The 288,358-nt window shown below is 42.6% G+C and overlaps 2 protein-coding genes and 1 long non-coding RNA gene across 6 annotated transcripts; all 3 read right to left on the minus strand.

Moving 5' to 3' along the window:
- Positions 1 to 12,500: 12,500 nt before the first annotated feature.
- Positions 12,501 to 18,403, minus strand: LOC121156421. The gene is made up of 3 exons (XR_005883862.1): positions 15,402 to 18,403; positions 14,458 to 14,473; positions 12,501 to 12,511 (listed from the first exon to the last, which is right to left on the minus strand). It is a non-coding gene; the product is annotated as an uncharacterized LOC121156421 (long non-coding RNA).
- Positions 18,404 to 22,663: 4,260 nt separating this feature from the next.
- On the minus strand, positions 22,664 to 155,839 carry SLC1A2 (solute carrier family 1 member 2). Of its 2 annotated transcripts, XM_040980108.1 has the most exons (11): positions 155,752 to 155,839; positions 73,645 to 73,784; positions 71,979 to 72,131; positions 69,822 to 70,072; positions 65,440 to 65,608; positions 60,899 to 61,025; positions 51,059 to 51,292; positions 48,266 to 48,460; positions 42,487 to 42,621; positions 28,332 to 28,563; positions 22,664 to 24,476 (listed from the first exon to the last, which is right to left on the minus strand). In XM_040980108.1, exons 1-11 carry the CDS (start codon positions 155,766 to 155,768, stop codon positions 24,405 to 24,407), a joined length of 1,725 nt encoding a protein of 574 aa, XP_040836042.1. In that variant the 5' UTR covers positions 155,769 to 155,839; the 3' UTR covers positions 22,664 to 24,404. The 2 variants fall into 2 exon arrangements, with proteins under 2 accessions (XP_040836042.1, XP_040836043.1); XM_040980109.1 differs by lacking the exons at positions 22,664 to 24,476; positions 155,752 to 155,839 and adding an exon at positions 25,319 to 25,364 and having other exon boundaries at positions 73,645 to 73,866.
- Positions 155,840 to 174,290: 18,451 nt separating this feature from the next.
- Positions 174,291 to 250,293, minus strand: PAMR1 (peptidase domain containing associated with muscle regeneration 1). 3 transcript variants are annotated; one of them, XM_040980314.1, is made up of 12 exons: positions 250,210 to 250,293; positions 225,691 to 225,867; positions 223,298 to 223,426; positions 209,325 to 209,439; positions 207,292 to 207,509; positions 203,241 to 203,348; positions 187,678 to 187,728; positions 184,739 to 184,951; positions 182,912 to 182,978; positions 179,235 to 179,467; positions 177,950 to 178,242; positions 174,291 to 175,389 (listed from the first exon to the last, which is right to left on the minus strand). In XM_040980314.1, the coding sequence occupies exons 1-12, from the start codon at positions 250,280 to 250,282 to the stop codon at positions 174,853 to 174,855; spliced, it is 2,214 nt and encodes a 737-aa protein (XP_040836248.1). In that variant the 5' UTR covers positions 250,283 to 250,293; the 3' UTR covers positions 174,291 to 174,852. The 3 variants fall into 3 exon arrangements, with proteins under 3 accessions (XP_040836248.1, XP_040836249.1, XP_040836250.1); XM_040980315.1 differs by lacking the exon at positions 187,678 to 187,728; XM_040980316.1 differs by lacking the exons at positions 187,678 to 187,728; positions 207,292 to 207,509; positions 209,325 to 209,439.
- Positions 250,294 to 288,358: the final 38,065 nt, after the last annotated feature.

Below are 288,358 nucleotides of genomic sequence, written 5' to 3' on the forward strand. Positions count from 1 at the left end.
ACACTCAGAAAAGGCGGAGCCACACACGAGAAGTGTTGAAGCTTCCTTGGCTTCTCCACCAGTCAGGCTCCCAGAACACTGGAAGTTAGTCATACATCCTTCAGGCAGAAGAATCCTATGAGAATCCTGAGGAATCCTGTAGTTCTGATGGAAAGGCCTCATGTTGGTAATGGGGTCGTGCCCAGGGAACTGGCTCAACAATGCAATCTACGATCTACATCGACCTAAATCTACGCGGAAGATCCTATCTCTGATCCCAGACAATCTTAAAGGACTCAGCAAACCTTTGTATCTCACCTTCACACATGACCTGCAGACATTGGAAGAGCACACCTACTACTACAAACAAGTTATCAGGCAGAATTTTTGTTTAAATCCTTAATTGCCTCAGTGAGACAAGAGTAAATGGCAAGTAAATAACAGGATCCACGAGGCAAGAACACAATAAAAAAGGAATATTGAGAGAACATCTCAAACAGAAACTTTCAAAAGGTTAAACATAAGAAGACAAATTTAAAAACACATTCAACAAAGGACTTGGAAGATAAAATTGAAGAATGATCTAAGAAAATAGAACCGAGACAAGAACAAAAGCAAAAATAGACAAGGTTGAAGAGGAATGCATTAGGACTGGACAAGGAGATTTCTCAGTGGAATAATAGGACTTTCAGGAGAAAGTTGAGAAGGGGAAATCAACCTCAGAATAAATTAAGAAAATATTCCAGAAGCTAAATATTCTTGACTCAGAATCAAGTGACTGTTTAGTACAATGGAAGAAAACAGACTCACACAAATTCACTTGGAATGAGAAGATTATCATGGAAACTTCTAGAATGGGAAAACAAACATATAAAAAAGATTTGGACTTAACAATGACATTGAAAGACAGAAGATCATGAAACGGTGCCTTCAACATTCTGAAGGAATTGTTTCTAAGCTAAAAGTTTGACTAGAAAAACCACAAAATAAGTATGATGCTAGAATGAAGAAACTTCAGATGTGCATGGTCTCCAAACTTGTTCACCCATTGCCAGCAACTCCCACAGAATATATATTTAATCAAAACAAGAATTAGCAAGATAGAGGAAGGCATGAATTCCAGAAAGCCAAGTATAGGGAATTACTAAAATGACATAGGAAAATTCAGACAAAGCTGAGATATCAGCTATACTGAAGGTCTAGAGAGGAAGCTTTCCAAACTGGAGTATTGACTAATAATTGAAGAGCAAATAGGGTGAATAACACCAGATGGTTTCAAAGTCCAGGAGAGAAGTGCTTTGATTTGAGAAGAAAGGCACTGGCTTTCAAAGCAAGACTAAAGGGCAAGGAGCGCTGGAAGCAAACAGCTGGCATCCCATGATGAAATTTTGGCCATCCAAGTTGTGGCTGCACATTAACCAAAGCTGGACATCTGCCCATGACTTTGATCATGCCCTGCAGGAAGCGGTCTCACCCCACTTCTGCCCAGGATGAACTCATTTCTCCCTCTCCTCCGTGCTAATTCTTTATCTTGTCCAAGTGTCACCTGTCTAACTCTCACACTGTAGTTCAATTAATTTGCCCTTGGGTTTGTCTCTTCCACTGCCCAGTGACCCCTTTGAGAGCAAGGCCTTTCTAATATAGAATCTGTATATCTCAGCTCAATAATATTACTAAAGTTACCACCTCGCAAGTACTCAAGATGAACTGAATTGACATAGCTTCGAATCTTCCCTCTAAGAAGTTCTTATTCTGTTTTTAGCCAGTGATTCCCCTGGGGATGTATAGACCTCATGGTTCCCAAACCATACAAATCGAAGTGACAGAACCAGGTAATAAGCCTCTACCTGTCCATGGTCTCTGAATTCAGTTGCTTTATTGCCAATTTTCAGAAAATTAGTAAACTATATTTATTGCTACTGTGGGATCAATTTTCAAATTATGCTAATCATGTCCACACTCTGGAGCTCTGTGCCTGGTGAGGTCATAGCGAGGTTCTAGAAACAAGTGGAAAGTATTGAGATGAGTAAGAGAAGACATGCTCACATTTTAGACATATGGTTAATTGAACTTGTTTAGGAAGGTACAAACAACCCATAGATGCTGTGTCAAGTGCAAGGGAACAGATCAGGTCATAGATGAGTATGACAGTGGTCATGATGCTGCAGGGAAAAGGAAGTATGTCAGGGCACCCTAACCTCAAGCTCCGCTCGGTCCGTGTTGACCGTGGCCTTCAGCACCAGGAGTTTGCCTGTTGGGGCTCTCCTATTCCTCAGAATAACCTCAGAAAAGACAACAGAGGTTGAGTTTTAAAATGGTGGGCCTTTCAATTCAAACCGACCTCCTGATACTTACTGGAATTATTTATACACTTCAATTTCCTCAAGTGTAAAATGAGAGTGATTTTGTACTAGAAAGACCCCTTGTGGTGCAGGGACTTGATGAAATCATGTGTATAAAATGATGGGATGCAGTCAGTGTAGACAGGTTCATCCCCCACAGTCCTGCCATGTCAGACGTTGTGTCATGGTACACTAAGCACCTAGTTAGAGCAGGGATCTTGGAGAAGCCAAGAACATTTCAGCTCCCCCAAACTCTTCCTAAGAAATTCACTCTTTAAAAAAAAAAAAAAGATTCTGTTCCCACGGAGACATTTCCAAATAGCCACTGCAAAGGAAAAGAGATCTTCCCTACTGTTTTCTGGGAAAGTGTGGAGCTTGGATGGTTTTTATTGCCAACATCTTCCTACAGGGAGGCCCTCTCAAAGCCGTGCTGCCAGAGGAATGCGAGACTGGGAGAGAGAGGAAATGGAGTTGAAATTCTAGGAGCCCAACTATGGAGACACCTGGGAAGCTCATCCCCGCAGGTTCTCAACAGTAAAGACATTAGTGCAACTCAGATTTCACAGTTTCATGAGAGTTCCACTTTTTATTCTCTCTTCCTTTGATCATTCTTGAAATCCCGTTAAGAGCTAAGGAAAGAAATGCCAGGAAAAGTGGAAGGGTAAAAACAGAGGAAAGAAAAATGAAGAAGAGAGAGATTTCAGCAAATGTTTTGAGACAAATAAAGGCAGTAGCGATTAAGGATTTCCTTTGCTTACAGCACATGTACAAAGCATGACAGATGTAAAATGATACCCCCAAGGAGTCTCAGGTAACATGGCTTCTCTCTTGTTATTTGCAGTGGAGTTGATGGAGTATTCTAGATCAGACTGGATTGGCTACAGCTGGCCTCTCTTCTCTTCCACCTTCTGAAGACACTTTTAACACTTCCTGGGGCACTGCAGGTCAGAAGCACAAAGTTTGACCCAGGTTATAGAGTTACTGACAATGATGGCATCTATTGGTTAGCATCATTCTGGGTCCTATCTCAATAGGCCAAAAACTTTGATCACTTTAACCTAGGACAAGATTTAGAAAGGTGTGTAAAAACTAACAAGAGTTCTATATGTTCCGTTGGAAATAAAAACTGATTAACAGTAATTTTCTCATCTAAGTTCCCATCTTTTTTTCAGAAATTTCACCACCCTCCTCCCCCAAGTTTTTTGGCTTTCTCTGACCTGTTGATAATCCGCCCCCTAGTGGACACCTGAGAACATCTACTTGCACTACCTTGAAGTTGAGTTCCACTGCCCTAGCTCTTGAATTCTCAGGAAAGGGTGAAGGTGGGTATAATTGCACTAAAGATACAGTGGACAATGCAATGATAGGTTGCCTGGGTGGAAAAAAAACAGGGCCCAAGTTATGGTCCACATTTTTTCCTTAACTAACACAGTGTTTTGAAAAGGATTCACAAATCATGGTGAGAAGGCAATATGAAGCATTTGTAATCTCATAATTTACTGAGCGCTTATTGTATGATGGATGTTGTGCTGTATTCTTTGCTGCGTTTCCTTGTCTAAGGAACACAGACAAGCACCTGTTACTACAGAGTGACATGTAGGAGGGTATTGATTGATGATGCCTTGTCATCTCTCATTTACTGTCTACCAAGTGCTGTCTTTGACATTCTATATTTCTGAAATCAGTTAGGTTCTTTAACCTGTCTGTAGTTAAATAATAGAATGCACTTTATGAACTTACCAGCATCAAGCATATTACTGTCTTAACAGTGTCAGAATGGTGCCTAGCATGAAGTACAGTATAAGCACACACTAAAAGAAGAAAACTGAAACGGGACTCACAAAAACCTTGTGGGATGAAGAATCATCTTATCCTCACTCCACACGTGGGGAAACCCAAACACAAACCTGGCTGCAGAGCCAGGGTTCATTCTCTCGTTCTCTCTCTCTCTCTCTCTCTCTCTCTCTCTCATTTATTTATTTTTATTGGAAAGTCAGATTTACAGAGAAGAGACAGAGAGAAAGACCTTCCATCTGCTGGTTTACTCCCCAAGTGAGCTGAGCTTATCCGAAGCCAGGAGCCAGGAGCTTCTTCCAGGTCTCACACAAGGGTGCAGGGTCCCCAGGCTTTGGACCATTCTTGATTGCTTTTCCAAGTCACAAGCATGGAACCAGAAGGGAAGTGGAGCAGCTGGGAAATAAACCAGCGATCGTATGGGATTCCAGGTGTGCAAGGTGAGGACTTTAGCCACTAGGTTGTCACTCTAGGCTCAGGTCTTGCTCTCTTAATTCCTATGCCTATGGCTTCTGTCTGGATCCATAGATCCTTTCAACAGAGGATTGATTCTAGCATGGAAGGACTGTTAGACAAGTATCAAAATGACCACAACCTCTCGAATAGTTTATAGTTGTCACTTCTAAGTACAGTACAAATTACTTTGCCATATGATGTTTGAGGAAAAGACCGATACTATGTCAACATTTGCCTCTCAATTTCATTTAAAAAAAATTTTTTTTTTGGCTAGGACTGCCTAAACAAGAGATGGGCTTATTGTTCATTTGAGAGAATGTTACATTAAAAATACAAAACAGCAATCCTACTCCATTCTGCACAAAGGCAACTAGACAATCAAACCTGTTTTTTGGGGGGGTGGGGCAGGGAGGAGGACAGGAAATTATTTATTCCTGGAAATGGTACACTGAAATTGTTTTCTATTCAGAAAAGTATTCTCTAAGCTTATTACCAAATAGCATCACTGTGACTTGATACACTGATTCCTCCCTACCTACAAGGTTCAGGGAAATGTGATTCCGACAATATATTCTCTATTGTCAAACAAAAGGAAGATGTCTACTCTTCAAGGACAGTGTGAGAGGAGAGGTTCTGTTAGCCTAGTAAGTGCAAGGCGTTAATTCGGCTGAAGAGGGGTGGGGTGGGAAAAATGGTATTTGGTGCATAGGTCAGAACAAGGAGTTTCAGAAAGAAATTAGTCTTAGAGTGGGTAAGAGATGCCTGGCTTTAGGCAACTCAGGAGGCGCTCCAGTTGGAACCAGAGTGAAAATTTCTCACCCTTTCAGGTCTCTCAAAATACCCTGCCTTGAGAAATCCACAGGCAATCAGAATCTCCCTGTGACCCCCAGAGCATCTGTGCCTTGAAGGAGGAGGAATGCCATTGATACCCATTACAGAACACTAAGTAGACTGTATTACGTATAAGACAAAATGGTGGGTTATGGATACACTGGAGATAGATGGGATTGGTGAAAGAAATGCCAGACAGGAACAAAAGGAGGCAAAGAGTGTTTGTAGGGAAAGCTGCATCTCACACTGTCCACTCCAGATGGAATCACCGCACACACATGCAGGAGCGTATGTGGTTTGGGGGTGAGGAAACCTGGTCCTCCTCTGGTTATACGCTTACTATTATTATAATATGTGACTTTTTAACAATCATTAGCTTAATCTATAGCCTTCAATGGTGAGCTTGATTATTCCCATAATGCGTCCTGTAGCTAGGGAACCTAACTCTTGGCTGCTCAATCATGTGTGTTAAATGAATGTACACATGTGCATGATCATAAGACACAGGCTGCATCACAGAAAGAGACGAACCTAATTCACTAGCTGTACAGGATTTTCTCCAGGCATTTGTACAGGGTTAGTGTCTGGTTACTTCTTAGACAAGTCATAGGTGACAACAAAGTTGGGACTATGTTCTCCAGGCAGTTGATGAACAGTTAGCTGAATGTCCCCAAGATGTCAAAGTGGACCTAATTAGAAGATTGGGGCATATGTGGCTTTCTTCTAGTGAGAGGGAGGCACTGGAGACAGCCAACTTCCAGTCCAGAGCTGATGGCTGGGAATGGAGACATCACATCTGAGACTTTGAATTGGAGTTAGCAGACTGGTTATACTCATTTATATATTTTCCTTTCTACTTGTGCAATTAATTGATGGTTATCTATCTAAAGGGTATAGGCCAAGGAATGCAAATAAGAAGGGATTTTTAGCAGAAAATAGTTTCAACAGACTTTGGAAAACAGGAAGTAAATGGCAGAAGAGTTCTTGGCTTTGCTGTTACAGGAGGCTCTAACCTACACAGTGGGTCCAGCAGAGTCCTTGTGGGGCAGAGACAGAGGGTGGGGAATGTAAAGGACCCACTTGTGCAAATCTTTGGATTTTCAGCAAATAACACACTAACAAGAAAAAAACAAAGAGGGAATTAGAGCAGTAGTGACATGGTACGTGTGTCCAGAGGCAGAGTCTATGCAGGGAAGTTGTACTGATTCTATCCTATTTTGCCTCCACATTTCCAGCTATCCAAGAAAAAGGAATAGAAAATGGGAAGCATTTTCCTTTGTGGTGACTACTAATTTAGAAGACATTATGCCTCATGGTACCTTGGTGTATTTATTGCATCTCAACTTCTCCCCTGGATAGACTTACTAAAGGTACCTATGCAATTGAGTTAGGATGAGGATTCAACAACGGCTGCATATTTAAGGGGCCTGCATGATGGCTCAATTGGCCAATCCTCTGCCTGCAAGTGCCAGTATCCCATTTGAACACTAATTCATGTCCTGGATACCCCACTTTCCATCCAGCTCCCTGCTTGTGGCCTAGGAAAGCAGTGGAAAATGGCCAAAGCTTTAGGACCCTATATCCATATGGGAGACCAGGAAGAAGCTCCTGGCTCCTAGTTTCTGATAAGCTCAGCTCTAGCCATTGTGGCTATTAGGGGTGTGAACCAGCAGATGGAAGATCTCTCCCTCTCTGTCTCTGTCTCTCCTTCTTTCTGTAAATTTGCCTTTCTAGTAAAAATAAAACTACATCTTAAGGATATACGTAGTCCAGTACCTGACCCCTAATGTATGCTCTGCATGTGCAGAGCAACAGTATACTGTGTCTCCCCTGGTACACCCTACGGCAAGAGCCCAGCTGGACAAAGATGACATCCCTCTCTTCATAGAATGGCTACAGCTCCACACCATGGGGCAGAAAACTGTAGCATCAGCTTGAGCTCATGTCTACCCATCAATCCATTTTTTTTTTATCTTTCAGTATCAGCGTCTGTGGATTTCATGTGATTTGTTCCCTCCTCACTCTCCACCCCAGCTACCCCACAGGTTCACACGAGACTTCAATTGCCCAAGTATTATGTGAATGGTATAAAGAAGGCAGAAGCACAAACTCACTGAAATTTAGAGATGGGGCCTTTGGAAAACTGTTAGTCCGGTTCATTAAGGTGGAGTCTTTTCTGATATTGTGAAAACTGCTTAATGCAATAGCTTTTTAAAAATTTTATATTAGTGTAACTATTTTTTTCATGAATCTGAAACTCTCTGGCTCCAATTAAAAAAATATATATATATATATATTACATTTTATCAGCAGAGATGAACTCTATCTGACCGTTTTCTTCATCTTATCTTTGGAAATGTTCTTTGGTGGCTGAGTTTCCATTTCTAGAGATTAACACTTAGTATGTTTCACAGACATGATTTGGAGCCTGGAACTCAGTCTAGCTCTCTCATCTGAGCTGCACAGACCCCTACTGGAGCCATCAACTTCTACCTTTCAGATTGCACATTAGTAAAAAGCTGTATTTGGAAACACAGTCAAGACTTGAAGCACTCTGATATTGGATGGGAAGGTCCCTAGGGGCATCTTAACCGATGCCCCAAATGCCCACTCTGGTTTGTAGTTTTGTGTTTGGACCAGATGTAAGCATTTCCACACCTCATGTTGAGATCCTGGACTTTGAACTTATCAGCTGAGTGAAAGAAACATTTCTGTGGCCTTTCTTGGGCAAGAGATATGCACATTTTGTATGTGGCAGAATACACTAAATACCAGGTGACTAGATGATAGACTATTTTTAAATTTTTTGAAGATTTATTTATTTTTATTAGAAAATCAGATATACACAGAGGAAGAGAGACAGAGAGGAAGATCTTCCATCCACTGATTCATTCCGTAAGTGGCTACAATGTCTGGAGCTGAGCCAATCCAAAGACAGGAGACAGGAGCCTCTTCCGTGTCTCCCATGCAGGTACAAGGGTCCCAAGGCTTTGGGCCATTCTTGGCTGCTTTCCCAGGCCACAAGCAGGGAGCTGGATGAGAAACAGGGCTGCCGGGATTAGAACCAGTGCCCATATGGGATCCTGACGCATGTAAGGCGAGGACTTTAGCCACTAGGCTAATGCGCAGAGCCCAGGATAGACTATTCTAATACGACCATGCTGTTCACCAAATCTTTCTGAATTCTTCCATCCATGTCTTATTCTCCACCAATCCCCATTCTGAAAGCAGTGGGGTTGTGCAGCATTCTCTCTTGAAGCAGGGTGGCTTGTTTTGGCCCATGATTTATGACATCTCAGTGCTCAAGAAGTGAGTTTTTTTCCCCTTTGCCCTAAAAACAAAAGACTCTTCAGCATAGCATTTGTTTTATTATACAGGGTCCCTGAGATCCTACAATGAGCAACATGCAGTGAGCCTACAATGAGTCCCAGCAACCTGCAGTAGAATCATGGTGTCAGTCGATAATGTACGTGGCTTGTTGAAGCTGACGTTTGAGCATTGCTTCTCAGCCTATGTGACTAATGTTTTTATGGATATAAGGAAAGCATTCATCGCTTTCTCTTCTTTCATCCTTTGCAGCCATTAATAATCAATTTGCATTCTTTCCCAGTGAGTCTAGGCAGTAGCTGAGAATCTTCCTCACTTTCAGTTGATGAAGACTGACACTAAACATGACTGCTCATTGGACTGTTGGTTTAGCAAATGCTTGGGGAAAGAGTATGGACAATTTGTTCTAACTCAAGCAGCTGTTTTAGGTGCATCCAGAGGCTGCTTTGAAACTTCCTCTTTCATTATTCCAGGAGTCAGCTATCCAGGTGATACAGGACCCTATGGATCAGTCAGCAAGTTCAATTCTCTGTGAGGGCTCAGGTCTCATCTCATGCATAATTGAACTTCAAGATTCAACATCAAAGGATATTGCACTCAGCGCAGAAATTGACATACTACGAGAAATTGATGACATGATAATATGTCTTCTGTGTTGTTTAGGAAAACATAGCTAGTGGAGTGGGAAACAATAAAACTAGAGAATTCTCCAGGCCAGCTTCTTTTTAGGTATGTAAGTTTCCCCTTTTTGAATTTCAATTTCCTTATCTGTAAAATTGGGAGAATACCAACACATTGCAGAGTTGTTGTGACAACAAAATGATGTCACATGCAAAAAGTCTACCATGTGCATGTGAATAAATGGAAGTTGGAGTAGATGTTGTTGTTGCTCCGCCCCAGCTCCCTACCCTGGTTAGCGCTCTCATTTTCTGACTGTTGTATTGGCAGCAAAAAACAACTCACAGCTCCCTCTTTTCCAGGGCGTGGCTCTGTGCTGATGGGACCTGCCTCAATCTGGAGGTCCTGTCCCCACTTCCCAGAGTAGCCCATGACTGACATGGATGTTCAAGAAGCTTCTGTTCTCAGGGAAGAAACTCAATTTAGACGTTTCTAGATGTGACTTTTTTGTTCAACTCTTTCAGCATGCTTTCGTTGTGTTCTTTCAGGCCTTACTGAAAAACATTCCTTCAAAAAACGTCCTATGAACCTGAATCCTGACACAGGTTCTGATTCCAGAGATTTCCATTTAAACAATTAAGAACTGAATTGTTACTAAAATGATGTAATCATTAACATTTTACTATTAATAATAAATAGCAAGCTGTTAAGGTTGTGGTGATGCCCTGAGCTGCTGAAAACTGTAGAGGGCCACCATTCCGAAATGATTCTAATGCAGCAAAGGATGAGCTCTCCCAACCTAAGAGCTCCCAAACATTTCTCCGAGGTTCTGCTCCTGGAACCGTAGGGGGGATGTGAATACTGTGATTGAAGATAGGGCAATGGAGAGGGGGGATTTTGAGAAGGGAAATTGCTGGGAATGGACATAGCCAAAAGTTCCAGAGGGCCCTGCTAGGCTACACACATTCCGTAGAATGGCCTTTCTCATGACATTTAACTACTGGAGCACATGAAACTGTGAGCTGGAGACTCCCTTAAGGGACTTCTCTAGTGGCAAAAGAGAATTGCTTCATTTCCGGATGTCCTGTTTCCCATTGGTAGGGCTAACTCAGGTTCTCATTCCAGGGAGGGCTGTGCTGGCCAGGCTGACACTATCCTTCCCTGAGGAAACCCAGCGCCTTTGCTTCGTGCCTCATATCTGGACCTTGGCAAGCAATAGAAGGCATTTGGAATGCCAAATAGCATGACTTCACAAGGTCCAGGAAGTTTCCCCAGAGTAAAAAAGAAATTATCTCAAGCTGGGTCAAGAGAAGCCACTGCCGATCAACAAAATTCAGCTTCTGGGGAAGGTAGCCTGGGCTGTAAGTGACTTGGTGGTTTCTTTGAACACAATTGGGAAAAAGGCCAAACTGAGAGAGAGGGTTATGGCTTCTTTCAGCCATTTTACTGAGAAGTTGCAATTGACATTAATGATGACAATAGTGATGATGATGACAGACAGGGAGATAGATATGCCATCACTGACTGACCCTCTAAGGTGGGCCAAATACTGTGCTGAATACTTTATGTATATTCTCCGATTACATACTCTATTATAGACATGATTAGCTCCATTCCAGAGATGCAAAAACCTGAGGCAAAGTTAAAATCCAATGGCCCTTGGCTAGGGAAGGGACAGAACCAGGATTTAACCTTGGTTTGCCCCTAAATTACCTCTCACTCACTTAAATCATGGTTTCAACTTTCTCATCTCCAAAAAGGCATAGATTCAGTTTCTCTTTCTGTGGTCCTTGTAGCCCAGTCTTCAACAATCTCTGTCCTGTCTGCCAAGATATGAGGGAAGATTGGGATCCAATGGAAAAGGAAGACTATGTTTCAACTGCACTTTTCACTCAGTTGAAGGCAACTGGAAAATTCCATGGCTCCTCCCTCCTTAAGCTGTGGGCTCTCCAGGCCTGGAAACCATCTGAGAAGTGACAGCAGCCATTGGAGAATTCCAAAACTGCCTGGGTATGCAGCAAAAAGGTAGCTTAGATGACGCAAGTTGCATCTTTGCTTTAAAAAAGAAAGAAAAAAAAACCTAAAAAACTGGAAATCAGTAATCTTTTCCAGACGATACTTGGAAACCTGAAGCCTGATTACCCCAGACTAAAAAAAAAAAAATTTTTTTTTTAGGTTACTCATATTCCTTTCAACTCAGTGAGGAGTTAGGAAAGAACAATAAAATGATAGTCACTTTATCTACTGTGTGGATAAAGTGCTTTTAAATTTTGAGAATACAAAAAAGTCAGTTAATAGATTTGTACTTTTTATACTCTTTCTGGACAAGCAAAACCAGGTTAATCAACACTCCAGAATCAACCTGACTCTGGTTTAGTTTTTCTTACAATGAAATGGGAAATAAATATGTCCTTTCACTGCCTCAGTGGGAGGATGCATTAACTATACCTAAAAATAATCTATCAGGAAGAAAAAGCCCTAAGTTAAAAACATGAATATTTTTGCCAGTCTTCTATTCTTGCCCTGCCCACATTAAATGTGTGGGTATCTCCACCCCCACCTTCCTGTCTTGGCTGAGAGGCTACGATTAGGGGAGAGCAGCTCCTGCAAGCTCCCTGGAAGTGTCTGGACTACCATCACCTGCAGATCTTTGATGCACAGGGCCTTGGCTTCCTGCTTGTGTTGCTCAGCCTGGAAAGAGACACTCACAGGTTGAATGTCTTTTTCTGAGACACTGCCCCCTTCATGATTCTACCATTATTCCATTGTGGGGCTGTGGAATTACAATGGATACCACGTTTGTGTCTTGCCAAATTGAAGTTGAAATCTTAACCCCCAAGGGGATGATGTAAGGAAGTGAGGTCTTTGGAAGGTGGTGGGCAATGACAGCAGAGAACTTGTGAATGAGATGAATGCTCTGTGCAAAGGACCTCTAGAATCTCTCTGGCTCTTACTGTGTGAGAACACAACGACAAAAGAATCCTCAGCCCAGAACAGAGCCCTCGTGAGAGCTCCATCATGCTACACCTCCATCTCAAACTTCCCAGCTCCAGAACTGTTAGAAATAAATTCTTATAGTTTATGAAACATTCAGTCAATGGTACGTTGTTGGAACAGCTAGAATTGGTTAACACAGGAGTGTACCTGAGGGGTTACTGTTAGTTCTGGGGAGGGAGGCAGGAGAGGAATTTGCTATGACTTCTAATACCTTCCTCTGCCAACGGGTAGTTCACTTTATAGTAAGCAGTTTGCTGACATGGGAAGAGCCTGCTGGGTTTGTCACATGCTCTTGCTCAAAGAAGCTATCAAAGAGTAAGTGGGCTCTTTGTAGTCATCATCAGATCCAGCTCAAAGATCTTACCTGTGGGAAGAAAGCCTCATCTTTTAACCCTGGACTCCTCTCCTAAAAACAGTTTGCCTTTGCTTGCTCAGCGTCTGTGCTGGAGAGATGAATTGCATAACACAGCCAGAAGTGAGTGGATTACAAGAGGAGCTGGGTGGCGGGGGTTGGGGACTAGCACATGTGAGCGCTTAGAGGCAATCATGGACAAATGAGTAGAGGATTGAATAGGAACCTTTCAGTCACACACGTACATATTTAAAGAGGACATGCATCAAAGCCTCCTGCTTTGTGAACATGTGAGACACAGGCAAGAATCTTCACAGCAGCTTTATTTAACACAGAAAAACAATGGAAGATGAGGCAAATATCTGCCATGAGGAAAATGAATGAATATAAGGAGGCATACCCTCTTGTCATATTATCTTATTATACAGCAGAGGATATGCATGCTGCTTAGAAAATATAGAGAAATTAAATATTGATGTTCAAAAGACTTTGTTGTGTTGTGGACCCATTGATATAAAATCAAAAATTAGCAAAGCTGGTTTAGCATGCTTGTTGTGTAGGATGAAGTTGCTTTTCTCAAACAAAAATGATGTTATTTGTATTGCAAAGACAGATTTTACCAAAGAAAATAGATACAGAAAGGAAGATCTTCTATTCGCTGGTCAGAAAACCAGGTGGTTGCAAGGGCCAGAGCTGTGCCAGCCAAAGGCCAGGAGCTTCTTCCAGGTCTCCCATGTAGTTGTGGGGTCCCAAGGCTTCAAGTCATCCTCTTCTGCTTTCCCAGGTCACAAGCAGGGAGCTGGATGGGAAATGGAGCAGCCAGGACACAAACTGGTGCCAATATGGGATATGACATGTACAAGGTGAGAAATTAGCTGCTGAGCTACCACGCTGGGCCTAGGATGAAATTACTATTTAGAAAGCAGTGGGGATGATCACTGCGTAACTAATGAACACAGAGATGAGGAAATGATTGGCAAAATTCTAATTCTTCTGCTGGGTATGGATTCAAGAGTTCAAGGGTCAAACAGTATTATGACTCAGGTACAGGTTACTGATATGAGATACTATATTCAGATGCTAGAAGTAAGAAATAAAAATGTATCTGTAGCTGTGATGAGTAACGTCAAATTTCAGAGTTCAAAGCTGAGTTGTGATATAATACAAATTCATAATTTTATTTATTTATTTGACAGAGAGAATGACATATGTCCCATTTGTTGTTTGATTTCCCAAATGGTGACAAGGATTGGGCCTTGTCCAGGCCAAAGTTGGGAGCTTGGAACTCCATTTAGATCTTACACTTCAGTGAAAGGGCCCCAAGTACTTGGGTCAACTTCTTCTGCTTTTCCAATCACATTAGCAGAAAGCTGGATCAGAAATATAGCAAGCATGACTTGAATAGGTGCTCTGAAATGGGGCGCAGGCACCACAAATGATGGCTTAATGTGATGTGCTGCAACACCAGCTCTGAAACTCCTAATTTTATACATGCTAGTATGACTTCAAAATTACAAAGTGATTTGGCTGCACCTGCATAACTTTAGTAATTGAGAGTGGATCACAATTCCTGTGTCAAAAATGCCAACTACACTTACCCTCAATATTCTATTCTATTCTTTCTTCTTTTTTTGTAGGAATAAACAACAACAACAACAAAAAATTAATGGACTCTCTCTATGGATACAGTAAGCACCTCTTACTTGAGACAGATATCACATCTTTAATTTTCACGACACAATCCTGTAATGAATGCCACACTTCTTTTTTTTTTTTTCTATTGTATTGAAGGCAATCCTACAGAGAGGAGACACAGAGAGAAAGACCTTCCATCTGCTGGTTTACCCCACAAGCAGCCGCAATGGCCACAGCTGAGCCCATCCAAAGCCAGGAGCCAGGAACTTCCTCTGGGTCTCCCCCATGGGTGCAGGGTCCCGAGATCTTGTGCCATCCTTCACTGACCTCCCATGTTGCAAGCAGGTAGCTGAATGGGAAATGAAGCAACTGGGACATGAACCAGTGCCCATATGGGATTTTGGCATATGAAGGTGAGGATTTAACCATTAAGCTATTAAGCTGGGCCCACCAGTTACTTCTCAGTAATAATTTTCCAACACTAGAGGAAAAAATGTGCTATGTTGAACTAATCGTGGGACTTTCATGTTTGTGGACTGTTCTGTATGAATGATGAAAGGGATTTTCACATGCACTCATCATCTGAGCTCTTCACCAATTAGTTTCAGTTTTCTTCCTGTTCACTTGATGATGTTGCTCTTCCCTATTTTTTTATGTGACATATGAATAGAGATGAAGCACATCACATGCTGTTTCCCTTTTTCCTGCATTGGCACCTGTAGACACTCGGAGATGCAGTGTTCCTCATCTTCCCCCAGGAATGAAAGTATGGAGCACAGGATGTGGTGACGGCTCTGTCACATAAATAAGAAATAATTGTTTGATGCCTCTCAGAGTTGGGGGTCAGCGCCTATTATGTGATTCCTTGATGATATATTATTTCTGACCAATTTATTCTCTTTAGAGTATAAGGTGTGATGCTACTATGTATAGCCTTTCCAGTCAATATCCATTTGGATAATTTAGTCTTTAATCTGCAATTTCACCCAAAAGGAACACTGGAGACCATTACCATGTAATCAAGAATAGTTTAAAACTTGACATTGAAGAAGAGACCAGAGCCAAGAAACTGAAACCCACGTTTATTGATGATATATATGTACATAACAGTTAAAACACTTAGTGAAATGTTGGATTCACAGGTTATTTCCAGCATATAAAGACTATTCAGTTATTGTACACATGAAATGTTACAGAAATTGGTCCACTTTGTAAGAATGCTTAGAAAACTAAAGGCAAACACAAAAGATCTCACCTACTCAAAATGTGCTTTGCCAACGGGCATTTCCTAGTACCACACATAAGAACCTCATCATTAGTTGACAGTTTTATCCTTTTTTGTGCATTCATTAGTGTTTCAACAGTGTCTGTTATAGGTGCTCTACGCTACATGACTTCTGACCAAAAGGATTGTGAATGTGAAGGAAACAATTATTTTTGCCTTCCATTCTTGACATTCAATAATCCTGCCTTCTTTCAGTAAGTTTTCCACTCTGGACATGGCAGGAGTTGAAGAAACTACATTTTCAAGAGAAAATGTGTCTGTTGGTCATATCCCCTCATTCTGTTCATTTGAAGAAGCCATTTCAAATCAGTGTGCTTTGCATATTTTTGCTGTGATATCAGAGGCTCCATTCCTCTTGAACAAAGAGAGGGACCCTTAGTGTTGCTTCTAGCACATGGACGTTTTGTCTCTGTCATTGAGTGGAGAAAGCAGTCACAGGAGCAATAGACTTATAGTGTTACATCTAATGATTTTGGTGGTGAGTGTACAATTGCATCAGTCAATCTCATCTTCAACCAGGCCAAACATACAAAGCAATACTAGGTAAAGGAGGTCACACTCCCTTCACATATGTGGGATCTGTGCTCCGAAACTTGCCCCCTGACTCTTCCTGTGCTTCCAAAGGTCTCCCTTTCTACAGACAAGTGTATGGCTAATGCCAACACTGTGCTCTGGGGAGGGTTCCTTGCCTAGCAGTTAGGCAGCAGCTGTTCTCCCCACCCCCCAAGCTCTGACTCAAGAAGCCAAGGGGACAAGTCATTTTAGAGCCCTTCATTCATGTGCATCATGAGGTGTATTTGGCAACCAGACAGTCTGGCCCTTCCTTGTAAGGACATGATGCTGACATGCATAGGAGCAGGTTGGCTCACCTGTCTGAGCCCAATCCACCAAGCTATTGAGGACTGTAAGTCAATGTGCTCATCTAAACCTACCTAAGCCTAGATAATCAAAAGCTCCATAGTTGCATTCACTGTGTATTAGATAAATGTCTGCTGACCTTTCACTAAGAACCAGGATGCACATCCAGCCCATTCCTGCTCTGAACTGTGTATTTACAAGGTGCTGGATACACACAGACTTTCAGACTATCATTTTTACAAAGATTCATAGGTAAGTTTTTCACGCATATTTATTCCCACATCACATCAAAAGAGAGAAGAAATGATTCACTGCTAGGTGTCTACTCAGGAAAAGAAGGGTTTTTAAAACACCAGTCAACATAGCTACTGCATTTATATGAATAGCCAAAATAACATTTACATTAAATTAAATGCATCTATACACCATTTCACTGAAATTACAAATACCTACATTATAGCTACACAAAGTGCATAGGCACTGTTCTTCATGCGTGAACCAAGTGGCAGTGTGTATACACAAGAGCTTCATGCTTCGACAGCTGGCTGTACTTGAAAATAGATACACTCTTTGCCTGTTGAGGGCACACCTATTATGTTTGCTCAATAAGAAGCAAATTCAAAGAAACACTAGTGCATTTGCTAGGTAACCAACTACATTTTAGGTCAATAAAAAATTAGCCCTACCACCATAAGAAGGTGTGTTTGGCGCAGAAAAGACATCTTGTCTCCGCAGTGGCTCCTGATTCACCATTCGGGAAGGTTCCAGGTGACATTAAACTCCACTATCCAGCCCCCACTGACACAGCACTGCTTCACAGCTGGCACTTAAAACACTTTAAAAATATGCACTCAATTTACATAACAATGTGATATTTACTACTGTTTTGCTTGGCAAGAATTAACTGCCACAAATCGGTTCTGATTTCTTCCTTGCACCCAGCTTCAGTGTTTGTGACTCAAAGTTTTCCTAAGCCATATTCACATAAACATTTCGGAACATAGGGCAGATTCTCACACGTGAATGATTCCATCTTTATCATTTCATCTTTGATCATCTTAGAGAAAATCAAAATTAGAATGCTCAGCTGGGAAAACAAGGCCTGGTGTCAAAAATTTAAAAATCAGCACCATTCCTTGAGTTCAGAAGATCAGTTGCTTAGGGTGTATCCTAACCTTGGAAGCAATTCAAGCAATTTCTTATTCTTCGTGGTTGTTTTGTTGATTGATTTACTTAGGGATGGGTTTTTCAAATGTAGTAATATGCTGAGGAAATCCATGCTAGCTTTAAATTGTTGTAGAAATTCTTTGTGCTCTAATTAGTTACAATTCTATACATGTGGCTATATAGAAAATACCATAAGAAAATATCTGTCTGCAAAATTACTGATATTAAATAGATGAATTCAGTGTACACTGAGGTTTTGATGATTTCTGAAATACAGATAAAAACCTATAACAGTACAAAGACTAAATTAATATGAAACATATAACACCCAGGACTATACATACATTTTATCATGCTTTTCATAAATAATAGCAAAAAATCTTAAGTTTTTTTTTTTTAATAATGTCATATTGGATTGGAGTAATTTGTGGATTTGAGATGGAATACTGATCAGAGGGCAAGATACTGTCCATAGTATCCTACCAGAAAGTCAAAACTATATCTGCTGGCAGCAAGGTCAAATTTAGATTCACAGTTTGCCAGCTCTCTCCCCAGTCTGTAGAAAACAAATAGAAAACAAGATACAAAAATCACCCAAAAGGTAGGCTTTTTTAAAATATACAAATCTCTATAGTGACCCAATAATCTGATCCATATCGTGCAACATTGAAATGCAAAGCTGAGGTTTTCCAGGGAAAGGAGGAAAGGAAGGAGTTAACAGTGATTCATAGAAAAATCCGAACACCATCAATGATCTCCCAGAAAGAACATAACTCCTGGAGTATCTTGCTCTCACGGAGCCAGTTTTCTGATCCAGTGTCTCAGAGAATTTTTTTCCTGGGGAGAAATCTGGACCAACTGCTGGAACAACTGCATGGCAAGTGCCTGTATCTGTCCCCCACCAAAGACAACAGGCTGTTTCTAGGCAGCATACCTAGCTGTCATGAGAAAAAGTGGAGAGCCCCAGCAGCAGCAGGGCACAGCTTCATTGTCTTCATCTCCACGGATGATGACACAGGTTAGGGTTGCTTGTTGGGCTCCAATCCTCACTCAGGGGCTGGGAGTGTCTTCAGAGGAACCACAGACCTGCTGCTACCTGCCTTTCTAGGTCAAGTGCTGACCCTGCAAAGCAGCCAGGTCTGTCCCAGACATAGGTTTTATTCTCAGTCCCATGAAGCCACACACAAAAGTAGAATAATTTTCTACAATATCAAAATGAAGATTTGGCCCAGAGGTTAGAGAGTAAAGCAAAGCTTGAAGCGGTGGGATGGGGCTGGGGGCAGGTGGGAATATCTATTTAGAAAGTATTCGTTATATTAAGTAGAGGGAATGAAATGAAATAGGATCCTAGGGGCTACTTTCACATTCTCCTAGGTTTTTACATGGATCAGTGAAGAAGTTATGTTTATCTGGCTGCTTGTGCATCAGGTCTTCTGTACTAACAGGAAAAACAAACAAAAAGCAACCCATTCCTTTTAGCCCTAGTTTTACAACTTGTTCTCCAAAATCTGAAGAGTAGAAGTGTTCTGTAACAATAAAAGTGCTTACAATGTAAGATATGCCATACTCTACTCTGTATTTAGTAGAGGATTCAACAGAGCTAAGATACAAGCAATGGCACATTGTAGCTGTGCCAGAAACTACAGGGGTTTCTTTGAAGGTCGTGGATGGTGACATGCATCTTGTGGACCAAGCACCTATACCCCATCTACTCCAGAGACGTGACAGGCACTGACAAAGGCAATGGAAGTCAGCAAAACTCCATTGTACCTTAGCGTTCCCCTACCTGTGATGCAATGCCTATGATAAAAGGAAATCAAGAGGAAAATTTGAAATTAAATTTAATCAATTATCCCTGTATATCCCTCCAGAGAAAGAACTTAGCCCAGCTGACCTGGAAACGGCTGTGTGTCTGCGTACAAGCAAAGGAGGGAAGGTATTTACAAGTAGTTGCTGTGATTGTGCAAGTCTTGCACCGAATTTCATAAGGGTTTTCAAGTGTATTTGCCAAACACTCCCAAATTCCCATACTGGGTTGGCAATTAGGATAGTTTGGAGAAAATGATGTGGTTTGGGTATTTGGAGTGGGCTCTGTTGCTACAGCAGGAATGATGCAAGAGCTTGCACGAGGCTGTAGAATCATCCAGTCCCCTCGGTGATTCTGGCAGCATGTTTCCCTGAGCTGACTCCCCACTTACAGGAGGACAGTGAGTTTAGGTGAAGGGAACTTCTATGAAAGGATGTTTGTTGGTGTTCTACAATACCAAGAGTGAACTACATGACCACCTTTCAAGTTTGTTGTGAAACATCAAATGAATAAGAGGCTTGAGTTTAATTTTACCCCACCTCCACAAAAAAATAAAAATTGATTATGTGTTATGGTGGACCTGGCTGGATTAAAACACAAATAAGTCATATTTTATAGTAGCAAGCTTCTTAAAATGGAAGAAAGCAAAGCAGAAATCACAATACCATGGGTTTGTAGAGCTGGAAGGGGATTTTACTCATTTATTCTAACTTTTTCACTTCTCTTACAGGAGAAAATGAGGCTGGGATATAAACTGACTTGTTTAAGTCAGACAGCTGAAAATAGGGAAAGTCTAAAACTAAAGGTTTCTCTATGAAACCATTGTTTCTCATCATTAATGTGTCACTGCCTGAATTAGTTGTGCCATGTTAAGAGATTGGATCCTATTTAGTGAACATTCCATATTAACTATTCTAAAACCAACCCTTGTGCAAACTTGTACTGTGTCTTATTAAACTGTCTCTTAAGCTGGCCCAATAAGTAGAAAAAAGGAGAAGAGAAGAAATGAAAGCTGAATTTTCTTTTAGGAAAATTGTTAGAGTATTTCATGAGTAGCTCTGAACTCATCCACCCAAGGGAACAGCTTGTCTCTAGTGTCACCTGCCTGCATTGGCGTTCAATGACCCTTCTGGGTGCAGCCAGAATTGACTAAGAATGCTGAGACCCTTAATCTCTGACAACAAGACTTTACAAAACTCACACTTCAAACTTGTTTCAGGCCCTTTGCTTTAATTTAATCTTCCTATGCCTTCTAAGCCCTTGTAACCTTATTCCAAGAGCAAGTATGATAATAACTGAAAACCCTGTCAGGTCCTTCCTTCTTGGGTTGGAATGAGTTCAGTTGGAGATTAAGTAAAGCCAGCAACTAAGACAACTAGATGGCCCTGAGAATGAAAGAGCAGCCAAGTGGGAAGTTACCCTACTGGGTGTACCTTCTGTGTATGTTTTACAACTTGTAAGAACTGCCGAGACTTGTTTTCCTATGGCACTAGGGAGAATGATCTCTGAGCATGCGTGCAGCTACTTGGATTTATTGCTCTACTTATGGGAAAATATTGCTTGGGCAGAGACCTTGATTCTGATCAAAGTAAAAAAAAAAAAATTATAAAATAACTTTTTCTGTTGAGAGCAAAGGGAAACGTGCTTTCAAAGACACAGAACAGTTGTTTACTTTTGGGTACACAGCAGTTTTCCAACTACTGCACTCTGAAAGTCTTTTGACCACACACATTTACAAATGATGTGTTTTTCCTTGCATGAGTTGAGATAGTGAGATCCTTTTATCAGCTGATCACTGAGACTCCTGGCATAATCTACCAGGAATCTCCCCATGAACTGAGTTTTCACTAACTTTTCTCAGATTCCACAAATCTAAATTCAGGAGCTATGCACTTGGCAGCCTTTCTGTAAGCATTTCGAAATTTCAAGACTGAATAGTGGTTTGAGAGGATAATCACTATCTATTATAGGGCATGGTAACTTCTGTAGGCAGTGTGTGTATGAGCTGTGTTTCTATTCTATAGGAAGTAAAAAATTGAATCTGTTGGCTACTTAGTTGGGATCTCAATGGTTGCCTTAGTTCTCTGGCCCTCTTAGTATGGGAGCTGTAGCCTCAATGATCCAAGGTAAAACAGAAGCTTGAGAGGCCAGCCATTCTTCTCAAGGGCAGAATTGGATTTATTGAATTTTAGTAAGTAGTTAAATAATGAGAGCACTTGAGTTTACCAAGGGAAAATAACAACAGGAAAAGACTAAAACCTACTTAGTTTTCTCCTGAAATGATTCTGATTCTTAGAAAAAGAGAATGGGCCTCTCACAAAATGGTGTTGTCAAAAATAGGACGTACAGATTCTGTCTGAGGCAGTGTATGCACCTGCCATGACCTTTTTGTACGTAAACAGAAGATTCATGTATCATCAAATATTCATGGACTATTTGAAGCATTCATAGCAATGTTGGGTCTATTAGGATACATCTCTATGTGGAAATGATGGCCTCTGTGGATATTGTTTTAATAAAGACTATTAGAGCTATGATCTAGATCCATTTTGTTTTCTATGTATGGCACATATACAGCAAGGAACTCTTAATGTGCATGGCATAGGAAGAGTGAACGAGGCCTAAACAAACCACAGGACATAATCATACGTCCTCTCCACATACATCTTGGATTTTCGGATTGGCTCTGAATTTAAGAAATTTTTCACTTTTAATATTATTTATTGATTTCCTAAGTATGCTCTCAGAAGACTTATTGCATACAGTCTGAAACCAAAAAAACCTGTCTTGCTGAACTACATATCTTGTTCTTTGTGAACATAATGCCTTTTTTTTTTTTGTTACACATATTCAAAGGCTAACAGGATAGCTAGGTAAAAGCTGAAAACAAAACAAAAGCAGAAAAGTTTGGCAGGTCTTAGAAGACAATTTTGTGACCATTACTTTGAGAAATATGTCAGTGTACACAGGCACCAAATTGGCCTTCCATAGCAAAAGGGGACCAGCTCTGAGCTGTCATGACTAGATTCTTTTACTCACCATGGAAAAGCTCTCAGCATTACTTAAACATAATGCTAGACAGTTTCATGGCAAAGACCAAGAATTGTCTTCTTGGCTCACAACTGCTAGAGGGATGTGTTTTCCACTACTCTGTTCTTGGCCGCCCCGTTTATGACCTATCTTAACAAAACAAAGACCAGTACAATTTTTTTTAAAAAAAGCTGCTTAATACTGTTCAGTAGAGATCTATATCAAAAAGCAGATGGGCTTAACAGACAAAAGAAAATGTTATCTCATATCTTGTGTATTTCAAAAGCACCTGATTTGGGAGAGGGGAGACACAAGGAGAGGCTGACAAACAATAGTGATGTCTGTCAACAACTATCTTTAGAAAGAACATGGATTCTATAGGTGTTTATGAATATCCCAACATCCTTCTACTAGCCTCAGATGACATACCCTGGTCCAATATGTGGACCAAGATTCCACATAGTGCTTAGAGTCAGCTGTGCTTTATTTCTCAATGTTTCAAGTGACAATCCAACACTTAAACCTGGTATCCTTAGCAAATACTCTAGTGCATTCAAAAGGAAAATATTAGCCAAGACTTTAAAAAACCACATTTGCATAACCAATCACTAAGGGTTCCCTGGCTGTCTACCATACGGAAGACACTGTGCTATGCCAATTGTCTCATTTATCCATTCAAAACCACGTGGCCTTGAGAAACATTCCATCTGTGAAGTCCTGTAGAGCCATCTTTTGTTCCTAATTCATGGTTGTAGGCAGCCTGGACCCTGATCCAAGAATGTCATCTATAAAGCATTTTGCACACATGTTGTTTGCTATTCCTTTCCACAGAGGAGACTGAGGAGAAAGACTGACTCTTTTTCTGATTAAGTTCTACTTTTTTTACCAAGAGATGGAATTAAGAAGCATAGCCAAAGCAAGCAGGCTGAATGGATGAGGAGGGTAAAGCACTCAGGATTTCCACGTTGATGAGAAGGAGGATGCAATAATTTAGAAATTAAGAAAATTATTATTTTTTGGTTAGACACCTAAATAAGGATCTTATGGTGAAACAAAGAAAAGTATGGGTTAGAGAATATCATTTGACTTCACTATGCCCAAGTGAATGTGAACCAAGTTTAACCAAATTTGAATATTTAAATCTATTTAAAAACTGGATTGATTATGCTCCCTTACTATTTCTGTGTGTATGTGTGTGTATATATATTAGGTAAAATCCTACTTAACGTATTATCAAATTTAGAGTGAATTTTTGGACACACTTTGACATTTAAACCATTGTTCACACAGGCTAGGTAAGATAGGTCAAAATGCAGAGGGTCCCATATTCAACAACCTTTAATAGCATGGAACCTCCCTAAGACTCTTTTTGAGACCTTGGGCTTAAAGAGTTCATAGAAAAGAAATTGGCAGAGTTCTCTAAGAAAGATACTTGGGTTTAACTGACCCATGGGTAAACTCTACAAAACATTTAAGGGGAGTTACGTCTAGAAGTTTCCAACAAAATTGCTTGTGCATTAAATGGTAAGACAGAAAGAATACTTGAAGAAAACACACTGTGAGTTATTCATCATCCTGAGTCCCTGGAATGTGCCACACTGTGTTAGCTGTGTCCTTCAGGAACACAGTCTCCACAATTGTGCTAAACTAGAAAGTGTCTTCAATCGAAAGCAATTCCTGCAGCAGCATCCATCCAACCAATAACACAAGTGAGAGAATTAGATGATTATGAAGCGTTATTTGGCAAAGACACAGCACCGTGCCTTTCATCACTGACTCAGCAGCTCCTCTAAGCCTCAGCTAACAGATTAAGTCAACAAATAGATGTATTTTTTTTTTTCCATTTTCAACAAAGCTTGTTTACGTCACCTTTTACCATATGACATGCTGGGGAGTTTATTCAACAATTTGCTGAGAGTCATATCCTTATTTTTCATGTTTCCAAGGCTCTTCCTCAACACTGCAGTCAGCTGACTTTCCGTTGGCTGCCAGAGTTACCTGAAAATAATTATCATCAACATCTAGCTTACAGGACATGAACCAGGAAAAAAAAATCACAGGTTATATGGAGAAGCACTGGATCCAGAGTTGATGCTACACGACTGGAAAAGTAACTTTAAATGGAATCCCTTCCAAATTTATTTTGAGCCTGTCTTGATGTGTAGTGATAACTTGTAAATTAAATAAAAACAGATTTGCCATGGGAATATGGCAGAATACACAGATAATTTGCAAAATATGAAATCTATATGTTTAAGACTGTCAGATGTCTAACTATCCATAATCCACCACACAATAACACAGTCCTTAAAAAAGAGGGTCACGTGCTACTCCATACAACCACAGAGAAAAATTCCAGAACTAGGCAGCTAGTTCTACTCATGCATATGAAAGGTTCAGTTACAATGAGGCCAGGTGAGTTGCATACATGTCCAATTTAAAGGTCAGAAATTGTGATGGTTTGGCTCTACTATGTAAGCTATCATGGCCTTAAAAATTAAAATCAAAGGGAAAGGAGAGGAATTCAAAGGTTGATCAGTGATAATATAAATCAAAGCATTGCAATGTGCACATTTAATAATCAAATATAATTACTAGACTCTTCATATTATGCTTCCTGACTCAAAACTAACTGAACCTTTGCATAGAAGGAGAAGTTCTTCTCTCCACTTCTAAGTAGTTTTCCTAGCTTACCTTCTGTGTGTCTGTCCTCAACGTCATGTGCAAACTTAAACCCACGATTGATATTCCACATAATGGAGAGACTGGATTTATGGAAGCATTAGAATATGAAGACATGACAACGCAGCAATGTTTGAAAGAAACATCTGACCTTCTTCTTACCCAAATGGAAGTGAAATGCATGCATCAGGAGACTACAACATGCTTGAAACACAAGGGATCTTCACAAACCAAGCAAATAACAAATAAAATTCCCAGAAAACCCAAAACATTTTTAGAAAGACCATGCAATTAGCAGTGACTATTGCACATGCAGTTACTTTGATTTCAATTACAAAGCTATTGCGTGACATCAACTACATTTACTAGGCAAGAAGTTGAACATAGAGAGGCCAATGTGACATAATAACCCTAAAATGGTTAAAATTTTGACCAGAGCTGAAGCAAATTTGTTTCCCCTTCTGTGAATAATCAAGAAAGTGCCAAAGACAGACTGTCCCTAGAGAAATCTGCTTCTTCACGCTGACTCTCAGTGTGAACCAGATCAATAGCAACCAAAAATTATCAATCGTGATGTGCTGTTGAAAATTGGAATACCACTTGAGGCCACGTGTTTTTGTAAATACTGGGATTTTTTGTTTGTTTCAAAATGAGATAAGATAGCAGCATTAAACAAAATTCTTTTTGTATGTGGGCTACAGACATCTCAGCTTCTACCCCTCCACCCATGCTACTCCTCTATTCCAATCACCTGGATAACAGAAGTGAAAAAACAGAAGGGCATTGAGAGGAAGCTTGACATCTCCCAAATCAGGTTTTGTGAGAAACAGAGAAATAACCAGAAGGGAGTTCAAATAAATAAATAAATGTGATCTCCATACTGGATGCATCTTTCCTTGCTAGTGTTAACACAATTAACTGATCAAGAGTGAGAAGAGTCACCTTGCCTCACCCAGGGAAGAGGACCAACTATCTTCATTGAGCCAATCCCAGTTGCTTTCTTAAAAGTGCAGACCGTTGAGATATTACTATACCAATAACCATTTTAATCATCCTCATGATCTCTCTGATTGATCATAGATCATCTTAATGACAATTAACCAATGAGTCAGGTGGGCTGGGCAGTCAATCTAATGGAGAGACTGAGCCACTATCTCAATGGAACTGTCCCAAAAATAGGGGAGGGTAGTTTGAACTCTATGAAAAGCTCACATGGCATGGGATGAAGATGTGAAAAGGAAACACTTAATAAACACGTACTAATTACCCACAATGTAGCAGACACTATTTTAGATGTTGGGATACATGGTGGTAAATGAGAACAGTCTTATAATATCCTAGGTTTACTTTCTAAGAATGGGGGAATTCATACACATATTCCTTTAGAGTTTAAAATGATTTTCTTTAAAAAATGAAGTAACTTTCTTCTGAAATGTTGATGTCCTTTAGGTAAATTAAACCCAAGAAATCTGAAATCCAGAAATATCTCTGTGCTTCCAAACCTTTAGGGTTTTTTGGTTTTTTGTTTGTTGTTTTTGTTTTCACAATGTGGGCTACACAGTGTTACAAAGACACTTGAGAAGTTCCAAAAAAAGGCTAAGACATTAACAACTGACCATAGAATTCTTCTTACAAACAAGTATTAAATAAAAATAGATGCATGAAATATATATATGGTGAATTCAATTTGCTGTACACTTTTTTCTTATGTAATAATAATTTTAGTTTAAGTTTCCTCTGTGCTAAGACATTGCACATTCTTGTTACAGCCTTCTCATGCCTAACTCAAGGCTTTACAGATGACAGACACTCTGTAAACACTTGGTGAAGGATCAGAAGAGAGGGTGTCATAAAAAGAGACTGGAACAGCAAATAAACCTTAACGGGAACACAATACGTATTTGCTGAACATAACAGAAGAGAAAGCGCTTCCATGAGAATGTTAACATTCTAATGGGAATAATCCTGAATATTTACTCTGAATTTCTGAATATTTCAATAGTTTTCAGTGAATCAATTAAGCACTTTTTTTACAATTGCTTCTTGATGGGTAGGTTCTCTCTCTAGTCTGTATCAGAGTTCTGGCTCACTCAAACATGCACCTGTTATAGAGAGGATGAGTAAAAGACAGTGGCTGGTCCACTAGCAATTTAGGATTATGTTATAGCTACACAAGAAGAATTGCTTCTGTGCAGCTGTCAGTTGGCTGACAGAGGCCTCCAAGTGCTTAGAATGACTTTCAGAAGTAACATAGTGGGGATGTATGGTTAAAAGTGGCCTCATCAATAGAAACCACAAAGATAGCAAAGATCTGCATAGGGTTTAGAATATCCTCACCTGCTATCTTAGCTCTGCTCATTTGGCCAGGGTTTCTCCAAATTTGCTTCACTCTGGTCATGATGCCATCTTTGACAATGTCAAATTAGTTACAATGAAAGCTATATAGAGCCTATCAAGCCGAAAGATGTAGCACCCAGCTGCATGGAGGGGATCCCAGAACATCCACGCTGCAGGAGAGGTTGCCTGACCAGGCTGTATGTAAGGTATAGTGTTTTCAAAATGAAAAATCTTCTGAAGCACAGTTACTCTTCACTATATTATTTCCCCATTTTTGGAGCAAAATGATTTACAAGTCAAAACTCAGTCTTTCTACAAAAATAATTAGCTGCAAAATAATTAGCTACAAAAATAAACACAGCTGCATGGAGTGATATGGATACATTCTTTCCAAAACATGATATGCAGCAAGAAGGAATGCTCTTGTTACTCAAACCAAATGATGCTGAGTATTTCCATCGAGGCTTCATTCAATATTCGAAAACAAGGAAAATTCTAGAAACCACAAGTTCTTAGGAAAAAATATTCAAGAAAACCTATTCAATTAGTGCCGTAAGGATAGATGGAGAACCATAATGCTGTTTCACATCACATGAGGCTGAAACAACCGTCTGACTGGCTCTTTCAGTGTTGGACCTGTTGACTTTCCACCATGTTAGACACAGAGTTAGATGATCTGGGGCTCACAGAAGCTTGGGTTATGTGAGTTTTTTAGAAAAATAAATGTGACAATAATGGAAGCAAGCTTTTGTGTTTGTGCTTTTTTCATTTTTAAAAGAGATCAGGCATGCACTATTAAATGCAGGTCTCTATATCCAGGAAGGGGAAAGGTACCTTGCACTCATCTACTATGACTGAGTTGTGTGCAGCATAAACACACTGATTAGAGTTGCTTTCTCTGTGGTTCTTCATATCGTCATACATGGACTGAGTCTTGGTCATTTCAATATCTTCATGCACTTGGTGTTGAGAGTCGATGGAATCCAACTCAGACTTGGAGAGATGGTAGACAATCCCAGCCCCAAAAGAATCACCCACAACATTCACTGATGTTCTCATCCTATCCCTGGGAACAGAGAACAGAAAAACATTACCCAGGAAGCAGCATGACATGGTGGTTGAGAGGTCAACCACAGAGACTAAGGCTGTGTTGTGGCTCTTCCTCATCCCTCTGCTAGACTGGGAAACACCCCTTTACCTTTATGAACTTCGATTTCCTTGTTCAATCATACAGCTATGCTAGGTTTGGGTGAAAATCAAATGAGATAACATAGTGAACATAGTGAACATCTTGATGGTTCACTTAGCAGGATTATGAAGGGAAAGTACATAATAAGCAATAGAGAAAAGAGGAGGAGAACAGGAAAAAAAGGAAGAATCATAAGCAATAGTGTGTCCAGTCTCAAAATCAGTACCCAGGTACCAAACATCCCTAGCTGTCTATCCCTAGCAACTCCTGATTCAAATTGTGTGTCTTTAAAGACTTCATAATGCCTCTGATTATTCTGACTGTTCTCCTAGAAAGATTAGCTACCTGTGAACTTTGCCATGACAAAAATTCATCTGTTTGTAAGGATGAAAATTAACCCCCCTTTTCCCCTATCCACAGGCACAGCTGTCACATAAGAAACTTAGTCATAAATTCTCATTGATCAATACATGTTGTCGCTACATTTTCTGGAAAATATAAAATATCTTACCTTGCCCTATTAACTTAAAAAATGATCTTCCAGAATACTTCCAGAACTAAGAAGTATTAAAGAAAAAAATCCTTTCACAAATCTTGTGCTGCAAGTTTTTTTTTCTTGGAAAAAAAACCATAATGGCTGGTAATGCTCCCTCTAAGCAATTAGTACCAGGATATTTAATTAACTTCTTAAGAATAAATTGTGCCTTTTTATTTATAAGTTAAAGATCAATCATTGGGGCTGGTGCAGTGGTACTAAAGGCTAACCATCCACCTATCAGTATTGGCATCCCATATGGGTGCTGTTCATGTCCCAGCTACTCCACTTCCCATCCAGCTCCTCGCTAAAGCTCCTGTGGAAGTAGTGAATGATGGCTGAAATCTTTAGACTTCTGCACTCACTTCAGACACCTGGAAGAAACTCTGACCTCGGATCACCTCAGTTTCTGACATTGTGGCCATTCGGGGAGTAGCCAATAGACAGAAGATCTCTCCCTCCATCTCTCTTTCTTTCTGTAAATCTGCCTTTCCAATAAAAATAAGTAAATATATTTTAAGAAGCCAAATCATTATGAAAAGCCCTTTAGGCAAAGATTATTAAATATTCAAAATACTAAAGCTAAAAATGCTGGAAACACACACATGTAAATTAAAAGGAATGAGTTTCGGTAAAAATTTTTGAAGCTATTCTTAGTCTAAGAGAATCTACTTCTCAATTCAGTTAAAAGCAAAAGTCTAAATCTTACTTGTTTCTTAGAACAGAGGCATAAAATCAATCCTAATCAATCACACCTATTTCTTAAGGAATAATGAAGAGGCTCCATGCAAGCAGTTTGATCTGCGTCTCATATAGGTCTAGCTGTGTGCAAGGAGTAAACCGACTGCCCTAGTAAACCTACTGTTGAGACCTACTGAGTTCAACCTGGAATATGCTGCTCATGAAAGAAATTATCACAATTGGACTTCAACTCTTAGGGGCATATCTCCACCTGAGAAGTCTCAGGTCCCTCTTTTTCTTTGGACAACTGCCTCAAGGTGACAAGGTTTGTACGTGAAAAATGATAGTCTTGGGCCCATTCCCAAAAGCAGGTGATTAAAGTGGATGATTAAGTAAGCCCAGTTCAGGGTAGAAGAAAGAATACACCAACACAGTTAAGAGAAAGAATGCAATCCAGAGATAGCATGACTGGCGTTCCATGCTAGATTTCTTCCTCCCTATTGAATACCCTGACCCCATTTAGTATCTGTGGCCTTTAATGCCTCAATGAAACAGTGGGAAAGTGTGCAACAGATAATGATTATTGTAAACATTAAATAAGATGAAGTAGGTGGGCATTTAAGGTAGCAGTTAAGTCACTGCTTGGAACACCTACATCTCTTGTCAGAGTACCTGGTTTGAGTCCTGGCTACTCTATTTCAAATCCAGCTTCCTGATAATGTGCATCCAGGGTGGCAGCTCATGCATGTGGGTTTCTATCACCTATGTGAGAGATCCAGGCTGAGTCCCAGGTTTCTGCCTTTAGTCTGGTTCTTGGTGGTTGTTGCAAACGTTTTGGGAATGAACCAGGTAATGAAAGATCTCTCCCTCCATCTCTTTCCACTTTCTCCAGCTTTCAAATAAGAAATGGATATAAATAAATTTTAAATAAAGTGCTTAGCACAGTTATGGACTTATATAAGAAATTAAAAAGATCCGTTGGCATGTGATATGCACTTTTAACATAACCAGAAGTTTTATCAAGCCAATTAATTAAAACATATATTTAGCAGTTCCTTGATATAAAATCCAAATATACCTAGTTTAAATACTAAATCCCCATGAAAACACTAACCCTACTTACAACACAATCCCTACGGCAACACTTTCAACAGATTAGCTACATTTTTTTCTTTGTCTGTTTTTGGCCACTATATCATTTGGAGCTGCTCAATTATAAGGTTAAGCATCACTGATCTAAAAATAAAAAATCAGAAATTATCCAAAATCTAAAACATATTCAATGATGACACCACAGTGGAAAATTTCACACTTGAACTCACATGACGAGTTGTGTTCAAAATGCAGATGTATTAAAAATACTAAGTAAAATTATCTTAATGCTGTGTTATTAAGATGTATGTGAAACAAATGAATTATATATTTAGACTTGGATCCTATCCCCAATGTATCTTACTATACTTACATATTTGCAAATGTTCCAAAATTTGAAAATATAGAAAGTCAGAAACACTGTCATTCTCAAGCATATCAAATAGGAATACCCAACCTGTATTTTCAATACATCCTGGCATGGACCCTGAGTCATGGATCTAATGCTCTTGGCCAAGTGTTAAAATTTAAAGAATGTTATGGTTTTCAAGAGTAGTAGTCTGAATATACATTTATTTCTTAACACAGAAGCAGCTGTTTATTACAAACTAACGGGCGCATGTAATAGTGGTGGTGGTGCTGGTACTGATGTATAGAATATACTTTAATCATATAATTTTTATTTTATCCTCTTCACAATTATTTAAGAGGTATTGCTATCCACACTTGATGGATGAAAAGTTTAGACCTTGAGAGCTTCAGGTGCTTTCCAGCGTTCCATAAAGTCAAGTCCTAGAGACAAGTTGGAAGGCAGACACCAGGATTCTAGAACCCACTGTGTACTATGTATTGCATAGCATCTTGGAGCCAGACAGTTGCTTTTGTGTGTGTGTGTGTGTGTGTGTGTGTGTGTGTGTGTGTGTGAGACAATTGCATAGCATAGTTCATTGACAATACACAAAATTGTTAATTGCTTTGGATCTTAAACATTTAAATATCCTACAAAATATAAGCTTCAACTGCTTCAATTATTCACCATTTCCCCCTCCAAATCAGCTTTTCTTGTGTAGTCTTCCTTATTCTACTTTTAAATTTATTTATTTTTATATTATTTTATAATACAGTTCCATAAGCTCTGGAATTTGTGCAAGCCCCTTCTTCCCCAAGTCCCTTACCCCACTAATTTCCCTTATATTATTACAATAGTATAGTCCTTCACAAACAGTCATAAGTCCCTCATTCTTCTATTTAAATGTATTCTCACATTGTATGTATCATCAATGGCATAGAGTCCAGCATCCTATCGTAAAGATGTATTTAACAATTTCATTTTGAATCCAGCTCAGCCCTTGACAATCTGTGTGGGAGACTTACTGCAATGGTCTATTCAAAAGTTTGTGTTGCCCCAAGTTCCCATGCTGAAATCCTAATTCTCAGAGTCACAGTATTTGGAGATGAAATGCTAAGAGAGGTGATTTGGTTCTGGCAATAAAGTCCTCATAAATGGGATTAGCCATTTACAAAGAAGCCTGAAGAAATATGATCCTCCCCCAGTTCAGGTGAGGACTCCCAGAAATTGCCATTCAGGATTAAGCAGGACTGCATCATTAACTGAATCAAACTCGTGCTCCTAACCCTGGTCCTTCTAATCTCATTTGAGCAAATCACTCATGACCTTCACGTATAATGGGTAATAAGGTTAATCCTAACTCCCACATGTGGCTGTGATTGTTAAATGAAAGTAAGAAACATTGGACATGTCTTTAGTATTTGTTATAGGTTGCATGAGCACATAAGCTAAGAACTAAGTAGGAAGAGGATGAGAACATAAACTTCAATACCAGCTGAATTCTTTAATAGACAATCTATTTATTTACCAGATGCTTAATGAGTGCCTTAGTGTATATAGGGCTTTTTGCCAAGCAGCCAGGCTGAAAAGAATGATACAGGACTCTTCCTACCCTTGGTCTACCCCAAGGATCCATGCATTTTTTTTCTGTTTCCTCCAGTGTAGTGATATCAATGATCTAAAAAGTGGATAGGTGGAACATTTCATCAAATCCAGGTCACAGAAAAAGCTTTGAGTAGAAGTGTGTTGAGCTGGGCTCTAAGTATCAGTCCATAAAGTGATGTAAAGAGAGGAGAGAAAAAATATGCATGAAGTGGAAAACACAGGAAACTCAGAGAAATCATCATAGACATGAGAGTAAGGATAGGCAGAATGTAAAACTCAGTCAAATGTATAATTTTATTGGACAAATTCAGAAGTTCAGTCACAATGTAAAATATAATGAGGAAGAAAAAGATTAGGCTTAGTCCATTAAAGAACGGTCTGAAGAAGCACGAGACTATAGGAATAAACTCCAGCTCAAGAGGATGTACTGTATATGTGCAAGTATGGAGTTGAGGGAGATTTCAGACACAGAATTACAGGACTGAAGGACTAATTACCTAGTAGGAATTACAGAGAAAAGTGAAGAATTTCTCCTATATTTTTAATTTTTTAAATTTTTTTTTCATTTACAAATACAGGTGGAGGGAGGGAGGGTAGGGGGGAGAGAGAGAGAGAGAGAGAGAGAGAGAATTGCATTTGATGTTTTACTTTCCAAATGACCACAAGTGCTGTGACTTTGGCCAGACCCAAGCAAGGAGCCGGTAACTCCATTTTGGTCTCTCATATGGGTTCAGCAATCCAATGACTTAGGTAACCTTTTGCTGCTTCCCCAGGCACATCAGCAGGGAGGAGAATTGGAAGTGGAACAGCCAGAATTCAAACTGGTGATCATATAGAATGTCAGACTCATGGGCAGGGACTTAACCCTCTATACCACAATGTGGGCCCCTCTTTTAGATTCCTGATTTTGTGAAACAATAGACAGCGCCAACTGAAGTAGGAGACACAAGGATGGGAAGTTCTATGGCTTATTTGGTAACACTGAATGCAAGACATGCGAAAAACTTAAGAGAGGTATCCCACAGATGGCTGGAAATAGGGATTGATGGCTAGGAGTCAAATTAGAGGTGCAGGAGCTAAATGAGAATCATCACATAGAGTCTGCCATGGACACCACAGGGCTGTTTAGTTTACCCTTGAAAACGATGTAAAGTGAGAAGAGGAAGGTTGACCAGAACATGGAGGGCATGTAAGGAATGGGTCAAGGAGTTGCCTGCAAAGGTGAGACGAAGCTAGAAGAGTAAAGGTAACTATTTTAAAAAATAAGGTAGAGAATGCCAATTCTTGCCCAGAGGCTAAGAAAAAAAAAACATGTCTTGATTTTAGCAACACGTAAGATACTATTAACCCACTAAGGGCAGTTATACAGTCAGAGATAAAAGCCAGCTCACTGCAGGGCAAAAAAACAGACATGAGTGGGCCCGGCGCAGTGGCGCAGTGGTTAAGGTCCTCGCCTTGCATATGGGCGTCGGTTCTATCCCGGCAGCCCCGCTTCCCTTCCAGCTCCCTGCCTGTGGCCCTGGAAAGCAGTCGAGGACGGCCCAAAGCTTTGGGACCCTGCACCCGCGTGGGAGACCTGGAAGAGACTCCTGGCTTCGGACCGGCATAGCATGGGCCGTTGCGCTCACTTGGGGAGTGAATCATCGGACGGAAGCTCTTCCTCTCTGTCTCTCCTCTCTGTAAATCCACCTTTCCAATGAAAAAATAATAAAAATCAATCTTAAAAAAAAAATAGACATGAGTTAAAGAATTACAGACATTCTGTATAATCAACTTATTCAGGAAGACTGAGAAGGCAACAAGGAGGATGGTAGACAGACGGAGACAGAAAAAAGAAATCTATTTTAAGAAGTGGAACACTCATTTGTTTAAATCCTAAAGAGGAGTTAGAAGACGAAACTGAAGATACAGAGGAAAGGAAATAATAGGTGCTTATTTCCTGGGATTAGGTCCCCAGTTAAATCAGAGAGACCAGAGCGAAGGTGGAGAAGAAGCCCACGTCCTCTGATGGAAGGTCTCTACTCTGTGATCCAGAGAAGCAGGGAACAGTGAGTTTAAGAGAGACTCTTAAGGAGATGGCAGAAAGTTACAGCAAATCTGTTTAGCAAGGCTTCAATTTGGATTAAACTGCAATAGCCCAACCATGACAAGAATCTCTGCAACAAAGCACCTTGGGAAAACTCCCGTAACGCCTAGCCAGGAAGTCAGTCATGGCTGCTGTGCACAGTAGAGCATGATTGAGGCCACCCAGGGAATGTCTTACCAATTTTGGAAAAGTCCAACTCGGACCCAAAGCAGGATATGGGAATTTTTGGTTCAAATGTGGGAAGTTTCTTCACAGACAAATGCTTTTGTTTTCCCCACCACCCTATCTTGTTGGCCTCAGAATCTGCTGAATAGATTCTCCTCAGAGAACAGTTATTTCTTTTAGAATCACCAGGGACCAGAGAAAGGAGCTCTTGATCCTGAGTTATAGAATCTGGTTCACTAGAAGAAAAGCCACCACCCAGAGCTCTCTCCCATCTCTGGTTGTTAACTCTCTTAACAGGAAGATATGGGGTTGCTTGAAGGTCTCAGCCCTCAAAGAAAAACAGACCTAAGAAGCTGGGTTGCCCATAATTCAGCTGGTTCCTTGCGTCCTACAAAATTGCAGTATTTGTAATCTTAAAATGTCAGCTGTTAGCAGTTTCACATGACTCAATGGAAAGAAGCCACAGTACCTGCCTCTGTGAATGCTGGGTGCTGAGAGACTGCATTGGTAGCATAGGGGTAGCGATGGACTCACCTGAGGCCCCAGGCGTAAGGAAGGGTGGCACAATTCTGGCATCCAATGGCTAAAGCTATACGGGGTTAGGGAAGGAAAGACCCACCTAAACATTGGTTGAAAGTGTGAACTTTGGAGTCCACTGTACTAGGGAAGTGGATATATGTGGGAGGCAGGATAAAGATAGACAGTTACTTTGAGTTGAAACCAGTTTAACTCTATAGAGAGAACATTTTTGTTTGGAAAACCATCTGAATTGAAATCTTGAATGCTTTACTGGTGAACAATGAAGTTGCAGGGCATGATCCAGGAGGAGCTGGAGGGAGACACAGAGAACCCTAATTGCTTTGCAGATGAAAGTGAGAGAGAGAGAGACAAAAATCTTTGGAAGACCCAAGAAGATGGAAAGCAAGGAGAGGCAGCAAGGAAGAGACTGGGAAGCAGATTACCCAGGCAGGGGAAGACCTCTCGGCATCAGAGCCACAGAAGTGGTTTTGTTTTCCTTAATTAGTACCTATAAATTGAATTTTAGGTTTTTATTTTACAATTTGAACTTCTGCTGACATTTGTTGAGGTTCATAATGTGCCTCTTCTACTTTTCAAAAGGTCTTAGAATTTATACAAAGTGAAAAAAAAATGATTGACAGAGATTGCCTTTTATAAAATTATTTTTTAAGCAGGAATTACTTGAGAGAAACAATAGTGGAGATTGAAAGATGGATGAAAAGGCCTGTTGTGGTAGCCTAGTGGCTAAAGTCCTTGACTGGCATGTGCTGGGATCCCATATGGGCACTGGTTTTGTCCCAGATATTGAACTTGCAATCCAGTTCCCTGCTTGTGGCCTGGGAAAGCAGTCGAGAACGGCCCAAAGCCTTGGGACCCTGCACCCCCCGCATTGGAGACTGAGAAGAAGCATCTGGCTCCTGGTTTCGGCTCCTGGTTTCCTGGTAGCTCAGCTGTTGTGGCTACCTGGGGAGTGAACCAGCAGACAAAAAAGCTCTCTGTGTCTTTCCTTCTCTCTGTAAATCTGACTTTTCAATAAAAATAAATAAATAATCCTTAAAAAAAAAAGGTGGAGGAAGAGACTTTTCATTTTGTTCCTGTCCTGAGTCCTCTATCCTTGCCATAAACATATATTTCTCTTGTGACATATTTTTTTAAAATGATCCTGCTGAGCAAAAATATAGCTCTATGCTCTCCCAGCGCCACCACTCCTCCTTGATTTGCCATCACACTGCCTTGAGCTAGGGACATACTTGATCTTAGCCAAAAGGCCGAGAAGCGATGAGCTAGGGACACGTTGGCCTAGAGAGAGGGGCTCAGTGGAGAAGTCCTAGTCCCAGGAAGGAGTGACACGGACTAGAGATAATGCAAGTTGAAGAAAGAGATGAGATTATATAAGGAAAAATTAGGCCCTTAGACTTTTTATGGTGGATGTAGGGTTTAGTTTTATTTTCTACCAGACAGGGAATAGAGGTTAAGTCACAGACATGTGTCTGTACATGTGTAAGATACGCTGTACTGGTAATCTGAACACCGAAGGACCATCTGGATGATTTGTTCGGATTCATTTAATATTCACCAGACTGAAACAAATTGTTCCTCTCTGAGCCACAGTTTCTCCAACCCAACTATACAGTGGCAATGACACTAACAGCTGCCTCCAAATGTGCTACAACTTTTAAACCAGTTCATATAAAGTGCTTAAAACAACATCAAAAACTCACAGGACACTAAGTGTTCGTCATTAGCAACCTTATTCCTTTTAATTTAATTCGTTGAATGGCTGCATAAACTGCTAGAAGTTCCTCGAGAAAGAAGAGGTCCTCCCATACAATCAGGGACTCTTGTTCTCCTTCCCTATCTTTAATCTGTTGCATCTAGGAATGAGTGAGAGCTTGGACTGCATGCATCATCTGCATCACTTGGAATTTCAATAGAAATGCTGGATCTTGGCCTCTAGCCAAGAACTCTAGAACTGCAGGAGATTTTGGAACATGGTCAAGTTTGAGAACTAAAACTCCATTCACTGCAGAGAGAGATGCTAACAGGAGCAGCTTCAGATTCATTTCTGCAAACAGGGAGCACTTTCAGGTCTTCCTTCTGAACTGCTATCACATCCGCTGATGAGCAAATGTAAACCCACATCAGATCTCAGCAGTATGGATGAAGGTGAGCAGTGGGTCCCAGGACCTCGTAGATTTCCTTGTAATTTGGCTCTCCCTCTCTCATTTGTGGCCAGACCGTATTATATTTCACCTCTCCTGGGCACTATCCCCAGATTTCACTCCTTCCTGCCTCCAGACAGAGAAGGGGTTGTCAGTGAGTTCTCCAGTCAACATCTGCCAAGAGTCCCCCAACTTCTTGGACTCCAGAAAGGTACTGATTTTAGCCAGCCTTGCACATCCAGTGCTCTAGGACTCCAGTCTTGGCTTTCACCATGACATTTCGAGAGCAGCTAATCCTGCCCATTGAAAAGCATCCAGGGCTTAGCAGGCAGTAATGAGGCTGGCCTGCCTCCAGCAGTTGGCAAACACCATGACACATTAAATGTCATTGTGGGCTTTGTTTGGTTTTAAATTGAAAAATTGCTAGTTGTAAATGCTTACAAACCTTGCCTAAGGAGGAATTTTTTTCCCTTTTCTTTTTTTCCTTCTTTTCAAACTACTTTTCTCAAGGACAGCTGGCCTCCCCTTGCACCCTGATCTCAACTCAACCTCCACCTCCTCACTCATGCAAGAACAAGCACCCAACAGCTATGGGACCAATGACCAGGAGGATGTTTCCAGAACTACTTACACTGGTGAGAAAGAATGTGGCCCTATTACTAATTCAAAACAGATCTGCTCCACCTCCAGACTCTGAATGCTGATGCACATTTTCCCAGGGTCCTCTACCCTTCCTTTTTCTTTTCTTCTCGTTAAGACTTATTTGTACACCAGCATTCATCACAGGGGAATCTTACTCCAGGGCATTCAAAGGCATTGGGTTTAGGCTCCTGCTCTGAAACTGATAAGTCATTGTTACAGTATATGTCATATATTGAAGGTTGAAAGAACAAGACCCTTGCCTACAGTTCCATAAAAGTGCAGAGTTTATACCCAGAGTCTCTTCCTCTTGACCTCATGGCCTCCCTTCCATGTGAGATTAGAACTGCAGTATAAGAGAAAACCTCATCACCTGCTCCCTTCTTTTCAATGCCAGTCTAGGAGAGTTTTCCCTTTTATGGTTGCATCAATGCAGTTAATCCAAATATATCATCCTCTTCTGCTGTTATTTAAGCTGCCTCCTTCCTCCTGGCCCATTGCAGCCCTGAAGTCAGGGTGCTGTTTTCCTGTGCAAGTGTGAGCATGTGAGCACCTGCATGGGGTGATTTGCGATGATCCAGCCTCTTATTTCATTTACTAACATTTAGGTCAAAAGCAGGCAGGGTCTTGAATGTTTCATGAAGTGACTTTCATCCAATAGACTTGGAAGCAAGGCTTGCCACAAAGACCTTGGTCCACAATGAAAGACAGATCATCTGGGGCTGCAGTTACTCTTTAAATTGTAAGAGTAACTGAGACCTTGATTGCACCCTGTTTGTCCTCATTTAGAGCATCTGTTTTGTTTTAATTCTGGAAAAGAAGAAAACGGGTCAAACCAAACTTTCCTTGGTTAGTACCTAGAACCAGGGTATCTTGCTTTATGTTTCTAGAACAAAATACTTGGGAATGGTAGCTTCTACAGAGTAGGGATTTATGTCACTACAGTTCCAGAATCTGAGAAATCAAATATTCTGGTGCTAACATCTGGCAATGGTCTTCTTGTGGTGTCATTACATGGCAGTAGGCAGAAGGGCAAAGAAAGTGAAAGGGAGGATGAGACTTGCCCTTTTGTAGTGGTACTCCTCCCCTTCACAAAGATGGAGTCCCTATGATCTCACCGCTACTTACAGGTCCCAGGTGATAATAACGTTACGCTAGGATGTAACTTCAACATGACCTTTGTAGAAAACAAACATTATGATGAAAGCATATGGTGACCTTAACCTACCTGTCTCTCCCAAATTCTTTATTCTGTACCTCTCTCTCCCTTTTCCCCATTGTTAGAACTGCTTGATAGAAATCAGAAGGGTGTGATGGGGACAGGGTAAAGATCTGTGATCTAGTCAGACAAATGCTGCTGTGTCAGACAAGACACTTGATCTTTCTGTTTCCTGGTCTCCTCAACTGCTAAATACATCAATAGACTCTGAAGATCAAATGAAAATAAGTGTGAAGACATTGAAGTATCTACCACTTATCAGCACCCTTTCTTCATTTATGCTAATATTAGTACATTTTCTCCACTCAAAGGAATATACGCATTTGCATTATAAAGAAAGAAATGTCCATAAAACCAATTTTCTAAAATACGACTCTTTAATGGTGGATTTAGAATACCAGAAACAAGCCCCAAGAAGATATCAACCCACATAGTTGCAGCAGGCAAGGAGTGACAACGTGAGTCCAAGAGGCCCCAGAAGCAAAGAGCAAGGAGAACTTAAGTGAGAAGTCACAGGTGAAGCACGAGGAATGTGAATAGCTTCTTGCCTTCTTGTATGGAAAAACCCACATTAGCACCTGACAATGGTGTCCTTAAGGTTGTACATATTTATTGAGCTTCTACAATGTGTTGCAATCTCAAACCATTACTATCATCTTCATTTACTCCTTGCCATCTAAATCCTGCTCCAATTATCTAATCATCCTGTTCTTTTCCAGTCCTCTGCACACTACACTACCATCAAGTCTCAGAACCTTGTTTGAATAAATGTCATAGAAAGGCTAGACCTTAAATCCAACTCATTGCTGACATAACAGGGAAGGATGCACCACCGCCACCACTTGAGACAGTGACAGAGACCAACATGAGTTTACTTAGTATTCTCCTCCCCTTGACACTAGAGGCACTTCCAGAATATTCACCTGTTGATAAAAGAGTCAGTTTGGAAGAAGATTCGTGAGCATCCTTGCAGCCTTCAAGAATTAAATTGATCATGTCTGAGAATCACTTTTTGTTTCTAACAAAACATCACTGACTGCACCAACAGGTGTATTTTATGGGGAAAAATGACTTCCTTCTAGCTTGTCCCAGGCAACCATGGGACATTTCATTTCATTATGAGACTGGATAGGAGGCATCAATATGCACTTCACAGAACATCAAGGCCCACATAGGCCCTTATAGAGAACCAAGTAAACATTTTTGTTAGGGACTATCTGGCTTGACATACCCACCTTGTGATTGAGTAGTGAGTCTCTACACTAGGAAAATGTCTTTCACTGGGGAGATTAGCTGGACACGGTTAAGTGCATGGTCATTAAGGCTGTCCATCTTGTTCTACCTTTTTACCTCTCCCTGCCTCTAATGACACTAGACCAAGCACAGACCCTGACAGAATCTAGATGTGATTTGTCCCCACCAAAACTCATGTCTAAATTTGGTTGTTGGGAGGTGGGTCCTTTAAGTGGGACTAATGTCTTTCCATGAGACTGGGTTACTTCTTGTGAGAATGAATTAGCTCTTGCAAGAATCAGTTGTTATAAAGTGGGTCAGCCCCTTTGTTCCTTCTTTTCTTCCTCATGCACCTGCTGGTCCTTTTGTTTTCCTACCAAGCATGGAATAGCACATAGCCCTCACCAGAAACTAATGTGCCAGCATCATGCTCTTAGACTTCCAGATAAGCCAGAATAGATCCCTTCTTCATAAATTACTCAGCCTCAGCCATTCTGCCGCAGCAACAGAAAAGACACAGACAGTGCCTTTGTGCAGGCTGGTCTTGACCAGCAGGCCCTGTTTCCTCTATCTAATAATACTTGGGTAATGTCTAGCATTCAGTTATGATTCAGTTCAATTGTCACAGCCTTTTGAATGCAGCCATGAACAAGAATGTGGCGGGCTCCACAACCAGGCAGACCTACGGTTAAATCTCCATTCAGTTGCAAGTCACTTGGCCTCCCTAAATCTACTTCTTTACCTAAAAATGAGAGAAAGCCACTGAACATCCAGTCATGCTATAAAAAGAATATGTAAGGTACTGAATGTAGTAGCAGGAATGTGGTTGACACTGAAATTCTGCAACCATTTTCATTTTTTCCTGATATCCCTTAATCTGCCCTCCCACCCAAGGCTAAGATGAAAGCTTCTCATTATTACTACCCTTTTGTTCTAATTTTTATATAACCTATTGAAGTGTAATGTATGGACAACAGAACACACCCATTCTAAAGGCATAGTGTGACAGCTTTTGACAAATGAACACATAGGCATTTCTGAATCACATTAAAGTTTCCTTGTGCTCTTTCCTGTTTAAACTCTATGTCCCCACCTCTTGTCCCAGGCAACCATAAATTTCTTCCCATTGCTACATATTATATTACCTTTTCCTAGAGTTTCATGCTAATGGGATTACCAGAGTTCATACTTCCTTGTATCTTGTTTAATTTGTGCAATATTCTGTTCTGAGATTCTCTTCCAACATCTCCAATTGGTTAATTATCATCAAACATTTAACCTGATATTATAATCTAGCTGATTCTTTCACTAGGTTGTGAGGCTTCCAAAGACTCCATATTTTACTTCCTGGATTTCCCAAAGGCACTCAGTGGTTGTTGGAGGAAAGGAAAGCAGTAAGGAAGTAGGAAAGTTTGCAATGGGCATTGCTACAATCTTGGCTGCAACCTTGTACCCCTGTGACTCTGGGAAGTCAATGTTCAAAGTCCCACAAGAAACCCATCTGCAGGTACTTACAGCAGCCAGTCCACAGCCACCAGCAGGCTGATGTCTTCTGTTGGCAGGCCCACAGCAGTCAAAATCAGGAGCATGGTGACCAGGCCAGCACTGGGGATACTGGCTGCACCAACACTTGCCAGGGTAGCTGTGAGGCTGGGAGAAAAGAGAAGGCCAGGTCAGGAAAGGGGGGAAATTTCTTGCTAAAACCATCCTGGGCCACTTGAAGCTTGGATTTTCCTACAGCCATAAAAGCATTCTCCTTCCCTGGCCAACAAATAAGCAAATCTGAGGGATGCAAACCCAGAAACTAGGATCTATTAGGGTCTGTTCATTCTGATAGATGATATTATATTCATGGATAGGAGCCTGATTCCATCATGATATCCAGTTAGCCCATGTATCACAGGACTGAAATAAGATGAGGTGGCTCTCAAAACAGGCAAGGAAATATTAAAGAAGAAAAGCAAATCACTCTCAATCTCCAAAGGAACACAATTGAATTCATTTCTGTCTATGCCTCTCTGTTGCACTGAGCCACAGAGACATCTGTACTATGTGACAGCAGTCTGGGATGAGGAAAGGGACAGGAGTGGAAGGGAAAAGCCATTGCCAATATCATAATAGTAAGCAGACATAGGTGAAACAAATCAACATATTCCAAATGCCACTAAACCTCAAATGTCTGGATGTCCCACCATGGCTGGAAAATACATTATGCAGAAACAAGTTGCCAAGAAGTGATAATGAAATAAAGGAGACTTTCTTTCTGAAATGTCTCCTCCTTTTAGTCTCAAGCCAGCTCCAGAAGGACACTCAGCAGCATTTTGAAGTTAGTTACCGGAAAAGAGTTTAGGATTCAAGCTACTGTATCCAGATGACAGAAAATCTCTGCAGTCCGGCAGAGAAAAATACCTTTCCCTTCTTTTCAGGATGCCTTTATACAAGCTGATAGTCTTATATGGAAGGATGCTTCTGAACACAGATTTTCAACTTGACATTGGTAGATGCTGAAAAGAAAAGAAGGGCTGCCTTCTTTACGTTATAGAATTCTAGAGTTTCTCAAATAGACACTTAGGCTCCAATCTGATGAACAGGCTTCCCAAGTATGGCTGAACATACATGGGGAAAAACTGAATCTTCTCCATTTTACGTGGGAGGAAGCAAAGGTTCCAAAGAGTCTGTGGTTTGAGCTGCTTTCCTCTCCTTCACCCTAGGGCTATCATTGGTAAGTACTTCCTCCAGCCTTGGTTACAAAACCTACTGGCCCCACTCATGAGGAGCTGCTACAGGGGGTAGAGAAATACACTTGCCTTGAATCCATCTAGGTCACAGCAAATGTAGTGTAGTAATCACCTCAGCTTCTGGAGTTGAATGACTTGAGTTCAAAACCCAGCTCTGCCACTCGTCTATGCCATGGCTTTGGCCAACTCACCCACTCTTGTGCCTTGAGTTTCACCTGCACAAAATGAGCTAAGAATGGTCGTGCTCTCTCATGGGCTGATCATAGGCTTTCAAGATCTACTAAACTTAAAAAAAAAATCCAAATGTGCTATAACTCACCACTCCTAACGTGGCAGGTGTATGTTGTTCATCTGGGCTGGGACAGGCAATGAAAATTACCCTAAAGCCCCAAGAGCTGAAGAATGGGAATTTTCAGCCATTTCCCTAAGACAAACTTGGAAAGGGGACTTCTCAGGTTCCAATGATCTTGGCTTTCACTGTTTGTTTTTAGTACAGTCTGCTTCTGCCCTGAGTCACTCCAACATGTCCTTCAGCTCTAAAGCCATGTTATCTGGTTAGTTTTTGGCTGTTTTTGACCAAACCCTGGAAAGGTTTGGTTTGAAATAGATTCTCCCTTTGCTCCTCTACTCCAGTAATTCTCTCACCTCCCATGGAAGGCGTGTCCGTGGCATTCTAAACCCTGCAACAGCTCTTGGACAGTGATTTCCTCTTTATGCGCTCACTTCTTCTGCTGTGCCTCATTTGCACTGGCTTGCACTCTAAGCTGGTGCCTAGAGGTTGTGCAAGACACTATACGCACAATATAGGAGCAAAAACTCACAGCAAGCACAAGGCTATTTGGCAATACCCTCTTTTCCCAGGAGGAAACTGTTCATTGCATGGGTGAGAGAACTTGAAAATGGTTTGCTGGGGTGGAGATTGTTGTGGTGCAGCAAATTAAGCCTCCACTTGAGATGCTCAGGTGCTATATTATAGTGTTTGACTTGTGTCCTGGCTGCTCTGTTTTCTGTCTAGTTTCTTCCCGATGCACTGGGGAAGTAGCAGTTGATGACTCAAGTACTTGAATCTCTGACAAATTATCAAAGATCAAGATGAACTTTCTGGTTCCTGGCTTCATCCTGATTCAGCTCTGGGGATTGCAGCCATTTGGCAAATGAATGAGAGAGTGAAGGATTTCTCTCCCTGTCACTATGCCTTTTAAATTAACAATTAACATTTTCTCTCTCTCTTTTTTTTTACAGGAAAGAATTAACTGATAGTTGGACAGTCATTTACTTGATTTCAGCACTATTTTGAATATTAGTGTTCCTGCTTCAAGCCTATACTGAATCTATGAACTAATAGATATGTTGGGATTCCTCAGTGACTACTTTCTTGTATGCAAGAAAAGTAAAGGATGAAGAATTTACTTGGAAGCACATCATGAAGTGTTTTAAGCAGTAAGCTATGTGCACTTCCAGAGGCAGCTCCTGTCACAGCTACAAATAAGGATTTGGTTGAATTTGACAGAAGACATAATTAAATGCGTGTTGACAACTTCATCCTCTGTCCAGTGAAAATTCTCAGTAGCATCATTCTTACTAGAAAACAAACTCTGTAGACACATTTGAATAATCCAGGTATAATCTCAATCTCTTACTGGTCCATTTTCAATCACTAATTTCCCAGCTTAGAGTGTGAACCTAGTGGGAAGCATAAACCAGTACAGTACCAAAACTAAGAACTGAGGGCCCAGAAATCATTTTTACATAGAAAAGAACCTTTTCCTCTTTGTTTTTAAAATCAAGGAATGTTGGCTCCCTATGACACATATCTTTAAGGACACGACCCAGGGGGTCTGATACTTTGGCATGAAACATGTTTTCCATTGTCAGTAAGATCATGGTGTTCACAATGTCACTGCCACACTTTTAATATTCTAGGTGTTGTGTTTTATTGACCACCAAGAAACACAACAATACTAGTAGTATTTACTGACAAGTGACTGTGAACTAAGCACAGCTACGTCTCCAAACACCCTAGACAATGTGGTAACAGTCTGTATTTTACAGATGAGAAAACTGAGTTTCTCCTACAGTACATACATCATAGGGTGGCGTGAGAGTCAGTTAAGGAAATAAGCACCCCCTGAGGGTACAGGATATTGCATATCGTATAGATACAATGTCTGAAAGCGCAGACCTCAGTGTTAGGTGGTGCGGTTTCAAATCGTATTTTTACCACTTGGAAACAGTGTGAGCTGGTGTGAATTACTTTACCTTTCTCCTAACTTTCCAAGCTGTAAAACACAGACCCCAACAGTTGCTTTCTAGGGCTGTTTCTTAGATCACAAGTTAAGATGCTGAGTAAATGGAAACCTCCAGCAGCATCTGGAAACCTCATTTTGGACCTCCCTCTGAAAGGTAGTGTGTGCTGGATTCTTTGCATCTCAGTTTCCTTACTTATATTGGATGACATCATTCAACAAGTTAGCAGATGAAAAAGAAAAGTTTCAGATGGTAATTCTGATTCAAAAAATGTAACTATCACTAATTATTTTTCCTTATTCCTGTGCATATAGATAGTAAAGCATGCTAAGCTTTGCTTGCTGACTTGGTTGCTGAACTGAGCTTGGATGCATATAATTTTTGAAATGGTTGTAAAGAGAGATGGGAAGTCTGTATGTCAATAAACATGTTCTTGATCTGGCAAAAGACCTCAAAGCCAGACCAATCCAAAAAAAAAATCTCTGATGTGGTCATTCCATTGCAGAATCCACTATAAAACACACACACACACACACACACACACACACACACACACACACAGGACATGACCAGTGAAAATTTTCAGCTTCACTACAAACAACCATCAGTCAGCAAATTTGCACATTTTCAGATTTTCATCATGTTGAGAAATCAGACATGAATAAACCTGGTCAGGAATCTGCTGAAATAACTCTGGACCACTAATGTCCTCCCGGTGAATGAACTGCTGAATGCTGTGAGTCAACCCTATACCATATTATTGCCAAAATCCCTAATGTAAAGATTAATAGTGTTGGCTGGTTTGAAGTTTTATAGAGGAAAGACTAGCACCTTAACTTGGATGCAAAAGACATTGCCCAGTGAAGGAGGAGAGAACCATAGGACTCTAAAATCTTTCTTTGGGTCAAAACCAGAAAGCGAGGATGACATAGTGGAACAAGTTGGCTAAGCAGCAGAGATCCAACTTGTGCTACTAGCACCCATATCCATCTGATCCACAGCCCAGGCGTGTCAAGTGAATCCCACCACCTCATGTTCCTCCCATGCAAAATGGCGACAATGTCTCTATCTCTTCTCTTCAGGACTTTCAAGCATATTCAAGGCCAATGCATGCAAAGGGTCTGTCACCTCACAGGTTCTAAAGTCTAAGCCATTTTAAAGAGCCGGTGGTGGCAGATAAACCAGGCCGGATATAAATAATAGGGCACAGAGGGTAATGTGGTGGACTGAATGACATGTGCCCTACAAGAAAAGACAGAAAAAAATTCTATTTGTTTTTTTTTTTTGTACTATATTAAAAGGCAAACAAAGCAGGATTCCACACTGATTTTAGCCCATGAGTTACCAATTCAAGGTCCCTAATTATGATTTTGCATACTTTCCTCATAAGAAATTGAGATATTGGTAACAGGGAGATCACATGAATAGAGAAAGCCATAGAGCTGGTTCACTGTTTTGTTTTGTTTCATTTTTCTGAATTAAAGCCAGATACTATCTTCAGGCTTAATTGAAGTTTGTATTTGGAGCGAGAGTGATCAAATTAAAGTAATGATTGTAAAGACTTTTACATCATGCCATAATGAATATGCAACATTGAGTGGTTTGAAGATTGCTGTTTTCAATGCCTCTAAACAAGAAGCCATCAAATGTCTGGACTGGTAGGTCTAATCTTTCAGTTTACAGAGAAGCAGTGTTTTTAATGACGTTTTCTGACAGCATATTTTGTGACTCTTTTAAAATGATGACTTTACATGGTGAAAAATAAAGGTTTTATAAAAACAAAAATATACAGTATTTATTTTTAATGAAGTATGCTATACTGAGGCTTCTCTTTGTTCCAATATGTCATCATTTCTGCTATTGCCCTGTGGAATATTGAAGGGAGCATGATACAATAAAAGAAAAACTAGATTTAGTATCAACTGATGTCAATCCCAGTCACAGCCCTACCAGCTCATTACCGATGGTGGAGCCTTAGACAAACTACTATGCTTCTTTGAATCTGCCTTTCCTCATTTTTAAGTGAACTTAGAAGTAATCATTCTACCAACATCACAGGATTGTCAGACATCAAACAGCACCTGATTTTTGAAGTTCATTGACATGTACCATAGACGCCAAAGGCCCTTTGTTTCCTGCCACAGTCTTTCTTTTTTTCTTCCTCTGAAACTTGCCAATAGCTCCTCGTCTGCAATTTTCTTCATCATCCTTCTACCCAGAGAACTGAAATTCCAGTGGCTTCCACGCAAAGTGCAAAGTGGAGCAGTGTCAGGAGGTTATTTCGGGGTTTCCTTCCCTATTTCACTCACCTTACAGTCACAATCTGACCTCCATCTAGAACAACTCCATTCATTTGGGCAATGAAGATGGCAGCTACTGCTTCATAAAGGGCTGTACCATCCATGTTAATGGTTGCTCCAACAGGGAGGACAAATCTGGTCACACGCTTGTCAATCCCAAGGTTTTCTTCCAGGCAACGGAAGGTGACAGGCAATGTTCCAGCACTAAAGGACACAGACAGAGAGAGTTATGTCCACTTTAGAGAAGTAGGACAAAGCACAAGCGAAATGTTAATGCAGGTTTTGTTCTTTTGTTCCCATAAAGCAATGTGACATACAAAAAAGTAGACTCTGGAGCCAATTTTTTTTTTAAAAAAATCAGTTTTATTAAGATGCTAATAGGCAACAGAATATTTTTGTTGGCTCCGAGCTTTGACTTGCATTCAGAGTTTCAAGTTGCTTTTTTCTTTTGGCTGCTTTTTCCACCTTAGGTTAAATATTGTAGTATGTCTGATTGTCCATATTAATTGGGCTGTAAGAACAGTTGTGCTAAAAAAGAATCACCTGGCAACAGTGAACTAAAATGAACAATGTCTGAATGACCTAGAATTTCAGGCTCAAAATGCTGTTTATAACATCTGATTGCATGGATGGAGTCCAGTCCCTAGGGATGGCCCTGCTGATGTTGGAGATGTTGGACAACCATCCTCAGCACCCACCCTTCAGCATGAAACAAATTTTTAGCAACTCCCTGGAAAGCCTCAGAAACAGCCTTCCTTCATGATACGGGGTCATCACCCAAACTTATTATTATAAGGGCAGAAAAGCACGTTCTCAGCAATAAGCAGACACAAAATGGTGTAACTTCATTCTTTCTCCTTGCAGGTGCAGAATAGTGATTAGTGACCACACGATGAGAATTCCTGACATACTCCTGCCTTCAAAAGTAGGGGATTTGCAAGGACAAAGGTTCCTGGAAGCCAGAGTATTATTTCCATGCAGATAGCAGTGCATGGGAGGTTGGGTTGCTTCAAAATTTATGCTCTGCAGAAAGAAATGCAGAGCACTCAAACAACTAGGGGAGTGTTCTGTGGTCCATCATTCTGTGAAAACCTCAGTACACTGAGTCTGGAACCAAAGACAGCCTTTGTAGGTGTTTTCTCTCTTGTACTTCCAACACCAGTCACAATTGCTATTTTTAACTGATTAGTTCTGAGGTACAACTAGGCTAGACACAGATGCTGCATATGTCTCAACTCCTGAGACAATGGGAAAAGATCATCAGCTATAAAGATGCTCAATCAAATATAGATATCAGGGCCCAAGAAACAAAGGAACTAAAAACTGGGGATTCCTGGGCCCAGTTCAGTAGCCTAGTGGCTAAAGTCTTTGCCTTGCACACGCTGGGATCCCATACGAGCACTGGTTCTAATCCCGGCTACCTTGCTTCTCATCCAGCTGCTTGCTCATGACCTGATAAAGCAATAGAAGACGGCCCAAAAACTTGGGGCCCTGCACGCATGTGGGAGACCCAGGTCCAGGTTGTGGATTAAGATCAGCTTCATCTTCAGCTGTTTCAGCCACTTGGGGAGTGAATCAGCAATGGAGGATCTTATTGTCTCTCCTTCTCTCTGTATATCTGCCTTTCGAATAAAAATAAATAAATCTTTAAAAAATGGGGATTCCTATATCTCCCTACATTCCTCCTGACAACTTAAAGAAGACATAGTCATTTTGCTAGAGCATTCTTTGAGGTTTCGGGTCAGAATACTGTATCGTGTCTTCTTGATCTTAGATGGGAAAATGAAATCAGTGCTTGGGGATATCTTATTATGGAAATCTTATAAACCCAGGGAAAGATCTGGAGTCTAGTTTGGTCATGAGCAGGGGTTCTTTTGGAACCTGGCTGCTGCCCCAGCTGTTTTCAGAAGTTAGTGGCCCCTTTATTCCTCTCACCGATGTTTCTTCCAACCCCTGGGATCTTTCTGATGCAACTGAGTCATGAGTTGGCAGCTGGTATTCTCAATCATAGGAATATGAGGACACTTCTGCAATCGCTGCCATGCATTATACTTTTATTCCAGCAGGCATTTCTCTAAAATGCCACCAAGAATCTACAGACCATTGAATGTATCTTCACGAGTGATTGGAAAGACATGAAAATAGGGATGGGCTTTACGCTTGTGTCTCAAAACCCTACAAAGACCCAACCCTTCTAAGCTGGATGAGAGAATGTCAAAGCTTTCCTGTGTGAACAGGCTGGCATCCTGATGTGGTTTTCTGGCTGCAACTTCAAAGACCATATGATCATCTTCAAAGTTGCTAAGAATAAGGTCAGATACTTGAGATTCTTCCTGTTTTCCCTGATCAGTTGTCAACAGGCTCATGCCAAGGTTTGGTTGTCTTCTGTTTGTCTGAAAAACTTCCCTGAAGGAGCCACTAACTTGATAACAGATGATTGTTCTACGTTTATAATCTTGTTTTCCAAAATTTAGATAAAGCGATATTTATGACAGAAATTTCCAAATCACATGTGGAATGTTAACTGAATAATATTCTCTGGAATCCATTTAAATCAACATGATCCTATCTTTAGCAAATTAGATCTGCAAATTAATAGCATGCATTTATCTGAAAAACATCTCATTTCCAGTATGTCTCTTATCAGCAAAAAAGGTTCACCTGAAGTTTCAAAAGTTCCTAGAAAGATCCAGACTTTAAAAACGTTTTCCTCAAAGTGCGCAGTGTGAAGGTTTGAGAAATAGTAAGCAGCAAAATGGGAGGTGGGGAAGAAAGGAGAAGGTGGTTTCTTATGTTCTCTACCTGGAAGCAGTACCCAGGGCAGTGATCCATGCTTGAAAAATGCCAGCAAAAAAAGAGAAAGGGTTTTTCCTGGTCACTACAAAGTAAATTAAAGGGAGGAAGATGCCGCCATGGATGATGAGGCCCACAATCACTGTTATCATGTACATCCCCAATTGCCTAGCAACCACTTCCAAGTCCTTTATTGCAATGATCTTCCCACAGATTAGGCACGCGATACCCAGGGGAGAGTACCTGAAAAACACAAAAGAACAAAACAGTGTTGAACAGATTATGATGGGCCTCAAGATTTAAACTCAGGCCCTCCTACATACCATGAGGAAAATGCTTTCCATAGAGTTTTACCGAGAAAGGGCCTTGAGAGTCAATAGATGATATAGTTTCCCCCCCTGGGGACAAACTGCCTTAACAGAAATCTGTTTCACGCATCTGGTGGTGCCTGCTCTGATTGAAGCTCAAACGCAAACATTGTTAATGTGAGTTTTAGTGATACAGAAACCGGCTTGACCATCACCATCATCTGAATAACCTACAAATTAGAAGTTGAGGGGCCAACATTGTAGCACAGTGGGTTAAGTTGCTGCTTTGATACTGGCATCTTATATCAAAGTGTTGACTCAAGTACCAGCTGCTCCACTTCTGATCCAGTTTTCTTGTAATGAGCCTGGGAAGACAGCAGAAGATGGCCCACAGGTGTGGACTTCTCTCAACCGTGTGGAAGACCCAGAAGGAATTTCTGGCTCCTGGATTCAATCTGGCCATGCCCTGGTTATGAAGGCATTTAAGAGAATAAAACAGAATATAGTGATTTCTCACTCTCTCTCAACCCACCCTGTGTTTCTGCCTCTCCAATAAGTAAATATTAAAAAAAAAAAAGTGACACAAATGTGTTTCTGTAAATCTTGTTAGACTTGTAAGATCTTCAGCTGCTTCCTAGAAATTTTAGAAATCTGCACATAACTTTTAAATCGTTAGGGAATCCAGAAATTTGGGGGTGCAAATGTGTGTTGTCTTCACATGTAAAGATTCAGAATATCTTAAAATGGGGGTCAGAAGAGAGAACAATCATGAGAGTGGGTGGGAGTGAGGGAGGGTGGGCGTAGAAGGAGAAAGGGAGAGAGGCCAAAACAAGAAAACCAGCGAGAAGTCCACTGGGAAACATGCGTTTTATTACCTCTAGGTCCGAAAGTATTTCTTTCCACACTTAGTCTAACATTAACGCTAGTTACTATCCATTGTACTTCAAGCACTATGGACAAGAGCTACACATTAATTGCCTCCCTTCAGTTTTACCACAGCCCTAAAATCTAAGAGATCATTATTTCTGTTTCACAAACGAGGAAACAGAGGTTCAGAAACGTTAAATAATGAGGTCAAGACCACAAAAAAAAGGAAGTAAGAGAATGATTTATGGTCCCTGAAATTCCACAGTAGAGGGGTTCCCCCACCACACCAAACCACATCCCTTAGGTGAGCAATCTCAGCTCTTTGGAGATCAGCAGGCAACCCCCAGACACTGGTCCACCCTAAACAAATGTGCTTCATATCTCTATCTTATTGTTACTATATGAGAGCTTGGAAATTATTTTTGTCCTTATTTGGGGGGGATAACTCGTTGTTTCCTATCTTCAGTGTGTTTTTGCCATGTTTGGCAATACCCTGTTCTAAATTATCCAGTCTGGACATGGATTTGTTCAGTTTGTGATGGTTTCTAACTGAAATGAAAATAAGAGGATTGATAGCTGATTAAAAGCTAGGGACATCTTTTCAAGAAAGATTGTGGGGAAAATGAAGCTTGCATTCTCCGCAGAGAGTAGGGAAGCAAAGAGGTAGGATATCTAAGGTGAACTTTGATTTTTGTTTTCCGGTTTTTGTTTTCAGTTTTTATGCTTGCCTTTTTTTTTTTTTAAATTGCCTGGACAAGTCATTTCCTGGATTAAAGCAAAAAAAAAAAAAAAAACAGAAACCAAACCAAACAAACAAACAGAAAAACACTATGGGGTAAGGAGGGAACAGATTTACACAGGCAGCTCCATCTAGTCTGCCACTTAGCAGCTGTATGATTGGCTAATGACTTATCCCCTGAACTGGTCTCCCCTGTTGCTCTAATTAAACACTTGGGGATGGATAATTTGCAACGAGATGAGATCAAAGTTTCAGAGTCTAAAAATTCAAGATCAAGTGGCCTTACTGACTTAGCCTCTAGTGAAGATCTCATGGCCAACAGTGTGATGGTGGGAACATGTGTGAGAAGGATCAAGTGGCCAGACTGGAAGTCAGAAAATAGGTAGGCCCAGACTTGCCACCCCTTCTCACAGATGTTAATGCTCCAAGATCAGTGTCACTTCTCCTGGGGCAGTGATCCCACTAAATGGTCCAATCACTTCTCACCAGGCCCCATCACTTAGAGGTCTCACCCCACACCTCACATCGACACACTGGCAACTAAGCTACTAGACCACATCCAGATCTTAGTATTCTCACCCTACAAACATGAACATCAAGGTCCAGAGAGGCTACCTCTAACTGTGAGGATGAAATTTTTGAACACACATGTATGCCCATTGCCGTTAGTGCCTTTCTCGCTGACTCCCAACAGGAGAAATCCCTCAGGGGTCCTGTTGTCGCACATGTTCTCACATCATCAAGACTTAATGAGTCAACTCTGAGATACTGAGGTTTTGCAAAATATTTCACATGATTCTCAGTGCCAGATTTTTTTAATGGCAAACCTTATCTTGAAAGAATCGATTTGTCACAGACACCACCAAGTTAATATACCAGCATAGTTACTCACTTTCCTGGTGAGCAGCTGGCCTGAACATCCACTGCCCCTTTCCCTTGTGTGTGGGCTGGCCATGTCTGACAGCTGCTTCTCTAGACATCTGGAAGTCTGTGACAAACCTATCATGCTGTTCAACCCTTGCTTTCCCACTACGTTCTCCTGGTGCCCAGCTCATAGCATCTCTTAACCCAGCAGAGCAGTCTCAGGGACTAATACTTTGTCTCTGAGATTGTAAATAACTGAACATGATGCATCTTTCTATAAAGCTGAGAACCATTTATCTTCATAAGCCAAGAGATCAGTTCTTTCCCAAGTCCCAATCACCCCCAAGCTGTCCCAAAACATAAACACAGGTCATTTTTGGTTATCATTCAAGTTCTACTTTTTATAGGGCAAGCAATTTGGAGAATCAAAGAAGGTGTTTTCAGGATTCTTTGCCAAGGAGAACTAACTACAGAGACTCTCTGGAGAAAGTCTCTGTGACAGAGCTAAATGGATTCAAGAGAAGTCAGTTTAGGTTTAGTCCTGAACACTCTGCTAGCTGGGGAAATGCTTGAACTTCTATTGAAAATGCAGAATGTTAGTCAAAGGAGGAAGGTGGAGTGTTTGGGTTACTAAGCATGGTCAACAAGAACCCTGGTTATCACAACCACTCCCAATGTGAGCATTAGTTAAGATGAAGAAAGAGCTGTCATTCTATGATGTCCTTTACAGTCATATTTCCTGTTCCTCTTTTTAAAACATGTAACTTGAATTTTCATCTAAGCTGAGACTTCCAAGTTTCTGGGTTTCCACATCAATGAGTTTCCTTTTAAAAAAGATGGCATTCCATGGAAAAAGAAGACAAATGCTCAGGGTCCAAGATCATGATCAAGGCCAAACACCAAAACACATCTGGAGGCTTAGAGCTCCATTGAAAGTTCCAAAGCCAGATGATGCCCAGGAATTAGTGGACTCTTTTCTAGATTAGAAGGCCATGGTTGATAGATTTAGGGGAGGGAACAGCTCAGAGGCAGCATGTTCTCAGCTATCTGCACTAGTGTCAAGCCCACTGATTTCATCTGAGACTGGCATGTTGAAATCTGATTGTCTCACCTTCTACTCACCTTGAAGATCAGTCTTAATGCACTAAGGGTCCCATTCTGCCCCTCATGAGATGCTCACCCCTCCACAAGCATAGGCTAATCCACAGCATCGGACCTAACTAGAGCTTAATCAGGATTTCTGCAAATCAAAACTTACCTGTATCACAATTACCCATCTGTCAGTTTACCATAAATGGAGATTCCCTGATTCATGGGGACCTACAGTCAGATTTCCCTGGAGCTTGCCTTGAGGCATTTATAGATTTTAAAAATTTTGTTTCTCAATAGTGTTTATGTAGTTGAGAGGGAAGCACACCATAGGGGCCTCCAGTTAGGGTGGGAGGATCAGGCATGCAAGACGGTGGGTGGAACAATTGTTTCAGTTTGTCTCTTCTCCTGTGTCTGCAAGGGGTAGGGTGGGAGAGAAGGATGGGGGGAGAAGGGGAAGGAAAGGGGTTGTTCCTTGCTCAAACTGCTTTAGCACTGGGGGATGGTGACTGGTCATTTGATGTCATCATAGAGACTTCCCATGTGGAGAACAGTGCTCTGGAAGTGTTCCTGACTGTTTTTAATAGTTCTGAGACATCAATAGCTTCGTTGCATCAGGGCTAATAAAATCTTTCCAAGGTCTATTGGATGACCAAGTCCACTTTAACACACCCACAGACACAGGAACATGCTGCAAAGCTTGGCCAAGGGAGTGGTCCAACCTGTTCTGTTTTTCTGACCAGGCGCTTAGCATCTTCTGCTGGACTAGATGAGGTGGCTGTTATTGTCCTCTGTGTGCATCTGGCTATGCTGTCCACTGCACAAGCATCAGCAACTGAGGAGGCCCAATCCTGATTCATGTACTCCAAAGTCAAATCACATCTTGTGATTTTCCTTTTGGCCAGGATTTGGGTCTAACAGTCTAGTTGGGGAGAGCCCCAAGAATTCTCATTTGGGGTAACTTCATACTTGACTTGTGTGTAGCAGCAGTGCAGGGTCACTGCACCAACAAATGCACATACCAGTAGACACAGCTGACTGGTCAGTTCTGTCTGCAGCTCCATCTCTCATGTGAACTCACAGTTGCTGCAGACTAGCTCAGCCCTGCCTTCCATAAGCCATCTTCACGCATACTAGCTGGTGCTACAACCTAGTCAGAGCAACTCCCAATAACCTCTGCCTGGCCATCCCCAGCCTGTTTTTGGTGTCCCATCTTTTCTGAACCTGAAAGTCCCAAATTAATTGATTAGTAGGTTAATAGCCCAAAGATAATGCGGAAGACTGCATCGGTTAGCCAAGGAGTAGATGGTTTTTTTCAGTTGCTAATGAGAGTTTTGTTCCTGGAAATACTGGCTCAAAAACATCAAAATTACATGAAGAACAATATAAATGCCCTGCAAGACTAACAAGAAGGGAAAATGTTTTTGAAAAAATGAAAATAAAAACAAAAATATCAAAACCCAAGAGATGTAGCAAAAACAGTATTAAAAAGGACATTTATACACATCAGGTGCTTACAAAAACTTGAAATACCTCCGATAAGTGATCTGATAATGCATCTCAAGAACTTATTAAAGAAGAAAAAATGGGTAAATTTCAAGACATGCTAAAAATCACAGAAAAGAATAAATAGAATTGAAATTTAAAAGATGAGTAAAACAAACTCTTATTCAGACTAGCAAAGAAGAGCAAGAAAGAAAAAACAGGTAAAATTAGAAATAAAATAGAAAATGTACAACAGCATGAAGAAAAATAGCATGTTACTGAATGACCAATGTGTCACTGAAGAAATAAAAACAAAAACCTTCTTGGGGAAGACAACGTTACTGTGTGACATATGTGTCATTGAAGAAATTAATAAGAAAGGAAAAACTATTCTTGATGTTTGAGCAAGTGTCATTGGTTACTTTTTCTTTAACATCGACAGTTAGCTGGAGGGAAACTTGGGGAGCTAAAGAAACGTTTTACCTCTTAGTTTAGGTTTTTATGGGAAAGACTATGGGAAGTTATGCTATCTAGGTTTTTCAGATTTGAATAAAATAATTTTGAATAACAGAAAAAAAATGAGGATATGGAAAGTTATGTGAAAACTAAAAGATTTTCAGGCTTCCTAAGCCATGAACGTGGAGATGCAGCAGATATGGATCAAATTGACATCAATAATGATAGTGACAAAATGACTGTAACACTAGCTAATGTAAAGCACATTGATAGTAACCCCCATGATATGGCTTTTATAGTCATCTCACTTTATAGATTGTGAGATCAAGCTTTGTATACATTGTATTGAATTCAATGCAATCTGACATCAGACAGAAGTTGGGTTAGGTGCTTCTTCTATATAGTACTAGGAAGTCAGCTTCTGTACTTAGCCTTGTCATACGGAAAATGAACTAACAAAAGTATCTATTTTCATTGGGTACTCTATAAGAAATAATAATGCTAGCTAATATGTGCAAGGGAATTGAAATAATATTAAGCATATTATAGGAATTTGGTAAGTCTTGCTTATGTTTCAATACTAAAAATTATTTGCCAAATAATAAATTTAATACATGCATAGTCATTGAAATAATACTTTGCATGTAACATTTTAATAATTCTAACTCATAACATCACAAAAACTATAATTTAACAGTAATTATATTCATGATGCTATATCTTGATATTATCACTATTCTTACTACTACATGGAGAAAATTAAAAATGTTCCGATTGTTTGAGTTTTCAGGAGTCAGAGTGGCTGACTGTTTAATCTTCTCATACCTGTTATCAGCTGCTCGTGCTGGCGAGGTGGCTGAAGGCTGGAAGGAATGTGTGGAGTTGGCATCTCATGTTCTATGATCCCTTCTGACTGGGTGAGGTCACCAACAGCTGTTCAGAATCATTCCATAGACCTCATTCCTGTCTCACAGCAGTTCTTCATCTTCTGGGATATGATGCTAGGTCTTAGGAGTGGTCATTTCCATAAATGGAAAGTTTTGTAATCCATACTGTTTCCCATCCCTGCCAACTTACCAGATTTTCTAGAAGATTCTTTTTCCTACAAGGACTCATTCCTTTGAAATGATGAAGGAAGAATTCTGCCTGGCTTGGCCATACCACTAGCCTTTTTCAGCAGAACATAAGCAGTGTATTTAGAGCAGAGATGTTCACTCTGCTAAGAATTCTAGGAAACAAGGGCAGACCCTTATGCTTAATCCTTTTCTGCATTAGGTGTTAGTGTGTGTTAAGTACTCAATGCACTCAGGTAAATCTGAAGGACTTGAATGCTTTTTACAGCATCTTCATGTTATGTTCAATGTTCACTCAAAGGAAGTGCTCAGAAATAGAGCATGACCTGGGAAGTTGAAGAGCATTTCAACAATTCTAAAAAAAATCATCGTAGTAACATGCTTTCTGCATTATAAATGTACAGCAAAGCAATGATGTCAACAAATCAGGTCCATCAAATATAGTTTATGAAATCATGAGAAACATCTTGATCAGAAACCTTGGGACCTTTAGCTATTCCCTCATTCCTGGAACTTTATTAAGAATTGGCCACAATGATATCCCTACATATGGTTCTAGGAAGAGAAGAGTAAATGAAAAGCATATTTTTGCCCTGTGAAGAGGGAAGGGAAGCAATCTGTAGCAGCAAAAAAGAAGTTGGAGTTTCAATGGAAGGCATCTATAAAGAGAGGGAAGATACCACAGGGGTCTGAGGAGGAAAGTGGGGAAGGAGGAACGTGTTGAGATTGGGAATATGCACCCTATAATTCTGATGGAAAATAGAACACCAATATGGTTGGTTTGAATGGTGTAATTTTTTTCTAGGCATGCATACAGGACCATCCTAGTGTTAAATGAAAAGCATCCTGTCTGATAGATGCAGAACACTAGAAATTTCCAAGGACAGGAAGTGGCACAGCTTCCCTGATAAAGAAGTGGACATGCATGCCATGGGCTACTGTGCGTTTCAGAGCCATTGAGGATGAATACACATGAACATGGATTAATATGTTCAAACAAGTTAAAAAAAAACCCACACAGGCTTTTGAAATGAATATAAACTTTGGCTCTTTCTTTCCCTGGCTGTATACACAAATCATCTTTCTATAAAGCAGGAATAATACTTCATCTTTGCACCTGTTGGGATGACATTCAATAGGTCTGAAATACCTACCATGGATCATGGCAGCTGAAACAAGAATAAAAAGTGACAGACTTCATTTTCATGACAATGGTGGTGTTAAAGGAACTGAAGTTTAGTGACTGTGGACCATGACGTTCTCATCTTTCCATCTGAATAAAATTCCTAAGAGCACTTAAAGTTCTATGAAATCTTCTAGAATTTCCTTGTTGCTGGCATGGCTGACAACCCTACTCTTTCATATGAATCAAGGTTTAAGTCATTGCTTGTGAACATCAAAGTAATGAAGCAGCAGTTCTTCCACGCTTGCTGGATCATGCTTACCTTAGCACCTCTAATATATTCTAACTTTGCATTGCTTATATCCCAGCCTCAGTATTATTGATAGGTTTTCCAAACGCATCTCCTTGTAGTTTCAGTACAAGGACAAGCAAATTTTATATGTGAAAAGCCAGATGCTAAATATTTCAGATATTTGGTCTATATTCTTTCAGAGACTACCAAAAATTGCCATTATACAACAAAGCAGGCATTGGCAGTACATAAGCAACTACAAAGAGCTCTTCCTCAACATCTTTATTGATGGGGACTTCAGTGTGAATTTTACATTACTCTCTTGAGTCATGGAGTAGCTTTCTGTTACTGATGTTTTTAAAATATGTGGATTTTTATTAATTTGAGAATAAGAGAGACCCATCTCCTGCTTTACTTCCCAAGTGCCTACCACAGCTGGGACTGGGCCAGTGCTGAAGCCAGGAGCCAGAAACTCAATCCAGAAACTCATAAGTACTTGAGTACCTGCTTCTCATGCTAGCCATTAGCGGGCATGTGGAAGCAGCAGCAGAGCCAGGAGTAGGACTAAGGACTTCAACTTGAGCATGGGCATACCAAACAGCCTCTTCATCACTACACCAAATGCCAGCCCCCCCTTTTTTTTTTGCTGTGGTGGTGTTGGTTGTCAGTCATTTCAATGGACTGAGAATTTATGTCTTACCAACATCCCATATTAAAATTCTAACCCCCAGTGCAATGGTGTTAGGTAATGGGGTAAAGCTTCCAGAAGAGAATTGGTGCTTGCTCCTATTTGACTATTTTATCTCCCCCTCAAATTCCTAGGCTGAAATTTAATCTCTGGGGTAGTGGTACTGGGAAGTGGTCATCTGGTAGGTAAGCACCACAAATGGGATTACTGTCCTTATAAGAAAGGCTTGAAGGAGCTCACCTGTGCTCCCTCAAGATAAAGGGATCACTTCTGAGCAACAGGCACTTACTAGACACCAAATACCCTAACTCCTTGATCTTGGGTTGTCCATTCTCCAGAGCTGTGAATAAGAAATTTCTATTGTTTGCAAATTACTCAGTCCAAGATATTTTGTTATAGCAGCTAGAATAAATGAAAACAATGTTTTTATTAAAGAAATCCCAGGAAGCTCCCCTACTCTTTTTCTACCAGGTGAGGATACATGAAGAATTCATGCATATGCAGTCTGGCAGAGAGCCCTCAGCACTGCCCAGCCATGCTGGCATGCTTATCTCAGACTGCCACCCTCCAGAACTGCAGTGCCCAGTATACAGTATGCAGTGTGAGTAAAACGATTGTGTAAAAACATGGAGTCCATTCTCAACATGTAGCCCACAAAGAACAGGTGGTGGATCAAATTTACCCCAAGGATCATAATTTGTTGACTCTTGCCTTAGGGACAGATTTTCCCCCCTTTCTGATCATCTCTACGGACAGCTGTTTGATTAGTCCATGCTGATTTAGGGCAAAGGGGTGCTCCTTAAGCTTTTAGAGACTCAAATCTTTCTCCATCCTTACTAAAATAAAGTAGAATGAGCCTACTTACCACATGATCATGATCACTAACTTCATGACGATCTCATTCAAAATATTGAAGAAATCCACCATCAGCTTGGCCTGCTCTCCCATCTTCCCCATGGCAATACCAAAAGCAATGAAAAACCCTATCAGACCTGTAGGGTGAATCACATTACACAGAAGGACAAATTATGATTCTTCTCCTTCAGTCATTACTATTCCCAATGTATGGATCTGTATTCTCACAACCAGTTACCTAAGAAGTAGGCATTAAATGACCATTCTATTTCAACCTCCTCTCACTGGATAATGACTTTCCTTAATGTTTTTCCATGCAAATAAGTTAAACAGTACTATTACCTTGAAGAAAATAAACTCATTTTCACACAAACTAAAAGTTTCTCTCTTCTCTTCCCCTTCACTTGGGAAACAGTGAGAAATCATGCACAAACATGGCTCATTGTTACTGAGATTAACAAGGAAAGACTTGTAGGGACTTGGAGATTATCATGCAAATTTTGGAGCAGCAGCAACCAATTAGGGATTAGTGTCTGCTAGGGATATGTCTAGATTATTTTGCTGTCAACCCAAATTAATACACGGCTGGCATATTTCATCAGAAAATCCTAAATGCAGAATTACCTATCCCTGCATACCTAACATAAGAGGAGGAAAAAAATGTTGAGAAATCAAGCAGAAAACAGTAAAAAAAAAAAATCCAAACAATCTGGAAGACTTCAATTTATCCAGTTTGTTTAAATGTATCCTATAAATTCTTTGTAATTCTTTTCATAGAATGCTTTCTTTTTAATGTAATGATTTTTTTTTAAGGGTTATAAAAACAGAACAGATTTCACAGTCAGATTATACTAATTTCTATCTCCTCGGCATTCATTAGTTTTCATTTTACATCCTAACTTTTATCTAAATTCAGTCCCACACTAGCCTCCTTTGGGTAATCCTAACCCCAGGCAGGAACACTTACAGGAGCTCAGTCCCCACCCTGTTGATGTCAGCATCAAATTGGGCCAAATTCAATACTCAGCCTTTGGTCTTATTTCCTTGTTGATTTTTGCCTCAATCCCTGTGTTTGAGGTCCTGGGAACTGCCCTGTACTTAGCTTCTCCAAGGATTATGCCTAGTTTTTTTTCTTGGCATAAGATTATTTCTTTCTTATTTCCATATTTCTTCCCATTCTCCTCCCTAAGCCTCAGCTTGATCCATGCAGATACTGGCACACACTATGCAGCCAGATATACCTCCTATGTTTCCTGGAGGCCACTGGAATCTCTGATTTCCAATCTCCATGTGCTCCCTGGCCCTTAAACCAAGATTACCAGTCTTGGAACTTGATCAACATGCCCTAAAAGCTTTGCTTGATTACCTGAACTTTTCTCTAACTCTGAAGAGCCACTTTCCTTTCCCTCTTTCCTCTTCCCAACATCCATCTTATCTCAGTTTGGCTTAATTTCTAGTCCCTCTTTATCATGCTCAATTTCTTCTTCTGTCCAGTTATATATGAAATCTTGACCTGTAACAGGTTAAATCATGCCATTATGATTTAACTATTCTCTCAGAAGAGAATTTTTTCTGCATGAACTTCTGACTTGACTCTTTCCATTTTCACTTAAACAGATAACTTCTGCATACCCTAGATAACATAACTGTTCTTTGCTGGACCCATTTTATCTTTAGCAAGAAGAATCCAGCACTTGTGTTCAACATTGTTAATACCTGGTGTTTATTCCTTCCCATTGTAGCTTTGGACAGAAAGATAGATAGATGACTTTGCAAGTGAGTTATTGGCCCAGGAGAGATAAGGGTTTAGTAAAAATTAGATCCAAGACAAAGTGGGCTGACACTGTAATAACTAACAAAATCAGCTTCAGTTCCTTTGCTCAAACCTGTTCAAGAGATATTAGCTAGAAATAAAATGAAAAAGAATCAATCTATGAACACTCTGGCTGAGAACAGCTAGCGTTGCTTGGTTAATTCCATTTAAAAATGTTAAGAGAAAATATGCAAAGTGTCACAAGTACCAAAGCATTGGAATAAAATCTGTCCTAAGGACCAGTAGAAACTGGACAGGACAAAGATTGTTAAATGAGCAGTTGGAATTGTTTTTACCCATTTCCATTAGGGTAGCACCCAGAATTGGCTCTACATGCCTTTGGGGGGGAAACTTGCCCTTAAAAAATGGAAGACCAGAAACAGAGTAGTATCTCCTTCCTTGCAGTGCCTAATCCTTGGGACTTTCCAAAGTCAAAGAACAGAAAAAGAGGAAAAAGAGCAGCAGTAACAACCAAGAAAATCACCATGTCAACCCTTGGAAGAAGATGGAAAGAACCTTATTTCAGCCATGATTGTTAAAAATGGGAATTTTTCAGCAGTCTAACTTCCCTTTGGCTTTCCAGAGTCTTAATCTGCACTTGGATGCAAACCTATACTCAACTTGTCACTTTTCTTTGTAAACATTGCCTAATTGAAATCATTCACTGGAATGGAAGGGTGGGGGGCAGGTATTCGTTTGAACAAAGCCCTTTTAGACTTGGTCACTGGGGCTATGTTGAAACTCCCCATACAGTCAAAGGCCATGTGACTTCCCAGAATTCACCAAGACACTGGAAACAACCAGGAAAGTCTTGTTATGACTCACTGCAAGACCTTGACCCTGCTATGCATGGTCTTCAATGGCCTCCGGAACAGGCAGAAAGCAGAGGAGGCACTCTCACAAAAGGGAGGTGCGTCTTTAGTTATGACCTACCAGATAGGACCAGGATGCAGGGGTTGGGAAAGACCGGAAAATTTTATGAGTATCTGAGCGCTGGGACAAACAGCTGCTTGGAGGCGAATGCTGATATTTGTGAAACCTCTTCTTAGAGGAACTCTCCTTCTTCTGTTTCCCTCTTTCAGCTCTCACTGATTGTTAACAGTGTTTATTGATCTTCCACTGCCTGGCAACCTCGGTCAGCTTATCTTCTCTCTCACAGACCCAACCTGCTTCCTCCCAGGCCAAACAGAAAGATCCACTTCTACTTCTCAGACTGGCAATTCTGCTCCCTCTGCCTCCTTCTCACTTCCATTCTGGGTGGGTTAGAAGGAGTGTTCCAGTTTAAAACAAACAGGAATTTCAGTCAGTTGGTGGTTTTTTTAAATTATGAGTATGTTCCATACAATATCTGACAAACAGAAAGATAATTTACAAAACTTATATATGTGCGTGTGTATATGCATGTTTATACATATATATATACACATACATTTCTATATAGTTAAAAATTTGTGCATGATCTTCAAAAATGTGCTTGCGTAAAAATGTTGGAATCAAAGTACACATACTCTTTTACTCCATTTTTTCCATGATCTATTTGAAGTACCATTGTATTTACAATAAAAAAATAATTATCATTTAACTTTAAATTTGACTAGATATCCTGTGTTTTATCTGGCAACTCAATCAAGGAAACAAGGGAAGGACACCTGAGATCATCTAATTATAAAAGCTCTAACAACAATCCTTAGAAATGTTGCTTGGAAGTTCAAGTTCCCCGTTTCTCCTAACACAGGGACAAATGTCCCTTCCTTGTGTTGGGGATGCCACTTGTTGGCAGTTAGTGGCTATGGCAACAGTGACTCTCCCATCAGTGGATGAGTGGGGAGCTCCTCATATGATGGGACCCAATGAGTATATTTTATTTTTGATTTCCTCAATTCTCCACCTGCTTCCATCATGATCATAACTAATTTCCTAAAGCACAGGGCTTGTTCTGTGTTGTTCTCATACTGTGTTTGCTATATATAGTCTCTTTCAATCCTTACAACAATCTACAAAGCAGATGCCAAGCCCATTTCTGTTGTACAAGTGAAACTCAGGAAAGTGGAACCACTTACTCCTGGCCAGATAAGCAGTAAGCATTCAAAAGGACCCAAACCTATGTCCGTCCAACCACAAAGCCAAACAAACCCCCAGGAAGGCACCAGGCTTTGGCAGTAAAGTCCACTGAAATCACACAAGTCAAACAACAATACTCTGGTCCCAGCACCAACACTTTACAACATGTGCAGCTCTGCTTTTGTTTCCAAAATGTGAGAGCTGTGCAGGAGGCCCCTTTGTCTGCCATAGTCCTGGGACACAAGGGCAGCTCAAAATATAAAGAATAATAATAAAATAAAAATAAAAGTGCTTAAAAGTGGAAGGATTGGATGAGTCACTTAAGTAAATGTTGAGTTAGAGAAAGTGACTCATAATGCCCCACTGGGTTAGGGACTGTGCACAACAAACATCATCAGCTTCTCCTCTTTTCACATACTTAGCCTCTAGTCACCATGTGCCCTCCAGGCCTCTCTTCTGCCCACTCCTTCATCAGCTCAGCTTCAGTCCCAGTGAGCCTCTTAAACTCCCCAAAGAGGCCTCCTGCTCCACCTACAGGACAACAGCATCATCACATTCTGAAAGGTGTGAGGCAGGTGGAGGAGCTGAGATGAAGTGACAGAAGATAACACAGGAAAGGCTGGCCACTGTCAGGGCAGCAAAGATATTTTCCCAAGGAGATGGAGCAGTGAATCTACCTAAGACATTCATCCCGTCCTTGAACTCCAGGCCTTTCTTGATAACCATCTTGGTTTCTTCAGGTGCCTCTGTCACAGTCTCATTCAACAGGGAGATGACTGAGTTGGTTGTGTTGGCCTCTTCGTCTGATGGAGGAGTCGCCAGGACCTTCTTTGTCACTGTCTGAATCTAATGCAGTGAAAAGAAAAAAGCATGAAGATAAAGTGTTATCTAAAAAGTCAACAAAAACCAGATCCTCATCTATCAAGTTTCCCAGAATGTTAAAAATAATTAAGAAATGCCACAAACAAATTATAAGAGTTGGGAAAATATTTATAGGTTTATGCTTAACAAAATGATCTACTGCACACACAGTGGGATACAATTGTCATAATTACAAAATAACATGTATTAAGTCAATTTGTCAATATACTACATGGAGCACGGTCCAGCAAAGGAACTCGGGTTTAGACTTGGGAAATAGGTGGTATTTTCTTTCATCCCCATGATTACAGTTCAGGGGGCAATATCAGACATCTAACTTGAATGTGCCACATAGTTGTGACAGTTATTAAGTGGTCTTCCAAGATCCCTGTGATGGGCATTAGGTCTGCTCCAGGACAGAAAGGACATGATAGGCATCAGATCGGCAACCAATTATCCAAACCTTTTCTTGCTCCCTGGTCCATATCAGACAGAGTCATCACAGGTTAATTCTGAGACCCTGTTTGACTCCGCTGGGCATCTCCATGAGGGTACCAGCTGTGCCAGCTTCCAGCCATCATCACAGAAGGAGAAGTTACTAACATTTTAGATCCCGATGCAAGATGTTCCTTCTTGGCAGGGCTGCTAAGCAAGCCTCACTTAGTGGTCTCTGCACATCTTTGTATGGATGACTCCCATCACACATTCCTCGACAGCCATCACCATGGCCCAATTTTTAAAAAGTGCCAGGCACCGTGCCTGCAAAGCGCTGTGACAATCCACCTCCAAGGGCATGAAAACAGAACTTAGACAGAATCCTAGAATGTCAGTGCCTGCAAAACCCTGAATAAATGTGGAAGAGAATTCAAGTCAAGGGTTTTGTCAGATACTACAGCTTTATTGGCAAAACTGGGACTCCAGCTATGTGGACCTGATCCTACTGTAGCTGGGCCCAATAAAAAACATCACTGATACATGACCCAAAAGGGCAGAGAAGGAAGTCAGCATTCTCTCAAATGAGACAGGTGCCTTGTGTTCTGGCCATGTATACTTGTGCAGGGAGGGAGGAAGTCCAGAGCTGCTTGTCTGCAGGAAGAACAGGCTGTTCATTGTCACCTGTGGTCTGGGAAACACTGAGACAAAGACAGGACACAGTAGTGATAGGAATAGAGGTTTTTCATCAGCAACAGAATCATCCAGGCAAAGAGAGAGAATCAAAACCAACTGCTGACCTATCCTGAGAACGCAAAGCCAGAACTTAGGTTAAACAAAGTAGTGGTTGTGACCTAAATAAATGGGCCAGGGTGAGGTAGGAGACTAGGTGCTGAAGATTTCATAACTGTAACCTTTTACAGCTGCAGTAACCTACCAAGGCTCCCAGGGTTAACCAACTTAGCAAAGAAAACATTGGTAGTGCTGAAACATGATTCAAAAGGAGTCATGTTTGACACCAAAACTCAGCTTCCGATTAACACGGGCCATTAGCTTTTGTTGAAACTGAAGTGATGGGAGCAAGACTCAGTTCTGCTTGAGTGCTTCATCAAAGCCTATTTAGATTGGACCACTGGACAATCTGGGTGCTGACTCCAACCTGCAGGTGCCTTCTGACTCACCTCCCTTCCCTTCTTCTTAGCTACCTACAATCTATAGATGAGTTGATTCCTGTAACTTTAGCTATATGTTTACCCAATATTTGTTTTGGTCTCACTCCCCTGAAAAGTACGTAAGCTGCATGGAGGACAAATCTTATCTTTATCATTGCCTATTGAATTTTTGTGCAGGACAAAGGGCTCTACTGATAATCCTCCTCACAAGTGCCACCCAGGTAACTACATGAGAGTATTCGAGTAAGTTCATGAAAAACACAGTTTAAAGAAAAACAAAGCTATTCATGGATTTCCAAACTTTTGCACTCGAGTCACCTTATGTTTCAGTATCATTTTCTCAAAAAGTATTTGAAGTATCTGATACACATCACTGTACTCCCTGTAAGAAAGCGATCCACATGGTCTGCATGACTCGGTTTGATTTAATGTTGTCAGGCTGCACCTTCCAGCTGGCTCCTCTCATGGAATCCTCAGCCTGAGTTTCGAGCCAGCCCCAAACAGTATGAAGGAGACCTCTCTGCTCTCAATGACTCAGCACCTCACTTGGACAAGGCAGATGCTGCACTTTGGTTAAGGCAGTCTTCGCTCTGTGCTCAGGGCACCTCTCTCTAATTCCAGTCAGAAAACTCCCTTTTCTTGGAAGAGGTGATTTTATATCACTGTCAACTGTGCTTCAATGGACACAAGAGACCATTCATGACCCCTTCTCCATGGCAATGCCATGCCTCTCTATTAGAATAGTTTTCACTCCCCAAGTCATCTTCAAAGTTTGCGAGTCAGGTTTAAGGAATCTAAATCCACTGTCACCCTGAGCTAAATTATTCTATTCTCTACCATTATTGTTCAGGTTTCCCTAGCCTGGAAGGAAGTTTATATCTGACCTGGGACTGAGGATGTGAAACTAACCCTTATATGAATTTCTCCAGAGAATGGGTGGGATCAGGTCAGAAATGGGGCAAGAAATGACTCACCCTCTACCCCAGGGTAGCAGATGATGCCTTTTGCAATAGGCAGTTGTAGGTAAAGAATGCCCAGAAATCAAGAGCATGGTCAATACTGCCTATTCCTCTAAGGCCAGAACAATAACTCCTAATGACCCTTAATCCCTGCCTGCTTCCTCGGGCTGCCTTCAGACTGAGAAGGGTGTCTCCTTTCATGACTCGGTACAGGCAGGAGCTGTGTCCCTACTTTGTCATCTTCTACTTTATTTCCCCGGAGCTTCAGGTCCAGAGGCTCCAAGGGAAGCAAAGGCTCCACACTATGCAGGTTGGCTACAGAGCAGGCACATTACATGGAGGAGACTGCAGGGAGTACCTCCAGCCCACTCCATCTCACTCCACCTGCCCAAGAACCTTCAATATAGGTCTATGGTCTATGTGCCACCAGAAGAGCACTTCACATCTCTAAAGTTTTGTTTTAATTTATATAATAATAATAATTCATATTGGTGGAATAAAAAGAGATGTTTCAATATGCGTCTACAAGACGTAACAATCTAAGTTTAATGAACAGATCCTTCACCTCACACACTTATCATTCCTTGCAAAAATGGCATTTATTTTTTTTTCAAAATTGAGAGGCAGAGGCATGAACGTGCACACACACACACACACAGAGAGAGAGAGAGAGAGAGAGAGAGAGAGAAAGGGAGAGAGAGAAAGGAGAGAGAAACAGGCTGACAAGGATCTCCCACTCTCTAGTACATTTACCAAATGCATACAACAGCTGGGATGGGGCCAGGCTGAAGCCTGGAACTTGGTACTCAGTGTGTGTCTCCCATGTGTACAGCAGGGACTATTGAAGTCAGCTGAACCATCACCACTACCTCACAGGAACTGCACTGGTGGGGAGCTAGAGTAAGAAGCCAAAGCTCAGAATTGAATCCAGGATCTCCACTGTGAGGGTGTGGATATTTATTTCAACAAATGATTTTTTAAAATTATTTTAAAGTCAGAAGAACAGAAAAGGAGAAGCAGAGAGAACTAGTGGCAGAAAGAGAGAAAGGGAGGGACCCTTCCCCCTGTTGGTTCACTCTCCAAATAGCCAGGAGATTGGAGCTCCATCTAAGTTTTTCATGTTGATGATCAGGGCTGTTTTCCCAGACACATTAGTAGGGAGCTGGATTTGAAGCAGAACATCTAGAAGTTAAACTGGCACTCTGATGTGAAATTCCATCATCAAAAGCAGCTTAATCTCCTATGTCATAATGGGATGTAGGTGTCTTAACCAGCACCTTAACCTCTATGTCAAATGCCAAATTTGAGAATCACTGAATAAGCTCACAGGATTGTGGGCAAGGTTGATAAAAATGCATCCATGGACGACTCAGAAACAAAAAGAAAAGGAAGTGATAAACGAACAAAAGAGAGAAACAGACAAGCAAACTATGTAGTCAATTCACGAGGAGAAAGAAAGCCAAGTGATTCTAATCTCAACATCCTGCCCACGACCACATTATACAACCACTGAGCCAGACACAATTAAATATCAAGAAAATTGCTACCCAGCATTGGTGTGATGAAACAGTCTCCAAAGTATTGCTCTATGCTTTAGAAGATTGGGCAAGAGATAGCATTAGAACTTGGGATTACCTGTTGAAAACAGGCTTGGACAAGATTTTCAGGGAAGAGATTTCGAATAAGGTCTAGGAAGGCATCCAGGCTGGAAACTTCATCGTTCTTCTTCCCAGGGCCTAGCTGCTTCTTGAGTTTGGGGTTGCCAGGGTGAATAGCCAAGACCAGGATGACCCCCAGTACTGCAGCAATGATGGTCGTGGACATGTAGTACACCATGGCTCTGGTGCCTAATCGACCACTCGCTTTTGCATCCAGCCCTGACAAACCTGGGTCAAAAAGAACCAAAAGAGTTCATTATAATAGTTTTTTACTGCTCATCCATCTATACAATTTCTAACCCTTGGCTTCTTGTTTCTTAAATGCATTTATGGCTAATTAAATCTACAAATGAATATCTTATCAGTCCTACAGTCTACAGTTCTATTTTCCAAGGATATTTTAGAGGTTATAGACAACTAGGGAGAGTTAAGGATCACCCAGTTCAGAGTTCACAGATAATCCCGCCTTTTTAAAAAACACTTTTCAATAGTGAGTTTAAGTCAATGTCAGTATGCTCTCACATTTCTTCTAAAATTATGTTCTTTTCATTTATGATTTATTTGAAAGGGGGAGAGAGAGGGAGAGAGAGCTTCCTTTTGCTGACTCCCTAAATGGCAACAATGGCTGGGGCTGTGTCAGGTTGGAACTAAGAGTCTTCAGCTCCATTCCCACATGAGTGGCAGGGATGTAAGATGTTGGACCACCTTCTACTGCCTTCTCAGGCACATTAAAGTGGAGCTGGATTGGACAAGGAGTAGTTGGGACTCAGGCTGGTGCTCTGATAAGGTATGTTTGCATTGCAGGTGGCAGCTTAGCTCACTCTGCCACAATGCTGGCCCCTGTTTTCATTTTTTTGGTCTTAAGATATCCTGTCTTTTATGAAGTGGTGGTACTGAGATCTGCTGTGCTTTTATCAATTGACTTACGTTTTAAGGCCCTTAAAGATCAGTGTCACATTCTCAAAGTCCTTTGAATGCACAATTAGTCACAGACACTGAGGCAGGGTAGTGATGGAGCATAGCTGCCCACTTCCTCCCAGGCAAAGCGGAAAGCACAGTCACATTGCACCGCCTTGTGTGGCATTAGAAAACACATGTGTAAAGCATGTGTGGAAGGCTCTCTGCCAGTGGCCAGTGCTTCATCTACACTTTGAGAGGTTAAAGAAACTCCCAAGCCAGTCACAAAAACTCCAGCCTCCACTGGGTTTTCTTTCCAAGTTCTTTCTTCAGTGTGCCCACTTCCTGGTTTCAGTTCTTGCTCATGTTAGGCAGAGACCAAATCACTTTCAAGATCACTCTTTTCTTCTGAGGGTTGGACTCTGAATTTAGCTGATCCACATATAGTCTACCTCTCTTTACAACCTAAGGTCTAATTCTAGCCTGTGGATGGATACATGTTTCCACACTGGATTAGCCAATGTACTGGCTGCTAAATAGGCACAGAGAATGTCCTCTTTGGCTTGGCAAGGAGCATTGGATGTAAAAAGCATGCACTCACTCAGCCTAAGGCTGAATAAGACCCTGATAAGCTCCTAAATGCTAGAACTTTAAAAAGAACTTAATTTCAAAAGTAAAATAAGTCCCAGAGCTTTCAATTACTGCATTCACATGTCAACTACAAAAAGACTGTAGAACTCTGTGGTGTTCCAGAGCTAATGTATTCTCACTTCCTCCATGGGGTGCACACTCCAGAGGATCAACTTCTTAAGATTACTTAGGTCCCTGGCACCTAAATATGGACCAAAGCCCAGCTTCGTATCCTAGCACTTAGTTCCCAGTCGCTATTTTGTGCTTCAGATGCCTGAAACAACTAATGATGGGCAAGGGCTGAAGTTAGGAGCTGAGAATTCAATCCAAGTCTCCCATAGGGTGTCCTGAACCCAATTATTTAAACCATTACTGCTGCCTTCCAGGGTCTGGAGCTAGGAATCCAACTCCAGTACTTGTATGCAGGTCATAGGTATCTCAATAGCTGAGTTAAATACCTAATCTAATTATCCTCATTTTAGAGACAAGAAAGCCATGGTTCCCCAATGAAATGACACAGAAAATCGTATTTATTTATTCAGCAAACAAGTACCACAGTCAATCCAACATGCAGACACTCTGGCCAGGCATAGGGACGTAGTCTCACCTGTGATTAAGCTGGAGATGATGAGAGGGAGAATGAGCATCTTCAGCATCCTCATGAGGATATCCCCTGGGAAGGCTATTAACATCACCACATCAGGGTGGAGGGGAGAGGCCAGGCGAAGCAGCCCTCCACAGACTGCCCCCAGAATGACACCTGCATGGATGGGAAAATCAGAACTTATTATTATTATTATTATTATGCCAAAGTCAGATGAACAGCTCTAGGGCCTTCTTTCAGGGACACTGATTCGCATTACTAGTTAATAAACAACGGGTGAACAAAAATACAGCATAAGATAATCGATAATAGCAAGAGAACCTTTCATAGCTTCAGCTATTCTGAAAAGCATGTTAGAGGAGCCAGAGAGACCTTCTCAAGCATTATGGGAAGCAGGCATCACTTAACTTCAACATCTCTGGGAATATTGTTGACCTGGAGTCAGAAATTGTCAGTAGAAATAATCCATAGTGCCAGATACTACTTGTTCTGTCAGCCAAGTCTTGGCCCCATAGCATGGCATGTAATCTATGTCTTCCCATTTCAACTGGAGATGAGACAAAAGGAACACTGGATGGACTAAATTAATGCATGTTCCTTTTTATTCCACCTATTTTCTTTGGCTTCCAGTAATTTCCACCTGTCTCACCCTTACAATTTGTTCTGATTTCTATGTCTTTTTACACAATTTTTGGAAGACTGATTCAGAAAAGGCTCTAAAATATATATAATTTTGGAGGAATTAATTTAGCAGAGAGGCTGGCAGGCATATTTCACTTTATAGACTTAAAAATCCCATAAAGAATGTTCAGATCTCTGTCAACAGTGGCCAACATAAATGATCCCTGCAGAAACCACAAGTCAGGATGCAGCAGCACCAGCTGGCTGTAAACCAAATGGGGCACTCCTAGGTATATGGGCTACAGTGTTATCTCCAAGAGACTGAATAGAGGAATAAGCTCAAAAGTCTAATCGTTTTTTCTTTAATTATAGGTAGAAACTACATTGCCCAACTTTAAGTATTATGAGGAATGGGATTTGCCTCAAGGAAGATAATTATTGGAAAACACTGCTATACTTGGCATTTCTGATAATTAATGAAATAGAGCTGTGTTAAACTCCTGTTCTGACCCTGGGCCACTAGTATCCAAGGCAATAGGCTCAAGAAAAAAATCACAGAACAGTTAGTGTGAGTGGGTGGCAGAGGATGAGTCATTCTCTGTAGAGAGAGTTGAAGAATGAGGGGGGATAGAGAAAGGAAATGGTGTGGTTGTCTTATAAGAATCAGTGACTTGCCCCATTTTCTCAGTACATTCTGGTGCAAAACCTAAAAGTGAGATTCCATCAATAATACACCCAAAAGGTCAACCACAGCTTGATTAGATCTGAAGCAGGGGAGGAAGACTCATGATCTGGTGCTGGAGTAAATTAAGTCGCTTCCTCCTTCACTCACAAGATATTTATAGGCAGCCTGAACTTTGAGAACCACTAGAATTCAATGACCAAGCAATCTGGGAACCAGTGAGAAGATATCCTGGAGGCAGCGATGCCTGGGCAAAAGGAGCCTTAGGCAGAGATGAGGCTCCTTTTCCTGGGGAAATACTTGCTGAGGAGGCCACTCCCCAACAGAGCCAGGATAGCCCTAGACAGGGGCGTGTCAGACACCTACCAAACACCGTCAGTGTGAGCAGGAGATTCTTCCCCAGCTTGTCACACAAGCGCAGGCCCAGATTCCGGGGCTTAGGCTCCTCTGAGCTGAGGTGGCTGTCATGCATTCGCACTTCCACCTGCTTGGGCATATTGTTGGCACTAGAACAGAAGCAGAGACAGTGATTACAGACCTTGGGCGCCTTCCTTAAATAGCTTCAGGGGCTTAAGGGTTGGGAGCTCTGCTGGACACAGCTGGAGTTGGAACCATTAGCAAGACAATAAAAACAGAGGATCCTAACTCCAGTTCATGACAATAGGACACATTGTATCTTTATTACCTTGAATTCTCCACATAAAGAAAGAAATACCAAAGTGCACAGGCAATTTTAAAATCAAAATAAACAAATGGGACCACATCAACTAAAAAGCTTCTGTACAGCGAAGGAGATGATCAATAAAGTGAAGAAGGAACCAGAGGAATGGGAAAAAACATGCACTACACCAACTGATAGGGGACTTATATCCAGGATTTACAAAGAGCTTCAGAAAGTCAGCGACAGCAAAACAAACAACCCTGTGAAAAAAATGGGCAAAGGAAATGAAAAGATATTTTTTAAAACAACCAATTCAAATGGCTAACAGACATATAAAAAAATGCTCAGGTTTCTAGCTGTCACGGAAATATGAATGAAAACCACACTGAGGTTCCTCCATGGAGGTCTTTGATTTTCTTTTTAATGTCTTCAGCAACACCTTGATCATTCAGTAGCATGTTACTTAACTTCACGCTGTAAATTTTCTAATTTCTCTCTGTTGACTTTGCTTAATGGCTTTTCATTTACAAGGATGCATAATAACTGTGTAGTAGAGACTATCACATACAGATGTGAAGATACCATGCAGTGTGCATCTCTACTTCCAAATCAAAGATAGACTCCAAATGAAACTGTTGAATGTATTTTGACAATGGGATGCTGTACTCTTTGTCAATGTCCATACCTATAATGTCAGGATACGCTTAAACAGCAGAATGATGGACTTACGACTGTGAAGGACTATACTATTATAATGACATGGGGTAAGTGTGTGTGTGTGTGTGTGTGTGTGTGTGTGTGTGTGTGTGTGTGTGTGTGTGTGTTGGAGGGAACAGAAATCCTGAAGCCTATAGAACTGCATCATGGAATGCTAAGATAAATTAATCAGTTTAAACAGAAAGAAATACCATTGACTACAGCAGGAATTTCCCAAGAATTGTCCCCACAGTAATTCCTGAACGATTCCCCTGAATCTTCATTTCTTTTCACAAAAAGGAGATTGATACTTGCCCAAGGTTGCAGAATCAAAGGAAACAGAGTTTCCAATCTAAATGTGTCTGGCCCCCAACCAAATCTGAGCTCTTTCATTCTTGTAACAACAGCAAGAAGGCTTTTTTTTTTTTTTAAGAGTCACTGCCTACATTGTACCAACATGAACATACCTCCAGGTTCAATCCTTCTCCATTCTAGACTGGGAAAAGTCATAAATGTTTATCATCCCAATTTTGCCTCTTACAGAAAAGATTGCTTACGCAGTGCAAAAAAAAAAAAAGCATTCAATTATGTTTTAAAGATAATTTGCACTGTCATAACTCTGCTAAACTGCCCAGGAGTCCATCCAACCATGTGTCAAGGGATGATTCTAAGCATTGAGATCCCCTTTCCCAGTGACACATCTCAGCCCATTTCCAGATAAACACCAGGTCTACTCAAGTTATCCTGCAGTCTGCCCAGTGGAGCTATAGATCGGGTAGTGGGCAGCTTACTCATTCACCAGCTTTGTTATTTCCAGGATGATAAAGTGCTTTGCCAAAGCTTAAGGTTGACAGAGGCAGGCCAACTTTCTGTAGCTATCATTTACAATCACCAGCCTTTGATCAAGAAAAAGGCCTTGAGCATCCAGAAAGACAAATGTCTGGACAAATAACTGTGCTTTCTAAGACCCAGGGGTGTTATCCTCATATAAACATGCTCAACACCAAGAGGGAACCACCACTAGCCTGTACACCTGCGGTTTGGAATCACTGGTTATAATGGGAACAAAGTGAGCTGTAGCTGTAGAACCAGAGAGCTTTGGCTTCTGCTTTGGTACGGTAGTGGATTGTCACCAGGAGGTTCATAGGTTGGAACCTCAGTCCCCAGTGTGGTGATGTTAGGAGATGGTGGGACTTCTAAGAAGTGGGGCCCAGAAGAACATCACCAGGTCACTGAGCATGCTACACTCAGCAAAGACTAATGTAGTTCTCACAGAACCCTAGTTAGTTCTCATAAGTTGTTCGCATAAAAGAGCAAGGCTGCCCACCCCCCGCTCCATGTCCCCTGGATTCCTGCCTTGACATGTCCCTACCTCAGTCTCATACATGTCCCTACCATGGTGTTGCTTAACATGATGCAATGTGACCAAAGGGAGCTCACTAGAGTTGAGCAGATGTTTGTGCCATGCACTGTGTTGAAAAATAAATAACCTCTCAGCTTCTGCTTCAAGTGTTTTTCTTACAGCAATGGAAAAGAGACAAAAATAGCTTCAAATCCTACCCCATCACCTGCTGGCTATGTGGTGTGTAGAACAAGAGCTTGAGCTTTTTCTCACAAAAATTACACAAATGCATGCTATCATGGCGACTGACACCCACACAGCCCCTTATGCAGGAAACGGCAAGAAGAAAAACAACGCTCATCAAGTTCATAACAAAGATAATATCTCGGGGATCTACCTAGTCATATCACCATTGAAACAAGACATCATGAACTCCGTTTCCATTTTTTTAAGATTATTTTTTTCATTTGAAAGGCAGGTTTTGCATAGAGAAAAGGAGGGATACAAAGAGAGGTCTTCCATCTTCCAATTCGCTCCCTATATGATGGTAACAGCCAGAGCTGAACCAGTTTGAAGATAGGGGGCAAGAGTTTCCTCCAGGTGTCCCATGTGGATGCAGGGGTCGGAGACCCTAGGTCAGTCTCTGCTGCTTCGTCAGGCCATAAACTGGACTGGAAGTGGAACAGCCAGGACACAAACTAGCATCCATATGGGATGCTGTCAACACTGAGCAAGAGATTAGCCTACTGTGCCACTGCCCCAGCTCCTTCCAATTTTTGAATTAAGACCTTGGACCCAAATACGGCTATTTACTGTTTAACAGCAAGCTGCTTAAATGTACCAGCTCTCAAAATGTTTTAAAATTGGGAATAATGTTGCAAGACTTAATAGAATATTCTGGGGAAAAAATGTCAGCCAAAAATACATACACACTTTTTATTGTCTGCCTGAATGGTCTAAATTTCTCATCTCATTAATGTTTGAGACAATCTGATTTTCCAGCATATGTGTGCACTAGAGATGACTCAGATCATCTGAAAGAGAAAATAAGGCATGACTGCTCACGGCCTGTGGTAGGAGCCTTCCTGATCAGTGAGCAACGGGTACCACTTCCTCCCTTTGCCAAATGGAACAGACTGAAAGTTTCTCTTACCAGCACAGCAGGAGAAAAACGATCAGAATGATCTTATTAACTAGACCACCTTTCTACATGTGCACTGAGATCTTTTTCTATTTTTAAATATTTTACCAGCTTGCATAATCATCTAAAGCCCTAACTCAGGAAAGAGCCAGCAAATCAAGGAAGTACCATGCGTTGTGAACTGACGATGTATTCCCCTTGGTCAGGCATCCCCTTGAAGCTGTACTTCTTTCTGTCTATTCCATTTGCAAGCCTCCTGCTGTTGAAATGAGAATCGGGCTCCTGGTTGGTATCCAAGTGAGACTAACAGGGATTTAAAGCAAGTGTTCTGTCAACTTTCATAGGAAGGAATGAAAACTTCAAGCGTCAAAGCAGTCATGTCAAAGTGAAAACACACACATGCACATACACCCAGCCCTGAGATGTCACTGGAGTTCTATTGCAGGAAATTGCTACTTTCGAACACTGCTTCATGTTTTTAGGACATGCTAAAATGTCCCCAGAACCGTGAGTCAAAACAGCCACATCAAAGTGATAGCTTCAAAATGTCATGAACCCATGACTATTTGTTGAGAGAATTCCTGTGACTTGCCCTCTTGGAATTAAGTAGACACTCCAAGCTCTTTAGGACTTCCTGACATATGCAGAAGGGAGATCATTTTCAAAGCAAATCACAGCTTCATCCTGCAGCTGGTGAGGCAGGGAATTGCCCAAGACCTCTTTGCAAAAAGTCTAATCATCTAACTTACCACTGCATCTCCCAGTACACCAGAGGAATCTGAAATGCTGTGGATCCGATTTTACGGAAGAACATACAGTGAGCATATAGTGTCACAGGATAGCATGTAGTGTACAGAATGGAGAACTACTTCTAACCTCATATTCTTTTGGAAGAATAGACAGTTGTTTAACATGAGAACACAATGGCTAGTACTGTGGCACAGCATGTTAATACGCCGACATTGCATACTAGAGTATTAGTTTGAGCTCTAACTGCGCTGCTTTCAGTGACTTCTAGCTAATGCTCCTGGAAGAAAATGAGAATATCCTGAATTCTTGGTCCCTGCCACCCACATGGAAGACCTGGTGGAGTACTTGATTTGGAGTAACACAATGATCATCGTCTGGGGAGTGAACCAACAGATAAAGAATTTCTCTCTCTCTCTCTCCCTCTGTCTCTCTCTCTCTCTCTCTCTTCCTGTCTCTCCTTCTCTCTCTTCCTATGATTATTTAAATGCTAATTGTTGTAGTAAACAACAACAGCAGTAGCAGAGATAACCCACATTTATGGAATACCGTGTATTAGACACTATATTCAGCAATGTCTATAATACAAGAATGTGTACTACATACTGTGTTATTGGCTGTTTTCCTGGGCCAGGGTGAAGCACTGCATTACACACTATAGGAAAACTTAAGAGGAATGTCTAGCCCATGTTCAAGGAGGGGGAAGAAAGCCTCAAAATGGGCTCCCAGGAGGGACTGATAGTTGCCATGGACCTTTAAGGCTCGATTTAATTTAAATGTGTCCTTCATTCTCCTGCCTATGAATCCTGGGAGAACAGGTTGTGATCTTAAAAATGCCTCGAATGGAATGCTTGATAAACATTTGCAAAAGGAAACAAAAATCAAAAAGCAGCTTTAAAGGGCATTCCTGCTTTCTCCTACAGACAAGCTGGCAGTTCTGAGCTGTGGCAAGCCTGTTACCATCTTAGCATTCCTGCATTTGCTCTACCAATTTGCACAGGGCACATATTACCCATGCCACATTGCTTCAGGATTCCATGCTATTGCCATGAACAACAACAACAACAACAACAACAACAACAACAAAAACAGAGCCTTTTCACTTATGGAATTCATGTTTTAGTGGAACAATAAATAAGCGGATCAACATTTTCATCTAGGAAGGGGGTTTAGGAGATAGTAGTATGTGAGGAGGTACTGTGATTTTTACATCAGGTAGCCAGGAAAAGCTTTTGTGATATCAGGCTACTTTGAACCCAAACCTAGAGAAAATGAGTCTCCTTAACCTAATTACACAATATGTACACAATTTAGCATATACGTACACAAAAAGTTGGTACAAAATTGAATTAAAAACTCCACATATTTTGGTGCAAAAAAACTGAAATCAGTCTATACTTTTTTTCATAATACACGATTTCCATGAACTATAAAGCCATCTCAAAATTGAACTATACACAATCTGAAAATCTTTGTGTGTGTCCTAGAGCCTAAGGTTTCCATCATACATGTAGCCCTTGATGTGCACACAATTTTTAGCAAGGGCATACATTCCATTTCAGTCAAATAAGTAATTCTGGGCTTCCATTACATCATGAAGATGTTGGAAATTCAATGATTATCCTGGAAAAATGGTTCCCAGGAGAGGTGAGTTGGACACCGCAGAAGACCAGAGGTCAAAGTAACCTGAGGATTTGTTTCTCTGGCAAAAAGAAGAAAGGGCAAGACCAGGTCTGGGTGAGTCCACTGGATAAACACAGTAAGTCATTCCAGGAGTTCATACTCATCAATATCACCTCCTGTATCCTGTGGTTGTGAAGATGGTACCAAGCAATAAAGAATTTAAAAGCCCATATGAGGCTTGTATACAACAAACCAAGAACTGTTCTCCAGCATTACTGACCCTTCTGCCAGAGTGCATTCTGCATGGAAGTCTTAGCACCAAAATTTCTTAACATTGGAAAACTTCAGTAAAGTGATTCAACCAGACTTCTCAATGGCCTCAGTAGGCCAACAAAGTCAGGCCATGTGATACAGCTGTCGGAATAATTAAAAACTCAACAATGGGCCTATAATTTCCTTCAGTCACTCTCTCCATTGAATTATTTAAACAGCTGTTAAAATTGCAATTGCAGTCCAGTTCTTTCTCACAAAGCTACGTGAATCTTTTTTTCAGAGACAAACGTAGCTTATCATGTGCCTCACCCTCCGTGTCTCAAAGGGGACATGTATTGAGACTGATGCTAAGTTTTAAACTATTCTCAGAACCTGCTATTCATTAGCATTCAATTCCTCTCAATCTGCCAAAAACCTCAAATAACAGGCTCATTAGATGTGCTGTTGGATTCTGATTTCCTGCGGCACACTCCAGCATCACCTCATCTGGTACCAATTCCATTCCTTCCTTCCTTAACTCAATGAGGTGGCAACACAACATCCCCTCAGGGAAGCTAAAAACAACTGGTGTGTTTCACCAAGTTGATGTGAAGTCTGTAATGGGGCATTATCCATCAACACCTCTACTGCCACAGTCTAACACTCAGGCTTTAGGAACCAGAGTGGAACCTAAGGAACCAGAGTGGAAACAAAGACCTTCAGATTTTATCTGAAAGGGACATACTACACCAGTCATTCAAGAACAAAAATAGTTCTTGTTGAAAAGAGCTTCACACTAAGGCAATTGGTGTGTCTGAATAAGGATTCTTTGAACAAGGGATACTAGTGCTGCCAATTCTCAGCACCAAGCATCATAAGGCATTGCCTACAGCTAGGGTAGTCCCATGTCCAAAACCCCACCCTGCTCCCTAAAGAAAGTCACATTTGCTTGCAAAAGTATCTGGAACCCCAAGGCAGCACTTCTTAGGGCCTGCAGGTATCTCCAGTCTAGCTACATCCTACAAGCAAGGCCTGGTAACCATGATGAGGATGCTCATTGACAGCTGAATCTCCCTGATGGATAACTTGTGCTCACAGATCCTACGAATGAACGACTGGTGATCTCCAAGTCACAGCCTCAAAAGTCTCCTTCAGCTCACTCTTCATTTTTGGCTCCTGGGCCTGTTGGCTAGATCACAATACTTCTTTTGGAGATGTTTCTGCCAGTGAGCTACTCTAGATTTCAAAAGCAATGTATGTCTTGTGTAGCTTCTTCCTGGACATCCAAGCACACTTCACAGCTACCCTAAATCATGATGGAATTAGTGTGTCTTGTTAAGACTGGAAGTCAAGAGTCCTGATACAATCATGTAATTACATGGCCATCAGATTTTGGTTAAAAATCTCCCTTTTCAGCTGTGGCTTAGATCAGACATTTAATTTGCCAGACAATAGTATCCACTCACTGGATAATTAAAAAGTTTTAGAGAGATGATATTTGTAAAAACACTAAAAAAAAATCTGGTACATAGTAAATTCTCAGTTTTTATTTCTTTTTTTGTTTTAAGTGCATTAAGTGGTGGGAAATGGCCATTAAGCCAGTTTACTTATGGTCGACTTTTGACAAGTCTCTTTGGCAATGAGTCTCTTTGGTACCATGATTTTTATGAAGAAAAACCCTCAGAGGGATAGGATGGGTGGGAACCTGGGATGTCCTTACTGCTGTCAACCTTTATATGGTAGAATTTTCCACAGGGGATTATAAATATAACCTTCAGTATAAAAAAAATTGTGTTTTTGACATTCTTCCCTTTGTAGGGACTTAAATCAGGCTTGATATAAAAGATTAGTCCATTTCCAGAAAGAGTCACCACCCCATACTGAATTGAGACACCAAGGAATAAGGGCCCCCAGGACCTGGTGAGAGACTGAGCCAGAGTTTTGATCATCCCAGATTGGGAACCGCTTCTAAAAATAAAGATTATACCATAGCCCAGGAGCACAGCAGCCAGCCCAGTCCCCAAAGGCAAGAAAGTTCTGAAATCATCGCTACCCACTCTGGCTAATGGAACAATATGAAATACATCTGAAAACTTCACATAGCTCCAACAAATTTGGGAGACTTAGTGGACATGTGCTCCTGATCTCAACCCACAGGGAACCTAACCCCATTTCTACACTAAAATGATCATTTAACCCACAGAAAAATGCCTCTTTGGTTGAAATATCATCCCCTCCTCACTTTCCAATCTAGCCTTTTAAGATCAACTTCCGTTTCATCTTCAAAACTCAAGCATGACTTTCCTCAAGAAGCCTCTGTTGAGTGCCAAGTTCACTTCTTAGAGGCCGTCTCTAGAGGCTACCACAGCACCTATGATCCAGACGCATTGTTCCACTTGTATGCTTTCTTTACAAGGATAAAAAAAAAAAAAACCTCTTTGAGGGCCAAGCTGGCTTATTAGACTCTCTCCCTCACAACTACCATCATTCTTGCCATATAATAGATGATTAATTACTGTATGTAGAATGAATGAATGAATGAAAAGCCATAAAACATGTTCTAGTGATAGGTTTTTTTGCTACACTTAATTTGAGGAGTAGTGGCTTGTAAGCCTACCAAAGCTGATACAGAGAAACAAGAGAGAGATCAGAAATGGCAAGTATGGAAGTCCCATTCTACAACAATCAGGGTACATGGTGCGAGACGGTAGGAGGGAACAGGCTGAACTACGGTCAAGTGGCCTTTTTCTGCTAGTGGCTCTGGTTCAGCTCTTATGCCCAAGGCACAGAGGCCATAGTGTACCCAGTGCTTTCCAAAGAAAGACGGAGCCATAAACCAAACCAAGACCACAAGAAAGATGCTATCATTCTGGAAAGGTCTCTAGCAAGCATGAACATCTGTCAGTCTGGACCCACCACAGTGTGGTCCTTTCACTTGAGGGCAAGATCCCATTCTAAGTGCCCCTCATGGCATCCTGGCCACGAGGGGTACTCTCAGTTAGCAGGGCTCCAGATACACCATGTGACCTGAGACATCCTCTGACCCTCAAAGCTTCCAACAAAGCTGAGCCTGCTCAGTCAGTCTTCCACAGGGGCCAGGGCAAGAATCTAAACAGTGGCTTAAGTAGTACTACAGTATCTTCAGGCAGCAGGTAGGAACTGGAGCAATGCACACAGTGAGTCTCTCTCAGTACTTTGGGCTAATCTTTCAACTGCTTTCCTTATATGCTGTCCTCTCTTCTCCTTGAGCAGAGTAATCACCCAGTATTCCCTCATCTCCTTACCAGATGAACAGCCAATCCTGCAAAATAGCATTGGTCCCAAGCAGGAAAGTAAATCACCACCTTGATCATGCAAATGACAAGATTTCTCAGGACATTTGCAAGGTAATCTCTAAAGTTTTTTCTCAAAGTTTTCCCAAAGGCCTTCAAAATCACCCATAGGTAGCCATTTCTGGCTCCCAGTAACCCTCAGTTTTGCCTTGAGAAATTGATCCCTTTGCTCCCCAATAGAGAACTGAAATTAAAGCCAGAAACTTGTGGATAAAGCACTGTATGTGTTGATACCACCATGTGAAGGGGATCCTCAACTCCTCCCCACCAAAACCAGCATTTCCTGGGAAATCCCTCAGCATGGGCCTTAACCAGAACCACAAACAGGGACAAACGGACAAAACATTTGGAAAAAAAAAATGTGTAATGCTATGAGGAGGAAGCCAATCTGAAAGCCCACAGATTATAATTCTAACCATATGACACGCTATCTGGAAAAGTGAGAACCATGGAGACCAAAGCAAGATCAGCAGTCTGAGCACTACTGAGATGAATGCAAGAACTCAGAGAAATTTTATGGACAGGGAACACTCTGAAGGATACTATAATGGTAAATGCATGTCATCATAAATCTGCCCAAGCTCACAGAATATTCAACATCAGGGGACACCCTCATGGAAGCAATGTACACTGAACGACAATGAAGTATAAATCTAAGTTTTTCATGTGTGATAAATGGAGTACAGTGGAGAGTGGTGTAGTCGGGAGGCGGTGAAGTGAGAGTAGAGAGTGGGTAGGAGGAGAAGTCTGAACTTATATGACTGCGCGTAGTCGCGAGTCTTCAACAATATCTCTATGCGATCGCGTCCCTGTGGTTATTGAGTAATCAACTCCTTGTCCAGACCCTGCTGCTTCTACCAGCAGGTCTGTTTATCAACAACCCAATTACTTACTAACTAGTTGCTATGCTAATTGCATAAGTGGTGAATGGAGCCATACCATTCATGCCATCACCACTAAGGGGAAATCCAGAATTCTTTTCTGAGACAAGAATGTGCATTTCTCACACTCGTAGATTATTGAGACATGGTAGCAGTGTTCTTTGCTTCTATGTTGACATGGCATGATCCAGCAACAGAATATCTCCTTTTTCATGATCCATTCCTTGCCCTCATATTTAATAGATAGGTACAATTCACAAGGTTTGGAGGGTTGGTTTAAATCACTTTTCATGTTAGAATCACATGAAATCTTAATTGTCTCTTCAATGTCGCCACTTTGAAAAATCCTTTTCTGAGCATTCAATCTACTTTTCACGCCTCTGAGTCTTATATTGCAATTTAATCACATTCACATTGTTTCCTTAATGTCTAACTGCTTTTCCGCACTACACTCCATAAGAAAGAATCGCGCATCTACCCCAAGGCAGAGGACATCAGATGCTTCATAAAAAACCGCTGAGTGATTGGGAAGTGCAGAGGGGATACAAGTCTAAAGGATTTGGGTGGAAGCTCTGGCAGAGAATGATCCTGGGTAAAGGTTCCTCCCATTGAAATGGCTTTGTGCATCAGCCTAAGCAAAGCATGAGGAAAACATGAATGAAATTTCTAAGGAGACAAGTTCACCAAAAGCACCAACTAACTTCTTGTGACTATTCCAGAAGCAACAAATATTTCTTGTACAAATAATCATGACCTCATTATGAATGCACTTCCTGAAGCCGTTCCAACAACATCACATCTCAACACCCTGGAAATAGTAACGATATGCCAGGTAGCCATTAGGTCATCAACACCAACAGTTTCTGAGACACTGTTAAGTGAAAATTCTTCAACCCAAGTACCTTGGGAGGAAAGTTTATTCTTACTCAATTTGTAAAGTCTTAAATCTCATTACTGAGCACCCCTTCTGAGTCTCTGACTTATCTGGTTGGTCCCTAGATTATTATGTCAAAGCAAGGATCATGTGCTCTTTGAATAAATCCCTTTATAAGGACATGCATAACACCAGGCACCGAACTGGCATTCAGTAACAAGTGGTAAACTGAACTAAATACTGGGGCAAAATACAGTATATTGGATTAAAATCTACAGCATTCCACTCTTTCCCTGTCTGTCCTAAGTCCACACCCTGAGCCCGTCATCCCTTGCTTGAGGGTAGATCCAGCTGAGGAATCCAAAAATAAGAAATGCTTTTAGTACTTTATAAGAAAAAAGAGAAAGGCAATAAAATTTCCTTTAAGAATTTTTTATCTTCCTCCTCATAGTCCCAGAATGTCTTTCTTCCTTCTCCTTACTTTGTTTCTTAGCATCAACTTCTCTAATCCATCAAGCTACACACAGCCTGATGGCTTGTCAGGCAGCTGCATCACTGTAGTTTCTCAAGTACTCTCCCAGGAAGGGGCTCACGCTCCACCCTAACACAAGTCTATCCAACACTCAGTGCCCCCTCCCCCTCACCACCCTCCCAGTGTCTTTCTCAGTTGATAAGAAAATATTTTTTTCCTGATCTTGAAATACCAAAACAACGGAAAGAAAAATCCTTTCTCTCATTTCAGATAAATATTCCTTTTATCTATTTCTAAGTTTAATGAGCAATGACTAACAATGTTGACGATTAGGAGCTGTAAATTAATTCTAAAAGCTTTTAATTTATGGAAATATATTCCAGAAACCTTTTTTTTTCTTAACTAAATATCAATATTCTTGTTTTCCCCCTTGTTATTAAAAAGAACTAAACGTGTGTGTACACACTCCCGCCTTAGTAACTAGTACAGAACATGATAAAACTTGAATACGATAGCAACTTTTTCACTTGGAGAATACAATAGTGAATAGTATATACAGTTCGGGGATGTCAGTCTACACCAGCACTTTTCCCTCTCAACTTTTTCCCTTAAGCAATTATCATGCTCAGTCTACATGAGAGTTTAGGAACTTAAGGATAGTGTTATCTTTCAAATTTTAATTATTTAACAATATTCAGTCTCTGACTGATTTCACAGCAAAACCCAAGATTTTCATTTGTCCTAAGTGCCAAAAAATATAGCTAGCTTGGAATTTAGATTCTGGTGTCATAAGAATCAACTAGAACTGAGAAGTGATTAGCATGTAATTAGTCACGGCTTTTCCATTTTGTTACAATCTCCACTAGTCCCTCTCCTACCTTGGTACTGGACCATTGTCAATGTCCATTTGTCATTATGTTTCCACTGCTTATTTTCTGAAAGAAATGTTCTGAAGAAAATAGTCTTTCCTGATGCTATGTACATGTCTGTCTGCCTCCTGTTCAGTCAGCAGGTCCTGCTCCATTTAATCCCATCATGATATAGGTGAGAGATGTTTCAGGATGCTTAAATGAAACTCCCCAAACAAGAAATGGATATTAATTCATCAGGCTACAAAGGGTGTATGGACTGAATTAACAGAATGAATCATGCTGTGATAACTAAAGATGTCACATAATTTACAACTTCAAAGGCAGGTACCCGAGGGACAAATGTGGAGGGAAATAGCAGCTGCTTTATGATCTCACCTTGCTGAGCGCAGGCAGAGGCAGCACATGAAGATCACCAATACCGTTATGGAGGAGCAGAAGGGTTCATTGTCTGCTCTGCAGCTTTCCTTATTATCAGCAGTCCCAAGATTAGAACTCTCTAGAGCAATGACTCATTGTGTGCCAAAATGCTGAGACATAGCTTCAAGCCTTTTCTCTACAAGTCCACAGTGGTGGGTGGGGTGTGCAGACTAAGCAAGCTGCACTTAACAGCCTGTGGAGTTTGGCTGTTTGGAGCTGCCTTTTACGGCAACTCTGAAAGAGACATTTTGTACAGTGTGAGAGGTGATATTTCACAAATGAGGAAACCAGCCCGAGTAGTTTGCTGTTGTCAAGAAGCTAGTAATGAGTAGAGTTGGGAATTACACCCTGGTCATCCAAGCCTCATTCCTCTTCACTACACCATGATGCCTACATGAGCTCAGGCCTTCAAGATGACCATAACCGTTTAGGATGTCCCTTCAGTTGCTGAATCAGATACAAGCTTCAACTGACCGTAAATAGTGTGTGTGTGTGTGTGTGTGTGTGTGTGTGTGTGTGTGTGTGTGTGTGTGTACGTGGTCAAGCAGTCTTGTTGTTTTGCCAGATTTCTTTTTAAATCTCACCAACACAAATGAGTTCAATTTCATAGCTGCTAATTCTTCACAAATGCTATAACCCTACTCATGGAAAGTTATATTCCTCTGAGGGTATCGAGTATATAGGTGCTTTCAGGCCAAATCCTTTCAATCTTCAATCATAACAGTAGTTAGACAATCAAGAACCATGCAGTGCAGTCACTGAGAAAAAGTTAGCTGAGGTCTCAGTTCTTGGCTGGTCTATAATTGCTCCTCATCTCTGGTTCTCAGACTGAGCTGATGATGACAACTCCCAAATGCATTTAGCTGAACTCTGCAGCCACATCTACTGTGAAATTTTCTTCTGACCAATGTGAGGCTCGCTTTTGAGAAAGTTAGTTCCAGGATCCCAGCAACAAAGCAAAACAGAACCCAATTCAGTCTCCCCAGCTTTTCCCCAAAGAAAATGTAAAAAGGTTTCTTGATTCTGTCTACCTAGATATATCTGTAATTGATTAGATAGGGCAAGTGTTAACTATATGTTTCTGAAGAGTTATTTTCATCCAATGGGCCAAGTTATCACTAGCAGTGCTAATTGTACTATCATCATTTATAACACATAGCAATGGGGTGGGGGAGGGTAAATAATCTCCTTTGTCTGATTCTCATGACTATGTAGGATGAGGGTTGTGGTCCAGAGGGGAGTACTAACCCGCAGAAAGAGACTAAGTAGAGAAATGTCCCCAATGCAGCAGAATCAGAGATATGCCTATTTCTGTGCTCATAGCAGAAGACGGCACAGCATGGGACACTATGCAGCCCACAAAGCCCAAACTATTTACAACTTGACCAGTTACCAGTAAAGTTCACCGACATTGGCTTAGCAGAACAATAAATCACATCCCAAGCTTTCCTTTTGGTTAACTAAGATGTCTAGTAATTGGGACCAAAAGATTCAGCTGCTTGTCTCAGATTCTTGAAAATCTTTCTTTGGGTTTATTAATGTAAATGAGTCTTAGAGATGACAGTTGGAAATACATTTCAGGAAAAAAGAAAACTGGATATTTGTGGTTCTAAAATATCTATGTCCTGAATTGCCAAATTAACTAGAAACCAGGGAAGGTTTTTCCAGAGGAATCGTGTGAATGAATCTACGTTGAATGTAGGAAAAAGTGCCCAAAGGCCTTTCTTTCCACGTTGTTAGAGGATGGAGGGTTGTCAGGGGAATTCTCTTTCTAACATGCAGACACACTGAAGAGTAACCTGCTTGGGTGGCTGCCAGCATGCGAAGCTAGTAGAAACAGTGACAAAGAGAGTATTCAGAAAGGAAATGATAAGTATTCATTTTACTCATTGTTTTCACATACAGTGAGAGGTGTTTGGTAATCTCTGATTAAAACAGATATCTGAGTCATCTCAACAGCAGGGAGTTCTCATGAATCATGTAGCAGCTGCTGATCCCAAACCAGATCTTACAACTGCTTCAAGAACACGGCAAACATCTTACCAATACTGTCACTATACTACCCAGTTTGAATTTAAGTATCAAGAATTCTTTATCTATTTGTAAATGTGTACTCAAGTGTGCTGGGTGTATCACATTCCCTTAAGGCGAGTCTTTTAAGACGGTTATTTCAGCTGCACGCTCCAAAACTGTCCCTTAGTTTTCTGCATGAACTTGTGCACATGAGGTCTCTTGTCAGAGCCTAAGATTCATTTATAAAATGAGGTATTGAGTTGGACAGCTATATAGTGCCTTCTAGCTCTGAAAGTATGAAGTAGACACCCCACTAACAGCATAGAAATATTTGTAGCATGCATCACTTACCTGTCATCAATAATTCATCAACCTCACTATTCAATTAAGGCCTTTAGGATTATTTTCAGTGTTATTATCAATGCTACTACTAATAAAATAATAACAGCAATATAGACAGCTTTGTACATGCCAGATTGAAATCTTGAGGTCTCTAGAATATGTGAGGGAAGAAAATTCCATGCTTTGCATAGATGAAGGGCTAACAAATTACAGTCTGGGGCCAAATCCAGACTAGTGACTATTTTTATAAAATTTTACTAGAATTATAGCCAAACCTGTTGCTGACTTAGTCTTAGCAGAGTTGAGTAGTTGCCACAGAAACACTGAACTATTTATTACTTGGCTCTTTACAGAAAGGTCTTTACAACCCCCTTCATTTAGACCTTAACTTGAAAGCCTGTTGCTTTTGCCAACCTAGAGTATGTTTACTGTTGCCTCCAGATTTTCCCTTCGGGGAGTGTTCCTTCCTTAGTTCAGTCTCTGTGATTTGGATGAAAATGACCCTCCGCCTATTCTGTCTTCACAACCACAAAGACCCAAGGGCAGGCAAGCAGGCCAAGCAGAGATTCAGTCCTAAGACTTGTGCTGGAAATAGTGGGAAGAACCAGATTTCCGCTCAGACTTCTGAACTGATAGAACACAAGTTCAGAACTACTTACTTGTGTGGAAATCAAAAGATACACAGAGAAAAAGGGTCCAGATTTTAGCTTCTGGATCCAGCTATACCTGAAGCTACCTGTAAATTCTGCAGCTAACAAGTCAATATCTTATCTTGCTTACTAAGGTCTCATTAAGCTAGGCTTTCATGGCTTGTAATTTTAAAAAAAATGATTTGAAATAAACATAATTATTTTCTCTACTAAGACTTACCTGCCCAAAGTCACATAGTGGAAGGGTGGAAGAGGCTAGAACCAGGGTCTATAGTGACTGCTACACAACGAAGTGGCCAGCATCTACAGCTCTGCGGGAAACCTGGCCAAAAGCAAAACTATAAGCTATGTTCCCGTCTTTAAGAGAGAATCTTCCAAACCATAACAAAGCTCTCTAGAGGGCAGATCTTTGGGGAATATCTTGTTTTTGACTTGTGTTTATCCCACAATGAGGTACAGTATAGCATTGACTTCTCATGTAGTAATTTAGATAGCAAGCGTATGGACATGCCTACATAATGTCCATTTAACCAGGGGAAAGTATGCTAGGAAGAAACCTCAGTTGGGATATCTGGTTGTCCAGTAAATAACACATGTAGTTAGGGGCAATCTCAATGTTGAGAGTAGTATCGTGGATGGAGACCCTTCTGTTGCATGTGCAGGCTTTGCTGATGCATGGATTCTATGCAACCATGCCTAATTTGAACCATCTATCTCTTAGGACATTCCCTTAGTGTCTTCTCTGATGAAAAGGAGACCCCAGGAGGAGAAGTGTAGGGAAAGTGTATGAGAACAAAATTTCTCAGAGAAGTCTTTGGTTAGTGTATGGTTCAAGCATGAACATTCATCAGCTGGAGGACTGTCTGTGAGATTTAGATCTCAAACAGCCATCGTAGGTCCTCAGAATACCCTGTCATCAGTATAGGTCTCAAGACAACAAGATGAATTCAGGCAATTTTGAATGATTTTCAACCACAAGGATAGTTAAGCATAAATTATATGAATGGATGGATGATCAGATAAGGAAGGAAGGTAGGTTAGACAGAAGACCCAAACTTGTTTTATACACAAAAGATTACTAGTAAGATTACTAGTAATCAAAAATTCATAGCAAATTGAATTTTAAAATAATTTTATTTTGATACAAAGAATTTGAGAACCATGCAATAAGTGGTCTTCAAAATTCAAAGAAAATGTGCATTAATAAAAATTATGCATGAATTTCAGCATGTTTTGCATCAAAATACACATTTTAATTCCATTTTCCTTGAACTTTTTGAAGTCCTCCTATGTCTCTGGAAGGATCATAAGATGCTAATTGTTTTAAGATTTATTTATTTTATCGGAAAAATACACAGAGAAAGAGAGACAGCAAGAAAGATCTTCCATTCACTGGTTCACTCTCCAAATGGCACAACCACCAGAACTGAGCTAATCCAAAGCCAGGAGCCAGGAACTTCTTCCAATTCTCCTATGTAGATGCGGCATCCCAAAGCTTTGAGCCATCCTCTGCTGATTTCCTAGCCCAAGGGCAGGACGCTGGATGAGAAGTGGAGCAGCTGGGACAGGAACCAGCACCCATGTGGGATTCCAGTACTTCCGGGGGGGGGGGTGGGATGCCAATTGAGCCATCATGCTAAGTCCCACAAGACGTTTATTAAGGGCCAGCACTGTGGTATAACAGGAAAATGCCACCACCTGCAGTACCAACTTCACATATGGATACAATTCAAATTTCAGCTGGTCTACTTCCAACCCAGCTCTTTGCTTGGAAAAGCATTAGAATATGGCCAAAATATTTGGGCTCCTGAACCCATGTAGGAAACCCAGAAGAAGCTCCTGACTCATGGCTTTAGACCAGCACAACTGCAGCTTTTGCAGCCATTTAGGGAGTGAATCAATGAATGAAACTCTCTCTCTCTTTCTCTCTCTCTCTGTCTCTCTCTCTTTATCTCATTCTGTGTGTGTGTGTGTGTGCGCGCGCGCGTAACTCTGCCTTTCAAATAAACAAATGTTAAAAAAAAACACTGTGTAAACAGTGTGGCCTTTAGGAAGAACTGAGTAAAGGATATTTCAAAGTGACAGAATGATTCTTTGCATATCCTTTAGTCCTGTCTGAATACTTTATCCTGTGCATTTATTACTTTTGCAATCTAAGATTTAAAGATCAGAGAAAATTACAAAAAAATACATATTTAATGAGATACTCCTTTTAGGGTCTAAGCATCTCTCACTGGTTTCATAATGTAATACTTGAACTCTATTCCCTTGGGCTTTCTAGTGAAGTTTTTTCCCTTTGAGTTGAAATATTTGGCCATCACAAACGTTCACATTGATGTGGGCTTTCTGTTCATGTGACAGCTCCCTAAGCAAAGAGGAAAGTCATGGCCCTAACTCATGACAGACATACAGGTTACAAAGACCTATTCCTCTTGGAAATGTCTCCGTTCAGTGCCAACCAGAGGATAAGCAGAAGGGATTTACCGAAGGAGTCCAAAGGGCCAGTCCCTCAGCACAGTCAGGGACAGAATGGGGCATCCCTGGCATAGAGACCCAAGAAATGGCATTACCTGGCCTCTAGGACACTTTCAGTCTTTGGAATGAACTAGTGGATAAGGTTTTCAAGGACCTAAGTTTAAGCCCTGTGACTATGAAATTGCTAGAAGAAAATGCCAGGGGAACACTAGAAGACATTAGTATAGGTGATGACTTCTTGGAGGAGACACACCACAGCATAGGCAAAAAGTTAGAAACTCCAGAAAAGAAAGACCATACTGTTGTAGCAATAGTGAGGCAAAGAGTGTGTGTGATGAGTATGGGGAGAAAGGATAGGAGGTAGAGGGAGGGATCCTTATATCTACAAAAACATATCATGGAAAACAATTTTTAAAAATAACAAAAAATAAATATAGGGAAAAAAAACTAATCTCCAACAAAGAGAGCTCTAGGACTTCCTAGAAAACCCCATTGAATACATCAGAGAAACCGAGTAACTCTGGTCTCTTACGTAATGAGTTACATAAGGGTCATCGTAGTCCCATGTGTGCCCTCTGGGATTGCTGTGTGGAGGCCAAGGTCAAGAGGAAATTATGCAAGTTTAATCCTGGGGTAGCTACAAAGCAGGAACCTTTTCAAGAAGCAAACAAGCATCATGCTACTATGAAAGTCCCAGATCCAAACCATTATCTAAAATGTATCTGATGGAGAGTAGAGGAGCAAATTGTGCAAGTATTTTTGAAATGCTGCCTCAGGAGGCCAAAGTCTCTGAGCAGAGGCTGGGCCGGCAGAACACAGTCTCGAAGGCCATGCCTGGTGCACGGGCTATTAATCTTGCTATGAGTTTCTTCTGGAGAGGTCAGGGGCTTCAGGGGCCAGAGACAGAGGGAGAAACTGGGGGGACTTAAGACTGGATCAGCCCACTTGACTTACAAGTACAAAATATTTATTAATTAACAATTGATATAAGGGAAAGTGCCAGTAGCATACTTGTACGAAGGGACGATATTTCCAAAAGAGCCACACTAAGGGAAGTGTGTGAAAGTACAACAGAACCCCATGAAGCAGGGAGTGTCACAGGCAATATGTGAAAAGATTCTCCATCACATTATAACCCAGAGCAAAGCAACTATAAACACAATTTTTGCACATGAAATTGACCAAACCTTCTCTGATTAGCAAGGACATGGAATTTTGACATACTTTCACTGAGGCTGGGGTGAATTTGATAGTTTCCATTAAAACTGAAATCGTGTAATACACATTGATAACCAAGAGTATTTTTCATGTCTGCCTATCAGGCGTGGCTGATAGAAATCTTTACAGTTTGATCCAACAGGAGACCAGACACTCAATGAAAAAAGAAATATGTATGGTCACATGAATGGAAAGAAAATATCCAAAATTCCTTAAATCTTTGTTGAAAATTGTATGCACACAAACACATTTATGACACACAAAAGAAATTCTGCAAAGAGAAACAAAAAATTGCTTGCAGAAGTTGTATCTGGGAATGAAATGAGGTTTGTAAGGTAGACATGTAAAGGGGATCTTTGGTACATTCTTAAGGTTTTTATAGTGCTACGCTCATGTGTCTTGCTGTATAAAACTTGAGAGAGTTTTATAAGGTTTATTGCATCTAAAACATGTGAAATGGAGAGAATACATTAAAAATCATCATTATCCTTTTTTCTCATTTTATTTAAAAAGCAGAGACACAGTGCTCCAACCCAGTGCTCATCATGGCCAGGACTAGGCTGGGGACCAAACCAGGAACACTGAACTCAACCTAGGTCTCCCACCTAGGCGGCAAGAACTCAGCCATCTCAACCATTACTGCTGCCTCCCAGGGTTTGCATCAGCAGCAAAGTGGAATCAAGAGTCAAAGCCAGAAATCAAAGACGGATGCTCCAATGTGTGACACAAGAGTCTCAATCATCAGACACCTGCCCCATGGTTTTGAGTGAAGAAAAACATTTACTTTTGAAATGACGACGCCAATAAGCTAGCATTTACAAAAGAAGTCTGTGATTGATTGACCTCCAAATTTACCCAGTGCAGGTATTGACAAAAGATAACCTTTTGTCTCCCAGGTTTTCAAGCCCTATGCTGGAGGTGCAAAGGAGAGTCTGTCCAGAGAACCAGGGTTTGTTTCTCTGTGAGGGAATGAGCCTTGCACCCTCGGGAGATGATGGTATCTTTTCTCCATGAATCACAGCATATTTATTTCCAGTGTGCTGTCATTGTCTCCTCTGAAATTACGGGGAAATGTAGGATCTCTTCCTGATCTCAATCCCATTCATTCTTTCAGTCCCCTAGGTAGGATACCCTGCATCACTGTAGCAATTTAGAGTGTAAACCAGGGGATCTTTCTCTTCCAACCCCTCCATGGTTATTTCAAAGACACAAAATAATAAGCAAATACAAACTCAATTTAAGATAAAGAGAAAGTGGCATTGAATAAGTGACTTGATGGATATAAAAATGGATCGTGGAAGATCGTGGACAAAGATATTCTGAGAGGTTTGGGAAATGCTGGGACCAGTGGGAAGACCCTTCCCACTATTCTGTCTACAGGCAAATGTAAAGGCATACCTCAGGGCAGTGAGGGATCCACCTCCAAAACACACTGGCCACTGCCTTACAAGCTCAGGACTCAGAATACCTGCATCCATGTGGTTAAGACCGTCGGTTCTACTCCAGCCATTCATTGCTTCTGCCATTTCACTGAGGTTCCAAGAGGCTAGACCCTGGCTACAGTTCCTCGTGGGGCTCTTTTTAAAAAGACAAAAACAAGGTCAAAAGGTTTTGGGCAGTCTGTCAGCTCTGGATTTCCAAAAGAATGGGAGATCCTTCCTGCAACCACAGCTTGAGACTTTAACCCAGAGTAAAAGGCTACAGTCTCCGGAGCTCTCACTGTCCCAGTCAATAATGGGAGAGGCTGCCGGAGAGTCCAGAACATGCTGATCAGGTTAGATCTCAGGCCCTCTGAGTCAGAAGGGACCTACAGCATTTTTAGTCTCCAGAAGGCAATGAGACAATCAGACCATTCAGCCCTGTTTCCAACAGGCAGAAAGAAACAGAACTACATTTTAGGTTGGTCTCTAAAGTCAAGTTTTGAATGCTCTGAGTCAAAACTTTATAACGCTCATTTTCAGTTCAGTAAATCAGCCAAGCTAAGCAGCATACTACCTCCAAGTGACCCCATCCATGGCGCTTAGCCTTTTACTCCTGCCAGCACCATGCACACTGCCACAGGACTCTCAGTGTTAAACCCATCACACCTAATAACTCTTGCTAACTGCCAGGGTTCCAATCACAGCTTCACCATAAAACACTTCATAAAGCATGTGGGTCTTCCTCCTGCTTCTGCATAACTCAGCTCTGCCCCCTCTACTCTTCCCTTTGGCTCTGCAAAGACTATCCAGCCCTCAGAACCTCTGCCAAGTCCTCAGGAAACCAGACCTGGCTCGCCAGCTACTGCACTGTATGATGACTGAATCCTCTCTAAGTACTGTGTGAGGATTCAATGATTAGTCTCTGCTTCGACCAGCTAGCTATCCATCGTGACACCATTCAGATCTGCTAGACACCATTCGTATCCACTGAGTGGCAGGGATCAGAGACAAATACAGACAGAGGAGAGAGGGACTGAATGTTGCCTCCACACACACACACACCAAGTGCAACAAATGACACCTTGGGACACAGGCTGGCAGAATCCATGACAATCCTCTTGCCCACCAGACTCTTCTCTTATGACTTGAAAATAAGAGAACAAATGTTATATTTTTCAAATTACATAAATAAGATATATTTTATCTACAGAAAAACAGAAAATAAAAGTAAAAATCACCAGCCAATCCCATGGCCATCAAGTGCTAAATAATAGCTAATGCATGTCCAAACATTGGTTTAAACGTTTTACAAGTGTTTGAACTTCACATTTTGTAGAGGAGAACTTCAGGGTACTGAGAAATTAAGTAACTTGCCCAAAGTCTCACAGATATTTAAGCAAAGAATTGGAATTCAAAACCAGGATCATGTTCTCAGTACAACCCCTTTCATGTGTGACATCCATTTCCATCCTAGCTCCTGCTACTCTGAGCTCCTGTTTAGAGGAGTGTCTCTAACCTTAGCCTCCCTGGCTATTCTTCCTCCTGCCTGTCTTCCAAGTTCCCCAGGGACCACATACACAACAGAATTAGCAACTAGCCAGTGTGGAAATGTGTAGAGCATCCAGAAAGGAGCAGCACTATGGGGACAAGGAGCTCCGAACCTGCCCTGGACTACAAGGCATTTGATCTATTGGCAGAGACTTGGAAGGGAAAGAAGAATGACTTAGAACACAAGAAGTGGCCAGATTCCAGGCTCCATCGGGGCAGGTTCATCCTGCATGCACTGGGGCTAACAGAAGGTGCCCAGAAACTGCTACACAGCTGAAAACCCCGACACTACAAATCTGGGACTGCTGCATCTGCTCTCTTTTGAAATTGCGCTGATCAGGAACAACTGGCTCCATGGAGCAAAGGTGGGACTGAGACCTTTGGGCAGCATTAGAACACTGGGCAAAGCAGATCCAGGAGCTCAAGGGCAGGGACAGGTCTGGCACGAGCTGAGCCTGGGAACTCGCACCTGGAGTGGACAGAGACCACATGCTCTCTACGGCAGGTCTGTAGGCAAGGAGCAGGGCTAGGTGGCAGCTGGGAGATGAGTCTGGCCAGGTGGCAGAAGCATTTCAAGGTCCACAGAAGGAGCTCAGAATTAGAGAAAGATGTTTCTGAAGACACATTTGGGAGTGACTTACTTCCAGGTGCTAACAAACACTGAGGGGAGATGGGAGAGAAGTGACCTCAAGAAGGTTGAGGGTCAAGGCTTGCAGCATGCCTTCTGGACACTCCTGATCAAGGGGTCTCTTAGTTTGCCCTGGACAGGTGCTCTCACTCAACACACTGACTGCTTTTTTCCCCCCTTAATGCTTTTTTTCAGGTTTTAAACTGACTTTTGTCTATTCATTTGAGAGCAGACAGACATAATGAGAGGCAGTCATATGACAGGGACAGGGAACTCCCATCTGTTGGTTCACTCTTCAAATGAGCACAACAGCCATTCGGAGAAAGCTGATGTTGAACATGGATGTTCTGCTATGGGCCATCTTAACCGTTAGGCCAAACACCCACTCCACACACCAGTTCCACCTATTGGTGGTCTTCAGGCCACTTTGAAAACCAAGATGGATTGCAAGTAAATTTAATGTCACGGACAAAATCCAATTCAGTTACAGTGACTTCCTGCAGCAATGTGTTGAGAAGGATTCTGAGGCTGAATCTAGGTTCAAGGTGAATGAGTTCTAAAACTGATCAGCAAATTCCACCATGGACACAGTCTGTTCCTATTTTTCCATCTTTGCTTTCAATAATTTGTATCCATTTTATTTCTTGGATTTGGGATTATTTAGAGCTTTGGGCCAGGCCCCAGATCAAGTGTGCACTGAGGAAACAAGTTACTGAATTAAAAAAAAAAAGTTAGATGAGTGATCCAAGTTATTATTTCCTAAAAAGTTAAGACAGATAATCTATTGACTGAGCCCTAGGGCTCCATGGGGAAGCAGAAAATGTATCTTCCTCTGAAGCCAGCATCGCATTCGGATCTTGCCTGGTACAAACACCCTGGGACAGGCATAGGCTGTGTCTAGGCTGAATCCAGGAGGAACTTCAGCTGCTGAAGATGGTTGTAACAGGGACAAGCAGGGCTATGCTGGTTTCCTCCTTGCCTTGTCCCATCCCAGACCTTCAGGCATGTGTCCAGGAACGATGGTATCACTTTGGCTTTTCACCAGCAGATCCCCATTCATCCTTCCTACTTTGACTCAAACACAACTCCTCAACGAAGCTTTCCAGATTAACTAGACAAGTCTAACTCCCCTACTGGCCTTTATGATGAATCATCTCCTCTTTCTTTCTCTCCCATAAAAGAAAAATTAGACCTTCCTTCTTCACTTCTAAATCACCCATTAAGAGTAGTGTTTCAGCACACTAGGAGTTTCAGTACATTTAAAAAATAGATTTGGTTCATTAATATGGAGCTTAGAGGAAAATGTTTGAGTACTTCAGATGATCCAAATTTCTTCTCAACAATCCTTGGCAAATGTCGCCCACACAAAGAGGGACATGAGTTAGACCTTCAGAAGAACAGAAGCTCTCATCCTCTTTCACCATCACTGGACCAGGTTGGTGTCTAACCTACCGCATGTTAACTAATGCCTAGGTATTCATGATCTCTTGTGCCTTTTGATCTCCTTCTCTTAGTAACTCCTCCTTACTCTTGCTTCAATAACAAACCAAAGCATGACTTGAAAGGATGTTTAGTGAATACAAAAAACAAGTGACTATAATATTTAGGGTGAAATTCACATATGTTTCAGACTTTAAGAGAAGATTTTTAACAAATGTCAGGTATTAGAATGATATTACTGGTCCTTATAAATATTCTTTAAAATCCCATAACTCTAGCTGTGAACAATGTCACACATGGAATGGTCTTCAGAAAAGCCCTTGGCTCCAACTGCTTTGCAGTTAGGGGAACAAAACGCAAATCTGTTTACTGGATGACAGTGATGTTCCATTGGCGGCACACTAGACAGGAGATCTCACTGTAGTGGGACAGGAGAGGTCCTGGAATCAAAGGGAAAACTTGGTGTCTCAGGATTGTCACTCACTCCTACAGGTGTTTCTTCTCTCACTTAGAAGCAGTTCTGTAATATCTCAACAAGTTTGTTAGCCACAAAGGGAAGAAGCGCTGCTAGCAGGGGCAGCAGCCAGGGAGGCTTGAATCCTTACCTCTCCCCAGGACCGAGTAACCGTCATTTCACTGAATTTCCTCAGTTCTGAGATTCACATTTTCCCCATATTTTCATATTTCTGATATAGCTCATATCTTACCATAATGTCTTCCCCTCCCCTGCAAACAATGTTGTTGACAGAAAATTTAAATGAGAGAAAACTGGCAGTTTAAAACATGTTTACATAGAAATGAGAACAAATAATGATGAAGAACAAGGTCGTATTTGTGTGGTTTCCAAGGATAAAACACCAGACTCCAAAGAATGTCTCCCTTGCACCAGGCTCATTTGGCCAAGCTGTTATTCTTCAGCCTGTTGGCAGAAAGGCTTAAAGCACAGACTGTACCTTCAAAAGAGGAAGGGGAAAAAAAGCCCTTAAGGTCAGAGGATTTAGGATCCACAGGTAAGCATCATGGACCCCAATGTTCCTCTTTCCTCCTGACCATTAACACCTTCCTCCTGGTTTTCTAGCCAAACCTAGGACTCTTTTTTCTGTGTTCATTCATTATTAATATAATGAACATGGTCATCCTTCCAGATGATTAGAACTTGGGGGTGTACAGAGACTCACTGGGAGAAAAGCATTCACAGGTCCTGCCTGCTGACCAGCTGACCACCTCAGGTCCACCACACACTGGCCTTGGAACGATTGAGGACAGTTCCAGATCCACACTTGACCTCTTAGTTGACTGTCTCCTTGTACAAATTAGGTCACTGAGAGCTTATCTTTTCTCATATGTAAAGTAAGTAGAGAGTGGATAACTACACTGGCCACCACAGAGCTGGAATTTTCCTCTTTAAATAAAATAACTGACATTCACTTGTGTGGACAAAGGTTCACAAGAGTTGGCTGGTTGTTCTGAATATGCTTTAAGATAGCCAATCGAAATGATTCTACAGATTCTACAGCCTTGAACTTATTGACACTTAGAGAGTTCCTGAATATGGAACACCATCAAACACACCTGGACTGGGGATACCAAGATCTGTTTTCCAGATATATCCTTACCAACTTATAATCAACTAATACAATATCACTAGTTGATTTTTAAGAGAGACATTATAGAAATGTTCCACTTATTTCTATCAGATTTAAAATATAAGATCACTGACATTTTCCCACCCCACAGTATCCCTAGGTCATAGAATGGTGTATCTGGAGAAAATATATTAATGTTCCTGTGCTTTTCTGGCCAGATTGTGTCTGCTATTATTACACTTGCTAAGGCTGTCAAGACTCAAGACCCCAGGACATGAAGCAGAATGCATTGGGTCAGGCTGTGGGCAGACGGGAGACGCATTCTATGGCAGCTACCTTTGGTCAAGGACATGGTTTCCAGGGCCACAAAAAATCAAGAACTCCTCCCAGCCATTCAAACTCAATTATTTTAAAGATCTAGAATACCATTTTTCTCTTGTTGCTCAATCTTGAAAAATTTAGAACAAGTAGGTGAAAGACATTGAGAGATGCAAAATTTCAGACAATTTATAAAGGAGATGAAAAACAAGTGAAATGAGAGTATTGAAGCCACCTTTTTCCTTTCAAAATGTTTCCGAAACATAAAATCACTATGTTAATTCTATCACATAAAATGTGGAAACTAGTTTCCTAATAGCACACTCTATATGTATTTTATAAATATTGCTTACTCAGGCAGTAATTAATTCCTCACTCACTTAATTTGTCAATAATTACTGCAAAAAATGATATCTGGTTACAAAGAGGTAAGAGTTTTTAAAAGTAGATTTAAAACTGATTTAAATTCATTTTGGATCCCTGTCAAGACAGCACTCCTTACTTATTTCAGAGGGAAGTGTTGCTTTAAGTGCAACTGACCCAATGGGTGGCAGTAGTAACTGGACTTAGTCTTTCTGGAAGTGATGAGCAGGTACAATAAATCCGTTTCTAGGCATAGGCCCGGTGTATTGAAAAATCTCACAAATAAAAATGTATCACAAAGATGTCATTTGTAGCATTGTTTACCAAATAAAACTGGAAGAACCCAGTCCAATCACTGCATCAAAAAAAAAAAAAATGCTCACAGTGTGACCCCCAAGGTAACAGCACAGTTTAACAGAGCTATTGAAAGATACAATTTTCTGGCCCTTGCCTAGTAGCCTAGCAGCTGAAGTCTTCAATTAAACTGGGATCCCATCCTTGCTGGGATCCCATAAGGATGCCGTTTTGTGTCCCAGTGGCCCCACTTCCCATCCAGCTCCCTGCTTGTGGCCTGGGAAAGCAGTTGAGGATGGCCCAAAACCTTGAGGCCCTGTACCAACATGAGAGACCAGAAGAAGCTCCTGGCTCCTGGTTTTGGACCTGCTCAGCTCTAGCTATTATGACCACTTGGGGAATGAATCATTGGATGGGAGATCTTCTCTGTCTCTCCTCCTCTCTGCATATCTGATTTTCCAATCAAAATAAAATTAATCTTAAAAAAACGTTATAATTTGCTTGCCATGTGCCCATAAGGCAAACTCATCTGTGTCTTAACATTGGGCATGAGAGAGCCTGCACAGCAGATGGCTGCAAGACAGAAGGTACATAACGTGATCTTAAACACATATTGTTGTCTGCCATGACTGCAGGGAGATCCAGCCAAGTTTCAACACTGACAAACACTGGTGAAGCATCGCAGATGACCTCCTCCTTTAATACACTCTATATTTGAATAATTCTCCACTTTCAAGCATTCAGACCACTTACAATCACATTAACGGACTTTAAAAAAAAAAGATATAGACATTTGAACTCTTAGGAAATCATTTTAAACAGTGAAAGGAGGCATGTCATGGGCCCGGCGGCGTGGCCAGGTGGCTAAAGTCCTCGCCTTCAACGCGCCAGGATTCCATATGGGCGCTGGTTCTAATCCCGGCACCCCTACTTCCCATCCAGTTCCCAGCTTGTGGCCTGGGAAAGCAGTCGAGGACAGCCCAAAGCCTTGGGACCCTGCACCTGTGTGGGAGACCTGGAAAAAGTTCCTGGCTCCTGGCTTCAGATCAGCACGGCACTGCCCATTGTGCTCACTTGGAGAGTGATTCAGCGGACAGAAGATCTTCCTCTCTGTCTCCCCTCCTCTCTGTATATCTGACTTTGTAATAAAAATAAATAAATATTTTTAAAAAGAGGCATGTCAAATCTCAACTGAATAGTCACTTCTACTTATAAAAGCTGAAAATGACTAGATTTTCCATAGCTTAGTATGATTTGCAATGCCAAGCAGCTGTAGAAAATCCTCGCTCAAATCCAGCTTTTCCATCTTTTTGACATTCATTTTGGTTTCCTAAGCTGTTGCTTTTATTAGCTTTTCTTCTACCTGATTTATTATTATTGGATCATCTTCCTGAAAAGATGGGTTCTTCAAGATGCAATCAGAGATGAAGATTTTAGTAAAAAGATACAGCTCTTCCAACTCACTGCCAAACATGTTGTTAACAAATAATTTAGCAGTTACTTACAGGGGGAAGTTCCATGTGGAAAAATACAAAAATGGTTCATTCAATGTCTATCCATGGAGAAGTATCAAAGACCAGCCTCATGTCCGGCATTGGGATGTGGGCACCTGCACGTTCTGTGCACCACCTTGACACTTGAGAAGCAGATTGTTCTTTCTGAGAAACAGATCTTGCCTCCCAACATCAACCCTTCTTTCTCTGAGTCTCTGTGTTTCTAAGGGAGTTCTAGTTCAGGGACGTAACTCACATTAATTCAGCCCCTGAGAAAAGCCATCATCTTTGCCAAACATCAACATAGGCTCTCCTGAGTGTCCCATAATAATCCAATACAGCCATCTCCTCCTTGTCATTTCTTCAGTTGTCCAGGAATGCAAAATGATTCCTCCATCCTCATCATCCCTTGTAACCCACCCTTATCCCACCCAAGGTTTCTGACCTGACCATTCTCTCGGCTTCAGGAACTCACCAGCCACTCAGCATTGGAATGAGCTGCCTTCCATCACAGTCCCCCTAAACCACGGATGAAAACCCATCAGATGTTTCAAAGTTTACATAGCTAGTGTTTTGATGTCAAAGAAGTCACAAACAGTCCTATTCACTGCTGCCATTTGGCTCAGGAGCCCAAGGTTACTAAGTGTTTGCTTAGACATTGTGTAATTACAGGAGTTAAGGACCTCATCAGGATCATTTTTGCCCTTTGATGTTCCTTTCTTCACCTTGGGCAAGAACTACTTCTGTTCCTTTCCCAGGTCTGGTGAATTTCCACTCAAGTGGGATACATGTCAGAGGGGACAGGGAACAGGAAAACGTCTGGTCCATCGTCCATTCTCAGAGAACAGAGAAACTGCTCCAGAAAAATGTATGTGTCTCATAGTTGGCTCCTAATCGCAGCCACAGATAAAAAATGCCAAAATGAGGTTCACTGTAGCTGCCATAGATATCCCTTTGAACCTTGCTTGAGCTTTCCATCCTCCTCCTACTGCTCATGAGCTGTATAACCTTGGACAAGTTATCTAGCGATTGAACCAACAATGTCTCATCATAAAAGAGATGACGGTAATAATAATAATCATAGACATTAGTAGGATTATTGCAAAAAACAAGTACATGTGGATGTGCCTGGGACAGTGCATGCAACACATGGTAACTATTATTATCATAACCATTTATTTAATCACTCCATAAATATTTCTTTGGCAAAACAACCTCTGCCTTTATGAGCCTTTAATATATTTGAGCAATTTTTCCCTTTAGAGTTGCCATGGGGATGTACCTCAAATGCACAACAAAGTGGATCTTTCGGTTTCTATCTCAGCAGCTGGGCTACATTCAAGTCCTCTTTGCAGCATCTGTGTCCCTTTTCTGTGACACTTCTCCCTTCAGGGTACTGACCCTAGCTAACTTTCACTGAAGACTTACTGACACTCAGAATACCATATGTGTCCCCACTACCAAGGGAGCAGAGACACACTGCCCACCTTCTGGAGGTGGTGCTGAGCGGGTTGCCAACAGCTCTCAGTTTTTATTTCAATAGCCTGGGGGTGGGTAGGGCTGGGACTGAGGGAAGAACTAAGTGCTAAGTAACTGAAAGTTTCTCTTTGTGTCCCACACAGATACTTCTGAAAGAGGTCAGTTTTGGGTAATTCATTGTTAGTCCAGGCAGATGTACAAATGGTGGTTAAAAATACATCTCTGCTTACATATCCATTTATTAATATTCTACAAATGTAGAAAAGACCTTGAATCAATGGTGAGAAAAGTTCATTTACTCAACAGCAACTACACTGGCTCTAACAAATACATAAATGTAAATCTCCAATTCATTTTTCAGAGTTATGGGCAAAGGCTAAATACAGAACAATCCAGCAAAGTGTCTACCTCAACCTCACTGGACTGGGAATGACACTTAATCATTCACATCACTCAAGTGATTGGGCACTTCTGTGCCTCAGTTTCCTCACATGTAAACTGGAATAATCCCAATATTTGTTGTGGTCATGGATTATTACACACAAACCCTTATGATGGTGCCTTGAACATCATATGCACTCAGTGTAAGTTGCCATTTGTGAATGCACCCTAAACTATTTCATAATATTCTCTGTGGGTGACATGTCCAGAGAGTGGGCTTGCAGACTTCTCATGACTCAGACCTCAACATAACCTCATGAAGTGATTATTATACCCACTTTACAGAAAAGAACATGGCAGTAAGGGAAGTTCCCACCCAGTGGGTGGCAGAGAACGGCTAGAATTTTAGGTCCATCTGAATGTACAACCAATGCTATATAATCACATCGTCTGTTTAAACTAAGACTGTAAAGATGGCAAGAGAGAGAACATTATGATTCCTAACAGGTGAAACAAGAGAACACAGAGATGCTAAACAAAGAAACCATACCCTGTTTTCTTTGCCCAACACCATGGGACAAACATCAATGTGGATCAGCCATATCCTCAGGAAACGATACTGTGGAGGCCAGGGATTAACCTGCCTGGTTTTTTTCTTTGTCTGAACAAATAGGGCAAGAACATCGTTGTTGCCCCCAGGGCTGGGCTGTCCCCATGTGGTTTGGGCAACACCTCTAAGTGCCTTCAAAGCCTGTGGCATTGTTCCTTACACATGATCAACTACATAGTCACTCAACCATCAGCATCAGCATTTTCAATTTAATTCACCAAAGATTGCAACTAACTTCCACATACGCACTGTTTATCTCAAGAATGCTTCTTCATTTTTCCAAACCTCCTGGAGCTGCCAGCCTTCCCAACCAGTCTCATCTGTCGGCAAAACTGAGGTCCCTCTTCTGCACTATTTCTCTTTCCCTCACATATATATTATAAAGTGTTGCCATGTAAGATCACTTACTAAGATAGTTCATATATCTGTCTTTCAATAGACTGTGATTGACTCTACTTACAATTTATTTAAATTTCTTAAGAATTAGCAAGGCATATATGGTCTGTATCGGTTGTTCACTACACGGGCATTTTTGTCCCCCAGGAGACATTTGGTAACGTCACAGTCATTCTTCATTGTCACACGTAGGGCACAAGAAGGAAAACTGTGAGTATCTAGTGTATAGAAGAATTGGATGCTACCAAACATTCTACAATGCACATGTTTATAAAGCCTCCACAGCAAAGCACTATCCAGCAAGGCACCCTGGTCCACATGGCAATGCTTGGTCAAGCATCACTATCAGCTAAAGAGTGTGTGCACTTCACACATGAGGGTCCAGGGCCTGGGAGAAATTGTGTTTTGGTTGTCAAGTGTGCTGTACTTCCGTGGGAGGATCCAAAGTCCCGGTCCCTGAAGACATACTCTACCATGGGACTCGCTTCAGCCTGTGACATGTGAGTATGTCCTGAAAGTGCTTGGTGCCCCAGCCACAAGCAACCACACGACCTTTCTAATGTGCTCCCGCCAGCTTTCAGTTGGCTCTTTGAGGTCTCCTCAGAAGCTGCAAGGCTGCTCTCTGTAGGCAGGCTAGAAGTGCTAAGGAATTAAAACCCTCAAGAATAGTCCTCAACCAAGGACTGGCAGGTTTAGCTATATGATTACAGCAACTCCAATGATCATTGAGGAGGCCAGGATTTTCCCTAGGTTACAGAATTTCCCACTAGGAAATGAGATGATACTCTGTGGCTGGTGCGGTGGCAAGTTAAGATGCAGCTTAGAACACCTGGATTATATATTGGAGTACCACCAGTTCTAGTCCCAGCTGCTCCACTTCTAACTCAGCTGCTTGCTAATGTGCCTTGGAAAGCAATGGCCCGAGTTCTTGGGTCCTACACACCCACAAGGGAAACCCAGAAGCTCCAGGCTCTTGCCTTCAGCCTGCCAACCCTCCTAATTGCAGTAACTTGAGAAGTGAATCAGCAGATGGAAGATCTCTCTCCTCTATGTCTCTCCCTTTCTCTCTGTAATTTTCAAATAAATAAATACATCTTTAAATTAATCCTTTAAAAAAAATCAAAAATAAACTGAAGCTGTTTGCTGGTGGCCACTAGTTTGATAACATGCTCTCTGCAAGCCCATTCCCCTGCCATGCCTCACTGCTTCACTTTCCCACTGGGCTTTCCCACACAGCCCAGATACACTATGCAATCGCCAATGTTGTCTTATAATTTGCCCTTTGAGACCCAATCCAGCCCAGCCCAGAGACAACACATATCACTACCTCAAGGAAGTACTATGAGCCTTCCCATGGTTCTGCCTTCTTCCCTCTGCTAAAGAGAGGCCTGACCCAGACAGGAGCTGCTTCTTCAGCAGCCTGGGTCCCAGAGAAAGAAAACATGGAAAAGAGCTGCCATCTTTCTGCAACCAGCAAGCAACAGAGGCAAGACAGGACTACTGTTGGGAGCCACTGAAACTTAACGTGGTTGTTAGGTTGTTCCTGCAACTTACCCTGAGGGCAGGGTAGGCTACTAGGAAGGGGGACTTCATACTCCTAGGGGACTTTCCTTACCAACTCTAATCTAGAGGACTTGGGCTCCTTACCTCCCAAATAATGCTGTTCTAAACCCAAGATTCCTTAATAATCCTGTCAGCTCCTTGAGTCCAGGGATAATGATTTACTCTTTCCTTTATGAAGTGTCCTTGAAATGTGTGGTTAATGGCACTGGCTGGGGAATATTGAACCTGGAGTCCAGGAGGCTGAGACTTGCGCTGTCTGGATTTGACTATGGTCTACTTCAAACCCAGAGACTATTGTGGGAAAGATCAAAAACAAGGAAATTGTCCCAGAAAGAGATTACAGTATTGGTCACATTGCTCCCTGCTTGTTGACTTTGAGAAAATCTCCTCCCCATGCAAAGCCTTTTACTTCTTACGTAGGATCTGACCTTGATCTGAAGTCCATCCCCTGCACTCAGCCCCTAAGGTTCAATGTAGAATAAAACAAGCTTTATTTTCTTAGCGCCCTGACTGATCCATGAACCTCCAGAACATACTAACTCCACACCACAAGGAAAGGCTATCTCTCCCAGCTCACAAGCAACTCATTTCTTTTCTCGACTCTGCAGATGCAGGAAGAGAACTGCCCTCTCCCTTCCCTCTGTCTTTGACATTCATGTAGGAGTAGCCATGTGCTCTGCAACTACTAGAACCTGCTTCGTGGCACTTCTCATGCTGGATACACTCCCACTCAGCTACGGTTACCTCTGCCATAGCGAAATCCACCTCTGACTGATTCTGCAAATTCTAAGAGGAAATTTTACATTACACCTATCTATGAAAAACCAGTTTCACTTGTCAAAAATAGGAGGTGGATGTGAAATTATAGGAAGCATTTGTATTGCTAGGGCCAGGGCAGTGGTGTATCAGACTAAGCCTCTGCCTTGGGCGCTGGCATCCCATATGGATGCTGGTTCAAGTCCCAACTGATGTACTTCCTATCCAGATCCCTGATTATGAGCTGGGGAAGCATGGGAGGCTGGTTCAAGTCCTTGAGCTCTTGCACCAATGTGGGACACCTGAAGAAGACTCCTAGTTCTCATTTTTGGGCTGGCCCAACATCCATAGATGGAAAATCTCTCTCTCTCTCTCTCTCTCTCTCTCTCTCTCTCTCTCTCTCTCTCTCTCTTTCCTCCCTGTCTCTCCCTCTCAAAAGATAATATAAAGTACACAAGATGCTGGAGCATGGCCACAGGCAATTACTCTGACAAATTCAGGCTTATGCTGTGGCCTGCCATGCTTTGGCCCCCGAGTGTGCCCACCAGCCCTGGAATTTAATGTTCTAAAGATGCAAGCATGTGAGGGTAGGTGCTTCACCTGCCACCCCTCAAGGACCCCTCATCCCATGAAGAGCCCTAACACGCAGCTCATGATGTGTAGAATGATCCTCTTGACACTTTTTGTGCTCACAGTTTCATTTGTAAATTTCTCACCTTTTAAATTCTGCTCTACTTCACATCCCCACCTGAGAGAACACTTTGAAAATGACAGGAAAGCCCAAGTCCAGCTGAAAAATAAACACATTTTCTGCCTTCCCTCCTGCCCACCTCCCTCTCTGGTCTTCAAACATCAATATGCTCTACAGTGGGCAGTGAGTGGGCAACAGAAATGGCACACCTGGAAGGAAGTTTTCTTTCCTGCTCCCTTCCCAGAGTCTGGCAAGTCTCAAGGTTTAAGTTACAGAACTCGGGTTGGCACAGACATCTTCTGACCTGAGATTCAAAGACGGGGGAGAGGAGACAAGATGCTCTTTCAGCATGTGAACTCCAAGCTCTAAGTCTCCATGAACCTGATGATGTGTAGGGCCCCACTGTGAGGCTGGCCATCAGTTCAAGGCTCAGGTGCCCCCTTAGAAGCTTTGAGGCTCCCCAACAGCCCAAGTGGAGAACAAAAGGAAACCCATGATGGAGGCTGAAGAGAAAAAGATGTTGGGCTTTGGGAAGAAAGGAAATGCCCAAGTGTCCTCAACAAGGGGGACAAGGAGGTACTCTGCACCCATCACGGTCATGCCTAGGGCAATGCCCAGGGGGTCTCTGGCCAAGTCCTAAGCCTGCACTGAGAAACCTGGGGTCTGACAGCAGCCATGGGACTCTGCATGGCCTGGGTCTGCCACTTAATTCTGAAGGTAAAGACTGGACGGGCATTCTCTAGAATCTCTTGGAAGTTTTGGCCAGCAGCCCAGGAAGTTGAGCACCATGGTTACAGATGCCTAAGGCTGCAGGGTGGGTGTCCGTGGGAAGCACCAGGGGAACATGTTGAGTAGAAACATATGTCCTTTTATTTCTGAAAATGACATTGTGGATGCTTGTGAAAGCATTGCCCTGCATAGGAGACCCCCAAGTTCACCGAGAGCAATGGTACAGTCACTTCCAGGACTGTGACAAGAGCTCACATTGCCACAACAGGATGTGGTGTGCTCATTCTGCATTTTCATTGGCCACCTCCTGAGCTCCACTTTGCAGGCCATATCAGGGCATCCTAGTCCCAGAGGAGAGCAGCCCAGCCTCTCCACAGAGTGAGTTGACTCAGTCATCTGCATTCCAACCCTACACCCTTTAAGCCCCTTTGTCTGCTGCATCTTGGGAACTTCACCTCGTCTTGCACCCCTGGGACTCCAACATGAGTCCCATCTTTCACTTCCAGTCAAGGCCGAATGTTCTCTCTGAAGAGGGACCCGAGCTAGGCCTCTCAGTCCCTCCTGCACCACCTCAATTCCACAGAGAATCCCCATCAGATATGGCACCAGGCCCTGGACTTTGCAGTCTTCAGAACCCTGAGCCACATAAACCTTTCTGTCTGTCTCTCTCTCTCTCTCTCTCCCTCTCTCTCTCTCTCTCTCGATATATATATCTTTTTAAATCTATTTATTTTTTATTGCAAAGTCACATATACAGAGAGGAGGAAAGACAAAGAGAGGAAGATCTTTCATCCGCTGATTCACACCCCAAGCAGCTGCAACAACTGGAGCTGCACCAATCTGAAGCCAGGAGTCTGGTGCCAGGAGCTTCCTATGGGTCTCCCACATGGGTACAGGGCACCAAGGCTTTGGGCTGTCTTTGACTGCTTTCCCAGCCCACAAGCAGGGAGCTGGATGGGAAGTAGGGCCGCCGGGACACAATCCAGCGCCCATATGGGATCCTGGCACATTCCAGGACTTTGGCCACAAGACTATCATGCTGAACCCAACCTCTTATCTTTATGCACCACTCAGTCTTTAACCACAAAAACACACATTCACACACATGCACATACACTCCTCATTCTACATAGTTCATGCCATTTAGCTTATAGCTGCAGGCTGCTGTTTCCTTGGGATTTTTAATCCAGTATCTGAGTAAAATAGCTGCTGCTTCCATGGCTCTGGAGTCCACATTAAAACTCTGAAAAGAGTTGTGTCATGACACAGTAAGTTAACTCACTCTCTGTGATACCAGCATCCCCTATGGGAGTATCAGTTCAAGTCCCAGATGCTCTCCTTCCCTTCCAGCCTCTTGAAAATGCACCTGGGAAAGCAGCCAAAGATAGTCCAAGTATGTTAACCCTCACCACCCATGTGGGAGACCTGGATGGAATTTCAGGCTCCTGGCTTTGACCTGAATGATTTCTGGTCATTGCAGACATTTAAGGAGTCTATAAAGGGGTGGAAGATGCTGCTCTCTCTTCCTAACTCTGCTATTTAAAAAAATAAATCATTAAACAAAAACTCTCTGAGATAAACTTTCCCCCTTCTTTCACTATCTTCTAAGCACACACAGCATATAATTTATTTGACATAGTTATTTTCAATGTCATGAGTGTCTATTGTAGACTTTGCAAAAACCAGGCAAAAGTAACAGTGCTGTGGTGAAGTAGGTTAAGCCTCTGTCTGGAAGGCTGGCATCCATACGAGCTTGGGTTCTAGTCCCAGTTGCTCCTCTTTCAATCCAGCTCCCTGTGAATGTGCCCGGCATAGAAACAGAAGATGGCCCAAATTCTGCTCTTGCCATGCATATGGGAGCCTGGAGAGAGTCCCCAGCTCTTGGCTTCGGCCTGGCCCAACCTTGGCCATGTTGCAATTTGGGGAGTGAACCTGATCATTGCAGTCACTTAGAAAATCAGTGCATAGATATATTCTCTCTCTCTCTCTTTCCCTCCCTCCCTCCCTCCCTCTCACATTCTGCCTTTCAAACATACATAAAAATAGATAAAAAAGAAACCTGCCAGGACCTAGCTCAGGATCCACCACAGATTTGAGTTAGAAGTAGTAGGGCTCTGAGAAGTGCTGCAGATGAGCAATAGCCTTTGGAGTGCATACAGTGTCCTGGGCACTATTTGAAATGCTTCACTTGTATGAACTCATTTAATCCTTGAAACAACTTATAAGGCTGATATTCTTAAGTCGTTCCACTATGAAGATGGACACACCAAGGCCCCAAGGAGGTAGGAACTTTCCAGAGCTTATTTGGCATGAGATAGTTTGGTCCAGGCCATCTGGCTGCTGCATCTAGCCTCAGCCCACTCTACACAGCATGTTCAGAGTTGCAGCCTGTGTACAACCCAGGCTACAGATTTCAGAAGGACCAGGGGCCATGAGAGCAGGACCTCAGCCACATGCGTGCATCAGGAAGGCCTCCTCTCAGAAATAGTAACTTGACTGAGCCCAGAGGGACACCAGTCACAGAAAAGGGCACCCAGTGACCTGGGAGCAAGAGGTTATTTCTGAAACTTTGGCTGGCCCTGTCCACCCTCTTTTACAAGTCCCTTCTGTGAACCCCTCCTTAAAGTCCTGGAGGCCCTCAGCCAAGTGCTGCTGTTCCCAAAATGCAACGTGCCCCCCCACCCACATGATTTTGGCAAATCCCAAAGGGACTCCAATCACAAGGAAGCATGCCTGATTGTGCCACATGACAAGACTCAGGGGCCAAACAAGGGGCCAGGGCACAGCTAGCGCAGAGACAGGCTTAGGCCAGGCTGTGGCTGGGGGGAGGCTAAAACAAACAGCCAGAGAGGCAGACGCATAGGTTGAGGTGAAATGAACTGGAAACTGAGTGAAGATCCCAGGGTGAGTTTAGCTCGACTGGGTGGAGAACGACAGGCAGAGCTGTCAAGGCATGGGACGATGGGCAACCCTGCCCAATGGTGTGGGAAGCTGGACTAATGAGGCACAAGAGGGGAAAACTTGTCTCAGAACTGGCCAAGGAGCCACTGCCTGTGATGCAGTCTCAGGTCAATAACAGAAGCACAACAAACAGCATCCCAACGCCAAATACACCGGGAGCCAGAAGAAGCAGAAATCAGATCACGGGGATTAATAACAGCTACAGTTTAAAGTATGAACCTCAGGTCAGGCACTTTGCTGAGTGCTTTGACTAGATTATCTTATTAACCTATCCTTGTAGCACATTAGAACGTGGACCCTTAAATCCAGAGCCAACTGCTTCCCCCACTTCTCAAGTTGTGTGATCATGGGCAAGTTACTTCAATGCTCTATGTCTCACTTTCCTCATCTATAAAATGGGATCACATTAGTAATTATGTCATGCGGTTGTAATGAGGATTAAGTCAGATAATAGCTGTAGCTTTTTGAAGTGGTGCCTCACAGAGGGGTTTCGGCCATCTTAGTTCAACTAACTGTTAAATATAAGCACAGAGATGTAAGTAGTTTTAGTTTTCAAGTGGCAGATTTAAATAATTTTCAAGATGGACCCAGGACAGATCTCAAGGCTGCTGGCAAGGTAGGTTACAGCTAATAGGCTGGGCAGAGCCAGGAGGCCCTTGAGATGGAATATCCATGAAGTGCCAGCACCCACAGATGGGTAGCCACTCTAGGTGGGCATCAGAGAACCAGGTACAAATATTCAAATGCAAGCAAACCATCACTCTACCCGGAGTCACAGCAGACTCACAGAGCTGACACACAGCATCTGACTGGCCTGGGCCTGGGCCTGCGCTGGGGAAAAGGGTAGCTACTGCATGGACACTGTGATGCTAATGGCTGAGACCCACTGAGTGATCCCTATGTGTGAGGTGCTGTTGTGCACGCTTCCTGAAGTCAGTAAATCTTTACCACAACTCTGAGGATTTGGTTCAATTATTACCCTCATGTGGTAGATGGGGACACAGCAAGGTCAAGAAACATTTACAAGGTCACATAGCAGATAAGCCACAGACCAAGGAATAGAACCCAGGCCATGTGACTGCACAGCACATGTTTTTACCCTTCAGTATCTGTGATTTTCAGTCAGGCCTAAGAAGTCCAGTTGTCACTGAATCCTTGGCTTGAGCAGTACAGTATATGTAGTGCAGTCAACTAAACAGCTAGACATGGAGAAAATAGACAATCCCCAACTGAGTGGCGCTGTGAAAAATAGCTGATCAGTCCTTTGGACAGTGTCAACGCCATGAAGACATGGGAAAAATGAGTCATTCTCACTTACTGGAAGAGACTGCGGAGCCGAAACAAACAAATGCAACACGTGACTTTGGATTCAACCCTAGAATCTTAAAAAACCACTGAAATCCAAATTCTAAGTTAGCAGTACCAGTAGCAAGGTTAACTGTGTAGTGTATTTGGTTAATGGTCAATGGTTATCGAAGATGTAACTAGAGGAATCCAGTTCAGGAGAACATGAGAATCCTCCAAATTACTTTCGTGATTATTTTGAAAGTCTAAAATTATCTCAAATATAAAAACTAAGCAGAGAAACAACAAAAATTACAAACGACAAAATGATCAAGACTACTGTCAATTATCAGTTTTAAAACTTAGGATTGTTCATTTTTGAAATTATAATCAAATTGTAACGATTTCTCTTGTATATGAGAATAACTGCTCATTTTGATTTAAGGCTAAATCTATTTTAAATCGTGCATAACAACTTTTAAAAAAGAGCTGGCAATGCTTTCATTTAGAAGCCTAGATTACTTTCAGAGGAGTAGAATGGTTACACCTGCTGTGTCACTGTTCTCACCCTTTCCTCTCTGGCTCAGATCTTCAGCATGGCTCTTCAACAGATACCCTCAACCCTACACGTAGATGGCTAATGCTGGTAAGGGCCAGGAGCCCTCAGAGGCTGAGATAGCAACTGTAGATAGCAGTGAGCTTCTGCAAATACAGTAGGTGCTGCACACACACCGAGCAAGGGGCAAGCCATAGAGACCCAGTGCCTGCCCAAGGGCCAGAGTGCCCCAGGGCTGGAGGCATGTGGGCCAAACAGCACCACTAGACCCCGTTCCTACATACACACTGGGCAAGGGGCAAGCCGGGGAGACCCAGTGCCTGCCCGAGGGCCAGGGTGCCCCAGGGCTGGAGGCATGTGGGCCAAACAGCACCACTAGACCCTGTTCCTACACACACACTGGGCAAGGGGCAAGCCGGGGAGACCCCGTGTCTGCGTGAGGGCCAGGGTGCCCCAGGGCAGGAGGGCCAAACAGCACCACTAGGCTCCATTTCTATGTGCCAGCACAAGGACAGGACACTCTGCCTGCACCAGTTCATGGAAAACCACAGCCTCGGGAGAAAAGGGATGTTAGTATCGCTATTACTATTATTCCTATTACACAGGTTAGGAAATTGATGATCAGAGAGGTTAAGTAACTACCCAATGTTGGCAAGCAGAACTGGGATACAGCTAGGAAACTATATGTCTCCAGAGACAAGGCTATTTTTTTTTTCAACGTTCTTGTTTCAACCAATATGGGAAGGCTCTTTGCAGAATCATGCCCTGGGTTGTCCTTAACTGAGAGAATAAAAGAGAGACATGCAGAGTGAACAAGATGAAGGCCACAGGGCAAACACTATAGTGTAGCCATTCTACATCCATGTTCTATCAGACCATACAGAAGGGGAGTGACCGAGTGTGTTTTCAAAGGCCTCTGAGGCTTAGGACAGCAAAGTACTTGTCCAGCACCACACATATAACGGAGCGGTGCCAGAATTCCAGCCCACATATTCCTGTCAGCCAGCATCTCTGCTTTGTTATTCATTTTGCTTCCAAGGAAGACTCACAAGGTTAAAAAAGAACATTAAGGAGGTTTCAGCTGATAAACCTCGCAAGAGCCACCGAGAAGGCATGCTCATGAACAGGTCCAACTGGGCATAACCATGCTACCAGGCCATTATCCCACTGATTTTGCCTCTCATATTTGTCAGCATCAGACGCAAAACAAACCACAAACAGAATAATTTGTGGGTTCTCATTTGCTTCTGTTCTGAATATTTTTTTTGTTTGATTTTTGCTTAAGTCACCTATTTTCAATAGTCACATGTTTTCACTTTTTTTTTTAATTGGAAAGGCAAATATACAGAGGAAGAGAGACAGAGAAGAAGAGATTCCATTGATTCATTCCCCAAATGGCCACAATGGATTTGAGCCGATCAGAAGCCAAGAGCCCAGAGCTTCTTCCAGGTCTCCCACGTGGGTTCAGGGTTCCAAGGTTTTATGCCTTCCTCAACTGCTTTTCCTGGCCACAAGCAGGAGCTGGAAGGGAAGTGGGGCCACCAGGATACAAACTGGTACCCATATGGGATCCTGGCTTGAACAAGGCAAGAACTTTAGTCACTAGGTTACCGCGCTGGGCCCTTTCACTTATTTTTAAAACTGCATATACCCCTTTCATTAATTTCATTGTAGGCCTTTTTTTTTCTTTTTTTTTTTTTAAAGAAATACAAATCCACAATCTATTTAATCCACAACCACTACTAACTAAAAATACAGGCACATGGCAAGTGAAATCAGCGTGGTAAAGGAATTTGGAAGTTTCTGCTGTCGTGGAGGTAGGGAGAAAGGTCCCCTCCTTTACTGTTGGTGAGAGTGCAGGCTAGTACACTACGGAAGACAGCATGGAGAGTGCTAAGAGAACTGAAAATTGACCTGCTGTATGACCCAGCTATCCCACTTTGGGAACATATCCAAAGCAAATGAAGTTTGCATATGAAGAAGGGATCTGTAATCCTATCTTTACAGCAGCACAATCTACAATAGCAAAGACATGGAAACCACCCAGATGTCCACCCAAGGAGGGGTGGATAAAGAAACCATGGTACATCTACTCCATGGAGTACTACTCAGCCATTCAAAAGAATGAAATACTACCATTTGCAACGAAATGATCCCAGCTAGAGAACATTATGCTCAGCGAAAGGACAAATATCACATCTTTATGCAAATATAAGTTGAATATCCCTTTCAATACTGTTTTTACTAAATCTCAGGGGGTTTGATATTCTTTGTTTTTACTTTCATTCATTTAAAATGCCTGTTTTTCTTATTAATTTCCTCCCAGACTCATAGGTCACACAATAGCATCATTTGCTTCAGGAAGGTCTTTGATTTTAATTTCTTTAGCAACACATTGAGCATTCAGTAGCACTTAACTTCATGTTGTAAATGTTCCATTCTCTCTGTTATTGACTTTACTTTATGACTTTTCATTTACAGGGATGCATACTAACTGTGTAGTAGAGATAGTCACATATAGATGTGAGGATACAATGCAGTGTGTATCTCTACTTCCAAGTCAGGGATCGACTCCCAGTGAACACTTCGATGTAGCTTAATGATGGGATGCTGGACCCTCTGCCATTGCCCATGCCTACAATGTTAGGATACACTTTAAATGGATGAAATGGTGCACTTGTGACTGTGAAGGACTGTACGATTGTGGTGATGTGGAGGAAATCAGTTGGGGGGCACGCACAGATTTAGGGAAGAAGGGAAATCCCAAAGCCTATAGAACTGTATCATCAAATAACAAAAAATAAATATTTATTAAAGAGATACAAATCCACAGTCTATTTAATCCACAACCATGACTAACTAAAAATACAAACACATGGCAAGTAGAATCGGCATGGTAAATGAATTTGGGAGTTCCTTTAGTCACATTGCACCAGACAAGCTCCAAGCTCCGATAAATCTAATCTGACTAAGTTTTACATTTGGAAATACAATCAGCAACACCACTGCCTCCCATCCCCAAAGCTCCTTTGCAGTAGAATTTCAAATTCTGAAAAGGAAAAAATTAAATATGGGTTTAGGAAAAGGCAGAAATCCCAGATCCAAAAAAATAAAGCCAGACTGAGGTTTATGCAAGGGGAGACATTGAGCACAGACTTTTCTGGAATGCTGTTTGGGTTATGGTGCACAGGACAGCCAGGGACCCTGCCTCCTGGGAGAACAGCAATTACAGAGCAGCTCACTGCTGCTGAGCAGACAGCTTACAGCTGCCACAACTCCAATTTGTTAAAATATTTATCTCTCGATGAGCTTACCTTGTCCACCCATGTCAGCAATTGGTGTCCACATGACAACTTTAAAAGTGCACAGCCTTCTTTTTTTTTTTCATGAAAACCAGCTGCCATCTAGCAAAACTTTTAAAAACTTTCCAATGCAGAAGTTCAAAGAGAGAGTACAAATGGATCTTCAACAATAACTAAGTCTTTCAACTGGACTGGTGAATCTTACTAACCCGCTAAGTCACTATTCATGAGTCAATAACCATGTGACAGACAACCTTGTCTCCAAATACATAACCCTTAGCTCTCATTAATTAACCTGAAGTCAGGTCTGTAAGGATACAGTTAAAGTTATTAATCATCTGGCCCACTTGGAAAGAGTATATTGCCTGGATGACTCATTTTAGCTCATGGAAGAGAAAGGTGAAGATGGAGGACTTAACCTGTTATCCTTTTGTTTGTATGTTAAAGGCATCAAAATTCGTGACCCACAGACCAGTAGCATGTAGGATGTGCAATGAACGCCGGATATTGTTGCTGTTGCTACTACTGATATCAATGGTATTAGGCTTCCCCAATTCACCAAGTTAGACCCAGTTCTTTGAACATTTAGGCAGTGCAATTTAAACTGGCAAGGGAACTTTTCTTTTAAGACCGACACAAAATCCTGCCCACACAACGCACGGCTATCTCTGACATTTTATATGAGTGACCGCCTAGCAGTTGCAAAGCATCGAAGCCTTTATTTGAAGCTTGAGATGATGCCAGCACCTTTCTTCACGACGGGAGACAGACACTGGAAGGAATTTTCCAATGGGAAACTTTTGTCCAGGGTACACATGCTTCCCCACTCCCTACCCCCCATATGAATGGAAACACTGCTAAGCACTTTTAACTCCCATTTATTTAAAACTTAACTTTTTAAGTCTCAGGATCCTGCCATAGTCTGGCCAACTGTACCGTGAACTCACTCCAGCTCATTATTCAAGGCTTAACTTTTTAATTTAAATCCCAGGATCCAGCCATAAAGCAGCTGATTGAAACGTTGCTCTGAGAATGACTTCTGGGTAATCTATTAATCACATGGTAATTTCCAACAGCTCAAATGAGTGCTCCACAAAATCCAGACATACACTGTAGTAAGCCATGGCCTCTCTTCTCCTTTCCATGATCAAAACTAGCAACATCGAACAAATTCCTTTTAACCTTCTACACCGGAAGACCTTCCTTGCCTGCTTATACTGGGTCAGACTAATTATCTCACGAAGATCTGATTCTTCCAAGCAACCTTTGAAAGGTCAGATCTGCTATGACTCACATATTTTCATAACCCATCTGATTGGAACATTTAATCCCTTGGCCAGACTTAAGAAAATTCAGGAACTCGCTGGTTGAATCAGACAACCAACACTGGGCAGGTGCCCACACTGTGCACCCAAAGCACCTGGGACCAATACCCTCAATTCCTCAGTCCCATACACACAAAAAAAAATCTGAAATCAATGACCCTGGTTCCCTTCCCTCATGGTTGAACTCTACCTAAGACTTTGTGAAAGAGCCTTCAGTTTTGCTTTGTCTTGCAAAACAGAAGGGGCTGTGACCTGGTCCTATGAGTACCAACCTTCTCTGAATGTGGTCCTTGGGCCTCTTCATGGGCACATGCATGACAGTTATCCTGGGTGACCTGTTAAGCAGTTTTATTTTAAATCCAGATAATCTGTGCTGCTGCCTGGACTGGTCTGATCTCTTGATACAATTTGATCAGTTCTATGGCGAGCAACAACTCAGAGCTCATGAGTTGGTCATTTGTTTCTGTCTTTTTCCTAGTCAGTTCTGTTCCATCAATAGCCCGTTTCTTTTCTGCCTCCACTGAGGCTTCAGGGAGCTGAGTGCACCGATGGCTCTCTCTACAGTAACCAGGTAAGGCAGGTCTGAGGAGGATGTGCTGGTGCCTGCATGCACACTGCCTCCCTCCTGTGTGAAGTGCCTCTAGGTATTTTTAGATACCTAGGTATCTGTAGGGAGCAGTTAAGTGGCACCAAGTAGCTGTTGTGCTGCTAATGACACGCTGAACTTAAAGAGGCAGAATTCACTGCAACCGCTGAAGAGTCAGGTGTGAGAAAACAATACTTTGACTTAAAAAATTTTTGCCTGCCTGGAGATGTGGGCAGATGAAAGAGAAGGAAAACACCTGAAGAAACTAAGCTGGGCTGAAGGATTACAGAGTGCATGTGTGAAGTATCTAGTTAAGATGAGCTTATGGCAACCACCCATTCTCATTTCCAGCCTGCCTTCTTTGCACTGCTCTTTGTTGTACTAGAATCTTTATTGAAAGGAGGATGGGCAATAGGAGGAGCCACCCTTCTCCATCTGCTATGTGTAAGTAGACACAATGAACCAGACCTGGCCAATCAGAGCATCTGTTCCCTATGGAAGCCAGAACAGGAGTGGAGTAGGGCTAGAGCTCACCCAAAGAAGCTCTCCCTTGAGCCTCTTTCTGAAATCAGCAGAAAAGGCTTATTTGTCATTGTTGGGACCATTGTCCACAGGAGTGCTGCAAGCCTTGTGCTGCCAGATGCCATCGTCACCCAAAATTAAAATAACTCGGAGAAAAGCCAAGGCAAGAGATGGGTGATGAACCACGTTAATGAATGCATTATAGCCTTGGCTCCCACAGTATGGGAAGCCTGAAGAAGTTCAGCCATTCCAGTTATCACAGCCAACAAAACCCCACCGTCACTGCTTTGGGTACTAAGAATGCCCCCCAAAATCCTGATACACAGCTATCTTTACATGTCAATTTTTAAAGTGACCACAGGGACAGGAAAATTGCAAGCCTTAAATAAGGCAGCCCCCACAGGGCCACCCTGCTGGTTCAGAGGGAACCAGCTGCATTAGCAAAGGCTCCCAAACAGCCTGCATTGGCCTCAGAGAGCAGGACACTCTAGCCGATCCCACTCTAAATTTCAGGAAAATTAAGTGTAACATTATACACCTTGCACCTTTTAATTGGATGCCTTCCCTAATGTTTTTCATTTTCTGAAACAATACACAGTTATTGTATCAGTTTCACTAAGTGAAGTTGGTGATGAAGAAAATGATCATGAAATTGCAATAATAACAACTACTAGGAACTTTTCTGTTGACTTGATTTGGTTAAATTCTCCTAACAACCTTATGAAGCAGGTATTATAATATACCCATTTAACAGATGGAGATACTGAAGTTCAGAAAGATTGAAAACCTTGTACAAGAGACATGGCAATTAGGAAGAGGAGTCAGACTCAGCCCTTCCTGCCTGCAAACTGTGTTATAGTCATTGGGCAATGTTCTCCCCAGGGACTCTCCCACTGCCCAGTGGAATCACCCTGGTACATTACCTCACACTGTACTTTCCCTCTTGCCTTTGTTAACCTCTCAACATTTCCACCACCATTAAATCCTTGTTCAACTTATTTTGTGTCTTCCTGCCTCTTGTTTTTGATTCTCCATCATCCCATAGGATGACTCTTTAATATGGAACAGAAGGTCAGCCAGAAAACTCAAATCTTTCTTCAGCTAAGTCTGGCCTCCATTTTTTCATAGAAAATTTAAGCTAATATTTCCAAAAGGTCAAATCATGAGTTTTGTCTGGTGTGGGTGTTGGGCATAGCAGTCAAGATGTCTCTTGAGATGCCTGCATCCCATATGAGACTGTGTGAATTAGAACTGCAGCTCCATTATTTATTTAAAAAAAAACTTTCATTTTATTTGAAAGGCAGAGTTACAGAGAGAGAGAAGGAGTAGATCTTTTATCTACTGCTTCATCCTCAAATGGCTGTAATGTCCAGAGATGAGCTGATCCCAAGATGGGAGCCAAGAGCTTATTCCAGGTCTCCCATGTGGATGCAAGGGCTCAAGGATTTGAGCAATCATCCACCACTCTCCCAGGCCATAAGCATGGAGCTGGATAGGAAACAAAGTAGCCAGGATGTGAACCAACACTTATAGAGGCACCTGTGGCATACAGGTGGAGGATTAGCCTACTGAGCCTTGAACAGCTTCACAGATCAATTATTGATTTTAGCTCCTTGCAAATGTGCACATGGAAAGCATCAGGAGATGGCTCAAGTACTGGATCCCTGCTTCACCCAGGACCAGGGAAAGCAGGCTTTAGACTGGCCTAACCCTGGCTGTTTGGGCATCTGTTTAATCAACTAGGGGATGAGAGATTTCTCATTCTTTCTGTCTCTTTCTCACACTTTGTTTCTTTTTCAAATAAATAAATAAGTTTTATCACTCCCCCTAAATGCTGAGGACGAATAACTTACATCATTCTTTGGACACTTAAGGCTCTCCAAGAGTGAAGGAGACTTAAATGAGTCTTCTTTCTCCACCTGGACACCACAAAAGCTAAAAGCCTACAGCACTCAAGAAAATGACCAGATATATAGGGGAAAGTCTGTATATGAAGTTCATGACAGTATTGCTTCTAACAGTTGCATGTTAAAAATAACCTGAATATCCAATAATAAGGTCTTCATAGGACAATGTATAGTAGTGCTAAGACCTAAAACCACACAAATTGAGTGAAACTGATATGGGCAAACAATTTGAATCATTAGAAGTAACGTCAAGGTGTAGGCATTGTGGCAGAGTGAGGCGAGCTACTACTTGGTATGCCTGCATTCCATACTGGAATTTCATTTGAGTCCTGCCTATTCTATTTCACATTCATCTTTCTGATAATGCATCCTGGGAAGTAATACATAATAAATAAATAAAGTAATAAATAAAGTAAATAAATAAAGTAATAAATAGTGACTAAAGTGCTTGGGCTTCTGCCACCTACGTGGGAAACCCAGATAGAGGTTCAGGAATCCTACTTGGTCCAGCCCTATCTATTGCAGCCATTTGGGAAGTGAAGCAGTAGATGGAAGAGTTTCTCTCTCTCTCTCTCTCTCTGTTTCTCTTTCTCTTTCTCTCTTGCTTTCTCACTCTCTCCCTCCTTCCCTTCCTTCTTCCCTGCCTTTTAAGCGATGAAAAGTAAAAGGAATTTTTAAACATTTAGCTATGTCATGGGAAAATTTACTGGTAAAAAGTCTGACATAATCCCAAATGTAAAATAAGTCTTCCAAACACGATTTGTAATTTGACACAAGCAGCATGCACACAGATTAAAAAGGTATAAATAAATTGACAACAGTAGTGATACTGTGGGTGTTCTGTTGTGGTTTTGTCACTCTGTGCCTTATTTGGTTGAAAGTTGTGCTGTCATTGTTTATTTTACTTTGAGCTGCAGTCTTTTTAGAATGCTTGTCATGAAACAAAGAAACCTAAGAAAATGCCGTGAGGTTTGAGGAGATAAAGATGATACAGAGTTTGGTAAGGAAAGGGGAAAGAGGAAGTGATTATGTCAGGCAAGACTCCCCAACTCTGGAACCCACTGCTTGGGAGTGCATCCTGGCCTACTGCCCACTTGTTACACAACTGGGCTGTTACCAGCTCCTCCTAGTCCCAGTCTCACTGTCTATAAAGCAGGGTCTACTGCACAGTAGTTCACTCCTTCCCTTTGCTTTTACTTCCTGAAGTTTTAGAGTTACTCATGGTCAATCACAGTCCAAAAATATCCAATGGTAACTTCCAGAAATAGACAGCTCATAGGAGTGTAATGAAATTCTTGTTATCACATCAGGCCATGAATCATCCCTCTGTCTAGCATTGTCTTAAATGCTCCATGCATGTCAGTTTGTGTGACCTTCCTAACAACTTCATGATGTGGGTGCTAGGACAGATGTACCCCTCAACCTACAGGAGATATATCCCAAGACCCCCGCCCCCATAGATACTGAGAATTTGGGGAGCAGCCACTGTATCAACTATATACCCATTAGTCCTTTAGATGAACAGAGTAACTGTTCTGGTGATACAGTGTAAGTAAGCCCTGACTTGACTTACTAAATGTTCCAAAACACAAAAGTAGCCATTTATTTTATTTTGGTGTATTGTCATATTTCTATACTCTTACATATTGTACATCTATTAATGTTTCTATTCACAATTAAATTTTACCAAAAATACATACTAAAAAATATAGTATATTTGTATAGAAGGCTCATTACTACCCATGGTTTCAAGCATTCACTGTGGGAATCTTGGAATATACCCTGCTCAGATAAAGGGGGCCATGATATTAGCACCTGTCTCATGAAGATCACAAGGGCAGACACACATGAAGTATTTAAAACAGTGCCTGATATAGAATAAGTTCCAAGGCTAGCACAGTGAAACAGAGAATTAAGCCACTGCCTAGAGCATCACCAACTCATATAGATGCTGATTCATGTACCGGTTACTCCACTTCTGGTATAGCTCCCTGCTAATGTGTCTGGGACAGCACTGAATGATGTCCCAAGTGCCTGGGACTCTATACCCTTGTGAGGGACCTGGATGAGTCTCCGGGCTCCTGGTTTGAATCTGGCACAGCCCTACCTATTGAAGTTATCTGGGAATGAAACAGTTGATGCAAGATTCATTCATTCATTCTCATTCTCTCTCTCTCTCTCTCTCTCTCTCTCTCTCTTTCAACTTTGCTTTTCAAATAAATATTTTTTTTTAAAAAAAGAAGGAACCAATTCTGTATAAATTGTTGCTAAAAATATGAAAAGACCACTCAGGAGTAGGCACCCTGCCTTCTGTATTTTCAACAATTATCAATGGCCCTGACTTGCAATAGACACTGATCAATGCTAACTGGAACCCATTACACTGTGGAAGACAATGCTGATGAACTCTGTAGAGGCCACATGACACCATCTGACTCAGCACCTGTGTGGTTTAAGGTCTCCCTCCAAACCTGGTCCCTGTGACTTCCAGTTCTGAGGGGTTGGCAAGTGTTCTGCCAGTGTGTTTGAAGCTCTGTGATTACCAGGATGAAAGGGATAGTTGAGAAACCATATTGCTACAATACAACAAAGCATGGTGAGGGTCTGATCTCCTCCTCTGGTTTAGTTGGGACACTTCTGGTTGCGTAAAAGACAAATATTGTCCACTAGTGCAAATAATCGAGGAGTGTATGACATTACTAAGTGCAGCTTTCTCGTGGAATCCAAGTATGAGAAAGAAAATTAGGACCTGTAGCTGGGTGATTAATCAACAAAGATGTTAGCACTGGGAATGATTGTCTTTAAATGTTACTATGGTGCTACAAATATTTTAACTGAAAATGCATAAGAACATTCACTTGGCAAACTCTGGATGACCTCACATCACACGTGCAAAATCAAAGATGACTATTTCCATCCTTGTGGTTTGCTCTCAGATCATTTGGGCTCTGATCTCATCTTTCAAATCCCATGACTCTAGAAAAGCAATGTACAGATAAGTGAGTAAGACCTTCCTCCTTGCAAAAAGAAGACTCATTTAGAGGCCATCTGCACAGCACATGGCCATAATTCAATATGACAGGTACACGTTGGTTCCAAGAATCCTAAAGGAGTCTCAGACACTTCAAGTTGTAAGTCTTGTGGATGGAAGAATACTGATTCAAGGGCCATCTCTGCAGCATAGTGGGTTAAGCCACCATGAGCAATGCTGGAATCCCATATGGGCACCAGTTCAACTACTGGCTGCTCCAAATCTGATCCAGTTTCCTAGTAACCCTCTTGAGAAAGTGAGAGAAAACAGCCCAAGTCCTTAGCCTCCCACATGGGAGGCTCATAAGCAGATCCTGGCTCCATTCTTAAGCCTGGGTTTTTTGTGGCCTTTTGGGAAAGTGAATCAGCCAGGAAGATTCTCTCTCTCTCTCTCTTTCTCTCTCTCTAATTCTGTCCTTCAAGCAAATGAATACATCTTTTTTCTTAAAAAAAAATACTGATTCATCATTAGAGTGTATTCTCTTGCCAAGTTACCCTGCTGCTTGTCAGTGTGGTGCATTCATCACTGCCCACCTTCCTTAGGAGGAAGCAATATCATCACAGAGGTTTGGCCATTTGACTGTTTGTTCTACCGGACATTTGCACAGAGGCTTTGAACCATAGACTCTGGAAGGTTTAATGATTGTAAAAACCTAATCATTGGCTCCTCTCAAACCTGAAGAGTTCATGTTGATGTGCCAAGGCCAAGAAGCCAACAACTGCAGAGTTCCCATGTGGCATTATGTTCCCTTCCTGACTATGTCCACAGTGAGGAACCATCTGTTTTGTCTCACTGACAAAGAGACAGTTGTTCAAGTTTCCCAGCAACATGTGACTTACAAAACTAACCAAGTATGTTGATAAAAATACAATCACATGATGAACCTCAAGGTTACATCTGGAGAACACAATTTCTTGAGGTCTCAGATTAAACCAATGAGAGAGGTGAGCATATCCAAAACCAAAAAGTTTTCCCCTCACTTCTTTCTATGTTACAACTTAGAAATTCATTAAAATACAAACTCTCAGCTCAAGCCACCCCTGATCTCAATTCTTGTTGATTCACTAGGGCAACAGACAGCTATCAGCACACATGCAGGAGATACCAGTTGAGAATCTATGACAAGCACATCCCGACAGTTTCTCACTTCATCCTCCTCACAACCCTGAAGGAAAACAGTATCTCCCTTTTTCCCAAAGAGCAAACAGAAGCTCACTGAGGACAGGCAGTTTCATCAAGGCCACACAGGTTATTTGTCTTGTTCTAAAGCCTACTTACTTTGCAGTCCTTGCCTCCCATTCTCCCCAGGCAGAAGGCCCTGCAGAGGGACATGGGTATCAGTATAGTGTCCCCCAAGAACATCTTCCCGACTCACTGATCAGAACACCAGGTCCACAACAAGTAGGTCAGCCATCTGTCCTCCCATTGGCAAATTCCCCAAGGTAAGTGTTCCTTCAAAGACACACAGAGCTTAGATTTCTTTCTCTGATTCCTGAATTACACTTAGCATCTTTGAATCAAGGTTATACAATGATTTTTTTTTATTTTATTCCTACAATATACCTTGTGGGAGCTCTGTGTACTATTTGTTTCATCAGAATTGAAACAATTTAAACAGAGAACAGAAAGGGAGGAGGAAAACCAGACTTAAATAAAAATCCAAGACTAATTTAATGAATGAATTTAATTGATTTGATTTTGCAGCACTTTAAGTATTTCCATGCTGTATTTCTTTCCCATCACAAGGGTTGTAGATTCAAAGGGATACCTAAGTTTTTAGACTATTCTTGAGCTTCCACTCTTTGTGTCCAACAAAAAACAGTGCCTTTGAACGCACAGTTATTTTCCAAACACCTTCAGAGGTAGATACCTTTAGATACTATTACAACAAAACTCAGGGATGGTACTATAGACCAAAACTCCTCACTGAAGAATAACAGTGACGAGAAGATGTCAATACTATGACTCACACAACAATGTCCAATAACTTCTTGTAAAACAAAGCCAAAGAAAACCCATTGTACTTTTGAAAATGAGCAGAAAGCATTAGCTCTTAATCATTGTATTTTAAATACTGTATCAGGTTCAGAAGTTTCAATGAAAGGAAGTACAGTTAAGAAAAAAAATTCAAAATTTAGTGAAAATAGAATTAAATAACTTTGGTAGAGAAGATTGAAAACTTACTCATAGATTATTCATAATATGTATTTTTCCATAAATTTCTTGAGAAGTTTCCTTCAAATATCTGAATTTCAAAACTTTTTTACACTAAAATAGCTTTACTTTTAATTCAATTTTTCACAAATATTTTGAAGACCCTTCCTTCATGGCTTAGGGATTGGTGATGTTAATATCACAAAGCTAACTAACACCATGTGCCAGTCAGTCATCTTATGCTTCTTATGCATTTATCCTCAACAAACCAAGAACTATCAGTAAGCCTATTTTACATTTGTGGAAACTGGGACTTCAAAGGTTAAGCAAATTGTTTGAAACTGACCTTGTCTAAGAAGCTTTTCCATGAACCTGCCTTGCTTCCCATTTTTAAATAAAACTGATGGGCAAGAACATACACCTCCGTAAGCTGCAAAGGTGCAGGTTCTGACTGTCCTGTCTTCCAGTGACCTTCCATGTTCTCAGGCGGTGATGGCATTTGAACTGGTGCCTGGTCAAGCAGTTGCTGCAGCCAGAATCCTTAGTCTGTGGAACAGCATTAGCTAACCAGGAATGGGGCTGGAGGGGAGGGGATGAAAATGCCAGTTTCAGCATCTTCCTTCTGCAAAAGTGACTCAGAGGGGCTCCCAGTCTTCTGTGCAGACACCAAGGCCTAAGAAAACAGGGTCTTTGGTCAGGGAAGAAGAGCTCAATGTGAATGGTTGCCTTTTTCAGCTCTTCCCGAGCCTGGCTGAGGAGGCAAGAGCACCCCCGACTCTCTCCACATGGTGACCCTGTTTGCTGTAAAAGCCACATCCCTCTCTGCTTGAAAACATCTGCCGTAACTGTGGACCGGTCTTGGACACAGCTCATCAATAATTCACTTCTGGATAAAGGACAGGGTAGTGTTTGGTTGCCATGGCAACAACCTGAAATGCATACTCCTTTTTCTTTCCAAAAAGTGCCTGCTGTTTATTTATGAATGTGGAATTCCTGAGAGAAACGACGCTGGGTGAGCGAGAGATAAGACAGAGTAGGGAAAAGATGTGTGAAAACCAGCCTGAACGTCCTTCATCACCAGTCCAAGCCAACCATGGAGCCAAAGCGCCTGTGCTGGCCTCATGCTGCACCCTTCTGGAAGGAGGAGGAAGTGCAGAGAAATACATCATTTCCAGACTCAGTGATGCTATAAAAACCTGTTCACACATGACAGTATTTTTTCACACACTTTCTTCTTGCAACTGGACAACCTTGAGAGGTGAGCATTATCAGCCCACTTTACAGATGAGGAAAGTTGAGTCTTAGTGAACATGGACTAAGCCTCAGCATCTTAAAGTCGAAGTAAGATCAGTACTCAAGTTTGCCTCAATCCAAAAACTGTATTCTTTCTACATACTACCCTTGTGGGAAAGGAAGGGAACAGAATTGAGTTAGTTGCTGGATCTACCCAGAGTTTAACAGCCCTTAAGTAATTTTGACTCGGGTAGAGGTTAAGATGACACTTGGGCTGCTCATGTCCCACAGCAGAGTTCCCGGATTCCAATGTCAGCTTCCTGCTAACGCACACCCAGGAGGCAGCACATGACGGCTTCAGTGGTTGAGCCCAGACACCAAGTGGGAGACCTGAATTAAGTTATCAGCTGCTGGCTTCAGTCCCTGCCCTAGTCACTGTGGGCTTGAAGAGAGTCAATCAGTGGGTGTGAAGAACCTAGGCGTTTTCTGCCTTTTGTGATTCTGCCTTAATGGCTTGGCTGGGGGCTGTGTGAACCTCAGGCCTGATAGTCTACGTGACACCCGGCAGGACACCTGGCAGGTCACGTAGGCAGACCACTCCTCAGGAAGGAAGTACCTGGTATTTGATAAGATTCACAGCCCAATAGCTCATCAATTTGTACTTTTTGAAAGTTGCTTGTTTCAAACCCACCAATAGAGGCCTGCTAAGTCATGACTGTATAATTAATAGCCTGAAATGTATAAGAACTGGGGGGCTTGGGCTCCCTTGGCTCTTCTGGCTCGCGCTTCTTTTGTCCTCCTTGTGGATCCTTGCAGCCTCAGCTGCGGCTGCCCCTCCCCCGCCCAGCCATGCTGGGCTGGGGGAGGTCGCTGGGTTACCTAGGCTAACCTGAATAAACCACCTTTTTGCCTTAGCACCGACTTCAGACTTGATGATTATCTCGGGATTTCAAAAACCGGCACAACAGGTGAGAGCACTCTCTCTCTCTCTCTCTCTCTCTCTCTTTCAAATATGAAGCACATTAAAGCAACAGCAATCCTCCATAAGTCTGTAACTTATATACTCAAAGCAAAAATAACTGTGACATATGCAACTTTGGGTGAATGGATTGAATTTTCCACCCAGGGGCCCTAGCAGGGAGGACGGGGGTGTGCAGCAGTGGGCCCCAGGCAGCCCCTCGGTGTGCCCCCCATGCCAAGCTGCCACAGAGCGTTTCACCTCTCCAGGCCTCAGTGTGCTGCCTGTAAACTAAGAACCATTAAAAATGAAGTACAGAGATCATGGGGATTAAAGGCAGGAATCGGTGCTAGCGTTTTCACATGGGCAGTATGACATTTTGAGACTGGTTCGACTGGTTTTAGACTTTCAGGGAAAAGCAAAACTCTGCTTGACTTTAGTATGTAAAGCCATGGATTTTCAACTTGCTTAGCTGCAGTTTACCGGAAGAAATACTTACCTTCTGCTTTTCATCAGGACCCAGTACACAGACACACACACATGCCAGCACACGTATGTACAGAGCACATACAAGGACATGTGTATACAGCCACATAAACACACAGCAAACACATGTGAACATATACAACTGCAGGAAAAAGTCCATCTCCTTTCTCTATGCATTGTTCCCTTGCACCTCATTTTTGAAGCTTGATCATTTTATTCTAAACTCCTTTCTCCTTCCACTAAATGATTATGGATTGTGGTTTTAAAAAACACTTGCTAGAGAAGTGCTGTCCCAGGCAGTCAAGCCTCAAGACCTAACTAAATATCTAATAGGGTGTGTCATGCATTTCAAAATGCACAGCAGATTGTGAAAATCCTAGCAAAGTGTAGCAAAGTCATACGCCTCATTAGTTGACATTCCGTATTGATGACATGTTGAAGCAGTAATCGTTTGGACATATGCAGGTAAATGAAACACATTCTTAAAACTCCCTTCTTGGTACAAGCATAACACTGCATAGATGGCCCCCATTCTACTTCTGTTAGCGTTAATCCTGATGAAAGACAGCCAACCACAGCTCATGGGTGACGTCCAGCCTGACATCTGTGTTTATAAATAAGGAGTATTTTTTATCTTTTTTATTTTAACTGTTATTTTTTTTTCATGATACAGTGCTGTAGGTATAGAAATTTTTCGCTTTCCCTCTTTCTCCCTCCTCTTTGTCCCCTCACTATTTCCCCCATGTTATTACAACAATCAAGGCCTGCAGCTACAGTCACAATTCCAACATGCTGCCATGTAAGTGTATCATGACATTGTAGACATAGACAATACAAAAAGTCTATTGGAACACAGCAATGTCCACTCATTCCCACGTTCTCTGTGACTGCCTTTGCAATATAATACGAATTACAGTAGTTCACAACAGTCGCTGCTTTCCCACCACTGACGTGGGAGGACTGGATTTAGTTCCCAGCTCCCAGCTTCGGCTTCTGCCTGGCTCAATCCAGCTGTTACGGGCCTTCAGGGAGTGAAACAGCAGACAGAATATTTCTGTTTCGGGCCCGGCGCGGTGGCGCAAGTGGTTAAGGTCCTCGCCTTGCACGCCCGGGATCCCATATGGGCACCGGTTCTATCCTGGCAGCCCCGCTTCCCTTCCAGCTCCCTGCCTGTGGCCCGGGAAAGCAGTTGAGGACGGCCCAAAGCTTTGGGAACCCTGCACCCGCGTGGGAGACCCGGAAGAGGCCCCTGGCTTCAGATTGGCATAGCATCGGCCATTGTGCTCACTTGGGGAGTGAATCATCGGACGGAAGATCTTCCTCTCTGTCTCTCCTCTCTGTATATCCGCCTTTCCAATAAAAAAAATAATAATAATAAATCTTTAAAAAAAGAATATTTCTGTTTGTCTCAACCTTTCTGTCGTTCAAATAAAAATGAACTGAAAATATTATACAGAGAGAGAGAAACAAATCTATATTCAACAGTGCAAATACACAGTCACTTTGAAGAAAAATAGATGAAGGAAAGATAGAAAAACATTGATCCGGGCTATTTTTAAATGGAAAAACAAATAACAAAATGGTTTTCAGAGTGATACGTTATCTTGGCAAATAAAAATCACTCACAAGCATCCAAGCCTCTGAGTGTGTATGAGAGAGAGAGATAATATCACATGGGGTGTACGGATTTTTTTCGTTTGTATCTAATTTAAAAATGTTGGGGGCCCGGTGGCATGGCCTAGCAGCTAAAGTCCTCACCTTGAACGCGCCGGAATCCCATATGGGCGCCAGTTCTAATCCCGGCAGCCCCACTTCCCATCCAGTTCCCTGCTTGTGGCCTGGGAAAGCAGTGAAGGACGGCCCAAAGCCTTGGGACCCTGCACCCGTGTGGGATACCCAGAAGTTCTTGGATCCTGGCTTCGGATCAGTGTAGCATCGGCCATTGCACTCACTTGGGGAGTGAATCATCGGACGGAAGATCTTCCTTCCTCTCTGTCTCTCCTCCTCTCTGTATATCTGACTTTCCAATAAATAAATAAATCTTTTTTAAAAATTTGTAAAATTAAAAAAATATACTGTTTGCCTAATTTTCTGTTTCCTGGCTAAAGAAGATATACACATTTTTGCATGTTGTTTTGTTTTGTTTTGTTCATGAAGTAAAACGCCCACCTTCCTCTGATTCCCACACTGGAAGCCAGAGCACATGAACTTCTGCAAGGACAAAACAAAAACCTCTCAAATAAAAGAAGTACTCTCCATGAAACAATTAAATACACCTTGACAATATACTACTCGATTTTCTATCTTTATCTACACCTACAAAGTCACGAATGCTAAACTTGTAACTATTACTAAAGTTCTGCAATAATATGGGGGAATTGGTAGGAGGGGGAAAGGGGAAGAACATAGGGCAAGCAAAGGGGGAATTTCTATACCTACAAAACCGTATCATGGAAAAGGTTTTTTGTTTTTGTTTTTGTTTTGAGAAAGCAGTGATTTCTTTGGGACTCTGGGAGCACATCAAGCCGTCTCTGGCCTAAAGTGGGGCTGCAGCGCCCCCCTGTGTCCAGGGCTGTGCAGATCACAGGAGCAGGTGAAGGAAGCTGCTTTGTTGTTTCAGGGAAGGGGCCCCGCTGGGAATCCCAAGCAGACCTGAGGAATCCCAGCATGCATTGGCAACAATCGGATTCTCGTTAACATTCACACTTCTTCCTTCCAGACCAAACACCTGAGAGAGCTGGGGTTCCCAAGCCCCACCCTTTGGCTGTCTCAGCAAGAGTTAAGTGCACGTGTGTGCTTGGTGGGAGGAAGCGATGGCGGTATAGGGTTAGAGAGGGTGGATAAATGTAGCATTGATGTATTTTGAAAATCTCTACTTCTGAAAAGTGCGACTTTAGGTATTCCAGAAGGACATTAGCACATGGTGCCCATCTGGTAGTATCTTTTAAAACAGTCAATTGGGATCAGGTAGCAAGCTTGCCTAGTGGGTAAGATGGCCATGTCCCACACCACAGTGCATCAGTTAAATTCCAAGATCTTGTTCCTGACTCCAGCTTTCAGCTTAGGTAGACAATAAGAGACAGTGACAACGGACCAGGAACTCAAATGGTTCCTGCCACCTATGTGGTATACATGGATTGAATTCCCAGATCCTGGCTTTGGGTTGGCCCAGTATTACCCATTGTAGGCACCTATCATCTATCTATCTATCTATCTATCTATCTATCTATCTATCTATCTATCTATCTATCTATCATCTAGCTGTCGTCTATCTATGTATTATTTAACTAGCTAGCTATCATCTATTCTTCTTCCCTCCCTCCCTCCCTCTCAAATTAATAAATAAGTGGCACCATTTTTTGAGCCCCGGTTCATTCTAGTACTTGACAAATGACAGATGACCATCATCCCATCCTCCAAAGCACCTGTGATTACCCGTATGTTATGGTAGGAAGTGATGAAGAACCCGAAGCCTGAAAGCACAAGTCACCTGTCCAGGAAGTAGCTGATTCCACATTCAAACATCTCCCTGTTCCTTCTGGCTGCAGTGAGGATGTGAGGCCAGGCTGGGGAGCAGGAGAGCTCCCAGAGCTCTGTCTCTAACGCCTCCAGGGCCTGGCCACCCTGTGAGTCTTCATGAAATGAATGAGTGGCACCACGTTTTTACTACAGCTTGAGCTGATTCAAGTACTATTCGAAGAGATTCCTCGGATGCCTAGAGCTACCACATGGAAAATCCACTTCAGCCTGTCCTCCGCTCTCACCTCGCAGCTAATACAGGAGTATCTGGTCACTGCAAGGGGTCCACAGTGTCCGCATCCCCCACAATGAGGTTTTGAAGAGCCTTGATTCCTTTTACTGCCTCAGTGTCCTGAGCACAGACAGCCAAATAATCGTAAAATTTATGTTTGCTGTTAAGCCTTGAATTTGTGAATTTCACACGCACTAGCCATTCTCACTTTGCAAAGGGAGGGAACAAACACGTGTTCTGAGTTTAGCCAGAGAACGGAGCCCAGACTTAAGGTGCTACCCACAGAAAGTATCCATTTGAGGGATATCAAGTCTACAGCAAGTAATACTTCAGTGAGTTAAGAAAAGTCTAACCAAACAGATTTGATGCTCACCATTGATCCAGTAATAGAAACTAGTGTCACTGGCCAACTGTGCCAGAGGTGATGTGAGTTAGCTAATCTTAAGGGTGCTAAATAAAGGCAAAGTCTTACCTTAAGCAGCTGAAGGCTTAGCCTCTACACTTACTTAGTCCACGGGCACCTGTGAATTTCAGCAGCATCTATTCAGGAACCTCCCAAATGGGAAGGAAAGACCACACCCTGTGTCATCTGTCTGCAATCCCTTCCTTTGAGGCATTTCAGTTGCATCAGCTTCCATATTTCTTCCACCAGCAGAATGTCTGGCTTAAAATCTGTTGCAACCTGGAGGCACAGGCCCTCCCTCGTGTGCCTACAGCTCCTCTTTCCTCTCTTGTTCCCTTGTGTTACTGCCCTTCCACTTTAATCCCTATTTATCCCTAAAGCCAAGAGTTGGTCTTCAAAAGACACTGTGCCCCATGCAACCACCAATTGAGCCACATGAGAAACCAAAACAAGTGCTTTTAATTATGTGCTCCAAACACTTTCCCTTTCACCAGCCCACAAAGTCAAGCCAAACAGGATGCTTACCTCTGTCTGATTTTTCTAGATCTCCCCAGTGCTTCCTATTCCACTGTCATGTAGATGTCACCACGTAGGTATAAAATCTAGATGACCGTAAAAAAAGGGAGGGAGGTGTCTGGGGAGGGGGACTTGAAAGCAGATGGTTATCAATGAAAGAAGCAAACCTGGCAGATAAAGTGTCTGCACTGCAGAGGGGCATGTCCAGGTGTGCATAAGCTACCAGATATCTATCCTGATTCTAAGCAGAAGGAATATTTAGCTCTTCCCATCTGCAACAAAAAGGCAGGGCCTTGGTGTGATGGCTAAAGTCCTCTCCTTGCACGCACCAGGATCCCATATGGACACCAGTTCTAATCCTGGCAGCTCTGCTTCCCATCCAGCTCCCTGCCTGTGGCCTCAGAAAGCAGGAGAGGACAGCATAAAACCTTGCATAAAACCACGTGGAAGACCTGGAAAAATCTCTGGGCTCCTGGCTTCAGACTGGCTCAGCTTTGGCAGTTGCAGCCGCTTGGGGAGTGAATCAGCAGATGGAAGATCTTTTTCTCTGTCTCTCCTCCTCTCTGCATATCTGACTTTCCAATAACAATAATTTTTAAAGGCAGGGCAAAAAGGAAGAAATTGGCCCTGAATAAAGTCGACAAGGCACCTTTTTACAGAACAATGCAGATGTCAAACAAATCCACAGCAATACAGAAGTCTTTCCTTAATGAAAATCTGTATTTTCTGGGTCACCATTATAGAAACCATGATCCAAAATTATTAAAAGAAAAAATTCAAAAGTAAGTAATTCATAAGTTTTAAGGTGTGCACTTTCCTGAATAGTATGATAAAATCACATACCATTCAGCCTCCTCCTCCCAGGGACATGAACATTCCTCTTAGCAAGAGTATACCATGCTTCACACACCTCTTCCCAGTAGGCACTGAGCAGCCATCTCAGTTGCCAGATAAACTGTCCTGGCATCATACTATTTGCATTCAAGAACTCTTTTTATTACTTTGTAATAGGCTCAGCAGCCCAAAAGTAAAGATGCTAACAACTTGAATGTGCTAAAAACAGACTAGAAAGGATTTGCTTTAAGTGAAAAGGTGAGAGTTCTCAACTTAATCAGAAGGAAAAAAAAAACTAAGAACCGAGGTTGTTACATGATAAGAATGAGCCTTCCTATCCAAGAGAGTGTGAACTAGAAGAAACGATTTTGCACTAATTTTGTTATCCACCTCAAAGAATATGTTACAACCACACTGCATGGTAAGTGCTCAGTGACACTCAAAAATGCATTGAACTTGTACTTACAAGACGCGAACAGAAAATGTGTGCCTGTACAGGGTTTGGTATGATCTGCCAGTCCTCCACTGGGTGGGAGACGCAGTCCCCTGCAGAGAGGGAGCATCTGTATGTATGTGAAGGCTGTGCAATTACAGATAGAGAAATCAAAGCACGCTCTATACACGCTCTAGAATTTGTGTATAAGCCACAGAACCAAAGCATGTAACCATTTCAATACACTGATGTGGGACCCCAGAGAGTCTATGTGAAGTAGAAAACATAGCCATAAAGCAAAATTTGACAAGCACAGGAGAACTGCTACACCTACAAAAATGTATCATGGTAAATAATAAATATACTTGAATAACAACACACACAAAGAAAGATATTGCTTAGCCAAAGTTTGACTCAGATGTTTGTCATATGACAAGGAATTCAAGAGTAACCCCTGGGCCATCCTAGACCACAACTGTGGTTAATAAACACTAGTTAAAAGTGGACTTAAAAGAGTAACAGTGTCCAGGGTTCTCCTGACCTCTGATATTGATTGGGCAGTGTGTTCAAATGGCAGGTGCATGCATCATTTGATGTGGTGATTTCACTTCTAACATACGCAGAGGAGATACTGAGATAGCGTGGCAATGGTGTACACAAAAGATGTTTAAATTATTAAAAAACTAGAGACAAGATCAATGTCTAATAGCATATTGGCTTTAAAAGCCACTGTATGCCCACATACTGGAATAGCTGTGAAACAAGTCTAGAGAGTCACTTACTGATATATGCTTATGATAAAATTGCCTTCGAAATCTCTAAAAGATAGAATTTGAGGAGATCCAGGTTAGTAAAACAATTAAGGTACTTGGCCCAGCACAATAGTCTAGTGGCTAAAGACCTCACCTTGCACATGCCGGAATCCCATATGGGTGGGTAAAGATTCGAGTCCTGGCTGCTCCACTTCCGATCCAGCTCCCTGCTCATGGCCTGGGAAAGCAGGAGAGGACGGCTCAAAGCCTGGGGACCCTGCACCCACGAGGGAGACTGGAAGACACTCTGGGCTCCTGACTTTGATCAGCTCAGCTCGGGCCATTGTGCCACTTGGGGAGTGAACCAGCGGGTAGAAGATCTTTCTCTCTGTCTCTCCTCTCTGCATATCTATCTTTCCAATGACAATAAATAAATTTTAAAGAAAAAAACTATAAAAAGAATTAGGGTACTGGGGGGCAGGGGAGCATATCCAGAGAGGCCATGTGCCTCACCTTGTTTGCCTTCCCTGGCCCCATCCGTTTTTACCACTTGGCTGTTGTTGAGTTGTACACACACATTCCCAAGTGAAGAAAGTAGGGTACAGGACAATCTGTGGGTTATGCTCCCACTTTTATATTTTTTTAATGTGTCAATATGCACATATGCATCTGCAATGCAATATGCCAACAGCAAAGATATTTATGGTTCCGCAGTGAAATAACAAGTGTTTCAACTTTTCAAAAATGTGGTTTGTATCCCATTAGCATGGATTGTATATAAAGTAAGTTTGCTGGGAATGAACTAGCCACTGTTAGAGAATGGCGACTTAATGTAGCCTCCTCCACCACATACCACACAGATGCATCCATGAAAACTCAAGAGTCCCATGAAAATGTAACAGAGATAATATTAACACACCTACCACAACAAAACTGGAGTCTCTGCTCTATACCCCAGAAAAGTGATCTTATCCACACCGCTTGGTGCCTAGCTGCACAGTATTCCTTATCACATGCTTAGGTGAGACAAGCGTTTTTTTTCACACCATTCACAGGCTCAATTTGCTCCACATTCACACGCACGCTGTAGCTGTAACATTCTGTCATATGTTCCTCAGGTGCTCAAACTCATCTTGGCCATATGCAATAATATCATTAATTAAATATCACTTGAAGATGTGCAAAAGTTTTGGAAATCCTGACCACTGGTGGCTGGGATTGATGGAGTCTCTTCACAAAGAGGAAACTAAGCCCTCAGTGTTAAGGGAAATAACAGAAATCCAGCCCTTCCTCCCTTCCAGCTCTCCAGGCCCCAGACTGTGCTGCTGCTGATGTTGTGTGACCGTGACCTGAATATGGCTTCTGGAGCCTGTGTCTCTGTTCGGCATCTCCAGAAATACATGGTTTTCTTTTCAGACCATTTCTGAGTGACAGGTGAATAAATGAATGAATGAGTGGGTACAGGACACACCTTTCTTGGGAAAAACTGATATTATAAGATTGTAATTTAATAAAAAATAAATATTGGAAGGACAAGTATTAGATGTAGCGGCTAAGATAGCACTTGGGACATCCCACATCACAGTGTCTGGGTTTGAGTCCTGGCTCTGTCCGAGAGCCCAGGAATCCTTCTAGTGCACACACCCTGGGAAGCAAGCTGGTGATGGCTCAAGCGATGGAGTCTCTGCCACCCACACAGGAAACCCAGACTCACTTCCCAGCCCCTGACTCTGTGAGCATTTAAGGAATAAATCTGAACATGGGAGATATCTCCCTTCTCCCCCTTGTCTTCCTTACTGTCTCCTTTATTTCAAATAAGTTAAACACATAAATTATCACTAAATATCTGGTATCTGTCTCAAACTCCTGCTGGCATGTGGCTCCTAAAATCCTTGGCTCCCCATTGCAGTAAAAGAACATGACTACATTGAACATAAGAACCTTTTGTATGTTAATGAGATGACCAGTAGTTGGGACACCCCAGATTGCTTTAGGATTGGGGGGTTGGTCATCAGAAAAACCAAGGCATGGTTAGAGGGCTAAATCACCAGGATCCCATATGGGCTCAGGTTCTAGTCCCGGCAGCCCCACTTCCCATCCAGCTCCCTGCTTGTGGCCTGGGAAAGCAGTCAAGGATGGCCCAAGGCCTTGGGATCCTGCACCTGCATGGGAGACCCAGAAGAAGCTCCGGGCTCTACTTGGGGAGTAGTAAATCATCGGACGGAAGATCTTCCTCTCTGTCTCTCTTTGTCTATGCATATCTGACTTTCCAACAAAAATAAATAAATCTTTTTAAAAAAAAAGGGTGCTTCCTTGAGTTCTGAGAGCTGTTCTGATTAGTGTTTCGATGAACACTCAACATGAGGAGGGAGTTATGGGGACTTCCTAAATTAATAACCTGCCAGTCAGAAGTAGCAGAAACAACTGGTGTCTGAAGCAGTCTCGTAGGACTCAGTCCTTCTTAGGGGATTGAAAGCTAACTGAACTGATCTGCAGGATACCAGCTGGTGCTGGAAGATACACAGAAGCCATTTAGTATTGGAACTTTTGTGAGTCAAAACAGTTCAAGGGTTAGGCACACATAAGAGGAAAATCTTCCAACAAACCTTCGGAGTACAAATAGACTACTCCCAGGATCAAAGGAAGGAGGACCTCCTATCTCAGCATCTGCAGCTCTGGTAGAAAGAATTAGCAAACATGCTTGTGGATGTGCACCGAGTGTTAGCCACCTGATTTGCAACAGAGGACTGATGGATAATCCCGTGTAAAATCAGCAGGCTTACAGAAACCCAGCCCTGGCACTTAGGAATGACAGCTGCCATTAGAGAGCATGTTCCACGTACCAGGCACCATACTGGGCACTTGAACTGGTTCCCTTAATCCTTTCCAAAACACAGTCAGGTGGGTGATGTTGTCCCTATTTAACAGAGAAGAAAACTGAGTCTCTGACAGACTTTGTAATTTCTACTAGTGAGTGATGGACAGAAATTTATGCTTGGGTGTCTCCTAGCAAAAATACATCTTTCTAAGGGTCTGATGCTATGGGGTAGTGAGTCAAGCCTCTACCTGTGGTGCCAGCATTCCATATGAGTGCTGATTCAAGTCTCAGCTGCTCCACTTCCAATCCAGCTCACTGCTAATGTGCCTAGGAAAACAATGGAAGATGGCTGAAGGCTTTGGGCCCCTGTGCCCATATAGGACACCTGGAAGGAGTTCCCAGCTCCCAGATTTGGACCAACCCAGTTCTAGTTATTGCAGCCATTTGGAGAGTGAACCAGCAGATGAAAGAACTCTCTCTCTCTAATAAAATAAATACATCTAAATAAATAAACCTTTAGAAAAACACATATCCTTCTAACTACTGTGCAACACCAGCTCTCAGTATCTTATTATGAGCATATTTAAGCATGTTATAAGAGGGAAGATATTCTCAAAGTCACCCATCACTTTTATCATGTTTACGGTCACCATTCCATGCACATCTGTGGCTTCCTTGGAGGATAGGCCGCACAATGTGTAGGTCCCAGTGAGAAATGGAAAATGGCGACAGGAGCCAGCATTGTGGCATAGCCGGTTAAGCTACTACCAGCAACACTGTCATCCCATATGGGTACCAGTTCATGTTGCACCTGCTCCACTTTCAATGTGGCTCCTCATTCATGGCCTAAGAAAGCAAGCACCCGGGTTCCCGCAATGCAGCATCTAAGTATCTGGGTCTCCCTGCCATAGAGGGAGCTTCTGACTTTGGCTGGCCCCATGCTAGCCATTGTGGCCAGCCAGGGAGTGAACCAGCAGATGGAAGAGTTTGTTCTCTCTCTCTCTAATTGTCTCAAAATAAATAATAAATCTTTAACCTCAAGATGGGTGATGGCAAGTCCCATACCTATGGAGCCAGCCTTGCTTCCCTGTCTTCTGTGTTTATAAGATCATCTTAATTAAAAAAAAAAAAAAACACCCTGTGATCTGAGTTGCACTTAAAATGCTTCCTAACCGGAACTGCAGTACAAATGGGCAGAACTGTTCTCTCCTTGTGTTCAAAGAAAGAGAAGGACCTCTTCCTCCCACTGGCTCACTCAGCAGCTGGGCTTGAAGGCTCAGAGGAAAGTTCTCTTCGGGTAGACATATGGACACATGGCTCAGTCCCGACTCCTCTACTGCACGTCTAAGGCCCCGTGTCTTTTAACAACGTGGGGTTCTATGCCTCTTTAATTGTGCGGCCAGTTGGGTTGAAACATAAGCTAGACCACTGGGGTGTCTGTTACGTTTATTTGAGAAGAGGAATCTCTCTGTTTCCACTTTCTATTTTTGTGCTGTTTATTCTGGGACGTTTCCAACTTTTTCAAAACGCTGTTTTCAATCCCTCCTGCTCCTTTCTTATTCTTTTTAAAAAGCCACATTTGTATCCCCTGATTAGCCTTCCCTCCCACCTGCACCTGAAAAAATTTTGAAAAGAACCCAGACCACACCAGGTTGGACATACCCGAGCTCCAGCACCAGCGAACCTTGTCCGAACCCCGCTGATGACACCCAAGGAGAGACCAAGAGGAGGAGGAAGAGGCGTCAGGCCAGGCCAGTCAATAGCGACCTCTGTCAACTCTCTCCCCACTTCAGCCCGGGTGTCCTGGGACAGCAGTGGCTTTCTGAGAACTCTAGTCCCTGGCTGATTTAACAACCGCGGGTCACTTTGAATGTAAATAATCGAAGTGGTAGGGCTCTCCCAGTTAAAACCTGGCAACAGCCCGTGCCAGCCTGGGAAAGGCGAGTTGCCCTTTGACTTTTGCTTGAGATCAGCAGGAAAATCCCCAAGACCCAGCCTCCGGCCACGTGTGGCTCCACTACACCCCCTGCTGGACAAACTGTGAGTTCTTTCCGCGGTTGGAACAGTCATTGTGAATATTGTGTTGACGTCTGTCCTTGACCTGGCTTGAAAACCACTGAGAGTCTTGAAGGAGACAGAGAGAAGAGACAGAAGAAGGAGAGGGAGGAGAAGGGGAGGAGGAGGAGGGAAGGGAGAGGGAGAGGAAGAAGAAGGAGAGGAGGTTAAAGGAGGAGAGGGAGGAAGCACAGGACTAACAAATTCTGTGTCTGCTCCATTTCAGCAACTAGAATTGGACATGTAGCATCTACCCTTTTATTCTCCTTCCACTTCAAGCACAGTATTTGAGTACCCTGGCCTTGAATGAAGGAGGAACTTAGCCTTCACTATGAGGATGGTGAGGGTGGCATCAGCTAAAGAGTTTCCCATAAAGCTCAGCAAGCCAGTCTCCCCTACTGGCCCGTCATCCAGTCACAGAATTCCCACTGTGAAGGAGTCAGCAAAGATGCTGAGTATACATTTCTATTCTCACATCCAAGCAAGTCCCAACAAATACCGCATCCTTTTCTGAATGCACAAAACTCCAGAAAAAAAAAAATCTAGTGGAGGAAATACACAAATAGCTAACATTTTTATTTTATTTACAGAAACACACAATCACATTTTGTCTCTCTCTCTCTCTCTCTCTCTCTCTCTCTCTCACACACACACACACACACACATGCACAGACTGCAAGACATTACTTCTAGATCCACAGGAAACCCGAGGAGAGAAAACTACAAGAAAGAGTTCAGCGTTACTTAATTAGAAGCATAATTCAGCAGCAATGCTTTCAGCTTCTGGCTACTTTGTTTCTCCAAGTCGGTTTTTAGGAGTTGAGTTGTCAAGCCCCGTAGTTTGGTCACTCCTGCAACTTTAAAGATTTTTGGTGTGAGAAGTCCCTGCTTTGTATCTGACGACTGAATTCTTTATAACTTCTGCTGGTTCTTCTTAACAATAAGCAGAGAAAAGGTACAGCCACACATGACAGCAAGAAAGGCAGGCATTCTTAGGGAAAGATGGAGAATGGGCCCACAGGCATTCATCTAATGAAACCTGGTTGTCATTTAAGAGAGTTGTAGATACAGGGGTTCATAATATTATAGCAAGGGCACTGTTGACTAGTGAAAATACATTTTTGGCTACAAAAACAAGTTATGGCCAAGCTAATGATTCTTGCAATCCACCTGAACCCTATATTAACAAAAAGGCTAGAGACTGGTGAGCAGGGATGTTCAACTGCCCACCAGAATCTTGCAAAGATGACCATGTCCCAACAAGCCAAAGGTCATGTGCTCTCAATCATGGCTCTGCTATCCCTTAAACTTGTTCCCTCTGTCCCTCTCTCTGCCCTTACCTGTCTCTGCCCCAAGGCAGGCAGTACAATTACACTACTATTCATGCTGATACTGAGAAAAAGTGGGAGCACAAAGAAATTAATTTAGTGCTGATCCACAGAGATGCCAGGACAGTGAGCAGACGGAAAAGAAGGCATTTAGCACACTTTACTATGATGAGGTGTCACAACAAAGGTTTGAACAAAATGTGAAAAAGAACAGACTCCCCAAAAGAGGCCAAGCCAAAGGTCAACTCTGTTGGAAGCCATTCCTCCTTCCCTTGGTGAATGAGAATGCAACCAACAGTGAATGCTTGTCCAGTGCGTCAAGTTTGGATCCAGGAGGCTGCAATGATGAGCCAGTCCCCAACATGCTTACATACCAGTGAAAGACGTGGACACAAACAAGAGAATTAATGAAAAACGTATGGAAGAGGTAGTTTATGCAGTGAAGGAAGCAAACAAGGGCAATGAGGCAGGACAAAGAAAGGGAGACCTGTGTGGGGGCAGAGTAGAAAGAGAAATCCCCTCTGAGAAATGCCGTTGAAGCCTCCCAAATAACAAGCACCAGCTGAAAAGGGGTGACATGTAGAAGGCAGGAAGTGATCTGAGTAAGGGAATGGCCCAGGCCCTGAGGTGGGCAGGATCACAGGGTGCTTGAGCACCTGGAAGTTAGGAACTGATGACAGTTGTCTAGGATAAAGCAAAGGCTGTAGCAATGGGGGGGAAAAGCCAGGCTTAAGATGCCTTTTGAGAGAAACCTGAGTAAACTTTCAGTTGGGGCTAATGGAAGAGAGAAAGCCAGAGGCAATATCTACACTCTGGCTTGTGGTATCTACATGGACAACAGTACCATTTACTGAGAAGGGCTAAAACTGGGAGACCTGCCAGGGGCGTGTGGGGGGAGTTCCATTGAACCACGGTAATTTCCAGGTACTGCTACATTGCACAAATAGAGATCTCAATTTGCTCATAGGATATGCCAGTCTGGAGCTTAGAGAAATGATCTGAGACAGAAGCCTATGTTCAAGAATTATCAGGATATACATGGCATGTGAATGTCCAGGTTGTAATCCAAGGAGAATGCACAGTGCCAGAGAAAGTTGGGGTTATGATTGAGTCCCTGGAAGTTTTACAAGCCACACAAGAAGGAAGGGTTAAGGGTAAAAAAAGATGGAGAATTCCAGCTAGGAAGACTTAGAAATATTTAAACAAGTTGACTCTAAAAGAAACTAGCAATCACTCTCAAAATATACCCAACTCTGGTTTGCTGACTAATGAGGCTAAGGAACTAAGATCATCCCATCTGTCATGCTATGGATTGGCTGCATGGTACCGGTACACCATACAGGAGAGCTTTGCTCCACCTCCATTCTGAGTTGTTCTTCCCTACACTGTGAGACCAAACAGGAAGACCACTGGAATATTTGGCCATGTATTCACCTAGCCACCATCCCCTCCCCTGCACGCATCTCCAAACAATGAAATATCCCAAGTCTAATTTTTTTCTTTGTCAACATTTTCTACAGAGTATCCAAGACTTCGTCTTTACAGGTCAGCCTTCTCTGCAGGACATGAGCACACATACATCTCACCCCCCTGGAAACTAAGGTGAATAGAATGAAGAGTGATTCTGTTCTTCTCACAACTGATTTCCAATTCCTATTCGCATCTGAATTATAACCATTGAAAACAAAGTATATTTATTTTCTTTTCACACACTTTCAACCAACACTAACACAATGCCGAAACTGTCATTTCAATGACTTTTCTGGCAAATGACATTGATAGCCTTGTGATCTGTTGATTCAGTGACCACTTTCAGGACACTGTCTGTCCTGTCTTTAGCATATGTGGCATCCTCACCCTCTCCAAGACACCTGCTGTGTTCTGACTGCCCTCTTCTCAGAACCCACCCACCCACACACCCGCACACACATTGAGTCATTTCCCTCTGCCTTTCTTTAGTTCCTAAAGTTCCACAGTCTTCTCCCTTCAGTCCAATTTTCTGCTAGCTCCATGAGCTGTCTGAGGAAGCTCATTCTCTTGTACGATGACAAAGTACAATCATGACCAAGACTCAACCTCTCACACATCCAACCAATTAGTGAGCACCTCTTAAAAACAGTCGTGACCTTTTCTTTCTGTTTTTACTCAATTTTACAGACACAAATACTGATTGAAAGTATCATCTGTTAATTTATATCTAATTATGTTGGCTATGAGCCCCTAGTACTTTCCAAAAGTCAATAAATGCAAGGCAAAAGTAAAAAAAAACAACAAACAAATGAACAAACAAAAAACAGTCCTAACCTAGTATGGCCAAATTCGTGGTCTTCTCAAACTCATCGTCTCTCTCTTGGATTCCCTTTCTGCACTCACCTCACCTCTCCGTTTGCTTAAAGTGGAAACCCTAGAGACATCTTTAATATCTCCTTATGCTCACCCCACATTCTCACTAAGTCCACTCAATATCCATGGGGTCTGGTAGCCCATGCCCATCTCTAAGCACTACCGTGCTTCCATCTCCCATCTAAATTTTTGCTGCCATCTTCTACTTAGTCTCAATATCCCTGCTCCAGCTCATATTTCCCCAACAATATCACAGTAATGAAGATATGGGGGTAACTTAAGTATCTATCGATCCCAGACTGGCTGATTCAGTTATTGTAGAATCACAGACTATCCTCAAAGCTTACGTGTGTGTTTGTGTGTGTGTGTGTGTGTGTGTGTGTGTGTATAAAAGAATAGGACGTTTGGGGAGGACATTTGACCTACATGTTGAGATGCCTACATCCCATGTTGGTGCCTGGATTCAGGTGCTGGCTAGGTTTCATTACCATGCAGAGCAGGCAATAGTGCCTCAGTGCTTAGGTTCCTGCTGACCACAGGGGAAATGGGAGACCTGGGCCATGTTCCCAAACACATTTTAGCCTGGGCCTGGACCACCTAGTACTGGCATTTAGGGAATAAGAAAGCAGATCGGGTATCTTTGTATCCTTCTCTTTCAAACAGATGATTTGAATAGAATAGGATGTTTACAAGTGCATACAAAACCACCTCAAAGCAAAAGTAGACAAAATAATTAGGATTTTTACCATGTTTCAGTTCTTTACTTCATGCTATCCCATAACATTCAAGATTCTTGATTAGTAATGCTGTGCTAATTGTATTTTGGGAAAAGAATCACTAATTCCAAAGACAAAATGTTTTAAAATTTTGTCAAAATTAATTATATTGGTAATACATAGCAGATCCCTCAAGCTTCTTTATTCACCTGATATTTAGTCTGTTTGAAAGGTGTTTTCTAAATGTAGCCTGAAGTGACTGTATTCATCTTTATTCAAATTCTGCAAGCACATACAAGAGTTTGCCTGTCCTAGTATTTGTGATTTTTAAACAGTGAGGAAAGAAAAAAGAGGCAATTTTTTTTATGAGACTGACTTTAAATGGCTTGCTCTTCTTTTGATTGCTGTACAATTGGGCCATTTCAATTAAATAGTTTTGCTAATAAAAAACACAAATTCAGTGATTAAAAAATCTATTTTCCAAAAGCAGACTCAATTGTCATCAGAAAATAAGGGAAATATCTACATAGACCTTGGGTTATACACATAAGTGTTTTTCATCTCTGAACATATCTTAATAGTTACCAATAGAGCAAAGCAGAGAAATGTCAATATTGGCTTCTTAGCAGAACAATGTAGTGGATATTCCAGAAATGTTTCATCCAGTTAGTTTATTGCCTCATTTTCCTAACATAAAGACACCATGGGAGGGGTTGGCATGACCATGTAATAGGCTAAGATGCTGCCTATGGTGCCAGCATCCCATACGAACACCGGTTTAAGTTCTTGTTATGCCACGTCCTATCCAGCTCCCTGATACTGTGCCTGACAAAACAGCAGAAGATGCCCCTGCACAAAAGTGGCAGAGGCCCCCCGCAAAATCCTCCAGGAGGACCAGCTCCAGCCACTGCAGCCATTTGGAGAGTCAACCAGCAAAGGAAACTCAGTCTCTCTCTCTCATTTGGGGAGTCAACCAGCAAATAAAACTCAGTCTTTCTCTCTCTCTCTCTCACTGTCTCTCTATTCCTTTAAAAGGTGTGCTTCTCCTGCTCTTTCTGTAAACTTTGCATTTCAAATAAAAACAAATCAGGAAAAACAATGACACCGTGGAAAATGAGAGTATCTGAAATATAGAAATGGCTGGTGTCAACACTGAAAATTCAAACAACAGCTCTTCTCTGCTGCCTAGTAGACTGTAGACTACTGTTCTTTCTGGCACATCCCATTAACTCATCACTCTAGAAGAGCAAAAGTTGAGCCACAGTGGGTTATGCTGCTGCTTGGGATGCCCACGCCCCATTACCAATGCTGGGTAAAGTCCCAGCTACTCATCTTCAAATTGTTTTTCTCTTATGTGCGTGGGAAACAGCAGAAGGCAGCTCTGGTACTTGAGTACCTGTCACCCTTGTGGAAGACCTGGATAGAGTTCTTGGCTCCTGACTCAATCCTGACTGTTGCACACGTTCGGAGAGTGAAAATCACTCTCATTCTCACTCTGTCTTCCCCTCTGTCATTCTTCCTTTCAAATAAACAAATAAATCTTTCAAAATAAAGACAATAAATTCACCACTGGAGGTTTCTGTAACAGAAATTCATATACCAGAGTCTGGTGTAACGGCTCAATGGCTAAATTCTCACCTTGCACACACCAGGATTCCATATGGATGTCAGTTCATGTCCTGGCTGTTCCACTTTCCATCCAGCTCCCTGCTTGTCAGCTGGGAAAGCAGCAGCATATCACCCAAGGCCTTGGGACCCTGCACGAACACGGGAGATATGGAAGAAGCTCCTGGTTCCTGGCTCTGGGTCAGCTCATCTCTGGCTGTTGTGACCATTTGGGAACCGAACCAGCAGATGGAAGATCTTTCGCTCCACCTCTTCTCCTCTCTGTGAATCTGAACTATCTTTCTAATAAAATAAATACTTTTTTAAAAAAAATTCATGTTCCTCCTGTAAGGCATAAATTTCAGGTAATCATTTCCCAATTGGACAATGTGTCCTTGGAAGAACTGGAGTCATGTAAAGGTTTCAGTCATCTGTTCTTGGGGTAAGGAGGATGATTGCAAATTCTGACCTTATCAGCCATCAGAATTCACTGTTGCCCAGGTCCCCATGGCCTTGCCTTCAGGACTAGCAGTTTCACTTTCACAGCTGCTGGAAACGTTAATGTTGACATCTCTCAACTGTATCTCCCTCCCAGTCCTTGCCCTGATTCACTCAAGACCAGGACCCAGTGAGCACAGATGCAACCAATGAATGGTCTGTGCAGGAATAAGGAAGCACACCACCTCCACTTCCAACTCTGAACCAATCTGAAGAGCCATTCTTCCTTCAGACTGAATTAGTGACGAAGTTTTTTGTTGTAACTATTCCAACTTCCTCTCTGTCTACTCTTGCCTCCTTCATTTCTTCACAAGAATTTATGCTAAGAATATAAACATCCAATAAGCTTAATACAAGACTCTATCTCGGTCTTCTTTTGGAATCAACCAGCAACAACGCTCCACGTCCAACCTACCACTGTGAGAAGAAACCAGATTTTAATGCTTTCAGACTAACAATTAAGTTTCTACAAAAGATTAATTCTTCATCTGAAATATTATCAATTAATCATGATTTAAAAATCAATGATCATTTCAGTGCTATGAGTCCATTATGATTTACAAATGCCTGCTGATTGATGACTGAATTTTCAAAAAACACTGGGGAATAAATTCAGTCCATAATTCTATTACTTTCTAATCCAATCTTAGGAAATTAGTCTAATATTTATTCTTGGCATTTATTCTAGATCCATGTTGCACATGAATTCAAAAATAGTAGCCCAACCAATTTCAGAGTTCTCAGCTCCTTAGGGGTTTCTGACATAAGTGTTGCAACTGATACATGTCCATTCACTCTTAAACAAGCTCATTGATTTGTGCTTTGTTCACTTCCTCAGTAAAGCTGTCAGATTTCAACTGTCCTTTTAAGAAAAATCTGACGTTATGAAACAAGCATACAGCAGTTGGCTCCTCCTGGTATGCAGCAGAGAAGAATGCTTGCTTCCTTTTTATTTCTTTTCTTTTTTCCTTATCTCAACATACTGCTCCCCATTCATCCTCCTGAAATTTTCTGACTTTATCTGTATAAATCGGGGCTTGACAATCATTCTCGGTAACCTAAACTTGCTTCAACTTCTCATGCTGACAATTTCTTTTCTAAAATGTTTACTTATTTTTCATTTTATTTAAAAGGTAGAGAAACAGAGAAAGAGAGACTTCCCACCACTAGTTTATTCCTCAAATTCCTGCAATAGCCAGGGCTGGGCCAGGTGGAAGTCAAGAATCCGGTATAGCAATCCGCCACGTGGGTGGCAAAGACCCCACTATCATTTTTGCACCAGTGGAAAGCTAAAATGGGAAGACAGATAAGACTCCAGCTTACGCCCCGCAATACAGGGTACAGGTGTCCCAAGTGGCATAAATGCCCACAGGGTGGAATTTTCTTTGAAGTATCACTTTTCCAGTCAGAGAGAAACTCGCTTTTTTGTCTTCTCATTGCTGTCTTTAAGCATTGCATCATATGTTCTTCATAATCTATTTTCTTTAGGAACACCTGGCTGTCAGATTCTTTGCTCAAATGGATTGGAAACACCCACAGAAGCAAAAAAAAAAAAAAAGCAAAACACAAAATCAGAGGTTGCAAAATACTTTTAAAATGTGGATTAATTGTAGGATGTGATTACATTTTAAGATATACTTGTATTACAAAAAAAAGCAAGGAATCCCATAATAATATACAGTAAAAACTTCTCAAAGTTTCCATTTTCCCACCTGCACAATGAGTGCAGTGCTTCATAGGAATTTCCTAAAGACACAGACATAGTCATGGAAATTTGGAAGACTCAAATGAATAGTTGTGATTGGATTTGTTTATACTGACATCTATGAATACCATCAATAAATGAGACACTGTTTCAAAATTACACATTTGTAGGAAAAGGTTTTTGTTTTTGTTTTTAATTTGAAGAGGATGGGAAATTGTGAGAATTGAGATTTTCTAAGGATAGAAGGATTTCAAAGAATGTCAATGCAAGAAGGGACAATGTATTAACATTTACTGCCACCTAGTGGGTGATCAGCAAGCTGTGCCACTCTTGAAAGCACACAGAAATGCACCCTGTGAAAGGAAAGGTGTTCTCTGCAAGACAGCAGATAGCAATCTCAACATCTCTGTTGGCATCATTGACAAAGCAGACAGCATAAACCCCACACCAGGGGCAGGGCCAGTCGCTGTTTCAGCAAAGTAAACTAAGTCACATCCCTGTACAGCCGCACTTGAAGATTACGAAAACAACTCCCTAGGCTGCTAAACGTCCAGCTACCTTTGCCACTATGAAGTACCTGTTCATGGCTCAGAGAAAACACATTGACAGCCAAAACTTAGAGAAACACTTTGTGAACAACCCAGAGCAAAGTTAAAGGAAATAACAAGTAAGGAGTTAAAAAGAAAAAGTTGTTGGAATTTACTCTCACTGCGTTGAATTAACGTTTTGAATATTCCAATCCCAAACCATTACAAAACGGCGTATCTTAAGAGGATGGAATCTGAACTCCCCATCTCCTTGACAGCTGCCTTTAAGAAGCAAGGGATGCAGCTACACCTGTCCAATTTGAAAGCCCTGGGCCCTGTCTCAGGAGATAGCCTATCTTGGCCCCAGTTTGCCTAGCTCTATACATCTGAAAAGTGCAGTTGCTAGTTAGAGGCACAGCTCCCAAGCCCACAAGCCTGAATTCAAGTACTGACTTTGCCATTTACTAACCATGAAACCTTAGGTGAGTTACCTAATCTGTCTCTCAGCTTGATTGTCATTTTTGCTTACTTAATTTGAAAAACAATAGAGAGAGCGCCAGACAGAGATTCCCCATCCGTTGGATCACTCCCCAAATGTCTGTAGGAGTTGAAGCTGGGCCAGGCCAGCCTCATGGGTCTTCCATGTGGGTGGAAGGGATTAAGTACTTGAACCATCACCTGCTGTCTCCCTGAGTGCTCATTGGCAGGAAGCTGGCACCAGAGCCAAGACATAAATTCAGGTAACTCTAATATGGGATGTGAGCACCCCAACCAGCATCAAAGGCCTATCCCATCCCCAAGTTTCCACACATGCAAAAATGGCATATTAGTAACCCCTGTTGCACCATGAGCTTGTGAGAATTATTACATATATGAAGCACTTGAAACAACACTGATCTGCAAACTCCCAATAAATGGTGACAAGGCAAAATTCAGGCCTCTTGGCAGCCAATTTACTAATTTTTGAGAGGAACTAAAGACCGAGTTTGAGGGGCTGCAATATTTTTAAGTATAGGTAAATAATACAAACACTCCCCAAGCTTGTATGAGCCAAAAAAGAAGGCAGCTTCAGGCCACATACAGTTCTCAGGCACCAACTGCCTCTTCTCTAATGCTGTGTAACCAAAAGATCTAGGGAGGCAGGCAGGCCTCAGATCTACTTCCAACTGTGGGGTCCTGAGGACCCAGAAGCTGGGAAATCAGGATCAGAGAAACATGGGATGCAAAATCCTACGCAAGATTATGCATAAGCGACAGATGGCCCTCCTGACCACACAGAACAGAACAAAGTGCTTGTGGAGAATTAAAAGAAGCTATAACATGTAAGGAAGCAGTGGGACAACACGCCTCTCCTTGTCCCCATGTGCTTCTTACCACATCTTTGACCGTGGCTACCACCTCTCCTACAGGGGGCCAGGATGGACACCCTTTGTGTCCAGAGCCAGCATAAAGTCATTCTCTTCATTCCATTTGTAAAGCACAGTCTTGCTGAATGAGTCTACAAGCCAAAGCAGTTGCTATGACTGCCAAAAACGCCAGACGGCAATTCAGCAGAGAGCGCTCAGAGCTGCTTCTCAAGTGAGACATCAGATAAATAAGTGAACAACAACAACAACAACAACAAAAATAAAGATCAGTGTCACGGAGAGACAGCCATTTCTTTGCAAAAACAGCGCACCAAGGAAAGCAGGTACTCTTTGTAAAAGTTTAAGGACAATGCTCCATTCTCCTTTGACATGGCCAGCTCATTATCTTGTCTGCCATTATTTAAAGCTAGCCAGACAGGTTCATAACGAGATGCTAGTTCTTTTCTATTCTACTGACAAGTCTGCAGCCCATCTGCCTCCCATCAATGATGGCACACGTGTGGAGATGGAGCAATGAGATATTTTTAAACACTCTTTCTTTAATTAATTCATCCCAAGGACTTGGCGCTGGGCATGCGGCGGGGTGAGGGGCAGGCAGAGGGAGGGGGGAGCAAGCTCCCAATCCTGGTAAATAAAGAGATTTGCCGTCATCTGGATTCTAAAACCCTTTCTGTGAAGCATTCTGCCTGCCCCTCCCCAACAAGCTGGTGAGGGCCTGAGAGCAAAGACTGCAAGCAAGCAGCGTCCAACATTTGCAGAATTTTTTTTTTTTCAGACTACTAGGGCAAGTTCTGAAAATGCAAACAAAACTAAAATCTCATATTGAGAAGGACGCTCTGCGCCACTAGGTGATTGAAATGAAGGATCTGTGTAGTTCATACTGAAAGGTAAACCAATCCAATGAGGAAAACAATATCAATATGGAAAACAATTTAGTTTGCCTCTGAAAAGGGGAAAACCAGACACTGGGCATTTTGGTGGAGAGCAGGGAATTTTCCTTGAAGTTAACCTGGATTGAGTTTGAAACTGACTAAGCTTTGCAATTCTGGAATTGTAGGATTTATGGCACACTGACCCAGAAATCTCAGACTCGGCCTTTAAATATTACATGTTTTTGCAGCCGAGGCATCATTTCCTAAGCGCTTTTCCTTGTCTGCCTGCCACATCTCCTGAATGTCGAAGGCCAGGCACACAACACCTCGTTGATGGTTGCATGAAGTGGGAAAGCTAGTGGCCAGGGGACGGATGAGCAAACCTGTCTTTTAGATTTTAATTACCTGGCATTTCCACTTCGCAAGTTTCATTGGGATTAAATATTATTTCTTGAGAATTAAGCTCTGAATTACTCACAAGAGATTGTCTCGGTAAACATGAAATGGCTTTCTCACAGCCTAGTTAATGTCAATTTTACCCAAGGAGGCCGATTTCTATGCTCTTGAAAATGAGAAAATTAGGAATGAAAATTACAGCAAAACCCAAGGCATGCAATAACACAAACCCCTCTAGAGCCCTGCCCTCCCCCCAACGACAGCCACCCTCTGCTCGCCCCCTCTCCGTGAGGCCACCGCCTGGGCCCCTCCTCCAGCTGATTTCAACTTCACTCCCCAGGGGAGGAAGGAGAAGGCAGTGGTTATGTTTTGCCTTTGTCTGTTCAAACTAATAAATTCAGGGGGACTCCCTTGCCAAGGGTTTCTGCTGTCAGCAGTTTTCTGTTTCCCTTGCTCCCTGCGTCAAGCAGAAACCCAAGCCCCCCTGGTTGCCTTTCGCCCTGACCCCCTGGCTCCTGGGAGTGGATGGGAAGACAGACTGCCTTGGGTCTCGGGCATATGTGATGATCTAGCCTCCACCTACCCCCAAGAGTGTATTTCTAAACTGTCTGCCTCTCCAGCTGCAGTCAATAACGGACACTAGCCTGCCTGCCACCAACTACTTCTAATCTCTTTCCAATTTGGGTCAGGGACCTAAAAGCCATTTCTGTAATTCTAGCCATGACGGGGGACTAGAAGAGAAGAATGCTCAACTATCAGATTAGACAGCTTTGCAGGAAAATCACTCTGAGGCCTGGGAACTACCAAAGAATCCACTGTTAATTTTTACAGAAACTGGATGTTAATAACTCTGATTCCAACTAATCAGAAACCTTGAAAAAAGAAAACCCAAATTTTAGATATATGTAATGTGCTCGCCAAAGCAAAGACTGAGGGCATAAGGAAATGAGTAAAAAAAAAGAGACCCCCAAAGGAACATGCTGATAGGGACATCAGAGTCAAGGTTCCTCCAGCCATGCCCGAAGAACGAGTCAATCGCTTCTCCAGGTGATGATTCTGAAACTCTGCCAAGTCCTAGCATCTTCCTGAAATAGGACATTATATTACACACGGTTTTATTCCCAAAGTCTGTTTTCACGGAACTGTTTCATAAAGTTATTATAATAATGAAATGTGATGATATCTGAGAATGAGCTTTGAAAGTATGATGTTAAACCAACACAACATATCACCATTGCTTCTAACGATTCTTTAAGCCAACATATGTTGTTAATGATAATTGAGCCACCAAATGAATATTAACTGGAATGGCCAGTCTACCATGTCACCTTATTCTCTAAACATTCAGTGTGAAAGGTTTCACTGAAATGTCCAAAATCTGTACCATAGTTTTTGTCTCCTACTCAGCTATGTACGCTTCAAGGAAACAGTTCCAATACTGGAAACCCTAAGAAAGGAGATCAACTTTAGGATTCCTAGCAATTTTTTTTCTTTACAAGGTGTATTAACTCAAAATACCGGAAGGGGAAACAGAATATCACATAAATAATTAGCTAATAGAGTCCTCCACTGGGGTCAGGCTTCTAAAAACCAGCTTCCAAACTACATCACACTCGTCACCCCTGATCTAGCAAGTACATGGTCCCTGGACCAGAGATGAAAGAGAAGAAAGGAAGGGAAAGGTCAGGCTTCTCAAAACGTCACCTGTATATCAATGACTGCTTCTAACTAGATGACAGATCTTTTTTTAAAAAAAAAAATGTCTCCCAGCTTTTCAAATTCCTTCAATTCTTTCATCTCTCAGCTAGGAGTTCTTTTGGCCAATCCTAACTCAGTGCACAAAGATGCCATTATTAGTTGCATGTGAGTCTTTTGTAAACAATGAAAATCACCTTTACTCTATATTTAATGTCAAACCACGGGACAGCTTTCACATAGGACAAGAGAGAGACAAACACCTTTAGTTCAAGGTGTAATTTATTTTCCTAACCTCTTCCTCTCTCTGACCATCAAATCGGGGAGTTAGTTGGAGGCACGATGTGTGAAACTGTGACCATCCATCTTTCTCACAGCCGTCTCCAGCCCAACCTTTACGAGCAGGGGTGAGTCTAGAAGAGCTCTGAAAGTATCCAAAGATAGCTGGATAGCTGTTCTTATGCAGAACCCTTTATGAAACAGAGGGACACTGATGTTGAACCACCTGGGCTGTTAATATTGAATTCTAGAAATCTTCTTTAGCACCTTTTCTTGAACATAAGTGTCTTTTTAGGGCATCTTTCGGGAGAAATAATAATGCAAGTGGTTGTCACTGCCTAAGTATTAGGGCAAGAAGGGCAGAAATTTCATGCTACTACTAGATGCCAGGCTGCTTTGGCAGGAGTCCAGGGGGCAGAGGACGAGCTCCTCCTGGACACAGACAGTTTCAGAACAAATCCCTTTGTTGGATATTGGAGTATGCAGACCTGGCTTTGGACACCAGATCTTCACTTCTACTTTAGGGACGCATTGTGCCCAAAGAAGTCTGCTCAGTGGTGGAATTTATTAAGAGAGACTGCAACATGCCAGCACCAAGGACCCACAACTTCTGCCCTGCGGGGAGCGGGGGGGGGGGGGGCAGTTCTTGTACTGGTTCCCCACAGAGCGTGCATCCAGTCATCCCTTGCAGGGACTATTGCAATTTTGTAAATCAATCAAACGGCCGAGTTTTCCAATCAGTCATTTATTGCCACTCAAGCTCTACATAGCTGGAAAAGTTTCCTGGAGATACTGGCCAGGAAGCTGTTCCTGTTCCCTTCCTTTGAAAAAGAATAGTCAAAGGATGCTTTTTAAACCTCTTGCAACCCCATCTGCCATTTGTTAAAGACAGTGGTCCTTCTACAGCTCTGGTGCTATTTCCACGCCAACAAGAGCCTTAGGAGACAGGAAAGGACCCCAAGGGCCCCAGGCGCTGCAGGGAACCCGGTGCTACGCCAGGGTCTGGGGACTCCAGCTCCTGACCCAAACCACGTTTTCCTTTTTCCTTTCGGGAAGCACCCAAATCTCTTTCACCCTGTCTGGCCAGGGGGATTCCACCACCGGAGGTCAAGGAGGGCCCGGAAGGAGCCAGCTTTGATTTGAGAGGCCGCGCGCGTGGCTCCTTGCCCCGCCCCGGCTCCAGCCCGGGTTCATTCATTCCGACTGCTCCCCACCTGACAGCGCGGCTTCCCCAGGCAGGGTCTGCTCACGCGACGCGCACGCTTCCTAGGTGCTTCTGAATCTCAAAAGTAACCTCCAGAGGATTCTTCTGCACACTTTTTTTCACATCTCTGTCGTACCTTACCCCTTTCTCAGAAATAAAGCGGCCCTCGGTCTCTCTTGCCCTCAAAGGGTTAAGCGGCCAATTCCACCACAGAACACCAGTCTCCCCGCCACCCTCCCACCCCCAGCCAAGCGTCACTCCGCCGCCACCTCAGAGGCCCGAGCCTCTCGGTCCCCATCCCGCCTAGGAAACCACCACCCCACGCGTGGCCCTTGCTCCCGCGCGGGTCCCGAGAGAGCCCCCTCACCCTTCGGAAGCCGCCATGGTCTGGGGAACGCCCCCTCCTCTTCGGCACTGTCCGGCCCCGGCGGACGAGCGAGAGAGCGCGCGTTGGGGTGAGCGCGGGAGTCTTGGCCCTAAGTGATATTTAACAGGGAGCCTCTCCCCGCCCTTCCACCCGCCTCCCGGGTAAGCCCTTTAGCGCCTCGACGTGCGTTGGAGGCTTCTGCGGGTGCTAATCCGCGTTCCAGCTCTCCGCGCTGGTCGGCCGGCGCTCGCCTCGGCCTCTGGTGGTGGCGCCCAGCAGGGCGCACCGAGGGGATTGTAGAGCCCTGGTCCCCGAGAGCGCTCTGTGTCCCGCGCTGCAGGAGGCGCACCCCGCCGCTGCGCCTCCGCCGCCGCTGCCACCTGTGATTCGCTGCGGGGCAAGCGGGCGCCGCGAGTGGCAGGCCCGAAGAGCGCTGGCACGGGGGAAGGAAGGCGCGCGCGCGCGCGTGTGCGTGTGCGTGTGCGTGTGCGTGTGCGTGTGTGTGTGTGTGTGTGTGTGTGTGTGTGTGTGTGTGTGTGTGTGTGTGTGTGTGCAGTGTGTGCGTGTGAGCGCTTGTGTGCGGGTGTGTGCTCGCCGGGGGAGGCGGCGGAGGCTGCTGCGCCTGGCTCGGCGCCGGCCGGGGAGGGATTGCGAGGTTTAGCCCCCGCTGGAGCAGGGGATTTGCAGGCGATCTCTCTCTCTATTTTCGTCGAAGAGCTGACATCACCCGCGCCACAGCCTCGGGCGACTCCTTTAACTGCCGCCCCCCGCCCCCCATCTCCAGACGCGGTACCTCCTCTGCCATCCCTCCCCCCCGCCCCCAGCCCCTCGCCATAAATTAGCCAAATAAGAAGAGCCTGCGCCGGTTGTCCGGGAATGCCTGGGCAGCCCATGGCAGGAGCCCAGAATCTAAGGAGTTGCTATTGTTTCCCACTCAATCCCACGTCACCCCGGATCACCCCGCGCGGGCCGAAGCGCAAAGCGACAAAGCAGAGAGCAGGGTTGCCCCTCGGCCCCCACAGTCTCGGGTGCTTCCACTCACTGCCTGGCACAGCTGCTCAGACTCACACTCGCCCCCAAGCTCACCCGCACAGGCGGGAACACCCACCCCCGTTCTCCTGTGTCTGTGGTTCCAGGCCCGACCAAATGCCAGAGGCTGAGCGGGACAGGCTGCGCGGCCGAAGCACTGCCCAGCTGCGCGCCCTCCTCCAGCTCGGCCAGAATAAATCTCTGGCCTTCAATTATTCATGGAGATTAATATTGATGCTGCTCTCGGGGGACAGCAAGAGGCGTGCGGAGGAGGCTGTAGGTGTTTTTGTTTTTGTTTTAGCGGAGAAAGGTCTGCTTGGGGGCGCGCCCGGGAAGGCACCGAGCACGGGCCCAGACTAAAGAGGTTGAGGATGGAGAGGCGCGTCTGGACCCTCTCCACTTGTCCGGCTTCTGAGGCCAAGGAGGCGGTGCGCAGGGACAGATGGACCAGTGCAAGGGAGCGTCCACGCCTCCTGGCCGGCTTTGCATAATAATTACGAGAATCCGGCAGCTTTTCTTTTCTCAGCGACTGGAACCCAGTAGACGCCCGTGGCTCCACCACCTGCCACCCCGTGACCGCGGGGAAAGGAAAACCTCGCTTTCCTGGTCTAGACAAAAGAAACCCAAATAATGATCTCCTTGACAGGGCCGCAGTGAGAATTGCACAGCCCCTCAGTGAGAAAGATGTGCACCTGCACCGTGTAAAAGCGTTGGGGGGAGCTGTCAGCGGTGCAGTGGCGCCAGCCGCGTGGCAGCTGCAGGCTCCTTCCTCAGAGGTCGCAGAACCCTGAACTCTGCAAGCGATCAGGGTGCCCTCTCCCTCCAGCCTTCTTCCCTGGAGGAGGCGCCCTTGCACCCTTTGCTGGGCTGAAACTTATCAGTAGGTGGAGTGCCAAGAGACACGTGGCCGTCCAGGAGTGGTGGTGTCAGGGAGGCAGGGATCCTAGCAGCACACCTTGGTGTTTAAATCCCCGACGTTGGTATCAGAGGACTACAATCCTCCACCACGGTCCAGAGGAGACAAACTCCTCAATCTCCCTTCTTTCCAACCATGAAGTGCAAAGGATACTAAATGAAATAGGAAATATCTGCAAAGCTAGAGTCTAACACCCATATAACCTTCAAAAAAAATCTTCAGTTCATTTTAAGGGACTGCAGAGGATAGTTTTTGGGCAAAACATGCAAGAAGGAATAGACAGAGGAGCAAAGTAACAGAGGATCTAATGGAAGTTAACAACGAATGAACAAGTTCCTATCTGCCTCCTTGCTTCCTCTCCCTTCACACAATCTACACAATACAAACATCATCCTCCAGCCCTCACCACCCTGCCCCGCTTCTTTACTGCCTGTCCCATGACGTCAACCTGATTGCATCACTTTCCTCTTGGCACCCTTAGAATCTAACTCAGTGTTTTCTTTTAAGGAATAAAAGCTATAACCATTTCTTTATCATTGGGCATTTGACTTTGGGTACTTCCCTCTTCAAAAAACCACACAGGTATTGCTTAATTGAATAAACATGTTTTATAGAAAATAATGGGTCCGTGAAATACGTGTTTCTCATACCTTGATAGTATGCTTCACGTTAATGTCCGTTAGGTCATCACATCTCATTTCCTTTAGGCTGTTTAGAGATTTCCCTTTTCTGTCAGCTGAAGTGGCAGCCTGAGAACGTAGACACAAATTTCTCCCAGGCTTCGCCGTCAGGGGTCCCAGCAGCACCCTGCTTTGTTATCACTGTCTTTAAAATCAACATGAAGGCAGTACTTCCTTGTAATCACTCCACATTGCACTCAGGCACAGAGCTCTGAACTGCCCAGAGCAAGGTGTTTGGTAGAAAGAGGCTGAGTTAAAGAGAAGCAGTAAGAAAGAGGATGGCATTGTTTGCCAATTGTAAAATATCCTGTTAAGAAAAATTAGTCTTAATTATGTTTTCAGTATTTGGGACCTGTAGAGTTCAGATGAATCCTCCAGCATGGTCTAATGAAATCAGAGTGGTCCTTCCAGTTGGCCACCTTCCGAGTAAGTGGCTGTTCAGAAACCTTACATTTGAGGAATATTGGCATTCAGTGACCAGGTCTATTAAATCATGTGGACGATGCCACAGATAATTCTAAGAAGAAGCTTTCTTCATGCCAAGTAGGTCCTTGCCAACATTCATACCGATTCTTCATTTTTAAGCAAACTGGAGCAGTGATCTGCCACACTGGCTGCCCTTTAAAAAGAGCTTCTTGGAAAATCACAATGTGTAGGCCACTCTGCAGAGATTTCTGTTCCATCAGTCTGAAGGCTCTGACTTGGGTATGTTTTTTTTTTTAAGATTTATTTTAGGACCTGGTGTGGTAGCCTAGCGACTGAAGTCCTTGCCTTGCACACACCGGGATCCCATATGGGTGCTGGTTCGTGTCTGTCCCAGCTCCCTGCTTGTAGTCTCGGAAGGCAATCAAGGACAGCCCAAAGCTTTGAGATCCTGTATCCACATGGGAGGCCTGGAAGAAGCTCCTGACTCCTGGTTCCTTACTTCGGATCAGCTCAGTTATCATCATCATGGCCACTTAGGGAGTGAATCAGCGGACAGGAGATCTTCCTCTCTGTCTCTCCTCCTCTATGTATATATCACTTTCCAATAACAATAAAATAAATCTTTATATATATATATACACATTTATATATTTTTATTGCAAAGGCATAAAGAAAGGGACAGGTCGAAAGATCTAACATCCACTGGTTCACTCTCCAAGTGGCCGCAACATCTAGAGTTGAGCCAATCCAAAGCCAGGAGCCTGGAGTCTCTTCCAGGTCTCCCACACAGATGGGATGGCTTAGGGCCATCCTCCTCTCTTTTTCCAGGCCACTTGCAGGGAGTTGTATGGAAAATTGAGCAGCCAGGACATGAACCAGTGCCCAGATGGGGTCCTGGTACTTGAAGGAGGAGGATTAACCAATCCAGCCATTGAGCCAGGCCCAACAAGGGTATTTTTAAAACATCCTCAGTTGATTGATGCCACTGTGCAACCAATATGGTGACCACTGAACTAGAAATGCTTCAGTAAGATAAGGTAAGGTCCAGACACAGGGCTCCAACAGATAGTTGGAACAAACTGACATATTTAGTCTTTGGAAAGAGATAATTAGACTGATCCATCTGTCTTCAAATACAAGGAATTATAATCCTTCCAGGCAAACACTTGGGTGTGGTCTTGACAACTAATGTGAGAAACAGAAAAACTTAGAGTTCTCTTATTATTCTGCACATAGTGTATGGAGGGTAAGGTAGCACCCACCCCCACCATTGTTCTGGATAGCAATTCAGCTATGGGTCTAATAGTGCAGTCAGTGTTAGACTCAATGCTACCTTAGTCTGTGTATGGGAGCCTCTTCGCTTCCTTATTTTAAAACTAGAGAAGATTACTGTGACTGCTTCAGTGTTTCCGTGAGGATTGAGCCATATGTGGGAAGCACTTAGCTCTCAGCTTGACACGAACGGATGCTACCTGAGATTCCAGGACCCAGTAGCATGTACCCAAAGCCGTTTACCAGAGACATCACTTGAGCACTTATCTGCTCCTACCCAAAATGTGACCCCACTTTCTCTTTTTATTCCCACAACAAGCTACATCCCTCAGCCAACATTAAGAAGATAGAGCCTCGGTATGGGGTCAGAATGAAATCAAGTCTTCTAGTATCTCCCAGGCTCCTCAAGGGAAACTGTCCTTGGTTATGGAGCAGCCAGTACATGGGATGTGCCATATTTGCATACTGATTTGCCTTTCTCAAGTCCAGCTCATGAGCAGGCCTCCCTCCACATAAGAACCCTCCCACAGGACTGAATACAGAAAAAAGTCAATTGTGTTGTATTCTGAGAGACAGCTTGAGGGGTTTTTAAAATAAATTCTGACATAATGGGTAATTCCTTCTTTTCTTTTAGGTTGCTGACTTAAAACAACTTACACTCTGGAAAAATGACTTACTAGAGTTGAATTAAGGTAGCATTTATGATATGTCATGGTAGTTGTAGCATTACATTAATATTTAGTGAATGCTAACTATGTATGTAATATAGTTACATGGGCAATCTTGCCTGACTTTTAAAGATGATCTTCTGCAAAAAAATATAACTATAATTCCCACTTAACAGAAGCAGAAAACTAAGGTCCATCAAGATTGAGGAATCTACCCAACTGGATAGAGATAGTGATTATATGAAGTCAGGGTCCCAGCTAGAAATAGATGGTATAACCAAATGTAATGAATTGTAGAAAGTTTAATAAAGGGACCATATATAGATACAGGAAGGATGCCAAGCCGCCTCAAGGCAGGTCCTTGGGCTGGTATCAGTGAGGCATAATTACCCACTCTGAGGTTGAAAGAGGCTCTCTAGGACTGGGAGAGGAGTACTGTCTGCAGAAGATTGTCTAACAACTGAAGCCTTTGAGGCTACAGCACGGCCCTGGGAGGGGCATGAGAGCAGCCCCTGCTTCTCCCCAGTACTTCATTCCCTTCCAGGCAACGCTACTGGTCAAGGCCAGCTGACAGGTGGAGGGCAGGAGAGACCACTGAAACAGGTCACAGGCAATCCTTGTAGTTTACCCTCCCCAAGGAAATACAGCAGAAAGAGGAAAGTGTGGACAATGGGTCTCCAGAGGCCATGGACAAAGCTGGGGTTTGAGTGCAAGCAGTCTCCCAGCAGAAATATGCTTTTAACCTATAGAGACCATCATGCCATCAGTGTTAGAAACAGTTGTTCCATAGCATCTAGAAACCTCTCAACCATGGAGTCTTCCAGCAGAGACTCAGATTACTCATTAGAGATCAGAGAATGACTTTGTGCTATAGCACTGGTTGTGGGGTAGCCACAAAGGTTTCAGTTCTGAATCCTGAAATTCTCAATGTTCTCCAATAACTAGGATCAGAGAAGGGACAGAAATGATCTCCTTTGTGATCTTCTAAGGACTGTCTGTCTTGGTTTTTGTTCAGATTGCTTGACATTAGCTATTGAAGCTGTACATAGGGAAAGGGATGGGGGACTCCTCATATAGAAAAGAGAAGAATGTCCCTCGATACTCGCCCATAAAAGGTTACTCAGAAAGACCATTCCCATTCTCAGAATGATAACAGAGGACAAATGATTCAACGTCCAAAGATTATCAGAAGAAGGGGACCTGGAGCGAACTATCATAGCCAAGTGACCCAAAGGTTACCCCTGAAAAGAGACTATCATTGAGTAATGTCTGAGGAATATGAGCTTGATTTTTCCTCCCAAATGCAATCACTGCTTCATTGGCTTTGCTCTTTTAAAAGTATTGATCTTTGGGGTTGGCATTGTGGCACAATGGGGTAAGCCACCTCCTGTGAGATTGGTATCATATATGAATATGAATTCAAGTCCTGGATGTTCTACTTCTGAAGCAGCTCTCCTGAGAAAATAGCAGTGGAAGTTTTAGTACCTGGTCTCTGCCACTCATGAGGGAGACCCAGGTGGGCTACATGGCTCCTGGTTGGTCCCACTTGGTTGGTTCCACTTCACTTCCACTTGGTTCAGACCTGGCCCCTTGCCATCTAGGGGAATACCTTTGAGCTTTAACTCCCTCTTCTGTAAAATGAGGCCATTCATATAGCTGCAAAATTATATCTGTGTAACAGTTATCGTAGGACTTGGGACCCCATGTTAGCACACCAAATGGCTGTGCTATGCCTTCCTCAAAACAAAGGCATTAGAAACTATATGTCCACATCTGTTTTTAAAACTCACTGAATCACGGAGACTACCAGACTAGACATATGAAGGTTTTTAAATACAAATAAACCATAAGGACTTTAGAGGTCCTTTCATAAGATAATTGATATGAATATGCCAGTTTTTAAATGGGAACTATTTTGAAGGTTTGTTTATTTATTTGAAAGTTACATATTGAAATGGAGAGTTAGAGAAAGAAATCTTCTACCCACTGTTTATTCTCCAATGGTCACAGCTCCAAGGGATGAGCCAGGCCAAAGCCCAGTGCCCAGAACTGATTCAGGTCTGCCACATTGGTGGTCAGGGCTAAGCACTTGGGGCCACTTTTTTTTTTCTACTGCTTTCCCAGATGCATTGGAAGGGAGCTGGATTGGGAGCAGAGCAATTGAAATTCCCAATGGCACTCACATAGGATGTTGGCACCACAGGCAGTAGCTTAAACTGCTTCACTACAGTGCCAGCCCAAGAAAATTATTACATAATGTTCCTATTTTTAAAAAGTTACCAAACCAGTCTCTGACAGCACTGGCTCTGAAACCAGCAGCATACAAGAGAGAAACTTGAAAAGTCCAAAACTGATTTGGAAATAGAAACGATTTGAGAAAGAGAAGGGCATGCAAAGCTTTAACTAGCAGGAAGAGAATTTTCATGGAGGCAACACCAGATCATTGTATCAAGAATGCCAAGGTGGAGGCAGAAGTCATAATGCAGACTTCAGAATTTGACTAACCTGAGAAGCATTTTTCTAAATCACATTTGGCGTTGAATGCATCATTGTCTTCTTGCTTTAAATGACCTTGAGTTTGACGCAGCTCTCTGGGCATCAATATGGGCATAGTCACAACCTCATACACTAAGAACTAATTAGGGACATGTCATATAAATCACTTAGCACAGTCCCTGGCACAATGTGGTGGCTATTATCTTCATTAGGTCAGCTTCCTGGCTGCCACTGCTCTCATCACTCAAGAGAGCAGTAGTAGCATCTTGGACCCAACAGCACACACAGCTATGGATAGGCCAGCCTGGGGCCCTGCTTGTCTGATTGTGGCCACTGAATAAGGGGAAGCATCCAAGTCACCGAGGATGGAGCTGCCAGGAGTCGTGAGATACAAGCTGAGTTCATTCATTCTTTTCTTGCCAGCACTCATCAGCAAAAGACAAGTTAAAAAAAAGCTCTATTTTTATCTTTCTTACTTAGCTGATGAGAAAAAAAAAGATGTTATTTCGTGGAAATCTCAATTCAGACTGAGAACTTCATCTAAATATAATCCATTCTTCAGGCAGAAAGCATCAAGTTAAATAGAGGACTTGAGAAGGTTAAAATGCCAGGTAGTTACACTTACTGCCTGATGAATTTTATAGGAAGGCGTGCAGATTCCTTCCGTGTAGCACAGGTGAAGGAGGAAAGGAGACAATGGCAAAAGATGAATGGGGAGTTCTCAACGCTGTCTATCACTTGCCACATCAGTATTTCTAGGATGAAAAGACTGGAGGCTGAATGTCAAGGTTAGCCCACATTTTTATGCCCATCATAAAAATCATAACATTTTGAATTAGTGTGACTGTCTCTTTTTAATAGCTTTATCCTATATAGAGTAGAAATAGCTTTTGAGAGTGATTGCTGGTATTCTAATTTCTACCCTAGATTTTTTGTAATCATGGCAAAGATGACTAGCTAGGCATCCATCTTCCCCCTTCTTTTGTTCCTCTGGGACATTACAATATTCCATTGTGATATGCTCATCATGAAGAGAAGGAGGAAGGAGTGATTTTTTTAATCTTCAGGGAGATGACTTTGCTTGGTGCTAGCTTACAAGAATGAATTCTTGATGTATTTATTCAGTAATTTAATGAAATTACTTGGTAATTCTGAAAGAGACTGTGTGGCAAACACCAAGGGTGTTTTTCTTATAATAAGAATTCTTAATAAGACAAAACAATACAGCAATTTAATTCTAAATTGAGATTATAGACTCAGAGATTTGTTTTTAATCAGTGGATAAAGAACTAAATTATGTCTCTGCAGAGCCACTGTAAATTGCAAGGTAGCCCGGTTCACCTTGAAATTTTGTTTATTAGCACCAGGTTTTGTTTTATTGGCAGCACTGTTTTTCACCGAAAATATGCAACCTTTCCTGAATTGAGAATTAAGGATTAGTAGGATTCTTTTCCCTTTCGGATGAATTACTTTTTCTTAGAAGCCATGAGTGTGGAAATATGACAGTTATTTTCTTCCTTTTCTCACCTGCAAAAGCAATTCCCTGATTTTATCTTCTTTTTCTGTGTAAACAACACTCTCCATCCAAACTGCATTGAGTCTCTGGATAAACACGTGGTGAATTGGAATACAGACGTGAAGTGAGCCCTAAAAGACTCAGCCATTGAAAAGTCCTTTTAAAATGCTGGGCCTCAACAGCACATCCGGGCCGAGCCCTGCCAGGCAAAACCAGCCCTGCTGCCAAGCAAAGCAAAGACAAGCCACAAATTGCTACCAAATCACTCTAAGATGTTCTCATCTTTCCAACAGCTCTGAAAAGATAAACTTCCTCAAGCCTAGGGATCCCAAGTATTTCACTCAAAATTTTCACAGGATACAACAAAATGAGAAAACACAAAACAGCACCAAAGGTATATCTCAATTCTTTACATCTTGCATGCCGGTTAGCTTTCTTCTAACTCATCTTCACTTAAGATTATTCTTTGCTTTAAAAAAAATTGCTAAACAAACAAAACAAAACTGAAATAAGCAGAAATGGTGATGTCAAAGTAATGATACTGAAGATTTTTATTCAGGTCCAGGTCAGGGCAATGGAAAAACACCAATAATTCCTAGTGCACATTGTAGGAATTCATGGAGTTTGATGCACACCTTACACAGTGTGGCCCTGGAACGTCCCTCCCATTTGGTGCATCTAGCTTCCAAAATAACCTTGGGTCAGGTGGCATCATCTTACAATGCACATGACACTACTCTTCAAACTCTTTCCTACAGACTGATTATTTTCTAGAAGTTCCTCCAAAACACCAGTTGCCAACTTTCTCAAGCACAGGCTCTTCCCCTTAGCTGCATTGCTCTTTTATTATTATTATTATAGTAGTAGTAGTAGTATCATTGGGAAGGCAGATCAGATTCACAGAGAGGAGATACAGAGAGAAAAATCTCCCATCCATCAGCTCCCTCCTCAGTCAGAACAGCCAGTGCCAGACATAAACTGCTGCCCACATAGGATCCCGGCGCTATCAACGTGAGGATTTAGCCACTGAGCCATCGCGCCAGCCTCGTGCATCCTCATTCTGATAGATACTATTTCTCAGCTCAGTCAGCACTCCTCCATTTTAAATCCATCCCACCTGTTACACAGTCTCACCACATTCTATATCTTTCTTCTAAGGACTTATCATGTTTTTGCTTTCCTTTATTTTTCATTTTCTGTATGGGCTTCTGGGTTGAAATGACTGAGGGAAAGGTCTATTGCATCAGCCTTTAGTGTTCCCAGTCCTTGGAATATATCAAGCACTCAATAAACTTTCATTGATCAACGAATAACAGGTGAAAAAAAATCAATAAAATCATAATTCTTAATTAAGTTCAGGATTAAAGAGATTTTGCAGATAATATTCTAACATAGGAGATAAATATGGACAGCCTATTAAGTTTTGAGCAAGTGATGAATTCAATACCATAAAAATTCTTAAATCCAAAGGAAGTGTGAAGATTCACACTCAAACCTGTGCTCATAACATTATAGGAAAGAAGTGTAAAGTTGGAAAGATGAGGATTAGATGACTGCAAATTTCTGACTTCTTGAGCTGAGTCTGGTCACTTTTAATAAGTCAAATAGTATCACTCTTGCATCTTTGTTCCCAATCTTCTCTGCTCCCCTTTCCCCACCCTGCCACACACCTCTATGTAAATGTCAGTGCAGCAGGCATTTGGCCCAGTGATTGGGACACCTGGTGAGAGCTGTACATTCCCCATCACAATGCCTGGGTTCAGTGCCCATTTCCAAATCCTGATTCCAGATACCTGCTGTACAGATCCACAGGAGACTCAAATTGGTTGCTCTGCTTCTGGCTTTATCCTGCCTCAGCCCTGGCTATTATGTGTTGTTAAGTAGTGAACCAGAAGATGAGCTTTCTCTCTCTCTCTCATTCTCTCTCTGTCTAGTTTCCTCTCAAATTTCAACAATATTATAAGGAAATGATTACTGCCTGCTTTGGCACTTTGTCTCAAAATTTTGGCAGACTGCTGCCATATACACAATAATATGGCTCCTTGTTCTTGTCCTTGATCAGTCTCTTAACTCTTGGATTCAATTTAACTTATATCTACTCTTTTCTGTTGTGGACCCTCCTCCACAGATAAAATTTCGTGTCTTCTCTCCACTCTGCAAAACACTTCTCATGTCTGATTTCAGTCTCCGGTCTCCTGTTCTGAACAATAAAAGAGAAACCACTACTGCTGCAACAGCAGGCAGCACTGAGTTGGGGCAGTGGGCCAGACAGCCTTCACACTGGGGAGATTCACAGAAACGAACCATATTTTGGATTGGATGCTACTGGGCATAGTTCTAAAACTGGCATCATAATAAATCTAGATCAGGACTGAAGCTCTAGCTGAGAGGGAGGCAACTGTTGCTCATATTAATTGGGAAAGAGGGATATTTAGTATTTGTGTTTTGTAGCGTGACCTCACTTTTGTCTGTTATTAGAAAATATATGACATCATTTTGCATCTTTGAAACACAGAATGTGTATGGGTACATGCATTTGCATTAGAGACAGGGGAGACAGAGAGAGAGAGAGAGAGAGAGAGAGAGAGAGAGAGAGAGATCTTCCAACTTTTCATTCCCTTGCAATGTACCTGGCTGAACCAGGGTCCAGAAACTTCACCCATGTCTCCTGCATGTGTAGAAGAAGCCCAAGTAGTTGCGCCATCATCTCTTGCCTCCAGTTGTACACATTAGTAGAGAACTGGATCAGAAGTGGGGATGGGATTAGCATTCAGTCACTCTAATATGAGATACAGACTCCCAAGAGGAGCTTAATCCAGCACATCACATTGCCTAACCCTGTTTGTGTCTTGATCCATCATAATCACAGAGGAATTGTCATATTTGCATCCTACAAAACGACTTTTTCCAACAAAGAATGCTTTGGAGTGCCACATCAATGGATAGGTATTACAGCTGGGTTAACAAAATATCAGAGGGAATAGGGTAAGGACATGTTTAAACAGATGGAGAAACATTTAATCAGGCTGAAGCCTAAAGGATACATTCCAGGAAATAGGAGAGGATAGAACAACAGCAGAGGGGTACCTGGAGATTGACAGACAAAGGAAAGCAGCGGACACAACCGTGCGGTGTTGCAGTGACTGATATCCTAGCGCCATTCAACGAATGGTGAACTGAACTCCACCAGCAGCCAGAACTCCACCAGCAATCAGGTTCCACCCAAGACAGGTCTGGATAGCCTTCAGACTTGACAGCTAGCAGATCAAGAACTCTAGTAGTGGCACATCAGGTACCATTGCTTACAGTGTAGCAAAGAATTTAAGACTGCAGGGACAACAGTGACTTGTGCATGCACTGAGCTTGGCAAGAGCTCACTGAGCTCATTGCATTGCACTCGTCCCACAGGAAAATAATACCAACTATGGCATTGTACTGGTCAAAATGTCCGTGTGGCCCTCAGACCTAACAGCCAACAGGTTCTGGTGAGATCACCACCAACAACTATCTGGCTAAATAGGATACCTGGTGTCTCCCTAATCCTGTACCTGCTCCAACCAGAAGTGGGAGAACATTGTACAGATAATGGTGCTTACTCAGCATGCTATCACAGGAGGTGGAGACTGGTGAGCCAGGAGTTGGGGCTATTGAGACCCTGGTGGAAATCTAACATAAGAACCCAGACCTGGAACTCGCTGGAGGAAGTGGCACAAGTGACTGCAAAAAAAGAGCCATGTGCCAATTGCAATAAGTAAGATCAAACTGTAGATCTGTGGGTGACACAGCTTAGAAACCTGCCCCAAGGAGAAGACTCTGCCAATCAGAAGTGCAATGACCAAGAACAAAAGAAGAGACAGAGGCACAATGAATATACTGAAGACTCCCCTGTAAAGGAGCAAAACCCTGTGCCAACCTCAGAGTTCTCTGAGGAAGACATAGAGAAAATGGGGGATACAGAATTCAAAATTCTTGTTATAAAACTTTTTATCAACAATGAGAAGCACGTAAAGCAGGCATTCAAGGAATTCAAGGAATATGTCACACTGGAAATGAATTAAATGAAAGTTGATATATCAGAAATGAAGAATACAGTGGAGCAAATGAAAAGTACAGTTGAGAGTCTCCAAAATAGAATGAAGGAGGCAGAATAAAGAATCTCAGAATTGGAAGACATTTCCTGTCACCAGGGGGAAACAAACAAAAAGCTGAAAGCAGAGCTGGATCAGTCTAAAAAAAGTATTTAAGAATTGAAAGACACTATTAAAAGGCCAAATATAAGAGTTAGAGGAGTCGCAGATGGTGCAGACAGAGAAGCTGGGTTTACAAATGTATTTAATGAAATAAGGGAAATTTTCCCTAATGTGGAGAAAGAACTGGGAAACAACATCCAGGAGGGTCACAGAACTCCCAACAGGCTTGAGCAAAAACGATCTTCACAAGACACATGATCATCAAACTCTTTAACCATACATAAGGAAAAGTTACTTAAATGTGCACATGAAAAAATTTGTCTGACATATAAAGGAATGCCAATTAAACTCACAGGAGACCTCTCACAGGAAACTCCACAGGTCAGAACAGAATAGAGTGATGTATTCCAGATTCTAAAAGCAAAAAATTGTTGGCCCAGGATAATGTACCTAGCAAAGCTTTCCTTTGTCTTTGAAAATGAAATAAAATTCTTCCACAGTCAAGAAAAGTTAAAAAACAGTATTCCTCTTCCAAACCTGCACTACAAATGATACTTAAACATGATCTCTTGACAGAGAAAAGGAATAGCGTGCACCAAAACTAAAGGCAAATGCGAAGACCATCCCAGTAAAATACCAACAGAAGACTAAATCAATGAACAACCCATTGCTAAAATGACAGAACCAAATTACCACCTATTTGTATTAACTCTGGATGTAAACAGCTTAAACGCATCAATCACATGTCATAGATTAGTAGACTGGATTAAAAAACAAAACCCATTTAATTTTTGTCTACAGGAGACACATTTCACCAACAAAGATCAGCGGAAACTACGTATCATGGATTTTAATTTTTTTTGTTAGTTTCATCTCTTCAAAACACTTTCTTCTGATTAAGTTCTTCAATGACTCATAGATCATATAATAGCATCATTTTTTTCAAGAAGGTTCCTGATTTTCTTTTTCATTTCTTCAGCAACACATTAGCCATTCAGTAGCATCTTATTTAGCTTCATGGTGTTGTTAATTTCTTTTTTTCCTTCCTGTTGTTGATTATGTTTTATGGCTTTTCATTTAAGGGGATGTATAGTATCTGTGTTATAGAAACTATCATATCTAGTAACATGTTATTTAACTTCATGACATTGTAAATTTCTATTTTTCTTCCTGTTGTTGATTTTATATTGTGGATTTTCATTTAAGGGGATATATAGTAACTGCGTAATGGTGACTATCATATTCAGATGTGAGGATACAATGCAGTATGCATCTCTACTTCTAGACAAAGATGCACTCCCAATGAAACTGTTTACTATATCTTGACAATAGGATGCTGGACTCTCTGTCATTGTCCATGCCCGCAATGATGGACATATGATTGTGTATGAAGAACTATACTATAGTAATGATATGGGGAATTCAGTGAGGGGGGAGGAATTTAGGGAGGGGATAAGGGAAATCCCATAATCTATGAAACTGTATTATAAAATGATAAAAATAAAAAGAAGTAAAATTTAAAAAAAATCAGGTATCAGGGAGTACATAAGTATAAAAAACCTAAATAGCCACTACAAAGGACCTCAGAACCAATCTATTCTGAATGAAGCTGGAACGTTCTCTGACCCTTCCTGAAGGAATCTTCAGCTAGCAGCCACATTCCTAGCACTAACATCCCATGACTTGTATGCCTCAGGGGCAAGAGGCACAAGAGAAACTCCACCGGTGACTTGGAAAAGAGATTGAAGCCAAAAGCTGCTTTCATGGTTGAGAGTGGATACAGCACATCAGACATAGTGGCAATCCACACACTGTGTCACGGATCTGCCTGCTCATTTTCTGGGTGAGAGAGCACCCAGCCCAAAACTCCTCCAGCACCTACTGAAAATCCTCCTCTGGCTTCTCTGAATCCTAGACCAGGAAAGCATGTAGCCTCATGTAAAGGGCGCCAACTTCTTCAGCTCTGATATCCACAAGATTGAGGTGGTAGGCAAGATACAGTTGTAAGTTTCTGTTGTGGTTTTGTGAATTCCATTTTGCCATTGCTTTGTCTGTTTCACACTCCACTTTCCCTCCCAGGTGCAGGCCTGGTTGATTTCAGTTTGTGTTGATTTCCAACACCAGGAGCAAAGTCAATAGAGTTGCATGAGTGCCTGCAATTGTGTGTGTGGCCATTATAATCACTTCGGGCATTCTGATTTTCTTAAAAAAAAAAAAAGGAAAAGAAAAAGAGAGAGAGAAGGAAGGAAGGGAGCGGAAGGGAGGAAGGGAGGAAAGATGGAAGGAAGGAAAGAAGGAAGGAAGGAAGGAAGGATGGAAGAAAGGTAGGTAGGTAGGTAGGAAGGAAGGTAGGTAGGAAGGAAGAATGGATGGAAGAAAAATACCCATTCCAGATTTTCAAATGAGAGGGAAAACTAATCCGTGGAGCCCTAACTTGGATGCAAGAATCCTACGCTAAAAAGAGATGAACAACCTTCCAACAGCAGCGAAATGCAGCTGACTTAGAATCTTAAGTCTGTCCGCTTGAGGACCTTTAGCTCAGGGAGGCAATCTTGGGGTAGGAAGCTCTAGCAGATAACAGGTATCTAAAGGTCTTAGACTGTCAAACAAGCCATCTAAAAGGTCGATGCTTCCAAGATTTGGAGTCAGATTCACTTTTTTTTGGGGGGGGGGCGGGGGAAGTAGCCAACATCATAGCTGAGACAGGATGCATGTAATCTAAGTCTGCATGATGAGGCAAGAATGGAAAACGACACAAAATAAGAAAGAGGGTATCAGCAACGTGGGGACTGATGGTCCCAGTGGGGTTGGGGGTTGGGACAGAGCTGAGGAATGGAGAGTGAGTCTGCGCGTCCATGTGTGACGTGCTCACTGAGGCAGATGAGAAGGCTCTGCACGGACGGCCCTGCTCCTGCCTGGGATCACGAGCATGAGAACATCTGCCACGTACTCCATCCATTACTGTACATGATATCTCACCTCGTTGTCTAGGCTGCCACAAGAGAATCGCAACAGCTTAATCTGCCAATTTAACACATGCTGAAGCTGAGGTTGACAGCTAAGTGACTTGCCCAATATCACTTAGAAAAGGTGTAAGAGAGAAATTCAAATCCAGATCTCCTTGATCCGACTTCCATTACACCTTTAAAGATTCAAAATTTCTAGGCTTAGACAAAAAGAAAACCATTTACTGCTCTGCTAAGTATTTGTAGAAGTAAATTCCTCAGCACCAACTAAGCCTATAGTTGACTATAACCTCACATAAAGCCACTTTTCAACATTCAATCCTTTTCAGTTGAGAGGCAGTAAATATTTATTGCTTTAAACCTCCAAACACTTGCTAATTTGTACTTGCCAATGGTAACTAGGATGTTGCTTGAGATTAAACCATGTGAATGAATTGGCTGTAGGTGACAGGAGAAAGGATTTATGGGAATTCTCCTTCTGACTCTCGAAAGAAACAGTGATGGAGAAGCAGGTTGTACACAGATACGTTCTTACCTCCTACTTCAAAGCTAACATCCTTGTGGGCCTGGTGCCGTGGCCTAGTGGCTAAAGTTCTCACCTTGAATGCACGCCCGGGATCCCATATAGGTGCCCGTTCTAATCCTGGCAGTCCCACTTCCCATCCAGCTCCCTGCTTGTGGCCTGGGAAAGCAGTCGAGGACAGTTCAAAGCCTTGGGACCCTGCACCCACGTGGGAGACCCAGAAGAGTTCCTGGCTCCTGGCTTCAGATCAGCACAACACAGACTGTTGTAATCATTTGGGGAGTGAATCATCAGACAGAAGATATTTCTCTCTCTTACTCCTCCTTTCTCTCTCTCTCTCTCTCTCTCTCTCTCTATATATATATATATATATATATATATATATATACACACACACACATATACATCTGACTTTGCAATACAAATAAATAAATCTTTCAAAAAAATGCTAACATCGTTGAACGGGAAGTTCTTTGTGTGAGGTGAAGGGAATGGTATAATTGCTTCTTGTGCTTAGAGGTGATAAATGTCTCTCAGAATGCCTGTCACAGGTTCCCAGAGCTCACTCTCCTTTTTTTTTTTTAAAGATTTTATTTATTTTTATTAGAAAGGCAGATTTGCAGAGAGGAGAGGTGGAAAGGAAACTCTTCCATCCAGTGATTCACTCCCCAAGCAGCCACCACGGTAGAAGCTGAGCCGATCCGAAGCCAGGAGCCAAGAGCTTCTTTGGGGTCTCCCATGGGGGTTGCAGAGTACCAAGGCTTTGGGCTGTCCTCAACTGCTTTCCCAGGCCACAAGCAGGGAGCTGGATGGGAAGCAGGGCCACCAGGATTAGAACCGGCACCCATATGGGCTCCTAGCATGTGCAAGGTGAGGACTTTAACCGCTAGGCTGGGCCCCCAGATCTCTTATGGTATAGGGATAAGGGAGAAGTTCCCACTATCTTCCAAGGGAAGAAGAGTGAGTCACTGAGAGTCCCTGCTCAACAGCACAGGTCATATTAATAGCCATGAGACTAAGTGATCAAAACCTGAGTCAAATGGGAGACACCACCATCTGTTAGGAATATTTGGCCCTGCAAGAGCTGAGGGACAGCCAACTCAGAGGGAATGACATCTGAGCCTCATGGACGCACAAAGAGAACATAACACAATTGCTCTATATACATACCCTGGCATCAAACATCAGCAAAACACCTAAAAAGGAGAAAATTTCACAGCATATTCCCCAGGAACCTGCAGGAATTCAGGAGTCCCCATTCTGGTCCCTGTGTTCAAAGATGTACATGTCTCCAAGACCTAACTTGGAGAGAACTGATGAGGGAAAAACAATAACAACAAACGATGCCAATCGAAAAGGAGAATGTTACTGAGAATACCACTTAAGGTATGTCATTGGATTAGATTCATTTTTTTCCAGTGGGAGGTAGGGATGGGGCTTAAGAGGAAACCCAGAGAGCTATCTAAATCAGTGAAGTGACAATATCTTGGTATATCTAAATCTAGTGCAAAGATATACTCAGATGTGACCCCAATGCCAAGGATTTAAAATATGCCATAAAGATTTATGAGCTTTTGCTATATCTAGAACATAAGAGCTAGTGAGGACACTGTTGAATGCCTGGAGTTCTACTCTGTTTGTGCTTTATCTGCTGACAACCAGTCTTCTTTCCTCAGCCTATGACTCACCAAACTCCAACAGTTGGTATTAGACAGATGGCACTGCCATTGTCAAAAATACCATTTGGGAACCACAGCCCTCTATGCATTTTAAAGGACTATTATCAAGCCACTGGGCCTGTCTATGTAGCTCAGAAAAATGGCATGTGGATAGAAGAATGTAGCACATATGTTTTGTGGGTCAGAAGCTAACCTTTGTTTTATTAAAAGGTGTCCAGGAAATTGGAACAGATCAGGGCCAGATTGTACTTTGGCAATGTACAGAAAAAGCATGTCTCAAGTTCAAACTCTGCTATGCAAAGCTGCACTGCAGGCAGCTCCTTGAACTTGGTCTCGTTGGAACCTCAAAAGAGGCCCTGTGAAGCCAAGATCTCCTCAGGTCAGCTCTCCACCAACCAAAGCTGACCAGGACATTCACATGACAGAAAGGAGGGAAGACCACCAGGCCAACTGAATGTGGAGGTTTTCTCTTTTCTGTTCTCATGTCCTTCTTCGAACAAGCCCAGTCCTTGCAAGCCTTGATATCTGCAAATGATTGTCCAAACATTCATAAAGGTTGTGGGCTCTAGAAACTCAACTCTACTCTTCTTCCACTGAGCGGGGTCCCTTGACTCGAAAGTCCTGGCTAAGCCAAGATCACAGGCAAAATTACACTTCAGATCCCCATGTGCTGTGCAGCATACACACACGCACACAGAGATGGGTACATGGAAAAGCTTCTCCATGGGCCAGCAGACAGCTCATTTCATGTTTCTTTCTATCCAGTCTTTAAAAGGAAGAACTTTGGTGAAGGCTGTGGAGAGGCTGTGACTGCATGTTTTGTCATAACTCCAGCTGACCAGTCCCACCAGATGCCAGCGTGGCTCAGGGGATGCTCTGCCTGGGAAGGACATGGCTCCAATGCCTCCTGTCTCTGTGGTGCAGATGTCAGAAGGGGCACCAGGGTCCCGGCTTGCACAGAACATGGTGTCAGTGACACTCACTGGGATTCCATGATCTTCATGCTGTTCCTCACACAACAGTGAATCTATCACCTTCATCACCCCTGAGTGGAGCGTGTCATTCTTAAAGCCAGGGCTCCTGACATCTGCCAGGATGTTCCAGCCAGCCACGGTGATCTGTGATTCCTGAAAGGCTGTGCTGAGGTCTCGGGGGGCTGCAAGGCATATGGGCTGGACGCGGGTGCTGATGCGAGCCTTGTCCAGGAGCTTCAGGATGGCAATGTCAGCATCAAGCAGGATGGGGTCATAGTTGGGATGCAGAATGATAGCAGAAATCTACAAATGCAAAGAACAGATACAGGTAATGAATGGCCAACTCACAGTAAACCAGAACCAGCAAGACAGGAGAAAATGTCTAACAGACAGCTACAACAATTTGGTGATGCTTTACTCAAGGAATCATACAGAACAACTGTTCTGTTTCCAAGACTGCAAACCAATACATTTACCATTGCCTGACAGGTGGTAGATAGTATGTGGATGATGGAATGCCTGTCTAAAGTGGTTAATCTTTCTAGCCAACAATTTCTATGCTGAAATCAGGCCAGTTTGCTAATTTTGCTGAGCATGATGCCAGATTTTTAAATTGTTGGCAAAAAATTATTTAGAAAATATACCCAAATGCCAGAATCAGTGTCATGGCATAGTAGTTTGTTTTTCTTTTTTAATTGATTACATTGATTTATGTTACGCAGTTTATTGAGCACTGAGATTCCCCCACCACTCCTGAAACTCCCCCCATAGTTGATTCCTCCACCTTGTTGCATTACCACAGTTCAAATTCAGTTGAGATTCTTTCATTGTAAGCATATACCAAGCATAAAGTCCAGCATCTTATTGTCCAGATAAGTTCAACGATTTCTTGGGGAGATCATTTCTGGTCTGAAGGTAGAGCTGGCAGAGTATCATCCCAATCAATTAAAAGCCCCGACATTACATCAGTAACAATTTATAATGCTATGGAATTAGTTGACATGACATGGCATAGTAGTTTAATAAACTTCCACCTGCACCACCAGGACCCCATATGGGCACTGGTTTGTGTCCCATCTGTTCCACTTCTGATCTAGCTCCCTGCTTATGGCCTGGGAAAGCAACAGAGGATGGTTCAAGCTCTTGGGCCTTTGCACCCAGGTGGGAAACCTGGAAGAAACTCTTGGCTCCAGGCTTTGGGTTGGTTTAGCTCCAGCAGTTGGAGCCACTTAGGGAGTGAACCAGTGGACGGAAGATCTCTCTCACTCTTTATCTCTGTATATCTGACTTTCAAATAAAAATAAAATAAATCTTTAAAAAATATATACCCAAGTACTGTCAAAGATCATCTATAAGCCACCAGTTCTCAATCTCTGTCCCACTGTAAACATCTTATTTACCTTTAAAAAGTAAGATAGAGAGTTCATCCAGAATGTTTTGGAGGACTTTCCCAGAAAGTCTTCCCTGATTATCCATTCTTGCTGATTATTCCCTTTTAAGGGGACATCCTGGAGCTTACATCTGTGACATCTTGTAATTGTTTAAATGTATACAATATGTTTTATTACTTCAGATACATTTGGATGTATTTTCTCGGAGCTTCTGTTTTGTCACCCTAGTCATGAAAAACTGGTTCATTGCTCCATAAAGACTGGATTCTTCAGAGAAAGAAAGTTTCTTTTCTTTTCTGTTTATTTTTCCTTAAAGGACAGTTTGTAGGAGCTCAACAGCAGATGAGTGGATAGCTGGGTGGAGGGATGTCTGGATAGATAGGTAAGTGAATGGTAGATGGACGGATGGATGCATGCATACATGGATGAAGGGGTTGATGGATGGACGGATGGACAGATAGATTCATGGGTCAACGATTGAAAGAGAGGAGGGAAGGAAGTAAAGAAATGAATATACTGTATCAGTGAGCCATTAAGATGCAGCAGATTCAGTCACCACTTAGATGCCAACATCTAATATCAGAGTTCTGGGACTAGTCCCATCTCTATATTCAACCCAGCTTCCTGCTAAATGCACACTCATGAAAGTCAGGAAATGCTAGCTCAAGTATTTGGGTCCCTGTCACCCACGTGGGAGACCCAGATGGAGATCTGGCTTCTGACCTTTTCCTTGCCCAGCCCTGGCTGTTGTGAGCATTTGAGGAATGAGACAGTAAATAGAAGAGCCCTGTCTCTCTCCCCCTTCTTCCTTTCTTCACTCCTTCCCTTCCTCTCATGCTCTGCCTTTCAAATAAATAAACTTCTTGAAGAAAGAAGTATTTTTAAAGTTAAGTACTAGAATTATAGATGAAATCTCTGTATGTTCAAAAAGTCCACCTAGGGTAGGGCTCAAAGGTAGCAAGTGATTAAATTTAACACAAGAAACTTTGACTAGTAAGTCACTTGGAACTAGAAACTATGCTAGACTAAAACCGTACAGTGACAACACATAACATCTGTGGAGCAGATGCATTCAAACACATTCAATAAATAATTTCACAAATGTTGAATTTGTTATAATTTATAATATGTACTACTAGGAAGTACATGTATATTTTACTCTTTGATGATTAAGTGTTAGCCAACCACAATGACAGATGATAGTTATCTCTCTATCTTATTTTTAACGCTTTTAACAGGGCAGATGATGATTAGTCCTCCTAGATCCTGTCTTTAGATGTATCACAGATGTGAGCTCCTGGACGCCCTTTGCCAGAGTCCATCAATGTGCAGTACTGAGCACCTGGCCCAGGCCAGGCTCAGGAGCGGCTGCTGATAGGTGACAGGGATGAGAGAGCAAAGAGGCTGCTGTTCTGCTGTGCTTGCAGATGACTGAACCACAGCCCGCATTCCCAGCTTGCTTCCTTTCTCACCCGAAGGTTCTGGATGGTCTTTTCATCCCGATCATCATCCCGGTAGAATTTCCCCAAGACGACTTTGAGATCTGCTGTCTTGATGAGGGTGATCTTCCCCAGGTCAGTAACACAGTGGGCGGCAACTACCACAGTGCGCTCATTGACCAGGGCACCACTGCAGACCAGAAACCAGGCACCCTTGTGCAGGCCACCCTCCTGGCCTGCGCTGGTCCTCCTGTAGATGGCTGCCTGCCACGGCCAGCGTGTCCCTTGAGTCTTTGGAGAAGTAGCGTTCTCAATTTTCCCACAGACTGTGGAGAAAATACAAGCTAAATAAGATCAACTAAGACCTTCTCATGCAAATCAGACAGTGTCCTTTTACCAGGAAAGCAAACATTGGTGCTACATTGGGGTAGAATGGCCACTGAGCCATCTAACCTGCTTTCTTGTACTCCCTTAGATATGAATCAACTCTCTTAGCATGGTTGGCCATAAAATCTAGGGATTTTGCCATCAAGTTGCAGATTTCAGGCATTTACTATCAACATGATTTTGGATAAATCACCTAATCATTTTAAAGCCTCAGTGTTCTTGCCTGTGAAATTGATGGAATAATAACAATGGTCTCAATGAGATTTTGCGGAGATTAAACGAGATGACATATATGAGTGGATTAAAATGTATCATGACCATGACCACAGTGAACAGCAGTGCACTGTTCTTCCTTACACAAGAAGAGTAGGGACTGCAGCTTAGAGTATGCAAGGCCCTACTCCAGACACTTCCACAAGTAAACCGTGTCTTAGTAATCATCATAATCCTAAGGACTAATTAATGATAATTATGAAAATGTAATCAGATAATGTATGTGGAAATTGAGGCTTCGAATGGGTAAGTATAATGTAACAGGAGCTGCTGCGGTAACTTTAACTGTTCTTTAACTTGATGTTTAGTGACGTCTCTATTTTTTTTGCAAGTAAATATGATAGAATTATCCACACACAAGTATGAGGCTACTTCAAAAGTTCACAGAAATGCATATTATCATTTAATTTTCATCTTTTACTTCCATTTTCTCATGAACTGTAAGAAGTATTCATATATGTCTTTGAGGTATCATGAGTCAGTTTCTCCTAGGTTGTAAGTTTAAGTCAAATGAACCTCTAATCATGGTATTCAGACATATTAAGCTATGGAAAGCATTGAAAGACAGGAGCCTTTCCTAAGAAGTCTTCAGCGGGGTTAAGTATTGATCACAGATGGCTAGGAAGGTAGAAAAAGCTCCAGAATGCATTTGACTTACCTGGGATGCAGGACGGGGCCCGCCCACTCCACTTCCCAGTCCTCAAACATGTTCTGCGACTGCTCCCCAGGCGCCGGTAGAAGGGCGAGATGCACTCATACTGGAGCTGGGTGTGCAGATGTTGATACCCAGGAGGTAGGTCTCCAAAGGGAAGAGCTGGCTTCTTGGTTGGGGCATCCTGGAGTTTTTTCTTGCTGAGGGCTACAGAGTAGAGTTGATGCAATGGTGTTTCCCTGGTGAGCATACATATCCCAGAAAAAGAACAGGTCACTAGGTGATTATTGTGGCCCTTTAGCATTCACCCAAACCCCACAGAGATATCTGGTTACAGAAAAAAAAAAACACTGTATCTTATTCTCTCTCAAACACTTCACTTCTGCCACTGTGCAAATTCTCTTACACATCTCAATATTCATTTTATTTCTCCATTTTCAATCCTGGAATGATTACAACTGCCAAGGATTTTGACAATGGAGGATAATATCTAGCATAATAGCTGCTATGCAAAGGTACATTATCCATGCAGAAACACACACACACACTATAAAATTAAACAGAACAGAAAATGGAGTCCATTTGCCTAGAGAAATCCAGGCATATTTATATCCCTAAACATTATCATAATGAGGCAATATTAGAAATTGACTTGAACTAAACTGTGTTGATACAGTGGCTTGATTTAGCAATTAGTACGTGTAATTAGTTCACCTCGGAGAATAGAATTTTCTCTCAGGGAACACTGATTGGAAGAAATGGAGATGTTGTGTGTAAATGTGGAATGGGATATCAAACTAGCCCTGAACTTGAAGCCCCCAGATGCCATTCCAAGGATCTTGGGGTATATGTGTAAGCACCGTATGGCATGCATTTGCTGTAGACTGGGGCAGAATGACTGTCAACTGGAAAACTGAAATTCCAATCAGAATTGATGTTTCCATGTCTGTTCAGCAAATGGAGGAAGGAAACCCAGACAGGTAAAGGAAAGCGCACAAGGACACAAGGTAAAGGAAAGTGGTACCTAAGGCAGCATGCCATAATCACAATTTCCACCCTGGCGTCTCTGCCACATCCATATGTTAGCATCAAAGAAATCTCTGTCCAGTTTTGCCACAGTATTTGGCTCAAAACCAAGATTCCATTCAGCAAATATTAATCTCATGGCAAAAGCCAGTTCTGTATTTCAGGGAATTTCCAGACTTGCAAATCAGAAGTCTGCATTGCCTTCAGGAGCTCTTGGTTGATCACTGGTTGCCGAAAACAGAAACACATCCACCACCCCTGACTCCTGTCTTGCAGGAAGACATTTACAATCATGTCTTTTGCATCTGTGCTTATTGACACGAGACCCCTGTACCTCACCACCTAATCTTGCACAAAATTGCCACAAAATAGGAAGTCTGGAGGACTTTTGAATTAGCTCAGGGGATTCCCACTTAGGTGAATTTAGCTCAGGGAAATCACCAAGACAAGAAAAGAAGGCAGATGTGGATTCTTCCATATGTAAGGAAATGCCTCATCTATAAAGGGAAAGACAAAAGTGGGATGAAGTCAACAGAGTAAGACTGATATATCTGTCGATATTTTGACTTATCTGTGTTCCAGATCACCTGGTTGGGGTCAGTGCTGGTCACTGGAACTCACTGTTACCATAACTACCATGGACAAGTGATTATATATGTGCAAAGTGCTTTGCCAAGTCCTTTTCTTAAGGCATGAAATCTAATGCATACAGGAGCAGACCTTAAGGTCAGATACTAGATTTACTTTCTGGCTTTGCCAGTTCCTCTAGTAACGTGACCTTGCTCAAGTTACTTGACTTTTCTGAGCTTTGGTTTACAAATCAGTCTGCAATAAATCTGTAATAAAATCACCATCATAGTCATGTGATAAAATGGTAACAATAACTATCTTAGAGTTTACATTAAGAATAAATTAAATACACATATGTACTCTGAAGAGCATCCAGCACAATATTACTGACAATAGATGCTACTTACAAGAGTACTGGAAATTTTAAAACCCATATGTATGGCTTTTTTTCCATTATATACGTTTCTCATGAACTTTCAGAAAAGCTCTGATATGCATGGATTTCAAAATCTTTTTATACCCAAATAAACTTATGTTTAATTCATTTCCCCCCACAAAGTTTTTGAAGTACCCTCATATTAGCGTTGCATTTAATCCTAATAATCTTGGAGATATTAAGAATATTGCTGTTCTTTTTTTTTTCAAAAAATAAGAGAAAGGCTTGGCAAATTTAATAACCTGGCCCAAGAATATCAAGGACTGAAGACAGAACCAGGTCTTAAACCCTTATCTGTCAATCCAATTCAGTAATTCAAAGAATACTGGACCCAGCACAGTGGTCTTATAGCTAAAGTCTTTTCCTTGCATGTGCCAGGATCTCATATGGGTGCCAGTTCTAATCCCGGCAGCCCCGCTTCCCATCCAGCCCCCTGCCTGTGGCCTGGGAAAGCGGTAGAGGACTGCCACAAGCCTTGGGACCCTGTACCCATGTGAAAGACCCGGAAGAAGCTCCTGACTCCTGGCTTCAGATTAGCTCAGCTTTGGCCATTCTGGTCACTTGGAGAGTGACTCAATGGATGGAAGATCTTCCTCTCTGTCTCTTCTCCTCTCTATATATTGGACTTTGCAATAAGCATAAATAAATCTTTAAAAAAAAATACTGAGTGTCTGCTATGTGGTAGGCACCATTCTAGGCAATAAGACTTCAGCATGAGCAAAACAGATAAGTATCCTGCACTTACAACTCACATTTTGAAGAAATGGAGAGGATGGGAAATTAAACAATAAACCAAAATGTTGTATATAAGGAACAGGTGGAGAGCGAAGCAAAGAAAAAAACAGAAGCATGATGAAAGTCAGAGAACACTGGATAAAGGAGTCAGCTTGCTTGTCAAGGTGGAGGTGATTACTATTTTAAATAAGATGGGTCAGGAAACATCTCTGACAGGCAAACACTGGAGCAGAGAAATAAAAGAAGGGATGCTGTAGGCCTCACTGACTGCAGTAGAAGTTAGATAGACGTAACCACACATATATTTTCTGAAGTAGAATTGTGTGAGAGTGATGGGGGTCAAAGACCCCAGGGAACTGGAGTGGAGAGAGAGGAAAAGGTAGGAGAGATGAGTAGAAATGGTCCTGTCCTCGCCACACCTCTGTCTTTTCCAGGGAAAGGTTTGGAATTCACAAGGGCTCGCGTCCTTCATGGGAGGGTGGGTACTCATTCATCCCTGGTTACTGGCAGTTACCAGTCTGCCTCACATAGTCATTTACTGACAAAAATGTCTTCCTAAGCAAGGGCAGGACATATTTGTAGAAATATCCTCTGCCCAGAAACTTTCATATTAAATACATAAGAACTTCAGGAAGATAAGTATTAAAATCCAGTTCCTCACAGATCATCTGAACATCTTTCTCTCCTCTAGCCATCCACTTTCCCATCATCCAGTGGAATTTGCACATCTTTACTACCATTTGAATACAGGCAGCTTACTAGTCAGCACTTCGCACACCCTGTTCTCTCATAAAATTGTTAGTACTAAATGTCATTATGAGCCTCCAGATTGTAGTTGGCCAAACACAAGAGGGGAAAGGGAGTGGAAGAGAAACTCACTAGCCTTTCAATCAGGGTTCAGATGTATCAACCTCACCTTGATTGAACCTGCATTGGAAGAACTCTCCTTCTCACCAGATCGGAGATCTTTGGTTCTCGGCAGGCTAGGAAAAACACACAATGCTGTGTAATCTTTTACCATACTCAGTGTTCACATTATCCAGCGCAGATTCATACCTGACCCACCCTAAGTGGCTACCACTTCCCCTTTCCCCAGGCTGTTAGAGGTGGGACATGCCAGTCACCCCTGGACATCTTATTGAGTAAGAGAGCATGCTACCTTTCACATGCATGAACATTCCCTATTAAAAACCCAAGTAGGTAAGTGCCTCTGAGGAGCTGTAAAGCATAGGTGGTTTGGCACAAATGTTGTTAACAGATTGGATTACCGATTTCTGAAGATAGTTATTAGCAAGATTGAATTGAAACAGAATAAAAGCCAAAGTGAGTACTATTAAACACATCCCACAGAGGAAATTAGAAGGTTCTAATCTGAAATCACACAGCACTGTCAACCATAGATACTTTTGGGGGGACTGACTCTTCCCCATCCTTTCCCTGTAAATTAGAGTCCCTAACAATTACTCCAAGGCAACCCAAAGTCCAGTTCAATTTTTTTTGAAGTCTTTCTTTCTTTACAAGTGAAAAGGAAGCCTTTCCATCTCTTTCCCAATCAAGCAGCCAACACTTGTCTAATTAGCAACCTAGAGAACTTTGGTTGTATTAATTTGTAAGGGAAGAACTGAAAAAAAAAATCTGCAAGGACATATGTTACGCCATTCCCATACTTAATGAAATGAAAAACTAGACTCTGTACTAGTGAGGATGCAGATCGCTTCTGAGTGAAGTCTCAAGTGATTTATTCCTTTCACAAACCATTCTCTTTCATTGCTTTTCCCATGATTCAGTTTGTTGACAAACACCCAGAAGGGAAAGTAGAGGATTTAGGCAATTATTTGGATAATCTAGGACAAGAACATGCTTTTCTTTCCAGTAAACAGACAGATCATTGTGACTGCTCCCAGCCTCAAAATAGAGGAGTAGTTAACCTGAAGGAACTAGCGAGTCCATTTAATAGGAACTCTGCATTCCTACTGCCAATGTGGAAGGTTCATACTTCTTTGTACAACATTGAATTTCTCTGGTTCCAATTTAAAGCTTTAAATTTATTTCCCAGATTTCCACATGTCTTCCCCCAGATGATTTCCCTTCCGTCTGATTTTCGTCTTCTGTAGCACCCTCCCAGCTCCTTCTCATATCTGTAAGTCCATACCAGCTCACCAAGCTGGCCGCCATCCTACTGGCTTCAATATCCCTAATTTAGGAATGTTGATCTCTCCTTTTCTGAACTTATACTACTAATCTGTTCCTATAGTTATCCTTTGAACACTCAGAGAATTCGTGTCTTCCTCTATTTTGAAAACCTTAACATCTCAAACCAACCATCACATAGGCTGACTTGTCAATTCTTACATTTCTTGTACTACTTGATATTGCATAGTTACATAAATGTAACTGTATAACATGGTTTAGAAATCACCTCAATTCTGTCTCTGGAGTTACATGTATAAAGTCTTAGTACTGTCATCTTTCCTAAATCATTCTGGTGAACACATCATTCTTTCTGACAATCTCAAGATGCTGTGACTAGGGTGGACACTACTGTGGGAATTTTCCCGTCTCATCCTTGCCATTCCCTCCATACACCATGTTTCCAACCTAAGGGCTATTAAGTGTTCCAGGGAGAGCATAAGGGGAAAAATAATTCAGTCATTTCCAGGTACTTAAAAACATTCAGTGGATGCTTCCAAAAGTCCAGCAGCCCCATCTCTATCTACTAATTTCCGGAACATTGATAAGTTACCTTTTATGCAGGTGGGCTGTTTTCCTGACCACTCTCCATTCTCCTGGCAAGTCCTCTTCTCAATGCCACTAAGAACATATGAGTTGTTACAAAAGAAGGATACAGTGGTGCCAACCTTTGCATGGTGCCCAGTGGTAAGTCCAGGGCCTCCTGTTACTTTCTTGTACCCATTGACTAGCCCCCCAGGATCTGAGCAGTTTCTTTCTTCGACGGCTAAAAGTGAAAAGAAGAAAAGAACGGTTATAAGTCTGAGTCATCCAGTTTTAGAATAGAGTCTTTTCATATTTCAATGGATTAAAAATATGGTGCTAGCAGTGGTGCTGAAAAGAATTACCAAGAGAAATCTTTTAATAGAAAATGCATGTATAAGACATGTCTTTCCTTGTATTTTTAAATTGAGAACTATTTCATTCTATATATAATTAAATTTGACACCAAATCTGGCTGATCTTGTTCATTTTTCTTCTGCAAACTGTGAGACACAGGCAGGCCTGGACAAAATAATTCATCTAGGCTTTTCTGATACTACATCTGGGTTGTTGCTTTTCATTGCTATTGGTTTAGCTCCTTCATTTCCTAAATCATGGCAATGAGAGTGTTCTGTTTTCTATTTGTGTGGTGTCCAAAGCCAAGAACTGACTAAAATAAAGAGTGCATATATAGAATAAATTTACATCTTATATTTCATCTCCAGGAATGAAATACATTGTGTGTTGAGAGTCATAATTAAAAATTACTAGAGAACACTACCATTGCAGAGAGGCAACAAATTTCTCCTGATCACAAGATGTATATGTATTGAAAGATTTTTAAACATTGAATTTTTATTACTGAAACATTTCTATTCTTTCACTCCCACTAAACAACTAATTTAAAGTAGAAATGGCATCACCAGCTATTCTGAGGACTAAACAGGATTTTAAATATAGGCTGGGAATATTCCATCAGAAAGAAAAGACATTTTTCTCAGAGAGATTATGCAACTGTACTGACCATCACTTGCCCAGGGAAACAGTGAGGCAAAGAATTCAGCCTGTAATTACTGATCTTGGGTACCAAATGCTGTATCAGTCTCCCTGGTTCCTTCTTAATAGCTCCTTCTAAGACACAGGTTCATCCCTGTAAAACAGGCCCCATGCAATGCAATTACACCTTTGACAGGCTTTTCTTCCTACACCTGTCCCTGTTACCTTCCAAGCTAGTTATCAGCTTGTCTCCAGGCAAGCAGAAATTCTCCATTCAGGTAACATGTCTAAAATATTTGAGAATCAAGAGTAAATTAATAACTTTTGCATGTGGTTATTTGGCAAGACTGCTACAATAAGCCAAATTACTGGTTTGTGCATTCCCAGATTACCCATAGACCATAAGGAAGATGGTCTCAATGGCATTCTGTGTGCTCTTAGGTTATGTAATACAAGCCATTTTCACACTTTATAAATCTAAAATCCCTATTTTAAGAGTAAAAAGAGGACTTCATCAAGAAAGCTGCTTTTTTTTTTTAATTGAGATGTTGTGGGGAGGGAAACACATTTTTGTTTCTTCAAGTGAACTCAGAAAACCCTGGTGCTTATATTGTCAAGAATGGCTCTGCAACGTGGGAGGACGAGGCAGAGGAACCAGCCTGTGTAGCTTTTGTGATGGGACTCCCTTCCTTCAGCACAAACTCACACAATCAAGAACATGTAGCCCCAAAAGCACCCCTCAGGAGTCCTAGTTTGCAAACAGTTCAGAATCAAGGTGTGTTACACTTACAGTTTTTAAAGTATATTTACCTGAAAACATAAAAATTGGGAGATTCCACATAAAAGCCTGTGTTACTGGCTTCTACACAGTTTGCTGCTGGAAGCCCTGAGCCTGTGTTCTGACCTGACAAAAATTAGCTGGAGTTGAGAAATAGCTCTTTCCTGAGCTAAGGGCTCATACCCCTTGCTAGGTCATAGCCCTGCTGCATGGCTCTAACAGGTATTTGAAACTGTGGCCAGACACTCTGTCCAAGAGCTATTCATGTAATTTTAATGTTGTTCCTCATCCATTTTGAGATTTGCTAAAGCTCATAGCTAAGAAAGATTTGGTGACATTCAAGATCCGTCCTGGAATTCAGAGAGAAAAATGAACTCTACTGCAGCTGCATGAGCCAAGGCAGAAAATAAGGGTGTATTAGCAGAATGATGGGCTTTCTATGATGGGCTTTCATGCTTAGCCTGATCATTGGGTTTTTCTTCCCTTGGAAAGAAGTGATTCCCTGTTCTACCAGGCTAGTAGACTTCAAGACTGGCCACTGCAAGGGTCTCATAAGTTATATTTTTGCTATAGCTAACATGGATTTAACCAGCAGGAAATTTAGGTATACTTGAGTTCTTGGAGTTAAAGATTGATGGCAATTCAAATCCTCTCTTTCCTCACTAATGAGGCTTCAACAGATGATTTAAGACTGATTTAAATGTGCAAACACCTCTGAGCAAGGCTGAGGGATACTCTTACGGTTACATAATTCTGAGATGTGCAATCTGACATTTCTGATATCACATGTCCACTTTTATATACTATAACCTTGCTCTCAACTATCTATAATCAAATCAAGGAGGCTACCTATACTGGATGAGATCTTAGCGGGACAACGCTGAGCATTCTCATTTGATTTTGGGTTACTGCTCATGGAACATCATTAGGGTAGACCCGGGATCCAGTGGAAAGTGCATTCTACTAAGTGTTTGATTCCTCCCTGCCCAGATTCACACATTGAAACTGTAAGTCCCAATATCATGGCCCTAGGAGTGATTCCCTTGAGAAGTATTTGAGCCACAAGCGTGGTGTCCTCACGAACTGGATTAGTGCTCTTACCAAAGGGAGCCCAAAGAGTTCTCTCGCCCTCCTCCTACTGTGTAAGGATAGAGCAAACCAGAAAGCCATCTATGAACCAGGAAGTAGGCCCTCACCAGACAATGAATCTTCCGGGGTCTTGATCTTGGGCGCCTCAGCCTCCAGAACTGTGAGAAATAAATGTTGGTTGTTTTAAGTCACCCACTCTACAATATCCTGGTGTAGCAGCCCTAACTGACTCAAATATAAAGGAAGACTACATAGCTGAAAATCAACAAAAATAAAGGAAAACATGTCTTTAAAGAATCCTGACAATGTAATTATCTGTCACAACTCAAAATAACCATGTCAAATACACTCAAGGAAATGAAAGATTGAAAACTTAAAGAAAAAAAAAGGAAAAATCAAAACTGAAAAGTAAGTACAACATAAGAAAATAAAAACTCAGTGAATGAATTTAATAGAAAATCAGACAGCACCTGAACATTACCAAACTAAAAGAAGGCTTAAAATTAAACTTCAGAATGAAACATAAAACGGTGAAACCCGTAGAGAAAAATTTAAGAGGCATGACTTACAGAGTGAGAAAGTTAATAAAAATGCACATAATTGGGATTCCATATGGGTAGGAGAATGGAGAAGAAACAAAATGTATACAGATAATAGCTGATACTTTTCCTATACTGATAAAATACATACTGTATAAATTCAGAAAGCCCCAGGTCATGTAAGCATTAAGAAATCCACACAAAAATATGTTTTTAGATGTCCAAAGGGAAACTAGAATAGCCTACTTAAAATAATTACCATCATTACCTCTGCCTTGTAACATTAAGAATGATCACTGCTTTTTTATATTTTCTTGGAATTTTATAACCATCAAATGTAACCATAAACTTATTTGTTACTTTGTTGTTTCTGTTAGGATTTTTTAAGAATCAGTGAAATGACTGGGAAACCCCCAGGTTTCAGCAAATGAAACCTAAAATTTTCATGTTTTTTGTGTGCCTTCCTGTACAGTTTCAATCAATCACTTCAATATCTTGTGAAACCATAGAATAGTACAGCTTCTCATTATTTAAATAAATCTAATCATCAGCCTCTAGTAGAAGAAAAATGACCTTCAGAACCATGCAGATTTTAGTTCAAATGACTATTTGCTTCATCAGCATCCAGAGCAAACACGCAGTAGGTGCTCAATAAATATATATATATATATATTCTTAATTTGAAGATGTATTTGTTTATTTGAAAGGCAGCATTAGAGAGTGAGAGTCAGGAGAGAAGGAGGGAGAGAGAGGGAGAGAGAGGGAGATTTTCCATTTACTTGTTCACTCCTCAAATGACCACTTCACTCAGGGCTGGGTCAGTTGACAACCAGAAGTCAAGTGCTTCTTCTGGGTTTCCTACATGAGTGCAGGAATGCAAAGACTTGAGCTATCTTCCACTGCTTTGCTAGGCACATTGGCAGGGAGCTGGATTACAAGCGGAGCAGCCAGGACTCAAACCAGTGCCCAGATGGGATGGTAGTGCCACAAAAGGTGACTTCACCCTTTATCCCACAGCACTGGTCATTCAATAAAATATTTTTGGAGGGCAAAATGGATAAAAGTTTAGTTTTATTTACTTTTTGACTAAGTGAGTTAGACTGTAGGAAAATGACTTGATGAAATTGCTTCAGTCCTTGCTGTCTTCATTTGTAAATAGGAATAACATTTACCTAACTAGATTGGGCTTTAGGAGTAATTACAATAACATAGCATCCTTTTCTTTTGTTTGCCTTTGTTTACTGAATACTCAACTACTTTTAAACACCAATCCCCCAAATTTAATACACTTTAAAGAAAATTCCAGGAGAAATCTAAAGGCCCCTGGTATTTAGCCAAGAATAACACAATAGTCCATTCCACTTCCTGTGCTCGGTGTAATGCCTATCCATAATGGGCTTCCAGACCTGGATCCACTGTATTGATTTAGATTCCTGGGTACCAACCACGGTGTCTCTATATTCGTATCTTTTAATCCTGCGCAATAAAGCCTTAAAATTATATCCCTGTATCAAACAGCCAATAGGAATTATCCTCTCTTCTCTCACTTCTTTCCTGCACTTGATAAAGCTGCACATTCTCCTATGAGGCTTTTGAAGAAAATTCAAGGACTTTCTCCATCCATGCTTTTTATTCCCAGTTTAGACATCTACCTGGTGGGGACGTAGGCCATCTGTGTCTCATCAGAGCTCCTCCCTATTGTTAGATTTCAAAGTGATTGCTGTTCTCCCTATAACATTCTCCTTTTAGAATCCTTTATACCTTCTCTTGCCTCTCAATGAAAAGATTCATGTTTGATTTTCCAAGTGCTTTATATTTCATTTGTTCACCATGGGTGATAGATGTTTTCCTGCAAAGCCAAATGAAAGCTAAAACATCTATATCTCTCACATGAAGCAGCACTGGTTCTTGACTTGCTACGTACAGTATTTCATGATTAATAATTAATAGCATGCCTTCCTGTTACTTTGGGGACTCGGCCTTGAGACATTAAGTACAGTGAGTATATAATACTCTCACATGCTGTTGTGTGAACCAAAATAGAAACTGGAAGAGCATTTGTCTGTTACGTAAAAGAAAATTAAAACAAACAAACAAACAAACCTCTCTCCTTGTTTTCCTGTTTTCTCAGAGCAGCAAGATGATATGGTTCATTTTGATGACACTTTACCAAAGGACATGTGATAGTTCTTGCTGGAACCCCACTGGTGTCCCACTAAAGCTCCCATATCCTTCATTTCAGCAGGCCCTTTCGTGGCTCCTACATGTAGGCTTTACTGCTGGGAACTGACACCTGCAACTTTCAGAGCCCTGCATTGGTCATGGGCACAAGCTTGCTCAAGAGGAAAGCTGAAAAATTTCTAGGAATTTGTCTCTCCTTGATTACCCCCAGCCAAACCTATCTTAGATTGTCTGTAGCCAATGAATGAAGAGTGTATAAGTACAAAAGCCCAACTCTCATTTCTTGAGGTGTTACAAATTCACACTCTTTAAACCCTCATAGGCTAAGATTGAGCCTGTAAGTTCAGTCCAAAACACTCTTGCTAGTACATCCTGGGAGTATTTTCTTTATTAAATCACAGCCGCCCTCAGTGGCACTCCTAGAAGTGGTGGGACTTCAGAGTGACAGTATTCTTTGCTCTAGGAATCTAGCCCTGTTGTGTGATGATGCAATCTTTAAAATGATGAATGGCCAACAACAAAAAGCCAGATCATTCTTAAAGGCTCTCCAGTCCTACAAACTCTCTGACCTACACCAACCCTGCCACAGCTGAGCTGCTTTGTCTGAAGGGACCAGATGGTCTAAGACAAAAGGTTTTCTCAAGCTGACAGTGTGGACCCGAGTCCACCATCAGCAATTCGCTCTGCTGATTTGGAACAGTGTGCAATATAAGCAATGTTCCCAGAGGTTGCCCTGGCAATGACTTAAGTTGAATTTCTCACAAGACTGTATCACAGGTCTTCGAATGTGATTTAAGTTGACTAAAGCAAATAAAGTTACAACTTGTCCTCTCCTATCTGTCTAATTCACAGAGAATCAGACTCAACAAGCCTGCTGAAGTGACAAGATCCAGCACGACGTGAGAAGCAGGCAAGGTGAAGTTAGCACCAGGGAGTACTTATGGGCAACATGGAAGATAGTTTTTGGAAAACTAAACTTTAGTTCCCACTAATACCACTGCTTTTCTAGACCATCAAATCAACAACACTGCTTGTCACGAAACAAAGTCCACACTCTCCATCCCCAAGCTCGGGAGTAGACTCACCTTTTCATTCTCAGAGAATCACAAACTCAGGGCAGAGCTCAGGTGTGAAGAGAAAACAAACTCAACTCTAAAATTTCACTCTCCACCATGAAAACCACAACAATAACCTTGTTTGAGTGAGTTTGAAATTTTAACATGGAATTTTTTCCCTTTTGCTTAGATATCTAAGTTGAAAATTCAGATTTGGAAACAAGTGCTATAAAAAGTCCTTGAAAACCAAAGACTGCGAGTAGTACTCTGTCTTTCAGAAGTCCAGTATGTCACCCTGTAGAGAAATGTTGATGAAATGCTCTAAGTCATCGCTTCGATTAATTAATTTCCTGCACCATCACAAATTTAGTGAGTGCCTCCTCTATGCTCAGCTGAATAAGGCAAATGTTTTTCTGTAGCTTTAACATAGAGGTTTTTCACTTACATCCAAAAATAGAAGTGATGTCAGTTCAGGCCTATTTTTCAGTGGTTTTTCAGAAATCTCAAAGCTATCTCCAGCTTTACTTAATTACTTATTTTTTTTTCAAAAATGATTTGAGGCATTCCTTCCAATTACTTATTCCTCAGGTCAAATGCTAAACAAACAAATGTCTTTCGAAACCAAAAAAAAAAAAAAAGAAAAGAATGGGATGTTAAATAGTTCAACTGGTACTTCAAGCAATGCTACTACAGAAATCCAGTCATATTCCATGGACCTACTCTACTCATTCTGGCACAGAAATAGAGCAAAATGCATAAACTATGCTGCTTCTTCCCAAATGGCCAATACCTTTACCAGATTTGCTTCAAAATTGCATCAGGAGGTAAAATCCTACCTAAGGAATAAAATAAAGGTAATCATGGAGGCCTTAAATTAATTGCACTGGGACATGGAGAACTCAGCAGATACCAGCCAGCTGCAGAAGATTATGAGAATCTGCACTGCAAGATCCAATGGACTGAGTTTATACTATCCAACCTGCCCTGCTGTCTAAAAGAAAAACTTCATCTATAGGTAGGAAGGAAAGGAAAATGGAAGCTCCAATTTATGTGTGTCACTGGAGCTGAGTTGGAATCGGTCTTCTCAATTTCATCTATTTATGTTCTCACTGTGGCACTGGACAGAACTCTGAATACGGAGATCACTACTTCACCAGTGACACAGTTAATGCAGTATAGCTAGTGAGTCAGGAACATGATTCCAAAGCATGAAACCATCAAATGATGCCCAGAGATGCCTCTTTATGATGGAAGTAGCCATTTTCCAATCCCTGTCTGAAAAATGTTAGATAACAGAGTTTAAGCCAATCCTTTTTGAGAGTGCAAGTCCTTTGGACAAAATTACTGACTATATCCACACAAACACAGTGGTCTCCACTTGCTCCCATGCCCAACTTGCTAAAGGATTATGTTGGCTCTTCTGCAGAGAGAGAAAAAAATGGAAGTGTGTGTGTGTGTGTGTGTGTGTGTGTGTGTGCGCGCATGTAATTCTTGGGTCTAGCTAGTGTTTACATTAATAATACAGTTGATTTATATTTTAGAGTTTTTCAGATAATGTAACACTAAAACATATTAATCAGCATTGATGAAAGTTTACTATTTTTAGGTGCAAAATAGTGATTAGTTGACCATGATCACTGATTTTATGGGTTAATCTCACTAGATCAGGCAATACCAGATCCAGTGAAGCATTATATCTGGGTGTGTCTATTCATGGATAAAATAAATTAAGGGGATTGCCAGGGCCAGAATGGAGGCACAGCAGCCTTAACCCCTACCTTGTGGCACATGCATCTTATATGGATGCCAGTTCGTGTCTCAGGTGCTCCCATTCTAATTCAGCTTTTTGCTGATGGTCCAGGGAAGCAGTAGAGGACAGCTCAAGGTCTTAGGCCACTATATCCATGTGGGAGACCCAAAAGAGGCTCCTGGCTCCCAGCCTCAGATCAGCTCATCTCAGGCCATTGCAGCCATTTGGAATATCAACCAGTGAATGGAAAAGCTTCTCTCTCGGACTCTCCTTCTCTCTGTAAAATCTGCCTTTCAAATAAAAATAAATAAACCTTTAAAAAGATAAATTGCTGTCCTTAGTGTGGATAAGCATTATCAAACTATTTAGGGCATAAATAGAACAAAATATAAAGTGAAAGGAGATTCTGGTTTTCTCTGGTGGCCTGGCCTGGCCTGCAATATTTATATTCTATTCTCAGCTCTATTTGTTACCATACTTTCACACCTAGACTAGAATCTAGTCCATTGGTCCTCTGGCTTTCTAATTGTGTCACTGGCTCTCCCTGGATCTCTAACCTGTATACAGTGGTTGTGGAATTTACCAGCTTCCATCATATTGTGAGCCTACATCACCTATCTATATTTAAGGACATAAAATATTGGCTCTGTTTCTCTAGGAAGACATCCTGGATAACAGAGCTCTGGGCTTCCAGGAAGTTAGTTCTCCAGAAAAATGCTTTCATGAGGTACCTTAAGCTGGGTTCTCCCAGAAACAGCCTATGAGAAAAAGCTTTGATGGTGAATAGCTTATTAGATGATAGTCTTAGGCAGAGGCTAAAGAGGAATAAGACGGGAAAGTTTGCATGGTCAACAAGTTACCACAAGGGAAAACTGAGGTGCAGTGGTATTTAGCAGCTGTGGATGACAGTAGGAGATTGGCCTCAAGGCTATCCCATTCAAGGGGCAAGGGACCTACCAACTGCCAACACTCTAGCATTGAAAGATGATGCGACGAACAATGTTAACTCCTCATGTCTTAAGTCTACCCATCTCCATGAGCCAGGGGCTCTTGAGAGTCAAAAGTAGGAAAAAAAACATAAGGTTGGAAGCTGATTGGGTTGATAGGCACAGTAACAGTGCACACAAGATGAAACCCAGTTATCATAATTTTGTCCAGGCTAGATGGAAGGATCTAGTTTTTAGAAAGATCTTTTAAAAAAAAAATGAACCCTTCTGTAATTTACAAAGCTGAAATGAACCACAATCCCTCAGCATCCATCCCAACAGAAGAAGAAAGGATAAAAATGAAATGAACCTTTTCATTTCCAGCTGAACTTGCTTACCTTTTGGTTGCATCTCCATCTCATCCATTACTCTTCTCTCTTTGATGTTTTAGTTCTGTCCCTAACTTATTTTTTGTTTTAATTTAATGTTTATTATTTGGACCCTGCTTACATTCAAATCTAAAACGATACATAGAAAGCATGTGTCCTTTTTGTAAATGCTATGCTAATGAAATGTTTATGAAAGCAAAAAGAACTAAATCTGGATACTATTCTGTATGTTCAAAAAGAGCTGATTTCAGAGCCAAAAGAGTAAGGGAAGCAAATCAAAATTAATGAAATGCATTACATTATGTAGAAGGTGGAGATGCTGGGAACACCAAAATGGTGGGCTCAATTCTTAACACCCTGTGGATATCCACCCCTACTCACTCATCACCAGAATCAAGTTGTTTCAATTTGTGACAGAATTTTCGTTCTGCTTGGGAAACGCATTAACTTTCTATTTGTTGCTTTGTTCATCCTGAAAACCTGACTTAGCATGAAGCCAACATCAAGAGACAACTCAGATGGCGTCTCACCTCTTTCTCACTTTATTCTTGCCCAGCGTACATTTCAGCTTGGTGCCATTAGAACAAACCAAATGTGTTTTTGTTCTATGGAAGTCTTCACCTAGTAGGAATAATAACAGCAACTGGCATAATCTCCACTGAAAACTTCCCATCCCTTTCCAGGCTATGGAATCTTGCCTCTCTAGGGCTTTCCAGCCTTCTGTGGGTGTGAATGAGACAGCATCCATGTGAAATTACGCTTGGATTGCACACACTGCTATTTATTCATCCGGCAGCAATTTGGAGGCTGAGGCTTACAATTAGCTATTTGATCTTAATCAGTGTTGTCTTTGGCCTTGGTACACTGTGTCTTTCGGACACGACTTTTCCGGTGTTTGGATGGCCTATTTAATCAAACTACTCAAATTTCCTCTGCCTGAGATAAAGGTCAACTTGAAATTTTTTCAAAAGGTCCTGGTTATTTAAGTTCAAAATCACATCTCCATTGGCTAGAGTAAATACACATAAACACAGCAGCTGAGCTGTCCTACTGGATAAGCTTAGTAAAATAGTCTCCTTGAAGCTTCCTGAAGTTCCGAATGTTTCTGCAGTATCTCCTGGCACAAGAGGGGAGAGCGTAAATTTTAACTACCAGAGGATAGGAGAGAGAAGGGATGTTCACTATGAACATGACCAAGCTGATAACGTGATGGTTAGCCTCTAGGACACAGAGCATAAAATTGCAGCAGGGTTCTCTGCTCCTGAGCATATCTGAGTCCTAGGGCACCCTACTCAGAGACTGACATGCAAGAACATAAGATTTTTCATATTCAAGTCACTGTTACCAAAGGTCTTATTAGAGAAATTGTGGGCATATGACATTGTCTTTGCACCAGGAAAGGGCTAAGATTGGGATTGTTTTGTGGCTTTGTCAGAAGGAGGAGAAAAAACATATGTACAGTCCTGCTATATATTTTTTACGAAGTTTAGTTAGATAAATTCATGAAGTAGAGATGGTCTAAGCAGCTGCCCATTTCAATGTAGAAAAAATTAAATGGGCAGTGCCACAAAATGCACAGAACTGGCCTGCATCAAGAATAGAAAGCACAATGCAATTGGGTTTTGTTTGTTTGTGCACAGGTAACTCAAGAAGGTTGTCATCTCCTGAAGTGACAGGGATGGGTGGTGAGCACCTAAGCAAAAGTAGAGGCTCCATAGCCTGTATAAACTGGAGTCCATCTCAGAGCTCACAATGGCAGGCACTTTCACTCCCATCAGAAGTTGATTCTGATTTGTTCTCCTGATTCTTCTACTCCTTTCACCCCTCCATCATCCCTCAGTGAGCAGACTTACCTTTAAATCAAAGCCCACATACAACCTTCTTTCCTCACCATGCCCTGCCTGCATGACCTCATCTACCAAATCAAAAGCCAAGAGCATCTTATCAAGGAGCAGGCAAGTGGAAGCAAAGCTTGGCAAAGCAGTCAGGGTCTGGGCTTCCACAGTCTGGGCTTCCAGGGAGTCAGAGAACCCAGGAAACTGCGGATGTGGCCTCACTTTCCTCATGTTATTTGTCTGGAGCACTTTCCATGGTAAAACAATTGCTGATTAGCAAAATGTATCTGTTCAGGTCTGGCACAACAGTCAATGGCTAAATCCTCACCTCACAAGCACAGGATCCCATACGGGCATCAGTTCATGTCCTGATTGCTCCATTTCCCTTCCAGCTCTCCACCTTTGACCTGAGAAAGCAGTGGAGGATGGCCCAAAGGCTTGGAACTCTGTACCCATGTGGGAGACCTGGAAGAAGCTCCTGGCTTCTGGTTTTGGATTGGCTTAGCTCTGGCCACTGCAGCCATTTGGAGAATGAACCAGCAGATGGAAGATCCATCTGTCTATTTTTCTTTCTGTAAATATGATCTTCCTTCCTAACAAAATAAAGAAATCTTAAAAATTCAAAGGATAATCCCCAAGCATCTAACTCTGTGGGACATGGAAATGCTTTGGTTAAGAGGCTTCAGGCATCCTGGAGTCCAACAGAGTCAATGCTAAGATGTGGCTTCACCTGGGTAGACTCTGGTTCACCCAATGTGCCTGACCCAAATAAAATTTCCCACTGAATTAAAGCACACACACATACACTCCTTGATAACTACACAAGGTTAGTTTCCACTGCATTCAGTGGCAGTTTTTGTTTTTAGATCACATTCCTGTAAATATTCCAAGAAGAATGTCAGAAATTCATTTCCATGTTAGGAAGGGTGAGTCCATGGGAGCACCAGAAAAAGTGCATAAAGTCATCAGCCCACCAGCTAATGGTCCTCCTGGGACCCTCCAATCTCTAAAGTTCATAGTTATCTACATCTTATGGATATTAACTATGAACTCCCTAGGACTATCCTCCATGGAGTTATCTCTATAACCCCACATCTGCTTTAGAATACATTACTTGTTCTCTTTTTCTTCTCCTACCTTCTATTAAAATATAAAAACATTGCTCTGGAGCTCTGGACTTGAAATTGGCTACCAAGCACATTACACATTAAATAGCTGGACAGTGAAATCCTACGAGAGAGGACGATAAAGTAACATGGCTCTCTGGATTGCCTACTCTGCAGTGTCCAAACACAGCTCCCTCCAACACTATTCTGTTCCTCCCAGCTGTCCTAGTGAGATTCATCATATTCTATATGGGTGTCTTCACCTGGTACCTAGGATTTCTTTACAAGGGAACCAACAACATCTACTTGGCCCTGTTGGAACCAAAAATCTCTTATGTCTGTACACCAGTATGGTGACAGCAACACTAGTGGCTAGTAGTGACTTAGGAAGATCAAGTGGCAAAGGAAAGTTAGAAAAAAAAAAGTTTTTCTACACCCGGGACTTAGAAAAGGAGTGTCAAAGTGATCCAGATTGTAAAAACTAGTGTTGCTGCCCTATCCTGTTATCTGGAGAATCTTCTGATTTCTGCCAAAAAGGGGGTACAAAAGCCTTAACAGTGGCTCCTACTGATTAACTCAAGAGTTTTTTGTTGATCACTTCATTCTGTTCCCCAAAAAACCTTAAGAGGTAGTTGGTATTATTTTTTGGAACTTATAAATGGGGAAAATGAGGCTTATAGCAGTTAAATGATTTGCTCAAGGGCAATGACTTGTTCAGTGTCAATCTGAGGTCTTTCTGAACTTAAAGTGCACCTGATTATGCTGGACAATGATGTACCTGTCTCCTGTGTGTTGAGGATATTGTTTTGCAACCAAAAAAAAAAATGCAATAACTAATTGCATTTTGCAAATGCCTCAGCTCAGAGCTCTCAGAACAATTAGCATGTTTCCCACTGAAATGAAATTGCTTAGCTGTCTGTGATGAGATGGGCACTACCCACTAGAGTCTTCAGCATAAGCTCCCTGAATCGGCATCAATGCTCCCATGAAAACCCAACGTTCCCATACTTCCTTAGAAGATAAATTCGGGTTAGCCCTTTGAAGCTGGAGTTTAAAGTGTGCCTCTCATCCTGGGTTCTTTTCTTCCCAGAGTTTGGGACGGGTCAGTGGGAACTCCTCTGATGCTCCAAAACCCCAATGAATCTGGATTCACCATTTTTTTAATTGGTGGAGGCCGGTTTGTTTTGTTCAAAGGCTCATCAGAGCCTGCAGTGTGAGCATTGTGCCCTGAACGTTAGCTTGTTTCATCGCCCTTCATTAGGATGCAGGGGGAAGTCTCGGCCTCGTCAACTGGGCCAGAGGAACAAAGGCAACATGGAAACTGGAGCAGGGTGATGAATCCCTTGCTCTCCACTTTCTCAAAACAAGATTCTGACCATTTACTCAAGGACTTATTTTGTTGCTGTGTCCCTTACAAAGAAACAGGAAACTTCAGAGGAAAGAAGGAGCTCCAGTTTCTTACACGGTGGCCCAGGGAGGCTGAAGGTCATTGAAGGTGTTGGCAGAAGGCTAGCTTGGTCCCAAAACGAAGGATGGGGAAACTCCCCATGTTACACTTCCCAGGAGGTCACTTGGGAGCAGATTTAAGCTTTCCTCCTAATGAAACAACCTAGGGAAGATGAGATCTGGGGACAGCAACCCTGGACAACTGTCCCATTACACCCACTCTGCCACCAGAAGGAAGCCAAGCTTCCTGATTACATCTCATTCTCAAAGTCTGAACAAGAATCATCTCCCAAGCCTGCTGGAATGCCTTTGAAAAAAAATCCATGCCCAGCTTGATGAGACTAGATCCTAACTTTTCAATGTGGCTTTGTTGTTGTTTTTGCAGTAGGCATCCATTCTTTAAAAGCTAGATGCTTGACTTAGAACCAACAATTCAGCATTTAAGCATTTATTTTTCCAAAATGTCAAGAAATACATGTGAAGTTATCCATTGTTACCCTCCTCAGACAGTAAGAGATTAAAAACAATCATCAACTTCCTGCCAAGGAATCAGATGAACACATGGATGTGCACTCATCTGTGTTACAGAATACTCAACTACCATGTTCTTAAAGGATGCAGACAAAATAGGCCCACATTGAAAAAATAACTAGAACAGAGTAGAGAAGCTGTAAATGTGTCTGCAGACTTCAATCCATGTACATGCAACATCAGGTTTCTTAATCCTGGCACGGAGCCAGACAGCCTTAGCATGGGAACCACCCTGTGCATCACACAGTGTTTAGCAGCATCTCTGGCCTTGCTCCACGGGATGCCAACAGCAGCTCCACAAACATGACAATCAACACTTTCCAGACACTGCTAAGCATCCAAACTGGCAGAATAGCAGCTGGGTATGGAATGTAAGAGCACCCCATCTGATGACCACTGGCTTAACATAATGATAAACAGAAAACAGGTTTGCACACACAAAGAAAAGTCTGGAAGGATATACATCACATTTTTAGGGGTGGTTCCTATAGGAACCAAGGTTGCTCAGGGAATACAACCTGTATTATACTGTATTATATACAACCAGGTTTTATCTATCTATCTATCTATATATATACACATATATATTCAGAATTTTTAAATAAGCACATACTTTTTCTTCAGTGAAGTAGGGGATTTATTTCCATTCCACTCTCACAGGGAAAATTTTTTAAATAGTAGCTTCTGTCAATAGCCAAACGGGACAGAAGTAGAATGTACCTGGACTAGGATGTCCTTTGAGGGGACATGATGGTGGCCAGAGCCCATCAGTACATCCACCAGGGTCTCACAACACCACACGTCTCAGAACCATGTCTGAGAAGCTTGGCATGTTAAGGGAAATGGCTGTTGCGGCCACTGGCCTTGAACTGGATGGGGATCAAGTCTTGCAGCCTCTATTTCAAATCTGTCAGCTGCAAAAAGGGAGTATTTGCCTTTTCCCCAAAGACTTCAAGAGGTCAAACCACTAAGGTCTGTGAAGTAGTTTCCCGGTCTAGACTGGGACTAATAGAAGAGAGGCAGAACCTTCATTTCTCTCTGTGCCAGTGTGCCCCAATTTTATTACTACGACTACTACTGTCGTTGTCGTTGTTGGTGTTGCTGTTATTATCATTATTATTATTAAGTACCTAATCAGTGTAGTCATTTCAGAGTTTGGAGAAAATGAGAATGTTTAAGTTGCTTTCTGATTTTGAAAGAATTTCCTCCAGGGAGATGGTTCCAGTTCGCTGACAACATCACAAGGAAAATAGTTCATTGTGCTGTCTCTCTTTTTTGCTTTCTGAGCTGACAGACTGCTCCAGAAAAATGGGAGAGAGCTGTGGAGATATTATGGACATCACTGGGGCTGATTTTTTTGTGATACCTCCCATGAGTTAGCTAGAACTCATGCCAAATTTCTTAGCAGGAAGAAATAAAACCTGGACACACAGCAGCCTCCTTCCTACTAATGCTAGCAAATGATATGCCAGATCTCTACCACCAGTATCATCACCCCTCTATACCTCATCTGTACTAAGGAATTATGATATTTTAACAATACTTTGAAATTTGGCAAGGCCATCCATGCTCTGTCTTAAGATGATTTGAGGCTGTTTATGAATCAGTTTATCAATGACTCCTTTGATGTTCTATTTCATTATGTTTATTTTTTCTCACTAAAACAATGATAGTGAAAAATCAATTATTTTCCCACTCCCAAGTTACCCATGACTATTTTAGTTACCACTTTTGGAATGATTTACTTAATTCCCCCCAGTGTGACCCAGCTTCTTAAAGATATGCTGGTATATTTAGTGATCTTTGATTCTGTCTGCAGTTTATGTTTGTTTATTAAAACCCTAATATTTGTTGCAAGTCACCAAGAAATTCAGCCTTCAAGAGTTCACTTTTTCTGTCTGCCCCTGGAATTTTAATGGTTAAAATGCAGCAGGCTGGAATGTTGGCAGGAACTACAGGGCAGAGCAGGATTGTCATCTTTTGCACAGTTCCTCTCGAGCCAGCTGGGTCAAGACACGGAGTGATGCCTTCAGTCAGACTCAAGGGCACACTCAGGGACTCCCTGCTCAAACCACAGTTTCCATCTGTGTTTGCAAAGTAACACTACAGCAGAATGAATTCAAACAATGTGTGAACTTAGAGACTGCTGTCATACTAGATCCTTTCAAGTGACCCAAGAGTATTTGTGCATGCTCATTGCAAGCGATAGGAGCAAACACTGCTGGCATTTTGCCTGTTTCCCTGCTTTGCTGTCCCTTTTTGCCAAACACACCACGCCTCCCCCCACTGCTGTGGCGTTGTATGTGCCTGCAGCATCTCACTCGGAGGATGGTTCAGAGGCTGCTAGAGTCACTTTTGTCACAAAAACAGAGAGCTGGGCATGCCCAGGATTTATGCTCCCCTTTTCCCCCAAGGCAGGTGTGACTAGTGACAGGTGTGTAGGAAAGTCTAGTCCCTTTGTCTACAGGCCAAGACATACTCAGAGAAGCAATTCACATTCCTGATCTCACTACTAGCAAGCACTGAGAATGGGCTTTTGTCTGAAGCCACACCTTTGCTTAGCTTCCTTCCTTTCCCAGGTCAGCTTCTTACAGATCTCTCCTTGGAGCGTGTCCCACGTGTGTAACTTGCACACACATCCTCAGGAACACATCTGCTCTGGGAAACCCTACCTGGGATATTATCTGTGCTCTTTAGCCCTTATGATAGCCAAGTTCCTCTTTGCCAACAGGCACAACCTTTGGCACTGTACAGCTTTGGTATCACCATGTAGAGTAACAGGCAAACAGTTTTTCCCCCAAGAACAGAGGACCGGTCCCATCAGCTATATGTTCAGACTTGGCAGGTTCTAGTTTAAATCCTGTATCAGAGAAGGGTCATGACCTTCCTTTTCAAAGACCTGCATTAAGAACAGCTACCTACTGTGGAGTGGGTCATGTCTCCGCTGGTTACTACTGTGTAGATTGCCCCAGATTCCTGGGGCTACTATTGTTCTTATTCTGACTACCTTCTAGGAGAGTTTAGGACAGAAGGATGTAGCTCAGGGAAGAAGTTGAAGGGCAGGGTTGGAGTGAAAGGAGTGTATGCTAAAAACAGCTGTGGAACTCCACAATAGAAGGATTTCTTTCTGCCTTGACTCCTCACTGTGTCCCATCCCTGCAATGCCATTTTTCCCAGGCTTTCTCAAGAACTGCCCCCAGAAGCATGAAGTTTGTCCTGACAATTCAAGATACGCTCCTTACAAGGCAGACAAGGTGTGTTCTTCTGCATGTCCAAAGATCCTGATACAAAGTACTTTTAATAAATGCTTGATGGTCAGGCTGTAACTTACCTACCATTGCCCCGTACTTGCAGGAAGATAATGTAATTTTTCCTACAATTCGGGACAATTTAAGAATGAAGGTGGATGTTATTAGTTTCATATCCAGACAAAATGCATACACTGAGACTATAACCGGGAGAATGAGATCCCTACGTATTCACCACCCACCCTGCAGAGCTTTGGACTGTATCAATAGATTGGAGTCCACGGAGATGCCCAGGAACATAAACTCTGAAATTCAGACATTAGGATGGACAGGGAGTTCAGACTCTGAACCTCTGGAGAGTTTATGATGGTGGCATTCAACCACTGACACTGATCCCGGCTTTGAGCTCTTGATATTATTCAAGGCATTTGTCTCTTCAAGAAGTATCTGCAGCAGGTAAAGGCCAGAAATGTCAAGTGGTAAACCTGGGTAGCTCCTGACATCCTTGCTCAGAATCATCCCCACATCTCTGGGGAAATATCCATGCACAAGTTATCTTGCATGGATCATCCTAGATGGCAAGAACTACATGCTGCTACTACACACTTCTGAAACCCCCGTCCAGCCCGAGCAGAACCTGAACCCACACAGGAGGCATACTCACGATGTTCACAGTGCTGCCCAGTGTAGCCTGCCAGGCAGGCACACTTGTAAGAGCCAGTTTTGTCTAAGAGGCAGGTGCCATCATGGAAACAAGGGGATGAGGAGCATGCTGGAAGAGAAAGAGCATCTTTCAGTGCCATTGTGCAGTGGATTTGCCTCTTCAAGCCTACAGTCAGTTTTAACCTGAGCTTTTTATTGTCTATTAAAGTCTTCTAATTTTTTTAAAGATTTATTTATTTTTATTGCAAAGTCAGATATATACAGAGAGGAGCAGAGATAGAAAGGAAGATCTTCCGTCCGATGATTCACTCCCCAAGTGACTGCAATAGCCAGTGCTGTGCCGATCCAAAGCCAGGAGCCAGGAGCTTTGGGTCCTCAACTGCTTTTCCAGGCCACAAGCAGGGAGCTGGATGGGAAGTGGGACTGCCGGGATTAGAACCAGTTCCTATATGGGATAGCAGCATGTTCAAAGCGAGGACTTTAGCCGCTAAGTCACTGCGCCGGACCCAACATTTTAAAACATTTTTAGACATTTATTTATGCACTTGAGAGGCTTAGAGACAGAGAATCTCCTTCTACTGGTTTCTTCTCCCACATATCTGCAACAGCTCAGGATTGGCCACGCCAAAGATAGAAGATGGGAGCCAGGAACTTAACCAAGGTCTCTCCTGCAGATGGCAAGGACCCAACTGTACCTCCTCCTTCTGGAACTGGAAGCAAAATTAGGACTAGCACCCAGGTTTTCTGGCACAGAATCTGAGAATCTCAATAGGCAACGTAACTACTGAGTTAAACACCAGGCTCCTTCTTGCAGTTTCTTATGCCCCTTACTGAATCTACACTACTAGCATTTGTCAGTGCCTCAAACAGTTATGTTCTAAGTGTCAGATCTTGCTGATATTATTTGACATTTTTGATGTCCCAGAAGTGTGCTCAAGATACTTATGGCAGGAGGAGCATGGAGCAAGCACACACAGGAGTATTAAAGTGGTAAGGACACAGCTAAGTTTATATCTCTCCCACAGGGACCCCAGTAGAGAGAAGCATCTTCGAGTAGCCTTTAGTTCATCCCTCTTCAAGAAAGCTCAGCAGCACCCGGACTGGGGAAAACAACTGGAAGATGATATTTTTTTTTTGTCACTATTGAAGTCTTGTGCAAGGATTTTCAAACAACACTGTGTGAACATTAGTTTCTTGGGATGTTGATATGTTCAGCCAAAAGAGGGCTCTTGGTTCAAGTATGTGATGGAAATGCTGCTGATATTTAAGGGTAACTAATCATATTTCTTTATGACAGAATCTCTCAGGTCGATACCTTAAAATGTATTATAAATGTCTAAGAATGTACATAACCTTCAGCATTTTCCAAGCTTAGTTCACAGGAAACCATGAGATCACTTATCTCTATAGAAAACACTCAGGCCAACACCAGAATTAACGTGATCAACCACTCCTACATTCTTTTACCCTGATGTAGTAACGTGCATATATCCCCAACTCCATTCAACAAAAATGCATTGAATGCATTGAGTACTTGTCTTAAGGTGCTCGAGAGAGACAAGGCTGAATAGAAAATCCTATTTATTAGATCAAAGCTATTTGAAAAGTTCACAATGATTATAACCTGAAGTATGATACAGTTGATGTATTACAAAGAAAGAAGAGAGAAATGTTGCAAGACATTCAAGACAGCACAGTCACAGCTCACTGGAAAAACAGAAAAGGCTTAGCATAGGAGGAAGAATGTGATATTGGCCCGAAAGGTGACTGCTGATGTGCAGCTCCGAGACAGGTGACTTGAGCCTTGAGGAAAAGCAGATACAGCGGACATTTGAAGAACTAGAAGCAGTGCTGTTGGCTGTTCCCCAGCACAGGACAGTGTGCACCTGCACAGGGCAGCCCCCAGGGGGCGCTGAGGTCTCCTGACCTTGCTTCAGTCATAGAGGCACAGCTGATGATCCACTGCTGCCCTCCATCTGACTTCACAACAGCCAGCTTTTGCTTACTGCCCCAAGCACATAAAGGTGAATCCTGCCTGAGACCCCGATCAGCATGCGTTTGTGGAGTACCACCCATGCTGCAGCAGTCAGCCACAGGAAGTCACACACAACAACAAAATGTCGAGAACTCCTAGATGACTCCAAGAGGACAGGAGAGAGGCCAGCGCTGAGGCTGCAAGGAGTAAAGGAAGGAAGCACCTGCAGGCAACAGCTAAGGGAGGAGCAGACTGGGGCAGGGTCTGCTGGGCTTGCTGAAAGGACTGGCCCCCTTGGCCACAGAGTCATGTCACACCTTACACCCAAGGAAACCTTAAGGTTTGGAGTGCCATTCAAGTTGTGTGTTTCTTTTATAATCAGTATTGCAAAACAAATGAACTTCAAGTTGGAAATTATATTGGAAAACCTGATGCATCACAGCAGGAAATACCGTGACAGAAGGATGCTGGAATCTCCGAGATTGTCCATGCCTACAGTGTCGGGAAACACATCACTGACAGCAAGAGGGACTTGCAACTGTTCACGAAGGACCACCCATTTTAATACTAAAGGGGAAATCAATGGGGGAGGAGAGGACTTGGGGAGGGGGATGGGAAATCCCAAGCCTATGGAACTGTATCATGAAACAATTTAAAACAAAGAAACAGAGAAAACATGAAGAAAAAAATATATAGATATAATGAAAGCTGAGATGACGCCTTAGAGGTATGAATTTTTTTTTTATCCTTAGAGTTAAGAATTTGTGGGGCCCAGCACAAAGGCTCAATGGCTAAATACTTACCTTGCAAGGGCCGGAATCCCATATGAGCACTGGTTTATGTCTTGGCTACTCTATTTTCTATCAAGGTCCCTGCGTATGGCCTGGCAAAGCAGTAGAGGACAGCTCAAAGCCTTGGGACCCTGCACCCACATGGGAGACCCGGAAGAAGCTCCTGGTTCCTGGTTTGGGCCATTGTGGCCATTTAGGGAGCAAACCAACAGATGATCTTCCTCTCTGTCTCTCCTCTCCATGACCTGCCTTTCCAATAAAAATAAAATAAATCTTTAAAAAAAGAATTAAGAATTTGTTTCGGATATTATGAATTAAGCTACCACTTGCAAGGCCAGCATCTTATATGTGAGTACTGGTTGAAGTATGATACTCTACTTCCATTCCAGCCTCCTGCTGGCACACCTGGGAAGCAGCCTGACTCCTAGCTTTAGCCTGGCCCGCCTCTGCATATTGTAAGTGAACCAGCCTACGGGTGCAAGATTTCTCTTTCTTTTTCAAAGTTTTCTCTCTTTTCCCACTCTTTCTCTCCCCCCACCATTTCCCCTTCTCTTTTCACCTTTCAAATAAATAAAATACAAAATATACCCTTTTAAAAAAAAAAAAGTTCATTTTAGTTAAATCTTACTTCCTAGCCAGAGCAGAAGCTAGAATCAAAGTTAGCGTCATCCATTATATAAACGACATTTTCCATTAAAGTTAAAGACTTTTAATATCCATTTTCCAGATAGCATTCCAAATGAATGTTGAGCATGCACCTGAGGTTGGGCAGCTGTTGAGTGCCTGTTATATGTTTGCACTAAGATAAGCACTTCATTTGTTCTGTCTACCACAGCCTCCTTAATAGGGCAGGATCTAACATTTTTCTGTTATCACTGAAACCCTGAGAGATAGGACTTTCTCAAGGCCATACGGCTTGATTTTCCAGGAACCCAAAGACTCTCCTAACCATGAGGGGTCCCATCATGGAAGCTTCAGGGCCTAACTGCCTTGGCACAAGTCCCAAGTGCCACCTCTGTCACTGGGTGACTTAGAGCAAACTGCCCAGCTTCTCTATGCCCCGGCCCTCTTGCCCATATTACAGTTTAGTAAGCCTTAGTTCTTGTCCTGAGTAAACCTTCCTGAAGTGAGTCTTAATGTCTCTGTTTTCTCACTGGGTAGGTTGCTTCTGAGAACCCCACCTGCCAGGTGTCATGAGGGCTGAGCAGGGAGGTGGGAGGCAAACGGTGAGGAGAGGTTTGTAGGAAGAAGCCACATAATGTAACACGTCTCTTCATGGCCTTTACCTGTGATCTCCTCAAAAATGGCATGGAAGCCATCAAAATTCTTGGAGCCATCAGAATGGAAGAGGACATGCAGCGAGGAGCCCGAGCTCCGGATGGCAGCTGGCCGCTCATTGCCACAGACACGCTTGATAATTGGGCTATCGCTATTGTCTCCATCACGGACCTCAACGTAGTCATACTGGCACATGTAGTCAAACTCCAGACTCAACATGACAAATCTACAGGTGGAGAAGGCAACAGAAGAAAGAGGTGGGTCATGGGCAGTCCCAGGATCCCTGGATATATGTAAGCCAGATGATGAACTGGTGGGAACAGATCATGCGATGGACCTCATCTGCTTGGAAGATGGTCCTAGATGATTAGGTGGGCACATGAGATGTAGGCTGTTTTGCGTATGTTCATATTGCACATCAAGTGGAAGGCAGTGCTGTCTTCCATGCCAAGAATCTGCACAAGCTTTTGGGGGAAGGTCAGACATGTGTCACATTGTGTGCTGCATGCTCTGCCTTCTAAGATGACGCCCAACTTCTCATCCAAATGCTGCCACCTTCTCACTCTGGGGATTGGGGAACCTGCTTCTTCTGTGGGCTTTCGTGCCTTTGAAACCATACAGACACAACAACTGTCTCTCAAGCTGCACGAGACATTACAACCTGCCTTTGCATTCAGGCATCTGTTCATTTTTTTTTTTAATCTATTGAACGCAAATTTCTATAGGTTGACTCCATGCCAGAAGGTTAGAGGTGCCTGAATACAGAGTCTGCCCACAGGGAAATGAGGTCAGATAACATGCAAGGAGACCAAAAACACAAGGCAAACCCAAGGAGTCCTAAATGTTTTGAATAAAATAAACCAGGGAAGAGTGTAAGAAGGAAAAATTAAACTCAAACAAGCCCCAGCATTGTAGCAAGGGATGTAAAGCCGCCATCTGTGACACCAGCCAGCATCCCATATGGGCACTGCTTTGTGTTCCAACCTGCTCCACTTTTGATCCAGCTGTCTGCTAATGAGCCTAGGTAAAGCAGCAGGAGATGGCCCAAGTGTTTGGGACCCTGCCACCCAGGCTGGAAACCTGAATGAAGCTCCCTGCTGCTAGTTTCAATCTGAAGCTGCTGACTACTGATTTCAATCTGGCTCAGCACTGGCCACCACAGTCATGTGTGGGAGTGAATCAGCTGACACACAATCTCTCTCTCTCTCTCTCTCTCTCTCTCTCTGTAAGTCCTTCAAATAAATTAATCTTAAAAAATAAAAGTGCTAAGAATGCTTGACATAATGTGGTCAAGGAAGACCTCTTTAAGACTGTGATAGCTAGGTAGAGACCTAAATGATGTAATGAGACCAACTCTATGAAGGTCATAGGGAAGAGTGGTCAAGACAGGGGAACCTGATCATGGAATCATGACTCTTTATTTAGTCTCTTCTAAAGGACAGAGAGAGAACTGGGGAGCCACCTGACATGCACCATCTTCTGGGTGCACAAATGTAACATGAATTAAACATTTATCAGGATCTTAATGCTCCATAAGAGAAAACAGCTTACTTTTCTTACAGCAGAGAGAATGACTTCATTTCTTGTTGCCTATCTTTGTTTTTTGATGCTGCCATAACCAGCATGAACCCCAATCTATATCCTGAACTCCTGAAGGTTAGGTTAGTTCTGTACCATTTACTTTCCATATCCCCCCTCCACTAGGACATAGCCCAGTGCTAGGTAAATGAGAACAATTGTTAAAGATGTGTAGCTGACGTTCAGTAATTTCCTTCATTGGTAATTTATTGGGTTCAAAATAACCTAAACCCCATGATTCATGGGTGTGAATGACAAGCATTTATTTGATTGATTGTAGTTCTGTCCAGGTCTTACCCCTAAAGAATCAATGAGGTTGGAAAGAAAGGTTTCAATACATATGTTACACTTCTAAAAACCCAATGCTGCTTATTGGCTTTTGGTGTGTAGGCCCCAGGGCCTTCCATCTTATTATTGTTTCCTCATAATCTCAAACTCCTTAATTTTGGCCCCAGTCTCTTACCTTAATTGGATGATAAACCCGGGTTTGGCGTGAATGATCCATTCACAGTGAGCATTTAAGGGATAGCTCTCCAACAAAATCTGACCCTTTGGGACTCGAAGAACCTGGCCACATCCTGGAATGAGAAGAAAAGACTGGGCGTCAATTAATGAGAAAGAAACCAAAGAATTCTCCAAGGGCTGCTGAGCTCATCCCATATCCCAGAGAACAGAACAAGGAAAAGGCAGAAGGGAATTAGTCTCTCTAAAGCACCCAGCAAACCACTAGACAATTTGTAGGAACCAATTTGCTTAATCCATCCAAAAGCAAGGGAAGGGAAGTAGCATCGTTTTTAGTCTTCCCGCTTGGAAAACAGACAGCAGTCAAACGGCTCAGGCAGCAAATGAAGTGCAGAGACTCATGTCTAAGTTCAAAGTCACATATCACCCGCCTCTCCAGGACTGCTGCTGGCACTTGGTGCCTCCACCTGACCAGGCTCACAAAGTAGTTCCTTCCCGCCCCCCCCCCCATTACTACTTCCCTTCCCCTCCCCAACCAGCGAGGACATGTATGTGCTAACCTGTTCTATAGGCAATTATGTGATAAATGCCTTTTTAAAGCATGATACCAGAAACAAGGAATGATCACCCAACTGGACTGGATTCATGCTTTTTGTTCTTTCCTTGCTTCTGATCGCATCAGTAAAAACTCTTTTGAAGACCACCAACAAATATTTAATTTTTTTAAAAGATGTATTTATTTTTGTTGGAAAGGCAGATATACAGAGAGGAAGAGAGACAGAGAGGGAAATCTTCCTTCCGATGATTCACTCTCCAAGCAGCTGCCTCGGCTGGAGCTGAGCCAATCCGAAGCCAGGAACCAAGAGCTTCTTTCAGGTCTCCCACATGGGTGCAGGGTTCCCGGGCTTTGGCCTGTCCTCTACTGCTTTCTCAGGCCTGGTTCCTTGATTTATCATCACAGCGATTTGAACATCACTGGACTGAATAGTCTTTTAATTCTATCAAAATGTCTAGTGTTAGTATTAAGTATGGCCACAGAAGATATACCTTATTTTTTTTAAAGATTTATTTATTTTTTTTCAAGATTTATTTTATTTTTATTGGAAAGGCAGATATACAGAGAGGAGAGACAGAGAGGAAGATCTTCCGTCTGATGATTCACTCCCCAGGCGGCCACAAAGGCTGAAGCTGAGCCAATCCGAAGCCAGGAGCCTCTTCCAAGTCTCCCACACGGGTGCAGGGTTCCCAAGGCTTTGGGCCATCCTCAACTGCTTTCCCAGGCCACAAGCAGGGAGCTGGATGGGAAGCGGGGCTGCCGGGATTAGAACTGGTGCCCATATGGGATCCCGGGCGTGCAAGGCGAGGACCTTAACCACTGTGCTATCGCGCTGGGCCCGATATACCTTACTTTTTACAAAGCATTTGGGGGAAATGCCTTGAGGCGATTTTATAGGAGAAAAAAAGTGAGTTACTATTAACAAATGATATTTTCTATCCTGAGCTGACAAATTATGACCCGTTGCCCAAATCTGGACACTTACTTGCTTTTGTTTTCATTTTTTAAGACTGTTTTTTTAATTGAAAAGATAGATTGACAGAGAACAGACAGAGAGAAAGATATTATATCTGCTGGTTCACTCTCCAGATGGCTGCAATGACAGGAGCTCAGCTGATCTAAAATCAGGAGCCAGGAGTTTCTTCCAGGTCTCCCAGGTGGGTGCAGGGTCCCAAGACTTTGGGCCATCGTCTACTGCTTTCCCAGGCCACAAGCAGGGAGCTGGATGGGAAGTGGAGCAGCTGGGACACCAGCGCCCATATGGAATACCATCACTCGCAATCAGGATTACCAACCCCAACTACCTGTTTTTGTTTTTTTTTTTAGCAAAGTTTAATTAGAACACAGCCATGCCCATTCATTCAAGCACTATCTAGAACTGTTTTGTTCAATAGTGGCCTGGTTGTACAGATGGGAGAAGATATAATAAGACCCATTAAAAATGAAAATATTTACTATCTGGCCATTTACAGAAAGTTTACCCCAGTTCTACACAAAAGCCCAGATGGCAGAATAAACTCTGGATAGGCAATCACATTTCCTAACTCTTCAAAAGGAGAAGTATCCCATAGCTAAAAAGAACTATTTGTGCCAGTGGATATAACTTTACGGCAAGGTGAGAGCTGCAGTAACTCTACAGTGTGAGAGGAGCGCAGGTGCTGCTCTGACCAATGGGGCGCCCTCAGCTCATCACTTCCATGAAAAGTACTATGAGGACCGTGCCTCTTCTCTAAGGTTTTTCCTGCAGCTGCCCCAAAGGGAAGTAGCAGCCCCTGCTTTCTAGGGGTTCTTAACCAACCCCAACCTCTATCCTCTCTCTCTCTCTCTCTCTCTCTCTCTCTCTCTCTCTCCCTTTGTCTTCCTTTCCCCCCTCCCTCCTCTCGCAGCCTTATCCCTACATTCTATCACATCAGCAGCCAAACAGTAGCTCAGAGCAGCCAAAGTGATGTTTATTTATTTATCCTCTCCTGATCCGAGCCCCCCTGCAAGCAAGTCAGACACAAACACTTCCCTAGTCATCAGGGCTCTGTTTCAATGACTCCCCAGGCCTGATTCTGCCCAATCCTTCATTTCCCTCATCCGCTGGCTCACATGCCCACATCACATCAGCTTTTATTTTCTCCTATTGCAGGCTTTGAGCATCCTATCCCCTTAACCCAGACAGTCATTTTCCCCCATGGAATTAAACTCAACTTCCCCTTCCTCAGAGGTCTTCATTGACCATCCGGCTAAAATAGGACATATCAGGGTCCAGCATGATAGCGTAGTGGTTAAAGTCCTTGCCTTGAAAGTACCGGGATCCCCTATGGGAGCCAGTTTTAATTCCGGAAGCTCCACTTCTTTTCCAGCTCCCTGCTTGTGGCCTGGGAAAGCAGTCAAGGATGGCCCAAAACTTTGGGATCCTGTACCCACATGGGAGACCCGGAAGAAGTTCCTGGCTCCCAGCTCCAGCCGTTGCAGCCGCTTGGGGAGTGAACCATCAGATGGAAGATCTTCCTCTCTGTATATCTGACTTTGCAATAAAAATAAAGAAATCTTTATAAAAAAAAAAATAGGACATACCACTTAGCAGTCATTATTGTATTTAGTCTGTTAATGGGCCAGTTAAGATGATCTGTGTCCCACACTGGGGTACATGGGTTTAATACCCAGTGCCAGCTGCCAACCCCAGCTTCCTAATAACACAGACCTTGGCAGGTCATGGTGATGGCTCACATGGTTGGGCTCCTGTCACCAACACGGTAGATACAAACTGAGCCCAAGCACCTGGGTTTGGTCTGGTCTAACTCCAGCTGTTGTGGGCAATGGGAGTGATCTCTCTCTCTTTTTCACTCATTCTCTTTGTTTTTCAGATTACATTTTTTTTTAAACTAAAAGAAAAAACTTTATACAATATTATCTAGTGTATTTACCTACTTCCTTGGGTAAAGCAGTAACCAGCTACTCAATAAATATTTATCAAATAAATAATGACAATATAGACCAGGCACTAGATAAAACCTCTATAAATGTTATTTTCTTTAATATTCTTTTTTTCTTTTTAAAGATTTATTTATTGTTATTGGAGAGTCATTTACAGAGAGAAAGAGACAGAGAAAATGATCTTCCTTCCACTGGTTCACTCCCTAAGTGGCCGCAATGGCTGGAGTTGAGCCAATCTGAAGTCAGGAGCCAGCTGTTTCTTCTGGGTGTCCCATGCAGGTTCAGGGTGCCAAGGTTTTGGGATGTCCCCTGCTGCTTTCCCAGGCCACAAGCAGGAGCTGGATGGGAAGTGGAAGAGCCAATATAGGAAGCAGCATCCATATGGAATGCAGTAGCCACTAGGTTACTGTGTTGGGCCCATATTTTCTTTAATACTCTTAATGAACCTAGTAGAGCAACATTCATTTCCCCATTCCCAAGATGGAGTAGGCTAAGGATGAAAAAATTAAGTGACTTTAACTGCAAGGCCCAGAAACCAGACTATAAATCACTGTCCTACTTATGAACTGTAGCTCAGATGAGGAATTTTAGAGCTCAGCTGCCCTTGGCTTGAAGCTGAGCTTCATCTTCGCCTGTTCTGCAGCCTGAGGAAGTGATTTCACTTCTCAGAACGTCCGTGGAATGTGAATAAAAGTGCCACCCACTTCATGTCGTTTGTCAGGTTCAAATCAGATGATGCACGGAAAATCCTTAGCAGAGAAGCTAGTAAATAGTAACTGTGGCTGTGAAGTGGCACAGCAGAGGTCTGAACTCAGATTTGTCTAGTGCCAAGGCTGGGCGTCGTTGGGGACAACCATTAAGCTGTCTTCCCGGCTTTTTGAGCCCATCCATCGTGAAGCAGCAGGATTTTTCCACTGCTAAAGAAAACTAAACCTCCCTCTCCCAGCCCTCGGAAAACGCACAATCCCTCTTCCTGCATACCTCACACTTGGCATCGCCCACATCTGCCCATCTGCTGCAGGGCGACGGAAGTAATGTGCTGGGTGTGAGAGACGAGAAAAGAAGTCTTCCTGCACGGGCCCCCAGCCCTGAGACTGGCAGCCTCCCAGCTCGCAAGGTGTTAAGTCCCAGCTCCCTCAAGCAAGGCGCCTGCTGGGAACCCCAAGTTAGAACCAGTAGCACATGCTGCCAGCCTGCTTCCAGCTCCTTCCCTCTAGATGGAAGCTGGAATCAGACAGGGCCCTGAGCCCCTCCCAAACCCAAGAAGCTGGAGCCCATCCCCACTTAAGCATTTCTGCCAAGTACACTGGGGCTTTGGCCAGTCCCAGGATTTCATGCAGCCTCAGGAGGGCTTGGATCCCCCTACCACAGTGACCATATGATGTGCTTGGTCCCACCAGGGCCATACTTTGGGGCCATACTTTGGGGGTGGCCAGGATTCCAAGACACAGCGCAGTTCTTCTTGACATTGTTTCCTTTCACTCTGAAGGTCACGGCCAAGCTGGCACCAGGATGCAGAACAACCTCCAACCAACCAGAGACAAAGAAGATGCTTCTTGGTAAGGTACTTGGAGGAAGTATTGGGCAAAGAGGAAGAGGAGGAGGAAGTCCACGCCTTCGCCACATCAAGGGACTCCTTCAGCTCCCTTCCCACCCCTGCCTCGACTCAGGGAGCTAGACGACCTGGGTTCAGGGGAAGACTAACGATATTTCTCTGTCTGGGACAGAACAGTGAAAACGCTGAGTGTCCCTGCCAAGGAAGTACTGCTGGCCAACCAAGCAGGTGGTCCCTAGCCTGAAAGAACAGAAGAGGCAAAGGGCCTGGAAGATGTGCTCAGACTCCCGAACACTGTCTTGCAGCAGGCAGAATGGGCTGTGTATATGCGTGCATGGCGTTTGTGTGTGTGTGTACGTGAATATGTGTAAAAACATCAGGGATGTTCTCAAATCCCGAACGCATCCTTCCTTCCTCATTGCTACAGGCCAAAGCAGGAAAGAGGGCTGCTTCCCCAGAGCTGCAAAGGGATCTTCATTCAGTTCTGAACGAACAAGATGGCTGGAAGCTTCCCAAGCTAAAGCAACAAACACCCTGAGCATTCACACCGGAATCCTATTATCTCCGGCACGAGGGTGGCGAGGGGTGGCAGGAACGAAACACCCTGTACTTCTGAGAAGTGGTTGGGTTTGTGTTTTCTTTCATCTTTCCTCTTACAGAGAAAATGAGGACTTTTTATAAAAAGCCCATTCAGACAGAATGACACATTTGCATTTTCTTTCCTCCTTCAAAGGGGACGCCAGAAGCAGGACCCAATTCATGCAGCCAGCCTGGGACCGAGCTTCAGCCGTTCCTAGCCGTGTGACCTGACACAAGTGCACTGTACTTTCTGAACCGAGTTTTTCAATTGGAAATGAGAATAATAGTATTCTGACCATCAGTTCTACTTGTTTGTTTGTTTGTTTGGTTTAAGGATTAAATGAGATAACATACATAATGCCCTTGCCACACACATTGTGTGTGTGTGTGGTACAAATGCTCGACATGTGGTAATGAGTATCGTTTTTCTTGAGTTTGGTCTTGAGCTGAATCCAGAAATGACTCCACAGCTCCTCTGGTGACTAGGTCTAAACTTCAATCAGTTTAAACTTTATGATTCCCCCACTACTCAGCTATATGAAAGCATGGACAGCGTCTTGTTGGTACTCAGTTGTTTACAAATGGCCATATCAAATAATTAAACATCTCCCTGCCCAAACAAATCATTCAAATTGCTTCCCATCACATAAAAAAATCCTGTACTTTCAGGGGCCCGGCGCGATAGCCTATTGGCTAAAATCTTCACCTTGCATGTGCCAGGATCCCATAAGGGTGCCAGTTCTAATTCTGGCAGCCCCACTTCCCATACAGCTCCCTGCTTGTGACCTGGGAAAGCAGTCAAGGATGACCCAAAACTTTGGGACCCTGCACCCATGTGGGATACCCAGAAGAAGTTCCTGGATCCTGGCTTCAGCTCGGTATAGCATCGACCATTGCACTCACTTGGGGAGTGAACCATCAGAGGGAAGATTTTCCTCTCTATCTCTCCACTCTGTATATATGACTTTGCAATAAAAATAAATAATGCTCTCTTAGTAAATGTGTTTTTACTATCATTCCTTTCTGGTCTTAGATTGGCTTTTCCTTTCTCCCTTCACCTCAAAATACAACAAACTCACAAACAAGAGTTCCTCCTCAGGGTCCTGATTTAATAATCAGAATACCATGCACCATTTATTGAGCCCTTGGTAACTGCCAGACTTCGTATACCATATTTCACTTAGCCCTCTGAAAAGTTACCATTTCAGTAAAAAAAAAAAATTTTTCTTAATTTCTTGAAAGGCAAAGCAAGAGAGTGAAAAAGAGACACTGAGACCGACAGAGATTCTTTAAATTTGGTTGATTCCCCAAATGCCTTCAACAGTCAGGACTGGCACACCAAAGCTGAAGTGAGGGAACATTCCAGACCTCCCATGTGGTTTCAGGGACCCGAGCACCCACGCCATCACCCGCCGTCTCCCAGGCTGTACATCAGCAGAAGCTGGAATGTGGACTCGCACCCAGGGACTCTGATATTACCTGTGGGTACCTCGAACGGTGCCTAACTGTAGTGCCAAATGCCTGCCCATGGGGCTACTGTTACTATCCTCATTTTGTAAATGGGGGAACTGAGATTTACAAAGATTGAATAGCTTTATCCAGCTCCACAGAAGGAGATTCAAGTTCAGGTCCATTGAGTTGGAGCTCAGGATACTAATCAGCGCGCAATGCCATGCCCAATTAGGACCCGACCGGGTACTGTCCTTTTCCTAGAAGTGACAGAACACAAGAGGCTGGAGCAAAATGAAAGTTATTGGTGATTACACCCCTTGCAATTTCACAGTTTCCCAGGAGGTAATGGTGCAAATCAATTATGCAAAAGCTTTGTAGCTTCTCTCTCTGTCTCCTTCCTCCCCCTCCTCACCAATCCCCACCTCCCTCCCCACCCAGGCCTTCCCCCATCCCAACATTCCCCATCATTCCTTGTTACGGGTCAGGAGTCATTCTGCACAAATGGTCCTTCTCTCTCCAGCCCCACAAACACTTTACTGCAGACTCACAGCCAGTTCCTCTGCTCCTCTGCTTCTGTCTAAAACATCGTTAAGAAGATAAAGACATTAAGAGCGCATAATCTTGCCTCATAAATCCTCTCTCCTCTGGGTTACTTCCCTGACCTTCTGAGATCCCCAACATCTTTTCAGTGACTGGAGGGCTAGAATCACCACGGTATAGCACCTGGGAGCCTCCTGAGACCTCCCTCTGCTGGTATTTTCATGATGGCTCAGGAACTCAGGCAAAACGCCAGGTTCAAAACAGTCCATGCTCCCCCTTGGGAACAAAACTTGCCTTGTTCGGAAGCTTGAGAGAATGCTCTGGTTTTCACTTTAGGGTTTCAACACCTGTCACAGCCAACAGCCAAATCATGATCCCTGAACATTGCTCCTCTCTGAAAGGAAACAGAATCTACGGAGCAATGATTGATTCCAGGATCTGGGAGCAGAAAATCAGAGTGAACTTTCCACCTCTACAGGAAACACGGAAGTGAGGAAGAACTAACATAACGGTGCGGTGGGGAGCTTGAAAGGTGTTCTCAGGGTAAAGCTGGGGCAGGTTGAGCACCGCAAAGAAAGAGAGGGACATCATGAAATCTAAGGGGGGAAATCCGAATGGATGTGTTCTTAGTGCAGAAAAAGAGAAAGCAGCACGTGGAAAAACCACACTGATTGATGAATCCAAGCGAGGGCGTATGCACGCATGATGCTTTCAACACTATGGATCCAGAGCTTATCAAAATTAACAGTTGGGGAAGGCAGAAACAGTTCCTATTCTGGCCTGTATATTTTGAGACGGAGCAAACGTCCATGCACAGGAAGTTATAACTGAGTCCTCTCCCAGGCTCAACAGCCTGGGGCCTTTCATAGGTTCTCCCAGAGAATAAACCACCAGTGGGTATCAGTGAACTGATCACGGCTTTCAAGACTGCCACAGGCTGGACTGATGTTATCCCAGGAATTGTACGGGATAGTGAGCAAACTAAGGTGTCACTGCATCTGCTCAGTGCTGAATATTCTATAATCGGAACATTCTAGAGTATTCTATAAAAGCTCTGATGTTTCCTGGCATTTTCCTGTCACTGTTTCTAAGACTAAGTGGTAGGAAGCAGCCAGAAGCCCTTTCTCCTTCAGTGTAAAGGGTTGCCTGAAAGGATTGCACGGGCGCCATCTACCGGGCAAAGGCTTGCACTGTCGTCCAGCTTCTGTACTATGCTCATCCATGAGTTGGACACCCAAGGGGTCAGCTCCCATTAACACTGGCAAGCAGCATAATCCCTGCAGCAGGTAGGCACTCTACAGGCAGCAAAATGAATGCGTCCTTCCTATGAATTCCCTCCACAGTAGAAATCCAATGTGATGTGGAGGTAGTAGGAATTAAATAGTATAAGATTGATGCCTGTTTATGGTCAGCTTTTATTTCCACCGAAGGATCCTAGTTTATGGTGGGCTCCTTGTGCACCTTGGGGCAAGTCCAGAGCTCCATCAGACACGCTCTACAAACACATGTGGCTATGGTAACATCCACTGTGTGGGACAAGGCTTTCAGAAATCCAACACGGAATTAGGTAAGAGTCTGATCATGATTCTATTTCTTAGGGTTGACCATATTCTAACTTACTTTTTAAAAACACTTTTGGAAAGGTTTCTTCTCCGTAAATTGCAAGCTTTCTGGTGGAAGAGAACATGTCTGCCTTGCTTACCGTTGCACATTCAATATCTCAGAGAATCAATTCAGACATATGGAATATATACATTAGACTCATGAAAGGGGTACGAGCTCTCGTCTCTGCCTGCCTAGTGAGGAAGACTGGTTTCCCCAGCCCAGTTATTGTGTCTTTGTGAATCCTTAATCCCACACGTGGACACCTTCTAGTCCAACACATTAATCTCCTAATACAGCCAACTCTTCCACTGACACTCAACCCAAGACTCACCCAGTGGGTGGGTGATCCTTGGAATGGAACATGTACAGCTTATCTTTAGGCAACTGCTATTCTTCTGTCTCGTTATTTGTTTCGTTGAACTTGGGCATTCGAATGCCATTTTCTTCTCCCTTGTCCCCTAAACAAAGCCACCTACTCACACAGAGAGACAGGAGCATTGCTGGGAAATGCCTGCATCATTGCCCGAGGGAATGGAGTCCATGTGTCTGCTTCCATGACCGGAAGCACAGCCCTGTGACTTCTGTTGGCCATAGGCATAAGAATGAACGTGGTATGAACAAAGGACTTAAATACACCTGTGTGTTTGGCTTGGGCTCTTATTATCCTGCGGCCCACCTGAGAAGAAAATTCTGTAAGTGGCTACTCTCCTACATGAGCTTTGCAGCTTGGAGGTCAGCTCACACCAACCAGTCTGAAAACAGTTGTCCTTGCCAGCTCACAAACTCATGATAAAGAATGAACAATTGTCTTTGTTACACAGAAAAACTGACTCATATATATGAACATATTATCACCACCACCTCTGAAACTTCAACTTAAAAATTCTATTCTCTAGGTCTGGTGTGATGGCTCGGTGGCTAAATCTTCACCTTGCATGTTTCGGGATCCCATGTGGGCACCAGTTCATATCCCAGCTGCTCCACTTCCCATCCAGCTCCCTGCTTGTGGCCTGGGAAAGAGATAGGGGATGGTTCAAAGTTTTGGGACCGTAGCCCTATTGGAAGACCTGAGAGGAGTACCTGGCACCTGGCTTCAGATCAACTCAACTCCAGCTGCTGCAGTCACTTGGGGGAGTGAATAAAGATCTTTGTCTCTATATCTCCTTCTCTCTGAAAAAAAAAAATCTGCCTTTCCAATAAAAATTAAATCTTTTAAAAATCTGTTCTCTGAATACAAAATTCTCGTCCATTATTTCCCAACCTGGATCGCCAGTCAGTAAGGTCTTCACCAATTCATGGATCAGCCATCAGCTGATGCTCATCTCTGTCACCATGCTGCTATTGGCTATCGCCTACCTGCTCCGAATGCATCACCTACAGGATCTGCAGCTTCAGTTCAGTCAACCTTCTTACTTGGACGCATTTTAACTGATCACTGGTTGCTTTGCTTGATTCTCATATGGCTATCTTGACCCCAGCCTCTTCTCTAAACTCAGCCTAGATTTCTCTTGCTGGAGAAAATAGAGCTGGTAGTGGAAGAGTTCACCAGTGGGAGGCAGGGTAGCACTACAATTGAGAATCAGAATAGGGAGCCTCCACCCCCAGACTTGGGTCTCCTTGGGTCTGACCTCTAAGTGTTTTTGGTCTTAGGCAAGTGACTTCATATATCTGATGCTCAGCTTCAGCATGTATAAATGGGACTACACATTTCATAGGATTAACTCCATGGGCAAAACAAGATACTTAATATAAGATGTGCAAAAATAAATGTGCTTTGCATAGTTGCAACCATATAAGAAATAATAACTTGCTCTATATTAGCAATAACAATTCTTTCCCTCCTCCCTGCCTAGCAGAGAAATACAAAAATCTCTCTCCTTTAACTTTCATGTTTGTTCTTGAGCTCACGGACACTTTTCCTCACATTAGTTTATAAATCTATTTATTTGGTTTTGATATATTAGTCTAGTGACATAAAAGGCTGGATACTTCATAAAGAAAAGGGGTAAATTGAGTTTATAGTTCAGGAGGGTCAAGGATGTGAGACTGGCCTCAGATCAACCTCATGGTGTCTGAGTTTGCAGTGGCATGACGGCATGCAGAAGAGAGTGACCACGTGGTGAAGTAAGGAGGCAGGGCAGCGGAAAGAATCATCTATACTCTTTGCCTTCATTTCCTCCCCAACCCCCCGCTCTACACAGATGCACAGAACGGTGACTGCTAGGGTCATGAGTCACCTGCTAGCTCTCACATACAAAAACTTCTTCATGATATTTATCCCACTTGAACTTTCTGTCTTATTGTGGAGCCATTCTTCCCTCGGATCCCAAAACCATACTCCCACCTCCCTTCCTGTTCTTTTCTCATCTTTCCAATTTTCTTTGGCTTTCCTTTTATGTTTTTGCTGTTTCCTCCATCCATTTCTTCTCATTTCCCTGAAGGATTTAAGCTCACACCTGAATGTAGATCACACGCTCCCAAAGTTCTACTGCATTCAAAAACCTACTTACAAATGGCTGCAGGGTCTCTTACACATACTCAAAGTCTAACTTATCTCAAGAAGTGACAAAACTTCTCTCTTATCCACCTAACAGCATCAACTTCTGTGCAGTGGCAAGAAAAAGAGGAACTTGAAAGGTTATTCAGCCTTGTCTTTGGCATGTCATTGAGTCCTGTCATTTCTTTCCATACGCTTTTCTTACATCTTTTCTCTCTTCCCCCATCCATGGCTCTTCTGACTGCTGCCATTGGAAATGGTTTTGATTCCACTTTAATGCACCTTCCATGCTGTTGGAATTATCTCCCAAAGGCCACTTCTCTGAGTAATCCAATGGATGCACAGCATCCATCATCTTCAGAATGAAGTTCAAATCTGAGTCCTGGCACACTTAGGCCTTTCACAATCTTATCTGACCTGCCTGCCCAGTCTCGCCACTCACTATCACCCCCTTATGCCATCTCCTTGCTCTAGTTACACTTCATGTCACATGACTCTGAAGACACCTTACATTTGCACTCCTTGCCCCTTTGGTTCTCTCTTCTTTTTCTGTTTTGTCCATACCTGAGCAAAGGCATAATTCAACCATTACCTCTTATCTGAAACATCCCCTAAGACAGACTCCCTGTGATCAATTACTCCCTGTGCTCTCAGAATACTTGCTTCATAGCAGAGATCACAAGTCTTCCCTGGCTTAAACTGCACTTTAAATAACATCTAACTTCTTTCCTTAACTTACTAATATACCAGATATCATTGGAACTCTGTCTACCCGTCCAACCTTTTGACATTCCCTTCCCCATTTATGCACCTTCCATGTGTCCCAAAGCAAGGTGAAAACCCAAAATGACCTTACATCTTTCAAAGGCCAACACAAAATCCAAAGCTAGGATGCCCTGTGAGCCCCTGCTTTTCTTACCTAGTATCGAAAGTGTTTTATCTCTAGGCTACCTATCAACCCAACCATTGAGAAGCATACAAAATAATAGTGGTATATTTACAGCCTCAATTGGCTTCTGTTCTGTCCAAGTGCTCCACATGCACCGTCTCATTTAATCCTCACATTTTCCTTGTCAGGTATGGAGCATTATCACTATTTTTAAAGGAGAATAATGATGTTACTAAGGTTGGATGACTTATTTAAAATCACCCTGCAGTGGCAGACACTTAATGTTTGGCATCCTAAAGCCTGTGCTTTGCTTGCTATGCTGTCCCATCTTCAGGGGACAGCTATGCAGGGAAGATTGGGGTTAAATCTGCCAGCAGAACCACCAGAAACATGATCTGCCCGAACACATTTGCCAGAAAACACCTGCAAGGACACTTAAGTTTTTAAATTTGTAGCCAAGACCAGCATTTTAAAAGTGATCCCTACCCTGGATCATTTAACTCCAGGGATTCATCCTGAATGGCAACACGATCCTTGTCCCCTGTGTGGTGTTCAAGTCCTCAGCTTCAGACCCACCCAGCACTTTGCTGGAGTCTGCACACCTGTAGCATATTGTTACAGGTTGATCAGGCCAAGACTAGCAAGTGCATTCCACCTCAACCTCTGTAAACTTGTAATACAGCTCAGAGGAGTGGGGACCATCCTTACTGCATCTGATTCAAATAAGAAGCATATGAAATAGGCTTACTGAAATTATAACAGTCTGAATATTGTTCCAGATACAGATTCTCCTGAGGCTATTGTCCTACAATCAAGGTACAGCAGTGGGGAATCATACACAAAGGGAGAAGCTAGATTGGCACTCTTTGAAACTCATGGGGAATTATTCTACTAAAGATTAAGTCACTTTTTAAGATCAAGCGGATCCCAGAAATAAAAATTCCTTTCCTGGGACAACAAACAGCATGCTGGACATCTGCAGTGACTTCCAGAAACTTCACTCAGGATTCAAGGAATTGACCAACCAAAATTCCTATGCAAAATGCACTACTGGTAACATCTTTTTTTACTGCTACCATGCACTTACTTCCAGAAAGAACACCAGGCATGTTGTGTGCCAAATGTCATATCTTCATCTAGGAGAAAGTGATATTGAAGAACAGATACAAGTACAATCTGAAGTGGCCAATCATTCCAAATGGATGTCCGCAGGCCAAACCCAGCAGATGGGACACTTCTGTGCTTTTAAAGTCTTACCTGGAAAGCCCCGGGCCACAAGCTGTGCACAGAACTCAGCTTCCAAGGACACAAGCCTTAGCTGCAAGCTCAAGCTTTCAAACAGTGTGCACTGGAGCTGGCACAGTTGAGGGTCTACTTACGCATGCAGTCGCCTCCGTACCATCCTGCACGACACTCTGCACAGTAGAATCCTTTCACATAGAAGTCGTCCAGAGTGCCCCCCCACGAGCCATTCCGGCAGCTCTTGCAATTTTCAAAGATGGTGCAACCTGTAATGTTTCCAAGGAGGGAGGTATAAGGTTAAACGCTTGCAGGTTCCAACTGAACGTATGCGAGAGAAGCTGTGTACATTCTCAAAGCTCTGTCCCAGCCAAGGGCATCTGGGAGGAAAAAAAGTGCTGAAGCCATGATGAGAAGCTGCGCATCCTAAGGGAAATGTCGCAGCCACCAAGATTCAAGCCAATGTTTCCAGGTCACATAAAAATATCCTGCAGTGTACTACACCCTGTAGATTCTGCTTTACTAAATCATTTTCTAATTTAATGATAAATAGCAAAACTCCCACTGTATTAAAATTTTGTTTTTTCACTTTTATCTGAAAGGTAGAGAGAGAAAAAACAAGAGAGAGAGAGAGAGAGAGAGAGAGAGATTGCTCCATCCTCTAGTCTATTCCCCAAATGCCTGCAACAAGCCAGAATGGTACTTGACTGAAGGCAGGGGTCAGGAACCATCGGTCTCCCACATGGGTGGCAGAAGCCCAAGGATTTGACCCTCCATCTGCTGCCTCCCAGGATGCACAGCAACAGGAGGATGGACTGGAAACAAAGTAGGTAGGACTCAAACCAGGCACTGCGATATGTGCTACGCATATCACCAACAGTGATTTAAGCTGCTGTGCCAACTGCCCACGTCATCCCTGTGCATTTTATAAAAGTTGGGCCTATGCTACATGGTACATTTAGTTTCTGTAATTCATTTTCTAATTTAATACTAAAGATCCTCCTAGGGAAGTAACTATGCCAAGACGTCCCTATTCACCTGTAAGATGAGCAAAAATCCAAAATGATGCATTCTGGGGCGGGCATTTGGTACAGCAGCTAAGGTGCCACTTGCAATGCCACATTCCTGACTGTAGTACCTAGGTTTGAATTCCAGCCCTGTTTCCAATTCCAGTGTCCCGATAACGCTTATCCTGAGAAATAGCAGGTAATGGCTTCAGCTCATGTACTTGGGTCCCAGTCACCTCCCTGGTTCCCACTGTGGCCTTGATTCAGTTCTGGCTATTGCAGGTATAAGGGAAATGAACCACCAGGGAACACATTTTTCCATTCTTCATCCTCTTCCTCCTCTTCTTCTACCTCCTCTTCCTCATTATCCTTCTCTCTCCTTCTCCCTTTCTCCCTTTGTCTTTTAATCCTATACACTTCCTCTTGCCAGATGGAACTGCTTATGATTCCTAAAACCTTATTAAACTTCACTTGCCAAAGAACCTTGGCCTGTGCTTCCTCTGTGGCTTCATCTCTCTGCTAAATTCCTTTTACTCTCCAATTTACTGCTTCCCCTCTTCAACACACACATCATCTTCTTTAATACACTTTTTGGAAATTACTTTATTTTGACAATCTTTACATAGTTGATTAGGGCACGAAAGGTCAGGTATTTAATACATTTTACCTGACATTCCTTTTGCATCCTCACCCCATTCCCATTTGTGCTGCCATGGTACCCTATGCTTCTAGATCACAGTACTTACCACATTACATTGCAGTTGCCTGTTCTACTTCTCCCCACCAGATGGTAAGTGCTGGGGATTCTAAACATGAGTATTTTCTTTATTAAAACATTATTTATTTGAAAACCAGAGTAACAGAAAGATTCAGAAACAGAGGCAGAATTCTTCTATCTGTTGGTTAACCCCTCAATTGGCTGCAGTAGCCAAAGCTGGGCCAAGCTGAAGCCAGGAATCAGAAGCTCCATCCTGGTTCCCCACAGGAGTGGCAGGGCGCCAAGGACTGGCGCTTTTCTCTACTCCCTTCCCACCTGTTATCCAGAAGTTGAGTTAACCAGGAAGCAAACCTCTCATGAAAAATAAATTACAAAAATTTTTAAAAGAAACTTAAAAATTAATAACAAAATTAGGCAAAAAAAAAGACTATACAGCTAATTCACAAAATAAATGAATTCCTAAACGAAATGGCAAAAAAAAAAATGAGAAGCTAGTATTAAAAGCAATCGTTTAAACCAATGTACCACAACCCATCTCCAGTATGTGTGTTCTTTATTTCAGTTCTTCTATTCCCAGTAGTTGAAAAGGCACACAGTTAGCTTGTTTAAGGGCACGAATGCGTATACAGCTTTACATCTTGAACACTGAAATGAAGACCCATCCCTCTTATTCATTTGTCTGTAATGTGAATAAGATGAACCATTTCATTTACAACTGCAGCTTGTTAGCACTCCAGCTTTCAGCCTGTCCCAATTAATTATCTCAGACAACAGGAATGCAGCCTACGGCGTCCCATTTCACACTCACCTGGGTGAATCAGGCAGGAGTCACACTCATTCTCCTCATTCCTACAGCAAGGGATGGTATAACCCACCACTTCCTTCTTGCCAGGGCAGACACACTCAATCTGATCGTATTCACAACATTCCCGACACATGATGTTCCACTCAGCTCCAGGGCAGCCTTCATTAATGACTGTGTACTCTGAAATGGAAAACCAGAAAGCAGATGAAACTGGGTCCTGGCAAGAAGGGTGTAAGATCTTTCAATACTCTACTGCTGAGAAGTAGCCTTGCCCTGCAAACAGGCTATCCTGCCTGAATGAGAGATCCTTGTGTGAATGCCTCCTGGGCCAGTGTCCTCTTAAGGTTGTATGCAACACCACCCATTAGAGCACAAATGTAATTTGTGCTAGCTGCCATTCATTTTAGTTTTTACATTTTTCAAAAAAAAAAAATCTTGTTCAATCAATATACAAAGTCTAAGTAGACTGACAAGAATATTTATGCAGTTTGTAAGCAAGAACATACTGTGGGGGATCTTTATGCTCATCTCTAGTTTTGTTGGTATACATCCAGGCATTGCTTCTAATTGTGTACTGCATAACTCCAGAGGGAGCCATTGGAATGCACAACTATGATCCGCAGCCTAGACACGTGAGCCATAATAAAAAAAAAAGAAGTGTGAAGTCCACTGTCTGAAGTAGGCTATTCAAAGCGAAGGCTGATCGCCAAGTAGAGACTACGTCATTTTTTTTTTCAAAACTTGGCTCCTCAATTTCACAGCATGCCATTTTCATAGTATCTTCAAAGCTAAAACCAACAGGAAAAACAAAAAGTACCTTAATTAGTATGATTGGGAGAATTTCAGTGTTTTACAAGGGTGAACTCATTAGCCCCACTTCATTCAGTCCCTAAGTACAACTTAAGAGTTCTTTCCCATGAGAAAAAGAGTATTCCTTTTGCAATGGATCTTTTTCCTCCCATCTCTCCTTTTGTGTGGTGTGTGTGTGTGTGTGTGTGTGTGTGTGTGTGTGGTGTATACACACCTTGAATAAAAAGAAAAACCATCTGGTAAAACCTGTAAGAAGAATCAGTTGGGGGCTGCCCAGAGGAACTCAGGATAAGCAATAGCCCTGCTAGCATTGATTTATTCTCATTCCCTACACTCCACCTCCAAAAAGTTAGCAAAACAATGATGATTAAAACAGAAACAGATCAGACATTTGAGGAAGAAAGAAATCTACAAAATGGCCCTGGGAAGACAGCCCTAGACACCCTGAAGAAGGATCACGGACACATTTTGTTGGCTCATAAAAGCCAACTAACTCTAGCGCTGGTGGTAACATCCCAATTCTGGCATCCCATGGTTTGGTTTTCTACTTTCTTTAGTATTTATAAGGCTGACACAGGTTTGATCTCTCCTAATCTGCTAAGCAGAGACATGTAAAGAAGCAGTTTCCATCTACTCTGAACATTGAGTAGTAAGAACCTTCTAGTGTGAGTAAGGAACCATTTACATAATAAAGTAGATTCTTTTAGTGTTATGAACAATTTCCACAAATATGGGTGGACGGATGAAGTTCCTCATACATGTGTTAGATAGCCTCTGAGTCGCTGCTTGGTTCACTATTCTTGAGTCCCTTTAGGCTGATCACCATGACTTATGACTTACTGACTTGAACATCCATGTTTCTGATGTCATGTGTTGATGTGATTGGCAGGTAAACTATATATAAAAATTTAGCAATCAAAAGTGAAAGGAAGAGAAAGGAAACACAGAGGTAGGTCTCCAAGTCTCTGATTAGGTAACGGGTTCTTAGAGCTGACACCACAAACACAGGCCCAAAAGAAAATCGAAAAAATCAGACTTCACCAAAACTTAAAACTTTTGTGTGCCAAATGACATTATAAAAAAAAGTTTAAAGACAACCCACGGAATCAGAGAAAATATTTACAAATCATATATCTTGTTAATGCATAATATTCAGAACATACAAAAGGCTCTTATAACCTAACCACAAAAAAGATCAACAACTAAATTTAAAAATGGGCAAATGGCTTGAATAAACATTTCTGCAAAGAAGATAGGCAAATTTCCAAGAAACATATGAAAACATACTCAAGACCACAAGTCATTTGAGACATGTCACTGAAAACCACAGTGTTGTAAAACCAGTTGCTGGGATAGCTAAAATCCAAACCAAAAAACAAGTATTAGCAAAGATGATGTGAAATTAGAGCTCTCGTGCATTGCTGACAGGAGCGTAATATGCAGAAAAAGGTTAACAGTTCCTGCAAAAGTTAAACCCAGAATTACCAAATGATCCAGAAATTCCACTCATGTATATGAGAAAACTCCAAATCTCTGTGGAAAACTAGATTTTAAAAAATTATTTGGGGACTAAAAAATCCATTAACTATGTTCATGGTACGCATATTCCAGGCACTCTTTGACAACCCTACATATGTCTAGAATATTGAAAACTTAACATTCTGTAAATATTCAGTCCCAATATTGAATATAAGGAATGAATATATTGCATGTGTTCACTCACAATAGTCAATAGGTGGAAATAACCCAGATATCCATCAGGAGATGAATACATGAACAAAACATAATGGAATATTATTTCAAAGGAAAGAAGAGCTGATATATGTTACATCAGATACGAATCTTGAAAACATTGTGCCGGAGAAAGAAGCTAGATTTTAAGTGATGAAAATTGCCTGATTCAGGTTAACTGAGACATGTATAATGGAAAAGGAGAAATAGGAGGCAGAGTTCCTCAGCAGCAAAGTGAAGGATGAAGGAAGTGGGTCTCATTTCATAGTCTCCATTGTCTGCTATACTCATGTTCTGTTTTCATTTGCAGCTATCCCTCTGTATTTGTGCAAACTGCATCTTCAGATTCAACTAAAATGGATTAAATTCATTTTTAATCATTGCACCTATACCAAAAATATACAGGTATCTATGGTCATTATTACCTAAACAGAATGATGCAACAGCTGCTTCCACAGCACCAACTATATATTAGATATTATAAGTAAACCAGGGCTAATTTAAAGGATATAGATTGCTGTGATTTGAATGTTGCTTACTCTCAAGGGTCCATGTGCCAGATGTCTATTCCCCAGGTGGCATTGCTCATTGATGATATGGAACTTTCAAGAGGTGGTCTGACCTTTGGACATATTATAGGCTAGTAGTAACCAAAATAGCCTGGTACTGGTGCAGAAACTTAGAAGACCAGTGGAGTAGAACAGAAACATCAGAAGGGAACCCACACATGTACATCCATCTAATCGTCAACAAGAGAACAGAAAACAACCCAGGGAAAAAAGAATGTGTCTTCAATAAATAGGACAATTGGATAACAGCCTGCAGAACTAAGACACAAGATCCCCATCTTGCACCATTCCCAAAGATCAAATCGAAATGGGCAAAGGATCTAAACCTACACCCAGAAACCATCAAACTTTTACAAGAAAATGTAGGAAATATTCTACAAGATATAGGTGCAAAGACTTCCTAGAAAAATCATCAAAAGAAATGGCAATCAAGATCAAAATAAACAAATGGCACTGAAACAAACTAAAAAGCTTCTGCACAACAAAGGAAAACAATCAAGAAAGTAAAAGAGCAACCAACAGAGTGGGAGAAAATCTTTGCACACTACACAGCAGATGGGGGGGCGGTAATATCCAGAACAAAGAACTTGAGAATAACGATAACAGCAAAACAAACCAGTGGAGAAATGGGTGAAGGAAATGAGCAGACACCTTTCAAAGGAACAAATCCAGATGGCTAACAGACATATGAAAAAATGGTCAAGCTCCTTAGCAATAAGAGAAATTCAAATAAAAGCCACACTGATGTTCCACTTAACTCCAGTAAGGATGGCCCACATACAGAAATGTACCAACAGCACCTGCTGATGAGGATGTGGGGGAAAAGGAACCCTATTCCACTACTGGCGGGATTGCAGGCTGGTGCAGCCACTGTGGAAATTGGTATGAAGAATACTCAGGCAATTGAAAATTCACCTACCATATGATCCAGCAATCCCACTTCTAGGAATATAATCCAAAGGGCCTGATACATGAGAAAGCAATGCGCACCCCTATGTGCTTTGCAGCCCAATCAGAGGATATAAAAGAAACAAGACTACCAGGAATCAAGGAAAATCAACAGAATGCATTTCTACTAAGGAATGAAGGTAGACTCAGATCTAATTTTAAGAGATTATGCCTTGGTGATACTCAATACTAACATGGTCATGGCGTGTTTTGCACATCTTCTCAGGGAATGGCTCTTTCTTGTTTCAATTTGCAGTTTTATAATGTCAATCTAATTATGTTTCCTGTGAATTCTTCCATTTCGCACTTCCTAGCTGTTCATATCTTGCCCAATAAGTTCTTGTGATTAATCGAACATCCATTAGAGACTGATTGCTTGTAAACACCTGAGATTGTTAATGTCCCTTTTATCACTGTTATCGCTACATCCCATGAGTAATGGTGTTCTGGTTTTTATTGTAATTTCTTTAGCACCACATGGGTCATGCGCTAGCATCTATTCCTATATGAAGGTTCTTGATATTCTTTCTCACTCCTCTAACAATGCAATGGTATTTTTTTTTTGCTTGTTCATTATCTTCATGTTAATGAAAGTTTACTATTTCTCTCCCCGTTGTGGACATGTACACTGCCTGTGTATTTAAGGGGATGCATAATGGAAGTGTAGCGGAAGCTGATATGTTCAGTGGTGGAGACAGAGAGCAGTATGTCTCTACGCATACAGAACAAGGATGGACTCCCAGTGAAATAGCTGACGATGTCCTGACTCTCCGACATTGTCCATGCCTACATTGTCGGGAGGCACTTCAATGGCAGCATGATGGATTTATGAATGTTCATGAAAGACACCCATTGTAAAACTAGAGGGGAAGTCATGAGGAGGGGAGGGAATTTGGGAGAGAGGTGGGAAATCCCAGTGCCTATTAAACTATCATAAAACAAAATGAAAAAAATTTTAAAACACAACAGTTGTTTTTTTTTTTTTTAAGGTGATCTGGGGCCCGGCACAATAGCATAGTGGTTAAAGTCCTCGCCTTGCACACGCAGGGATTCCATATAGGCACCAGCACTCCTGCTTCCCATCCAGCTCCCTGCTTGTGGCCTGGGAAAGCAGTTGATGACGGCCCAAAGCCTTGGGAACCCTGCACCCCCATGGGAGACCCAGAAGAGCTCCTGGCTTCTGGCTTCAGATTGGCTCAGCTCCAGCCGTCACAGTCACTTGAGGAGTGAACCATCGGAAGGACGATCCTTCTCTCTGTCTCTCCTCCTTTTTGAATATCTGCCTTTCCAATAAAAATAAATAAATCTTTAAAAAAAAAAAGGTGATCTGATAGGAGATTGCTAGATCATTTGGGGGTGGGCCCTCTTACGACAAGAGGTGTTTCTGAAAGGTCCCTATTCCGTCCTCGTGAAAGGATTGTTGTAAACACTTGCTCATGCCCTCTAACCTCGCTCAGCTTCCTATTTAAGCATTTTCTCAAGCTCACATTCCTATCACTGCTGTGTGCCATAAAGTAATAGTTTGTATCATGCTGATACAATCAAAAAATAAGTAAACTTCTTGTGCTCCAAACTAGCCTGCCTCACTTAACAGTGATGACAAGCTAAACTATAATCAGAAAATAGGTACAAGTTCTAAGCAATCACTGTATCACTTTATGAAAGGACTTGAGCGTCTGGATTTTGGTATCTGGGAGGGGTCCTTGAACTAGTGTTTCAAGGCTCTGAGGGACATGTATATTTCCACACTGTCTATTTACCTTACATGGCCACAAGCTGATAGCAATTCCATCTAATTTGTTCACAGGTGCTAGGGCGGAGCCTGGTACACAAAAGTGTAGGCCATGTCATTAAAAGAATCTGGCCTCACCTCCAGGGCTACCTTACTCTTTGAATAGTCAATTCTACCAAATGGAACAGTGGTCCAAGAGGGTGGGCTCTTCCCCTAAATTGCTGATATCAGTCCTAAGGTACTTTTCCTCTTCTGGGAGAGTTCCTAGAACTCTTGGCCCAGCCATGGGCCCATATTCCTCAATTCCAGCCTTTGTCCAACTTGTGCTTTCTCTACTCTAAACAGTAAACATGTCTGCAGCAGTGGCTCCTGTCCTACCATCTCCCTCCCTGGACCATTCACCCCGGGGCAGATACTACATCCCTCTAGAATTTTAAAGAATTTGTAAATATTGATAACTCCAGAAGGCAGTGGGGGGCATTGACAAGCTACAACTCATTTGCAACTTTCATAAGACTCTGTCCCACAACATGGAAGGTCAAGGATTCAGCTGGCAGTAACTGGCAAAGCCTCTTCTTCCACAACAGCAGGTTTGCTCACCTGCAGCCTATCTGTGGGATACTGGGGCCTCCCTCTTATCTAGGTATCAATTCATTTGAAAACCTTCTCTGGAATTTCTCTTCAACAAGCAAACCAATACTCTCTTTATCCCACTACATTAACTTCATAGGTAATGATCATCTGAGTAAGGGAACAATCCCAGGAATAACAACCTGGAGATCAACACATTTGTTGGATTCTGTAACCAGAAGGATCCAGGTAAGCAGGAGACAGGAGAATGAGTATCAGAAGAGCAAATGTACACACACAAATGGAAGTTGTAGTGATGAGCTGTGAAGGGACATGAGCCACAGAATGCAGGAAGCATCCATAAACCAGGGGGAAGCAATGAATTCGATACTCCCTGGAGCTCCAGAAAAAAAGTAATCCTTCTACTGCCTTGATGGTAGATGCTAGAAGTTAGATGTTTGTGGGTATGGACTGGTTCTGGGATGTGCCAGATTGGGCAAGGTTCCAGGAACTGCTGATGCTGACAAGAGCCAGAATGTGTATATGACAGGCTGAGCTAGATCTCTGCACCCGCTGAACAATGTGAGAGCTGGGTCTGGGGGTGGGCCAGGAAACGATGGGCTGAAGAATACAACGATAGAACCTAACTGGGTGTGGGCTGCTAGGGCAAGGCCACTGCACCTGCTAGGACAGGAGGTTGACCAAATCAGGCTAGGCCAAGAACACACGAGTGTTTATGAGTTCTGGCACTGGGAGGTCACCTGCTAGAGGAGCATGGGGAGCTGCTGACAGATCAGGATCCAGTCCCTGAATCAAGAATCAAGGCTGGGAGCAGCACAGGCCAGGCCACATAGTGGGCCAGGCCGTGCCAGTCTACAGCACCCACTGGCAGACGGGAAACCAGGATGAGGTACAGGGCAAGCTGGGTTGGGCCACAAAAATAGCCAGTTTACATTAGGGCTGGGCTAGGCTGCAGCACCTACTAGATGAGTTGGGCAGGCTGGGGCAAACTAGGCTACAACACCTGCTGATGAATGCCAAGGTAGGCAAGCCATGCCAGTCTGGGCCACAGTTTCCACTAGCACACATAAGACCCAGGATGGGAAGTGAGCCCAGCAGTGGAGCTATAGAGGCGCTCCTACTGGGCCACTGCTCCCCCTGGTGAGTATGAGAGCTGGGACTTGGGGGCAGAATAGGCTGGGCAGGACTACAAACCCCAATGGTCTACATTTGAGCTGGGTTGGGGGAGAGCCAGGCTGGGCTAAGCGACCATATCCACTGCGCATGCATGAGCCAAACACTGGTTGGGCTTTGCTATAGCATCGGCTAGCAGGTGCTGGAACTAGGGGCAAATCTTGTCAGGCTATATCATGGAACTACCTAAAAAGTACAAGATCCATGGCTGGAAGTAGGTCTAGTAGGGAAATTGTGGGGACCTCTCTGACAGACTGCAGCTCCCACTGCTGAGCAAGAGAATCATGGCTGGAGGCAGGTCTGGCTAGACAAATGGTGGCACTGCCAGTATGAATGTGGGCTGGACAGTGGGATTGGTTGGGCTGAGATAGGCTCCAGTGCTCATTAATGTGTATGAGAGCTGAATGGGATGTGAGACAGACTGGACCAGTCTGCTTCACATACTGTCATACACGGGAACATGGGATGGGGGTGGGTTTGTTGGGGGATATTGGGGGTCATTCAGGCTAGGCTGCAGCTCCCACTGGTGTGAGTGAGGAAAGAGTGTGTGGTGGGCAGGATTAGGCTTGGTCACAGCATCCACTGGTTTGTGTGTGAGATGGAGCTGAGAACAGACCTGACCAGGTGATTATAGGCACCACTGTGTGGGGGGGCCTGATATGGATCATGGACTGAGCTGGACCCCACACTGGATGGCACACACAGGAGTCAGGTTGGGGTCATACATGGTGAAATTTCTTTAGGGGACTTCCCAACTGGATCACTAGACTCAGAACTCAAACCATAAGGAAAACCACAGGATTATGAATTGCATGTGTCAGAACTGAGTCTTTACGATTGCTGAGGTCTATGTAGTGGATGGTATGCTCAGAAATTCATGGAAGATATGAAAACCAGTCCCTTTAGGCCTACAAACGATGTCTAGTACCATAGTGGGCAGGACAAAGTGAACAGCTTTCCCGGTCAAGGTTTGACAGTATCTGGGCGAGTGAAGACTCTAAACAGGACTATGTCAGCCAACGGACCTTCAGAGGATTTCCTTAACTTTGTAGCAATAAAATCAACAGCATCTCAGAACTATTAAACCTGCTTAAGCAGTACCCTCAGAGCATGCTACACACCAGGGACCCTGAGATGACATCCAGGGCCTTCCCCCATTTCTGGGTACTGATTTGGTTGGGCTGCTGGAAGCAGCCCTATTCTCTTCTCTCCCCACTTTCCCCAGATTCAGCAAGAAAAAAGGAGATTGTAGGCAGTTGTCTAATCCACTTTTCCCCATTCCTAAACCCTCCTCACCCTAAACAGTCCTCTTAACTGTGTAAACACCATCAAAATGAAACGAATTATTATTTCAAAAAAAGAAAAAAGAAGTCAGATGCTCGATTTCCTTCAGTCCTCTGACGTCCAGAACCACAAGCAACAGACATGAGCTGTTTAGGTTACTAAGTTCATGGTAATTTGTTGCAACATCAATAGGGAACTAACACAGCACATCTTCTCAAGGAAAGGTTAACCAGCAGCAAATCAACTAATCAGTGGGTTCTTTGAGAGCATACCTGAATTGATGAATCCATTCTTTCATTCCTCAAGTATTTACTGAGTGTCCAGAAAACCCTGGACAGGAGTCTGGATGCTAAAACACATTAAGAGGAAAACAGACACCTTGACCTCAGAGGACACAGTTTCACAGAGAAACTGACATCAGTCAAAGGACTCCACAATACATAATCATCATGCATAACAGGGACAGTTAGGATGAAAACGAATCAATAGCAAGGAAGGGGCAAGGACACAAAATCCACAGACTCCACATGTCTAAGGTTCGAATAAAATCATCGGAGAAAATTGACCCATTTGCAAAAATGTGGCCACTTCCAGGAACAGGGAGGCAATGGGTGGAGGCATTGGCTGGGTTGTCTTTTTGATGTGGCCCTTTCCCCTCCAGGCTGACAAGACACTTGCTACTTTCTGAAATCAGATGAGCAATAAGTAGAGATGTATGAAATATCCTGTAAGAAATATTTCAACTTGCCTAGCCAAAAAACTTAAAATTTCAATAAGCAGACAAGTGCAATGTCCTAGATTTTTTTTTTCATTGATTAAAATTACATTTGTGGAAAGGGCACATTGGCCATTTGGCTTCTGCTGTGCAAATTTCAGGGAATTTCAATATGGTGTCAGGGCCAGTTCCAGAAACTAGGAGTCAAGGAATCATCAATAGCAGTGGAAAGCAGTGTTTTCTTACATGGGTGCCAAACTGCTTTGGTGTCCTTTACGCAAGTCATCCTTTAAACTCACCCAGTGAGGTGAGTAATTCGTTTTCTTTTAGGTTAATTTATCCCACCCTCTCCATCACTTCACCAGTGAGAAAACAAGTAAGGAAGAGGTGGTTCTACTTATTGCAGCAAAAAGAAGTAACGAAGAATCCTTTTCAGGGAATTGATTTAGAGGGAACACACAGATTCAAAGAATTCCAGAGCTAGGGGTGAGGTGAACAAATCTGCTGGAGAAAGACTAGTAGGCTGAGATGAGCACCAGCGTGGTCAGCTGCTAGAGTTCAGCAAATCTTGCTCAAACAATGTCTTGCAAGCTACAAATGAGGTTTATACTCATGCTGCGAGAATTCCCCAGTAAATAAGCACAAGGGACCCACAGAGCCTTGCCCTGGGATAGTCAGGGAGGGACCAAGTACACACCCAGGTCAATTCTGACTTCAGGTGCCTCACACGGTCACTTGTAACTTAGCTCTCCCATGGATAAGATGGTGATTTTTCTCTATCAAATAGTTCTGAAGACTGCATTTTTTTCACATTTTTTCTAGGTACAAAGCAAAATTAAGAGTTAAGTTAGAGATTTCTCATATACTCCCCATTTCCACAGTACATCACCTCTCCTATTTTCAAAATCTCCCACCAGGGTGATTCCTTTAGCACAGTTAATGAACTCACATCACCATGATGAAGGCATCTTCCTTTGCCTCTTCCTCTTCTAACAAAAGCCAGCTACTGATATTGTGAATCACCTGTGACTGCTCTTATGAATAACAATGTTTGCATAAGAATTTTAGGAGCCTGCAGAAAAGAGGGGACTCAGAATGGCAGGCTTCAACTCAGCTAGGAAGAAAACAGGCAGCCAACAATTGTGAAAACTTCAGCTGCAGGCCCAGCATGAGAGTCCAGTGGCTAAATCCTCTGCCAGGATCCCATATGGGGCTGGTTCATATCCCAGCTGCTCCATTTCCCAACCAGCTCCCTGCTTGTGACCTGGGAAGGCAGTCAAGGATGACCCAATGCCTTGGAACCTGCACCCACATGGGAGACCTAAAAGAAGCTCCTGCCTCCTGGCTTTGTATCAGCTTAGCTCCAACCACTGTGGGCCACTTGGAGAATAAACCAGCACATAGGAGATCTTTCTGTATATACTTCTCTCTGTATATCTGCCTTTCCAATGTTAAATAAATAAATAAATAAATAAATAAATAAATAAATAAACCTTAAGTTACATTATTCAGAAACCTCCACCTGGTTGACTTCTGTCACGTCCCTGGATTTCGGAAATGGACTATCAGTAGAGAAAAGTCTGAAAGGCCACTTATGTATCAGTTGACTGGACTCATTCATTTTCTCTAACCTCTACCTGTAGCAATTTCTTTCTGCTCATGTATTAAGCAAAAGCAACACATTCAGGATCCAGAAATCACCCCTTCCCCCAGACTGCTGGCTTCTTGAAATACACACTTTCTTCTTAGCAACTTTCATCTCTTGTAAACTGGGTATCACACATTGAGCAGAGTCTGATTATATAGCCAAGCAATGGCCACACTAGTCCATCATCATCACCCACACTCCACAGATCATGTTAGAGTCCACTCTTGGTGTGCATTCCACAGGTGTGGACAAAGGCACACGGTGATATGCCAAGATACAGAGGATTTCACTGTTCTCAGTATCTTCTCACGTCCTTTCCGTACTTGCTCCTCCCCATCCTCCAAAAGATTACACTCTTAAATGGAAGACAGTTTTTTATGATGTTTGTTTATCTTCATCTACTTGAAAGGCAAAATAACACAGAGAGAAACACACACACACACACATTGGTATATATCTACCAATAAACGTTGAAATGGTGGCTGCTAAGGTTAGTCTGAAAAGACTCAGGCTTCTGTATGAAAACAAGGGTCAGCTTGTTCCATACGTGGTTGGAACATCAGTTGTCAAAGTAGAGGCCCAGGCAAAGACCACCCCTGAAGGCAGCAAAGAAAGGCACTTTGACCATTTGCGGGCTCCTCCTCTGTCATCTTAGAGTCCACCAAAAGCTTCACAACCCTTCCATCCAACCACATTTAATTAAAATTTCTGCTGAGGTTATTTTTTTAAACTATCTAGCATTTTATAAACTTCGTGAGACCATAGGGAGAAAAAAAAAAGATATAGGAATCAGAGAGATAGAGCATCAAGTAGCTTGAGAGTCTTGCTTCACCCCTCCCCACCCAGTCCACCCCTCCGAGTGGACTCTCTGAGCTTGCCATGTGCACATCACAGCAGCACACACATTTTCTGACAACTGTGGGAACAGACCACCATGGGGCACGCTCCGAGGGACAGATGGCACGGCACCTGGGTGGAAATGACTTGAGGAGGAGTCAGGGTGTGGGATGCTCCCTGGGGTCCCTGCTCCTGAGGCTTGCACAACCACCTGTAATCACATGACTCTCAGTCCCCAGCCTCATTGGGTGTCAGTTACAGAGTCAGTCTTCTCCTCTCACAGGCTCCTCTTGCGGTAAGAGAATGATCTCTGCAAAGCCAAGGTCTTCATCACAACATTTGGGGACTTTTAGTGGATTGCCCAGAAATTAGAGTTTCAGAATCATGCACATGGAGGGGAAGGGGAGAGAACAAAAATCAATTTGGGGGGTTCATTCTCTCATTTTTTTATTAGGTACAGTGCTCCCCACTGGAGATGTCCATTCATCCTCTACTCAAGGACCAACACCTGCTACAGAAACTCATGAGCCCTTGACATACATAAGTTCATTGAATTTTCACAACTTCTAAATGAGTATTATTTTCTTTATTTAACAGATGGGATTTATTAAAGGACAAATAAATTTTCCCAGGTCATAAAGCTTTTAGGTAAAAGATCACAATTCAGCTCTTTCTGGGGCCAAAATCTCCTTTTTTAAACACAGTGAATTACTTCTCCAGAGTTCACACCTCAGGTCTACAGTTTCAGAAGAAAGTGGTTTTGGTGAAACATAAACACTTGGAAACCAGATTGTCTGGATTTGAGTCTCGGCTCCATGGTTACTATGTGGTCTTGGTGAATCACTGAAATTTTCTCATCTGTTAAATCAAGATAATGTTACTTCTTTATAGCTTTGATGAGGACATCAAGAGCTAATGAAGAGAAAGTGACTAGCAGGAGGCTTAAATCCTGGTGTTTATTATGTTGACGATGAATATTAACACTCACAGGGCTGGAATTATGGCACAGGCATCCCATAACAGCATCAGTTCAACTACTTGCTGTTTTTAATGGGACCCAGTTCCCTGAAGAAAGCAGCAGATGGTCGAAGTGTTTGAGTCCTTGCCACCAACATAGGAGACCTGAATAAAGCTCCGGGCTCCTGGTTTCAGCATGCCCTGGCCCAGTTATTGCACCCACTTGGGGAGTGAACCAGTGGATGGAATCTCTCTCTCTCTTCCTTACCCCCACCCCATAAATTCCTTTGAAGCAAACAAATAAATCTTATTTTAAAAGAAAAAAGACCTGGCCTGATGTGGTAGCATATCAATCTAATTCACCATTGAAAACACCAGTATCCCATATGGATGTCAGCTGCTCCACTTCCACTTCCAAACCATCTCCCTGCTAATAACCTGGGATGCTTACGATGAATATTAAGAATCAGGTACCTTAACCAAGGCAGTGGAGTCTAAGTGGCAGACATGGAAGAAGCTCTGGCTCCTGACTTCAGGCCATCCCAGCTCTGGCAATTACAGTCATTTGTGGAATGAACCAGTGGATGGAAGATTTCTCTCTCTCTCTCTCCCTCTGTAATTATGACTTTCAAGTACAATTTTTTTTTTAAAGAAAGAAAAAAGATCAACAATCAGCATTGAGGTCATATCAGTAGTCCATCCAGAACAAGTCTCTTATTACAGCAACAAAGGGACAAAAAGTTAGGGAAGAGATTGTTATGATGTGAAATTGTCTCTACTTAATGATGAACAACCTGCTTCAGATTACAACTGAAAACAACTTCATCCCTTTCCCTAAGAAGCATAGTTTACCTGCATTAAGAGATTTAGTCTTTACAATAATTCTTTTATTCAGGGACAGTGTTACAGACGAGCAGACAGGCATAGAGAGATTCAACAATATACCCAGGACAATGCAGGGAGCAAAAAGCAGAGATAGGATTCAAATTTACGCAATCTGTTTGCAGAGTCAGAGCTTGAACAGGCTACTGAGCTGGTTCTGAGATACAGCATTCACAATTCCGAATGACGTAATAAACATATCCTCTGAGCCAGTACTGTGCTAACTGCTATCCACATTATTTCACTTAGTCCCCACAATGACGTTACAATCTTGCATTCATATGTGAAGAATTTGAACACCAGGAGTCAGGTACCTTAACCAAAGGTACACAGTAGTGGTACAGCCAGAACTCAGTCTGTAACATCAGAACCTGTATTTTCATCTACATCACAGTCCCTCCAGGCCACCTGTACTGAAACCACCTGGAATGCTTATTTGAATGTCTAATGCCCAGATCCCAACCAAGACCCTCAGAATCTCTCAGTGCAGTGTCGCAGTCAATGTCTTTCAAACAAATGTGCTTCTTTGAGCACCAGGTCCCATTATGCTACTCAAAGTATTTCTAGGGGAACATGTTAGAAAGAATTCATCTTCCTTCCAGCCCTTGGTTCTCTCTCCCCACTGGTCTAAAGTTCACCGTAGTGACCTTAAAAGACACCCTGAACTTCTTAGCTACACTATGGACCTACTGCCAAGAAAACTGCCCCTCTTTTATTCTGCTAGATAAGACGCCTTCTACAGCGCTTACCCAGAGCCTCAAGGGGATGGGGATTCGGAGATGAGATTGTAGATCTCACTGCAGATGCAGAAGCCAATAAGCATGAAGGAGTTAGAAAAAAAAAGATGTTGTTCAGACAGTATCAATATTCTTTGTAGCATTAATAATTTTTTTAAAGAGTCTTTGGCTCTGATACAGATGGCTAAGAGGGAACAGGAGCTGAGCAATGATGCAACCTGCAGAAGCTCATACTTCTGCTTCTGCTCGTGATGGTGACATGGTGTTCTGGGTTCCTCCCACTGACTTTTAGGGTTCCTACTCCCATTTCTCTAAGGCTATATCTTCATCTACTTTCTGATGCTGTAACAAAATTTCTGTTACCAGGTAATATATAAAGCATAGATGTCCTTTTGGTCTGTGATTCTGGAGGCTGGGAAATCCAGATGCATGGAGCTGGCATCTGCTCAGCATCTAGTGAGGGTCCTGTGGCTGCTGGATAACATAGAAGAGGACATCACAGGGTGAGGGAGGGCAAGTGTGCTCAAGAGAGCTCCCTTTTAGAACAAAGTCGCAATAACCCATGAATGCATGAATGGATTAATCCAGCCATTAGGGCTACCTCCAAATAGCATTAACATGAGTTTAGGGATTAAGTTTCCAACTCATAAGATTTAGGGAAAACATTCAGACTGTGGCACCTTCCTCTTTGAACACCACTTCATAAAACATACCTCACCTCCTGCTGTTTCTTTTTAGAGACAGAAATTCCACATTGATGGTTAAAAGGGAACAAAACACCAATTATAACATCTTGGAGGAGCTCCCAGTTGCCATTATCCTTAACAACTGTGATGCTGAAAATCCATGAAGGACAGCTGCTTTGGGGTTATTGCAGATTTTAGAATATGAACTGAATAGGTCTTATATTACTAGAAATAATAACTGAACAATAATTGAATGATGCATATAAAAGCACTTGACAGTAGAATTCAGTCAATTTTGTACCAGCCGAAGCATTAGAATGGTAAAGTTACAACAATAAGTCTTAAGCTATACCCTAAAAAAAAAGCCAATGGGAGTTCCTTAGACTCAGGAATTCTAGAGCGTGTCCCACCTGTTACCAGTTTTCCACATATTAAAGTCTCCTGAATCAGAGTGCTTTGGCGCTGCACTGGTGGTCCTGGTCTAGCACAGCTGACCTCATTGTCAAGAGCTCCCAGCATTAGTGTTAGTACATTCACATACAGGTTCACTGACACCAGGCAAAAGCCAAAATTGCCTTCTCCCAATGGCAGTTGGCCAACAACAGATGTCACATGTGGAGGAAAGCCAAGGGAGGGTGATGCATTTATAATGGTATACTCGATGGGTCCCTAAGTTCTGAGCTGGCAACAACTTCAGGCAGGCTAGTCTTCATAATAGCTACCTTCCCAAGCTTTGCCAGCTATAACGAGCCCAACATCATTATAGCTACCTCTCCCAGGTCTGCAAGCTATAACAAGATGAAGGGGAATGTCTTTTCACTGAGAATTTCTGGTTGGTTCCACCCCTAAATCACAAGAGGATGGTCATGAATGACATTTCATCCTCAGACTTGTAAGATGCCTCAGTGTTTGGGATGCAATATTTTTGGCCCAGAACCATCTACTCTGCAAGACATTTGTTTCCTAAGTCCCTGCAAGAATCTGACACCTGCCAGGCCCTTTTCTAATTTGGAAACACAAAGGCACCGTAGTTGGAAGACATGATAAAAGCAAGTCACAAGAAAATAAATGTATGACAAATCTTTAGGCTTTCTCTTTGTCTCTAATGGAGTCACATATGATATTAAGTGGGATAATCCATTTAAAATACTTAGCACAGTGCCTGACAAAAAGGAGAGCATTTGGGAACTTGCTTTCTTTGCATTTTCCTTGCTGATCTAATTTCCACCATTTCAACTCCTCAGTATTAAGTGATAAGGACCTCAGTCTTCCTACCCACATCTAAGCAAAAGTCTGTAGAGGACTCTAAATCGCACAGACTTCAGATTCCATTCTTAATCTTTATTCTGCAATAGTGTGTTAGTCACCACATCATTCTGAGCAAGACAACAGAGTTTTCCAAACTGTTTCATGGGGTACTAATACCACTGGATGAAATAAGTTCTTACGTTTACAAAGGCTCTATGTTCAAATAATTTGTACACTGTTAATTAAAGCTTTCCTTATTGTAGGACTTTACAGATTCTATAATATTCTTTATGCATAATTGATCTCCCCATCTCCAAGATTTATTTTATCCCAACAATCTCAGTTGTTTACTTTACTTGAGTGTCTCCCAGAACTGGTGTTCCATGCAGCTCATTTTTGGAAATGTCAGGCTGGACACTTGGTAGGATGGGTTTTAGCCAATTCATTTTAAACTTATCCAACCAACAAGCATCTTAAGAAAATGACTTTGTCATATTTAACACAAAATCCTCAGTGTTCAGAACCATGCCTGGTTCCTGAGTGATGCTTAATCAAGATTGCTAAATAACTAGGTGGACACAGATATATGAGGCATGTATGATCCCCAAGGTAAAGGCTATCTGTAACGATGATAGGCGTTAGAATCCTTTCTTGCTGTGACATTTTGGAGCCCCTTGTGCAGAATGGGGAATCCATTAGGTCCAACACTGATGAATGTTTTTGTACATTGCAATTTATCTCTGGTTTCCAAGAGGGCCTACTCGCTTTATTTTATAGACGGGTTATCCTTGGAGCCAGGAATGCCCTGATGGGAGACTGAACATCAACCAGAAGCAGTAAAACCACCCATGAGAATCAAAGACTCAGACCAAGAAGTCCTGCAACAAAGATTTGTCACCACCAGCCAATTCCTCCTTTCTACCTGCAACCAAGTGAGCCAAGGGAATGCTGAAAACGCAGGAGTAGATGTGATCAGCTATAAGTTAAGCTTAGACAACACATGCCAAAACATTTCAGATGTTCTCCACCATCACTGTTAAGTCCTGTTGGATCCCATAATACAGGGATTAACTGCTACCCTTCAAAGGAATTCTCTGAAACAGAAGTAGAACTGAAGAGTCCTCAGACAATTCATTTGTTTCAAAGAAAATCAGGCCAGAGTCCCTGTCTTCCAATGGTTTTCCATTAAACTGGCTGGGACTTTTTTTTTTAACCAACCATAAATTTAGCTTAGGAGGACTATTGCTTCATCTCTGCATGACCTAAAGTTGTCTGAATGTTTTCGTCAGTACGTCTGGTAGTAGTAGCTCTGGTTTTCCAATCACCAAACCAACTGACCAGACTTCAAATCTCACAGGTATCTGCTGCCAAACCATTAACTCAGTTCTCTGAGACATCCAGTACCTCAGAGAATGCATGGCAAAAACACCACGGCTGCAGGAAGAGAGTCATTTATCCTACCCCTGAGGCAGCAGGGTGACCAGAATAGATTTTCTTCATTTGTAGTTTGGCCACAAGGGCTCTTGTCTTAACTATTAGACACAAGATTCAGGACATTGCTTTCTACCGAACAAAAGATTTTCACGGATAAGACAAATTGGCTAAAACAATCCTACCCTTAATGGAAAGGGATAAAGCTTCCATCCTGTGATATCCATCAACTATGCTATGCCAAAAAGGAAGAAAAATGTCATTCCACTTATTTATTCCAAGCCTGCTCCTAACCAGCTCACAGCTTTAGCATTTAAATTTTGATGACCTGGACAGAACAAACAGTAAAGGAAAGATCAGGGCTGAACTTGAAATTTGTTTTGCTCTCAATTTTGGTTCTCTGCATATAGATAGATGATTTGGATTATCAAAGACTGTTACAAAGAAATTCTGACTTCTCATGTCTAATCAGAGTGAAGTGTATGCCACCATGGGGAGCTAGCCCAAACATGCTATTTGTCCAGCACCCCTGTTTTCTCTTTTTGGGTTCCATGTAGCCACATGGGGGCTGTTGATATCTCTGCTCCTTTTAACCCAGTGCGTCCCTAAATAGATGACTCTACAACCTTATTTAGGCCTGCCTGAGCTCTTAAAATGTTCTTTCATCATTTGGCCAAAATATAACCAGCCCATCCGCTAAAGCTGAACCTGTTTCTACTATGCAATGCTATGTAATGTTTCCGGGCACATCTTACACAGTCAGACTGTCTGGGTTCAAACTATGGATATTCAGCAGGTGGCTCATGCAAGAACTGAAACTCAGTGCCCAAGTTCCTCTGGGTGTGAACTGAGGATGATAATAACAGTACTGACCTTCCAGGCTTGTCTTGAGAACTAAAAAAGTATATAAAAACCATATGAGAGAATTCCTGACAGTAACAACAAAAGCAGTCAATTATTTGGTTAGCCAAACTCACGACTAGATTCCTTAGTTAGGGCAGGATGGAAGTTCTTTCAAAAAACACTTCCACCATTAGTATTTCTATCATCAGTGGTAAAACCTTTGATGAGCAATTCCTATTCACTCCATTCTCAACCCATACTGACTTTGAGTCTGTCTTATACATAATTGTAACCCAGAAAAACAAAAGTAGAGTTACAGGGCCCGGCGGCGTGGCCTAGTGGCTAAAGTCCTCACCTTGAACGCCCTGGGATCCCATATGGGCGCCAGTTCTAATCCCGGCAGCTCCACTTCCCTTCCAGCTCCCCGCCTGTGGCCCGGGAAAGCAGTCGAGGACGGTCCAAAGCTTTGGGACCCTGCACCCGCATGGGATACCTGGAAGAAGTTCCTGGATCCTGGTTTCAGATTGGCATAGCATCGGCCATTGTGCTCACTTGGGGAGTGAATCATCAGATGGAAGATCTTCCTCTCTGTCTCTCCTCCTCTCTGTATATCTGAATTTCCAATAAATAAATAAATCTTTTTTTAAAAAATCACAATCTCTAAAAAAAAAATCTCTTAACAGATTTATAAGGAAGATATCAAGGCAATAAAAAGATTCAAACATTTTTTAAAAAAAGTAGCATTGGGATAGCAGAGCATCACACTGGATTCAGAAGGTAGAGGATCTCCAGGTACTCCAAACCTCTGCCTTCCTTGAGAGGTTTTATTTACAGGTATGAGGGCTGATCTGTCCTGTGTTTTTGGATTTCCCCTGTCCCTTGATTGACTGATTTATGTGTTTGTACGTAACACAGAGCAACAGAGAGAGAGAGAGAGAGAGAGAGAGAGAGAGAGAGAGAGAGAACCAGAAAGAGAACAATCTTCCATGTGCAGGTTCACTCCATAAATGGCCACAACAGTCAGGGTTGGACCAGTCTAAAATCAATTAGAGCCCGGAATTCCATCTGGGTCTCCCACATGGATGCCAGCGGCCCAGGTACTTAACCATACAGCAGGCTTGCGTTCTGACAGACTCTCTGCCTCTGATATGATGGTCTTCAAACACCGCAGCTGGCACCTGTGTCCTCTGCCCTGGAATTCAGAAACTGGAAAATTGTAAACACTCCATCCCCAGCTTTAACATGTAAGAGGACAGGAAGGTCAGTCGTTTGTGCTATCAAACATTTTAAAGAGTGAAGCTGTCGCCTCCATGAGAAGGCAATAGAGCACATCTTCCCACATTTATCAGGGAAGCAACACATTTCCCAGCTTGAGCACACCCCATGTTTATAGCTGGTCTCAGGGGAACCAGGTAAAGACATTTTCTCTTGCTCTCCAATGGAACAGATGAAAATAACTTTCTTTTCTTCCTTCCTTGTCTCTCTCTAAGAGAGAGAGAGAGAAAATCTTTCATTCATTGGTTCACTCTTCAAAGGCTCAGAAGCCAGAGCTGGACTGGTCTGAAGCTAGGAGCCAGGAGCTTCTTTCACGTCTTCTCGATGAATACAGGGGCCTGAGGCCTTGGGTCATCTTCCACTGCTTTCCCAGGTCACTAGCAGGAAGTTGGGTTGGAAATGGAGCAGCCAGTACTCAAAGTGGCATCTACATGAATGCCAACACTGCAGGTGGAGGACTACTTTGATATGCTACCGCACTGGACCTAGAAGTGATTTTCTACTGAAGATCAGTCATTAGAAAAGGATGTTGTGGTATAGCTAGTAAAACCACTGCCTGCAATACCAGTATCCCATACCAGTACTGGTTCATGTCCCCCAGCTGCTCTACTTTCAATACAGGTCCCAACTAACGTCCTGGGAAATGCATGAGAAGATGGTCAAAGTGTGTTATGCAGTGAATGGAAAACCTCTCTCTCTCTCCCTCTCTCTCTCTCTCTCTCTCACACACACACACACACATACACACTTTCTCCCAAATAATACATAAATATTTCAAAGAAAAAAGGTCAATCACTAGCCCCTATCTCCACCTAGACACCATTTGGCCATTCAATGTATTCAATGTAACCCAGAGTAGATGCAATGAAGTGAAACCCAGAGTCCATATCTGTTGTATTTCAAAGCCTACTCCAAGATGGCTGGGACATCCCAAGGGACATGCAGCTTTCAGCCATCTCTGCTCTTAGGTGTCCCTGACCACTTACTGACCAGCTTACTGACTCAGATGTAACATCCAGCTTCATTTTCAGTTTCCAATGCTCAAGGGCATTCATGAAAGGAAAACATCTTATTCTATAGAGTTGGAGGTCACAGAGAGAGGTGAGATTATGCTCCAAGAAAAATGTGCATGACAATATATCAGATGCTTAGAAATTAGCTGCTAATACAGTGGATGCTTTAAAAACCCTGTTAGTAGTCTGATCCACTGTGCTCTTCCCACTCAGCACACAACCATACTTTCTCTCTCTCTTACTCCACTCCCTTCTGCCCCAACTAGGCTGCAGCTCCCACTGCTTTGCATCAGGACCAAGTATGAAGTGGGTAGGATAGAGCTGGACTACAACACCCATTGGTTCAAGTGGAAGACAGGGCTGGAAACAACTGACCCAGCAATTGCAACCACAACACGTGCATAAGTTGATTGGGGCAACAGACTGTGCCAGACCCTGTACTGGCAAACTCACACGACATTCAAGTTTGGGATCATTTCAGATGAAGTTTCTTTAGAGATCCCTCCAACTGAACTGCTGATCTCAGAACCCCAACCATAAAGAGACTATGTCAGCCAGTGGATTCTGAATAGATTTCATCGTGATTGGAATGGCGAGACTGGCAGCAATTCAAACCTGTTGAACTATCAAAACTGCTTGAGCAGGACCCTCGGAGCATGCCTCACATCGGGGACCTGGGATGGGTGGGAGGCTGGGTGGGGCTTTTCCCTTTGTTTCTCCCCTGACCCCAGATACAGGGGAAAAAATATTAGTGTGGAAACAATGGTCTTACCCACTTTCCTGTAGCCCCTGACCCTTTGTACCCTAATCAACTAAGTAAGATTATTTAAAAAAAAAAAATGACCTCAAACAAAGCTATCCTCTAAAGTCATTCTCAGCTCCCAAAATCCAATGACCCCACCATGAAATTATGTTCCTGTTGGGGAAGCCAGGAAGTCCCAGAGTATATACAAGGGCAACACCCTCTCCATGATTCCCACAAAATTCCACTCCTGCCGCAAAGGCCCAAATTTCCTACCTCCTTCCGAGGAATTTACTAGCCCATTCCATTATAAACTAACGTCAAATTTTTCTTGCCAGTCTCTCTCCCTTACTTTCTTTCCACTCTCCCATTCTCAGCTGACCACTTCTGCCCACTGCATATCCGGGTGACAAACATTCTTCGCCAGTTGCATTTAATGGCCACTGTCCACAAGTTCATGCCTGCTGGAAACTGCACTTGCAGAGGCACCTGGGTGAAGGCTGCCTTCCCCAGAGCCCCATCTGTTCAGTGAGGCTTTCCTCTTAGGCAGAGTCACACCAGCAGAGCTGCTGTTGTTGGATGAAGTCGTTGGAGCTGGATTCTGGCCTCACATGCTGCTGAGGTTAGGTTATCGCTTGGCCCACTCTCCAACATTTGTCACATGCCCTTGAGCAACAACAACCACTCGTGTCCAGTGAATGTTTATGTGTCATCAGCTGCTCTTTTTTAGAAAAGTAATTAGAGAGACAATGCTTCCAGGCGTTCTTGCACAGGGCCAGTTACAGAATTCCAACAGAGGACATGAGGAAAGAGTTTCCTACTCCATGCCTCCGTCTTCCCTCCTAACGTGCACAGGCAACGCTGACACATCCTCACTCAGCACGTGAAGCTGCTCCCCGGTGTGGCAGTGGCTTTGAGTTGACCAGCGAGCCACACCCCTCCCCAGAGCTTTGCCACAATGAAAGGTAAGAGTTTCTCAGGTCAGGGATAAATGGATTTTTCAGAACCTGAACTAGGGTGGGAAAAAAATTAAAGGAACATCTGTGTTGTGCTTTTTCACTTTTATGGGTTGGAGTTGCCTCACCTGCCACGTTAGAAAAATGGGAAACTGAATTTGCCGAGCCTGGCGCTCTGGCGCTGGGCTGAGGTCCCTGGCGGTTTGGTTCCAAACAGCAGAGATGGAGGAATGGGGCAACTTAGGGCAAAGTGGCCAATTAACCTCTGGGCAAGGATCCACGCCAAGGAGAACCAGTCCCTCCTGAAAAGGCCTTCTTCCTTCCTGAATGTCTTAAGGCAGCTCCAGCTGCCATGGAGGTGAAATTCAAATTGTTAACAGTACATTACTGAGAGAGGATAAAACGGGGGACAGACAGGCTCTAGGTAGAGGACTGGTGGTGGGGGTGGGATGGGAGGGGGGCAGGGAACAGTCAATGATCTCCACTTCTTCCTTGTCCTGAAGGGATGTGCCCTGGGCTGGTGCTCCACTGCTCTGCAGCAGGTGACTGCACGGGGCATCCTGACCACCGGCCGCCAACCTGACCCTGTTGCAGTCCACGGCACCCTCATGACCCATCCCACACCTATCGCATCCTAGGGCCCTGGGCAGCCACCTGTAGCAGTCACACATCCACCTCTGCATAGAGCACAGGGGACAGACAGGTGACACAGAAAGGAGGCAACAAAGCCTCACACTGGCCCTGCTCCCTGGAAAGCACCCTGACTCATCACAACTGTGCATCTCATCTCACCCTGTCTCACGAGGCCCCGACAGACCTGCTAGCCCCTCACCCCTGAGAAGCGCGCTCCGTGCTGCCCGCCAGCTGGTGATTCCTACACAAGCCTGTCTTCTTCCAACTTCAGCCCTTCACTGTGTCAGGAGGCTCCCGGGCGTGGAGGGGGGCGGTACTGTGTCATGCCTTAGCCTCGTCCTTCCCCCTCCCACTCCCAGCCCATTTGGCCTGGGGATTGTAGCTCAGAAAATGACCTGTGGCAAACAAAGAAACCACAACTGGTTGCAAACAACCCCTGGACACCACCAATGTCCTCCCCCACCACCACCCGCGCAACAACATGCACTTTTGACCTCGGCATGATCTTCTGCTCTCATGGCTCGTTCAGGAAGGAAGTGTGTATGCGCTGAGTGAGTGGGTCCCTTGGGCCGGGGGTCTGCACAGCAGGACGCTGGCCCTCGGATGGCACCCAGAGAGACTGACCAGAACATGCACCCTGCCAGTCCTGCTTCTTTCTTTCCTGCTCAACTCACCTCTGCGGGGGGTGGGATGGGAGGTTTGGGGGAGGTGGAGAAGGTATGTTCCAGGAGGGAACTTTGCTTTTACAAGTCAGAACAGAGAAGTCAAACCCATTTGATTCCCCCAAAGAAATTCGGTGTTTCTTAAAAGAAATATAAAATGAGCGAATAAAACTGAAGCTGGAACCATCCCAGAGACAGTTGAGTTCCACCGTTACAGAAGAACAAAATCCCGTCCCATCACAGGGAGCGCAACAGGCGTGCTAACACCACCAGCGCAGCCCCTAAAGCTGTCACAGGAGAAAGCCACCCACTGACCACACCGCTCCCTCTGGAATCCCCTCTCCCCCTCCTGCCCCACCCTCGGACCCCCGGAAGGACATGTCCCCCCTCTGGACTCTACTGATTGCTGCTCACTATACCTCTCGGCAAGGACGAGATGAGAAGGAGCTGCAGGAACGTGAGCCCCAGCTGTGACCACCAGCCCAGCTCCATCCTTCTCGCGGCTGCGGCAGCGGTGCCGGTGCTGGTGCCAGCGGGTGCCGGAGCTACTGCCGGGAGGGAGAGCAGGGCGCGAGCGCTGCCGGCGGGCAGGCGACTCTTACAGGGACCTCCCCAAGTCCCAGCTGAGCGGGAGCTCGGGTTTCAGCTGGCTGGGCTCTCCCACCCGCAGCCGAGGGGAGCCACCTTCAGCCAGAGCGACGTCAGCCCAAACCTCTGCTCGCAGCTGCCTTAACCCTTGCGCGGCATGAGAAGGCGCAGGGACGGTTATGCCCAAAGATGGGGCTGGAGGGGCAGCTGGAAGGGCAGCTGCGAGACCAGCGCGGTTCCCCAAAAGCTCCCTTTGAGGGAGCAGGAGAGGGAGTGTAGGCAGAAGCACCCCAGATGGGGTGGAGCGAGGCAGGGCTGTGGGACAACACAGGTGAGCTGGGAGTCTGGGATGGGAGCTGATTGTGCAAGCGCTGTCCCCTGATCAGTGCTGTCTAGGCTTCTGTCTAGGCTGGGCTGCTGGTGTCTAGGAGTTGAGGGAATTGGGGAAGAGAGAAGAAAGACACCCCATCCCTGCCCCCAGCACTTTTCCACCCTCAACCTCTCCTTGTCCCTCTCTTATTTCCAGAGGAACGCAGTTTGAAATGGAGAGGATTCAATTTGGTCAGAGCCAGTGGGAAATAGCGGATGCTTATGTATTTACATCATCATTTATATCTACACTCTCCACCAGAAGATCATTAAATTGTATTTCAAGCAGCTGCTTTTTTTTTTAAATAAAATGATACATGTAGATACAGATGCACACTTACAGGACAAAACCATGTGAGCAAAGAAATTCAGCAGAGAATATATAACGTGGATATGTGGTTTGGGTATGGCAAAGAGTGGAGAATGAGTATACATGTGACCAGTGCGTTCCAATTCTATTCTCTACTTTGAGGTGAAGTGGAGGCCTCCTCATGATTTATAAGCAAGGAGTGCTGAAGCAAGGGGTGATGGGCCCAAAGCTGCTTCCAGGAATATCAGCCACTCTGGAGTATTGAAGAAGCCTGGGAGAAGACATGAGCAATGGAAGTGAATGGCAGGATGACAAGGGCAGGAGCTGGACACAGGAGCTCCACTGAGGAAATTTCCACTTAAGTCCTTGCCTGGATCTGGGGCTCACAGTTGTAAAACAACTGGAAGTGAGAACACCACTTCCTGGTTACAGGAGCGTAAGAAAGTTAATTAACTCTCTGAGTGGATTTTCTCATCTGAAAAATGGAAATGTAATCAACTCTACTTTTCTAGATTAGTGAAAGAATTGAGTAAGGTTCAGTAAGGAAGGCCTGAGACACAGTGCCTGAAACAAGCTAAATGCACAGTAAGTATTAATCAATATGTGTATGATCTGTCCTAAGACAGACCCCCACCACATAGCATGGCCTTCTCCCAAGTGAAATATGTGTAAAACAGCACCAAGAATTGCCTCCAAGAGGAGAAAAAGACCAAAGGGCAGATCATATGAGAGGTGGAGAGCAGAGGTCAGTGCTGAATCTGGATGGGCCACTTACTCCCCGTTTTTACTGGGACATGTTATTTCACATATGACTGCCTTATTTTTCTTCATCTTCTACATGGAAAGACGACAGTTTGTGCCCCCACAAGGTTGGTGTTAAGAACTCAGAACAGTGCTTAGAATGTACTAACTACACTGTGAATATTGGTTACTTCTTCCCCCTCCTTTTTTTTCTTTTTCAGAGACATAAAGAGTGCCCATATGCTGATTCACTCCTTAACTGCCCTCAATTGCCAAAGTTGGCCTGAGACTGATAGGAATACAACCCAGGTCTCCCAAATGGAGAATCTAAGAAGGTCATCCAGGCAGGCCACACGGGTGGCAGGAACTCAATTAAATCACAATCACTTGCTGCCTCCCTGGGTTTGCACTGGCAGGGAGCGGGTGTCTGAAGCCACGGTACATACCAAGGCATTCCAATGAGGGTCACGAGCATCATAACCACATTGCTCATGCTCTCCAATGTTAGCTGTTTAGTTAAGCTTATCACCCCCTCCTATCCGTACCTACTACAGACACTTCAGGGGAAAATCAATCACAAGAAAAGCTATGGGTGAAAAAGGCAAAGTGGCATGCCGGGAAGTGGGGAATGATACATGTAATTAAGAATTTACAGACTTAGAATCAGAAGTCAGATGGAATCAAGCCATCCATTTAATTACAAGTCACAATACTTACTACTTTCACATGAAAATGTAAGTCACTAACGGAACCTATACCCATTCAGTGCCACCAGGAGCCTTGTGAGTGCCAACAGTTTCTTAAACTGCAAGGCCTAACTGCTGCAGACCTGCAGCTGTGCAGAACCACACACTGGGGAAGTCAGAAGGCTGGCTGGAGGGAAACTCATCTAGAAACCGAAAGAGGCATCCCAGACATCTGCTAATTAACTATGGTTTCCATTAGTTGCACAAAACAGAAAGGACGAGTCAACCAGGGCCAGAGATGGAGAAGGGCAGCCCTGTGGAAAAGACAAAGGGCCCTTCCACTGGAGCCTACTGTAACCGGCCCCACCATGAACATCACCAGCCTAATGAATCCCGGCTGTTCACCTCGACACCAAGCAGCCGTGTTCTGCCTCCAGGTCTGGCTCAGCTCCACTCCCTTTCCACAGGGAACCAGTCAAGGGGATAGGTGTGTCTGTGGGTCTTTCTCTGGCCACATTCTTTTTGCTCGATGTCATTCTTCATACAAATTGCTGAAAGCCAGCAACTTTCCCTGCTCCATAGTCAATGTGCTTCTGGATAACTCAGGGAATCCCGCTCCCGCTCTTGACTTCCATTTGTATATTTATAAAAGTTGATTTTAAAAAAAAAAAGTCTGGTAGGCAACTGAATTGCCAAACTTTACAAAGAACACTAACAAAATTTCAAACACAGCTCAAGGGACTAGCCAGCTCAAGAGTGAAAAGTGAGCAATTTGGGTAGAGAAGAAAACAAGCAAACAAATTAAAAAAAAAAATAGAATAACTCTGATATAAGGATACAGTGGTACAAAAAAGATACTATGGTCATCAGACCCCAAAAAGATTCTACTGAGCATGTGACTTTGTGTAAAGCTGCTCATCTATAAAGAAGAGGTAATAGTTACTTTATCATGTTAGAGAAGTGATTAAAATGAGGCATAACACTCAACATTGACTATTATTGCAGTTACCTAGCAGCATCTTACCTTGAGGTTTTCAAACAAATCCTCCCTTCAGGTAGTTACTCAAAATTAAACTAAAATCAACACTGTTTTCCAGAGGCCCATAATATAATTTAGTTTGCCACATTGATGGCAGAAACATGTCTGAAACTTAAATTGCCTTACAGACGTGTGTTACCAGTTGGCGGTCTACAGGCAGCGTGTACATTTGCTTAAAGGTAAAACTTGGAGGTTTGTTCTAATTGAAACCAGCCCAGGACCCAGAAAAATCCCCTGAAGAGTCCTCACACTGAATGTCTGGTTCACCCTTGCCAAATCAGCCACTGATTTGTGTATAAAACATCTCTTTCCATGGAAAAGAAATAAAATGGAAATTGTAAAATCTTGTTAGGTAAACATCATTCATTCACTGCTTCAACTCAATGTCTTTGACATGTGTCATTTCAGGTCCTGGAAATGCGGCTATGAATAAAACCTGTGTGGCATCCCAGCCTGCAGAGACACATACCAGACAGCAATGAACATTGAACAAATGTGATGGGCAGCATAAGTGAGGACAAAATGTCCTGAGGGCTTGTAACAAGGGGGCCCAAACTTGTCTAGATTAGAAAACCCTGCTTAAGGAAGTGCCACTGGACTTGAGGCCTAAGGAAAAACAGAAGAGAGAGTAGATGAGTCTGGGCCACATAATTAGGGCACTAGAGATACAGCCAGGCCTTAAAAATCAGGAGCCGTACTAGAAGAATAGCAAGAATCAAGTAGAGGGTAGACAGGGACTTGGTGGGATGCGCACCGCAGACTCGGCTCTTTCTTTTCCCTGTATTCCACAGGAGATAGGTGGCCTGAGTTTAAAGATGGAACTGTGGTTAACGGCAAATGGAGGGTAGCAGTGAGGTAGAGGGCCAGGTGACTCTGGGGTCAGCATTGTGGCACAGCAAGTACAGCTGACACCTGAGATATCAGTATCCCGTACGGATGCTAATTGGAGCCCCAGCCACTCCACTTCTGATCTGGCTTCCTGTTAATGCCCTAGGAAAAGCCCAAGTGCTTAGGCCCTTGTACTCAAGGGAGACCCAGAAGAAGCTCTAGGCTCCTGGCTTGAGCCTGGCCCAACCCCCACCAGTGCCAGCCACTTGGGTAGTGAAACAGTGGACAAAACTCTTCCAAATAAATGAAATTAATTTTTAAAAAGATGACCCTGGTCTAATGCCCATGTGGGTGCTGACTGGTACATGGTGTCTTTCTCCAGGAGCCTCTTGTTCTCTCTCCTGCTCACTCAAATTACGCACTCCAGAAGGCAGCTGCTGTGTTGTAGGAGTGGCCTTATGAAGATTAACAGAAGCTTCCTGCCAGTAGTCATATGAAATAACTATGGAACAGTTATTGCATCCCTGAAGGTAACTACAGGTCTAGCCACTCCTATCCAGCCTCACCCTCTCAGGTTCCTGACTCAGAAACTGCATGAGATAATAATAAACTGTGTTATTTGAAGGTGTCAAATTTGTGACACAGGCTCTTAGTTTATTTGGGCTGCCATAGCAACAGACCGTAGATTGAATGGTTTGTGAACAGCAGGAATGTGTACTGTTCACAGTTCTGGAGGTTGGGAAGGCCAAGACCAAAGCGCCAGCATCTTTCATTTCAAGTGAGGAAGTCCTTCTCTGGATTACAGATGGTGATCTCCAGCTGTTTGATCAGGTGGAGGATCCCGTCAGCCTCTGTTGTGGTCTAAAACTTTGGGCGCCCACCTCAGGATATGGATCATGAGGACAGGGCCCTCCTGAGCAGGATGTGGGCCCTCGCCAAGAGGCCCTGAGGGAGCTTGTGCACTTCACTCATTAGTTGAAGACATCATCAGACAGAAGGCCCCATCTGCGAAGCAGAGCGCACCCTTACCACTGAAACTGCTGCTACTTTGATCTTGGACGTCATTCATCAAGCGACATACTTTTATTATTCACAAAACACCCAATGGTTGGTATTTTGCCATAGCGACCCAAACATCCCTTTATAAAAGTTCTAAATCAAAATTCACGTGGGGTCCATTCTCCCAGCCTAATCACCTCCCCAAGTCCCCATCCCCTGTCACATTGTGGGTCAGATTTCAACAAAAACGTGAGAGGGACAAACCTTCAGATCACAGCACATAATAATAAATTGCAATTACAAAATCATTCGGAATTGAGCAATATGAGTTAGAGGAGAAACTGAAACTTCCCCATGCCCTGGGAAACCTTTCGCCAAAGCAGAATGGCAGGCCTAGTCATGAGAAATGTCAGAGGGGAAGACTGTCACCGTAGTGGGCTTCCAGCTGTACAGAGAAACAACCCCAAACCATGTGACTGAACTAATGAGCAACTTCATCATCTCCCATGGCAGGAAGTACACAGAAGGATGCTCCTGAACTGTTTAATTCTGTGGCTCAGCAAGAACGTTAAGTACCTACAAACAAACTACCGAAAGAGACAAACAGCAGGCGAATGTTTATATACCATCTCCAAACATATCAAAAAGTGGGATGTGTTGTATATGAATACAAACCTCTCACTGAACTATTTAAATTCATAAACAAACCACTTTTATATTTATTTATTTTTATGATGCAGTTCCACAGGCTCAGGGATTTCTCCTCTCTCTTCCCCCAATTCCCCTTCACCTGCTGAACAAATCATTCTTAGAGTTGGCGATTTCCATTGTAAAGGAAGGTTAGAATAAAACAGGGAATATGACATTGTAGGTAAAATATGAAAGAAGGAAAGATGAATTCTGAAGTTATTGAAGCAAAATGTTAGCATCTGATTAACTGTGGAGCAAATACTTAGGTATTTCTTGGCATCTGAACTGTTTTGCATGTTTATTTCCATATATTTTTCAAAGATTCATTTGTATTTAAAAGGATACTACAGAGAGAAGAAACAGAGGGATATTTATAATTCACTGGTACATTCCCCAAATTGCTGCAATAGTTGGAGTTGGGCCAGTTTGAAACCAGGAGCCAGAGCTTCTTCTGGGTCTCCTGTAATGGGGAGGGGTCCTAGCACTTGGGGCATCCTGCACTGCTTTCCTGCACCATTAACAGGGACCTGGACCGGAGGTAGAATAGCTGGGACTCTAACCAACACCCATGTAGAATACTAGCACCATAATTTGAGCCTTGCTCTATCATGCCACAGTGCCTGCCCCATTTATATAAATATTTCATATATATGTGTGAAATATTCATATATTTATACATTTATAATAAATATGACTATATATAACTAAATATTCATATTTATCAATATTTATATATATAATAGTGCTATAAAGAAAACACAAGTGGGATGTATGTGGGAAATACATTCTAATGTGTGGTGAAGACAAGAATCTATCAATTTATTTTTTATTAATGTAAACATTTTGAATGTCTATGTCTTTGGCACTATTTTTTACTTTAAACTAAACTATTTTATGTTTAGTTTAATGTGAAAAAAGTTTTGAAATCCATGCCCAGGTTTTTTCATGTACACATTTTTCCAGGAATATTTTGAAGTACAATGTGCAACTTCTTAAACAAGATGGAGTATGAAAGGGATTGGAAAAAATGCCAGGAAGAACAGATGTAGCCTTGTATCAGTGTCATATTACCTTTGTGGCAACAGAGAATCTTTTGAAAATTTAATAAAAAGCAATGGATCCTAGAGAAATAGACAACTGATTCAGTCTTCGCTTAGAATTTCAAGACATGCACAGACCTTCTGAACTTTATCCAAAAATGACCAAATGCCTGGATTTGAGTCAAGTCTGCATTCTTCTCAGGCAGCCCAGATCCATAAAGACACCAGATAAAAGCGTACAGAACTGCCATCCTCCCACAACCCCTGCAAGATACTGAATCAAAACCAATGTCACACTCCAAGGGATTGGTGAAGTCAAACAATACCCCTAAGAATCCCAATAGTGCAGTGTTGGCCACCTTTTCCATATCTCACTATCTCGTTTCAGCAGTCTGGCCTTGCAGTGTGTATGACTGTACACACTGATATTCAACTAAGCTGTAGTTCCAATGCTGGTTGCCTACAGAAGGCATGTATTATGCATCCACCAAGAGTAAGAATCGGAAACAATTCATTCTTGTGTACAATGGACAATAACATGCCCTACATTCCATCACAACATACTCCAAAGAAACCTGCCCCATCTGAACATCCTGCAGAATATTACCCCACCAATGGCAAAGCAGGAAGAGTAAGAGATGACCAGGACTCCAGAGGTCTTGGTACAGCTACTCAGACCAGACAGGAAGACAAAATCCTTCTGAAGGTACAGAATGAGACATGATGATAAGATTGTTAGGGATAGCTTGAGGAATGGCGTGCTGACAGATCAAATTCAAAGTGAAGAACAAATTACTGCATCTTGTATATCCAACCTCAAAGCGCATAGCTCAATATCTGGCAGACCTCTATGGGCTGAGTTCTGTTGGCAGCACATTTTTTGGCTAGTAATATTATTCCAGTCTAAATTTCAGAAGAGCTAAAACATAGCTAGCTTTGTATGAGACTAAGTACAAGTTAGAGATCTGCAGTAGGTCTCTGCTGTGGTTTGGGGAGCTGTCGTTTTCAGCATATGCTATGGCAGACATTCTGGGGGTGGAGGCATCAACAGTGGGATAAGATGTGATATGGATCTTCTACCAAACCCCAGTGGAAGATCAACCTAGAACCCTGAGTTTCTGGATCAAAACCATGTCATCTGTAACAGAATCATATGCTTTCAGAGGAATAAACCCTGAAATCGTACCATACTCTGGTGAACACATAGAACACTTCACTCTGGGAAAATCAAATGACCATGAATATGAAATTTCTTAGGAGCAGACCCTCCAAGTCCTAAAGGTACACAGGTGCACAGTAGTCACAGAGGCAAAAAGGATGCATCCAAAATTGAAGCCAAACAGGACTAGAGGGACAGTCATGAGCAGAAACTTCTGGTTCCCATGCCATTCTTGTTGATTTTCCAGTGCCCCATTTACTGTTAACTTGTATGTACGGCCCCACGGTTAAAGAGATTCCCAGCACAAGTTGGTTTGTTACTGAAACAGTTTGGGGTGTGATTGTAGGTTGACGTGTACTACTGCCACATTCAGGAGTGACTTCAGAGACAGTGCCAAGGGGTAATCTTTCCAATGAGCAGAGCTTTGAGTGGTGCATCTGTCTTGTGTGAAATGAGAAGTGGCCTGAGATAAGAATACAAGTCGATTCACAAGAAGTGATAAATGACTTTGCCAGTTGGTCATGTGCGTGGAATGAAATGATCTGACTGAAGGCGAGATCTAAAGCACACACATGTTGATGAATATTTGGGAATGGGCACTAAATTGTTTAACCAGAAAGTATTACTGATAGACAAGAGAGTAACCACCATGGATGAGACGTTGAACAACCAAGTTGACATTAGTTTATGCTTACCATTACCTCTCAAACCTGGTGGGATAGGCACATGAATAACAATGGCCATGATAGCTGAGATGAAAGTTATACATAGCATAATAGCCTCTACTGCAGCATTCCATGACTAGTTTAACTACTGTGTAACCTCTTAACACCTAATCTACCAGCAAAAGAGCCCATTGCTGAGCTCCTGATAAAGTATACTTTGACCCAGTGGTACTTGGACAAGTACTGGAGATTTTAGAATTCTCACAAGGTCTCAAATGATGCTAATGAAGCTGGCCCATGGACTAAAGTTGGAGGAGTTATGAATTAGGAATTGAATAAGTTACCTCCTTCTAGGTCATAGGCTGGATAGTGATTAAGCACAAAATTTTTTCAACAGACTAAAAAGGTCAGGCATCAAAATATTTAGCAGGAAATAATTTGCCTTTAAGTAACATCAAGACAGCCTGGCTTGATTAGAAAGTCTTTCCAGGAGGGCTCCCTGGGAATGAAGGGGTTATGTGTTGGCAGGTGAATCAGAGATGAGCAACATGAATCATGTTGCCTCTTGAGGTTAGGATTTGCAACAGTATTCTCTCTTCCCCTGCACGTCTGGCTTGACCATAGACCCTAAACTTTCAATCTTTAGTGTCCATGAGCTATAATATAAGAATTATCGGGGGAGTGTGCTGTTCTACAAAGGAATCAGAGATCAGGAAGGACTGGCAGGGACGCTCATAAATTCAAGTCCACACGTGCCTCCCTTGGGCTCTGCAAACTTTCTTTATCCCTTCTTCCTCACGTTGGACCTCCAAGAGCTTCAGGACAGTCATAAGTCAGGACAGACCAGGGCTGTGTTGACACCTGGCTCCTGGCAAAAGCCTCTTTGGTAGACTGGGCCCATTTACCTGTGACTTGGCTCTGGACTCTTTTTCTAATCATATTTCATTGGAAAAAATGTGATCTCATTTAACATGTATGTTGCCAATTCTGTTTCTGGATAGTAAAATGCAGCTGGGGAAATGTAAACCGTTAATGAATTCTAACAGGGTTTTCACTTTCAGGAGTATTGCACGCCTCCAACAAGTCTGTCTTTCATATTTCTTCTGCTGAGCTCTTCATTCTGGACATGGCCCAGGGTCTGTTCTCCATCACCATGGCAAGTGCTTCAGGGAAACACAGGTGTCTGCATTCATTGGAAATTCATTTCCACCTGCTGGACCACGTGCACAGAGGAGGGCAAGTCAGGGTCAACCTGTATGCAGTGGGTGGGGATGGCTGTCTGGTCATGAGCCCAGAGGGGTCCATAAATCATGCTAGTGTCTAGAGTCAAGGAGCTCTCATGAGAGTCAGGTGAAGAGTTCCACCTGCAGCCAAGCGGCTGGATACTATTAAACAGTGGCCCCAAAAGGACTAAAAACGTGGGCGTTTTGGTTCATTACACCTTGGAAGCAATTAGCTGCCCTTGTCTGTGTTTCCTCTGTGCACCCTCTCTGTGTATATGTATTGCGTGTTTCTCATTTTCTTCCGTCTGTCTCTCTCCCTTCTGTCTTCCTCTCCTCCTTCATCTTTTTTCTTTTCCTTTGTTTCCTCTTTCTCTCCATTCTCCCATTTCTTAACCACAAGGAAGTGAGATTCAAGAACCTAAACATGAGATCAAACTGGATCATCATATAAATGGGGAAAGAAGGTGTTGGGACACATGACTGATTCTCATCAGATTGTTTGAAACCAGGGAATTGGCACTGTTGTTCAAACATAACAGGTTAAAACTGCCACCTGAGACACTGGCATCATGTATTAGCACTGGTTCAAATCCCAGTTGCTTCACTTCCAATCCAGCTCCCTGCTCATGTACCTGGGAAAACAACAGAAGATGATCCAAGTGTTTTGGTCCCTAAACCCAGCTGGAAGGGCTGGAAGAAGCTCCTGGCTTTGGCTTGGCCCAGCCTGGGCTGTTGCTGCCATTTAGGGAGTGAAGAAGTAGATGGAAGATCTTTCTACCTCTCCCTCTCTGTCTGTCTTTTAAGTAAATAACAGTGAACCGTAAGAATAGAAACCAGATGGCCAGCACACACAAGCGTCAGCCTGGGGTCCCTTCAGAAAAGGTCCCTGTGGGGATCCCCCCAACTGACCTGCCCGACTCAGAACTCCAACCATGGGGAGAATTGCAGCAGCTGTGATGTGATCATGGAGTACGTGTGTCAGAACTGGGCCCCCTCAGCGGCTTAGATGGAGCAATGGAAGGTATATCCAGATGCACATGGAGGATATGGCAATCCTTTGGAGCCTGAAGAGGATAGCTGGTACCATAGCAGAGGATGGAGGACAGAACAAATTGGTCAACTACCCCAATCAAGCATTGACAGCAAATATCTGGGTGAATCGGGACTATGTCACCCAATCGTCCTTGGAAAGATTTCCTTATCCTTGGATCAGTGAGATAAACAGCATTCCAGAACCATCTAAACCACTTGAACAGAACCCTAGCAGCATGCTCCAGATCGGGGACCCTGGGATGACATCGGACGGCTGTTTCCCATCCCCTAGGTGCTGACGCAGTTGGGAGGCTGAGTGAGGCTTTTTCCCTTACCTCCTCCTCCTCCCAGATACAGAAAGAAGAAAAAGAAAATTTGGAAACAATGATCTCACCCACTTTCCCCTAATCCTCGACCCTTCCCAACCTAATCAACTATGTAAACATCATCAAAAATAAATTTTTTTAAAAAAGAAGAAAAAGAGAGAAGCCACGGAATATTGTTTGGAGGAAGAACAGGAAACGGGCTGAGAGCTTTCAGGCAAAACTGAAAGTAGCATTCTGTCAGTGTCCTCCACCTGTACCTCTGCCTGTTTTAGAGTCTGCTTCCCTTTTCTGGTATCCTGGGGTTTCCTCTCCTGGCCTCAGCGAGATCTGCTGAGGCTCACAGTGACCACCCACTCTACAGTACTGTGGACTGCAGCTCTCTTCTCCATCCCCTACTCTTTGCCTAACTGAAAGGCTCAAGAACTGTTTTTGTTGGGACAAAAGCCATCCTTGTTGAGTATACAGCTTCAGATCAATGGTACAATCATGATGGATGATGCCCCTGACTTCAGGCTATGTCATTAGGGGACACAGCGCTGGCAGTTGCTGTTACTTCTGTCTTCATCATAGTCAGTGAAATCACCCAGCCTAGTACCCTGCTTGTGTCTTAGTATCAGCCTACTCCTCCATGTCCCAATGATCTTCAGAAAATGTTAGTGATTTATGGAAGTTCCTCAGACTCTCTTAGGTACCAAGAGAAGCAAAGATGGAACTCAGATAATCGTCTTTGCAATTTTCCCCAGAAAAACCAGCCCATCACTTCAACTGAAAAGTGCTGGATTGGACTACGCGATCTCTAAGGTCTCTCAGCCTCCAACTTCGATGAGTTTGATTTGTATCTGAATTTGAATGTCTCTGGTTTCTCTCGTCCATGGATAGAAACAGGTCACAGGCATAGACTTTCCCACACATCACCAGCAGTTTCTCCTATAAGATATTGGAAAACATCCATGTCCAGGGAATCTGCCTCCTGTTTTCTTGGGATCCTCTGCACACACACATTATTCACCGCAGACATAGTGCATGCAGTTGCAGCCCCTGGCTTGTCCTCTTCCCTTTCTTGTCTTGCCTGTCATCTGCATCTCAAGCCCTTTGAGGGTCTCACAATGTGTGCCTCCTGGCTGCTGCTGATGCCACTCTCAGTCATGAATATGCCAAAGTCTACAGTGAGGAGGCTGCCTCTGCTGCTTCCACAGCTGCTAACTCTTAGGTACCAACAGGATGCACTGGCCAAGTGAGTGAAGAGGCAGCCATTCTTCTCCATTTGACATCTCATAGAGTTTTCCAGACCTTCAAAAGGCCCTGCCTCAACACAGCCCATGGCACAAAGAGGTTCCCATTCTTGCCCCCAGGAGTTTTCTTCACCCAGAACTCAAAGGCAGGGTGTGGCTGACTCTGTGGGCTGTTCCCATCCCTTTGTTCCTCTCACGGATGGGACAAGCTTAGTACAAATCACCTGTGATGATTGCCTACCTTTTTACTGATACAAGTCAATTTCAGCTGAGACATTCACACTGCCCCAACACACACACATACACACACACACACACACACACACACACACACACACACACACACACACATTCTGTAATTTACACAATCATAGCAAACACAAGTGGCGCATGGATGTGTACATGTGCATGTGTATGTGTGTGTTGAATGAAAAAGAACAAGACTGGATTTAGTGTTTCCAAGCAGCTTGCTCAGTATGCCAAACCATAATGGCAAGTAAAACTAAGCATTCTCTTCCCCAACTTGTCCCTGCAGTGTTTTCTAGAGTCAGGATCCAATCTCCAAAGCAAACCCTAACAAATACTTTGCTGGTGATTTTAACACTCTGCTTGCTAACAAAGAAAAATCAGACCAATGGGAGAGGGGGAATGAAATATGTGTTTTTTTAAAAGTATTTTTCTGGTAACCAATGTAAGGGGGGTTGGAAGCAAACCTGTAGTCTAGAGGTTCAATCTGGAAAATCTGCACGATCTCATTTTTAGAACTAATGAAAAGAGCCTTGCCTAAGAACAAAGCATAATAACAGCCATTTTTCTCTCTCTTGGAACACGGGTTAAAAAGTGGTTATTAAAGGATCTGGACTTGGGCTCGGTATGGTAGCCTAGTGGCTGAAGTTCTCACCTTGCATGCACCAGGATCCCATATGGGCACTGGGTCGTGTCCTAGCTGCTCCACTTCCTCTCCAACTCCCTGTTTGTGGCCTGAGAAAGCAGTAGATGATGCCACATAGCCTTGGGACCCTGCACTTACGTGGGAGACCCAGAAGAAGCTCTTGGCTCCTGGTTTCAGATCGATTCAGCTCTGACCATTGTGGTTACTTGGAGAGTAAAGCAGCAGACAGAAGATCTTCCTCTGTCTATCCTTTGATCTGCAAATCTGACTTTCCTCCCCCCCCCCCAAAAAAATCATAAACGTGGGGCATGTGCTGGACTCAAGATTCTGAAAAAAGAAACCTAAATTTGAGCCCAACTTTATGAATGGTTCTCGCTGCTGGTGGCCCAGAAAGAGAAAGTAAACAACTTCTGACTGTAAAGGCGATCCCTATTCAACAATCAATAACTTGATTGTCACCAATAGGACGCATGTGATCAGATGAGATTCTGTCTGGGAGGTTTTGGAAGTTTTCCTGGAGTAAGCTGGTGGAGTTTCACTTTAAAGGATGAAAAGGACTTCAGGGGATTAATAGAAACATTCATGTTCCAGCTGAGGAAGCATAACTAGCAAAGTGCAAATCAGTCACAAAGGCAGCTGGGAGGGAACACCGCGTGTGTGGAGTATTGAAAAAATACCCAGAGCGTAACAGGAAGCACTGCAGGAACAGCAACTGCTGGGGGTAGCAGCTCTCAACAGGTACATGAATACTGTGTTTTTAAAGAAGGCATAGTCACCAGCCTTCAAGATGGTGTCTGATGACCTCTGACTTCCTGGCAGTCAAGAATTTGCCTAATTGCTGTCCAAAGTGTACCTGAGTTGAACTGAGTGACCAATATCTGGTGAGCAATGTGACTGCACAGCCCTCCTGTGATTAGATCCTGAAAGACTTGGCATCCTCCATCCATGTTCTCTTGGATCACACACTCTGGGTCCCAAGCAACCCTGCAGAGGCTCGCATGTGAAATACTGAAGCCCTAGACAATAATTATGAGAATAAACTACAGGTTAGAAAAGTTATTCTCCCTCTAGGGAGAGTATTCTAGGGTCATTGCCTGAGCCCTGCAAATTAGACAGATAAAATTCAGATCAAGAAGAGATAATAATAAACAAGTTTATTATGATGTACATGACACATACCCACAGGAGCACCCAATGATGAGTAACTCAACAGAGTGGCTACAATTTGGACTAACTCAGCATTTTACTATAAGAACAATGATTGTGTAGAGAAGTGACACGACTAAGTTGCTAGGGCCAAAAGGGGATGGGAAGGTAAATATATGTGGGACTAATGGAAAGCAGGGTAGTTCTTAGGTTTGGTCTTGTTATCGATTTCTCTGAAGGAATGTAGATTGCTTAGCCTTATAGCAGTGTAGAGTTCTCTCCAGAGATTAACTTCTGTGTTTCCAGGTATAAAGCAGAGGAGAAACACTTTTGCAAACTTATATTCTGCTTTTAAACAAATAGGGGGAGGGCAGAGAGCCCTTCTTCTAGCTGCTTGTTCTCATTTGCTGTCAGCTCAAAATAATCCCTTTGTCAAAGTAGTGCAATTGAGGGTGACATATTTTGCTACTCCTCAGAGTCTTCTGGGAAAGGGGTGTTCCAGCCACAGCCAATTCTTCAGAAACCGCAGGCCCAGCTGACAAGTCGACTGCAACTCCGTGAGAGACTCTGAGCCAGAACTGCAAATCTAAGCTGTTCCTAGATCCCTGACTGTCAGAAATCATGTGAGATAATAGGGACTTATTGGCTTTGGGGGGATGGTTTGGTTTGGTTTTGAGAGGCAAAGAGAGACAGATATGCAGGCAGTCTGTTAGAGTTTCCATTTGCTGGCTCACTCCTGAAACGCCCTCAATGGCTGAAGCTGGAGCCAGGAACTGGGAACTGAGTCCAGGTCTCCATTGTGGGTGACAGAGACTCAGTCACTCAAACCATCACTTGTAACTTCCTTTATCAGCATGATCTGTGAGTCAGAGTTGAGAACCGAACCCAGACATTTCAATATGGGAGGTAGATATCTGTATGAGTATCTAATCTACCAAGCCAGTGCCCATCCCATGCTTGCTGTGTTAAGATGCTATCCTTAAGATTAATTTGTAATGTTACACCCAAAAATAAATCATTAATGTAAAAGAGTAGCAACAGAATGAAATTTGCCAATGTGTAACTTTCAACAAGTCACTTTTTTTTTTTATCTTTTTGATCATTGGTTTTATGGCTTTTGGGTAATAGAATGTTAGGCCAGAAAGGGATTTAGAGATAGTCTAAGTATTCTACCAGGCCTTGAGGGCAGACCAGTAAACACATAGGTTGCATCAGTCAACTTTTATCACTGTAATGAATATCACAATTTTGCAGGCTCAAGGACATGGCACTGGTACCAGCTTAGTTCTAGAAAAGGCTGTCTCGCTGCATCATATTATGGCAAATGGCAATGGTGTGAAAACATGAGAAGGTGTAAATGATTCATTTCATCTAAGTTCAGGATCTGTAATAATAATCTTGAGAATGCTATCAAACACCTGGATCTTTTCAAAGGCATAGCCCCCACCACGACCCTAGGGCCTCTTAAAAGTCTTGCCACTGCAGCATTGTCACACTGGGGATCAAGCTTCCAATACGTGGACCTCAAACTAGGACTAGGAAAAACAACATTCAAGCCACAGCATGTAGACCCAGGATGATTCAATTTGGAAACAACTAGGAGTAGGGTAATGTTAAGAAGGGCTTAGCATTTTCTGACACCCTGTGCCAAGCACTGTAGCTGTGTAATCTCAAGTCATTACTCAAGGAATGTCCTCATCTATCCAGGTTAGGAACTAGATTGGCCCCATCCTACAAAACAGCACATGAGGAGGTATCAAGACACTGAATCAGTGGCAATATCATTATTCTATGCTCCCGAAAATTGTGGGGGAAAAAGCAGTCTTTGTCTAGAAATAACTGCTTTAAAAGGTAAATAGAAATCACTTACTCTTCTGCCATCTTCTTGACGACTCCTCATACTCCCCGCCCCCCATCAAGATCCTCTGAAAATTCAAACCCACTATGTTAATCTCTCAAACTCTCCCAATAGCCTTCCTGGGTACAAATTCCAAACTTCCAGTCCCACTTAACCTGGAAATCTGGAGGTTATAGGGTCGTAAATGAAGGTGGAGGAAGCCAGGCGGCAGCCACAGAAATGCCTTCCAGTCATTTGCTTTCCAACAAAGTCCAAAAAACACAGCTGCTGAAAGTTTCCCCAGACCCTGTGGAAGTTGGGGTCTTTGTTCCCATGGCTGGGAGCATATCAACCTGCTGATTCTGGTAACAGGGTCTGGGACAGCACTCTTGGCTTCCACTCCTGCACTCCTGTTTTTGACACATGGGCCACTAATTCCTTCTTTCTCTCTCTCTCTTTTTTTTTTTTTTTTGTTTTGGTCTTTAAGTCTCAGTTTTCAAAGAGGATAAATCAACTGTAGAAGTATGTTATGAAAACCAACTTGGCAAGCAATGTCTCTGGAGAGGAGCACGGGAAGCTTTATTTTCCATTATCTCAGTGTAAAACAAATAGATTTATCCTTTTAAGATGTTCTTGTAAGGTCATCAGGAGCCCAGTGATTTAAACGATGACCCTTGGCCGGCTCAAGGCCCAGAGCATGATCTAACCAGACCCGGAATTCTCAAAGAAAAAAAGAAAGAAGACAGGGAATAAAACTGGCCTAGACGTGAGGATTTCAAAGTTATCTTTGTGCAAGAAAGTTTTCTCTTTCTGTTGAAAACTCCTGGGAACACGCCAAAGGAGGAATAATTCTCAGCCTCTTTTAATGGTTCCTTTGTTCTGCTAGCTACCCATGAGGTGACGTCTGGGCATCATTCTCCCAACATGTTCAGACCTCTTTGGGCTGCATGGTTTTGTTGAGATTGTTACAGGCTGAGCAAACTTGCACGAGGCACTTGACCCACCTCGGTCTACCTCTTCATCTGCAGAGCTGCCATCAGAACCCGTGATGGGGCCTGATTAGACAAAGCAATCGACATGCAGTGATTAACACACCGCCAGGCACACCTGCACGGAGTCATTTTAAAGACAGGTAGTTGCACTGATGGAGGGTGTAAGCTCCAGGGTTGGAGATGCTGTTTTGAATCTTGAGCCTTCTATCTCTTACCAAAATACTAGTAAGCTATTTTTGGTTTTTCAAAGCACAGCTTTTCCATTTACAAAAGGGAGGAGGGGTGGGGAGGAGAATGTATGTGTCAGCTACTGACACATTTGCCAGGAAGATACAATGAGATAATACTTAAAATATGCCCCAGAATGTAATAAATATAGTATTTACGAGTATGCAGTAATTATTAGTATGACTTCAAAACTTGAGTCACAACTACTACTAATGTTTATTTTTTGTTTTTCTTTGATTGCTAAGGTTCTTGCATTACTAAGCAAAGCAAGTCACTTCCGATTATTTACGGAAAAAGAAAAGGAAAGGTATTGGTTAACTCTGAGGTAGTTGGGACAATCAAAGATTTAATTGCCAAGCTGTTGCCTACAGTACAGGAGCCAGGTCCTGCGCAAAGAGAAACAATTGTCAGCTCTAATTGTGCCACTTCTACCATTAGCACTACTAATATTTGTTTTCTTAGTAGTAACAGTCGCAGTAACTGCTATCAATCCTATTATTCATTCAAGAAAGGGTTAAATTGTGTCAATGAATATCAAAACCTGAACTTTGCGGGTATCATTGTGCCTCAATAAGCAGACTAACAACATATTTTATTCCTCTTCTGGAAAAAAAATTAAGCTTTCTTAAAGTGCCTTTATCTTTTGGGAAAACTGTAAGTTTCCTATGATAAAACGAAAGGCATTGTTTCTCATCTGGTTTTTAAAGGCCTCACACTGCGCTAAGCCCTTAGATTTCATTTCACTCATTGTGGTTCTAGATTGGCTTGGGAAAAATGTTCATAAATGCTAAATAAAATTAATGGAAACTAAAAATAATGTTGCAGTCGTAATAATTTTATAATTATTAATCATTCAACCATGCTATGAAAGTTTTAAATTTTGTAAAAAAAAAAGAAAAAAAAAACTTCTTTATGTAGTAAACTGGGCATTCAACTCACCAGAAGACACAATTAAATCTACGAAGGCACTTGCTCCAAGTATGCACACAGAGCTGCCTGTACCTGAATCAGTTCAGCAGGCAACCAGTATCTGCCATTTGGAAGGTCTGTCCTCACCTTGTGTAAAGCAGAAGAAACAGATGCTTCCGAGAACAGCAAATGTTTGTTGAATTATTAGATGATTCGATGCACGGGGCTTCCAGGTACTGTCACAACATTTAGAAATTCCTTGGGATACTTGCCCTTCTTGAACTGGTGTTAACTTTCAGAAACTGAATTACTGTTATGAGTCTTTAGTTTAATCTTTCAAGGGCTCATATTTGAAAATGTTATTTGTTTTCTGTCTTCGCAGAGAGCCAGTCTCTATGGAAAGGCAAAACAATATCCTTTGGGTTGGAATTTCCATTGCGACTAATGTGAAGGCTTGGGCTTTGTCCATCAGCTGTCACTTTATTCTCTGGGCCTCTCTCCAGCACTCAGCCTCTGCAGTCCCAGAGTGGTGTAACCTATTCCTTTGCGTCCCAAACTATTGAGAGAAACACATCCTCAGTTTTCTTATGAAGAGGATGCTATGAGCCATTATTTCTTCAGTTGGGATGAGTTTGCACTGACCTTACTCTCTGCTACTGACATTTTTGCTGCACCTAGCAGAAGCATTCTGTTTTATTGAGAATAGAGAAAGAGATTCATTCATTCCTCTCCATGCTAGCTATCATTAATCTTCTTCAATCTGATGTGGGTGAGGAGGTATTACTATTTTTTTTTACTCTAGGCTCTTGCAATACACAAAGATAAACATGCAAAGTGCTGACCATGTATAAGCTGCACAAATAATATAATTTATTCAAAAGGTGAGAAAGAAAACACACACACATGAGCAGGGGGCGACTTCACACAGAGAAATATCCATCTTGAATGGGCAGTGGACCAGAAGAGCTCCAGAAAGCAGAAAGGGGAGGAGGGGAAACAGCGAGAGAGCTCCTGACAGCCCCTCCAGCCATGAGCTAGGGCAGAAAAGAGAGAGGTGAACCCTGCCCTGTTGTCAGTCTCTTTTATGAGATTGAGAGTGATGCCTTCAGGCATCAAGCCACCTGCAGATCATATGGCACCTCCATAAGGTCCAGGTGAACTCATGATCCATAGTTTCATGGTGTTCTCCTTAGGTCTCTGGTAAAGTCGATGTGTCTCGAGGAAAGGAAGCATTCTGATTGACAAGTACAAAAATAGAATTAAATGAGGGCTTGTGACTTCCAGCTCAGCTGACCCAGCTAACTTCCTGTCTATTGTGCATCAAATCAACCACCCAAGAGATCCAGGGGAGAAACAGAAGGTGACTCTGAGAATCTCTGAGACATTCTTCAACAAGAAAACGAATAGCAGTCATTTCACTTGAAACGACTTAGTTACAAGAAAATTGCCAGAACTCTGCCTTCATCCCCAATAGAGCTTCATGCTTGGTACTGGAATACTTCCATCAGGAACTGGTGTTTTAGGGAAAGTCTCTGGAGATGCACGTGTTCTTTTCAATTACTTTCTAGGAGCTGTAACCCTGTGTCTTTCCTCTCACTGAGGAGTGGGAGAAATCTGACCATGTCATCACACCAGTGCTGGTGCGGACAAGAGGGCAGTGGCTCACAAGAAGGCATAACAAAAACACAACTAAGCAGTCTGTGTTCATCATTGGACACCTGTACCAGACAGTGCAAAAGCCTTGGCTTGGTGGGCCTCTCAGCCCTCTAAACAATACGTCCTGTTAACCTCTTCATTTCAAAGAGGAGGAAATGGATAGATTTCCAAGAAAACCATAATGTGTCATTGGCAAATCCGGGCGGCGGTGGGGGGAGGAGAGAAATAATCAGAAACGCCTGCTTGGAGGTCTCACCCAGTGTCAGCTCACCTCTGAATTCTGAAGCTAGAACTGTGCTTCTTAAACCTGACTACACATTATAACAATCTGGGGAGCTTAAACATGGTAGGAGCCGGTGCTGTGATGCAGATGGCAATCGCATATTATATAGGCTCCAGTCCCATTCAAGCTCCTGGCTAGTGTGCTTAGGAGAGCAGTGGAAGGTGCCCCAATTGCTTAGGCCACTGCACCCACAAGCGAGACACAGACAAAACTCCCGGCACTTGGCTTCAGCCTGTCCCAACTCTGGCTGTTGTGTCCATTTGCAGAGTAAACCAGTGAATGGAAGACTCTCTTTATCTCTGCCTTTCAAACAAATATATAATTTTTTTTCTTAAAGACAAACCTTACAGTGGCCTGGGTTCTTCCCATGATGATTCAAGCCAAATCTCATTTCAACAAAAAACAACTTGATGGTGGTTCTAAGTGCAGCTACGGCTGCAAGCTACTAAGACAGGCACACTGCTGATGGAGAAGAGAACTGGTTCCTTTCATGCCTTGTGTCCACAGCAAGACCTTCCAATCACCAGCATTTCTTCACTGCCTCTCTGCCCTGCACCAGGCCAAAGTGAAGCCATAGCCTCTGCCAGACTGAGCTGACACCCCAGGCAGAGCTAGTTACAAGGCCTGCCTCCCCGCCAGGAAGCCAACAGCTGCATCACTGTTCTGCCATGGGGGGCGGGGGTCACAAGAAGATCCAAAGGGTAGCAAAAGGGCCCAGGAAAAAATATAGGATGGATAATCTGAAAGTCGCTGCAGAGAGAGGACTGACACTCGGTTGGGAGCAAAGAGGCTATGGAGCAGAGTGGTAGTCTGAAAACCAGGCAAATGGGAGAACAGGTTCTTGCCTGCCTCGGGGACCTGAGCGATCCAGAGGCAGACAAGTTCAGTCCAGCTGCTCCACAGTGAGAGGACAGCCTCCTCTTCTCATGCTCACAGCTGGACTTCAGTTTTTAGGTTTTCTTGAGCAAACCCACACCTGGACTGTCACAGTAGCTTTCTGTCTGGTCCCCAACCCTTCTGTCTCCAACCCCAGCCTATTCCTGTCTCTGCAAGGTCAACATCAATCTGTTTAAAAATCTCTCCAGGGTCCCTCTTGTCCCCACGGTCATATTCAAATGCATCACTGTGGCTTTAAATTACCCTGCAGGGTATTTGTCTCTCAGTCCTTCTGTTTCTCAAACAAATTGACCTTGAATCACTGCACATGTGATTCCTTCGTCTTGAAACTTCCTTCCCTCTCTACTTTGCTATCCTTTACACTTCAATTTCAACATCACCTCCTCCAAGATTTCTTCTCTGATTCCCCCAGAGTGCATGGGTGCTGATATTTGCTCTTGTCATGTGGGATTATGAATGCATATTACTTGGTCATCTCTTTAGTGTGTTATGGTCTTTCTAGCACCTAGCACAGTTTTTTGGACAGGAAAATGTCCCCAACAGTGAAGGGAAGAAATGCCTACACAAATTGGATTGTGAATGGCCCATCAAATGCAAGAATACATCTGCTTCTGAAAGGAGAAAAATCCCCCATGTTTTCAGGCAACAAGTAACCGTTCTCAAATCAGGGTAAACATAAACCCAGAGCATCTGAAAAATCAAGGAAGAATGAGAGAGGAGATGAGGAAACCAAGGCACTTGGAGGTTTGCATAATTTATTTATTTAAAAGGCAGAATGACAAAGACAAAATAATGGAAAGAGAGATCTTCTGTTTGCTGGTTTATTCCCCAAATGACCACTCTAACTAGGGCTGGCTGGGATGAGAACCTCATCCTGGTTTTCCATGTGAGTGGTAAGAACTCAAGCATTTGAGCCATCTTCTGCTGCCTTCCCAGGCACATTGGCAAGGAGCTGCATAGGAAGCATAGCAGACTAGAAACGGGCCTCCAATAAAGGATGTTAGTGCCACAGCCATAAACTTAACCCTGTGTATTACTACATTGGCACCCGATGTTTTTTTTTTTAAGATTCACTTATTTGATTACAAAGTCAGATATACAGAGACAGAGAGGAAGATCTTCCATCCTAAGATTCACTCCCCAAGTAATCAGAATGGCCGGTGCTGGAGCTGAACCAATCCAAAGCCAGGAGCCAAGAACTTTCTCCAGGTCTCTCACTTGGGTGCAGGGTCCCAAGACTTTGAGCCATCCTCGACTGCTTTCCCAGGCCACAAGCAGGGAGCTGGATGGGAAGTGGGGCTGCCAGGATTAGAATTGGCGCCCACATGGGATCCTGGCGCATTCAAGGTAAGGACTTTGGCCACTAGGCCACGGAGCCAGACCCAGTACCCGATCTTTATATTTAACCAGTCCCTTGAGTTTGAAGACAAAGAACTCCAGTATGAACAGCAGATCTTCACAGAGACCTGTACAACCTTGTCCATGTCAAAATCTGAACCTTCTTCTCTCCTTCGAAGGAGGAGAACAATACGTGCCCCATAGGACTGCAGTGGAAAGATAGATTCAGTACCATGCCAAATTCCCAGGACACTAAATGCAGCTGAGAAATTTGTATGGGTTAACTATAATCCAACCGGCTTCTACTGACCGAGTCATATACACAGTCACATCCACCCAAAGCAGGTGTCTTTCACTAGTTTGCACAAATTTACCCTAAAATCAGTGCTGAGCTGGGATACATTAGGTCTCATAAACATTCATTGAGTCTTAAATTCTTTAGTATTAGCCACACAGAAAGAAAATAAAAGCTATTGCTGTTGGAATAGTAGCAGTCCAAGTGCACTTTCCCAGCGTAACAATATAGCAAAGCAGTTTTTAAAAATCCTCTGGAGTTAGTCCAGGGATTAAGCCACAATTCTGCCACTGCTGCACTGAGCATCATAGGGAAGATGTATCATTTCTCTGCGTTTCAGTTTCATCATCTGCAGAAGGGGAATAATTTGGGAGGATTAATGGTGACTATCATAATTATGATCTCCGGGATACGCCGTGTTCCGCACTTTCTGAGACATGTTCACACATCCCTAGCTTTATGAGGAAGCCGACTCCAGAACAGCAGAGGCAATCTAACACTCATTACTATAATTGGCATTTATTAAAGTCCTAATGTGTTCTAGGCTCTGGAGAGGTCCTATCATTTATTGAGAATTTTGTTTGCCAGATAATGTGCTCAGCACTTTATTCATGTGATCTCATTTATTCCCCAAACCACCATGTGAAATAAAGTCTATTATCTGCTGGAGGGGAACCTACAGATGAGTTAAGAAGGCAATGCACTAATAATTGAAAGCCATTTGAGTAAACATCAAACAGGCAGAGACAGCCTGTAGAAGATGCACGCAAGGATATATGTGTTCTTTGGGAGGAGGAAGCAGTTAGGAAACAGAGTTAGTTATGGGAGGCAACCTAGAAATAGATGAGGAGACTTTTAAATATTTGGGAGGAGATGTGTCACAGTAGGTAAAGCTGCTGCCCACAATCCTGGCATCTCATATGGGGGCTGGTGTGAGTCCAAGCTGTTCCATTTATGATCCAGTCCTCTGCTGATGTACTTTGGAAAGGTAACAAAAAACAGTCCAACCATTTCGGCCCCTACCTCCCATGTGGAAAATTCAGAAGAAGCTCCTGGCTCCTGGCTTCACATTGGCTCAGCTCAGACCACTGTAGCCATTTAGGGGGGACTAGTACAAGGAAGATTTACAGGATAGTCTACATGTGATTTAAGAGAGAATGGGAGATGCAGTGATAGGATAACAAACCAAAATTAAGAGTCAGGGAACGGCTTAACGTGATGGCTCAGTGGATAAAATCCTTGCCTTGCACACACCAGGATCTTCTATGATTGCCAGTTCATGCCTCAGCTGCTCTACTTCCCATACAGTTTCCTGCTTGTGACCTGGAAAAGCAGTCGAGGATGGGCCAAAGTCTCAGGATCCTGAACCTACATGGGAGACCCAGAGGAGGCTCCTGGCTCCTTCCTTCAGATCAGCTCAGCTTGAGCCACTGCAGCATCTTGGGGAATGAACCAGAAAATGAAAGATCTTTCTGTCTCTCTTCTTCTCTATGAATTTGATTTTCCAGTAGAAATAAATAAATCTTTAAAAAAAAAAAAAAGAATCAGAGAAGCATGAACATGCATTTGCTAGAGAAAGGGAGAAATAAAAGGAAAGTGGCAATAAAGGAGAACTAAGAGATGTAGCTGAAATTGTAGCAGTGCTCAGTGAAACTACCAGATAGATCAGGAAACAGAAGCCTCCTTGGACAACCTTCACTTTAAGCATGACTGATAAGGACGCCGTCATGGTCTCTGAGCTTTCTTGGGAAACAGGAAGACCACTGGATTAGTCACAATTTCAGTAACTGAAGAACTACCCTCATGGAATTGTGAAAACTTGGATTATCACAAATAACAGATTTCTATAAAGTCAGTGGTTCATTCAGAACTCATCTTCACTGACTCTACCCCATTTTTCAGATAGAAAATGTTATAGGGAGAGAAAATTATTTGTTCAAATTCAGAGTCATCATTAGATCCTGGGGAACTGGGGGAGAGGTTACTCTTGTCCTTTGCTTGTTCTTGGGGCTGAGCAGATCAGGTTACACTGGGTGTTCTCTTGTTCTGCCTTCTTAAAATACTCACAATCCATAACGTAGTGTCTGCATTTGATGCTCAGCTTTGGCTCCTGGCTCCAATTTCCTGCAAGTGCACATCCCAGAAGACAGTGGGGAAGGCTCGAAAACTTGGATCCCTGCTACTCACATTGGAAATCTGGATCGTCTTCCAAGCTCCAGGCTTTGATCCAACCCAGCTCTGATTATTATGGACATTTGCAGAGTGAACAAGCAGATGAAGCATATTCTCTCTCTCTCTCTCTCTCTCTCTCTCTCCATGACTCTTGATGGCCTCAACATTCCTTCTAACTTTGGTCAAGATTTCTGAAGTCGTTCAGATTAGTCCTTTTACTCAATAAATGGGGTAACAGACTTCCTACCCCATCACCATTGTGTTGATGCATGCCTGTGGATCTTTCCTCCTACTAATAAAATACTTCCAGAACCTCAACACCAAATAGAAGCCTCAGGATAAGCCCTGAAGCAGGTTGACCACCAATCATAAAACCGGTCTTCGTGAGGAAATGAAGGCATAGATTTGGAAAAGGTACAAAAGTTCTGTCTTAGAATCAGCTGCTGAAGACAGTTCAACAAAATAATTTGTTTGAAAAACCCACCTGTCCCTTTGGTAGAATAATTCTACTTGCTGTTTCTATCACCACTCTAGGTTTCTGCCACTCCTCCTCCCATTTTGGACATGAATTAAAAAGGCTAGCCATAGTTGATCTGTCTTTGTCTTTTCCTCCCTCTGCCATAATGTATTTTTTTTAAATCATCCTTCTGAAGAGTCACATTCCCAAGATACATGGAATCTACATGTGGAAGTTCCTCCAAGCTAGATGCATACTGATTTTAACCCCATCCCTGTTCTAGTTTGGCTTATGAGCTCTCCATCAGTCACCTCCCCATCTCTGACACCCTCAGCCCTAAGCTTGACAGGGGCTGCCTGATCCCAGCCTCTTTAGCTAATCATTGAACTCTCCAGATAGATCTCTGCATCTGGGAAGGGCAGGTGACCTCCAGAATTCTAGCATTAGAAGGCAGAGATTATCTTTTACAGCTGCAAAAGAGTTCAGAAGAAGTCCTGGCTCTGAAGACCTTACATCTGACTTCAGGAATAGACATAGGGAATAGACAACCAGAACCTGAGCACAACAGAATTTTAATTCTTGGCATCCAAATAGGCCTCTATGTTTTGAAAATTCATCAACATGGATAATTCTATATGCTCTTCAATAACACAGTGAGCCTTGGATATGTTAAGTACGTTTAGGCCAATCAGTCTGTTTTACTTATTGTAACAGGGACTGCTGTGTGATCACTATTTTCATAGGCTCATGGGTAGACCTCATCAGCATGCTACTTCTACAGCTGGACTGTAAAACACCCTATTTCTACACACACACACACACACACTCTCTCTCTCTCTTTCTCTGTGTGTATGTGTGTGTGTGTCTCTGTCTCCCTGTTTATGCGTGTGTGTGTGTGAGTGTGTGTGTGTGATCTGCCAGTTGAATGGAGAACACTTTAGGAATGTAAAGGACAGAGCAGATGAAAGGAATCTGGGCCCACGAATCACCTCTTGGGAAACCAACTAAACTAAAAACACACATGTCAGACTGTTCAAAATGTGCCAAGCAAACTTTTACTGATTTAAGCTCACAAATAGAAAGATAATTGGTTACAGCAACAAGGATACTTTGAGCTTTATTTTTAGACACTTTATTTTCTAGACAATAACCTAAAGTGAATTCCAGAGAGAAATATTCTTTAGCTTCAGGAATCTATTTATCATGAAAGTATCTTGAGAATAACAGATGGTGAGAAAATATTTACAATGTATCTTTACAGTCAGGCAGTTATTAAGACTAAAGAACAAAGAGTAATAAATACACAGAAAAATTACCAAAGGAAACAAACATAATTCACAGGACTACAAATGACGAGTCAATGTATGTAGAGATATTCAATTTCATTAGAGATCTGGGAAAGGTAAATTAGAAATGGCAATGACATAAATTTTTGCCAGCTAGATTAGATCAAACCAGCTTGACAAAATTGAGTATAGGCAAGGATTTAGGGAAAAGAGCCTTCCCAGATCGTCATGTGTTGTTTAATGAGGGGGATATGTTCTGAAAAATGCACCGTTAGTCAATTCCATTGTTATGTGAACATAATAAATTACACTTACATGCATTAAGGCAGCTATGACAGACAGCAGGAAATATAATCTTATTGAATCAGTGTTGTATGTGTGGTCCATTGCTGACAGAAATGTCATTATGTGGTGAATGTCATTATGTGGTGAATGACTATACTTTTAGTAGGAGTGCAAATTGTTGCCATTTTTTGAATGGTAATTTGGCTCCATCTATCAGATCATAAAATGTGCTTCCTATCAAAATGTAAAATTCATGTACCCTTTGGCTCAAAATTATATTTCTAGGAATATTTACTTAAGGGCATAAAAGATATATGTTAAAGGATTACTCATTGCAGCATTCGCTTACAGTATCAGAAACTCATCTAAACATCTATCCAAATGGTGAAATAAATTAAGGTGCATCTACAGGTACCATAAGTTATGTAACTGTTAAAGAACTCTAGAAATTCATGTAAGTGAAAAGTAAAAGTATAGGACTGGAAAATGAGCATGCATGGGTGTATAATGAAATACTAGGTGCAGCTTTTTCTATAACTTTTTTATGGCACAGTTTCATAGGTTCTGGGATTTCCCCCTTCGCCTCCCCAAGTACCCTCACCCTGCTCATTTCCCCTCCAGCATTGCCATGAAAGTCCTTCATGAACAGCAAAACACCTTTTTTTAAGAATGACAATAAAAACAAGAATTTTCTATAACTTTTGAATACTAGTAATATTCAAAGCTGAAGACTGCAAGAGTCAAGTACTTTCCAAACACAAGATCTAGACACATTGGTCCACAGAGGTCTTTGATTACCAAGTTCTTCACCCGTCACCGAGTCATAGAAGCACAGGTTGAGATCCATAGAGAAGAGTTCTTGAAGGCTATTCACAAGAGTGGAGAGCACAGTCAAGTTTGTCCTCCTTTCTTCTTCAAATTAAGGGAGATGCTCACCAGAGAAGTTGATCATGGAGTTTGAACTTGTCTGATTAGAGAGGCATCAACCTCCGACCTTTCAGCTTATAAGTATCCTGGGACAATTCACAAGTCTACCACCTGGCACTGCCACCTAAATGCAGCACAATCAATTTCTGGAAGAACATGAATTGTAGCCTCAATGACTTGTGAATTATGGATGGGAGATTGAAATGCCTACCTCGGGCACAAAGAAGCACACAGTAAGAGCCTTGTTGGGTCTACCTGTGATGTTGAGAGGAGTCCTGGTACAGAATTCACCTGTACCTATTAGGCAGAGTGGCTCAATGGGTGTGAGTTTTTCTGTTGGTAATAGCCAGTGTCACTTATAATGTTCCCAAAGTCCAGAGGAAAAGTACAAATGGAGGTACATACACCTACACAGCTTAAAAGTACAAATCAAACTAAGTAAAATATGTTCTATCAGTCTACCTTGACAAATGCATCTTCATAATGACCTGGAAAGCCAAATGAAGATAAAGATGTCTCATAATCCTTCCTGTCAAGCTTCCTCTTTTGTCCCACTCTCAGGTTCCTGCTCCAAGCACACACATGCGCCCAAGTTGCATCCCAGCAGCTACTACTCCCCAGGGTTGTCAACACCTGTGGGGAGGCCCAGGCCACCTGGAGAAGGAACTGACGAACACCTTCAAAGTAGATTTAACGTCATTTAGGCAAAAAATTCTGGAATCATGTTTCCCAAAATGAGGTGTAGAAAAGCTTTCAAGCTCCAGGTAGAAAGACCCTTCTCTATTTCTAAGTCCTCATCTGATTGAAAAGGTAAGAGCAAGGTCGTTCAAAACATGAGGTTCAAGTTCCGTACCCTTCTTGCCCAAAAAGAGAGTGCTGGGCCAAAATGGACTCTCTGAAGGGTGCACAGGGCTGGGAGAGAAGCAGACTCTGGGATATAGCCTAGATAGGACCTAGGTTGGGGCAGCATTAACAAACATACAGTGGTACAGATATTTTCCTGAAGAGCCAGCATTTGGGCAGCTACCACACAGATCACAACAGTAAATATTAAGTAAGACTTTGTCTTTTCTTCTAATTCCCACTTCCCCACTTTGGTAGGGAGGAGTCTAAAGTCCCAAAGTGGTATAGGAAGTTTGACAGGAAAAGTTGTAAAATTACCATCTTTCCTTGTCCAACAGTTTAGGATTGAGTTTGAGTCAAAGGTGTTGGTGAGATGTTAGGAAAAGAAATGTTGAATTAGATGAAAGAGACAGAAGATTTAATGATACTGGACCTGTCATTCCAATAGCTGACAGTAATGAAGAAGCTGTGAGCGCATCCAAGATGCCTTTAGGAGATTGAAACAGGGAGCCGGCACTGTGCCATACTGAGTTAGGCTACTGCCTGTGATGCCACATCCCATAGAGGTGCCAGTTCTGCTCCACTTCCAATCCAGCTCCTTGCTAATGTCACTGGGAAATAGCAGAACATTGTCCAAGTGCTTAGAGCCCTGCTACGCATGTGGGAGACCTGGAAGAGGCTTCTGATTCTTGGCTTCAACCTGGCCCAGTCTTGGCTGTGGTGTTCATTTGGGACATGAGCCAGCAAATAAAAGATTTCTCTTTTTTATCTCTCCCTATCCATCTGTAATGCTGCTTTCCAAATGATAAATAAATCTTTGAGAGAGTGTGTGAATAGGAGAGAAAGGGAGAGAGAGAGCGATTGAAAAGGGAAATTGTTGGAGCACATTGACAGCACTGGACAAAAAAAACAAAACAAAACAAAAAAAAAACCTACTAATTAAGCCTATTAAGTCCCACCCAATCCACAGAAAAATTTAAAAACTCAAACCAGAAACTCATATGTCTGTATATATGTAGTAATGTTATAATAGCTCTTGATATTGGTAATCTCTGAAAATAATAAGAATGAAAAAAAGAAGGGGTAATTTTTGACTTTCAGATGCACACATTCTGAATCACTTCTGCTCACATTCTTTTTAATCTGGAAAGGTGTATAATGTTTTTGAATGATGTGGAATTCCTTTCATTTGCCCAGAAAGGCACTCAGAAAATCTCTTCAACCCAGATGACAAAAAAATCCAACTTGTGTATTATATATTCCCTTTCCAAATCTTGCCACAAGGCTGAACACTATGATTTTGCTAGGGAAATAGAAGTTGTTTATTATTCCAGCGGTTGCCATAGTAGTCGGTGTTTCCATGTTATCGTCCTTTTCTCCCCAGACATTACTCCACTAATACAAGTTCCAGACTTGCAATCCCAGGCAGTTCAGCCAGAAGGAAATGTCTTTTTGCTGCTGTAAAATTGACTGGGAAGGCCAGCTTTGCGGTCAGAGTCTGCGTCCTCACATTCTCAATCACTGCATCAGTGAGGAAGAAAACGTGGAGCCTGGGTCTGGTCCAAGCAGAGCAGGATCGTGCAGAATTTATCCAGTCCCACAATCTCCCATCCTCCTCCACCTTTGATACATATCTGGTTCCAAACATTAGAACTGACATGGAAAGAACAGTAGAACAAAGAGTGGAAGAACAGAAGCCTAGAGACAAGCTATTTGAGAGTCCGACTGGTTATAGCTACATCAGCATAATAGGCTATTCCTATTCGCATCAAGGTATCTAATGTCTACAGATCACCTTCCTCCAGCCTTAGTGGGGCAGAAATACTCCTTTGATTTACTATTCTAATAGGATAGTAAATGAAAACGCAACCAGAACTGAAGTCATGATCCAAATGACTGAGAAGTCTTTGGGGCCTTATATTTCTTCTGGTCACTTCCTGCTCTGTTTTTAGATTTCTTTCTCCTCATTCCATGGCTTGGTTCCTTTGATTCTTATTCTTATTCTCCACTACTTACAATGCATGAACTCCAATCCATTCATTCCTTCAGCCATTCTAAATACTTAGAAGTTGTGTGAAGGAGACTTTTTTTTTTTTATTATTTTTTCATTGGAAAGGCGGATATACAGAGAGGAGAGACAGAGAGGAAGATCTTCCGTCCGATGATTCACTCCCCAAGTGAGCACAACGGGCCGATACTATGCCAATCCGAAGCCAGGAGCCTCTTCCGGGTCTCCCACGCGGGTGCAGGTTCCCAAAGCTTTGGGCTGTCCTCGACTGCTTTCCCAGGCCACAGGCAGGGAGCTGGAAGGGAAGCGGAGCTGCCGGGATTAGAACCGGCGCCCATATGGGATCCCGGGCGTGCAAGGCGAGGACTTTTAACCACTTGTGCCACCGCGCCGGGCCCGTGAAGGAGACTTTTACCAAAGATTGTGAATAACAGTCACAATATAGAAAAAGATAAAAGGTTATCCTAATTTTTAATCTCATATGTTCATATGTGTATTGAACATTCCTGGAAGCACAGGCCATACATAATGACATGGAGTTGGGATGGTAGGGAGACTCCTATTCATCCTGCAGCGATCCATTAAGCCTGTATTATTCTAGCTATTAGGGAGGAAGGCAGACATCAGTCCAGGTATGAGGGAGGGGATGAAGAAAAAAAAAAACAGGCAAAATACAAGATCAATAAGTACATAGATAAGCATGTGTATTCATCTAAAGGAACTGTATAAAAGAAGCTATCACACTGAGAATGAAGGTGCAGTTTAGTATGCATCTCTACTCATGAATGAAAGATGGCCCCCCAATGAAACTGTTAAATACATCTTGAAAATAGGACGCTGGACTCTTTACCATTGTCTATACCTACAACGTCATGATACACATAAATAGCACAATGGTGGATTTGTGACAGCTGCTGAAGGGACTATACTATTGTAATAAAATGGAGGAAAACGATGCAGGGTGGGGGGAATGAGGAGGGTGGAAGGAGGAGTCCTTGAGGCTATGGAACTGTATCATGAAAAATAAAACTTAAAACACACAAACATATCCACACACACAGGAAAAAACAAAAACAAAAAAAAATGAAGTTCCTGTAGTTGAATGATGGAAGAAACATAGAAGCATGCCTTGGAAGCAGCAATGCAAATACACATTAAGCCTTGGAGGTGAGTCCCAGAGTATACACACCTGAGGGATCCTTCCAGGTTTGTACCAGTTGAGGGGGTGGCATGCCCCTAGTCACACAAACCCCAGTCTGATTGCAATCTAGGCCCTCTGTTCTTTGCTGAGTTGCCCACCTCATCTTCCAGGTATGTTCTCTTCGTTACCTTTCGCTGGCATGTTTACTACTGATTACTGTCTCCTGTCTGAAATTCTTTTCTTATATGAAGGCGAGATGCAGCCATCTCCAGAAACAATGCTGCATGAGCTGCATCGGCAAAAGAAAGGAACTAATTCGATATCCCTGTGGATTTCATCTCATTGAAGGGAGATAAAATAAACAACTAATAAATGAATAAGTGACAATGCATTAAAGGTAAGTGAAGGCCAAGCACGGTAGCCTAGTGGCTGAAGTCCTCGCCTTATACAAGCCAGAATCCCTTATGGGCACTGGTTCATGTCCCAGCTGCTCCACTTCGCATCCAGGTCCCTGCTTGTCGCCTAAGAGCAGTCAAGAATAGTCCAAAGCCTTGGGACCCGCATCCACATGGGAGACGTGGAAGAGAATCCTGGTTCCTGGTTTTGGACTGGCTCAGTTGCAGCCATTACGGCAACTTGAGAAGTGAATCAACAGATGGAAGACCTTCCTCTCTGTCTCTGCCTCTCTTGTAAATCTGACTTTCCAATAAAAATTTTTAAATCTTTCTTCTTTTATATATACGTTTTTTCAGTTTATTTTATGACACAATTCCTTAGATTCTGGAATTTCCCTTATCCCCTCCCCAAATTGCCTCCCCACACACACTGATTTCCCTAATATTATCACAGCAGTGTAATTCTTCACATGCAGTCATAAGTCCATAATTCCAATATTTAAGGGTATCCTGACATTGTAGGTATGGACAATGGCAGAGTCCAGCACTCTATTGTCAAGATACATTTAACAGTTTCATTGGGAGTCCATCTTTGATTTGGAAGTAGAGATCATTACTGTATTTTATCTTCACATCTGGATATGACAGTCTCTATTACACAGATATTATACATTTCCTTAAATGAAAAAAAAATCATAAAACAAAACCAACAACAGGAATGAAGTCAAAAAATTATAAGATCATGTTAAACAACATGCTACTAAATAAAAAATATTTCAATGAAGAAATGAAAAAGAAAACAAAATTCTTCTTGGAGGGAGTGATGCTACTGTATTATGTATGAGCCAGTGACAAATTGAATGAGAGAAAAGAAACTATTTTTCCCTCTATTTTATTTTTACTTTTATGGTACCATCCCATGGGCTAAGAAACTATTTTGAAGAAATTAAAATAAAAACAAAAATATCAAAACCTGTGAGTTGCAGCAAAAACATCATCGAAAGGAACATTGATCTTATATTTTGCATGAAGGTCGCCTTCTCTCCATCAGAGAGAACATATGATATTTGTCCTTTAAAAAAAAGATAAGTGAAAATTAGAGGAGGCAACTTTAGGCTACATAGAGCAAGAACGTTCCAGAACGAGAGTGGCCAGTGCAAGGGCCAGGAGGCGGGGGGGGGGGGGGGGGAGTGCCTGGTCCATTAAAGGAACAGCAGGGAGGCTGGAAAAGACACTGCTGAGAGACAACGAAGTAGTGAGGGGGTCAGGGATGTAGGACCTGGAAGACCATGATCAGGGCTTGGGCGTCTTCTCTGAGCAGCACAGGAAGGCATCGAGGATTTTGAACCAAGAGTAATGTACCCTGCTTGTGTTTGAACAGACACTCTCAGACTGCATGTGTCTAGTGAAGCACCACCACAGTAGGGAGCCCAGCTGAAAGGCTGTTATGACAGTTCAAGTACTGGTTGGTCCCACTGAGCAGGCAGCAGATCCTGAATTTACTTTCTCACCAGAATTTCCTGATGTATTCATGAGGTGTGAAGAAAGTAGAAAAGTAGATGACTGTGAATGGGAGGAACTTCAAAAGTTATGTCTTGGAGAAGTTAATGAGAGAGTTCTACTAGAACACCCAAGGGGAGGTATTTGGTAAAGACTTTAATTTAAAATCATGATACCAGATGAGATCACTGAGATAGCTAGTTTGAATAATACATAAAGGGCTACACAGGACATCTTCAGTGCTAAAATTTCAAGAATTGGGGAAGTTTAAAAAAGTTTCTAAGAAAGACTTCATTGGAGGACAATAACGAAAAGAAGTTTAAGGAACTCTAGTAAAAAGAAAATATAAGGAAAGGAATCAGAGACAGCTAAGCAATACTGTAATGAATTCTTCTGTGAAAGAGATCAAAGAAAAGCTCAAGGGCCAAAGTGCAGTTAAGAGAAGCTCCTTTAAGTATTTAGTAACAGGAGCAAATGCTGAACCTCATGGTAAGGATGTTGGGATACCCACATAGCAAGTTGGAGTGCTGGGAGTTTGAGTCCCAGATTTGTTCCAGATTCAAGCTTCCTGCTGGGGTGCACCCTGGGAAACAGTGACACCTTTGTGGGAAAACTGTTTTGAGTTTCTGTCTTGCAACTTCAGCATGGCTTTGATGGACATTCAAGGATTGACCAAGTAAACCCAAGCTTTCCCCTTTCCCTCCCTTGTCTTTATCTCTGTGTGTCTGGCTCACTGTCTTTCAAATAAAAGCAAATGTTTAATGTTTAGTAATAAGTATAACACTTATAAAAGTGCTTACAATAGGACACATACTACTCTAACCCTTTACATACATGTCATTTTAATTATTCTCCTTAAATCTCTGTAAGTTAGCTCCTACTGTTGTCCTGATTTGGTAGATGGAGAATTGAAGCTAGTGAGGTGAAAAACTTACTCCCCCAGAATCACACAACCAGAAGGTATTAGGCCTAAGATTTCAACATCAACAACAAAAAAGTCCAAGGTCTGGCACAATGGCTCAATGGCTAAATTCTCACTTTGCAAGCACCAGGATCCCATATGGGTGCCAATGATTGTCCTGGCTGATTCCACTTCCCTTCCTGCTATCTGCTTTTGGACTGGGAAATCAGTAGAGGATGACTCAAGCACTTGGGACCGTGTACCTGGTAGGAGACATGGAAGAAACTCCTGGCTCCTGGCTCCTGGATCCTGGCTTTGGATTGGCTCAGCTCCAATCAGAGAGGCCATTTGGGGAGTGAACCAGAGTATGGAAGATCTTTCTCTGTCTCTTTCTGTTTGTAAAATCAGATCTGTCTTTCCAATAAATGAATGAATCTTTAAATTAAAAAAAAAGTCAGCCTCCTGAATTAACACTTGGATTTGGTCTAAATGCTATCATACTATTTCCAGTGCTTACATTGTGATTATTCTCCATGTTTCCTTTATAACAACAAAACAAACAAAACCATCTATGTCCAAAAATTAATACTTGGTATTTCTCCCTTAAAATCTGTTGGCCATTGTCTGCTGGGGGGGGGGAATTTCTGTCTATTTCCTTCTTCTGTTCCTTCTCTCTCTCAGGAGACCACCTTGAATCTGCTACAGCTGCGAGTTCACAGACTTTGTACCTGCAGCAGTTTACACTGAATCCATCCGGATTCAACCCAGGGGGCCTTCCCTTGCTCAGTTCAAAACGCCCATCTCAGCCAACCCAGGTAATTTCTTTTGCAGAATAAACGGCCACTCGAAAGCTAAATGAAGCACAAATGTAATGAGATTTGAACTACTGAATGAGCCCAGCAATGCAGCCAGTGACCGTAGTATTACATCTCACTTTATTTCTCAAGTTCTTACAGTCAGTGAGTGGCTCAATGAACACAACCCAGAAGAATCTTGGGGAAAATTTAAGTTTTAAAAAAATAATTTTTGCTTAATTAGATAATTTTCTTCAGGGTAAAGCTATATTTGAAGGATAAAGTATTTGCATAGTTGTCTTAATTCTTCACTTAATTTAACAGATTTATGTCAAAGAAGAGGCAAAACTGTTTAATTTTGGCAGATGAGTCCTAGCTCGCAATGAGCATGTCCCTAATTACTTTAATTAGGGTTCTGTTTGAGAGCAGGGACATTTTTTCTGAATCCAAAGGAGGCAAATGTAATGGGTTCATGGGAAAACGGGTTACTTTCTGAAATACTCCTTGGTTGAGGTTTTAGGGAAGTACTTTGTAAACACAGCACATTCTTGCTTTGTGCTGTTGGTGACTGTAACTGCCAAAGGAAATACCTCCTGTGACCTTCTTCTAGAAAGCTCGTCATTAACTTTTAGATCAACCCTGCTTCATCCTAAATAAATGGGTCTTGACCTGGATCCTTCATCCCTTCCCTAGGAGTCAATATCCAAATCAAATTCATTTGGTAAGCCCTGACTCCACCCTCCCAGGCACCCAAGGCCCACAAACTAATCCTGGAGTTATTGTTTTGCTTTGTTGTGGAAACTGGCTTATGAGTGGAAATTAGAGACAAACCTCATAATTCTGCCAACTGTTCAACTTCTGTCAAAATCAAACATTTCCACTTAAAATTCCAAAGAAAAATATCAAGTTCAGACTTAATACAGTCATCCCATACGCAGAATAATTTATTTTTTTTCTCATGATAAACTATTTATGAGACCACCTTGCTCATAAATAATTTAATCCTTCTTTACTCTTGCAAATTGTGTCCTACAGGCAGCTAGTACACCTGAAATTCTTTCCCCAGGAGCCAGTCGAGGCTTTGGGTAGCCATATGCAAGGCAAGTACTGCATTCTTGGCAGAGGATCACTCTCATCCTAGGGAAGACTAAATATGCTTCCTTCCAGCAGGCTTATGTCATTTTTTCCTTATCAATTTTATTTATTTGGAAGACAAACAGACACACAAACACACAGGGAAAAAGAAAAACATAACCCCGCCCCCAAATGCCCACAATGGGCCAGGATTCTCCCAGTGCAAAGCCAGGAGCTGGAAACTCCATTTGGATCTCCCACAATGGAGTCAGGGACCCGACAGCCTCAGTCATCAGCTGCTGCCTCCAGCAGGAAGCTAGAATCAGTTCTCACAGTCCAGGCCCTCTGATACGGGATGCAAGCATCCCAACACCATCTTAACCACTATACCAAATGCCTGTCCTGCTTTACGTAACTTCTTGTTTCTCCACTTGTCCCCTACTCACACAAACATATAATCAGAAATGCACGGGGGTTGCAGGCCTTTAGAAATAATCCAGGATCTACACTAATTCCTCAATGTAAATCATGTCTTCTACCATTGCCTATACCAGGAGTGTCATGATCCACAGAAAGAGCAGAAAGTTGGAGTCATCCATTTCAACTCTAATTTTAATTGGGTTTTCCCCTCATGCTTTTCTTGAGTAATATGGCTAAAAGTTTGTGATGCTCATCTTAAAAAAAAAGGGGGGGGGCTCATTCTTTGTTGCAATCTGTAGTTTTTTAGTTTCAATTCCATCTGTATTTGCTGTGAATTTTATCATTTCTTGTTCTCTATTCATTTTTTTTCAATAAGTCCTTGAGATGCATTAATAGATCATTTATTTGAGACATTTTGATTGTTTGCAAACATCTAATGTTATAAATGTCTCTCTCAACACTGTTTTTGTTACATCTCATGGGTCCTGATATTTTATTTTCATTTCTTCAAAAAAGTTTTTTTTTCTCTTATTAATTTCTTCAATGACACATAGGTCAGACAGTAGCATCATTTTCTTCAAGAACTTTTTAAAATGTTTTAGCAGTACATATGTCATTCTGTAGCATGTTCCTTTAACTTCATGCTGCCATAAATTTTTTTCTTCCTGATTTTGACTTTGTTTTATGGCTTTTAATTTAAGGGGATGTATTGTAACTTTGTAATGGAGACAATTATATCCAGATGTGAAGATACAGTGCAGTATGCATCTCTACTCATGAATCAAAGATGGACTCCCAATGAAACTGTTAAATATATCTTGACAATAGGATGCTAGACTCTCTGTTATTGTCCATACCTGCAATGTCAGGATACAGTTAAATAGTGGCATGACTGCTCATGAAGGACTATATATTGTAACAATAAAGGGGAAATCAGTGGGGGAAAAGAACTTGGAAAGGAGGTG

The sequence above is a fragment of the Ochotona curzoniae genome, unplaced genomic scaffold, assembly GCF_017591425.1.
Source record: "Ochotona curzoniae isolate NIBS_2020 unplaced genomic scaffold, NIBS_Ocur_1.0 contig_3432, whole genome shotgun sequence".
Classification (NCBI taxonomy): Eukaryota; Metazoa; Chordata; class Mammalia; order Lagomorpha; family Ochotonidae; genus Ochotona; species Ochotona curzoniae.

Excerpts from the sequence above, each read along its gene's own strand:
- PAMR1 (XM_040980314.1), bottom strand. The coding sequence starts at position 250,282 with ATGGAGCTGGGCTGGTGGTCACAGCTGGGGCTCACGTTCCTGCAGCTC. Across the intron at positions 209,440-223,297 it reads GTACGGAGGCGACTGCATGC|GATGTGGCCAGGTTCTTCGA; the intron begins GTAAGTAGACCC and ends TTCTCATTCCAG. Across the intron at positions 175,390-177,949 it reads AGACCATCCAGAACCTTCGG|ATTTCTGCTATCATTCTGCA; the intron begins GTGAGAAAGGAA and ends TTGCATTTGTAG.
- SLC1A2 (XM_040980108.1), bottom strand. Across the intron at positions 70,073-71,978 it reads CATCTCCAGCTTAATCACAG|GTTTGTCAGGGCTGGATGCA; the intron begins GTGAGACTACGT and ends TTTTTGACCCAG. Across the intron at positions 24,477-28,331 it reads TCATAGTAGATGAGTGCAAG|GTAACTCTGGCAGCCAACGG; the intron begins GTACCTTTCCCC and ends AATTATTTTCAG.